At 42.1% G+C, this 250129-nt stretch overlaps 2 protein-coding genes across 5 annotated transcripts; both read left to right on the forward strand.

Moving 5' to 3' along the window:
* Positions 1 to 3383: 3383 nt before the first annotated feature.
* MTCL3 (MTCL family member 3) lies at positions 3384 to 90531 on the forward strand. Of its 3 annotated transcripts, XR_013276713.1 has the most exons (7): positions 3384 to 3688; positions 3994 to 4218; positions 17885 to 18043; positions 24577 to 24648; positions 38992 to 40167; positions 53614 to 53891; positions 90412 to 90531. XR_013276713.1 is itself a non-coding variant. In XM_077486930.1 (6 exons), the coding sequence occupies exons 1-6, from the start codon at positions 3527 to 3529 to the stop codon at positions 51262 to 51264; spliced, it is 1929 nt and encodes a 642-aa protein (XP_077343056.1). In that variant the 5' UTR covers positions 3384 to 3526; the 3' UTR covers positions 51265 to 51886. The 3 variants fall into 3 exon arrangements, 2 of the variants coding, with proteins under 2 accessions (XP_077343056.1, XP_077343057.1); XM_077486930.1 differs by lacking the exons at positions 53614 to 53891; positions 90412 to 90531 and adding an exon at positions 51130 to 51886; XM_077486931.1 differs by lacking the exons at positions 53614 to 53891; positions 90412 to 90531 and adding an exon at positions 51161 to 51886.
* Positions 90532 to 90883: 352 nt separating this feature from the next.
* KIAA0408 (KIAA0408 ortholog) lies at positions 90884 to 165708 on the forward strand. 2 transcript variants are annotated; one of them, XM_077486928.1, is made up of 7 exons: positions 90884 to 91598; positions 117918 to 118082; positions 123765 to 124016; positions 136417 to 136743; positions 136832 to 136911; positions 146644 to 147826; positions 159793 to 165708. In XM_077486928.1, the coding sequence occupies exons 1-7, from the start codon at positions 91284 to 91286 to the stop codon at positions 159925 to 159927; spliced, it is 2457 nt and encodes an 818-aa protein (XP_077343054.1). In that variant the 5' UTR covers positions 90884 to 91283; the 3' UTR covers positions 159928 to 165708. The 2 variants fall into 2 exon arrangements, with proteins under 2 accessions (XP_077343054.1, XP_077343055.1); XM_077486929.1 differs by lacking the exon at positions 90884 to 91598 and adding an exon at positions 104073 to 104663.
* The last annotated feature ends 84421 nt before the right edge of the window (positions 165709 to 250129 follow it).

Genomic DNA, 250129 nt, shown 5'->3' on the forward strand with positions numbered 1-250129 from the left:
CAAATGCACTTCTTGAAGAATGCCAAACATTCCATAGACACACTCCTAAACCTTGTGGACAGCCTTCCCAGAAGAGTTGAAGCTGTTATAACTGCAAAAGGTGGGCCAACTGAAGGCTGGGATGTCATTAAATTTCATGTGCGTTCAAACGCAGGCTTCCCCAATATTTTTGACAATATAGTAGGTGTGTGTGTGTGTGTGTGTGTGTGTGTGTGTGTGTGTGTGTGTGCAAGTGTACCCAGGAGAATTGATGCTGGTTTAAAGCCAAAGGGTAGTCACGCCAAATATTGAAATGATTTAGATTTTTCTTCTGTCCGCTCACTTTGCATTTTGTAAATTTGATGAAAATAAATTAAATTAAATTAATTAAAATATATTTTTGAAAGCATCCTTACTTTACAGCATTACTTCACATCGGCCTAAAACATTTGCATGGTACTGTAAAAAAAAATATATATATATATATATATATATGTATTGGGTAATGCATTACATAGTATTGAAGAATTAAAATATATATTTTTTTGGAAGGAATTCTAGTTTACAGCATTTCTTCACACCTTTTGCTCAGTATATATATATATATATATATATATATACAGTGCCTTGCGAAAGTATTCGGCCCCCTTGAACTTTACAACCTTTTGCCACATTTCAGGCTTCAAACATAAAGATATAAAATTTAAATTTTTTGTGAAGAATCCCCAACAAGTGGGACACAATTGTGAAGTGGAACGAAATCTATTGGATATTTTAAACTTTTTTAGCAAATAAAAAACTGAAAAGTGGTGCGTGCAAAATTATTCGGCCCCTTTACTTTCAGTGCAGCAAACTCACTCCAGAAGTTCAGCGAGGATCTCTGAATGATCCAATGTTGTCCTAAATGACTGATGGTGATAAATAGAATCCACCTGTGTGTAATCAAGTCTCTATATAAATGCACCTGCTCTGTGATAGTCTCAGGGGTCTGTTGAAAGTGCAGAGAGCATCATGAAGACCAAGGAACACACCAGGCAGGTCCGTAATACTGTTGTGGAGAAGTTTAAAGCCGGATTTGAATACAAAAAGATTTCCCAAGCTTTAAACATCCCAAGGAGCACTGTGCAAGCAATCATTTTGAAATGGAAGGAGTATCAGACCACTGCAAATCTACCAAGACCTGGCCGTCCCTCTAAACTTTCAGCTCAGACAAGGAGAAGACTGATCAGAGATGCAGCCAAGAGGCCCATGATCACTCTGGATGAACTGCAGAGAACTACAGCTGAGGTGGGAGAGTCTGTCCATAGGACAACAATCAGTAGTACACTGCACAAATCTGGCCTTTATGGAAGAGTGGCAAGAAGAAAGCCATTTCTCAAAGATATCCATAAAAAGTCTCGTCTAAAGTTTGCCACAAGCCACCTGGGAGACACACCAAACATGTGGAAGAAGGTGCTCTGGTCAGATGAAACCAAAATCGAACTTTTTGCCCACAATGCAAAACGATATGTTTGGCGTAAAAGCAACACAGCTCATCACCCTCAACACACCATCCCCACTGTCAAACATGGTGGTGGCAGCATCATGGTTTGGGCCTGCTTTTCTTCAGCAGGGACAGGGAAGATGGTTAAAATTGAGGGGAAAATGGATGCAGCCAAATACAGGACCATTCTGGATGAAAACCTGTTGGAGTCTGCAAAAGACCTGAAACTGGGACGGAGATTTATCTTCCAACAAGACAATGATCCCAAACATACAGCAAAATCTACAAAGGAATGGTTCACAAATAAACGTATCCAGGTGTTAGAATGGCCAAGTCAAAGTCCAGACCTGAATCCAATCGAGAATCTGTGGAAAGAGCTGAAAACTGCTGTTCACAAACGCTCTCCATACAACCTCACTGAGCTCGAGCTGTTTTGCAAGGAAGAATGGGCAAGAATTTCAGTCTCTCGATGTGCAAAACTGATAGAGACATACCCCAAGCGACTTGCAGCTGTAATCGCAGCAAAAGGTGGCTCTACAAAGTATTAACGCAAGGGGGCCGAATCATTTTGCACGTCCCACTTTTCAATTTTTTTATTAGTTAAAAAAGTTTCAAAAATCCAATAGATTTCGTTCCACTTCACAATTGTGTCCCACTTGTTGGTGATTCTTCACAAAAAATAAAAATTGTATATCTTTATGTTTGAAGCCTGAAGTGTGGCAAAAGGTTGAAAAGTTCAAGGGGGCCGAATACTTTCGCAAGGCACTGTATACACACACACATGCATTATATATATAAATATATATATATAAGTGTGTGTGTATGTATTGGGGTAAGGCATTAGATAGGATTGGAGAGGCTTTGGAAAAGTCCCGGAGGTGAGCATGGTGTGTTTGCATTGTGTATATTGATAAAAAATAATTGAAATATATATTTTTTGGAAGCATTTTTACTTTACAGCATTTCTTCACACCTTTTGCTCAGTACTGTATATATATATATATATATATATATATATATATATATATATATATATATATATATATATATATATATCACATATATGTATATATATATATATATATATATATATATATATATATATATATATATATATATATATATATATATATATATATATATATATATATATATATCACACATATACATATATATATATATATATATATATATATATACACATACACATATATATATATATATATATATATATATCACACACACATATATATCGGGTGGAACTGGATGGACTGGTGTCTTTATTCAACCTAACTATGTAACTATATATATATATATATATATATATATATATATATATATATATATATTTGTGATTTCCGATCTCCAATGACTTTGCAGACATGTACTATATTGATGGCCCCTCCCGGCTTTGGGTGGAGATTTGGCCTGTATTGATGTCTCTTTACTTGGCTGATAGTGACAGGCAAGGCTGAGATGAAGACACCAGCACGGTCCGGCCAGGGGGTGGCGCTGTTGCGTGTGTTCGTACTGCAGCCTCGCCTCGCCTGCATCCGGAGGGTTTTAGCTTTGTGAGAAAACAAGAGCGCTCATTGTCGCCAACCGGAGCCGGGGACATTGCGGGGGGCCACAGCCAGGAGCGGGGGGCCACAGGCAGGAGCGGAGGGAGACACAAAGCCCCCCTTCCCCCGGCCGGCCGGCAGCAGACACGCCTCAGCAGTAGGGTGCCTGTCGGAGCTGTCCATAGCGGCGGTGGTGCTGAAAGCTGGTGTTGTAGGGCGGAGGCCGGGGGTGGGGGGTGCTGAGAGGATACATAGAGAGCTGGCGGCTCACTACACAGCGCCCTCCGACCTGTCACCTGCAAGAACGGAGCCCAACAGGGTGGGCACCCCTGAGCAATCAGGGGACGGGTCCCCGAAGACCGTGAAGGTGAAAGGGAAAAGTCCGCCCCCTAAGGGGGGAGATGGGGCGCAATCCTCCCAGGCAGCCCCGGCGGCGGTGGGGAAGAGCCCCAAAAAACAAAGCGGGGCTTACTGGAAGGAGGGCTGCCTGCAGTCCGAGCTCATGCAGTTCCATCTGAAGAAAGGCCTAGCCGCCGCGGGCGCCAACAAAGAGGCGGACAATGGGCAGCAGCCTGCCGAGATGGAGGGGTGGAGGGCGGCCAGCGGATTCCAGGAGCTCCAGGATGAGGTGGAGAGACTGAAGGAGGAGAATGAGAGTCTGAAGGTGAGGGTCCATGGCTGCCATTGTCTGTACATGTGGTGATGTCATGGGGGAAGCCAGGCCTGGCTGTCAGCTGCTAGACATACACTTGGCTCTTATGTCTGCTGCATTCATCTCACTGCAGTGTCTGATCTTCTCCAGTGCTGCACATCTGCATCACCCCACATAGTGCTAGCATATTTATTTCCCTCTCCGTAACATCACATCATATTTCTACAATATATATATACAAATGTCACTCATTTCTTTCTCCCTTGTCTCACCCCCCTGCCCAACCCCTGTTAACTCCTCCGTGTTCCTGGGAGTAGAATGAAATTGACGAGATGAGGACGGAGATGGACGAGATGAGGGATACCTTCTTCGAAGAGGACGCTTGTCAGCTGCAGGAAATGCGCCACGATCTGGAGAGGGCCAACAAGAACTGCCGGATCCTGCAGTACCGCCTCCGGAAGGCAGAACGCAAGAAGCTCCGCTATGCCCAGACCGGGGAGATCGACGGGGAGCTTTTACGGAGCTTGGAGCAGGACTTAAAGGTGAGCTTGTCTGTAGTAAATCTGGTTAAAGTGGAAGCCGGACCCACTGATTTCCTAAAAAAAAAGTTATTTTCAAGGTGTGCCTGGAATAATAACTGTTAAGCCCCATACACACTATCAGATTTTCTGCAGATTTTTGTCTTCAGATTTACCAAAACCATGTAGTGTAAGGCCCTGCCTGATTTAATACAAATTGAAACTCCTAAGGTTTGACCTCATATTATATGGTTTTGGTAAATCTGAAGACAAAAATCAGCAGAAAATCTGATAGTGTGTATGGGGCTTAAACAAGTTGTAAAGACAAATTATTATTTTTTTTTTTAAATAAGAAACATGTTATACTTACCTCCACTGTGCAGCTCTTTTTGCACAGAGTGGCCCCGAACCTGGTCTTCTGGGGTCCCTCGGCGGCTGTCTCAGCTCCTCCCCGCAAGAACTAACCACCTTCATGCAAGCTCTCTCGCATGGTGGTTAATCCTTGCGGGCGCTCTTCTGTGATACGGCCGCTGGCTATAGCCGCTCACTGTATCACTCGGCCCGCCCCTCGGGACACACCACATCATTGGATGTGATTGACAGCAGCGCCAGCCAATGCCTGCACTGCTTTCAATCAATCCACTCTAGCCAATCAACGCCCAGGCAGAGCGGCGAAGAAGACATCGGGGGGCGAGCGCAGCAGGTGAACGGGCTCAGGTAAGTAAAACGGGGAGGGCGGTATTGTCGGATGTTTTTTCACCTTAATGCATAGGATGCATTAAGGTGAAAAAACGCAAACCTTTACAACCCCTTTAAGGCTCAGTTCACACTAGAGGTGATGCGAATTCACAGCAAAATCGGCACCTCAGCAAAATCGCTACCTGTTCATGTGAACTGATTGTGGAGCGTATGTTAAGTTAACAGCACCCCACAATCGGTTTGCAAAGCACAGTGTGATTTGCAGAATCGGATCGCGTGGGTGTGGACAAAAAAGGGTCCTGCACAAGTTTGATGTAAAGGCGGTGCTATTTGAGCCATACATATCAATGGCTCAAATAGTAAGCCCAGAGACACCACATGTCATTCGCACAGGAATGTGCTGAGATTACTGTGCAAATTACATGCGCTGTCACACCTCGGCCTAAGGGCTCATTTACACTTGCTTCAACTTAACACACAATAAAGCATCATACCGCTTCAACATTCTTTTTTTTGTGTGTTTTTGATGCTTCGTGGTGCTTCAGTGATGCTTTTATGAAGCTTTAAAGTGATTGTATATTAGTGGTTCTCAACTCCCGTCCTCAGGACCCACTAACAGGCCAGATTTGCAAGATAACTCAAATACGTCACGAATGATATAATTTTCTTCTCAGTGATGAGCAGTATTCTAGTCTGCATCTCCCCAATTAATACTTAAAATCTGGCCTGTTAGTGGGTCCTGAGGATAGGAGTTGAGAACCACTGTTGTAAAGGTTAGCTTTAAAAAACAAAAAAAAAAAAAACATGTTATACTTACCTCCTCTGTGCAAGGGTTTTTCACAGAGCGGCTCTGATCCTCCTCTTCTGGGGTCCCCTGGCGGCGCTTCTGGCTCTTCTTCCGCATCGAGTGCCCTCATGGAAAGCCACATTCTATGGGACCACTCGTGCGGTCATGCACTGGATTTCATTGACAGCAGCAGGAGCCAATGGCTCCTGTTGCTATGAATCTATCCCACGAGGACCCGAGATAGCGACTGGAGCTGCTGGGCTTATTCTTGACACTGGAAAGAACGGGTTCAGGTAAGTAAAAGGGGGGGCTCTGGGGGACAGCTGCACCACAGAATGCATTAAGGTGAAAAACCTCAAGACTTTAAAACTCCTTTAACCACTTCAGCCCCGTAAGATATGGCTGCAGAATGACCGGTCCATTTTTTGCGATTCGGCACTCTGTTGCTTTAACTGACAATTGTGCGGCCGTGCAATGTTGTACCCAAACAAAATTGTGGTCCTTTTTTCCCACAAATAGAGCTTTCTTTTGGTGGTATTTGATCGCCTCTGCGATTTTTATTTTTTGCACTATAAACAAAAAAAGAGCGAAACAATATTTTGTACTTTTTGCTGTAATAAATATCCCCATTATTTAAAAAAAAAGCAATTTTTTTCTCAGTTTAGGCCGATATGTATTCTTCTACATATTTTTGGTAAAAAAAAATCACAATAAGTGTATATTGATTGGTTTGCGCAAAATTTATAGCGTCTACAAAATATGGGATAGATTTATAGCATTTTTATTATTATTATTTTTTTTTCTAGTAATGGCGGCGATCTACGATTTTTATCGTGACTATGGCAGACACATTGGACAATTTTGCCACATTTTTGGGACCATTGGCATTTATACAGCGATCAGTGCTATAAAAATGCATTGATTACTGTAAAAATGTCACTGGCAGTGAAGGGTTTAACACTAGGGGGCGATCAAGGGGTTAACTGTGTTCCCTGGGAGGGGATTATAACTGAAGAGGGAGGGGACTGACTAGAGGAAGTGACGGATCGTGGTTCCTAGCTAATAGGAACACACAATCTTTCATTCCTCTCACAACAAAACACTTCCTTACGTGTTCTGTCCCTCCTGCTCACGATCGCTTGTGGCTGGCGGTCACAACCGTCGGCCACGACACCCCCGCTGTGCAGCGAGCGTGCACGCACGCGCCTCTGGCGGCGTGTGCATGCCTGTTATCCCGATCCCATGAGTCGATGTATATAGCTGCAACGGTTCGCGGGATTGGCACAATCCCCCGAATGGCTGCAGCCACAGTATAATGGCGGCTGGTCTGCAAGCGTTTAAAGGGTTACTAAACTCAGGACCCTGAATTCACTATAGTTGGCCTCCCACAGTCCACAGAAATAGAATTATTCGAGTAAATATTAACTGCTAAATACCTTTTCTCATCAGCAGTATATAGCAATCTTGTGACTTCTATCAGTGTCTGGCTATACTGGTTAAAGCTTGTGAGTTTTCATTCTACTTTGACTGTCCTATGAGGCTGCAAGACCCCTGCCCCTTTGTCTGGACAGTGTTGATCAGCCCTGTGCTGATTACATGCACCCTCCCAAAAAACAAAACAAAAAAAAACTCTTTAGCAATACGCACCAAACTAAGCATGTGCTCCCGAAGACTCAGTTCTATCAGGTGATGGATTGGGAACTGTAGAAGATGGGGATGATCAGAGAAGACAGGATCAAACAGCCTTTTTTACACGATGCAGATGATTACCTATTAGGCTTCACAGTGAGTACAACAAGCATGCTTTATTGCATATACAGACTGATTTTACTGTTGAGGGTTTGGTTACACTTTAATGAAGCTTGGCAAATGCCCTGTGTGTGTGTTGGTTTTCAATTTGTTTTTAGGGACCTGTAGTACTCCCCACTCTGCAGATCCCCAGCTCATTTGTAGCCTTGTTCAACAGATCCCCTGCTCAGTAGTATCCCCAGATCTACTTATGCCCTACTCGGTAGTACCCCCAACTCTACTGATGTTCCACTCAGTAGTACCCCAGCTATGCCAATGCCTCACTCTGTAGTACCCCCAGCTCTGCTGATGCCCCACTCAGTAGTACCCCAGACTCTGCTGATTCCCCACTCAGTAGTACCCCCAGCTTTGCAGATCCCCCACTCATTAGTAAGCCCCAGCCAGGGCTGTGAATACGGGGGTACAACAAGTCCTCCTTTACTGGCCCAGGCTAGTAGGGGGCACAGGCAGCTTGCTGAATTGGATGTGGGCAGGAAGGGCGATCGGCACGGCGAGGGGGAAATTACTGTTACTGATGCCCTGTATGACTCTCTCTGCAGCAGCTGAAAGCTGACTTCTTCTACTGTGCCTCCTGCTGGCTTTCAGCTGCTGCAGAAAGAGCCATACAGGGGATCGCTTTCAGCAATTGTCCCCTCACTGCACCGATCACCCACCCTGTGTGCCATACATCCCCCCTGCTGCCCAGGCTCCCATGTGTGCCCCCACCCCCACAGTGCTACCGGCTTCCCTCCTCTCCTTCACACCAGCAGCTGCAAGCACACAATAGGATCCTTCATGATGGAGATTGGGGAAAGGGTCCAGTAAATATGTCAAATTTACCAGCCCCTTGAATTCCTGAATGAACACAATGAGCGATCAGTACTGATCACTCAATGTTCATTTATAATGGAAGCATAGTAAATTATGTTTATTTGTGGGGGGGGGGGGGGCTGTCAGGTTGGATGTTTCTAACAACAGCCCTGCCCTCAGCTCTAATGATCCCCCTACTCTAGTAGTAATCCCCAGCTCTGCTGATCCTCTGGTTTGCTGATTCTCCTCCCTCTCTAATTCCTGCTCAGCTCGTGCTATATTGCTCCCATGCTGTGCACTACCTGTGACATTGCTAGTTTCTCCTGCCCTGGTCCCCCAGCTTTGCTGATCCTCTGCCTCTCAGTCCTCTGTCTCTGGATCCAGCTCACCATCTATGATAGCGTCTCCATATTGCACACTACATGTGCCATCTTCTACTTGCTCTGCTCAAGTCCAGCCCCCAGCTCACCTTCCTGCTGCTCTTCCATGCTGTGCTGCAGATGCGACGTCTGCACCAGACACTCCCAGAATTTATACACATGATCTGGAAGTGACTGCTAATGATGTCTTTCTCGTTCGCTTGTTGGTTTCCCACTGCATACTGGGATATCTCATACCTGCAATACCTCCAAAACAAAGTGAGGCTAATGTTGAATAAAGGCCTATCAAAAGTTGCAGGTGCTGTAAGCGAGCGTTGTAGACTTCTGTGGAGGCTTTGGAGATGCCCTCCACTGCTTACCAGAGCCGTAGGCAACGATGGAGGCTATCTGGTCCTCTCGGTGGCTGTTCATGGAGACGAGTGAGGGTAAGATGGCCCCCACCCATATCCATGACTTTGCAGGGCAGAAGCTACGTCAAAATGTCAATTCCACCCATAGCTCTTAAAGGGCCATTTTTTTAAAGCATTTTTTTAAATGACACTTTTTTTTTTTATATTCCATTTTAGTGTAAATATGAGATCTGAGGTCTTCTTGACCCCAGATCTCATATTTAAGAGGACCTGTCATGCTTTTTTTCTATTACAAGGGATTTACATTCCTTGTAATAGGAATAAAAGTGGCACAATTTTAATTTTTTTAAAACAGTGTAAAAATAAAAGGTAAAATAAATAAGAGCTCATGTGCAGAACCGAACGCATACGTGAGTAGCGCTCACATATGAAAACGTTGTTCAAACCAAACATGTGAGGTATCACCGCGATTGGTAGAGCATGAGCAATAATTCTCGCCCTTCTCTCTAACTCAAAACATGCAACTTGTAGAATTTTTTAAACGTTGCGTATGGAGATTTTTAAGGGTAAAAGTTTGCCGCCATTCCACGAGGTGGCACAATTTTGAAGCGTGACATGTTGGGTATTACTTTATTTGGCGTAACATTATCTTTTTAAAAAAAAAAATTGGGCTAACTTTACTGTTGTCTTATCTTTTTAATTAAAAAAAGCGTATTTTTTCCAAAAAAAGTGCGCTTGTAAGACCACTGCGCAAATACGGTGTGACAGAAAGTTTTGCAACAATCGCCATTTTATTCTCTAGGGTATTAGAAAAAAAATGTATAATGTTTGAGGGTTCTAAGTAATTTTCTAGCAAAAAACTGTTTTTAACTTGTAAACAACACATCTAAAAAAGAGGCTCGGTCCTTAAGTGGTCAATGACAGGAGCTTTGATTGGCATTCAGAGTGCTTTAATAAGCATGGCTAATGCTACATTTTGAAGCAAGTGTAAAGGAGCCCTTACAATTACCAGTGTGCTTTATGTCAGCTCTCAAATTGTTCAGACATGAAGCGGCTGGTGCCAAACTGATCACATGTGCAGCAACATGGCAACTGCAGATCAGGCTAAGATGACAACTTCCATGGCTGTAAAGAATAAGAGGATTTAGTTCCACTTTAAAGCAGTTTGAAACCCAAAACCAAAAATGCATTATATTGCAGCTTACCAATCATTAGATGTGGTGAATGCATCAGTTTTTTTTCTTTGGCTTTTTCCCTCTGTTTTCACCTGGTGATCTGCCCAGTAAAATACAGTACCTCCTGTATTAGTGAGACAAAACTCTGGAGGAATGAGAAGCGGAGGCACAGCAGCAAGCAGCATTGTCAGTGTAGGGTTAAATGTATTCGCAGATTTAGAATCATGAACAAATGGAAGTTAAACTCCAGCTCACACTTTATAATCAGTTATTCAAACAGTTTTTTTTTCCTTTGGGATAAAGGTTCTCACCCCTGCCAAGTGATATTAACTACTTAATTGCCGGGAGGACATCCCGAGCAAGCGATACCTAGGCAACCTTTACTGGCCACCCGCGGCGCGCTCTGTGAGACTTGTCCGAGCACAGATCTGAGTAAGGGGTCGATCCCGTCCCATTACCTCGTGATCAGCTGTCAGCCAATGACGGCTGATCATGTGATGTAATCTTTTTTTTCTTTTCCTCACAGAAAAAAAAGCCGATCACCGGCTTCTGTCAGAGGGACATCGGTCCTTCACACAGAATGCCACAGCTGCATTTTCCGTGCCCACCAGTGTCAGCTGCCAGTGCCCACTGTGCCATCTACCAGTATAACCTATCAGTACCCACCAGTGCCACCTACCAGTGCTCACAGTGCTACTTATCAATGCCCACCAGTGCTGCCAATCAATGCCCATCAGTGTCTCATAATGAGTGCCACAGATCAGTGCTGCCCATCAGTGCCAACTATCAGTGCCCTTCAGTGCCAACCATCAGTGCCCATTCATGCCAACCATCAGTGCCGCCTCATCACTGCTTTTCAGTGCCCCCTATCAGTGCCCATTAATGCCACCTTATCAGTACCCATCAGTGTAGCGTCATCAGTGCATATCAGTGAAGGAGAAAAATTTCCTGTTTTCAAAATTTTATAAGAAACAATGAAACCGTTTGTTTTGTTTTTTCAAAATTTTCAGTACTTTTTTTGTTTTATTTAGCAAAAAATAAAAAACCCAGCAGCAATTAAATGGCACCAAAATAAATCTCTATGTGAAAAAAATAGTAAAAATGTAATTTGGGTAAACTGTGGCATGACCGCGCAATTGTCATTCAGGCTGGGTTCACACGGCTGCGGCAGCGAGAACCGGATGTGATTCGCACCGCACTGCAGTGCAAATCACATCCGATCTCTGTGCGATGCGAGTTCAGCCATACAGATAGTATGGCTGAATTCGCATCGCACTCACCGCAAACTCGCACGGGACCCTTTTTTTGGTCCGCAGCAGAATCGGATCGCATGGGTGTTCACACCATGCGATCCGATTCCTGTCCGAGTTTGCAGATCGCACTGCGATATGCGAACTGATCTGGGGGTGTCATTAACATTTCACTGACACTCCCAGCAGTCCGCATAGGGCAGTGTGAACTGCCGGCGGGAGGCATGCAATGCGGGAAAACGCAGCGGATTTGCGGCGTTCCCGCATCGCTTCAGTGTGAACCCAGCCTCAAAGAGTGACAGAGCTGAAAGCTGAAAATTGGTCTGGGCAGGAAGGGGGTTTAAGTGCCCAGTGAGCAAGTGGTTAAAGGTTTGTTTTTGAAATAACAAACATGTCATACTTACCTGCCCTGTGCAGTAGTTTTGCACAAAGTAGCCCTGATCCTCCTCTTCTCGGGTCCTGGCTCCTCCCCCTTGACCAGTGCTCCCAATAGCAAGCCGCTCCCGAGCCCCGCTCCATCTCCCCCCCCCCGCTCTCTCCTCATTGGCTTACTGGATGTAATTGGCAGCAGTGGAAGCCAATGGCTCCCGCTGCAGTGTCCCTGTCAATGAGGAAAGAGAGACCTGGGACAGCAGAGGCTCCTGTGCACATCGCTGGATTGAGAGGAGGCTCAGGTTAGTATTGGGGGGTGTGGGGGCGCAGCACGCAGAAGGATTTTTGACCTTCATGCATAGAACGCATGAAGGTCAAAAATCTTCAGCCTTTACAACCACTTTATAGCGATAGTAAATGGCCAAAGATTTTTTTTTTTTACCTGCAAGGTAAAGCCGTAATGTGCTAGTATGCATCGCATACTAGCATATTAAGTGAAACTTACCTTAGAACAAAGCCCTTCCAGCTGTCACCGCTGTGTGACTGGCTAGAGCCTCAATGACGTCACTCCCCCACATGTGTGCAGGAGCCGCCGTTTACAGCACAGAACTCAGAAGGAACGGCCTGGGTGACTGTTGCTTCAGAGCGCCAGTGTTGTCGCCGGCTGCATATACAGTAAATAAATGGTGCACGTTTAGGAGATATGTACAGTACCTATAGGTAAGCCTTATTATAGACTTACTTATAGGTAAAAGTCATGTTGGGAGTTTACCCCCACTTTAAGTGGTTTAGCTCATCCATGTAAACGGAAACATTTTGCTGTGCTTTTTGAAAAACAACAGAAAGAAAGCCTAAAAAAGGAAACTAATACAACCATTACATCTAAGAATTGGTAATCTGCAATATAATGTTTGCTTTTGGCTTTAATACTGCTTCAAGGGTTAGTTATTAGATACTGCACTTGATTTCAGATAAAATGTTTGACTACATAGGTGGGAAATTTTACAACATGGAGATAATCTATGAAAAGGTAAGAGGTTAGAAAAATGAAGGCGTTACAAGTAGCAGCAAATCAAATCTCTTCATTCAGTATCCGGTTTTGGTTTAATTTATCTGATAGACATTTGTCTTTGACTGCACCAGCACATAAAGCACAGTGGCTTAGTGGTTAGTTCTTCTGCCTTGCAGCAATAGGCTCCTCGGTTTAATTACTAACCAGGACGCTACCTGCATTGAGTTTGCGTCTTCTCCCCGTGCTTGCGTGGGTTTCCTCCCATAAGCCAAAGACCCGCTGGTTGGTTTCTAAAATCGACCCTTGTATTATATTTTGTCGAGTGTACCCAAGATGGCTGCCCCCACAGCAGATTAAGCACTTTGAGTGGAAAAAGACACACCCGCCGCTCCAGGTGAGACCAGGAATCCTAATGATCCAGTAGGTGCTCACCTCGGCTCACCTCCTCACACAATAAATTTAGAAAAAATGGTCGGACACCACTGTAGATCAAAATCCTTTTTATTTGGACATCCCAAAAACGACACTAAACTGGGTAGACGCGCTTCGCACACTTCACATGTGCTTAGTCATGACTAAGCACACGTAAAGTGTGCGAAACGTGTCTACCCAGCATTCTGATTCCTTTCGTTTTTGGGATGTCCAAATAAAAAGGATTTTGATCTAAAGTGGTGTCCAGCCATTTCTTCTAAATTCATTTTTTAAGCACTGTGAGTCCCTTGAGAGAAAATCAGTAAAACATTTAATTTGTGAATTTAAATATTTCTTGTATTGTAAAATTGGAGGTACTTAAAGTAATAATAAATAATAAACTCTCCGTTTTTAAGCACTTTCAGCAGCTAATACTGTACAATAACGTGCCGAGTATGCAGCTTCTTTACCTTTTAAACATTGTCTATGTTCCACTTTAATCTTTTGCCATGGTCATTGTCCAAGGTTCCCTTTATCAGGGTAGATCTTTTCTTTTGCAGTGGTCTATTGGTCCCTTGCATGCTGGAACTTTAACTTGTCTCCTCACATTGTGTGCATTAATAGAAACACACAGCCCTCTAGCTCTATGCTATGGCAAGGCACTCCCCTGCTCCTTCCTTCTCCTCCTCATTTCCTTCTTCAAGGAAGCAACATTAAAGTGGTGTTCCAGTCATTTGTGTGTTTATTAAAAGTCAGTAGCTACAAAAAGTGTAGCTGTTGATTTTTAATAAGCACACACTTACCTGTCCCACGGTCCATCGGTGCACTTACCCCAGCAGTTACCTTCCTCTCTCCTCCCTCAACGGCATCTCTACTTAGGGCACCCAGCTGTGACAGCTTGCGGCTTCACGGCCGGGTGCCCACTGTGAATGCGCAAGTGGCACTGCGCTTTGTGATTGGTCCCGAAGCCTTCTAGGACCCAGAAGACTTTGGGAGGGAAGGGGAAGAAGAACTTCCACTTCCGATCACCTAAGGCGACCGGAATGGAAGTGTCTACAGGTAACTGTTAAAATCGGGTACCCCCTCCTCCCTAAAAGCTCCATTTCACCATCAGGAGCTCGGGAGGAAGCCTTAAAGCAGAAATTCCACTTTTTGGTGGAACTCCACTTTAAGGAAGAAGGAGCCAGCAGCACTGAAAGTTGTAAACTGCCAGTGCTGGTGTGAGAAATTAAACAAATAGTTTACCTGGAAAGTTTATTTGATTGTGCTCATTGTGACAAGTTAAAAAAACAATATGGGTTTATTACTATTTTAAAGGAAATCTGCACTGAGAAAAATATACCTGCTGCCATTTCAGACTCCTGATATTGGTATTTCTCTGCTTTCACTAGTTTTCAAAACTATAAAAAAAACTAATTAGGACTGAGTATGCAGATCAGGAGTTCTAAATTTCACCTGCTGCATGTCTCAAAGTGTGGAAGCTACAAGCAGCTAGGCCCCTATGGTGGCATGTGCATTTTCTCTTACAGGTTTACATTAAAGTATGGGCTTTCATTAAAGCATAAGTTCACATTCTGGAGCATGTTACACCCATATTTATGATGTAATATATCACATGGTTCAGTACATGTCCTCCTCCACCATGACAGTGGGCTGGGGGGTCCTCTCCCTGCACCCATTGTCCACTTTGCAAACAGCGCAGCTCCCACACAGCTGTGTCATTCATTCACAGAAATCTGTGAATGAGAGAATTACAAGACCTGTCTGCCATTGTGACTGAAAGCTTGTAGTTCTCAATGAACTGTGAAGAGCACTGATGAGCAAACTCGTAGTTCGTTCTTGAGCCCTGCAGCTTTTAAATTGACAACCCATACAGATGTACAGGCTAAAAGCTGTCGGGCTTGTCTTCAGGAGCTTCTGTGTTCCATGATTGTGAATACATTGGGTCGCAGACTCCTGTATGAAAAAAACAATAAAGTCACCTTTTTTTTACCTGTGAAAAAGATGTGCCTTTATTATTTTTTCCCAAAAGGTGAACTTAAGCCTTGTACACACAATCAGATTTTCTGACGGGAAATGTGTGATGACAGGCTGTTGGCGGAAAATCCGACCGTGTTTATGCTCCATCAGACAATTGTTGTTGGATTTTCTGCGGGCAAATGCTGGATAGCAGGTTTTAAAAAAAATTCTGCACACAAATGTCTGTTTTCCAAGTGTGTGTACACAAGTCCGTCGGACAAAAGTCCAAAGTACAAACACGCTCGGAATCAAGGAACGAACTGGAAGTGGTCGGTTTTGTAAACTAGCATTCGTGCTGGAGAATTAACATTTGTGACGTGGCAAATTATGAAATTGGGCAAGTTACCGCAACACCATTATCCCGTAGTTTTTAAGATCAAAGATACAACTATGTTGGTGCCCCTTGTTAATTTTACATTGTATTTTTTTTTATGTAACTGCCTACTCCCAAACTGTCATTTGAAGTAAAACACATAGCCAAGTATTATTCTCCACATTTTTTTTATTGTGCATTAAAAAAGGAAAACAAATAAAATTAGACATTCTATCTGCTAATAGAACTTAACCAAAAAGTGCATTCTATGCATCCAAAAATATAGAAAATATACCAAATCAAATCATTATTCAACCAAAAAATAAAATAAAAGCCTCATGCAGGTGTCCTCCTTCTTAATATAGGGGGTCAACAATGCCAAGAGTTGGTGAAAGCAGGAGTCCATCATCTATAGATAATTATACTCCTGGAGCTCCCGCAGCAAAGGCATGTGGCATAATTGGTCATGATTAATAAAGCAACCAAGTCCAAGCACTCCTCCTCCTGTTCCTTAGCTGGACTTGGGTCAAAGCAATAACTCAAAGGCCAATGATAATTAACACGTTATCTCCTCCAATTCCACACCATGGTTGGTTGACGAATGCCCGTTCAGAAACGAACTGAAAAGTGCAAAATGAAAAGCGCGAATCAACACTCACCAAACTTCTACTAACACAAAATTTGCAGAAGGAACCCAAAAGGTGGTGCTAAAGAGCTGAAAAACAACGTAGTACGTCACTACGTTCGTATTTGTTGGCCAACAATTGTGTGGCCGTGTGTATGCAAGACAATTTTGGCCAATGTCCTTCAGACAAAAGTCCACGGTTTTGTTGGCCAACAATCCGATCGTGGCTTTAGCCTTTAAAATCCAATGCATTTGGTGATGCAGGGAGAGATGTACAGTAACCAATGTTTGTGTACACTTTGGCAATGTTATAGTTGCTTTTCAAATTTTATTTGAAAGCACATTTTTTTTCCTGTTAATAAACATGTTTAATGCAATGATTCAGTAAATAACGAGAACAAGGAGGTGTAGTATTCATATAATGAAATCAAATTTCATCTCTGCTTATAGCAGTGTAATGTAGTTAAACATATTGAAGCAAAATTTGAGTTGCTATTGGTTAGTGTGCAGCAGTGTTTTGCAACGGGGTTGATTTACTAAAACTGGAGAGTGCAAAATCTGATGAAGCAGTGCATGGTAGCCAATCAGCTTAGCTTGTTCAATTAAACTTTGACAAAAAAACTGAAAGCTCATTGTTTTCAATGCAGAGCTGCACCAGATTTTGCACTCCTCAGTTTTAGCATATCAACCCCAATATGTTATTAACCACTTGCCGACTGCTGTCGGCATATATATACGTCGGCAGAATGGCACGGCTGGGCAAAGTAACGTACCCGTACGTTACTTTGAATTTCCCACTGTGCGCGCGTGCCTGCCGCGAGCTTTGTGACCGTGCCCGCGGGACCCGTGGACTTGATTGCCGCGGGGATACCTGTGATCGTGTCACGGAGCTCAAGAACGGGGAGATGCCGATGTAAACAGCATCTCCCCGTTCTGCCTAGGTAAAAGGACACTGATCGTCTGCTCCCTGTCATCGGGAGCAGCGATCAGTGTCCACGTCACACACAGCCCATCCCCCAGACAGTTAAAAACACTCCCCTAGGACACACTTAACCCCTCCCCGCCCCCTAGTGGTTAACTCCTTCACTACCAGTGACATGTTTACAGTAATCAATGCAATTTTATAGCATTGATTGCTGTATTAATGCCAGTGGTCCCAAAAATGTGTCAAAATTGTCCGATGTGTCCGCCATAATGTTGCAGTCATGATAAAAATCGCTGATTGCTGCCATTTCTAGTAAAAAAATTATAAACAATAATGCCATAAAACTATCCCCTATTTTGTAGGCGCTATAACTTTTGCGCAAACCAATCAATAAACGCTTATTGCGATTTTTTATTTTTTTTTAACAAAAATATGTAGAAGAATACGTATCTGCCTAAACTGAGGAAAAAAAATGTTTTTTTATATATTTTTTTGTTGATAGCGCAAAAAATAAAAACCTCAGGGGTGATCAAATACCACCAAAAGAACGTTCTATTTGTGGGAAAAAAAGGACGCCAATTTTGTTTGGGAGTCGCGCCGCACGACCGCGCAATTGTCAGTTAAAGCGACGCAGTGCTGAATCACAAAAAGTGCTCTGGTCAAGAAGGGTGTAAATCCTTCCGGGGCTGAAGTGGTTAAATAAGCCCAGTACTGGCAATATGTTGAATAATAGTACAGTATATTTCTTTATAACTTTTTACAACTGTCTTTTAGGTAGCCAAGGATGTATCGGTTAGACTTCACCATGAGCTGGAAAACGTGGAAGAAAAGCGGACTAAAACCGAGGAAGAGAATGAAAAGCTACGTCAGCAGCTCATTGAAGTTGATATAGCTAAGCAAGCTCTGCAGAATGAACTTGAAAAGCTAAAGGAGGTGAGTGCATCCTCTATTACACAGTACTAAAGTAGGCCTTTGAAGATGCAGTACTTTCATCAGCTTACCATATCATCTCATATTATATCTCATATTCTATTATATCATATTATCCGTGAGCCTGAATAATCAGAATTAAATCATGGATCCAGATTAAAGATTAAATCCTTCTGCACAGATATTAGAAATTGCTTAACTACCTGATAAGATTTACTTTGTATTCCATAAAATAGCATATTGTATTGTTGTAATGTGTTAAAAGAAGGCAGTATTAGCATAATTTATTTTCTTCTTTGGTGCCATTCAGCATCCTTTTTTAAAATGTCAAATAAAGTGGACTCATTATATAATCTCTAAACTTAATATAAAGGGCATAGTTACATAGTAGGTGAGGTTGAAAAAAGACCCAAGTCTATCAAGTCCAACCTATGTGTGTGATTATATGTCAGTATTAAATTGTATATCCCTGTATGTCGTGGTCGTTCAGGTGCTTATCTAATTGTTTCTTGAAAGTATCGATAACCCTCACTGAGACCACTGCCTGTGGAAGAGAATTCCATATCTTTGCCTCTCTTACAGTAAATAACCCTCTACGTAGTTTATTATTAAACCTCTTTTCTTCTCATTTTAATGAGTGGCCACATGTCTTGTTAAACTCCCTTCCGTGAAAAGTTGTATTCCTATTGTGGGGTCTCCAGTATGGTATTTGTAAATTTAAATCATATGCCTTCTCAAGCGTCTCTTCTTCAGAGAGAATAAGTTCAGTGCTCGCAACCTTTCTTCATAACTAATATCCTCCAGACCCTTTATTAGCTTTGCTGCCCTGTCTGGCAGTGAAAAAGTTAAGCAATGCTTATTTATCCATGTTCCTACTAAAAGTAAACCAAGGCTCCTTTTCATTGTGGTTTATTGCATTGGGAGGTACTTCTTTACTCTTGTTTCCTGTAGTGGGCCGTCAGGCCTGACAGTGTACAGAATAGTTAGATAGTAGGTGAGGTTAAAAAAAGACACAAGTCCATAAATTCCAACTTATGTGTGTGATTATATGTCAGTATTACATTGTATATCCCTGTATGTTGCGGTCGTTCAGGTGCTTATCTAATCGTTTTTTGAAACCATCGATGCTCCCCACTGAGACCACCACCTGTGGAAGGGAATTCCACATCCTTGCCGCTCTTACAGTAAAGAAGGTTAAACCTCTTTTCTTCCAAAAAAAAGTTTTATCCCTATTGTGGGTCACCAGTACGGTAAATTGAAATTATATCCCCTCTCGTCTCTTCTCCAGAGAGAATCAGTTCAGTGCTTGCCAACCTCCTCATAGAAGGTTGATAGATTGGTTTGGCAAAAATTATTCTTCATGAATCCACGCTGATTACTGCTAATGATACCGTTTTCATTACTAAAATCTTGTATAAAGTCCCTTATTATCTCCTCCAAGAGCTTGCATACAATTGATGTTAGGCCAACTGGTCTGTAATCCCCAGGGATGTTGGTGCTACATTGGATTTTCTCCAATCCACCGGTACCATTCCAGTCAGTAGACTGTCAGTAAAAATGATGAATAATGGTCTGGCAATTACTTGACTGAGTTCCATAAGTACCCTTGGGTGAAAACCACCCGGTCTCAGTGATTTATTAATTTTAAATTTCCCAAGACTAATTCTAATTCTGTCTTCTGTTAGCCATGAGTGGGCTTCCTGTGATGTGTCATGAGGATAAACACTGCAGTTTTGGTTACTAAAGCCCCACGATTCCCTTCAAAATCTTTCCATCCTTTGTAACCAGGTGTCCTTCCTCATTCTTTATGGGGCCAATATGGTCTCTCCTCCATTTTTTACTGTTTACATACTTAACCTCTTTACAACCGGCGCACAACGATGTACGTCCATTTTTTGAAGAGGGATATCTAGGTAACGGCAGAGCTGCTGCCACAACCGAGATATTCATCTCTTCAGGCGCCGGTTGTGTGTACGATAATGGTGGTCTCTGCGGCGGGTTCGCTGCAAGATCACCGTTTTCGGCGGCGGGAGAGGTGCTACCTGCTTCTCTTCCACACCCTCTGCCGCTTACCAGAGCCGTCGGTAGCGGCGGAGGCGATCAGGTCCTTTTCTATGCTGGGTATGGAGACGAGTGAGGCTAAGATGGCCCTCACTCGTCTCTATACCATAGGAGGGTGGAAGCGACGTCAAAACGTCACTTCTGCCAATACCTCTTAACCTCCCTGGCGGTATGATTATTTCTGATTTTAGATGCTGAAAGCGGTACCATTATTTTGCATGGAAATGTGGCGTTTTATATTGTAGGCCTGTAATTCTTAGGAATAACTTTCCTAAATCTGTTCAAACCAGAGTCTAGTAGACATCCCGGGTGTAATAAAGTTTATAATATAATAAATAACTATAACTAATGATAACAAATAATAATAAAAATTATTCAATAATGTTATCAAATCCAAAAACACTGAAATTTGCTAATTTGCAGAATTTTTACAGATTACAGTACTGTATGTGTATTGTGTATTTTTACTTTTTTGAATTTGGTGCCGATCTCCGCTCCCGTGCGTCGTAACGTCGCAGGGAACGGAGATCAGCGGCACTCGGTCACTGTGTGAATCGAGCGGAGGACGGCTCGCACACACAGCGAGGGGACATCGCTGGATCCAGGGGACAAGGTAAGTAAGTCTCCCTGTATCCAGCGATGCGATCCCAAGTCTGGCTCGGGGTTACCGCTCGTGGTACTGAAATTCCAGCCCGAGCCAGACTCGTGATTACTGCCAGGGAGGTTAAAGGAACAATTTTTCAATGTCATTTTTTCAAATTACATTTTTTTTTTGCATTTAAGTCCAAATATGAGATCTGAGGACTTTTGACCCCAGATCTCATATTTAAGAGGACCTGTCATGTTTTTTTCTATTACAAGGGATGTTTACATTTCTTGTAATAGGAATAAAAGTGATCCATTTTTTTTTAAACAGTGTAAAAATAAATAAAATCAAGTAAAATAAGTAAGAAAAAAATACAATTTTTTAAAACACCCCGTCCCAACGAGCTCGCTTGCAGAAGCGAACGCATACGTGAGTAGTGCCTGCATATGACAACGAACATGAAGACCATGTCCTTTTTCAGCCTATGCAATAAATATTTCCATTACCTAAGGCGTGAGTGGTAACCTCTGTGTTGCCCACATCAATATATAAACCACTTAACTTGTTTTTGTTTAAAAATGAAAAGGATGTTTTTCTCTGTTTCTCATCCCCTCCCCACTATTTCTACCACACCAGCCTTTCTTATTCTTTCCTTCCCTATCTTCTTTTGCATCATATTGGCATAACAATATTATCTTAAAGCCGAATTAAAGTTCTGCTGTCACAAACTACATGCAGACAAGCTCTTTAGTGCAGAAGAGACATGCAATGTCTCTTCTGAAATGAAATAAATAAACCCTTACCCGCTTGCAGTCTTTTATAGAATGTACACTGAGCTGCACATGCGCATTTCAGCTCACATCCCTGGCATGGTCCCTGTGTGCCAGGATGACTGAATCCTGCACATGTGTAGGAGTGACATCAAGAAAATGCCGGTGATGACGAGGGACCATTGAAGGAAAGATAAGTTTGGCTCCTCTTTAATTCATAATTTCCCTTGTGTTGTTGTCTTCATGCACATCGGTGTTGAAGAACATTGGTACATTGGTTAGTAGATCATTAGACACACTTAAAGCTGAACTCATAGCATCATTCTTTTTCATCATATATGTACATGTACTATTATCTGTACTCTGCATTCTTCTGACAACTTAAAAAAAAAAAAGTCACCTGATGTTTTTATGGGTTACTACAGCCTTGCACTGTAATTGTGCCCCAGTAGTTGACACAAGTGCTGCATCTATTATAGACACAAGTACTGGCATTGTGTGGCTTGTGTTGATGCTGGGATCTGTCATTTCTTTTTTTTTGCTCAAACCGCCGGGTGCACGAAAACAAACTGTGTATGTGTGCCTAATTTTACAGACAGGAATAAAATCTTGCAGACTTTTGAAACTCCTCACTATACTAAAAACATTATGCGTTAATGTGAACTGACTGTTTTATCCCAGCAGCAATTCGGTACCTGTGTAACCTATTTTAATAAATTAGGCAGAATATGTCAAGATCATTAATGTTGATAAGTTTAATGTTCATGCCACTACAGCATATGGCAGTGTTGTAAACCTTATATGTGTCTTGCCAGTAACAGTATAATAATATTGCATTGCCCAGGATCAGTTATGGCAGCCTTCCACATTGCTCCTCTTATTACAAGTGTCTTGTGTCCACAAACTGCAGAAAAATGGTCAGGGTCTGCCTTCAGCTGGCTCCTAGAGAATAATAGATAGCCTGAAGTAGATCATGCAGTCAGCTCATTGCAAAGGAGGACAAAGCACTGTTTGTAAGATAGCTACCTGATGCTGTTTTAGGGTTTTTGCTTCCTTGGATAGTCATTTTACCAGTATTTATGAGCTAAGGCTGGGTTTACACTATTGCGAATTGGATGCAGATTTCCGCCGCATACAGTTCGCATGTCAGGAGATGCTGCTGTAAGTCACTCCGTACTGTTGTGTGAACCCGACCTAAGTCTTTTTTTAACAACTAATGTTGATGAAGGTGACAGTTAGCAATGCAAAGAAACCTAATGCTTGTACAAATGGATGTGTACATCTTAGCCAAGACACCGCTGCCTTAGAGGTAAATAAGGAAATGTATATTTTATGCTCCTCTCCCTGTAGTGCTATGCCTATATTTTTCCTGCCTGAGTCAAATATTAGTAATAATTGCAATTTGTCATATAGCACGTAGAAAACTCTTATTGACATTCAATATTTGATCAGCATTTACTCAGGCATGAAGTAAGACCAGACCAGAAGCAGTAGAAGGCTATTGTTAGTGCCAACACGACCTGGACTTTGGGTTAGGGAACAGAGTGCCTTGACTTCAGATTACATCTTGTACTTGTAAAGCCGGGTAAACATAAATTGAAATTTGTCCAGTTAAGAAGGAACCATCTGCATTTCGATCTGTGTGTAGCCTTCCCTGTTCGACAGAAGCCGATCGTTAGATCAGGTTCTGTCAAACGGTCTTGCTAAAAAGAACGTTTTCGATGAGCGGTCTGCAGACAATGGTTGCAGCCGCTGCTCAGTATATCCTGACAGTATATCCTGACAGCGGAGGAGTCCCCGCTATCAGAATACAATAGCACAGTGAAGAGGATTTCTGCATCCACCTTGTTTGTGTGGATGCAGGAATCAGTTTTTTTTTTCGTTCAGTCCATCGGTTGAACAAAAAAAAAACAATGGTGTGTACTCTAGATCTGACAGGGATCCAAACATCAGGTAGCTAATTAGATTTGGGTTGCCCTGTGCAATATAAGAAAACGTTTTAATTTAATCTGCCATAAATTAGCTGGATCAGAAATTGATCTCTAGTATATGGGCACTCAGGGCTTGATTTACTAAAGGTAAATAGGCTGTTCAATTTGCAAGGAAAGTTTTACCGTGAAAGAAAATGTTTTCAGCGCTTTGTCCAGCTATAGAAGGATCAAACTTCTTTCCTGCAACCACAGACTAAATTCCCCCATCAACACAGACAGGTGTTGACAGGAGAATCCATCCTGCTGGACCATTGGGGGTTATTTATGAAAGGCAAATCCCCTTTTACTGCAAGTGCACTTGAAAGTGCCCTTGTAAAGTGCAGTCGCTCTAAATCTGAGGGGTAGATCTGAAATGAGTGGAAGCTCTACTGATTTTATCATCCAATCATCTGCTAGCTAAAATGCTGTTTTTTATTTTCCTTGCATGTCCCCCTCGGATCTACAGCGACTTTGCTTCCAAGTGCACTTGCAGTGCAAAGTGGATTTTCCTTTAGTAAATAAGCCCCATTGTGTTCTTCTGGTGGGGAAGAAGACAGCGATTATTGCTACCATCTATAACAGCCACTTGCAATAATCGCATGTAAAATCCGGCAGGCTGGTTGTACCCAAGTTGATCAATCAACTTGGGTATATTCAGTCTGCCCATACATGGTTCGAATCTCGGCTGGTTCCTCTTTAACTGGCCAAGATTTGAGCTGTCTATGGCTGGCTTTAGGGTATGTGGTACAATTTTACTTTGCAAAGTACACCCAATCACTTGGGTGTAGCCGATTACAAAGAAAAAAAAAAGTATTTTTGCTTTCACGTGATTGGATGATGGAAGTCATCAGAGCTTCACCTCATTTACCAAGCTTTGGGGAAAATTCCCTTGTAGAATGGACAGTCTATTGTTTTAGTAAATAAAAGAGTTAAAAGAACTTAGTGATACAATAGTGTGTCTGCATGCACCTCCTCTTCCATGAAAATGAACACCATGTTTAAAGCTATGCTTCAAGATATCTTTGCCTATTTTCTGCAGGTTAATGCAGGCTTTACACAAAGGAATGTAGACATCGCTACAGATGAATAACCAATTCTATTATATAACAATGTTTGTTAATTTCTGTTTTATTTTCATTATGCTTTCAGTTATCTCTAAAGAGAAGAGGTAGCAAAGATGCACAAAAATCTGAAAAGAAGACTCTATCTACTCCAACTGAGGTATATTTAATATTATTTATATTCTTTCTTGTTTTACTGTTGAACACCTGCATAGAGAGAGGAACATTTGCTAGGTTAACCTTATTGCTATCTTTGCAGTTAGTTTGCAGGCATAGAATTACTGCATCATTGGTGGGCATAGCACTAATTTTACACTAAGATAACAAACACTTTCTAGCGTGCCAAAAGTTTTTGACTCCTGGTTTTATACATCATCAGCACTCAGTCTTATCTGCCACCTATGATGCAGTAACCTTCTGCCTGTGCATTAAATATCGTCATATAATTATCTGGTGAACGCAAATAATCATTAAAGACTCCTGATGATCCAATCTCACAGAAATGTCATGCCTCCTTCTCAGGGCTCTTCTATTAGTTCTGGGGAATCCTGAGTGATGTATTAGATCACCTAAACAGGACTCCAGGAGTGAATTTCTTGCTGGATGATCTTTAAATGCCTTTACAGTGAATGTTTATGGCACCCCGGAATTCTGTGTTCCACATTACAGTATCACACATATTCTGGGAACAGCAGGGATGGTACATATGCACAGTACTAGTAACAGGAGAATGATATTCAAGAAGTAGGACTCCATTGTTTTTAATAAGAAAAAAGATAGCATTCTTAAGTGCAACATATTTACAGAGCACATCATTGAAACCCAGTTTTGAAGGTAAAATTCCACTTTTTTTCAAATTTTTTTGATTAAAGATTAGAAAATTACAAATATGGTCACACAATATAGTTTTAGAGGAGTTAAGTCCTCAATAATAGTAATACACAGAGAGATATAAACAGTACCAACTAACATAATGTTGTTCTACAATTTCCACATAACAAAACTTGCACTCAAATTATCACACAGAGGCTTGGTGACGCTACCAAATACGTGAATAGACTGATATTAACGGGTGTCGTGCTAGTGGGTTAAAGCAACAAATGGAATACAATACAACAGAATGAGACAACATTTAGAGAAAATACAAATAAGACTACTAGCACCAGTATTTTGTTCACTATAAGAAATAAGGAATAAACAGACCATAAATATCGCTATGTAAGTATTATCATAATTCAGCTTGTTAAGTGAATCCCAATGAGCCCATTTAGAATATAAGAATTTGAGGCCGCGACTATTGAGTGGGAGTTAACTCTATTGATTACATCAGTAAGGTTAGGTGCAGGCGTAGTGTTCCATGCTTTGGTTATAGTTAATCTTGCAGCTATAAGAATATGCAAAATTAAGGTTCTATATACAGGAACAGGTACAGAAAAATTATCTATTGTTAAGCCCAATAATGCTAAATGCGGGGACAGAGAAATAAGTGTACCTGTAGTTTGAGATATGAGAGAAAACACTGTATTCCAAAAGCTACGGGGGACTTGCAGTCCCACAATATATGCATTAAATTCCCGGTGAGGCTGCATTGACGCCAGCACAAAGGGGAGGCATCAGGATAGCATTTTGGTAATCTGTATGGTGTGAGTAAAATTCCACTTTCAATGTTAATTATATTGTCCAAAAACCTGTATATGAGTGACCACTAATAGCTGGAAATTCTGAAAATTTAAAATGAATTTAGTAATCTGTCACATATCTAGACAATTTCATCTAAACATATTTAAAAAAAATGCATATTGAGAGGTTACTATGAGTGAATGAAGCAAAGCTTTGCTGACTTCCATCCTCCAATTGTGTGCAAGCAAAAATGTATTTTGTTTTATTTTCCTTGCACATGATTGGATAATCTATGCATTCTTTGCACTTCAAAGAGTTCAGTTCACTTCAGTACATTCACTAAGATCTGGGTCAAGATCCCTTGCAAAGTTCATTTTCCCTCGCAAAGTGATTGGTCTATTTGCCTTTAGTAAATAAACCCAATATGTCAGAACAATAAGCAGATCCAGAGATATAGGCAGTTATATACAGATTTTTTTTTTTACAGATTTTTTTTCTGTAAATCTGAACTTGGCCCCACCCTATCTAATCTTGCAAGTCTTCCTATTGCCCCATTAATGTAATCAGCGACCCCACTGACTAATAGAGGGGCTAAAGAGCTTGACCAAATGTAACCTTTACAGGACAAATTAAAGATTTGTATATCATTTTAGCTCAATTCCTGTGGATCAAATACTTGTGATTTTCACTAAAGATAAATTTGTTTATGCATAGTCTCATCATATGCTCAATTTTATTTTACCAGAACTGTGCCAATTTACAATATTTGTGATGAAAGGGACCATTTAGTTTATTTTTTAGAGTGCAATATGTTGTATGTATTATACATCACAAGGCGCGGAGGAAGTTTTTTTATCCTTTAACAACACTGGTCTAGCAGGAAACAAACTCACTGGCATTTCTCCAAAAAGTCTCCAAAAGTGGAGTTTCACCATACCAAAGCCATATCCCTGTTGGCTTGGCAAGAATACTTTGTGTCAAATGTTCAAATGAGTGCTAATGGTAAATGAGGTGTGTCACATAAGGTAATATAAAATGAAAGCAGTAGTAAACTGTTGGGTGATTTTTTTTCCTGACCTGAAAGGTAATGTCATGTCGTAGTATGCATTACATATTAGCACACGATGTGAAACGTATCTGAAAACGAAGCCCTGCAGGCCGTTTCCACCCATCTTCCTTCCGAGTCCACGGACTCTGGCTGTATGACTGGCGATTCATTAAAAGCGCATGTGGCGGTGATGTCATTGGCTGCATATACAGTAAATATCGCCTAAACAGTGCAGGTTTAGAGTCAAATATGTTTTTATTGTTGTTAGCATAATCAAATAATATACATAACATTCAGATGGCAGTAATAAGAGTTGAATTGGAATTGTATACACTTCAGGAATACAACATAACTCAGTACTTATAGGAGAGTCAATTTCCTGACATTCAACAAAAGCAGACGGAGATAACCCATTTAAGTATCAATAAGAGTTAATACAGGTGGAGGGCATAACATCTGAGTGCAGGATAGAAGGTTATAAGTGTAAGGAGAGAGGAAATAGAAAAAGAGTAGAGGGGGGAGGGGGGAAGGAGAGATAGAATAGGGGTAAAGGTAAAGGGGGGGGGGGGGGTCCGGGCAGACCTCGTCCCAGCGAACCTGAATGAGGTGATCAGGGTACATGTCCACGTGGACTCCAGGGTGACAGCAGGTTCTTCAAGGGGTCTGAGGAAGAGTAGTCGATCCAAATGAGCCATAGGACCTTAACAGTGCAAGTTTAGGAGATATTTCCAGTACCTATAGGTAAACCTTATTATAGGCTTACCTATAGGTACAAGTCATAGATGGGAGTTTACTCCACTTTAAGTATAATAAGCACGTTCCTTCTGAGCTCAGAGACAAAGTATATCAAATCGAGAGCTGCACGCAAGATAGCCGCATGAAAGATATCAAACAATAATAAATATGATGGGGTTTATTTCCTAAGACTTGAAAGTGTAAAATCTGTTGAAATTGTGCATGGTGGCCAATCAGCTTCTAAATTCAGCTTGTTCAATTACGTTTTGACAAAAAAAATAACTGGAAACTGATTGGTTTCTATGCAGAACTGCACCAGATTTTGCACTCTCCAATTTTGCTAAAAAAAACCCAAAGTGTTGTGATAACCCCTTTTAAAGCCAGGGTCTATACAAACATAACTATTTAAATATTAATAAATACCCATAAATATGTGCAATGTGTTATCAGTGCAAAAGATTCAAGTGAAAATATCACACGGTGAATTATACCACAAGGAGATAAAATAGATTATAAAAGTCCACTTCCAAAGGTATAAATGAAACTGTAAAGCCAAAATCCTTGTGCATTATCAATTAAACTGTAAAGCCAAAATCCTTGTGCATATCAAAATATATGACAATCACCTCCTCCAACATATATGTTAAGCCTCTTACCCAATTTACTAATGTCACCTTGCCACAGGAGGTCAAACACGCTTATTACTGAAAGGATCATCAAATGGATGCTTTCTGTAGCAAGCGTGTTTGACTTCCTGTGGCAAAGGTTCATGTAAATTTGGTAAGAGGCTTGACCTTTATGTTGGTGGAGGAGATTGTCAACTATTTTGTTATTTTACTTTTATCATTTATTTTATTTAAAGAAAAATGTTCAAGTTTTACAGAGAAAAATAAAAGTATGAATAAAAAAATCGAGAAAGAGATACCATAACTACCAAAAATCACTGCACCATGAGAGTGCACAGGTAACAAAACATGGAGTAGCAAATAAACATCTTCCCCGTGAGAACAGCAACTGGGATGACCCACTTCAAAGCTACAGCAGTGATCCCAAAGCAGGCCAGCCCATACAAGAACATGCAATACTAGAACAAGTTAAAAAAAGTTATGCATGATATCAATACAATACAGCAACATTGTACATAAGAGAGATGACATATATCAAGAGCAAAGATGATAGATAAAATATACGGGGTAACAGATCCAAGAGAAGGAAGAAAATTAAGCCACTCGGTGTGCCATAGTCCAAGATGATTAAGGTGCTTTAAGGACTAAGTAATCACCCTAAGCGTCCCATAATGTATTCCATGGATGCCACTTCTCTAACCCACTGTAGAAAGGCAGAAAATGTTGGAGGGACGTCTGTTTCCACTGGGCAGTAATTAAACATTTAGTTGCAAGATTTTTGGGACATGACACCGATGATTTTACTTACATTATTTGTAAGTTGACTATGGAATCCTGGGAGATTGCCACATTCTAGTAGCGATATGATTACTGTTGATTTAGTTCAGTCTTTTTGTACTAATTACCGAGGAAACAGTGATTACAAAATAAACCCTACTGAATAGATAAGAAGTAACTTAAACTGTTTACGCTGGAATGCCAAATTCCTGTAAGGCTGGCCATATATGGAACAAGTTTGGTTGCAGGAAAGAAATTAGCTTGATTCCCCCATCAACACAGACAGTGATAATGTGGGAATCCCTCCTGCCGGGCCATTGTCTTCTCCCGGCAGGGGGGTTGCGAGGGAAGCGCCGTCCCCACCAAGAGAAGTGATTATCGCTAGGGGCTGTGGCAGCCGCTTGCGATAATCGTAAGCGAATCCGGCAGGCTGGTTGTACCCAAGTTGATAGATCTATCAACTTGGTACATTCAGCCTACTCACTAATTGTTCCAATATCGGCCCGTGTATGACCGGCCTTCCTGTTAGATGCCCTAGCAGATTTAGATACATTAACAAATTGAAGCCAAAGTTAAGCTAAGGCAGCCTATAGATAATTCCTTCATAAACGCAGTCAGTGTTGATGGGGGAATGCCGCCTGCAGCACTATTGTGGTCTACTGGTGGGGAAATGTGGGGAGCCTTCCCGGCCAGGAGTACACAGTGATTACTGCTAGTGGCTATAGCCACAGGCAGTACTCGCATTTAAGAAATCTGACAGGTTGTTTGTACCCCAGTCGATCGGTGGATTAAGTTGAGTACAATCAACATGCCCGTGCATGGATCGAATCTTGAATTATGTGTATGGTCAGCTTATTGCTTTTTAAGCAGTTACAGCAACAGTTTTTTATTCCTTTTAGAATAAAGGTTTTACATAATTAAATAAAAGCTGACTATTGTATTCACCGCTGTCACTGTTAAATGGTTCTTCCTAAACCTATAACTGCTACATCTGCAGGACAGCTTGTTCTGTTAAAAGAAGAAGAAAACACTGCGCTAAGCCCTAGTGAAACAATGTAATAGTGTATAAGGCAGCTAGCACTCAGACAAACAAAGTCAAAATAACACGTAGGGAAATATGTGCAGCGCTCAAAATTATATCCATAAAAATGGAAACATAATGAAATTAACTAGTGAATAATCTAATCCAAATGATGATAAAAATCATGCAGTAATGCAAAAGCGTGTGAAATGTGAACAAAAAACCAAAGTCTAATAGTGCTAATGAAACACAGTAAATTATAAGACCAAGTCCATGTGTTGACCACAAAAATGAAAAAGAAAAGTTCTTATGACTTCGCTTCCAGATGGGTGGACGCACATACCGTACGGTAGTGAGTCAAACAGGCTTGGCACTCCGAAAGATATCACCTTGAGTATGATGGTAGGCAGTCCCAGAGAACCAGACCAGACGAGACCAATGACCAGTGGTAGATATGAATGATGTCACATAGGATGCAATGGTAGGCAACTCCGAATTGTGGGACCAAACGAGACCAACGACCAGTGGCAGATAGCCGAGGCACATCCACGTGAAGATGATGGAAAGATGGTCAGGAATGGAAGTATCTAGAATATGGAGGAAAAGAAAAACAGGTGCTCCACATGGTTCAAATCAATCAATTAAGGTTTTAATGGGCATAAAAAAATCTTACAACAACTTGCAAGACAATATAAAAATGTGATCACAAATATAAAATAAAAAGCAATGTGGATGGCATAAATGTGCAAGCCCGACACATTTAGACACAAGGGGTCTTCAACAGGGGCATGGCCTTATCATGTTTATCCTATCCTTGGAAAGAGTTTATTGGTACACCAATCACTCCAGCCAAATACATCTGGAAGCAAAGTCATAAGAACTTTTCTTTTTCATTTTTGTGGTCAACACATGGACTTGGTCTTATAATTTACTGTGTTTCATTAGCACTATTAGCACCATTTGACTTTGGTTTTTCTTCACATTTGACACACTTTTGCAATACTGCATGATTTTTATTATCATTTGGATTAGATTATTCAGTAGTTAATTTCATTACGTTTCCATTTTTTATGGTTTTAATTTGAGCGCTGCACATATTTTCCTACTTGTTTTGTTGAAAAACAACAAACTTACTGGCCAGATCACTGGGTTATAAAAGAAAGAAAACCTAAAAAATAAATCTAATGCAATGCACACATCTAAGAATTGGTAATCAGCAATGTAATAAGTGTTTTCTTTTGGGTTTAATACCACTTACATATTTACTCAATCAGCTACACAGTTGTGACTTGGAGCATGCACTGGGATGAGGGGGCACTCTCTGCCTCCGTATGGTAGTGCTGGATGCCTGAGTGGCTAGTCCACAATTGGCAGCGATGTCATGTGGGAAGAAGAGAGTGGGTTATGTGCTACCCTTATATCAGAATCAGAATACTTTATTAATCCCAAAGGGAAATTATTGAATTATTATACACAGAGGGACTGGGTGTTTTTCTTCACTTCCAATTAAATACCTGTCTGACCCTGCCAGTTTCTATCCTCCCCTTTTGTACACTGACCTCGATATATATCAGGGCTGCTGAGCCCTGACACCATGGTCAGAGTACATCCCTCACTCATACGCTGCTATCTGCAGCTCTCCCTGTGTCTCCCTCTGTCCTCCTCCCCCCTTCCCTAAATGCCTGTCAGCTCTCACTAGCGCCGCACTGCTCCTCTCCCTGCTGCTTCAAAACTAACTGATTATATCATCCCATCTGTTACATAAAAAGCTGTGTCCTATTGCCTGTGCTTTATAAAATAAAAGCTAAAATAAAATAAAAGCTGATTTATACCTATTTTAACAGTGTCTTCCAACGATCACATGACTCCAGGCTCTCTGCTCCTCTCCTCCCCGCCTCCCTGGCTGACGTCAGGAGGGGAATCTCGGCCCCGCCTGCTGGAGATATCAAACGGGGAGAGCTGAGAGCCTGGAGTCATGTGATTACTGGAAGACACTGTTAAAACAGGTAGAAATCTGCTTTTTTTTAAATAAAGCGCAGGCACTAGGATACAGATTTTTATGTGACAGAATAGGTGATATGATGGTCAGTCAGTGGCTTAACAAACACTTTAAAGTGGAACTTCAGTCCTTTTTTCATCTTTCCATCTATATTAACCACTTAAGCCCCGGACTATTTTGCTGGCCAAAGACCAGAGCACATTTAGCGTTTCGGCACTGCGTTGCTTTAACTGACAATTGCGCGGTCGTGCGACGTGGCTCCCAGACAAAATTGATGTCCTTTTTTTCCCATAAATAGAGCTTTCTTTTGGTGGTATTTGATCACCTCTGCAGTTTTTATTTTCTCCGCTATAAATAAAAATAGAGCGACAATTTTGAAAAAAACACATTATTTTTTACTTTTTGCTATAAAAAATATCCCCCAAATATGTATATTTTTGGTTAAAAAAAAACACAATAAGCATTTATTGATTGGTTTGCGCAAAAGTTATAGCGTCTACAAAATAGGGGTCCGTTTTATGGCATTTTTTTATTTTGTTTTACTAGTGATGGCGGCGATCTGCGATTTTTATCGGGACTGCGACATTATGGCGGACACATCTGACAGTTTTGACACATTTTTGGGACCCTTTTCATTTTTACAGCAGTCAGTGCTATAAAATTGCACTGATTACTGTAAAAATGACACTGGCAGTGAAGGGGTTAACCACTGGTTAGGGAGGGGTTAAGTGTTTCCTGGGGAGTGATTCTAACTAGGGGGAGGGGCTGTGTGTGACACATCACTGATCATAGCTCCCGATTACAGAGAGCTATTATTAGTGACAGTGTCACTAGGCAGAATGGGGAGATGCTTGCATGCATTAGCATCTCCCCGTTCTTCAGCTCCATGAGGCGATCGCGGGTATCCATGCGGACATCGAGTCCGCAGAACCCACAATCCCACTCATGGATTTCCCAGCAGGGTCGCGCACGTGCTACCACCGGCGCGCATCTGACCACACGGCGGCAAATTCAGAGGGACATGCCTGTATGCCCATTTGCCAAGCCGTGCTATTCTGCCAACGTAAATGTACATGCGGCGGTCGGCAAGTGGTTAAGTTCTGCCCTTGTTGTTTAAACTTTGGATAGTAAAACATTTTTTTTCTGCGAGTAAATATCTTATACGGCCCACTTCCTGTTTCTTGCCTGGTAAAAAGTTTAGGCTTATGACATCATGCACAGCTCTTTCTCTGACTTTCCTGAGAGTTTGCCAGGAAGGGGGGGGGGAGTCATAAGAGGGCCAATGAGAGCTGCAGAGCTGGAGGTGCGCCTCTGTGTGTCTGTGTAAATCTAGGAAGTGAACAGGCAGCAGCTTCAGCTGCCCACAGTTAAAATGGCTGCAGCCAGAGTCGGGGGAGATTTCTGCAGCATATTTGGGAAGTACAGAGTCACAGTATATATAAAATAATATGCAAAGTGGTTGGAGGGAGGCTTCAGAATGGCAAAGATGTTTTTATTACAAATTATGTGAGCAGACTGCAGTTCCACTTTTTTTTTCCAAGTTTGTGCTGCTGCTGGGGTCATCACTAAAGTGAACCTGTTGCTTTACTGTGCGTGATCAAAGCTTAGGTTTGCTTTATGTCAATAAAAAAAAAATGCAAACGCTAGTGAAACAAGCTTAATGGAGTTGTAAAGTCGTTTTTTTTATCTTAATTTTATACATAATATACATTAAGATAAAAAGCCTTCTGTGTGTATCAGCCGCCCCAGCCCCCCTTAATACTTGCAAAAAATAGAAAGCATCAACTCACTATTATATAGGTGTTGCACCATCAGGTAATATTGCATAACAGGTCCAGCATCCCTAGAATTGCAGACTCACCAGTTATGGTGCAGTCTCCGGGACTTGGAACTCTAGTAAAAAATTGGGTACAGGGAGAAAGAGGACACCCTGAGAAAGAGGTCAGTCAAGGACCAGGCTGCTTGATAAGGGACATTTTATTGCACGATTGTATAAAAAAATAATGCACTGAAAATACAAAAACTAGGCACCCACCACCAACACCTAGACTAATATAAAATAAGACAACGTTGTCTAATTAAAAGCAGCTGCGTCACATCATGCATCAAGCACACACAATAAACTCCCAATTAGATATTAATATAAGGTACAAAAGGTAGACATTAGATAAGCACATAGATACTGATGACAAGCACCATCGGAAAACGTGCATATATCACCTCTAATGACTGTCAGGCCCCCAGCTGGGGGATATGGGGGTGTAAATATGGCAGATCCCACACACTAGGTAGTTGACCCTATGAAGCCACTACCACTAAGTTTGGCTATGTTTGACTATTGTCCAGCAGACAGGTACACTGAAGAGGATGGCATGTAACCACTACCAATCAGTAGTATTTATCTTCAACAAATCTTCAGCTTCAACCCTAGCCATATAGGTAGAGATAGCCCAGTGAGAGGTTTAGAAATGGAGCAGTGGGTTGAGGTTATCTACGGTTCAAAACAGAAAAAAAAAAAAAGTTATACAGTGATTTAGACAGTCAAAGGACCAATGGTCCGCTCAACTGACCATTTATGCAGGAGTCTCTAGTATCCGTCGGGTATCCCAGGCATCTCCATGAGAGCCCATCTGCAAGGGAGTCCTGTACTGCTCAGATCCGGTTGTTCAGGGTGCTCAGAAGTCCAGGGAACATCACTTTGTAAGTACCACTGGTGGCGCTGTATTGTAGTAAAGCCATCTTAGCTCGCTGTCCTGATTCCTCACATAGAGGTAATTCCCATTATGCTAATGGTCTGTGGTGCGCTTGCGCTGACATGGCGTGATGCATCATCCTTGAGGTATAGAGCATCACTGCCATGGTGTTGGTAACTGACATTAACCCCCCCCCCCTTATACTTACTTGAGCCCCATCTCTGTCTAGCAATGTCCACGAGTGTCTTGGCCATCCGAGACTCTCACTCCCGATTGGCTGAGACACAGCAACGACATTGGCTCCCGCTGTCAATCAAATCAGTCAGCCAATCAAGAGAGAGAGGGGGGGGCAGCCTGCAGCTTTGTGTCTGAATGGACACAGTGAGCTGTGACTCGGCTCGGGTGCCCCCATAGCAAGCTGCTTGCTGTGGAGGCACTCAACAGGAGGAAGGGGCCAGGAGCATAGAAGAGGCACCCGAGAAGAGGAGGATTCAGGCTGCTTTGTGCAAATCACTGCACAGAGAAGGTAAGTTTATATAACGTATGTATAAAAGAAGACTTTGCAATCACTTTAATGATCAAGCTTTGTGTGCAAAAAAAAAAAAAAAAGTAAAGTGCTAATAAATAATTTATCATATCAAGAATAAACAATGCCACATAACTTTTAAATATGATAGACCACCAATTTATAAGTATGTTCAGATCAAAGAGAAAGGGTGAGAAAAAAAAACTGCAGAGTGAAGGCACTTAAAAAATACCATGTCCCCAAGGTAAAGAAGACAAGGGACTCTTCCAAACAACCCCAGCCTAATGGTTTTGGGAGTCTGTGGGCAAGGGCTTATAAGAATCTGGAAGACCTTTTAAAAATAGGGGGCTTCCAGATACTGCCCCTGACCCGGCCTGGTATGGCGTAGGGGGGGGGGGGACGCATGCTTTTCTTCCTACTTCCTGGCTTATCAGACCCAGATAAGGGTCTGGTATTTATTCTTTTTTTCTTTGGGGTCCCCCTTGACATCAGGGATTAGGGTCTGGTATGTATTTTTACCCTATGCTGTTTTTTTTTACAAATATTGTTTTTGTAAAGAGTTATCAGTTACAGGCATGCTGTTCCTTTAGGAATTGTGCATTTTTAATGTTTCACTTTGAGCTTTATTAAAATTGCTCCCCCTTTTTTTCTTTTGCCTTGGCACATGTCCCCCTGGGCAGTGCCCAGCCCCCAAGGCCATTTGTTTGACAATCTATTGCCTATTAGCCTGGAAAATATCCATTACTGATTTCTCGGAATATTCCGCTCCTGTTGACTTCAGAGGGGTTTGGATTGAGCAAATTAACTTCAGTAAAGTTCACTGACTCTGGGTGCGTTCGGTTCATCCAGTATGAACAGTATTATTTTTCTACATTAGTTACAGCATTTATAAATGTAAGTATTTGCAATACCATTGACTGTAATCAAGTATAATAACCACTATATTATGTGCTTTTAAAGCATTCCAAATCACAGGAAAATGTGCATCACAAAATCATAAAAGAGGTATGGAGGCTGGCTTGGCTAATGTCCGTCTGAAAATTATCGATGCCTGGCTGTGTCTGACATCAGAATGCCAGTGTGGCCAGGCAGTGGGAAAAGCAAATAGAATTCTAGGATGCATCACTAGATTGATCACCAGCAGGAGGAAGGAGGTTCTGATTCCCCTATATAGATCTTTTTTGAGACCTCATTTAGAATACTGTGTCCAGTTCTTAAAGTGGTTGTAAACCCATTACAACTTTATGCTACAGGTAAGCAAGTCTATAATAAAGCTTACCTGTAGCTACTCATGATATCTTTTAAACCTACACGGTTTAGGAGATATCCCCTGTCCCCTGCATGTGCCTATGACATCGGCACATGAGCACTAGGGCAAAGTGAAGCAATGGCACGTATGTGCTGTTGCTTCAGTCTGTGTGCCATTACCGGCAGGAGTGACATTGTGGCGGCTCCAGCATTGCAATACCTGGAAGTAACCCCCGGAAGAGATCTCGCTGGCCGGAGGGGAAGACAAGGACGGCTGCGGGGGCTTCGTTCTCGAGTACGTAATTCATAATGAGCTAATATGCTATGCATACTAGCTCATTATGCCTTTGTCTTGCAGGGTTTTTTTTTTTTTAACCAGGGTTAACAACCACTTTAAGACCTCACTTACAAAAATATATTGATATGATAGAACGAGTCCAGAAATGGGTAACAGAAACGGAGAAAGGTCTGGGGAATTAAACATATCAAGAGCGACTTCAGGAACTTAATATGTACAGTCTGGAGGAAAGAAGGGAAAGGGGAGACATGATTGAAACCTTTAAATACATCAAGGGAAGGTGAATAAGTGTCAGGAGGGCTGTTAATATTTCAATATGAAACCAAAATCAAGAACACGGGGACATGACCTCAAACTAACTGGAGGAAAGTTCAAGATTAATCTTAGAAAGTATTATTTTACTGAAAGGGTACGTGATGCTTAGAATAAACTATCAGCAGAGGTAGTGAGTCCGTCAACAGTAAATGGCTTCAAACATGCTTGGGAAAAAACATAGATCTATACACAAAAAACAAAAAAACAGGCAAACGCGATAGACTACTCAGTCTTTTTTCTGCTGTAACTTTTCTATGTTCCATGTTTCAGTCACAGCTTTAAAATACGCAGTTGTAAATAAGCATCAAATTTTTTTTAGAACCATTACCTTTCTACTCATTCCAGGTCAGCGACTAAGGCTGGATTCACACCTATGCATTTTTTGTGCTTTTTGCATTTTGCAGATTTGCACTACAGAACGTGTTTCATAGGAAACCATGTTAAATGGACTGTAGTGCAAATCTTCAAAATGCAAAAAGCACTAAAACTGCCTAGGTGTGAATCCAGCCTAAGCCTTGATTCACACTAACGTGTTTTTTTATGCATTTTGCAGAAATGGAACATGTTCACATCAATGCATTTTTGTGCCTCTGGGTTTTTGGAAACGGTCGGGGACTTTTTTTCATGCAAAATGCAGCGTTTTGCATGTAATAGAAGTCAATTGACCTGCATCAAAAACGCAAGTACTGCGATTTTGCCGCGATTTGCATTTTTTTTCCACTGTATATAGTTGGTTGCTAAGCAACCACAGTGTAAAACAACACGCAAAACGCTGCAAAATCGCGGTAATACCGTGTGTCCAAAAACGTGACAAGCACCGCAAAAAGCACTGCAAAAATGCTCAAAAGCAACATACATTAGACAGCATTGAACAGCATTGAAGTCAAAGTATCAGAATGAGAGCCAGGATGCTATCATTCTCTAAGGAGACTTTAGTAATGGCAGTCTCCATCGGTCTCTTATGGCAGCGTTCATATATAAAAGGGTGTCATTGCATTAAAATACACGTTTAAAACCATATTTTACCACAAAGCTGTGAATGTAGTCTAAGGCGGTAGTGAGAATGCTAAAATTAATGAAGATGTTAAAATTAATGTTATATTTTAATGTTTTTTTTATCTTTTTTTTGTGTTCTTATTATAAAATCACTGATATGTAAACAGGACACATGAGGATACCATAGTTTAAAAGGGGGACTAAAACTATTACCCTGCTAGGGCCCTGTTCACTTTTAATCTGGCAGTGCCAGATAAGTTAGGGTTGTTAGTGGACACATGGTTGGTGCTTACTCTCTGCACTATGCACACTAGTTTCAGGGCCTGGAATCTATTACCAAAACCCACCAATCTAGGTGACCATTGTTGTCAACTGGCTAGATGACCACATTGAAGCAACAATGTCTACAATCACTGAATAGCAGCCAGTGAAAAATGCATATTCATGGGAAAGGATGCAATATGCACAAACCGTTTTTCTGTAAAATAGATTTTCTGCTAAGAAGCACGATAATGTGTTAAAATTGTATTGTTTGTATGATTACTGGGGATTTAGGTTTGCATTCTAACATTTGAATTTCTTGTTTTTGTCTCGTGATGAGGAGGACAATGAGGATTTGAAGTGCCAGCTCCAGTTTGTCAAAGAGGAAGCAATGTTAATGAGGAAGAAAATGGCCAAAATTGATAAAGAAAAAGACCGACTAGACCATGAAGTGCAGAAGTACAGATCATTTTATGGAGATCTTGATAGCCCTTTACCAAAGGGAGAGGCTAGTGGACCCCCTACAACAAGAGAGGCAGAACTGAAACTTCGACTGCGTTTAGTTGAAGAGGAAGCTAATATACTTGGAAGGAAGATAGTAGAGCTAGAAGTAGAAAACAGAGGTCTGAAGGCAGAGCTGGATGACCTGAGGGGAGATGACTTCTCCAGCACATCAACCTCTCTTCCACGGGAGCAAAGTGAATCGGTATCAGAACTGCGACAGCACTTGCAGTTGGTTGAAGATGAAGCTGAACTTTTACGACGTAACCTTACTGACTTGGAAGAGCAGAACAAACGGATCACTGCAGAGATGAACAAGTACAAATTTAAGTCCAGCACTCATGAAAGTTCTCGACACAATGACAATGTCAAGACAGAAGCCTTACAGGAGGAGCTTAAAACTGCACGTTTGCAGATCAATGAGTTGAGTGGCAAAGTCATGCAGCTCCAATATGAAAACAGAGTTCTCATGTCTAACATGCAGCGCTATGATCTTGCTTCCCATCTCGGTATCCGGGGAAGTCCCAGAGATAGTGATGCAGAAAGTGATGCTGGGAAGAAGGAAAGTGATGATGATTCTCGCCCTCCGCACAGAAAACGAGAAGGCCCCATTGGTGGTGAAAGTGACTCGGAGGAGGTGCGCAATATCCGTTGTCTTACTCCCACTAGGTCTTTTTATCCTTCTACTAGTGTTTGGCAGAAGAATTTTGCTGAGAGGCAGCAGATGAAAGATATACGTTCTGAGGCTGAACGACTGAGCAAGACAATTGACCGGCTTATCTCAGATACAAGCACTATAATCACTGAAGCCAGAATATACGTGGCCAATGGTGACTTGTTTGGACTAATGGATGAGGAAGATGAAGGCAGCAGAATACGAGAACATGAATTACTTTATCGGATCAATGCACAGATGAAGGCTTTCAGGAAAGAACTACAGACATTCATTGATCGGCTAGAGGTTCCAAAGTCATCTGAAGACAGAAGTGCTGATGATCCTCTTTCAGTTAGCCAGGTAGGTGTCGGTTACAGTGCAGGAACATATACACTTTATACAAAAAAATATTTTTATTCAACTAGCATGAGGTAATACAATTAAGTTTTAGAAGGCAATAATTAATGTAGTTATAATATTTTATATCTACAAACATATCTAGGCATTGTTTCCCTGAAGATAAAGTTACTATTCTTTCCAGGAGCATTCAGAAGATATTTTCAGTGTCAGGAAAACAGGCATCTGTTATGTCTTGTAGCCTTAGATTAAGGGAAATTCGACAAAGATGTACACAGGTGTCCATTCATAATAATACATGGTATAGGGTGCAAACGACTGATCTCAAAGGTTGCAGAATAAATGTCTACATTACTATACAGACCCAGAAAACTGTTATTTCGAACACTCTAGTTTTATTCCTTGAGTACTGAATTTTTTTTTACAAAATCAGCACCCAATATGCGCTATAGCTAGAAGAGACCCTTAGGTCAAGGTATGTACAGTGTAGCTTAGAGAACCTGCTTAATACAGTAGTTGTGCATAGACTTTAGCAGTAATATGTATATTAAACCCTATAGCCACATTACATAGACATCACATAACAATGCAGAGTTCCTTTGTCTACAGTTTAAAGGTGATATGCTTGAAAAAAGTCAACTGTGCATTTTTAATAATTTATTCAACAAAAATAGATTTAATAATTTACTGTAGAAAAAGAAAGAAATTAAATTTTTGTAGGTGTTTTACGTAACTGCCCACCAGTTTCTCAATTGAAATTTTTTTGTTTTTGCAAATGATCATTTTTATCAGAATTTACATCAAAATGACCACATCATCCACATCACATACAACTTATGACAGCAAGTCAATCAGTTTTTTGTTTTACAGGCTATAGTTCAACCAGGCATTAATATCTTGCAGGAACCACTTTAATACTTATACTTCCTCATATATTAAAGATTCTTAAAGCACTCACACTACAAAAAAAAAAGACACAAAAAAAAAAAGAGAAAAAGAAGATAGGATACAATTCTCTCTCCTTTTGCATCAAAGATGTCTACTGTTAGTATTGCCAAACAGCTCTGTTTTTGATGAATCAGTCCACAGTATATTTTTTCAGAAGGCCTTGGCCTATATGTTCAATGGCAACCTAACTATTCTCGAATATTCTTTTGATAGCAAAAGCATTTTCCTGGCGCACATCCATTGTAGCTGTGTAGGCATGTACAATCTTTCTGATTGTAGATGCATGCACTTTAACACCAACTTTGCGAGAGTTACCTGTGGATCCTGGAGTGAAACTTTGGGGTTCTTGAAGACATATTTTAGCAAACAGTCAGTTCTTAGGCAATTTACAGGGCCAGCCCATACTAGATAAATTAATAGTCATTTGAAACTGACAATTGTAGATCATGTTACCTACAGTGGAATGATTGATTTCTAATAATTTTGCAATCTTCGAAATCCCCTTCTTTTTGAGGGCACTAGACAGCTCATTTTAGTTTGGCATGATGACATCATACACTCCAATAGCAAAGTGTACACCAGCTCCTATATATTTGGAGTTTCAATAAGACAGGTTCCACCTGCATACTCTCCAGGGAGGTTTTAAAAATTGTTACCTAATTTAAAACGCCTGTTTCATGTGACAGAGCTGCATTTTTGTTAAAGGAGAAGTATGGACAAAGTTTGTTTGGCTGTACTTCTCCTGTGGATCACAGCAGTGCAGTTTGCTCTGCACTCCTGTGACCTGTTTTCAGCCAATAGCAGGCTGAAGCCCACTGTCAGCTAACATCACAGAGCCAGTCCAGGCTGGGAAAGATTGCAACCATATGGTCAGGATCTACCCAGAACCGTGAGCCACCAAGAGCCTGAGCCAGCTGCTCCTGCCCTCTCCACAGCCCAGCGCAGGAGGCCAGGGTGGGCTGAACAGAGAGCTGGTGACTGACAGTCACCAGCTCTCTGCTCACGGAGCACTGAGAACTGACTGAGGAATCAGCGGTATTTGGTTGCTCAGTTCTCAGACTTAGAGCTGGCAGGGGACAGATGCAGCATTGCACTGATGCTGCATCCACCTAGGTATGTATGATTTCTAAAAAACAAAACAAAAAAAACACATACTTCTTTTTTAACTTACATTATGTGAATACACACATTACATCAATACTGGGTGTCATTTCAAGGTCACGTTTAAGGGGGTGTACTTATTTTTTCACGTAACTATATATGTCAGTTGTGCACTGGGGTTCTGGGATCCTAAAGGAATATGTCCCGATACTGCCACACTGCCTTAAGTCAGATTATCTGACTATGCTGGCACTAAATCAGCACAGATCAAAAACCACTATCTGTAACGAGATTAAAATTGTGGTTTAATCCTCCCATGATTAAAGTTTTCAGCTGGTCTGCTAGGCTAGTCATAAGACTGTGGTTACATAAATAAGTAAGTCTATTAGATATATAGTAAAAGCACAGCTTCATTGATTTTGTGTGCAGAATATGTGTGTTATGAAAATAGTTATTGAACTTTATGGAGTAATATGAATGTTATTGCAATTATAATGATAATCTTATATTATGAAAAATTATCACATAAATATAAACGCTAAAAATAGGCAATATGTCAGTGAAAGTCATTAACCATATCTGACCTTTGAAGACTCAAAACTAGACTATTTTGTTAGATGAAAAGTCCCCTATGGCTTTTATGAAAAATTATTAAGAGAAACCACTACTGAGTATCAGAGCTGGAGACCTATGCCACATCCCAATAGTGGAAATTTGCAAAGGGAAGTGCCACAGGGACTGTACGGGCATAGAAAGTAGACCAGATCATACAAGAGGTATAATAAGGTAAAAAAGTACATTTATTTAAATACACATGATCATAAACTTCACAAATAAGAACACCTAAAAAACAATACAAGAGCACAGATAAAAGATACGTATAGATATAGGCTAATGGTCTAGTTGCATTTTTTTCTATATACTCAAAGAGTGCCACGTCCCAGTGAAAATTATACAAAGAAAGGGGATGAGAAACAAGAGGGACTGGAGGGCAACCAACCCCCGGGACTTTTATGACGGCACTAAATATACTTAAACCATATATAAAATCATTGAAATTTTTATTTGATGTACAAAAGACATTTTACGAACAAAATAGACAATTACATCCATTAAACATACAAAGTGACAAAGTGCATATAAAGAAACTTGGTATGTGGGCTTATATAGCTCCATCCATTACCACATTCTTATGTGATTTAAACTGCATTGTTTCTTTCCTACATGTTTCGCTCTTCAGAGCTTCCTCAGGACAATTGCAGCAAACAAAAAAACTGAAATTATATAAGAAAATTTATTTTAATACACATATACAGCATTTTTGTACATACAGTAAGCCCGGAACACAGGCATAGGAAATGTCCACCGGTATGGTTTGACATATCATGATTACATTAGTCTAGTGATGGATTCACTCCAGTCTAACAAAAACGGCCCTAACTGCAGCGAAACCATCACCAGAGAAATATTTTTTTTATTTAAACATAGGGACATAATTAACATATCAATAGTAAATCCACAAATTGATTGTCAAAAAGGGGGCAACTAAACCATTTCCAAGAATGGCGTCCCCAAATTTATTAGCATATTTAGTGCATAAATGGTGTAATTCTCCTACTAAGGAGAATGCAGAAAAAAAAAAAAAAAAAAAAAAAAAAAAAAAAACAGCAACTGGACTATGAGATATATATACTTTTCAACAAGAAAATGAAAATAGAAATAAAAGAATATATATAGAACTAAAGTCTTACCCCATATAATCAGGCAAGTTGCTTGTATTATTTATCGTTAATATCGTATGTTGGGTATATCAATTAACATTGAAATGAGGACAGATAATCTCTTCCTCCTTTACTTATCAAGCCAGCGGACCGCGGTAAGAGCCCCCATTTAGGGATCCCCCATTTCTGTCCCCAAAAGGATCTGCAGAGGCACGAGAAATATGTGTAAAATATATCTTAGCCATTGGATTATGTTTATCAAATGGCGCAGTCCAAATTTCTAACATACCTGGTAGTAATATGACAATGAAGAAATGAAACCAGTTCACACAGCCCGGTATCCACATGTACCATATATTGTCAGATAAAAGTTGGATAAGATGTGTTTCTGAACACGAGAAAATTCTCTGTATTGATCTCTGAAACAGGAAAGATAAACGAAGAGACCAAGTCTTCATTATAGCCATTCCAAAAATGAGAGTAAAAAATGCATAGCCCTAAAGTTAGGACTGCAGGCATGTCCAATTAGTCCAGTGAAGACATATTTGTCTTACCTGTTAAATGAAGCAACGTGGTCTATTCGGTGAAGTTTTAGGAGTTTCCTCCATCCGTTTGGTGGCTCCACGTGTCCGCTCCCAATACTAGCTTGGATAGCACTGACCGGGAGCCGCGAATTTAAACTCGTGTCTCCAGCCCAGCAGCGTCTGACGTCATTGCTGGGCTGCGGGCACACCTAATGGGAGGATCCCCTTCGTGCGCACGCACGCACGACGTATTTCCTTCGTGCGCACGTAGGTGTCTAGTGCGCGTGCGTAACGAACGTGTTGCACGTCCGTACAACGCGTCGGCCATTTTAGATTCTGGCCGAAGTGAAAGGCTTTGCCAGTAGTGACCCCTAGAAGCCTGTGCTGTGGCCAGGATCCACCATTTGGCCAGAGACAGGTAACCTATACGGTTTGGGGACTGTCAGCCCTGATTTTAAATTCAAATGAGTCATAATTCAAGCAAATGGGGACAAAGGTATCCCGACATAAGTGTCGGTTGCCATATGTCCCTGGTTTCAAATGATGGAAATGGAAACTGAATTGCTTGAGACCGGCAAACCCGAAGAAGGGGATTAACCCATATTTGAAACGGGGCGGGCTGACCAAACCCTCAACTGGTTGAGGAAGGTTGTAGGTCAGATCCGCCCCGGGGTGCCCGTACAGACCAAAGGGGGCAAAAAATAAAGGAGGGTCCCTTTTGTATCAAAGAGTGCCTACCTCAGTTCGCTGGCTTGAAAACACCTCATTGTTTATGGCTTTTCGAATAGCCATGGCCCGTGCTATAGGGAAAAAAAAAAATAAAAAAAAATAAAATGTTTGAAACCATTTTCCATCTCACATTTCTTTCCTCCCTGCCTATGTAAGGAAAGATTTAAAACTGATTGAGTCATTAAGTCCCGGAGATCGGGTGGCCCCCAAATTGTGTATCCATCTAGTCTCCCGCTGTAAGAGTGTATTATTGTAATCTCCCCCCCTTTCTCCCGGAGGGACATGTTCCAGGGGGAAGAAATGCATAAGACTATCATTAAACTGATGATATAAGCCAAAATGTCGGCTGATTGGGGTTTCCATCTTCCTCCCCCGCACCAGGGACACATGGTCCCTGATGCGGTGGAAGAAGGGACGCTTCGTCTTCCCAACGTAAAAAGCATTGCATTGACAGATCATAATATATACCACTCCCACTGACTGACATGTTACAGCGAATTTAGGCTTGAAAGTGTGGCCATTGGGCAGGCATATGGATTTTGACGCATGAAGATATCGGCAGAAGCCACATTTGTGGCAAGGGGTACATCCCACCTTCGAGCCCACCCTCGAGGGAGGGGAAAAATGGCTTTGTACCAAAGAGTCCTTTAGAGATCGTGATCTCCTGTATGTAATACCCGGATAGTCCGGGAGATGTTTGGCTAGGGTGGGATCTCCCTTTAAGAGATACCAGTATCTCTGAAGGGTCCCTTTAATTTGCTGATGTTGTTCATTGAACGTGGTGATGAATCTCACCCCTTCAGTGTTTCTAGGCCGTTTGTGACTGTGTATTAAAGAAGCCCTATTCTGTTTTTTGGCTCGTGTATAGGCCCTTTTGAGGCTCTTGTTACTGTAGCCTCTTTGCCGGAGGCGTAGTCTCAGTTCCCTAGCTTCTAAATTAAAATCCTCATGACTGCTGCAATTCCGCTTGAGCCGGAGATATTGTCCGTATGGGATACTCGCTATCAGAGGGGACGGGTGTGAGCTCGATGCATGCAAAAGTGAATTTGCCGCAGTTGCCTTACGGTGAAGAGTTGATTGAATTCCCCCTCCCACATCAGTGAAGATTTGCACATCAAGGAAAGTTATCCTGGACAAACTCTTTTCCATGGTAAATTTTAAATTAAAGGAATTTATGCCCAATAGGTCTATAAAGGTATTCAGATCCTTTTCATCACCCGTCCAGACAAAAAAAATTTCGTCAATGAATCTTCGCCACATTGGTATTAGATCGAAGAATCGTTGAAGACTCTCCTGGCGGAAGATTTGGCGCTCCCACCCCCCCAGGTAGAGGTTGGCATAGGAGGGGGCACATTTGGTCCCCATGGCAACCCCCTGTACCTGGAGGTAGTGGGAGCGCCCAAACATAAAGATGTTGTTGGTGAGAATAAAATATAAAAGGTCCAAAATAAATCTCCTGTAGTTGGGAGGGATGCGTCCATCCTCCACAATAAAGATTTCAATCGTCTGAACCCCCAAATCGTGGGGGATCGAATTATATAAGGCCTCAATGTCTAAAGTGACCAACCAGGTCCCCTCTGACAGCGAGATCCCATCAAGCGCCCGCAGCAAATCAGAGGTGTCTCGAAGGTAGGATGTTAAGCCCTCCACATAGGGGCGCAAAAAGTCGTGCTCTAGTCGACGACTTTTTGCGCCCCTATGTGGAGGGCTTAACATCCTACCTTCGAGACACCTCTGAGTATCCCATACGGACAATATCTCTGGCCCAAGCGGAATTGCAGCAGTCATGAGGATTTTAATTTAGAAGCTAGGGAACTGAGACTACGCCTCCGGCAAAGAGGCTACAGTAACAAGAGCCTCAAAAGGGCCTATACACGAGCCAAAAAACAGAATAGGGCTTCTTTAATACACAGTCACAAACGGCCTAGAAACACTGAAGGGGTGAGATTCATCACCACGTTCAATGAACAACATCAGCAAATTAAAGGGACCCTTCAGAGATACTGGTATCTCTTAAAGGGAGATCCCACCCTAGCCAAACATCTCCCGGACTATCCGGGTATTACATACAGGAGATCACGATCTCTAAAGGACTCTTTGGTACAAAGCCATTTTTCCCCTCCCTCGAGGGTGGGCTCGAAGGTGGGATGTACCCCTTGCCACAAATGTGGCTTCTGCCGATATCTTCATGCGTCAAAATCCATATGCCTGCCCAATGGCCACACTTTCAAGCCTAAATTCGCTGTAACATGTCAGTCAGTGGGAGTGGTATATATTATGATCTGTCAATGCAATGCTTTTTACGTTGGGAAGACGAAGCGTCCCTTCTTCCACCGCATCAGGGACCATGTGTCCCTGGTGCGGGGGAGGAAGCTGGAAACCCCAATCAGCCGACATTTTGGCTTATATCATCAGTTTAATGATAGTCTTATGCATTTCTTCCCCCTGGAACATGTCCCTCCGGGAGAAAGGGGGGGAGATTACAATAATACACTCTTACAGCGGGAGACTAGATGGATACACAATTTGGGGGCCACCCGATCTCCGGGACTTAATGACTCAATCAGTTTTAAATCTTTCCTTACATAGGCAGGGAGGAAAGAAATGTGAGATGGAAAATGGTTTCAAACATTTTATTATTTTTTTTTTTTTTTTTTCCCTATAGCACGGGCCATGGCTATTCGAAAAGCCATAAACAATGAGGTGTTTTCAAGCCAGCGAACTGAGGTAGGCACTCTTTGATACAAAAGGGACCCTCCTTTATTTTTTGCCCCCTTTGGTCTGTACGGGCACCCCAGGGCGGATCTGACCTACAACCTTCCTCAACCAGTTGAGGGTTTGGTCAGCCCGCCCCGTTTCAAATATGGGTTAATCCCCTTCTTCGGGTTTGCCGGTCTCAAGCAATTCAGTTTCCATTTCCATCATTTGAAACCAGGGACATATGGCAACCGACACTTATGTCGGGATACCTTTGTCCCCATTTGCTTGAATTATGACTCATTTGAATTTAAAATCAGGGCTGACAGTCCCCAAACCGTATAGGTTACCTGTCTCTGGCCAAATGGTGGATCCTGGCCACAGCACAGGCTTCTAGGGGTCACTACTGGCAAAGCCTTTCACTTCGGCCAGAATCTAAAATGGCCGACGCGTTGTACGGACGTGCAACACGTTCGTTACGCACGCGCACTAGACACCTACGTGCGCACGAAGGAAATACGTCGTGCGCGCGTGCGCACGAAGGGGATCCTCCCATTAGGTGTGCCCGCAGCCCAGCAATGACGTCAGACGCTGCTGGGCTGGAGACACGAGTTTAAATTCGCGGCTCCCGGTCAGTGCTATCCAAGCTAGTATTGGGAGCGGACACGTGGAGCCACCAAACGGATGGAGGAAACTCCTAAAACTTCACCGAATAGACCACGTTGCTTCATTTAACAGGTAAGACAAATATGTCTTCACTGGATTAATTGGACATGCCTGCAGTCCTAACTTTAGGGCTATGCATTTTTTACTCTCATTTTTGGAATGGCTATAATGAAGACTTGGTCTCTTCGTTTATCTTTCCTGTTTCAGAGATCAATACAGAGAATTTTCTCGTGTTCAGAAACACATCTTATCCAACTTTTATCTGACAATATATGGTACATGTAGATACCGGGCTGTGTGAACTGGTTTCATTTCTTCATTGTCATATTACTACCAGGTATGTTAGAAATTTGGACTGCGCCATTTGATAAACATAATCCAATGGCTAAGATATATTTTACACATATTTCTCGTGCCTCTGCAGATCCTTTTGGGGACAGAAATGGGGGATCCCTAAATGGGGGCTCTTACCGCGGTCCGCTGGCTTGATAAGTAAAGGAGGAAGAGATTATCTGTCCTCATTTCAATGTTAATTGATATACCCAACATACGATATTAACGATAAATAATACAAGCAACTTGCCTGATTATATGGGGTAAGACTTTAGTTCTATATATATTCTTTTATTTCTATTTTCATTTTCTTGTTGAAAAGTATATATATCTCATAGTCCAGTTGCTGTTTTTTTTTTTTTTTTTTTTTTTTTTTTTCTGCATTCTCCTTAGTAGGAGAATTACACCATTTATGCACTAAATATGCTAATAAATTTGGGGACGCCATTCTTGGAAATGGTTTAGTTGCCCCCTTTTTGACAATCAATTTGTGGATTTACTATTGATATGTTAATTATGTCCCTATGTTTAAATAAAAAAAATATTTCTCTGGTGATGGTTTCGCTGCAGTTAGGGCCGTTCTTGTTAGACTGGAGTGAATCCATCACTAGACTAATGTAATCATGATATGTCAAACCATACCGGTGGACATTTCCTATGCCTGTGTTCCGGGCTTACTGTATGTACAAAAATGCTGTATATGTGTATTAAAATAAATTTTCTTATATAATTTCAGTTTTTTTGTTTGCTGCAATTGTCCTGAGGAAGCTCTGAAGAGCGAAACATGTAGGAAAGAAACAATGCAGTTTAAATCACATAAGAATGTGGTAATGGATGGAGCTATATAAGCCCACATACCAAGTTTCTTTATATGCACTTTGTCACTTTGTATGTTTAATGGATGTAATTGTCTATTTTGTTCGTAAAATGTCTTTTGTACATCAAATAAAAATTTCAATGATTTTATATATGGTTTAAGTATATTTAGTGCCGTCATAAAAGTCCCGGGGGTTGGTTGCCCTCCAGTCCCTCTTGTTTCTCATCCCCTTTCTTTGTATAATACAAGAGCACAATCAGTAAACAGCAAAAGTTTCTTGAAACACACACATGATTTACACATAGGATCAACAAAAGTGCGTCATTACAGTATACCCGACATGTTTTGGAAAATTAGGTATAGTATTTAATTCCTTTTTCAAGGGCTGAGTTCAAATATGCTGTTTTTTCTATTAGCAAAAGAAAAACAAAAACATAACAATACGTATTCCACAGTATATGAATGTAAGTATATAGCACAGCAGTTACTTTACAGCATCAGGAATAAGTAGTACTCACATAGTTCGTGTCTTTTTACACATCAGAATGAATATAGAAGCAAGGCTGATGCCCCCGTGTTCTGCTCTACCGCGCACTCTATGAGCTCTGGGGATCACCATAAATGGCTCACAGGGTTTAGTAATACGTGAATCCACATATAAGAGCAGTAGGGGTGGAATGTCTATATATTACAGGACAGCAGCATTCGCGTCGCCACGCAACACACCAATGCTTACAAGGATCGACCAAAGACTGGGGGACATGAGTCTAGCACAAAATTGTTGTTTTATTGCACCCTTCTCCTTTTGTGTTAGACTTGTGTCTCCCAGTCTTTGGTCCATCCTTGTGAGCATTGGTGTGTTGCGTGGCGACTTAAGTCCTGTGCCATAAACAGTGGCTCCGGCGCACAAGCATTGTGACATTCTAGACATCCAACTCGACAGCCCCAGTATGGGGATGGTAACCTTGGTCCCCTCCAAGGTCATGTTTTCCTTCTTCACAAGAGGGCATCCTCTCCTTGCCCCTTGAAGGATAATAACTGGACCTGAGCCATCCCTTCTGGCAATTTGTGGATGGCCACCTCCCATGGAGATGTTGCTGATGGGTCTGTCAGAGTTCCATCTATGATCATATAAAAGCAAGCCACGCTGCACTTCGTTTTAAATAAATCAATAAAATTATGTATTCAGAATGTAAAATAAGGGACGCTACACTAAAAACTGCCACGATACCAAAACACAAATAAGACTGCAATAAAAAAAAAATAGATGTGCTGTCCATCTAAATCATAACGAACAGCTTATGATAAATATAGTGACAGCACTTGATGATGTAAGTGCTCAAACACAAAATGTGTTAATAATAATCAATATATAAACACAAATTAATATTGTGAACAGTCAATATAGTATGTGAACTACAAATTCCAGCAATCCATGATGCAGTGCTCCATCACCATAGACAAATTCCACCTGTTTACTGGAAAGATTGATCCCGAAGTTAAGAGGTCAACATCGCCTGAGTACAGGGCAAAGCCTGTCAACAGCCAGGTAACTGTACCGTAGGAACTGTCTCATCCTCTGTTCTCCAGCTTCAAACACATTAGCAGTGTCTCTGGATATTATATGCCTCAGGCTTATACCAGTGATGGTAGAAGTGTATTTTGCGGTCCAATTAGTAAAATTTTCTTCCAGTAGGGGTCCAAATCTCATTTTTGTGTGATGATTCTTTACATCACAGCCCAGGTGTGCAGGTACAACAGCCCGTTCATTTGAATGGGCTGATACACCTGCGTTTTTTGCCATGAAAAGGTCCTGGCACCTTTTAAAAAAAGCAGCTACATGGAAACTGCGTGGTGCGCTTGTACCATGCTATTTCCGGGAAAAGTGCGGGAAACTGCACCTTGTATTTCAGTGCGTATAATAGTCACTGGTACTCCTGCATGTTTTCTGTGCAGCACCTCATTTTGCGTGCAGCTGCTTGTCCCCCTTCACATCTTGCCCACCACAGCACTGCCCCCCTTCACATATCATCCCTTACAGCACTGCCCCTTTTACTTCCCCTGCACAGCACTGTCCCTCTTTACATCACCACCCCCCACACACAGAACTGTCCCCTTGACATATCACCCCCAAAGCACTGCCCCTTTCACTTCCCCCACACAGCACTGTACCCCTTTACATCACCCCCCCCCCCCCCCCCACACACACACACACACAGCACTGCCTGCTTCACATCGTCCCCACAGCACTGCCCCCTTCACATCCCTCCCCCCACAGCACTGCTCCCTTCACACCCCCCCCCCCATAGCACTGCCCCCTTCACCCCCCCCCCCCCCACAGCACTGCTCCCTTCACACACCCCCCCCCCCACAACACTGTCCCCCTTCGCATCCCCCCACAGCACTGTCCCTCTTCACATCCCCCCACAGCATTGTCCCCCTTCACATCCCCCCCACAGCACTGTCCCCCTTCACATCCCCCCATAGCACTGTCCCCCTTCACATCCCCCCCACAGCACTGTCCTCTTCACACACCCCTCACAGTACTGTCCCCCTTCACATACCCCCCACAGCACTGCCCCCTTCTACATATCACCCCCAAACCACTGTCCCCTTCACATCCCCCCCACAGCACTGTCCCCCCTTTACATCCCCCCAAAGCACTGTCCCCTTCACATCTCCCCCACAGCACTGTCCCCCTTCACATATTACCCCCAAAGCACTGCCCCTTTCACACACCCTGCCCCCACCCACAGCCCTGTCCCCCTTTACATCACCCAACCCCCCCCCCCCCCCCGCCCACACACACAGAGCTGCCCCCTTAACATATCACCCCAGCAGCACTGCCCCTTTCACATCCCCGACAGTATTACCCCCCTTTACATGATCCCCCACACACAGTATATAACCCCTGCTCCCCACTTCACAGCCACGTCCTTTCCTCCTTTCACTCTCCTACCTTTCACAGAGCGGAGAGCAGGAGGCGGGAAAATCCTGAACTGAAGGCAGAGGCACAGCAGCACTGGATGGGGCACGGGAGTTGCCGGGTAACTTTTCATATTAACAAGCTGGTGATTGGTTGCTAGGACCGCCTCCTAGCAGCCAATGACCTCCTGGTTAACCTGAAAATTTAATTCAGGAAGCTACCTCTCTCCATGCAGTGCTGGTCCCACCCCCAGTCCAGAATTGTCCCGCCTCCTGCCGTCCGCTCTGCTCTGCTAATGACAGCGGCAGAGGCTGGGGACAAAAGCGGCAGCTAAATGGCGTGATTGCGGCAGTCTGGAAAGAGCAGTAGCAGGGGCCAGACGTGGTCCGCCATTAAGTGATACCCATCCTAAACGAATGAGTTGATGGCATATATGATTTTTCATGCACACAAAGTACGGTGGGCACTATGTATCAAAGTAAGAAAATATTGTAATCTAATGAGAGATTTCCTTTATGCTTGACTCTTAATAATTATAAACTATGATTATCTCTAAAAGTTGTTAATTTCAACATGTTAACATAACGTGGGGCAATTTCTGACATTTCTTATCCCAGTAACAGTGGTCACAGGCACAGGAAGTAGGGAAGAATCTCTCCGACAAAGACACAGCAGTTAAAACCTGATAGATGTTTTATCTCTTTCCCACACTATTTAAAGCTATAAAAAAAAAAAAAATTGGCTGAAGATTCACTTTATGTTCTGATGTGATCTGTTTTTTATCTAAAATAAAACAAGCAGCCTAAAAAGTATTCAAGGAATTATCGAAGTACATCCTGTGCAGAATAGTGTTAAATAAATGATGACTTGTGTTTTTTGTCTGCAGTATCTGACTTGAGCTGTTCACATGCACTTGTTTATGTACAATGTGTTACAGGCAGTACTGTAAGTGAATAAATCTTTCTGTCTCTATATTTACCTTCCCAGATGTTCCAGCCTATTATTTTACTTATCCTCATCCTAGTATTATTTTCTTCTCTTTCCTACACAACTATATTTAAGCTCGTCTTCCTTTTCACCCTCTTTTTTGTCCTGTAAACCTTTCCGCCATTTTCTGTTTTGTTCTGTTATTATTTATTTTCAGTTTTGTTTAATTTATCCATTCATCAAGATAAGCCGTAAAAGAAATATAGTTTCTACTCTACTTGTGAAAAACACTGAAGACTGCTTGTATAACCTGATCCTACATTTTCCAGCTTCTGCAAGTAAGTTATTTACACTTATTTCTTTTATTTATAATTTTATACTATTATAAATATTAAAGTGTAAGTGCCCGTTCACACAGGGGCGACGCGACTTGCAGCGCGACTCACAGACGCGACCTGCACACAACTTCAGCGGCGACTTGCTAAATGACTTCTGTATAGAAGTCAATGCAAGTCGCCTGAAGTCGCCCCAAAAATAGTACAGGAACCTTTTTCTAAGTCGGAGCGACTTGAGTCGCTCCTATTAGAACGGTTCCATAGTACAGAACGGAGCGCGACTTGTCAGGCGGCTAAGTCGCCTGACAAGTCGCGGTAGTGTTAACGGGCACTAAGAACTCATTAAAGCGTTACTAAATCCAAAAGTAAACATTTAATATTTTGCAACTTCCCTATCCTTAGATGTAATGGCTGCATTAGTTCTCTTTTTTTAGGCTTTCTTTCCTTTATCTTCACCTGGTGATCTGGCCAGTAAGTCTGTAAGACCCCTTTCACACTGGGGTGCTTTGCATGCGCTACAACGCTAAAAATAGCGCCTGAAAATCGCCCTGTCTCTCCAATGTGAAAGCCCCAAGGGCTTTCACACTGGAGCCGTGCGCTGGCAGGACTTATTAAATTATAAATAAAATAAATAAGTATATCATATAATTGGCAGGACCCTACAAAAAGTCCTGCTAGCAGCATCTTTGGAGAGGTGTATACACCACTCCTTCACTGCTCCTGCCCATTGAAATCAATGGGGCAGCGCGGCTATACCACTGGCATAACGCTGCTGCAGCAGCGATTTGCTCTGGTTTTAACCCTTTCGCGGCTGGTTTTTAACCCTTTCTCGGCTGCTAGCAGGGGTAGAATTGCCTCGCTAGTGGCCGAACAGCACCACAAAATTTACGGTAAAGCGCTGCTAAAAATAGCGTCGCTTTACTGCTGACACACCCACCGCCCCAGTGTGAAAGGGACCTAAGATGTGGCAGTTAGGGTCAAAATATTTGCCACTGACAGGAGTGCTTATAATGGTAAGCTTTTATTTATTTATGTAAAACCTTTAGGCTGCTTTCACACTGAGGGGCTTTGCAGGTACTAAAGTGCTAAAAATAGCAACCTGCAAAGCACCCTGAAAGAGCCGCTCAATGCACTCCGATGTGAAAGCCCTGAGGGCTGTCTCACTGGAGCGGTGCGCTTGCAGGACAGTCAAAATGTCCTGCAAGCCACATCTTTGGAGCACTGTAGGAGTGTATTTACTTATTTATTTGAACACAATGGGGCAGCGCTGCAAACCCGCCTGTAAAGCGCTGATGCAGCGGCGGTTTTAACCCTTTTCATTTTTAACCCTTTTTCAGCCGCTAGCGGGAGTTAAAGCCACCCCGCTATCGACGAATATCGCCTCTCAAATGATGGTAAAGCTCCATTAAATATAGCTTAGTTTGACCCCTTGCACACTGAGGATCTTTTCAGGTGCTTTTACGCTAAATAAAGCACCTGAAAAGCTCACGAAAACCTATTTCCATTAAAATCAATGAATGCTTTCACACTGGAGCAGTGCGCTGGGAGCAGGGCCGTCTTTAACACAGGGCAAACGGGGCAGGTGCCCCGGGCCCTGTCATTATGGGGAGGCCCAAAGCTGCCCCTTTAGCCTGCGTTTCATATTTGCCAAGTTGCCAACAGGCACATATTCTAGTGAGCCGCCTGTTACGCTGCGCTCTTGTCCCCGGCTGCATTTCTCAAAGCAGAGCTGTGATCGGGACAGCTTACAGCCATTTCACTCATTGCTATTGCTGTATTAAGTTTTGCTGCCCACCGTCTCGCACAGCTCTACCCCCTGCACCTTTCCCTACATCGCGCATCAGTAGTTTTACCGTTCTTCTGCAGGCCCAGGGACCATCCCTGAGGTGGAGCCTCCAGGCTTCAGCTGCTTGAGTGGGCAGGATGGGGATGTGCCTGGAAGAGGGTGGTGTGACAGTAGCTGGGCAGAGGGAGCCGAGCCAAGCTGTGCCTGTAGGGAAAATCACCTAGCAGTTTATTGTGGATTGGCTTGCAGGCATGTCTATGCTAAGTCAGCTGAGCTACTGCAGTATAGCAATAGCATAGAAGTGCTGCCTGCTAGCTGACAAATGGGAAGATGTTTTTTTTTATGTAGAAATAATTAAAGTATTGTCACTGCCAAAGTATTGTCACTGCCCCCAGGTTTTCACTGCCCCAGTGTATACACCGCTCCTGCCCATTGAAATCAATGGGGCAGTGCGGCTATACCGCTGGCAAAGCGGGCGGTTTTAACCCTTTTTCGGCCTCTAGCGGGGGTTAAAAGCACTCCGCTAGCGGGCAAATACCACCACTAAAACAACGGTAAAGTGGCGCTAAAGATAGCGCCGTTTTACCAATGACGCCGCTTCCGCCCCAGTGTGAAAGGGGCCTTGGAGGATTAATAGGCGGAGACATCTGACTTCTCTTGATCACATTGCTGCTTTGGAGTGGATTTACTAAGGGTAACTACACTGTACTCTGCAAGAGAAATTGCTCCAGAGCTTAGTAAATGAGGGGAAGCTTTGCTGATTTCCATCATCCAATCACGTGCAAGCAAAAATGCATTTTTTTTTTTTTCCTTGCTCATGATTGGATATTCTTTGCAAAGTGAAGCTTTTCTTCATTTACTAAGCTCTGGAGCAACTGCACTTGCAGAGTACAACTGCACTTTGCAAAGTGCACAGTCTTTTTGCCTTTAGTAAATCAACCCCTTTGTGTTCTTTCCAATTCAGCCAATAGAATCAAATGGTGCAGTTATGCTGATAATTTGCTTTCTGTGAACAAGGGAATTATCAGTACATGGTCATACAGAGATTTTCAAACATCAGTTTGGTTTAATATGTATCACTACAGTTGCAAGCAATGCTTATATAAGTGACATCATTTGGGTCATGTATGGCCACCCACAAAATACATGCTTTTTAGACTGTGGGGTTGATTTACTAAAGGCAGCTAGACTGCACTCTGCAAGAGCAGTTGCTCCAGAGCTTAGTAAATGAGCAGAAGCTCTGCTGACTTCCATCAGCCAATCATGTGCAAGCAAAAATATTTTTTATTTTTATTTTCCTTGCACGTGATTGAGTACTCTTTGCAATGTGAAGCTTTACCTCGTTTACTGAGCTCTGGAGCAACTGTTCTTGCAGAGTGCAACTGCACAGTCTATTTGATTTTAGTAAATCCACCCCTGTGTTTTTGTCATGCATGTGTATGGTTTACTTTGCATTAATTTGCCTGGGGTCCGTTTATGATTGCAGTGGACCTTACTGCTCTCAGCTTGCAATAATAGGTCAGTTTATGGCTAATGCTGCATACACACAATCTGAATTCTTGTCGGAAAAACCATCATAGCTGGTTGGCTCAAACTTGGCTTGCATACACACGGTCACACAAGTTTGCTGAACTTTCGATCGCCAAGAATGTGGTGACGTACAACACTACGACGAGCCGAGAAAATTAAGTTCAGTGCTTCCGAGCATGCGTCGAATTGTTTCCGAGCATGCGTAGGAATTTTGCACGTCGGAATTGCTACAGACGATCGGGATTTCCGATCTAAACTTTGGAACCTGCTCAATCTTTTGCTGGCGGAAATTCGGCCAGCAAAATTCCGATGGAGCATACACTTGGTCACTTTTTCAGACGAAAAGCTCTCATTGGTCTTTTGCTGGCCGAATTTCCGATCGTGTGTACACGGCATAAGATTTTGTTCATGAAACGGGGCATTTCTACAATACATCTGACCATCACCTAGTAATTCTATTATTAGAATTTCCAGGAAGACTCTGATATGCCTTACAGAGCCTAAAGTTTCCGTTAATAGAAAATCAATAAATTGTATTTGTCATAATAGCAAAAATAATTATAAAACAAAATCTCAACCTTACAATATATCTGTCTGTGAAAATGCTAGCATATTTTGTTGTCTTTTTACATTGTTTTAAATACATTTAAATCTGCTGGTTCTACTAAGAAACAATACATGATGTATCTTAGGACCTAGTTATATTTTACTCTGGAGGGTGTGTAAAAGTGCAATTATGGGCCACATCTGTTCTGCCTTTGGAATCATATAACAGCTATTCAGTGACACACCCAGACCGTTAGTCTGACTCATGAAACAAGGCTTGGAGGAAATTCCATTGTAAATCCATGCAAAATGGAATTAGGATGGGAATAGTGCTATTTGCTTTGGTACTGAAACTGTGTTAAATGACTACCAAGCCCTGAAATCCTGTAATGTGAAACCAAGAACACATTGAATTCAGGTAACCCACATCTTCTATAGATTTCTTCTATAGATTTCTTCTATAGATTTTCTTTCTGGAAATGACATATGTAATTCTTACCTGTCTACAAACCTGCCACAGCACACATGCCAATCTACCTGTCCACAGCACACCTTTTACTGTTTATGTAATGTAATTGTAATTATTGCTCAACTCAAGACAAAACTTTTTTCTTTTGCTCTGGATAAGAGGAAGGGTTAGAATCACTGTCAGATTTTATTATTGATGTTTGTGTCCTTGTTTGGGAAATTGCTAATTTCTTGACCCAGTGGTAAGAGTTTTTAGTTGTGTGGAGACATATTGGGGTTGATTTACTACTACTGGAGAGTGCAAAATCTGGTGCAGCTGTACATAGAAACAAATCAGCTTCCAGCTTATAGGCCTCATGCACACTACTGCTGTTAGGCCCCTTTCACACGGGTTTTCTGATCAGGACCACATGTCAGTTTTTCAGGCGGACCTGATTGGACGCTCCGTGCACTCCTATGGAGCGGCGGAGACATCTGCAGATATCCGCTCAGATCCTGTCCGTGAAATCCAGACGGAGGTAAACCCTATTTTCCATCCATCTTTAGATTCCGATTATATGAAACTGACAGGCGGTCCGTTTTTATCTGATCTCCATAGAGGACAGCGGGGCTTTGACATGTCCATCTCCGCACAGTGCTGCTGCTCAGCGGGGATCGCGGATCAATCCCTGCTTAGCAAAGCGGAGTCCGTACACGGACCTGCCCTTAAACTCATGTTTTTGTGAGTTTGGGCATTTTTTTGGATGTGATTGGATACAGCTGATCATATGGGTAAAGAGGCATTTCAACGGCTCTTTACCAAGATCGCAAGTTGTGCTGTGTCCCATATGACGTAGTCTCAGAACAAGAGAGCCACCTTGTGCCGTCAATTGTCAATATGGCGGTTAGGAGGTGGTTAAAAAACACAGTTAAAAGCGAGTTTTTAAAGCAGCAGTTTCCAGCCAGAAATCCGACATCCAAAAATACTTTTTTGAACGTCCCGTTTGCATGGATCTGCTGGCCATACATGTTCAATCTTCTTGTACAATTTTCTTTAATGCCCCGTACACACGAGCGGACTTAAGTCCGACAGACTTCCAAAGGAGTTCCGTCGGAGTTCTGCTGGAATTCCGACGGAGTTCTGACAGACTTTTCGGCCGAACGGACTTGGCCACACACAATCACACTAAACTCCGACGGATTCGAACGTGATGACGTACGACTGGACTCGAATAAGGAAGTTCATAGCCAGTAGCCAATAGCTGCCCTAGAGTCGGTTTTAGTCCGTCGGAGTAGCATACACACGAGCGGAGTTTTCGAAGGGGACCGGGTCCGGCGGAGTTCCGTCGGGAAAATTTGAAGCATGCTTCATTTCTAAAGTCCGTCAGACTTTGGCGAATCAAAAGTCCGTTGCAGCCCACACACGATCGGATAGTCTGACGGACTCGGTCCTTCGGACTTTGGATGTTGAAAAGTCCGCTCGTGTGTACGGGGCATTAGAGTTACCAAAAACCATATAATACGAGGTCAAAACTAAACAACACTTTCTATTGTATAGAATTAGGCAGGTCCTTGTACTACATAGTTGAAGGTAAATCTAAAGAAAATTGTTCAGAAAATTGTATAATGTATGGCCAGCCATTGTCAGAGCTTAATTAACCACTTCAGCTCCGGACCAATAAACACCTTAAGGACCAGAGGTCTTTTTTCAATTTCGCACTGCGCTGCTTTAACTGTTAATTGCGCGGTCATGCAATATTGCACCCAAACGAAATTTGCGTCCTTTTCTTCCCACAAATAGAGCTTTCTTTTGATGGTATTTGATTGCCTCTGCGATTTTTATTTTTTGTGATATAAATGGAAAAAGAGCGAAAATTTTGAAAAAAAAAAGATATTTTCTTCTTTTTGTTATAAGAAAAATCGAATAAACTAAATTTTAGTCATACATTGAGGGCAAAATTTATTCAGCCACATGTCTTTAGTAAAAAAAATGTCAATAAGCGTATATTTTTGGGTTTGCGCAAAAGTTATAGCGTCTACAAACTAGAGTACATTTTCTGGAATTTACACAGCTTTTAATTTATGACTGCCTATCTCATTTCTTGAGGTGCTAAAATGGCAGGGCAGTACAAACCCCCCCCAAATGACCCCATTTTGGAAAGTAGACACCCCAAGGAAATTGCTGATGGGTATGTTGAGCCCATTGAATATTTATTTTTTTTGTCCTAAGGGATTGAATAATGACAAAAAAAAAAAAAGTTGTCACTAAATGATATATTGCTCACACATGCCATGGTTATATGTGGAATTGCACCCCAAAATATATTCCGCTACTTCTCCCGAGTATGGGGATACCACATGTGTGGGACTTTTTGGGAGTCTAGCTGCGCACGGCACCCCGAAAACCAATCACCACCTTCAGGATTTCTAAGGGTGCAAATTTTTGATTTAACTCCTCACTACCTATCACAGTTCCGAAGGCCATAAAATGCCAAAATAGCACAAAACCCCCCAAAATGACCCCATTTTGGAAAGAAGACACCCCAAGCTATTTACTGAGAGGCATGTTGAGTCCATGGAATATTTTATATTTTGCCACAAGTTGCGGGAATATTACAAACTTTTTTTTTTTGCACAAAGTTGTCACTAAATGATATATTGCTCACACATGCTATGGGCATATGTGAAATGACACCCCAAAATAGATTCTGCTGCTTCTCCTGTGTACGGGGATACCACATGTGTGGGACTTTTTGGGAGCCTAGCCGCGTACGGGACCCCGAAATCCAAGCACCGCCTTCAGGATTTCTAAGGGCATACATTTTTTATTTTACTCCTCACTACCTATCACTACCTATCACAGTTTTGAAGGCCATAAAATGCCAAGATGGCACAAAACACCCCCAAATGACCCCATTTTGGAAAGTAGACGCCCCAAGCTATTTGCTGAGGGCCATGTTGAGACCATTGAATATTTTTTTTTTTTGTCCCAAGGGATTGAATAGTGACAAAAAATAAAAAATAATTTTTTTTTTTTACAAAAAGTTGTCACTAAATGATATATTGCTCACACATGCCATGGTTATATGTGGAATTGCACCCCAAAATGTATTCCGCTACTTCTCCCGAGTATGGGGATACCACATATGTGGGACTTTTTGGGAGTCTAGTCGCGCACGGCACCCCGAAAACCAATCACCACCTTCAGGATTTCTAAGGGTGCAAATTTTTGATTTAACTCCTCACTACCTATCACAGTTTCGAAGGCCATAAAATGCCAAAATAGCACAAAACCCCCCAAAATGACCCCATTTTGGAAAGTAGACACCCCAAGCTATTTACTGAGAGGCATGTTGAGTCCATGGAATATTTTATATTTTGCCAAAAGTTGCGGGAATATTACAAACTTTTTTTTTTTGCACAAAGTTGTCACTAAATGATATATTGCTCACACATGCTATGGGCAGAAGTCAAATTACACCCCAAAATAAATTCTGCTGCTTCTCCCGAGTACGGGGATACCACATGTGGGGGACTTTTTGGGAGCCTAGCCACGTACGGGACCCCGAAAACCAAGCACTGCCTTCCGGATTTAAATATAAAATGCTACCAAAAAAACTGTTAGCGATCGCAGGGATCAGGCCTGACTCTGCGATCGCTGCAGTTATGTGTTAAGTGTTTTGTAAGTGACAGTGATCGATCGATACTGCACTTAGGTGGGCTGGGCAGAGGGGCAAAACGCAGGTGCTAGCAGGTATCTGGGCTGATCCCGCTAACAATGCATTTTTTTGGAACCCTGAACTGCTGGGGACGCTAGTATAGATCTGATCAGATCAGATATTGATCTGTTCAGATTCTATACCACTACGGGAGGTGTATGCTTTGCGCGTGGGTGTTAGCGGTACTGGCACTAACCTAGCGCTGCCTGGGGCGACGCAGACCCTGACCCTAAAACCTAATTGATATCACCCGCCGGGTGATCAGGGGGTTAAACCTTTATTGGGTAATAAATGGTGGGTGCCCTGATGCTATAAAAAGCAAACTAACCAGAGTCACCTGTAACACTTATACGGTGATCAGTGGTGAAAGGGTTAACTAGGGGCAATCAGGGGGTTCAAATTTTTATTAGGTAGTATATGGGGGTCCCTGGCGCTATATAAAAACCTGACGGGGAACCTAAATAACTAACTGGCTAACCAGCGTCACCAGTGACACTTATACTGTGATCGCTGGTGAAAGGGTTAACTAGGGGCAATCAGGGGGTTAAAACCATTATTGGGTAGTATATCGGGGTACCTAGCGCTATAAAAACCTGGCGGTGAACCTAAAAAAAAACTAGCTACCTAGCGACAGTAGCGACACTGATGCAGCGATCAGAAAAATTATCGCTTAGTGACACTGGCAAAAGGGGGTGAAAGGGTTAACTAGGGGCAATCAGGATGTTAAAACCATTATTGGGTAGTATATCGGGGTACCTAGCGATATAAAAACCTGGCGGTGAACCTAAAAAAATAACTAGCTACCTAGCGACAGTAGCGACACTGATGCAGTGATCAGAAAAATGATCGCTTAGTGACACTGGCAAAAGGGGGTGAAAGGGTTAACTAGGGGCAATCAGGATGTTAAAACCATTATTGGGTAGTATATCGGGGTACCTAGCGCTATAAAAACCTGGCGGTGAACCTAAAAAAATAACTAGCTACCTAGCGACAGTAGAGACACTGATGCAGCGATCAGAAAAATGATCGCTTAGTGACAGTGGCAAAAGGGGGTGAAAGGGTTAACTAGGGGCAATCAGGATGTTAAAACCATTATTGGGTAGTATATCGGGGTACCTAGCGCTATAAAAACCTGGCAGTGAACCTAAAAAAATAACTAGCTACCTGGCGACAGTAGCGACACTGATGCAGCGATCAGAAAAATGATCGCTTAGTGACAGTGGCAAAAGGGGGTGAAAGGGTTAACTAGGGGCAATCAGGATGTTAAAACCATTATTGGGTAGTATATCGGGGTACCTAGCGATATAAAAACCTGGCGGTGAACCTAAAAAAATAACTAGCTACCTAGCGACACTAGCGACACTACTGCAGCGATCAGAAAAATTATCGCTTAGTGACACTGGCAAAAGGGGGTGAAAGGGCTACCCTGGACCTAACACTAACTGCCCTGACAGTTTTTACTTTTACAACTGACACTGAATGCATTGATCAGTAAAGAAATGATCAATGCAATCAGTGACACTGTGACTGGGGGGGGGAGGGGGGGCGGGGGCGATCGGGGGGGGGGGTTTGTGTACCTGTGTGTACCTACATGTCAGTGTAGTGTTGATGCACACTTACTATTAGTCTTCTCCTCGTAGTCCGGTCAAAAAGACCGCCCCGAGGAGAATGACATCACTTCCTCCTTCCTGTGTAAACAATACACAGTGGGAGGAAGTTCGTCATTGGCCAGGAGCGATCCAGAGGGGGTGGCCGAAAACCAACTGCCATCCCCTCATCACGGATCGCTGCTGGAGGGAAACGGACCGCCGTATCCAGCGGGAGGGGGTCCGATCGGACCCCCCACCCGCTGGAAGGCAGGCACGTAGATCTACGTGATTGTGCCTGCCTGTGCCATTCTGATCACGTATAATGGCAATACGGCGGTCCTTAAGTGGTTAAAGAAGCTGAACTTAGAAGCTGATTGACTACCATGCACAGCTGCACCAGATTTTGCACGCTTCGGTCTTAGTAAATTAACCCCATTAGAACCAATACCAGTATGTCTTCCTGTCCTGTGGACACCTGTTCAGCACCAGGGAAAAAGGTGAGATCCCCCTATAGAGTGCCGTATAGCTCGCTGCTGTAGTTTTTAAGTAACATCACTGCTTTAAAATTGCTGCTTATATTAGATGTTAGAGTTTAAAACTGGCAAACCCTTTTTATTAATTTTTTGCCAAATCATATTACTCTTTAACTGGGAATGAGCATGGAAAGAGACACTGTGGGATTGATTTACTAAAACTGGAGAGTGCAAAATCTGGTGCAGCTTTGCATGGTAGCCAATCAGCTTCTAATTCCAGCTTTTATAATAATAATAATTGAAATGGATATTTTGATGATAGGCAACTCCTATCCTCATATTGATTAGTGGTTCCAAATTAATAACTACTGCAGTAGGGAACAGACACAAAAGATACGCTCAGCATCTTTCCAAATAACCGTTCTCCTTTATTATGACGCATGTGAAGGTTTTTATACACATGATTACGTAGGTATCACATTAATATTACAATTGTACGTTTATGGTAACAAGGGGCGTTACATAGGCAGGCTTATTCTAATCAGAACTCGAAAGAATGCAAAACATGTACTGAAAACATTATTAGTGCCGTGTGCACAGTGAGGGCAGTGTGCAATACATATAAAATAGAATACAATTATATACAGAACCTACAAATTTCCATTACATAATTAATAATAAATAATAATAATAACCAGATTTTGCATTATCCAGTCACCAGTTACCAGTAATGATAACAGTCATTTGTAATTCAGTTTAGAACACAAGGATAACCCATCTAATAGGTGTCAAAGTTGTGACTTAAAAACAAAGAAGGTGTATGTGTATATATATACACACACACACACACACACACACAAACACACACACTATATTACCAAAAGTATTGGGACACCTGCCTTTACACACACATGAACTTTAACCTGCCTGGCGGTACGATTATTTCGGATTTTAGGTGCTAAAAGCGGTACCATTATTTTGCATGAAAATTTGGCGTTTTATATTGTAGTCCTGTAATTCTTAGGAATAACTCTCTTAAATCTGTCCAAACCAGAGTCTAGCAGACATCCCGGGTATGATAAAGTTTGAAAAATGAAATCATAAATTATAATATAATAAATAACTATAAATAATTGTACCAAATAATAATATAAAAATAATAAAAATTATTCAATAATGTAACCAAATCAAAAACACTGAAATTTGCTCAGTTGCAGAATTGTCGCTGTCATTACTTTTCAGTATTTGATGACGGATCTCCCCACAAATCACTATCGCTCAATTCTGCGAGTGATTCCAATTTATTATCGCTGTTTTCTAGCTGGTCTAAAATCACTTTTGATGTAAAGTGACAGTTTTGGTTGCTATGGACAATCTCCAGTTTCCAGGCATAAAGAACAGTTTTTATTATATAAAACTGCATGCAGGACACTGGGCAGACCACTAGGGACAAAGGGGATGTGAAATATTTACATACAGCAATGTAATCTGTAAGATTACATTATACTGTATGTATACTGTGTGTTTCACTTTTTGAATTTGGCGCCGATCTCCGTCCCCGTGCGTCGCAACGCTCGCAGGGCACGGAGATCGGGTCCGTGATAGATCGAGCGAGACACGGCTCTCTCGTACAGCGGGGAAACAACGCTGGATCTGAGGGAGAAGGTAAGTAAGCGTCCTCCTGGATCCAGCGATGCGGTCCCGAGTCTGGCTCGGGGTTACCGCTTTTGGTATAAAAATTCCACCCCGAACCTCGGGAATACCGTCAGGGGGGTTAAAATATTGTGATACCATGCTCAGAAATTATTTGATAGCCCTGCAGGGGGAACTATGTTATATTTATTAAATTAAGAAAATGTTTTTGCTTTCAAATGACTTTCTGTGAATGTAATGTCTGGTAATGCAGCATTACAAATGTATTTATTTTACTCTTGACTCCTAAAATTAAATTGACCTGCTTTAGGAGAAGAAGACCTACAACTTTGTAGGTTTTCTAGCTTTTAAGCCAGCTATATAGTACCTAACATTTGCAAGTAATAACAGTTGATTATTTTTTACAACATTCATTTTATGTAGGCAATAACTCCAGGGTAAATACAGTCAGTGATTGGTCCATTATCACCACAAAAAATAAACAATTTTTGGGTTTACTATCAGATTTAAATATTAAAGTGGTTGTAAAGGCAGAAGGTTTCTTATCTTCTATCCATGAAAGTGATTGTAAACGATCACCTTGTAAAACAACTCATTCAGTTTAAAATAAAAATTAATTTAAAAACATTTTTGTATAGATATAAAAAAATTATAAATACATTTTTCCCTTTTATATAAGTAATCACATTCCCTCTTCTCAGCTGAAAAAGAGCTGGGGGGAGCAGTAGCACACTGATCTTCCCAATGAATGGCTGTGCAGTGGGTGGGGATGGGGGGCGCACTGGAGGAGAGTACACTGAGTTCCCAGTATAGCTAGAGAACTGACCACAGTGAGCTCTCCTGCTTAGCATGGTCAGTTTTAATATGAAAGTAGAGGGACTGGCAGGATCACCAGGGATTTCACACAAAAGGAAGCAATACAAAGAGAGCACAGGATACTTTCTCATACAACTACATAGTACAGCAGGCACATATCAGGAACATGAAGTGTTGGGGTAGAAAACGCTTTAAGGTAAGAAACCTTCTGGGCAATAAGATCCCCACCCCACCAATCTTACCTGAGTCTGATCCCAACCTGGCAATGTGCATGAAATGTGCATGAAAGCGACGGCTCTCGCCGCTGTCTCTCCCCTCACTGGGCCGATGCTGTCAATGTCCAATGCTGTCAGTCAAACTCTGTGATGAGGGAGCAGGGGACGGGACTGAGCCACCCTGTCAATAGACACAGACAGGGTGGCTCTGGAGCGAGCCTGCATCAGTGCCTCAGTAGAAAACGGCATTTTATGGAGGCAATAACTGAAGAGCCAAGAGCGCCGGAAAGGGGACCAGAGAAGAGGAGGATCAGGGCTAATCTGTGCAAAACCATTGCACAGAGCAGGTAAGTATTGCATGTTTATTATTTTAATATATATATAAAAAAAGAATGGATTCATCATTCTTGATGAGAGTTTTAAATTGTAGTCTGAAATAATTTATTGATATGGAATCATCAAACTGGATAAGAAGCAGTTGGTGAGGTTAAAAACCCGTGTGTAGTTGTTGTTGATTTACCCACTGTAATCTTAGACTGGAGGTGTCTGCAGCCTCTCTTTATAGGATAAACCTGAAAAATCAAGTGATGCAACCATTCATATTTAGAAAAGCAACACAAGGCTCACCACATACGTCGCAGTTTGACCATACTGTCTCTGCACTATTAACCTTAGAATTACCAAAACTATATGATAACCCAGGGCTTGACAAATTTGCTTAGGAGCCAGCTGAAAAAGTTAGGAGCCAGTTATTTAAATCATCTGCCCATCGCCCAGAACTGCATGTCTGGTTCATCGGACAATAAGAATTGTTCATGCCTGATGCCAAGAGAAAGACAATATTTAAAAATGTAAAAAAAAAACAAAAAAAAAACACTTTTGTTTTTGTTATAAGATTTTGCAAAAAAGTTTTTTTTCTCCTTCACTGATGTGCTTTGATAGGCTGCACTAATGGACACTGATGGGGTGGCATTGAGGTTGGAACTGATGGGCACTGACAGGTAGCACTGATGGGCACCAATAGGCAGCACTGAGGTGGCACTAATGGAAACTGGCAGGTGGCACTGATGGGCAGCATTGGCAGGTGGCACTGATGGGCAGCATTGGCAGGTGGCACTGACTGGCATTGGCACTGGACTGCACTAACTGGCAGGTGGCACTGGACTGCACTGGCAGGTTGCACTGGACGGCATTGGCAGGTGGCACTGGCAGGTGGAAATGGGTGGCACAGATTGGCAAGTGGCACTGGATTGGCATTGGTAGATGGCACTAACTGGCAGGTGGCACTGGATTGCACTGGCAGGTGGCACTGGATGGCACTAACTGGCAAGTGGCACTAACTGCCATTGGCCGGTGGCAATGGATTTGGACTGGCAGGTGGCACTGGATGGCACTGGCAGGTGGCACTAACTGGTAGGTGGCAATAACTGGCATTGGCAGGTGGCAATAACTGGCATTGGCAGGTGGCACTGGAAGGTGGGACTGGATAGCACGTGGCACTGACAGATGGCATTGTCAGGTGGCACTGACTGGCATCGGCAGGTGGCACTGGTTTGCACTGGCAGGTGGCACTAACTGGCAGGTTGCACTAACTGGCATTGGCAGGTGGCACTAACTGGCAGGTGGCACTAACTGGCATTGGCAGGTGGCACTGGATTGCACTGGCAGGTGGCAATGGGTGGCACAGATTGGCAAGTGGCACTAACTGGCACTGGCAAGTGGCATTAAATGGCACTAGCAAGTGGCACTAACTGGCACTGATTGGCAAGTGGCACTGGATTGCACAGGTTGGCACTGGTAAGTGACACTGATAGATGGCATTGGCAGGTGGCACTAACTGGCATTGGCAGGTGGCACTAACTGGCATTGGCAGGTGGCACTGGGTTGCACTGGCAGGTGGCACTAACTGGCATTGGCAGGTGGCACTGACAGATGGCATTGGCAGGTGGCACTGGATGGCACTGGCAGGTAGCATTAACTAGCAGGGGGCACTGGCAGGTGGCACTAACTGGCATTGGCAGGTGGCACTAACTGGCATTGGCAGGTGGTAATGGGTGGCACTGGCACAGGTTGGCACTGATTGGCAAGTGGCACTGGCAGGTGGCACAGGTTGGCAATGGCAGGCGGCACTAACTGGCACTGATTGGCAAGTGGCACTGGATTGCACTGGATGGCAATGGCAGATGGCACTAACTGGCATTGGCAGGTGGCACTGGATGGCACTGGCAGGTTTCACAGCCGATAGTGTAACTGTGAAACTGAATGCTCCCTGCAGTGCTGCACTTTGTGAAACTGTATGGAGAGAGAGGAGCTGACACATTCAGCGTGATGTCAGAGGTGGGTGGGACCCGGGGTGGGCAGGACCGGAAGCTATCCAGCCAATGATTGGGCTGCTTAAGAAAGGGGAGGGGCCAAATACATGTATCGCCCGCCCAGATCTCATCTCATTGGCTGATGTTGAAAGGCTGGGTCCCGCCCACCCCGGGTCCCGCCCACCCCGACATTCAGCCTCAATTTTGACAGCTCCTCTAAACACACAGTTCCACACACTGTGGAGCTGCTCTGCCAACAGTGTGTGGAGAAGGAGGAGGATGTCAGAGGCTGCTGAGCCGTTCTCCTGCTCCATCCCAACTACCAGACAGTGCTCGGTGTCTGGAGGCACCAGACACAGAGCAACAGAGGCACCTGTCAGTGACAAAATCCCAGGTGCCAGGGCACAATTTCTAGTCACAACGGCGACCTGGCGCCTGGGATTTGTCGAGCCCTGTGATAACCTGCCCAAATAATCCAGTCAATGTGTATCCAATCATGGAGGCACTTACACTACATCCTTTTTTGTAGATCTAAAGGAGGTGTAAAATCAGATTGTTACATTTGTGATGAGCTTCAGCGTGACAGTCGGATAACTGCATGCCCAGTAGCCCTTTGTTATCTATAGCTGCCTTTACAGCAAACGTGTAAATAACTGGACCTTGTTGGGGAGAGGATGACTGACCTGTCAAACCATTAGAAGTCATATAAGTCATACGAATATGAGTTATACTGTACAAAGTCATACAAATGGGAAATCTGGTTACATTGTGATGCATTTGTGTGAGGTTGAATCCATTCTGCTGCTAGTTCTATTCCATCCACATTTTTCCCTAATACCATGAGCATTTTCGGATTGATGCTACCAGGATCATCCATACTGCCATATTTATCAATGGGCACCACAGCTCTGTTGATCTGGACACTGGTCTGTTGGAACCGGAGCAAAATCAGGTTTGCCCTAATATGTGTGTGCTTGCATGTAAGCATATGAGATAGGGACCTTGGATTGTGAGCTACTTGAGTTAAGGGAACTGTTGTAAGTGTACAGTATGTAAAGCTAACTGTTAACACCATATAAATAATTATAATGAATAATAATACACCAATCGTAGGCTAACCAGTACTAAGCCATTAAGGTTGTAACATAAACTGACACATAAATAACATCTACTCAGACTAGTCTGGAGTGGTAAGTGGGGTACCCCAAGGTTCTGTCTTGGGACCAATTCTATTCAATTTATTCATAAATGATATATAGGATGGGATAAATAGCTCAATCTCAGTTTTTCCAGATGACACAAAAATAAGCAGGGCAATAACTTCACATCAGGATATAGAAATCTTACATGGCAAATGAGGTTTAATGCGGAGAAATGTAAAGTATTGCACTTGGGGGCAAAAAACGTAAATGCAAACTACTCACTAGGGGGAGACCCGCTGGGGGAATCAAGGATGGAGAAAGATCTGGGGGTCCTAGTAGATGGCAGACTGAGCAATAGCATTCAAATACCAAGCTGCAGCTACCAAAGCCGTCAGCATTTTTGCATGCATAAAAAAGGGCATATACTCCAGGGATAAAACTATAATCCTGCTACTTTATAAAACTCTGGTTAGGCCACATCTGGAGTATTCCATCCAGTTCTGGTCTCCAGTCCTCAGAAGGGCAACAAAGTTAATAAGGGGCCTGGACGAACTCAATTACGAGGAACGACTACAAGCACTAAATTTATTCTCGTTGGAGAAGTGACGCTTGAGAGGGGACATGATAGCGATTTACAAATACCTCAATGGTGATCCCAGCATAGGAAAATAACTATTCAGTTTCAGAGAGTGTAAGAGGACAGGGCCACACAATAAATTTGGAGGAGAAGCAGTTTAACCTTAAACTGCGCAGGGGGGTTTTCACTATCAGGGCAATAAGGCTATGGAACTCTCTTCCACAATTGGTGGTGGCAGTGGTGAGTAGGGATATTTTTAAAAGACTCTTGGATGTGCATCTTAAACAACACAACATGCAGGGTATGGGAAATAATTATAGACACTGACACACTTACACCTACACAGGTTGAACTGGATGAACTATTGTCTTTATTCAACCTACTATGTAACTATATACAGTATCTCACAAAAGTGAGTACACAACTCACATTTTTGTAAATATTTTATTATATCTTTTCATGTGACAACACTAAAGAAATTACACTTTGCTACAATGTAATGTAGTGAGTGCACAGCTTGTATAACAGTGTAAATTTGCTGTCCCCTCAAAATAACTCAACACACAGCCATTATTGTCTAAACCGCTGGCAACAAAAGTGAGTACACGAAAAATAAAAAATATAACCGCGCTCTCCCACAAATTAATTATTCCTAGCATGTGATTAAACCCAAGTTCTTTATATGCATCAGCCACTATAAATCTAATGTGACTAATATAATAAAAATAGATTGATAAAAAACAGAAAACAATACTAACATATATAAGTAATTTATACAAATGCAGTGCTTATCAAATACACTGGAAAATAACATAAATAAATATTAAATATCAGATAGATAAATAAATGAATTTGTTGTGAAATATCAAATAATATATAGTAAATAAAAACGTTGGTGAACTCAATATGGTGCTCAAAAGGAAAAACGTGCAACCATCAATAAAAATAAATAAGTAAATGTGCCCAATAAAGTGCTTGCAAAAAGAGAAAAAAGAAAGTGCAACAGTCCGTTGGATTAAAGATATTCCTCCAGCGCGATTCTGTATAGGGTATAAGCTTCCTTCACCACCACTGTGCTGATTAGCAATCTGAATGCACGCTTACCAGACCAAAAAGGAATCTCAGCTCATAGCACATATCATTAGAACTCCCAAAAGACCATCGGAATGGGACAGCAGCAAACCCCCTTCAAACGACCTCCAATGGCAGGATCACTCATAAAATATGGATGAAAAAGACTCCCATAGCGTAAATCCACATAAATAGCGTTTTATTAAACCATAGAAAACATACTCACAAGCAAGACAGATAAAAACAGCGTTAAATGCCGGCCAGCAAAACAATCGCCCAATAGTTCCTGTCACGTGATGGCGTCAACACGTCGAGACGACCCTACGTACGTTTCTACATATGTGACATCGTCTGGGGTGTGGGTGACGCGCTGACGCATCACGTTAATATACACACATCAATATTAGCCAAGCCTCGTTCTTAGCGGAGGGGAGGAAAACCGGAAATGTATCACATCAACATGTCGGCCACATGAGGCCTCAGGCAGCATATTGAGTGAGGGCAAAAAACAACAGAAGGCCGCCAGTAAAAGCATGACGGCCTCAGACAGCATATTGAATGAGGGCAAAAATATCAGCAGACTGCCAACAAACCATGACAGCCTCCTATAAGCATATAAATTGTATATAGTATAAGGAAAATTAGAACAAGGCTAATCAAAATAATCCTCATATGCAAAAAAACATATTTAAATTATAAAAATAGATAAAAGCAGTATGTCAAAACACCCTGCTCCCTGTTAATCTCCACATCTATAACATGGGAAAGTATTAATCGAAAAAATAAGAATGAAAAAATAAAAAATAGAGAATAAATATAAAAAAAATATATACAAAAATACCTGAGCTATAAACATGAAAAAAGGGGGAAATACAAATATAATTTAAAAGGAAAAAAAATCTTCCCATCCTCCCACCAACTCAAATCGAGTTAACAGAAAAAAGAACCCACAACTGATAATGTCATGTATTTTTCAACATGTTTTCAGCATATAACAAAAAAAAAGGCTCAGGAATTATCTATAAACGCATTAACATCTACGTCTATATTAAGCCCAAAAGGGGCATAAAATTTAATTGTATGGATCCATACCATTTCTAATCTCGATATACCCTTGACTACGGAGCCCCCCCTCCAAGGCAGGTTAAATTTGTCTATACTCAAGAATATGGTTTTAGCCGGATTTTTATTGTGGTGTTCCAAATAGTGCCTAGATACGGAATGCTTCGGAAAGCCATTGATGATGTTAGTTATATGCTCATTTAAACGTACACAAAGTGCCGTTTGGTCCTCCCAACATATTGAAGCCCACACGGGCATTGAAGTAGGTAAACGACTCTTTTGGTAGTGCACATAATAAATGGTCTAATGGTGTGTACACATGACGTGTATCACACATGACGTATCACTTTTGTGATATACTGTTCAATCAGCATGCATAGTGCTGACATCAAACGTTAGATGGACCAACTCCATCTAGCATTTGTAGTAACATGAGTAGTGACTTTGTAGTCCTTAGTTATCTCCATTTCATGGCCAGTTCAGGTTCTGTTTATCTCCCAGTAAATACAGCACAGGCAGCATACCGCTGCTATCCTAGTGACTGACCATCCATTGCCCCTCCACTTGAGTTAGGATTGAATGGAATGCACATATCTTAAATAGCTGTCAAAAAAGTAACAATTTGCTTCTGTGCCGATTACAGTGGATGCCGGGATAACCGCCAGCATGGACTAGTGGCATTAACTAATGTGCAGTTTCAAGGTAATTTGTTTTCAAAGATGGATATTGCTTGAAGGCAATCCAAAGAGCTGGAATTTTAGATAAAATACCCATGGACATTCTCTTCCACACCTGGATGGATTGGTTTGATGTAATATGGCTCCAATTTAACATAAGTTTTTAACAGATAGGATTGTTACAGCTTATAGGATACATGCTTATATCATCATTCACAAGTCTGGCAAGCACTTTCCTATATACAGTTATATACGTTATGTATTTTGTCATTTTTATACCAATCATTGATCTAGTCTCTATTGTAAATTTTCCAATTATTTGCCTTGTAATTGGTCGGAATCAGAATATAAATGGCCATTTGAACCCTAAACTATTTTAGGTTCTAGTTTAATCTATAATAACGGTGTTATATTTGTAAGTGATTTGACTAATTGAATCATTACTTGTGTATACAATGTATGTGATAAAGTCTATACAGTATAACTAGGACTTTTTTGTGCTTTAATGCTCTCCTTATGGCTCAGTTGTTAACCACTATACAAGATCTTGGAAAACATTCACTAGGGCTGGGTTCACACGTGCGATTATGTAGTGATATTTGGATGCAACTTTGATAAGGCTTGCACACTCACCAGCCGCTTTATTAGGTACACCTGTTCAATTGCTTGCTAACACAAATTGCTAATCAGCCAATCACATGGCAGCAACTCAATGCATTTAGTCATATAGACATGGTGAAAACAACTTGCAGAAGTTCAAACCGAGCAAAACAATGGGGAGGAAAGGGGATTTAGGTGACTTTTAATATGACATGGTTGCTGGTGCCAGAGAGGCTGGTCTGAGTATTTACTGGGATTTTCACGCACAACCATCTCTAGGGTTTACATGGTCAATGGTCCAAAAAGAGAAAATATCCAGTGAGTAGATCCAGTTGTGTGGATGAAAATGCCTTGTCAAGAGGAGAATGGGCAAACTGGTTCGAGATGATAGAAAGGTAACAGTAACTCAAATAACCACTCATTACAACCAAAGTATGCAGAATACCATCTCTGACTGCAAAACACATCGAACAATTGGCACTGGCTCACCAAAATTGGACAATAGAAGATTGGAAAAACATTACCTGGTCTGATGAGCCTCAATTTCAGCTGTGACATTCAGATGGTAGGGTCAGCATTTGGCATAAACAGCATGAGAGCATGTATCCATCCTGCCTTGTATCAATGGTTCAGGCTGGTGGTGTAATGGTGTGGGGCATATTTTCTTGGCACATTTTGGGCCCCTTAGTACCAATTGAGCATAATTTAAATGCCATGGCCTACCTGAGTATTGTTGCTGACCATGTCAATCCCTTTGTGACTACAGTGTACCCATCTTCTGATGGCTACTTCCAGCAGGATAATGCACCATGTCACAAAGCTCAAATCATCTCACCACTGCTTTCTTGAACATGATAATGAGTTCACTGTACTCCAATGGCCTCCGCAGTCACTAGATGGTGGAATGGGAGATTCACATCATGGATGTGCAGCCAACAAATCTGCAGCAACTGTGTGATGCTATCATTTCACTATGGACCAAAATCTCAGAGGAATGTTTCCAACACCTTGTTGAATCATTTCCAGGAAGACTTAAGGCAGTTCTGTAGGCAAAAGGGGGTCCAACCCGGTACTGTCAAAGTGTACCTAATAAAGTGGGTGGTGAGTGTATATTCTGTGGGGCCAAAATTGCACTGGAACAACACCAAAGTAGTACAGGCTGAGTACAATGCTGAGTTGCACTGATGTAAATTGATACCCTTGAAAACAATGTGATTTCCCTTGTCATGCGACCTAAGTTGCAATCTGAACCAGGCCTTAGTCATTATATTTTTTTCTCAGTAAAGGGAGGAGAAATGTTTTCATTGTGTGTGTGTGTGTGTGTGTGCGTACTGAAGAAAATCTGGATCAAATACAGTTCTGTGCCAATTAGGAGCAGTAGAATGACAGTGGCGCATCAGACTGGTTATTTTTTATTTTATACAAACTTTATTGAAATGTCACAGAGTTCTGTTGGCCACAGCATGGTGCGATGCAGTGGATTGCATTGCACTGTGCTGCACTAGGGTTGCCACCCCATCCCTCTAAACCCGAATACATATGAATTCCACAGGTTCTGTGGCTGATTAAGGTGGTAGTTAAACTCACTTGGCGCCTTATCTGCATTAAATTGGCCTCAAAACCTGTGCAACTAATGTATGTTAGGGCCGGTTCACACTATTGCGATGGCAGACATTGCATGTAATGTGCAGCGCACTGCTGTTCACATTACATGCAATGTCTTTGCGGGTGTGATGTCAGCCATACAGATAGTCGGTGCAAACACGCACAGGACCCTTTTTTCAGTTCGGACCAGAGTCGGATCACATGTGTGTTCACACATATGCAATCCGATTCATGTCCGAACTGTCAGTTCGCAGTGTGATATACGAGCTGAAATGGGGGTGTCGTTAACATATAATGACACTCCCCAGCAGTTTGCATATGGCATACGGGAACCCGCGTTTGATTTGCAGGGTTCTTGCATCGCAATAGTGTGAACTGGCCCTTAAGGTTTAAAGGGATGAGGTGGCAACCCTATGCTGCACTGAAAAAATAACTGCATGGTGTACTTTTTGTCTGTGCACACCACCACAACACAGTGGTTTGAAGTGGCCAGGTAGTAGAAAAGGCATTTTGCCTTGTCTTGTGGTGGAACTGTGCTGGAAAAGCCACCTAATGCAGTCCTACAGCACCTGGTGTGATTGAGCCCTGTCTGTTAAGGGATCAGATACTTTTCTATTAGATGATCCTAAATGCCAACCATGCACATTACAATCTGTAGGCGCAATTTCCTTTAAATCTACAAACAACTGTGTCTTGAATGGCCCCTTTTGTTTGGATTAAAATTAAATGGACTATTTAGGTAAGCTCTCCCATTGCATTGTTTTGGTAAAACTAAAGCAGGCCATACCCTATACAACTTTCCTTTGGTATACCCTATACAACTTTCCTTTGGTATACCCTATACAACTTTCCTTTGGTATACCCTATACAACTTTCCTTTGGTATACCCTATACAACTTTCCTTTGGTATACCCACTTTCCTTTGGTATACCCTATACAACTTTCCTTTGGTATACCCTATACAACTTTCCTTTGGTATACCCTATACAACTTTCCTTTGGTATACCCACTTTCCTTTGGTATACCCTATACAACTTTCCTTTGGTATACCCACTTTCCTTTGGTATACCCTATACAACTTTCCTTTGGTATACCCACTTTCCTTTGGTATACCCTATACAACTTTCCTTTGGTATACCCACTTTCCTTTGGTATACCGTATACAACTTTCCTTTGGTATACCCTATACAACTTTCCTGTGGTTCCTAATGAACTGGCCAAAATTCACTCCATTGGTGGCCCTGTTGCCAGCCTTTTGTCCTTCATCCTTTGATTGAAAAATCCGAGAAGCTGTGCAGAAAATCTTCACCCGAGCATCAGTTGTATCCAATCAGATAAAGCTACTGTTTGGGTTTCCTGATAGCCGCCACTGCATGGATGGAAAATCAAAAAAAGTTTGATTTTTTTTTTCTTTCAGCATGCAGGCTGAATAGAAAAAGAAAAAAAAATCCAAGCATTTATGGCCATTTTAAGGAAATTATACAGAGATTATACCAATAAGATTGTATAATCAATGGCTAGCTTTAGAAAAAGCTTCTTTTCTAGTATGTGTATATCTGCCATTTTATGTTGTTGAAAAACAGGCTGTGGGTGCTCATTTATTAGTACATTCCAACCTTATTGCAGGACATGTTTTAATTGCTTTGCCTTGATATGCAATAGTAGCTGCATATCACAGGTATGGACATGTTGGATCTGTAATCAAATACAAGGATAATACAATGAACAGTCTTGTCTGAAAGTCAGGTCTGTTGTCATGGCTAAGGTTATTAGTTATGTCTACATTGGACACAGTGGGAGGCCTCAACCACACGACACATTTCACACTCACACAAGATCTGACACTTTAACCTCTTGCACATCATTTATCAAAAGGTCCAAGAGATCAATGAACTTGCTTTGAACAGCTAGTTGGGTTGAAGAGACATTTCTACTTCTATGTTTACAAAGGTAAACCTTTTCTGCTACAAACAGGGAGGTTGCCGCTGCTGACTTCTCATTCTGCAAAGGCCATTAGTCTGGCTGCCCTACTGACCTCTGTCTTCAATACTTCATATCACCAAGCCATAAGTATGCAGAAAAGAAATTCTGACTTTCCCTGGTATGTACACTTCAGCCAAGTCAGTGACACTGTGTAAGGGAGCAAAGCAGCAGGGGATCAAAGGAAAGGTGAGTATGTGCTGCTGCCGAGTGGGGTGCTTAAAAGTGAAAATGTTGCATTGCCTCACATGTACTAATCCCAGGTTATAACCACTTGGCCATCAGAGTATTTTCTTATTGTTTAAAAATTGACATTTTTGGCTAGAAAATTACATAAGCCCCACAGAACATGATTTATTTTGTGAAAGCAGAGGACTTGTAGAATAAAAAGATGGTAGTTGCAATTTTTTGTGAAACCATAGTTGCAGTACTGTTTATCAAATCAATTTTTTCAGTAGAAAATACACTAAAATAAAATTTAGTGCACACAAACACAATTTAATCCTCAATTTTGTTGTAAAAAATACAGTAAAAGATGATGTTGTGTTTAGCAGACACCCTAGGGAATAAAATGGTGGTCATTGCAACTTTTTATGTTACACAGTATTTTTTTTTAACGCTTTTTTTGGAGAAAAAACTTACATGAATAAAAAATAAAAAAACACAGTTAGCCTGATTTTTTTGTATATTGTGAAAGATGATGTTACGCCACGTAAATGGATACCTAACCTGTCCCGTTTTAAAATTGAGGACACTTGTGGAATGGCGCTAAACTTCAGTACTTAAAAATCTCCATAGGCAACATGTAAAAAATTTTTACAGGTTACATGTTTAGCATAAAACCACTTTCATGCCGAGGGCGCCTGCAATCTGCCCTCAAACTGTTGCTTCCTTGTCTCCGGTGTGAAACCCCGGAGGGCTTTCACACCGGAGCGTTGCGCCAGGAAAAGTCCTGCCAGCAGCTTCTTTGCAGCGGTGAAGGAGTGGTGTGTTTAAGCCTTTCACGGCCGCTAGCGGGGGGGGGGGTAAAAGCGACCCGCTAGCGGCCGAAATGCGCTGCAAATCCGACGGTAAAACGCTGCTAAAAATAGCGGCGTTTTACCGTCGACGCTATAGGCTCGGCGGTGTGAAAGGGGTATTAAAGAGGAGGTCCAGTACTAGAATTATTGCTCCCACTCTAACATTCGTGGCAATACCTCACATGTTTGGTTTGAACACGGTTTTCATATGCTAAAACAAGTGGTTAAATTAGTAAACAATGCGGTTTATTTACTAAAGGCAAATCCACTTTGCACTACAAGTGCACTTGGAATTGCAGTCACTGTAGATCTGAGGGGGACATGCAGGGAAAATAAAAAAACAGCATTTTAGCTTGCACATGATTGGATGATAAAATCAGCAGAGCTTCCACTCATTTCAGATCTCCCCCTCAGATTTGCAGTGACTACACTTGTAGTGCAGAGTGGATTTGCCTTTAGTAAATCAACTCCAATCAGTACTAATGAAGGTGCTATATATAATCAGAGAATGGTTCAGGTTCTATTCTTTTATTATATAGATTATATATGGCACTTTCATTAGGTCTCATAGTTTACTAATTTAACGAACATAAGGACTTGTTTTAATAAAATCAGGTCTGTTGGTAGCTAATGAGAATCGAATACGTAACTTGTAAATATGTAACCTGTGTGTATCTTGCTCTGATACTAGCCAGTGCCTTACCAGCCAATGACCTCACCGCACGTCCCTGCAGCTGCCAGCACTAGAACTTGAACACAAACAACTAAACAAATAATGTATGAGTAGCTCAGTGCTCTGTAGTAATGTTTCTTCCCTCATACTACACATCAAGCACTATCAAACCAGTGATGTGCAAACTTAAAGTGATTGCAAACCCTCACCCTACAAATAAACCCATTCCATTTAAAATGTAAATGAAAGGCAAAACATTTGTGTAAAAAAAAAAAAATCATTTTAAATTGTGTATAATAATAATTTTAAATACCCTTTTCCTTTTTTTCTATAAGTGATCGCATTCCCTCAGTTCTCAGCTGCATAATAGCTAGGGGAGGAGAAACCGCAGTACAATAAACAATAATCTTCCCAGTGAAAGGCTGTGCAGGGGAGGGGGTTATTAGGACAAGTCTGATCATTGGAGGAGAGTAGGCTGAGATCCTGACATAGTTAGAAAAACTGACCACAGTGTTTTCTCCTGCTTAGTGTGGTCAGTTTTTAATAGGGAAGTAGAGGGACTGGCAGGATCACCAGGGATTTCACACAAAGGAAGCAATACAAAACAAAGAGGATACTTTCTCATACAAGCATATGGTACAGCAGGCACATATTAGGAATATAACAATTTTGGGGTAACAAACAAAGTGTAATAACTTTAAAAAAAAGAAAAACAATCTGTTTAGTGAGATATACATACACATATATATATATATATATATATATATATATATATATATATATATAGGTCCACTATGTAAGCCTTCTGGGAAGTTTTCTTTTTTATTACTTGAAACTACTGTTTTCCATATGCACAAACAACTCCACACGTGCTCCACTCCCTGCGCTCAGTGAAAGTCTCTTTGACCATTCACTCACCTTTTGCCTGTACCTGACTTTTTTTGTTTATTATTATTAAGCTTGACATCACTGGTTTGATGAAGTTTAAGGGTTTGATATGTAGATCACGTATGGGAGGGGGGGAGTGGGTTAGGTCAACTGCTGCACTACTCCTATAGTATGTCATTTGTTTTTAGTACACAAAATGTGGTGCACAATAGTTGTCTACATACACAAAGTGCTTTTTTTAATAGTTTAAATTTTTAAACGTATTTTGTTCTTTTTACTTTATTGCTATCACAAGGGGCTAACAATCCTGCTAGTTTTAGCGGTGCTTTACCACAGTTTTAGAGGTGCTTTTCGGGTGCTGGTGCTAAAGGGTTAAAAGCACCCACAAAGCGCCACTCCCGCGGTGCTTTGCAGGCACTTATTCGGTGCTGCCCATTGATTTCAATAGGCAGGAGCACTTTAGGCGCTCCTAAAACGCTGCAAAGATGCTGCTTGCAGGACTTTTTTTAACGTCCTGCTCCACACTGGAGTGACAGCAGAGGCGCTTTGCAAGCGCTATGTTTAGCAATATCGCTCCTGTAAGCGCCTTAGTGTGAAAGTAGCATTCTTCAGCTAAACACACACAAGCAAAAACAAGAAAGAGACATCTCTAAGTGTAATAGGTTAAAAATCTATTTATTAAAAACTTGGAAAAGGAGTACACATGCCCGGAGGTGGCCCTGCGCATGCCCTGAAACACTTTGACCTCCTGCATCTGGTGACGTCATCACGCTAAGTAAGCGCTTCATTCTACCTGCACTGCACAGACTTTCAGACCTGTAAGAGAGTGGCCAACGTTCCTTCCCAGCAATGTGGCTAATATCTAGCTCGTTGTGGATGTTCTGGCAATACTGAGCAATGCCCACCAGATTGATGAGCCTGTTATAGTTACTTACACATGAGTATCCCCTTTATAGCTTTAAATTAATCGATTTTTAAACTATTACACTTAGAGGCGCTCTCCCTTTCTTGTCTTTGTATGATATGCCCTATGTGAACTTCATAACTGGATTTTAATAAGGACGTTTAAAGGAATATATTACCGTTTTTATATTGTCCATGAGAATAAACTATTAGCCTGCAGCTTTGTATGGACTTTCCCTATGCGCCTACAGTACTCTCTCTTACTCTTACCCAAACAAGCACAGACTGTGATCCATCAGCTTTTTACCCAGCTTTGCAGCTGGTATTTTGGCCACTCTGAACCCCTGAAGTGCACAGAGATTAGCACTTTCAGGTTCACACTCTACAGTAGACATCAGGGAACACACAGTGTTTATTGTGGCCCCAGGTCCCCAGGAGGAGTTTGATTGACTTGCAACCACAGGAGGGGTGTTGTGAACCCATGCAAAATTAAGGGTGCCACTTAATTCATGTAAAAGTGATTGGGTGCTTCTATAGCCACCCAGTCTCTTTTACCAAAAATTTCTGAGCCTGCTGAAGAAAATAGAAACAAGCTGATGGCTGTTACTGTTCCCATGAGCATGTTTTGACCCTGGGGCATACAGAACGCTCTCAAAGAACTCTAGTGATTAAAATAGAACTAAAGGCAAAACTTAAAAAAATTTTTTAAATAGAGTAAAGGAGGGTTATAACCTCTGTCAGTTGCTTTGTGCCATTTCTGTCCCATTGGGGAGATTTCCTTTCACTTGCTGTCCCAAAGACCTATCACCAGGTCACTAAAACTAGTGCTCCCCCTTGGAAGATTTCCCCTCTATTCCCGTTCTGGTTACCACTTGAAATTTAAAGTGGAAGTAAACCCCCCTTTTGTTTTCAGCCAAGGAAGCTGCCATCTTTGCCTTTGTTTAATATAAAACTGCTATGATGCTCCACATGTGATCAGTTATGACACCAGCCATTGGGTGGTTTGACAGTTTGGCTGAGAGCATAACCAATGGGAGTGTCACATTTCTGGCACGTGGGGGAAATTAAACTGTTTTATGGATGGGTTTACTTCTCCTTTAAGATTTTCTTTCACTTTCACACTCTGTGATAATGGTCACCAGGACAGATAGAAAAGGTAATAGGAAAAGAAAAGGCCGGTCCAAGTGAGTGATGGAACCAGGTAGGTCGGGGAATGGACTCCTCCCGGGGGTGCTAGCCTCGGCTCGCCTGCCGTGGAATTTGGATAAAAGGAATGGATGGCTGCACACCGAGGTAGTGTTGAATCTCTTTATTGTAAAATCTGTAACATGAATAACACCACAGGACAGGCAAACAGGTACATTTAGACGTGTTTCACACAGCAGCGCTGTGCTTATTCAATAAGCGCAGCTTCGCTGTGTGAAACACGTGTACCTGTACCTGTTTGCCTGCCCTGTGGTGTTTTTCATATTACATAAAGAGATTGATCACTACCTCAGTGTGAAGCCATCCATTCCTTTTATCCAGATAGAAAAAATGAATCTCCCTGATGTGGCACAGACAGCAATAATCCACTAAATCAACCATATAAATAATAATAAAGAAGCTGCATCAACATGATATAAACAAGTGCAACAATATAAAGTGCAAAAGAGTTCTGAACATATATAACAAAGTCCAAAACAATGCAAAAAGAAATATGTAACAAAATCTCCAATAAAAAAAGTGCAGAAGGTACAGTATGTAACTCAATCTAAAAAATAAAATGAAAGAGAAAAATGAATAAACTTGTATGTAACATAGTCTCACAAAAGAAAGTGCAAATAAAGTCCCAATTAATCGTTGAAATACAGTGATGAAAAGTGTTCACAGTGCCAATAAAGTGCTCCAGTGCTTGAGTGAAATCAGACATGCAAAGCTGCTTTCCAATTATAATAGAACTCAGCACCGGAGATCTAAATGCGCTCATGAGAAAGGTAACACTCAGTAGTAAAACCACTCTTCTCAAAGGGTCATCCACCCAACATGGATCATCAGCATAAGACCAGATTGGATGGTATTCACAGCCACAGCATCAACATATATGTATAAAAAAAAAAGCACCTCATGGTGCAGTAAGCTTAAAACACGTTTAAGCATCTCCCTCCTGCCGTATAGTGAAATGGTGGGTGCAAGGTGGCTCTCTCGTTTTGGGACAATGTCATGTGACTTCATCCCACTCTCATCGTGCTTGCACGTAGCACGGTGATCAGTGATGAGCTCTGTCCCTGGCATACGGCGCATCACCGATCTCGGTAAAGAGCCAATAAGGGGAAACTCCTCCATTCAATGACGAGGCTCTTTACCCATGTGATTAGCTGTGTCCAATCACAGCTGATCACATGTAAACAAGGGAATTCTGGTTATTGGCATTCTTCTCACACTGACATCCTGAGAGGAGAGCCAATCAATGGCATTTCCTCACAGGAGAGATCTGCACAGATAATCAGGGCACTGATCATCAGTGCCCAGCAGTGATGCCAATTAGTGCCTAGCAGTGCCTACTCATCAGTGCCCAACAAAGCAGCCTATTATTGCCCATATGTGCCACCTATCAGTGCTACATATTAGTGCCTCCTCATCAGTGCCTATCATCGCAGCCTCATCAGCGCACATCAATGAAGGAGAAAAAATACTTATTTACAACATTTTATAACAGAAGCTAAGAAAAACTTTTTTGTTTCCAAGTACTGTGTTTAGCATATTACAGATTAACAATAATAGGATCACAATCGGTATGCCAAATTATGAGATATATTGCTCAAAGAATAGCATTCCATCATGGTTTCCAAAATATGACACATCTTCTGCGTGTTTCACAGAACAAATCACGCTTCTTCAGGAAGAAATTTATTGTTGTGTGCCTACAGTTATAGAAATAAAAAAAATCTGTCAGCATTATAAGTCATTATGAATGTCTAACTGACAGTGTTACTTTTCTATTTAGTTTTAGTCAAAGTCTTTTAACTAAAATACCATTTTAATTTTAGTTGCATTTTAATCATCTGAATTGTTTTAGTTTTAGTAGACTAAAATCTCCAGTACATTTTATTTGACAAAAATCTCCAGTATCATAAACAAATAAAAATATTGCTTTTTGACAACATTAGTACAACACTAAAACGTACAACATTAAAATATAAAAAAAATAAAAAATCGTGAACTCTATTGGCTGTAATGCCATTGCACGTATTACCTGAATATAAAAACTTTAAAACAGTTCTTTGTTAACCACTTGCCGACCGCCTCACGCCGATGTACGTCGGCAGAATGGCACGGGCAGGCATAAGCACGTACATGTACGTGCTTTGCCTCCCGCGGGTCGGGGGCCCGATCGGGCCCCCGCCCGGTGCCTGCGGCGGTCGGTTTTCGTTCGGGAGCGATCCCGGACGAGGGGACGGCCATTCATTCATGGCCACCCCCTCGCGATCGCTCCCGACGAATGGAAATCCCCGGTGACATCACTTCCTCTCCTGTAATGTAAACACAGGAGAGGAAGTGATGTATTCTCTCCTCCGTGTCGGTATTTTTCGTTCCGACACGGAGGAGAGCGGATCAGTGAGTTGCACCAACACATCCCACACACAGTAGAACATGCCAGGCACACTCACACCCCCCCTTTACCCCCCGATCACCCCCCCAATTACCCCTGCCCCCCAGTCACAGTGACACCAATGTCATTTTTTTTTTTTTTTTTTTTTTTTTTGCATTGGTGTCATTTGTGACTGTAATAACTGTTAGGGCAGTTAGGGTTAGCCCCCTTTAGTTCTAATGTACCCCCCTAACCCCCCCAATAAAGGTTTAACCCCGTGATCACCCCCCGTCGCCAGTGTCACTAAGGCTGGGTTCACATTGCAGCGGTTTATGAGAACGAATGTGATTCGCACCGCACTGCAGTGCAAATCACATCCGATCTCTGTGCGATTCGAGTTCAGCCATTCGCCGCACCCGCCACACCCGCCGCACCCGCCGCAAATTCGCACGGGACCCTTTTTTTGGCCCGCAGCAGAATCGGATCGCATGGGTGTTCACACCATGCGATCCGAGTTTGCAGATCGCACTGCGATATGCGAACTGATCTGGGGGTGTCAGTAACATTTCACTGACACTCCCAGCAGTTCGCATAGGGCAGTGTGAACTGCCGCCGGGAGGCATGCGATGCGGGAACCCGCCGCGGATTCGCGGCGTTTCCGCATCGCTCCAGTGTGAACCCAGCCTAATAAGCGATCATTTTTCTGATCGCCGTATTAGTGTCACAGGTGACGCTAGTTAGGCAGGTAGGTATTTAGGTTCGCCGCAGCTTTTTATAGCGCTAGGGACCCCCATATACTACCGCATAAAGCCCCCTGATTGCCCCCTAGTTAACCCTTTCACCAGTGATCACCATATAACTGTTACAGGTGACGCTGGTTGGTTAGTTATTTTTTTATAGTTTCAGGGCACCCGCCATTTATTACCTAATAAAGGTTTAACCCCCTGATCACCCGGCAGGTGTCATTTGTGACTAATAACTGTTAGGGCAGTTAGGGTTAGCCCCCTTTAGTTCTAAGGTACCCCCCTAACCCCCCCAATAAAGGTTTAACCCCGTGATCACCCCCCGTCGCCAGTGTCACTAAGGCTGGGTTCACATTGCAGCGGTTTATGAGAACGGATGTGATTCGCACCGCACTGCAGTGCAAATCACATCCGATCTCTGTGCGATTCGAGTTCAGCTATACAGATAGTATGGCTGAATTCGTGTCGCACCCGCCGCACCCGCCGCAAACTCGCACGGGACCCTTTTTTTGGTCCGCAGCAGAATCGGATCGCATGGGTGTTCACACCATGCGATCCAAGTTTGCAGATCGCACTGCGATATGCGAACTGATCTGGGGGTGTCATTAACATTTCACTGACACTCCCAGCAGTTCGCATAGGGCAGTGTGAACTGCCGCCGGGAGGCATGCGATGCGGGAACCCGCCGCGCATTCGTGGCGTTCCCGCATCGCTCCAGTGTGAACCCAGCCTAATAAGCGATCGTTTTTCTGATCGCTGTATTAGTGTCACAGGTGACGCTAGTTAGGCAGGTAGGTATTTAGGTTCGCCGCAGCTTTTTATAGCGCCAGGGACCCCCATATACTACCGCATAAAGCCCCCTGATTGCCCCCTAGTTAACCCTTTCACCAGTGATCACCATATAACTGTTACAGGTGACGCTGGTTGGTTAGTTATTTTTTTATAGTTTCAGGGCACCCGCCATTTATTACCTAGTCTCACTAGTGTACCCCTAAATTTAGGGGTGTCTACTTTCTAAAATGGGGTCATTTGGGGGGGGGGGTTTGTGCCATCTTGGCATTTTATGGCCTTCAAAACTGTAACGCCCTTAGAAAGCCTGAAGGCGGTGCTTGGTTTTTGGGGCCCCGTACGCGGCTAGGCTCCCAAAAAGTCCCACATATGTGGTATCCCCGTACTCAGGAGAAGCAGCAGAATTTATTTTGGGGTGTCATTTCACATATGCCCATGGCATGCGTGAGCAATATATCATTTAGTGACAACTTTGTGAAAAAAAAAAAAAGTTTGTAATTTTCCCGCAACTTGTGGCAAAATATAAAATATTCCATGGACTCAACATGCCTCTCAGCAAATAGCTTGGGGTGTCTACTTTCTAAAATGGGGTCATTTGTGGGGGTTTTGTGCCATCTTGGCATTTTATGGCCTTCAAAACTGTAATAGGTAGTGAGAAGTGAACTCAAAAAATTACGCCCTTAGAAAGCCTGAAGGCGGTGCTTGGTTTTCGGGGCCCCGTACGCGGCTAGGCTCCCAAAAAGTCCCACATATGTGGTATCCCCGTACTCAGGAGAAGCAGCAGAATTTATTTTGGGGTGTCATTTCACATATGCCCATGGCATGCATGAGCAATATATCATTTAGTGACAACTTTGTGAAAAAAAAAAAAAAAAAAAAAAGTTTGTAATTTTCCCGCAACTTGTGGCAAAATATAAAATATTCCATGGACTCAACATGCCTCTCAGCAAATAGCTTGGGGTGTCTACTTTCTAAAATGGGGTCATTTGTGGGGGTTTTGTGCCATCTTGGCATTTTATGGCCTTCAAAACTGTAATAGGTAGTGAGGCGTGAAATCAAAAATTTACGCCCTTAGAAAGCCTGAAGGCGGTGCTTGGTTTTCGGGGCCCTGTACGCGGCTAGGCTCCCAAAAAGTCCCACATATGTGGTATCCCCGTACTCAGGAGAAGCAGCAGAATTTATTTTGGGGTGTCATTTCACATACGCCCATAGCATGTGTGAGCAATATATCATTTAGTGACAACTTTGTGTAAAAAAAAAAAAAAAATTTTTTTTTTGTCATTATTCAATCGCTTGAGGCAAAAAAATAAAATATTCAATGGGCTCAACATGCCTCTTATCAATTTCCTTAGGGGGTCTACTTTCCAAAATGGGGTCATTTGGGGGGGGTTTGTACTGCCCTGTCATTTTAGCACCTCAAGAAATGAGATAGACAGTCGTAAACTAAAAGCTGCGTAAATTCCAGAAAACGTACCTTAGTTTGTAGATGTGACAACTTTTGCGCAAACCAATAAATATACAATTATTGACTTTTTTTTTACCAAAGACATGTGGCTGAATACATTTTGGCCTAAATGTATGACTAAAATTGAGTTTATTGGATTTTTCTAATAACAAAAAGTAGAAAATATCATTTTTTTTCAAAATTTGCGGTCTTTTTACGTTTATATCGCAAAAAATAAAAATCGCAGAGGCAATCAAATACCATCAAAAGAAAGCTCTATTTGTGGGAAGAAAAGGACGCAAATTTTGTTTGGGTACAACATTGCATGACCGCGCAATTACCAGTTAAAGCAGCGCAGTGCCAAAGTGTAAAAAGACCTCTGGTCATTTACCAGCAAAATGGTCCGGTCTGAAAGTGGTTAATAATGAAAAGAAGTATCAAGTAACATCTTTGTAAATAAAACCAAGTTTTACAAAGAAACAAAAATATTGCTTTTTGACCACTGTTAATTTTGAAGCCAAATTTACATTTAGTTTTAGTCATAGTCTTTTGACTAAAATGCCATTTTAGATTTAGTCCCATTTTAATCATCTGAATTGAAACTGAATTTTATTTTCGTTTAGTTTTTCGTCACTGAAAATATAGGAAATAGGTAATATGGTTGCAGACAGAAGGGTATTCCCCTGTTACTGAAAACATGCAGCTGACGATAACTATGACAAAAAAGAAAGGGGCCTTACAATCCCCTCCAGAGCAGAGCTCAGACTGGGAAAGGGAAAAGCAACACAATTTGCCAATCCATTGCGTTGTAGTGCACATTCTGATAGGAGGAGAGAGTATAGTGATAACGAAAGGAGCAGGGGTACACTTTTCATATTATGGAATTTTTCAGAGAAAGGTGTCTTGAACATGTTCTTTAACATGATGATTTGTCATTTGTGAAAGTTTAGTGATTATGTGGATAACATTATATATCGCTGGTAATCTTCAAAAGTGTTATGTATTACCTTTTCTAACTCCTTATATACTGTATTTATCTGTGTATAACACGCACTTTTTTCCCCTTAAAATCATGGGTGCGTGTTATATGCTGACCCCCCACTGATTGTGAGCGGAGGAGTGAGCGCTGCTGAGATACAGTGTACTTGGCTCGGCTCCGCTCACAGTCACGCCCAGTCCCGCTCTATGATGGACATAACACAGGGACTGGGCGTGACTGTGAGCGGAGCTGAGCCTAGCCGAGTACACTCGGCTATGTGTATCTCGGCGGCACTGGGCTCCGCTCACAGTCCAGCCATTGGACCATCATAGGGCAGGACTGGGTGGGACTGCAAGAGGAGCCGAGCCTAGCCGAGTACACACGGTTTTGTGTATGTCGGCCGCACTCGGCTCCTCTCCTCTCACAATCAGCGGAGATCAATTCCAAATTTAAATACAGGGCTGCAATGACAACAGGCTGCAAAGACACCGGGCAAGGCTGTAGATGGACACTGATAAGGCTGCATTGATGGACATTTAAATCTAAGGTTTTTTCCTTAAACTTCCCTCCTAAACTTGGGGTGCATGTTATATGCCAGTGCGTATTATACACCGATAAATACGGTATATGTCAGTGATGGCGAACCTTGGCACCTCAGATGTTTTGAAACTACATTTCCCATGATGCTTGTGCACTGTGCAGTGTAGGTGGGCATCATGGAAAATGTAGTTCCAAAACATCTGTGGTGCCAAGCCAAGGTTCGTCATCACTGATATGTGTTATTATATATATATATATATATATATGTATATATATATATATATATAAATAAATTGTTATAAATATATATATATATTATATATATTTTTTTCTAATCTATGGTATAGGACAGTGATGGCGAACCTCAGCACCCCAGATGTTTTGGAACTACATTTCCCATGATTCTCATGCACTCTGCAGTGTAGATGAGCATCATGGGAAATGTAGTTCCAAAACATCTGGAGTGCCAAGGTTCGCCATCACTGGTATAGGACTTTTTAACTGCAGCAGGTGAAATTTTTTAATTTTATTTATTTTTAAAGAAAAATTTTATTCTTAATGTTTGTGGCGGTGACACAATTTTCCACACACACACACATATAAATATATATATTTATTTATATATATATATATATATATATATATATATATATATATATATATATATATATATATATTTTTTTTTTTTTATTTTTTTTTTTTTTTTATAGTGGTGCTTAATTGTTTAGTTAACATACTTGGAGCAAAGTTCTCCTTGTGGCTGTTTTAACAGCACATTTTTCATTCAGCCATAAAAAACACAAAGCCTGCCTTGTGTAACTTCAAACTAAAATTGGCAGCTATCAAGGATTTGATGTGTATACACCTCCGTTCATTTTTAGGCTTATGAAATTGTGAGCTCCACTATAAAGGCTAAAACTGTCTTGGACGTGAGGTTGTTTACACAGAATACCAGCAGATCTAAAGTTACAAAACGGGGGCTGGATATGAAAGCTTTAGAGCTGTCCACTCCCAAGCTGACGTCACGGGGGGACTCATCTGCCTGGGTCATTTTTATTCTGTCCTAGTTTTGAACATTTGAATGTTGCTATTTTTTTTTCCCCCTCCTGCAAACGGTTTTCTCTGCACATTGCAGCTGGAGTAAGTGACTGCCTTGATCTGTGTCTCGTTTTAGTTGGAAGAGCTTCATAGAGATTCTGTACAGCAATCCATACTGATGTCTGCATCCAGCTGCTTATGGTACTGCACTGAAAATCGAAAACATTGAACGGAGTGTTAGGAACCCCCCCCCCCGGAAAGGTAAGATCTTACAGATGTTCTTTTATTTTCTGCAACAATGTTGAATACAACTTACAATTTACTTGTGGAGGACCCAGGAGGAGACCTCTACAAACACTTCAGCTGTTCATACGCTCTTTAAGACAGTGATTTATTAACTAGGCAGTATTGACAAGTGCCACTGTTACTAGTATGTCACTAGTTGGTTATCATAGCTCTCCTTTTTTGTCCGTTTTCCTTAACAGCTGACAAGAGGTATAAGATCATGGATGAATTTAGCAAGCACGTTCTTTATTTAGAAGAAGCAACACATTTTTTTCACCTGTAGAATTTTTTTTGTTTATGAGCCTCTGCGTATATGTATATATTTATGGAGAATGTCGTGCCACGATGTCTACTGGTTAAAAATAACAGACACGCTTTTACGTCAGAAGGGGCTTAGATTTAGAAGCTGTATAGAGCTCAGATAGGTTTCCTTCTTTTCCTGGCTTGTAGGCAATAGGAAGCTGTTGATTAGGAGGTCCACTTTGGCTGGTTGGCAAGAGCTGGAACTAAATTGAGGACATTTATTAGCAGAGGCATTAAGGTGACCTTCTAGAAGCATGGAAAATACGGATGAGTCAACATAACACGGGTGCCAAAGACTCGTGATCCAGAAGAAACTTTTTCGCAACAGCTAATGATGGGTGTTTACACCTAAGGAGGCACAAGGCGACAACAAGGGGGAGGGAATAGGTCCATATCTCATCTGTTGTGTCTGATCAAGCTATGTGGAATGGAACTGAGAATGTGCCAGGGTTATGTAATTGCCAAAGATACCAGTGCAGGTATGGAACTTGTAATATGTCTGGGATCAGCTGTAGGGTAAGAGACAGATCCAGAAGTCGCAGTCCATTAAGAGGCGTCAAGGAGACCACATCTGTCTTGAATGGTTTGTCACATCAAGGGAATAGACCGGACCCCCAGGAACAGATCCTGTGTTACAAGAAGAAATGTGATGAGCTCAGGAGGCATCACAGGAAGGAGAAAGAAGTGTGGATGAAAGAGAAGGAAGTGTTTTTGAAGGAAATTTCAGAGTTAAAAGTAAATTTTGTAGTCTAGTACAATATTTTTGATGCTGCATATTATAATTTGATCATAGCTAAATCAAAACATGCACAGACATATTTCTTTTTAGAAATGTGCAAGATTTAATAATCACCATGCGTCAGTATTTTCCTTTATCTCCTTATTTTCAGGATAATTGGTCAGTCATTTTCCAAACACATCATATGGTTTAATTATATATTTTATATATATATATATATATATATATATATATATATATATATATATATATATATATATTATACAGCATGCTGATATGGTTAGCTATATTTGGATAGTTACAGATTGGGGTGATTGCCACATTTTTTATATATTTGTGTAATCTGCATTTTGGACCTTCATTGCTTTATTATTACTCATGCACATCTTATATATTATGATCAAAGACAAAAGTACTCTATAAATTGCTTACAAACATTACAGGAAAGTATGAAAGGTTTATGATTTTTTTTTTTTATTCTTGCTATAATGTATTTATAAAATGCCATTCACAACTGGACAGTCTACCCAGTGCTGCAATCTATATGCCAAAGATTGTCTGATGAACATTTTGGAAATGGTGGAATATATGCTGTTTTCTCTAAATCATGACTCCCTGTGCTTTTCATGAACTTGCAATGGCAAGTTCAAGTTGATTTTTACCTCCATGCAGCTTACATTAAACAAATTGTATATTTTCATGTTTGTTTTTAACATGTTCCTTGGAACAAAATGTATGTAGGTTTCCAACTAGGATATATTAACACTATTGTGTTCAGTTTATTGGGTGACTTCACGCACATTGATGGTTTAGACAGAGATATTATTGTTTGTGATCATGAGCAGCTGAAGTGACATAGCACAATGACTGGCTTTGTAATGCAGATGCAGAATTGGTGTAGCCATTTACTATTGTTTAGTCCTAGTCATTGATCAGCATTCGTAAACAACAGGATCTCTAATTGGGGGGGGGGGGGGGGGTTTGAGGAAAATAGAAATTGCAATAGAATTAAATTATAAATTTTTTATTGTTTGCATAAATGATGGTATATATACATTTGACAACTAGGGCTTAAAATTGGAATTGCTGATTCTTTAATGTGCAATTAGTATTATGGAACTAAACTTTATTTACACAAGCTATACATGAGAGATACATACATTTACTATACCTATTTTATATCTATATCTTATCTTATAGGCATAAATAACCAGATTCATATAATAGTTGTGTAGGTGTACGAGATGTGTCTATTAAATAACAAGACTGATTAAATAACTCACCTTTATTTATATGTATTACAAATGTAATGCTTGTCCCCTTCAATATACAGTGTTTCCCATTTGCACTAATTCATTGCTGCAGTCTTGTTTTCCATTGGTCATGGAGAAAATCTATTTCTGTCAGCTGTTTCAACACATCTGCCGTTTTCTGCTTTATAGCATCAACGTGTCCCTTTAAGCACTGATTTAACTTTAGGGAATTCATTCTCCGTCCCTAAATCTTTTGTGCCACTCAAACACACGCGCACGAGACAGGCCATCGTCCCCATAAACTGTAGTAAGCATTTGAAAACATTCTGTTGGTGTTTTGTGCAGTTTTACTAAAAATTTCAAATTGACACGCCGTTCACCTTTTAAACTTTGTATTTTTTTGGCACACTACAGAAAACACAACCAAACTAAATGGTGACTCACAATCAACTGAACGTCATAGAGTGTTGCTGCTAGTCATGCAGGTTCAAACATGTTCAAGGTCACTACGCATGCAGTTATTACTGGTTCTGACAGCTTTGTTTACTAGGTGGGATCACAGCCTCCTTATTTAATAGATACACCTCATATTATACTGCCAAATATTTTCATATAACAATATCAAGAACAGCACAATACCTTAGCTTATAGCTACAAAGCCATAGATTATTGAATACAACTATGGAAATTATATTAAGTCCCCCACTGAGAGGTCAAGTTATGCTGACAACGATTTAAAAAAAAACACAAACTATTCGTAAAAATGTATTTGTTTGTCTAGACTTTTCTTATAGAAATTAAGATGTTCTTGCTCATATGTATTAGACGCAAGGGAATGCCACATTTTGGTCTTTAGAATTCTACCAACAGTTTTTTATATCATTGACATAACTATAAAAAACTTGCCTGAAATAAGTAGCTCATTTTAATTTTAGACAATGTCCTATGGCACCCAAGACAGTAGTGCCAGAGTGCACCCTCTTTCACTGTTTGGCCTGTTCTTGGTACACCTATCTGACCAGTTAATCCTCTGCTCTGTCAATATTGAACATACTGTGCAAAAAGACATCTATATACCCATCACACATTTTCCTGGAATAGGTTCAAAATGGGTGCTGTAGCAACCACCAGCTGGAGACTGGAACACACATAACACAGTGTAGATAATTGCCAGCACACCATGGATCTTCTGGCTGAGGCCAAACATTTTTTATTGAAGCACATCACAAACAAGAGAGTGCAACGTTTTGAAGCCGTGCAGGGCCCCTTCCTCACATTCCTGATGAAGGGGTCCTGCGCGGTTCTGAAAAGGTTGCATTCTTTTGTTTGTGATGTGATAATGCCTCAATAAAAAATCATTTGGACTCAACCTGAATATCTATGGGGTGCTGGCAAATATTTACACTGTGTACTGTGCAAGAACGCTGCGTAAGATATTTTCCCTGACTTGTACAGAGAGACTAAACAACAGGGTGGACCTTCTCCCCCATAAATGGTCCATTATGTTAACGTGGGGCAAAGTTGTTCACTTTAACATCATTACAAAGGACAAGCAGACACTCTTTACTACTGGCGGAAAAGAGGTTTAACCAATTGAATACCAGACACTTTCGCCCCTTCCTGCCCAGGACAATTTTCATCTTTCGGAGCTGTCGCACTTTGAATTGCCTGGTCATGCAACACTGTACCCAAACTAAATTTTTATCATTTTCTTCCCAAAAATAGAGCTTTCTTTTGGTGGTATTTGATTACCTGTGCGTTTTTTATATTTGCAAAACAAACTAAAAAAGACAGACATTTTTGAAAAAAAAAAGTTTTTTAGTTTCTGTCATAAAATTTAGTTTTCTCCTTCACTGACAGGCACTGATGAGGCAGTACTTATGGACACTGATGAGACGGCACTAATGGGCACTGATGATTTGGCACTGATAAGGTGGCACTGATATGTAGAATTGATGGGCACTGATAGATGGCACTGATTAGCAGCACTGATGGGCACTGATAGGTGGCACTGATGGGCACTGACAGGTGGTACTGATAAGGTGGCACTGATGGGCACTGATGAGTAATCACTGATATGTAGAATTGATGGGCTCCGGTAGGCGGCACTGATATGCAGCACTGATGGGCACTGGTAGGTGGCACTGATGGGCACTGACAGGCGGCACTGATTGGCTCTGATAGGCGGCACTGTTTGGCCCTGACAGGTGGCACTGATGGACACTAATAGATGGCACTGATGGGCAGCACTGATAATGAGGATCTGACAGGTGTTACTGCTGAGCACTGTGATGGGCACTGATTGGCACTGTGGTGGGCAATAATTGGCGCTTTAATTGTTACAGACAGACAGTATTGATTGGGCACTGACTGGCAGCTAATGGGCAATGATTGGAAGCTGATGGGTACATCTGATGGGGAGCTGTGCTGATAATCAATGTGCTGATTATCAGCACAGACCCCCCCACCCCGACAGGGAGATCCGCCGATCAGCTCTCCCTGTCAGCGCAAACCGAGGAATGCCGTTTACCGCCACTTCTTGGTTCATGTGATGATCAGCTGTGATTGGTTACAGCTGACCATGTGGTAAGAAGCCTCTGTCAGAGGCTCCATACCACGATCAGAGATGCAGTGTGTCAGACATTTTTCTTTTGGTTAAACTTTTCAGTAGAGACTGGGGTTTATTTAATAAAGGCAAATCCACTTTGCACTACAAGGGCAATACAAGTGCACATGGAAGTGCAGTCGCTGTAGATCCAAGGGGGACATACAAGGAAAATAAAAAAACTGCATTTTTGCTTGTACATAATTGGATGATAAAATCAGCAGAGCTTCCCCTCATTTCAGATCTTCCCCTCAGATCTACAGCAACTGCACTTCCAAGTGCATTTCCAAGTGCACTTGTAGTGCAAAGTGGATTTGCCTTTAGTGATTTAACCCCATAGTCTCTACATCTGACAAGTAATGTCTATGGTCATTGTTAAAGAGAAAACTACAATTAACTTTGGGTCAAATTATTTTATATATTTTTAAAAGTTTATATGGTACTTTTTTAACTGTTTTTTTTTTTATTTTATTTTTTTACAATCTATATAAAATGTTTTACAAATAAGCAATTAAATGAGGTTACACTAATCAGAAAATATTCCCAAGGCACTATGTTTTTTTTTTCAAAGAGAGCACAGCAGGATCTGTTTACTTTCACACTGTCTATGGTTTATGCACTTAAGATATAGAGCATGTTCACAATGCATAGTGAATTTTCACTAAGCAGCGCTGTTGAATGAAGTAGTGTGCAGGCGGGAAAGTCCTACCCTTAAAGTCCTGGGCTGCTGCTTGAATGAAAGAGCAGTCCAACGCTTCAGGTGCTGTTAGCACAGTATATTTTAACTATTGCTTCAGCACTCAGTAACTAAAAAAAACAAACAAACGAGAAGAGTAGCATATTTATTACTGTATATGGAGCCCGACTGCATTACAGCAATAAACATAGAGTTACATAGACTTTAATCATGCTTGAATTACATTTAGTTTTATAAAGCACTTTGGTTGATTTACTAAAACTGGAGAGTGCGAAATCTGGTGCATAGAAACCATCAGCTTCCTGTTTTTTTTTGTTTGTTTTTTTGTCAAATCTTCTTTGAACAAGCTGAAGTTAGAAGCTGATTGGCTACCATGCACAGCTGCACCAGATTTTGCACTCTCTCATTTCTGCCAATCTCCTGCAGCCTCTTTGTGGCCACCTGCTGTTTATATGTATTTATTCCAGCAATGGCTGCATGGCATTTCTCAGGGTGGGTTTCCTAATGATGAACAGTGTATTATGCCAATGTAATGAGTGTTTAAATGGCCATTTGAGTCTCCATTGGAGGCTCTTGTGACAGGGTGAAACCATGGAGCACAACTGGCAGATTGGTAGATTTTTTTTTTCTGGGGCTAGAGAGGTTAGTGTTAGAATGTTGGTGGTTATAGATGAAGGGATTTTAGTTTTCACACTGACTTCCACTTTAAAGCTAGAAGTTAGTTATGACTTTTTTTTCCTAGTTTTTTTTGCATAGTTACATTACTCAAGCATGGATCTAAGTATGTGTGCATCCTACCTGGCTGATCTCTGTGGGGGCTGGAAAGGGCTATAGTTGGCACTGGTGCTACAGTGATCACTGATAGCTTCCAGGTCCCGTGCCCAGCTTTTACCCTGCTGCATTGTAACCACAGGGGATAACTTGCTCAGCACATGCACCATTCAGAGAAAACTTTGTCAAGTGCCAAGTGAGTGATCTCCTGTGTTCACTATGCAGCAGGGCAGTCCCTTGGCATGGGACTTGGAAACTAGTGGTGATCACTGCAGTAGCAGTGCCTAGTACAGTGATTTCTAGCCTCCACAGGGATCTGCCAGATATGACTCATGCATACTTATATTGGTCCTAGCTGAACCAGTGTAACTATGCAAAAAATAGTCATAGCTAAACTTCCACTTTAACCGCTTGCTGACCAGCACACGCCGATTTACGTCAACAGAAAGGCACTGGTAGGCAAAAGGGTGTACAGGTACGTCCCCTTTAAGAAGCGTTGTCACGGGTGCGCGCTCGCCGCGGTCTCCGTGACAGCGGGTCCCACGGACTCGATGTCTGCCGGGTGCCCGCGATCATGTCACAGAGAGAAAGAACAGGGAGATGCTTTTGTAAACAAAGCATTTCCCCATTCTGCCTAGTGACAGGACAGAAATTACTGCTCCCTGTCATCAAAAGCAGTGATCACTGTCATGTGTGTTGAAGCCCCTCCCCCCACAGTTAGAATCATTCCCTAGGACACACTTAACCCCTTCACCGCTCCCTAATGGTTAACCTCTTCACTGCCATTGTCATTTACACAGTAATCAATGCATTTTTATAGAACTGATCGTTTTATAAATGACAATGGTCCCAAAATAGTGTCAAAAGTGTCCGATCTGTCCGCCATAATGTTGCAGTCCTGATAAAAATTGCAGATCGCCGCCATTACTAATAAAAAAATGTTTTTAAATAAAAGTGCCATAAAACGATCCCCTATTTTGTAGACGCTATAAATTTTGCGCAAACCAATCAATATACACTTATTGTGATTTTTTTTTTTTACCCAAAATATGTAGAATACATATCAGCCTAAACTGAGGATAACTATTTTTTTATATATGTTTGAGGGATATTTATTATAGCAAAAAGTTAAAAATATTGCGGTTTTTTTTTTCAAAATTGTCACTCTTTTTTGTTTATAGTACAAAAAATAAAAACCGCAGGGGTGATCAAATACCACCAAAAGAAAGCTCTATTTGTGGGAAAAAAAGGACGTGAAATTTTGTTTGGGTGCCACGTCGCAGGACCACACAATTGTCAGTTAAATCGACTCAGTGCTGAATTGCAAAAAGTGCTCTGGTCAGGAAGGGGATAAAATCTTCCCGGGGCTGAAGCGGATCTTCACTGCGTCTGAGCACCACAACCCAAAATATAATTTAATTCATGTTCAATATTCAAAGCAAACTCACCCATCTATGCATGTCTCCATGCTTTATTTTGCTGAGAAATCTTTTAGAAAAACTTCCCTTAACATTTCTCTCCATGGCCACCATGAGTAAGGGCAGATGATTCATGTAGAACTTTCTTCCTGGAATCCATCTGCCATTAGCTCAGGCATGCAAGCAGTTGGGTGTGCTTAGCTGAGAAAACCCCTCCTTCCCTCATGAAGACACCAGGGATGTATGATATCAGTTGCCTTGGCCAGAAAGCAGGTAGTAACCGAAGAAATGTAAAAAAAAACAAAAAACTTTTAAAACAAGTAAATATGATATACTTTGCCATCTATTTACTAATGCTAGCAGCATAAGGATTACAAATAGTCAATGTTGATTGAGAGAATGAAGTTCCACTTTAAAGTTTAACTCCAGGAATCTTGAAAACTATTCAAGGGTTATCTGCTCATTTAAGTCTAGGAGGAATAGACATTCGATTTATTTACCCAATCATCTACTGCCACAAGCTCCTCCGCAATGCTATGCTGATCCCTGACATCATCAAAAAACCGATGCAGGGTCCATAGCCCTGCTTTGGATGTGAGGACTCTGAGGGAAGGCCCACATCTAGAGCGTGGAGGAGTGTCTTCTGCCAGGAGAGGAGAGGATTGAGTAAATAAAATTGCTTTTACCAACCTTTTTCAACCAGGGTGCCTTGAGGTTTCTTCAGTGGTGCCTTGGCAAAATGCCTAAAAATCTAAAATTGTATACAAGCCAGCAGGTGGATCAAGCCTGCCTTTTAGTTACAAAGTCTTGGGTTTTCATTCTGCACTATTATGACTTTCTAGACACTGGCATCGTAACAACCAATGATGTCATCAGTTGATAGGGAGGATGTCTGTTGCATCCACAGCATCCTTGTTTGACCCTCACATTAGCTGAGTGATGGAGAGAAATTGAGGGAGAAGAGAAACATTGGAATACTAGTCAGTACCAGTGTGCAAAAGTGTATTTGCTTTGGAAGAAAGAATCACCTCTAACATTAGGTGTCCTACGTGTAGATATTGCTACATTATGTAAAACCATTAGAATTGCTTTTTACATTTTAGAATTGGGTGCCTCGCGACTGTCCATAATTTTAAAGAATGCCTTGAGATTGTCTATAATTTTAAAGGGTGCCTTGAGATTGTCTATAATTTTAAAGGGTGCCTTGAGATTGTCTATAATTTTAAAGGGTGCCTTGAGATTGTCTATAATTTTAAAGGGTGCCTTGAGATTGTCTATAATTTTAAAGGGTGCCTTGACGGAAAGAACATTGAGAAACACTGCACTAGACCATCTGTGTGCAATCTGCGGCCCTCCTGCTGTTGTGGTACTAAAAGTTCCATGAGGCATTTCAAGGCCAGTCCCTTAAGGCATTGCATGGCTAATGCTACATACACACGACCGTTTTTTCCATCAGAATAAACGCTGGAGGTTTTTCCTGAAAACGGACTTGCCTACACACGATCACACCAAATTCCGATCATTTAGACAATACAACATGTATGGTGGGGCTAGGAAAGGAAGTTCAGTAGCCAATAGCTGCCCTTGCGTCATTTTTGGTCTGTCGGAACAGCATACAGACGAACGGTTTTCCCTATAGGAATTGATTCCATCGGAAAGATTTAAAACATGTTCTATTTCTAGGTCCGTCAGAATTTTCAAAAAAAAAAAGTCAGATGAAGCCCACACACAATCGGAATATCCGATGAAATTATACCGTCTGACTTTTTCTGCCGGAAAAAGTCAGACCGTGTGTACACGGCATAACAGTTACATGCATGGCTTCCAATGGCAGAGGCATTATGGGACTTGTAGTTTTGCAACAGCTGGAGGGCCACAGGTTGGACACCCATGCCCTAGACCAGGGATATGCAATTAGCGGACCTCCAGCTGTTGTAAAACTACAAGTCCCATCATACCTCTGGGTGTTATGCTTGTGGCTGTCAGAGTCTTGCTATGCCTCATGGGACTTGTTGTTCTGCAACAGATGGAGGTCCGCTAATTGCATATCCCTGGCCTAGACCAAACAAGCAGTTAACCCTTGCAGTGTGGGCACAGCCCCACTGCAAGGGAGAATTTTCAGGTTTCCGGAAGATCATCTTTGAGGCTGGGTTCACACTATTGCGAATTGCCTGCATCCAATTCGCTATAGCAGGAGATTTTGACCAGCTCTCTATGGAGCCGGTTCACATATCTCCGCTGTGGCACCGGTGCAAATTTGCACAGGAGTCCTGTGCATCCTTTGGTCTGTTTCAGGTCCAAATTCAGCCAAAAATTCTTGCTGAAATCGGACCTGAAAGGGTGAAGTAGGAGGCATCGGACCCCTGCTGGAAGCCACATGCAGCGATGGTGTGAACCCAGTCTAAAAGGAAAAATCAGCTCAGGTGTTGTATCCGGAACTGTCCCCCATAGTAACTCTTATCCCCAGCAACTCCTCAACCTTCCAGGTTGAATGACATCCAGCGTCATTCAGCCCAAAATATTCAGGACAGATTGCGAACACAGGGCGTCATGGGGCGTCACCACAGATCCCTTCATTCATAGTGTATTGATGCAGTATAAGGAAATAAATAAAAACAACGAATACACACACAGGGGACATTCTTGAGTGGAGAGGGGCATAGTTCCTGGAGTTTAACATGTAAAAGATTATATGAGATTTTAGGACTTGGGTCTGCTTTAATCCTTATATGGCAGGAAACCACTGGCCAGACTTATTGAGCTTAAAACGGCTTATGACATATTACAGCAATATGAGATTTCAAATTTAAAGGAGCAGTGAAGCACAACTACTGTGCAAAAAATGTAAAGCATTAGGCAGAGCCTGCATATGTATTGAGCAAATATGGCTGCGCCTATGTAAATACAGCATAACATTACAAATGGCCCTTTATGGATGAAGCTTTCACAGCTCGTAGAGGGACCTGCAAACCCAGTATTTCCCATTTAAATTTCAACATCACAGTGCATATTTTTCCAGCAGTATCTGAAAAAAAACCTTGAAAGGATAATGCATGGAGCACCACTCTTGAGTCCACATTGGTCCGCCCCTGAGGTCCACCTCTGAGGCTTCCACATTGGTTTCTCACTAATCCTTCACTTGAGGATCATCACAAGCATGTCATCCATTACATCTAGACTCACATCCGAAGAACTGAGATCTCAAATTGCAGAATGGTGACTTAAAACACATTTTGCCTGCTAAAGTATAGGTATAGTTGCCTAATGCCGCGTACACACAATCAAACAATCCGATGGAAAAGTCCAGCGGACTCGAGTCCGCCGGACAATCCCCCCGTGTGTGGGCTCCGGCGGACTTTTTTTATCCAAAAGTCCAGCGGACTAAGTAAGTAGTTTTGCACTAAAATTGCGAGTCCGGTGGGCAATAAGGCTGTGTGCTAGTCCGCCGTACTTTTGAAATGAACAGACTTTTCCCGCATGGAGAAAAGTCTGTTCATTTTGAGCGCGGCTCCAGGTAGCCAGGACTAGTGAAGGAATCGTTGCTGGCCCCGTCACCTGGTATGGAGTTAAAGGGGAAGCCCTACGCTGAAAAAACGGCGTGGGGTGCCCCCTAGGTCCATATCAGACCCTTATCCATACTCATTCACATAGTGTAGGGGGCCGGGATCCGGGGGCCCCCTTATTAAAGGGGGCTCATGGATTCCGATAAGGAAGGAGGCTGCGCGGCCCCCCCTTCCCCAAAGCACCCCCCCATGTTGAGGGCACGCGGCCTGGTACAGCTCAGGGGGGGGGGGCGCTCACCTGTCTCAACCCCCTTTCCTGACCGGCCGGATTGCATGCTCGGATAAGGGTCTGATATGGACCTAGGGGCGTAGGGCTTCCCCTTTAAGTCCATACCAGGTGACGTTGCCAGCGACGCTTCATTCGCTGGTCCCGGCTACCTGGAGCCACGCTCAAAATGGTTGGACTTTCTCTGTGTGTGTGGGCAAGTCCGTTCATTTCAAAAGTACGGCGGATAGTCCGCCGGAAAAGTCCCATGTGTTGGCAGGTCCGCTCGTTCGGACAGTCCGGCGGACTTTACGGCGATTTTTCCGCCAGATTAAGTCCGCCGGATAGTCTGATCGTGTGTACGCGGCATAAGGAACACAGATAGGTTGTGTACTAACCTAGAAGACAGCGAAGGCTAGCATACTATACAACACATAACAATGTGTTTTTCTGATAAGTTCCAAATACCTTCACATTTATACTTTAGAGACTTAAGTAAGTCTGGCTTTTTGTTCCCTCAGCCCTACAATAAGTCCAATCATTCAGAGTATGTTAATATAACACAAAGTTCACTGAGCCTTTAGAGAATTCCACTTCTCGAAAGTTTGATGTGAGCTCAAAAAGCACATCTGTCCCTGATTCATTTGCTGGACTTCGGAAAGTAAAATGTAATTTCTGTGCCAATTAAACAAATTATATTGCACTCATCGCATTACTTTGCTTAAAGAGACAGCAAAGTAAAAATGTTCTGTTTGTATTACTTCAGATACATTTGTTTTATAATGTTCATTTGTTTCTGCCCCTCTATGGGTATCTACACCCTGTAGTTATTTTCATTAACATGGTTATTCCAGGAAAAAATAAAGCTTTAGTAACACTTTAATATATTACAGCTTACCAATCACTAGATGTGGTGGCTGTATTCATTTTCTTGTCTTATTTTTTTCCAAGGACTTTTTTCTGCAATTGCAGAAAAATCAGTTTCTATTCTGCCAGAATTCCTGTGTCCTTGCAGCTTTCTCTGCCCCAAACTGAAATCTCAAACAATGTCAGTCAATGTCTTTGGCAACAGACCCCCCCCCCCCCCCCCATGTAATGCAGATGAGAAAGTGCTTGATCAGTAGAGCAGCTAGGGTGACAACACTACTCCCCCACAGTGTTTCCGTATTGTCAGGTAGCATGTTGTTGGCAGGATCAATAGATTTTTTTTTTTTGGGGGGGGGGGGGGTCAATTCAGATATACTTTAAAAGAAAGTGAGCTGGGAATACATCAATATATATACTAATTGGATCGTTACCGGATTGACAGAATTTTTTGTTCATTGTTGGGGATCATATACACCAAATTCACAACTAAAACCTGATCCTTGCAGTGGAGCTGTGCCCAAGGGGCAAGGGTTATTTCCTTTTTATATATATATATATATATATATATATATATATATATATTATTTTTTGGTTTATGTCTAGTGGAACAACAGAATACGTTTCCTTTATCTGACCCTTCCTGCAGCTAGACTGGTCCCTGCAGTGTTCCCCCCCCCCCCCCAGGCTCCAGCGGTCCCCGCGGGGCAAGGGTTATTTGCTTTTTTTTTTTTATATACAGTATATCTATATTATTTTTTGGTTTATGTCTAGGGGAACAACAGAATATGTTTTCTTTATCTGACCCTTTCTGCAGCTAGACTGGTCCCTGCAGTGTTTTCCCCCCCAGGCTCCAGCGGTCCCCACGGGGCAAGGGTTATTTGCTTTTTTTTTTTATATATATATATATATATATTTATATTATTTTTTGGTTTATGTCTAGTGCAACAACAGAATACATTTTCTTTATCTGACTCTTCCTATAGCTAGACTGGTCCCCGCAGTGTTTTCCCCCCAGGCTCCAGCGGTCCCTGCGGGGCAAGGGTTATTTTCTTTTTTCTCTTTTTTTATATTTATATTGTTTGTTGGTTTATGTCTAGGGGAACAACAGAATATATTTTCTTTATTTGACCCTCCCTGCAGCTAGACTGGTCCCTGCACTGTTTTTCCCCAATGCTTCAGCGGTCTGGGGTCCTGATGTCATCAAGGATCAATAGTCCTGCATTGGGCGTGTTGACACCAGGGGACAGTCCACTGCTAGAGAGTGGGGGAGCACTATTTGCCAGGGGGAGCGAAGCAGCCCCACCGCAAGGGGTCAATTTTACATATTCCCAGAGTTGGCCTATAAATGTTTTTAGTCACCATTGCTACTGCTACAGACACACACAAACCTACAGTGAGATCTTGGAACAGGGTGGCAAGAGCCCTTCCCACCCCCACACAATATTGGCTGCTGTCCCAGCCATCTGCTTGTCAATAATAGAGCCCGGTTAATGCTTTGCATACTGACGCTTCCTACGTGTGCTTATGTCATTTTATATCCTTGAGGGCGTCATGAGCCCAGTGATTGACAGGCATGGACACACTGCTGTCACAAACAGGTCTGTGAAAACTACAATAACCTGCAGAAATGACTACTCCGCAACAAGCAACAAACAGCGATGCCGTGCTGTATCTCTGCACAGGTTTGATTCATTATGAATTTCACATGTCTCATTTTACCATTCCAGAAGTTTCTTTTCCTAGAAAAGTGTGGATGTGTGATTCTCCTACTCACCATCAGCTCAATCTGTCACAGGAATTGATTATTGCCTTTAGCTCTCATATAAACAATGCATGAACATGAGAATAGAATTCTCTTACTTATCGTTTAATAAATATATTTGAAATATCTCATTCTGATAAAGAATATAAAATCTGTAGAGGAATTTTATGCATGCTGTTAAAGAAGTTTTAAACCCTTTACATATACCCAGGGACATAACTGACCTCAGAGATTAAAAAAATCCTCCTACATAAGTTGTACCTGTATATCTGCAACCCTCTCTTCTCTATTTCTCTGCACTCGGCAAGAGCAGTTGCTCCTGAACTTAGTAAATGAGCAAAAGCTCCGCTGACTTTCATTATCCAATCATGTGCAAAAATTCTGTTTTTTTTTCCTTGCACCTAATTCAGTACTTTTTGCAAAGTAAAGCTGCTTTGCCTCATTTAAGTGATTGTAAAGGCAGAAGGTTTTTTATCTTAATGCATTCTATGCATTTATATAAAAGAAAAAACCTGCAGCAGCCCCCCCCCCCGTCCCCCTAATACTTACCTGAGCCCCATCTCTATCCAGCGATGTTGTAGGATTGTCTAGGCTGCCCAGGACTCCCCTCCTCATTGGCTGAGACAGCAGCGTGGTGCCATTGGCTCCTGCTGCTGTCAATCAAAGTCAGTCGGCTGATGAGAGAAAGGGGGTGGGGCCAAACCATGGCTCCATGTCTGAATGGACACACGGAGCTGTGACTCAGCTCAGGTTCCCCCAGAGCAAGCTTTTTTTTGTTTGTTATTATAACCACAAAAAAAAACGAGACTTTAGAATCACGTAAGCTTTGGAGCAACTGCACTTTGCAAAGTGCACAGTATATTTGCCTAGTAAATCAACCCCTTAGGCCCCATTCACACCTGAGCATAGCGTTTTCAGGCAGAAAGTCGCGCAATTTTGCTGCGTTTTTTGCCATGACTTTGACAAGTTTTTGCTGCGATTTTGTACAGGTCAAAAGGTCACCAATGTAAAAAGCAGGAAACACCTGTAATCTGCCTAAAAAAAAGTTCCAGAACTTGTTTGAGCTTCAGGTGTTTTGGAGCTTCGGGCTTCAGGCGTTTTGGAGCTTCTAACTTCAGGCGTTTTGGAACTTCTAGCTTCAGGCGTTTGGAAACTTCTAGCTTCAGGCAATTTGGAGCTTCTAACTTCAGGCGTTTTGGAACTTCTAGCTTCAGGGATTTTGGAGCTTCTAACTTCAGGCATTTTGGAGCTTCTAACTTCAGGCGTTTTGGAACTTATAGCTTCAGGGATTTTGAAGCTTCTAACTTCAGGCGTTTTGGAACTTATAGCTTCAGGGATTTTGGAGCTTCTAACTTTAGGCATTTTGGAGCTTCTAACTTCAGGCGTTTTGGAGCTTCTAACTTCAGGCGTTTTGGAACTTCTAGCTTCAGGGATTTTGGAGCTTCTAACTTCAGGCGTTTTGGAACTTCTAGCTTCAGGGATTTTGGAGCTTCTAACTTCAGGCGTTTTGGAACTTCTAGCTTCAGGGATTTTGGAGCTTCTAACTTCAGGCATTTTGGAGCTTCTAACTTCAGACGTTTTGGAGCTTCTAACTTCAGGCGTTTTGGAACTTCTAGCTTCAGGGATTTTGGAGCTTCTAACTTCAGGCGTTTTAGAACTTCTAGCTTCAGGGATTTTGGAGCTTCTAACTTCAGGCGTTTTAGAACTTCTAGCTTCAGGGATTTTGGAGCTTCTAACTTCAGGCGTTTTAGAACTTCTAGCTTCAGGGATTTTGGAGCTTCTAACTTCATGCGTTTTGGAGCTTCGGGCTTCAGGTGTTTTGGAGCTTCTAGCTTCAGGTGTTTTGGAGCTTCTAACTTCAGGTGTTTTGGAGCTTCTAACTTCAGGCGTTTTGGAACTTCTAGCTTCAGGGATTTTGGAGCTTCTAACTTCAGGCGTTTTAGAACTTCTAGCTTCAGGGATTTTGGAGCTTCTAACTTCAGGCGTTTTAGAACTTCTAGCTTCAGGGATTTTGGAGCTTCTAACTTCAGGCGTTTTAGAACTTCTAGCTTCAGGGATTTTGGAGCTTCTAACTTCAGGCGTTTTAGAACTTCTAGCTTCAGGGATTTTGGAGCTTCTAACTTCAGGCGTTTTGGAGCTTCTAACTTCAGGCGTTTTGGAACTTCTAGCTTCAGGGATTTTGGAGCTTCTAACTTCAGGCGTTTTAGAACTTCTAGCTTCAGGGATTTTGGAGCTTCTAACTTCAGGCGTTTTAGAACTTCTAGCTTCAGGGATTTTGGAGCTTCTAACTTCATGCGTTTTGGAGCTTCGGGCTTCAGGTGTTTTGGAGCTTCTAGCTTCAGGTGTTTTGGAGCTTCTAACTTCAGGTGTTTTGGAGCTTCTAACTTCAGGCGTTTTGGAACTTCTAGCTTCAGGGATTTTGGAGCTTCTAACTTCAGGCGTTTTAGAACTTCTAGCTTCAGGGATTTTGGAGCTTCTAACTTCAGGCGTTTTAGAACTTCTAGCTTCAGGGATTTTGGAGCTTCTAACTTCAGGCGTTTTAGAACTTCTAGCTTCAGGGATTTTGGAGCTTCTAACTTCAGGCGTTTTAGAACTTCTAGCTTCAGGGATTTTGGAGCTTCTAACTTCAGGCGTTTTGGAGCTTCTAACTTCAGGCGTTTTGGAACTTCTAGCTTCAGGGATTTTGGAGCTTCTAACTTCAGGCGTTTTAGAACTTCTAGCTTCAGGGATTTTGGAGCTTCTAACTTCAGGCGTTTTGGAACTTCTAGCTTCAGGGATTTTGGAGATTCTAACTTCATGCGTTTTGGAGCTTCGGGCTTCAGGTGTTTTGGAGCTTCTAGCTTCAGGTGTTTTGGAGCTTCTAACTTCAGGTGTTTTGGAGCTTCTAACTTCAGGCGTTTTGGAGCTTCTGGCTTCAGGCATTTTGGAGCTTCTAACTTCAGGCGTTTTGGAGCTTCTGGCTTCAGTCATTTTGGAGTGGAGATGTGAACCATCTCCATAGAGAATAATAGATTTTTTCCCTCCAGCGTTTTGTAGCTTCAGGCTTCAAGCTACAAAACGCTCAGGTGTGAATGGAGCCTTAGTGCTGCTAATTGAGAAAAGTACACAATATATAGAGGGATATTATGCTTTGTTCATATTTCATGTCTGAGGTTTACAACCACAAGTTTATCCAAAATTAAACAATTTTACTTTGTCCACTTGACTCTACGGCTGTAATCAGCAATAAAAGAGCAAACAAGAAGTTTTGGCAACATACATCCCTTTTATCATGACAGAATTATTTATAATAGGCAAGTGTTTTAGATTAGTTTTTTTTTTTTTATTCCAGAGAATGCTTGGGTAAATCAAAAGCAGAAGCTACAACCCAGTATAAGTGCTTCGGAACTTAATGTGTTATTAATATCTTCAAGAACTATTTATTATGGACCATCTCGACAACATTATATTTATAAACACTGAAACAAAAATGTTAAATATATGCACTGGCACTGTACTAATGACACTGGCTGGGAAGGGGTTAAGCATCTATGGCGATCAAAGGGCTAAGGCCCCTTTCACACTAACGTCCCGTTCAGGCCCGCCTGTCAGTTTTTCAGGCGGACCTGAACGGGTGCTCCATAGAGGTCTATGGAGCGTCGGATGTCAGCGGTGACATGTCCGCTGACATCCGACCCGCTCCGATCCGAAAAAGTGTGACGGAGGAAAAAGCTATTTTTCCATCCGTCTGCGGATCGGATCGGGTGACGACGGGCACTGCGGTCCGTCGTCATCCGATCTCCCATAGGGGAGAGCGGCGCTGTGACAGGTCCGTCCCTGCACAGTGTGCGGAGACAGACCTGTCATCTCCCTGCTCAGCGGGGATCGGCGGAGTGATCCCCGCTGAGCAAACGGACATCCACGGGGCGGATCAGAACTGATCCGCCCCGTGTGAAAGGACCCTAAGTGTTTGTGTTTACTGTGTGTGCTGCCTTTACTAAGGGAAGTGATGGATTTTAACCACTTTCAGACCGGACCATTTTGCTGGTAAATGACCAGAGGTCTTTTTACACTTTGGCACTGCGCTGCTTTAACTGGTAATTGCGCGGTCATGCAATGTTGTACCCAAACAAAATTTGCGTCCTTTTCTTCCCACAAATAGAGCTTTCTTTTGATGGTATTTGATTGCCTCTGCGATTTTTATTTTTTGCGATATAAACGTAAAAAGACCGCAAATTTTGAAAAAAATGATATTTTCTACTTTTTGTTATTAGAAAAATCCAATAAACTCAATTTTAGTCATACATTTAGGCCAAAATGTATTCAGCCACATGTCTTTGGTAAAAAAAAAGTCAATAATTGTATATTTATTGGTTTGCGCAAAAGTTGTCACATCTACAAACTAAGGTACGTTTTCTGGAATTTACGCAGCTTTTAGTTTACGACTGTCTATCTCATTTCTTGAGGTGCTAAAATGACAGGGCAGTACAAAACCCCCCCAAATGACCCCATTTTGGAAAGTAGACCCCCTAAGGAAATTGATAAGAGGCATGTTGAGCCCATTGAATATTTTATTTTTTTGCCTCAAGCGATTGAATAATGACAAAAAAAAAATTTTTTTTTTTTTTTTACACAAAGTTGTCACTAAATGATATATTGCTCACACATGCTATGGGCGTATGTGAAATGACACCCCAAAATAAATTCTGCTGCTTCTCCTGAGTACGGGGATACCACATATGTGGGACTTTTTGGGAGCCTAGCCGCGTACAGGGCCCCGAAAACCAAGCACCGCCTTCAGGCTTTCTAAGGGCGTAAATTTTTGATTTCACGCCTCACTACCTATTACAGTTTTGAAGGCCATAAAATGCCAAGATGGCACAAAACCCCCACAAATGACCCCATTTTAGAAAGTAGACACCCCAAGCTATTTGCTGAGAGGCATGTTGAGTCCATGGAATATTTTATATTTTGCCACAAGTTGCGGGAAAATTACAAACTTTTTTTTTTTTTTTTTTTTTTTCACAAAGTTGTCACTAAATGATATATTGCTCATGCATGCCATGGGCATATGTGAAATGACACCCCAAAATAAATTCTGCTGCTTCTCCTGAGTACGGGGATACCACATATGTGGGACTTTTTGGGAGCCTAGCCGCGTACGGGGCCCCGAAAACCAAGCACCGCCTTCAGGCTTTCTAAGGGCGTAATTTTTTGAGTTCACTTCTCACTACCTATTACAGTTTTGAAGGCCATAAAATGCCAAGATGGCACAAAACCCCCACAAATGACCCCATTTTAGAAAGTAGACACCCCAAGCTATTTGCTGAGAGGCATGTTGAGTCCATGGAATATTTTATATTTTGCCACAAGTTGCGGGAAAATTACAAACTTTTTTTTTTTTTCACAAAGTTGTCACTAAATGATATATTGCTCACGCATGCCATGGGCATATGTGAAATGACACCCCAAAATAAATTCTGCTGCTTCTCCTGAGTACGGGGATACCACATATGTGGGACTTTTTGGGAGCCTAGCCGCGTACGGGGCCCCAAAAACCAAGCACCGCCTTCAGGCTTTCTAAGGGCGTTACAGTTTTGAAGGCCATAAAATGCCAAGATGGCACAAACCCCCCCCCCCCAAATGACCCCATTTTAGAAAGTAGACACCCCTAAATTTAGGGGTACACTAGTGAGACTAGGTAATAAATGGCGGGTGCCCTGAAACTATAAAAAAATAACTAACCAACCAGCGTCACCTGTAACAGTTATATGGTGATCACTGGTGAAAGGGTTAACTAGGGGGCAATCAGGGGGCTTTATGCGGTAGTATATGGGGGTCCCTGGCGCTATAAAAAGCTGCGGCGAACCTAAATACCTACCTGCCTAACTAGCGTCACCTGTGACACTAATACAGCGATCAGAAAAACGATCGCTTATTAGGCTGGGTTCACACTGGAGCGATGCGGGAACGCCACGAATGCGCGGCGGGTTCCCGCATCGCATGCCTCCCGGCGGCAGTTCACACTGCCCTATGCGAACTGCTGGGAGTGTCAGTGAAATGTTAATGACACCCCCAGATCAGTTCGCATATCGCAGTGCGATCTGCAAACTTGGATCGCATGGTGTGAACACCCATGCGATCCGATTCTGCTGCGGACCAAAAAAAGGGTCCCGTGCGAGTTTGCGGCGGGTGCGGCGGGTGCGACACGAATTCAGCCATACTATCTGTATAGCTGAACTCGAATCGCACAGAGATCGGATGTGATTTGCACTGCAGTGCGGTGCGAATCACATCCGTTCTCATAAACCGCTGCAATGTGAACCCAGCCTTAGTGACACTGGCGACGGGGGGTGATCACGGGGTTAAACCTTTATTGGGGGGGTTAGGGGGGTACCTTAGAACTAAAGGGGGCTAACCCTAACTGCCCTAACAGTTATTAGTCACAAATGACACCTGCCGGGTGATCAGGGGGTTAAACCTTTATTAGGTAATAAATGGCGGGTGCCCTGAAACTATAAAAAAATAACTAACCAACCAGCGTCACCTGTAACAGTTATATGGTGATCACTGGTGAAAGGGTTAACTAGGGGGCAATCAGGGGGCTTTATGCGGTAGTATATGGGGGTCCCTAGCGCTATAAAAAGCTGCGGCGAACCTAAATACCTACCTGCCTAACTAGCGTCACCTGTGACACTAATACGGCGATCAGAAAAATGATCGCTTATTAGGCTGGGTTCACACTGGAGCGATGCGGAAACGCCGCGAATCCGCGGCGGGTTCCCGCATCGCATGCCTCCCGGCGGCAGTTCACACTGCCCTATGCGAACTGCTGGGAGTGTCAGTGAAATGTTACTGACACCCCCAGATCAGTTCGCATATCGCAGTGCGATCTGCAAACTCGGATCGCATGGTGTGAACACCCATGCGATCCGATTCTGCTGCGGGCCAAAAAAAGGGTCCCGTGCGAATTTGCGGCGGGTGCGGCGGGTGCGGCGGGTGCGGCGAATGGCTGAACTCGAATCGCACAGAGATCGGATGTGATTTGCACTGCAGTGCGGTGCGAATCACATTCGTTCTCATAAACCGCTGCAATGTGAACCCAGCCTTAGTGACACTGGCGACGGGGGGTGATCACGGGGTTAAACCTTTATTGGGGGGGTTAGGGGGGTACATTAGAACTAAAGGGGGCTAACCCTAACTGCCCTAACAGTTATTACAGTCACAAATGACACCAATGCAAAAAAAAAAAAAAAAAAAAAAAAAATGACATTGGTGTCACTGTGACTGGGGGGCAGGGGTAATTGGGGGGGTGATCGGGGGGTAAAGGGGGGGTGTGAGTGTGCCTGGCATGTTCTACTGTGTGTGGGATGTGTTGGTGCAACTCACTGATCCGCTCTCCTCCGTGTCGGAACGAAAAATACCGACACGGAGGAGAGAATACATCACTTCCTCTCCTGTGTTTACATTACAGGAGAGGAAGTGATGTCACCGGGGATTTCCATTCGTCGGGAGCGATCGCGAGGGGGTGGCCATGAATGAATGGCCGTCCCCTCGTCCGGGATCGCTCCCGAACGAAAACCGACCGCCGCAGGCACCGGGCGGGGGCCCGATCGGGCCCCCGACCCGCGGGAGGCAAAGCACGTACATGTACGTGCTTATGCCTGCCCGTGCCATTCTGCCGACGTACATCGGCGTGAGGCGGTCGGCAAGTGGTTAATCCCTGCTTTGCAGGGACACAAAATCCATCACTTTCCCCCAGTCAGAATGAAACTCTGCCTTGTTTACATAGGCAGAGCTCTGTTCTGTGTCTCTGCCCGATGATCAGTGGGTGATGGTGGGCATCTAATTGCCAGCACCCACTGATTGACTTGTGCTGTATCAAAGCACAGCCGTGGAGCCACGCACCCCCTACCCGGATGTCGTTCCCCATGATTTCCAATGATAACCATTCATATATGCACGACTTCAAGTCATGTCGACTTCAAAGTAATCCCTGTTTGCTTCCAATTATCATGCGAGGTCCATAGACCTAAAGTTTACACAGGCATTCCCTGAAATCACACAATTTTTAACTCGCAACAGTGTGAAAGGGGCCTAAGTAATTGCTTCATGTGTGATCACATCAGATGCTCTCAGCTTGCCATTGTTTTTTACAGGCTGAGTGTCCACCGCTGATCACAAACATCCAGCTGTACTCACTACAGAAATGCACTGATCTGGGCGGTGTACAGACAGGGGTTGCCACCTGCCTGGTATTCACCCGAACAGTATGGATTTGGAATCATGTGTCCGGGTTTCAGTCCGCCTGAAACCCAAACACATTACACAATACACTGAACATGAAGCATCAAAGCAAACTTTGTGTGCACTAACAGAGATAGAGAGCATATGATGTCTTCTCATTACATGAGGGATGAGGATGACACCAGAAGGGGAGATGCTTGAGTTAAACATGCATGGTTCATGTAGGATGTCCAGTGCTGGAGGCTCTGCTTTACTTTCTGTGCATAAGGGAAGGAGCTCAGTATTGCTGCAGTGGATGCAGTGTACCTTACTCCCCCCCCCCCCCAAGTCTGACTGACCTGGGGGATTGTACTGGGGGAGAGACTGAGCTTGGGGTTATTGTAGTGGGGAATATACTTACTTGGGGGGGGGGTTGTACTGGGGACAGGCTGACTTTGGGGGGGAGAGTGATTGTACTGGGAACAGACTGAACTGGGGAGGGGCCGATCTTACTGGGGACAAACTAAGCTGGGGGAGGGGGTTTTTACTGAGGAAAGACTGACCTGGGGGTGGGGTGATTTTACTGGGGAAAGACTGATCTTTGCAGTGGGAGGATGTACTTGGGAAAGAATGACCTGGGGGGAGAATTGTACTGGGGACAGACTGACTTGGGGGGGGGGGGGGTAATTGTACTGGGGAGAGATGGACGTGTGGGGGGATTGTATTGGGGACAGACTGACCTGGGGGGTAATTGTACTGGGAGAGATGGACGTGGGGGTGATTGTATTGGGGACAGACTGATCTAATGGGTTGTACTAGGAGACAGACTGTTAACAAAATTTGGCCACACTCGCTGTGCACCACAGCGTGCTTAGTGCGCCGCATTGCTATTTTCCTTGGTGCACCCAAAAGTGTCCAACGTTTTTTTGCAATCCCATGGTGTATGTTACAAAGAAAAAATATGCTGTGCGCCACTCAAGTGTTCGAGTTTGGATTGAAGCAAAGGTGGCAACACTAGTACAGACACGAATGGCAGTGTGAATGAGCCATAATAGCTGCTGCTTCCAAATAACAGACTGTTCAAATGTGAGATAGGGCACAAAGGAACATTGTTAGGCTGCTTTCACACTGGGGCGGGAGCGGCGTCAGCGGTAAAGTGCCACTATTTTTAGCGGCGCTTTACCGTCGTTTTAGTGGCGGTCTGCGGGCACTAGCGGGGTGGTTTTAACCCCCGCTAGCGGCCGAAAAAGGGTTAAACCCGCCCGCAAAGCGCCGCTGCAGTGGCGCTTTGCCGGCGGTATTGCCGCAGTGTCCCATTGATTTCAATGGGTAGGAGCGGTTTAGGAGCGGTGAATACACCGCTCCTTCACTGCTCCAAAGATGCGGCTAGCAGGACTTTTTTCACCGTCCTGCCAGCGCATCGCTCCAGTGTGAAAGCCCTCCGGCTTTCACACTGGAGTGAAAGGGGCCGTTTTTTTTCAGCCGCTACACAGGCGCTATTTTTAGCGCTGTAACGCCTGAATACCGCCCCAGTGTGAAAGCAGCCTTATTTTTGTATCTACTTTGTTTCTTTCACTCATCTGCAGATCAAAGCCATGAGCTTCAATTTGTGTATGATGTCAGTTAAAAAAGAATTATAGGCAAAACTTTTTTCATTTTGGATATAGTAAGGGAGGGTTATAACCGCTGTCAGTTTATTTTTTGCCATCTGTGTCCCATTGGGGAGATATACCTTAACTTCCTGTCTCATAGCCAAAACCACAAGTGAGAGATTCAGTGTTTTGTCCAAAAAAGAGCAAAACTAAAAAAAAAAAGCTTTTATATTATATCTAAATAACTTTGCAGTGCTTTGTACCAGAATCATCATTTTAGAGTCATTTTAACCACTTCCTGCAAATCACCGTACCGGTACATCAGTAGGGTGAAGTGGAAGTATCAAAGGAAAAGGCCTGCAGCTGGCTAGACCCCGTAACCGTTTTTTAGAGCTGGTGGTCGGCTATCTGGTGATAATGGCCGTGGTTAAATGAGGTAAATGATAGAATAAACTGTATACTTATTTTAACACTCAGGGGTGTATTACAGAAAAACAATACAGGGTAACACTATACACACTGTGTGTTGTGTGTGAATGACAGCAAAATTGTTAGGATCTTTCCTCTCCAGATCAGAAATTCTTCATTCATAAGAAAAGCGTGAATCAGAAAAATACCGCATTATGGCCACTAGATAGAGCTGATGACCACAGGAAAAAAATACTTATTTAACAAAAAATAAAATAATTTTTTTCAAGGCAGTATAACCGAAAGAAGACCTTGTTTGTCCTAGAAAAAATACTTGTTTTTTTTTAATAAATTCAAAATGATTAAATGGTCTATGGCAATAAGGTAAAAACTGATCAGGTCCATAGGCAGTGTAAAGATATGAGCGCTGAAATGGTTTAAATAGTTTAAACTTTAGCTGTAGTTTTTTTTTTTTTGCATTTACATTTTGTATAGAGTGGAGAAGGGTTGTAAAGCGGTTTTATTGGTTTATTGCTATTATAATGAGGTGGTTACTCTCACTTCTTGCCTTGCAGAGCACACAGGAAGTAAAAAGTAACCACCAGCAATAAAAATAAAAACATTTCCTCCAATCCATTGGAAAAGAATAAGAGTTTTGCCTCATGCACACGAGACGCAGATGAAACCTCTGTTAAAAAAAAGCTGTTTGCATGCCGCGTTTAGACGCGTTTGCGTTTAAACGCGTTTATAAAGATAACATCATGTAGACCCTCCCCAAGCTCTCAAAGCATTTTTTTTAACTATTTCTGCTATTTTGATCAGAGTGAGCAGCAGCAGCATAGAGAGCAGTTGTACACTTGCATTTGCCGTGTCACTTGCCACGGCACCTGCCACAAGTTGTGGATTGTCCACTTGCCACGTCACTTGCCACAAGTTGGGGATTGTCCACTTGCCACATCACCTGCCACGTCACCTGCCACAAATTGTGGATTGTCCACTTGCCACGTCACTTGCCACATCACCTGCCACGTCACTTGCCACGAGATGTGGATTGTCCACTTTCCACGTCATCTGCCATGCCACCTGCCACCAGCTGTGGATTGTCCACTTGCCACGTCACCAGCCACATCACCTGCCACAAGTTGTGGATTGTCCACTTGCCACGTGACTTGCCACATCACCTGCCACGTCACTTGCCACGAGATGTGGATTGTCCACTTGCCATGTCACTTGCCACGTCACCTGCCACGTCACTTGCCACGTCAGCTGCCACGTCACTTGCCACAAGATGTGGATTGTCCACTTGTCACATCACCTGCCACATCACTTGCCACATCACCTGCCACGTCACCTGCCACAAGTTGTGGATTGTCCACTTGCCACGTCACTTGCCACATCACCTGCCACGTCACTTGCCACAAGATGTGGATTGTCCACTTTCCACGTCACCTGCCATGCCATCTGCCACAAGTTGTGGATTGTCCACTTACCACGTCACCAGCCACATCACCTGCCACAAGTTGTGGATTGTCCACTTGCCACACCACTTTCCACGTCACCTGCCACGTCACCTGCCACAAGATGTGGATTGTCCACTTGCCACGTCACCAGCCACATCACCTGCCACAAGTTGTGGATTGTCCACTTGCCACGTCCCTTGCCACGTCCCCTGCCACGTCACCTGCCACAAGTGGATTGTCCACTTGCCACATCACTTGCCACATCACCTGCCACAAGTTGTGGATTGTCCACTTGCCACGTCACCTGACACAAGTTGTGGATTGTCCACTTGCCACGTCACTTGCCACATCCACTGCCACAAGTGAATTGTCCACTTGCCACATCACTTGCCCCATCACCTGCCACAAGTTGTGGATTGTCCACTTGCCACGTCACCTGACACAAGTTGTGGATTGTCCACTCGCCACGTCACTTGCCACATCACCTGCCACAAGTGGATTGTCCACTTGCCACGTCACTTGCCACGTCCCCTGCCACAAGTGGATTGTCCACTTGCCACGTCACTTGCCACGTCACCTGCCACAAGTTATGGATTGTCCACTTGCCACGTCACATGCCAGTCACCTGCCACAAGTTGTTGATTTTCCACTTGCCACGTCACCTGCCAAGTCACTTGCCGCGTCACCTGCCAGGTCACTTGCCACGTCACCTGCCACAAGTTGTGGATTGTCCACTTTCCACGTCACTTGCCACTTCACCTGCCACGTCACTTGCCACAAGTTGTGGATTGTCCACTTGCCACATCACTTGCCACCTGCCATGTCACTTGCCACAAGTTGTGGATTGTCCACTTGCCACGTCACTTGCCACAAGTTGTGGATTGTCCACTTGCAATTGCAATTGTTTAAAATATTTTTCTAATGGTTTTTCATCATTTGCAATCATTTTTGAGATTTTTAATGTAAAAAAAAAGGTCACCTTTAAAAACGCATATAAACGCAAACGCGGCTAAACGCGGGTGCCGCGTTTAGGCGCGTTTAGCCGCGTTTTGCGTCTGAAACGCAGAAATTTTTGTTTCTGAACGCATTTTTTTGCTTCTGGAAAAACGAGATTAAACGCAACTGCATATAAACGGAAAAAAACTAGACTGTGTGCATGGACACATAGGATAACATTGAATGAGTTCAGGTGCAGTTGAAAAAACTGTCCAACTGCATCTGAACGCGCGTTTAACTGCGTCTCGTGTGCATGAGGCCTTTGTCCACAGTTGGGATAGTTTTTTTTTTAAACTTTTTTTGATCCTTTGGTTACACGCAAGCATTTTATTAATCCTTTGTAAAATGTCGTGCTGATTGCTTATGGGCAGCCTTGTGCTGCATTTTTTCCATGTGAAAGCAGGGGACTTGGCGCATCCAGAAGTAGTAACAGGTTTATTTCATCTTAGGAATGCTGTGTGTGGTTTGTGTGTATAGTGATATTCCGACACATAAATATCTTTCACATTGCAGGCAGGTGAAAACAGAGGAATACTGCTTGAGCTGAAGGCGGTTTTGGAAGTGATACAGAGAGAGCACAGAGAAGAAAAGAAATGGACGGACGTTCTGCTGCAATTTCTTAACGATCGTTGTGGGTGGGAGATTGAACGGAGTGAACTGAAACAGTACATCTCCAAGGTATTGTCCCTGCAGTGATAGAAATAATGCAATGTTTCAACAACATAATACACATGAAGTAAGAGGGAGAGATACTGAGCACTAGTGATTACATCCTGAATTCACGTTTGTGCTGACTTTCACCCTAGTTCCCTTGGAGCCATAACATTTATGTCTGGAATGTAGCCAATCCAATTATCAGTCGAATTTACTTTGGTAAGGTAGTGACTGAAACCTCAAAAAATGCCAAACTGAGATGGGGCCCTGTGCAAGGGACAGCTTTAGTAAATTCAAGCTCTTTTGCCAAAACTAAAGGCTGTGAAAAACATTAACCACCTCAATACTGGGCTTTTTCGCTCCCTTCCTTCCCAGGCCAATTTTCAGCTTTAAGAGCTCTTGCATTTTCAATGACAATTGCGCGGTCATGCTACACTGTACCCAAATGACATTTTTTATTATTTTGTTTGCATAAATGGAGCTTTCTTTTGGTGGTATTTGTTCCACAACTCGATTTTTTTTTTTTTTTTTGCGATATAAGTGAAAAAAGAAAGGAAATTTGGGAAAAAAACAATATTTTGCTTTATTCTATTTTAAAAGAAATCTAATAAAATAGAATTTTGTCATAAATTTAAGCCAAAATGTATTCTCCTACATGTATTTGGTAAAAAAAAAAATCCTGTTAAGTGTATAATAATTGGTTTGTGTGATCACGGACAGATGTACGCAAATGATCATGTACAGATGTGCGCAGGTGATCACAAGCATACTGTATGTGTGCAGATAATCATTGGGATTTTACTGAGACATATGTGGGGGACAGGTGTTTTTACTATGTGTGCATGTGTTTTGGGGACATGTATTTTACACTGTGTTACTATGCTGGTGATCATTGTGTAAAAAGCTGTAAAAAAAACAGCTCATACACACAGATCACCAGCCGGCTGCAGCGATCCGCTCTCCTCTCCTCATCGACAATTAATATGTGAGGAGAGCCGATCGCCTAGCAACCGGGTCTCTGTTTGCGGCCACTAAACTGCCTGGTATGGTCATATAATCACACACATTGGATGAACTTGTGTCTTTTTTCAACTTCACCCACAATGTAACTATGTATTGTGGTACCATGTGATTTGATGCAGCGCAATTTGCAGAAGTAGTACTTGCATTACTTTTTGCACGTTCCACTGTGTTTTGCAGCACATTCAAATGAATGAACTGTCAAAATTATTCTATGCATTAAGGAGAAAAACCGTCTGTACTGCAGCTGAACCCCCAGAGCCCCCCTTTTACTTATCTGAACCCGGTCTTTCCAGCGATGGGACAAGCACACCAGCTCTAGCCAGCGTCTCGGGTCCTGATTGGATAGATTGATAGCAGTGCAGCCATTGGCTCCCGCTTCTGTCAATCAAATCCAATGACGCAAGAGCTGGGGGCGGGGCCGAGTTCTCAATAGATGCAGCAGCAGAACATGGGAGTGCGCCCACACAAATTACCCCCGAGGGAGAGCGGATCTCCATGGGGCATTAGAAAAGAGGAGGAGCCATGAGCACCACTGAGGGACCCCAGAAGAGGAGGATCGGGGCCACTCTGTGCAAAACCAACTGTACAGAGGAGGTAACTATGACATGTTTGTTTTAAAAAAAGACCTTTAGTTACCCTTTAATGGCATACCAGTCTTAGTCCATAGGGTTTAATATTGAGTTGGTTCACTCTTTGCATACATGTCTTTATGGACCTTGCTTTGTGCACTGGTCCAAGTCATTTAGTGGAGGGGGGATTATGGCGTGGGGTTGTTTTTCAGGGGTTGGGCTTGGCCCCTTAGTTCCAGTGAAGGGAACTCTTAAGGCGTCGGCATACCAAGACATTTTGGACAATTTCATGCTCCCAACTTTGTGGGAACAGTTTGGGGATGGCCCCTTCCTGTTTCAACATGACTGCACACCAGTACACAAAGCAAGGTCCATAAAGACATGGATGAGCGAGTTTGGGGTGGAGGAACTTGACTGGCCTGCACATAGTCCTGACCTCAACCCAATAGAACACCATTGGAATGAATTAGAGCGGAGACTGTGAGCTAGGCCCTCTCGTCCAACATCAGTGCCTGACCTCACAAATGCACTTAAGGGAGAATGGTCAAACATTCTTATAGACACACTCCTCAACCTTGTGGACAGCCTTCCCAGAAGAGTTGAAGTTTTTATAGCTGCAAAGGGTGGGCCAACTCAATATTAAACCCTATGTACTAAGACTGGGATGCTATTAAAGTTAGGCATCCCAATACTTTTGACAATACAGTTTATCTTAACCACTTAAGGACCGCCGTATTGCCAATGTACGTCATTGCAATGGCATGTACAGGCACAAGCACGTACATGTACGTGCTTGCCTTCCAGTGGGTGGGGGGTCCGATCGGACCCCCTCCCGCTGGATACGGTGGTCCGTTTCGCTTCAGGAGCGATCCGGGATGAGGGGATGGCCGTTGGTTTCCCCTCTCGATCGCTCCTGGCGAATGAGAAGCTTCCTCCCACTGTTTATTGTATACACAGGCAGGGAGGAAGTGATGTCATTCTCCTCGGAGCAGTCTTTTTGACTGGACTACGAGGAGAAGACAGAAAGTAAGTGTGCACCAACACTACACTGACATGTAGGCACACACAGGCACACAAACCCCCCCCCCCCCGATACCCCCGCCCCCCCCTCCCCCCCAGTCACAGTGTCACTGATTGCAGTGATCATTTATTTACTGATCACTGCATTCAGTGTCAGTTGTAAAAGTAAAAACTGTCAGGCCAGTTAGTGTTAGGTCCAGGGTAGCCCCCTGCCACCCCCCAATAAAGGTTTAACCCCCTGATTGCCCCTAGAGTTAACCCTTTCACCCCCTTTTGCCAGTGTCACTAAGCGATCATTTTTCTGATCGCTGCATTAGTGTCGCTAGGTAGCTAGTTATTTTTTTAGGTTCACCGCCAGGTTTTTATAGCGCTAGGTACCCCGATATACTACCCAATAATGATTTTAACCCCCTGATTGCCCCAGTTAACCCTTTCACCCCCTTTTGCCAGTGTCACTAAGCGATCATTTTTCTGATCGCTGCATTAGTGTCGCTAGGTAGCTAGTTATTTTTTTAGGTTCACCGCCAGGTTTTTATAGCGCTAGGTACCCCGATATACTACCCAATAATGGTTTTAACCCCCTGATTGCCCCTAGTTAACCCTTTCACCCCCTTTTGCCAGTGTCACTAAGCGATCATTTTTCTGATCGCTGCATTAGTGTCGCTAGGTAGCTAGTTATTTTTTTAGGTTCACCGCCAGGTTTTTATAGCGCTAGGTACCCCCATATACTACCCAATAATGGTTTTAACCCCCTGATTGCCCCTAGTTAACCCTTTCACCAGCGGTCACAGTATAAGTGTCACTGGTGACGCTGGTTAGCCAGTTAGTTATTTAGGTTCCCCGTCAGGTTTTTATATAGCGCCAGGGACCCCATTATACTACCTAATAAAAATTTGAACCCCCTGATTGCCCCTAGTTAACCCTTTCACCAGTGATCACTGTATAAGTGTTACGGGTGACTGGTTAGTTTGCTTTTTATAGCATCAGGGCACCCACCATTTATTACCCAATAAAGGTTTAACCCCCTGATCACCCGGCGGGTGATATCAATTAGGTTTTAGGGGTTTTAGGGTCAGGGTCTGCGTCGCCCCAGGCAGCGCTAGGTTAGTGCCAGTACCGCTAACACCCACACGCAAAGCATAAACCTCCCATAGTGGTATAGAATCTGAACAGATCAATATCTGATCTGATCAGATATATACTAGCATCCCCAGCAGTTTAGGGTTCCAAAAAACGCATTGTTAGCAGGATCAGCCCAGATACCTGCTGGCACCTGCGTTTTGCCCCTCTGCCCAGCCCACCCAAGTGCAGTATCGATCGATCACTATCACTTACAAAACACTAAACACATAACTGCAGCGATCGCAGAGTCAGGTCTGATCCCTGCGATCGCTAACAGTTTTTTTTGGTAGCACTTTATATTTAAATCCGGAAGACAGTGCTTGATTTTCGGGGTCCCGTACGTGGCTAGGCTCCCAAAAAGTCCCCCACATGTGGTATCCCCGTACTCGGGAGAAGCAGCAGAATTTATTTTGGGGTGTAATTTGACTTATGCCCATAGCATGTGTGAGCAATATATCATTTAGTGACAACTTTGTGCAAAAAAAAAAAAAATTGTAAAATTCCTGCAACTTGTGGCAAAATATAAAATATTTCATGGACTCAACATGCCTCTCAATAAATAGTTTGGGGTGTCTACTTTCCAAAATGGGGTCATTTGGGGGGGGGGGGGGGTTTGTGCTATTTTGGCATTTTATGGCCTTCGAAACTGTGATAGGTAGTGAGGAGTGAAATCAAAAATTTGCACCCTTAGAAACCCTGAAGGCAGAGATTGGTTTTCGGGGTGCCGTATGCAGCTAGACTCCCAAAAATTCCCACATATATGGTATCCCCGTACTCAGGAGAAGCAGCAGAATATATTTTGGGGTGCAATTCCACATATAACTATGGCATGTGTGAGCAATATATCATTTAGTGACAACTTTTTGTAAACTTTTTTTTTTTTTTGTGTCATTATTCAATCACTTTGGACAAAAAAAAAAAATATTCAATGGGCTCAACATGCCTCTCCACAACTTCCTTTGGGTGTCTACTTTCCAAAATGGGGTCATTTGGGGGGGGGGGGGGGGTTTGTACTGCCCTGCCATTTTAGCACCTCAAGAAATGAGATAGGCAGTCATAAATTAAAAGCTGTGTAAATTCCAGAAAATGTACTCTAGTTTGTAGACGCTATAACTTTTGCGCAAACCAATAAATATACGCTTATTGACATTTTTTTTACTGAAGACATGTGGCTGAATAAATTTTGCCCTAAATGTATGACTAAAATTGAGTTTATTCGATTTTTCTTATAACAAAAAGTAGAAAATATCATTTTTTCTCAAAATTTTCGGTCTTTTTCCATTTATATCGCAAAAAATAAAAATTGCAGAGGCAATCAAATACCATCAAAAGAAAGCTCTATTTGTGGGAAGAAAAGGACGCAAATTTCGTTTGGGTACAACATTGCATGACCGCGCAATTACCAGTTAAAGCAGTGCAGTGCGAAATTGTAAAAATACCTCTGGTCCTTAGGCTGTTAATTGGTCCGGGGCTGAAGTGGTTAAAATATTAAATAATTTTTAATAATAAATAAGTTATACTGTTTAAATAAATTTCCCAAAAAACATCCACTGCAGGCTCTTTGTTGTATCTTATATACAAACCCTCAATGTAAAAAAATATCAATATGTCATAACAGATGGTTACAGAGAATTACAGAGAGCTCATATTAACTAAAAACTATTTTAACATAGCTACAATGTTTGCGTGATAGTTTTAGCAGCTCAATTAATAATGTATTGTTCTTTATGCCTAAATAAGCCCATAAGGTTTCGGTTTATACAAATCCGGTAGCTTTTATTTTGTCATGTTTTTGTGCCTTCAATGACAAATAACAATAAATTACTATTTTCTCCCTTAAATTGCATGCTATTGGAAATTACAAGTTTTTTTTTTTTTTTTCATCTCTACAATTAAAAGCAGATGCCATACATGTATGCTAGGAGTTCTAATAGCCATTTGCTCATTCTCTTGTCATTCGCCTTTTTTATAGCTAGAAGCTAACTCGGCCAAGCTATGTGCCAGTAAATGTACTTCAGACTCTCAGACAGACGTCAGGAAAGAAAAGACAGAGCAAAGGCGCCTGCTGGAAAACACTCACATTGCAGCGATGGAACTCAAAAGACAATTGGAAAATAATGAACGGAACTGGAATGTGGAAAAGATGGAGTTGTTAGAAAGATTTGACAGTGAAAGAAAAGAATGGGAATGTCAATGGAAAACGATGCAGAAAAAGATAGAAGAGGTAATATATATTTCTTGGATCATACCACTGTATTGTCAACTTAGTATTGCCATGTCTACATTATGACTACAACGTTTGTATATATATAGGGCAAAAAATGAAAACCAATGAGGTGATAAAATAACACCAAAAGAAAGCTCTATTTGTGGGGAAAAAATTACTAAAATCTTATTTGAGTAGAACTTTGCACTCCCGTGCATTGTCAGTTAAAGTAACGCAGTGCCGTATCACAAAAATTGTTAAAAAAATAACTGTACTTTCATAAAAAAGACAGCTATCCTAACTGTAAGAATTATGCAGAATCAGTTGCTAAAACTTTACCAGCTGTAGAACCACCAAGGGGCGCTACCACCAAATCTAATGGAGAAGAAGATCTGTTATTGACAAAAATGCTGCCAAATCACCATCTCTAGGAAGCACCAATAGAGCCTCAATTGCCCTTTGATCCTCTTTACAACAGTATAGTAAGGAATTCAGATATTTATAGGAAAATGCTTTGCCTCCTGAACAGTACAACATTTTATATATATTCTGCTCTGATAACTTCCTGACTATTTTACAGACTGTATACATTTCTGAAAGTTAAATCCTTTTTTTTTTAAACAACTGCAACTCATCTATGCTTACATAAACTTAAACACACCTGTCAACTATTTTAAACCTGCAATTACTTACTGTCGCCAGCAAACCCCTGATTCTAGTATAATTGTAAAATGAATGGCTCAATTTCCCTCTCAGTGATTGGGCAGCAGTAACACACGATCAGACTTTTTGACAACAAACATGCAAATTAACTGTTTTAAGGCAACATCAGACCATGTGTACGCTCCATCGGACAAAACTTTTTCGGTTTTCATCTGACTTTTGTTGGCTGTGCGAACAGACAAACTTTTCAACAACATAAGTCCAATGGACCAAAGTCCGATCTTGTGTACAGAAAACCATCAGACTTTACAAACACGCATGTTCAGAACCAATGCATATAATCAGACAACAATACAGAATTTGAAAGGTGGCGGTAAAGAGCAGAAAAAACACGTGATTTGGTGAAATTTGGCTGAAAAAGTCTGATCCTGTGTATGCTTAACAAGTTCAGGGCCACAGCCCTTCATACAAAAGTCCACGGGAAAGTTTGTATGAAGTCCGATCGTGTGTATAAGCCTTAAAGTGGTTGTAAACCCTCCCCCCACAACTTTGTCCCATGTAAATCAGCATAAAAAACCCCAATGAACACTGCTTGTAGATATCTCCTTACTTGCATAGTATTTTTGTAATCCTTGTTGTTCTGTAGAATGAAGTCACTGAGCATACCCAGATCTCCCCTGATTTACGGCACATTCTCTATGTGCTTATCTATCTGTTATCAGGACTTCCTACGGCACACCACTGAACTCTGCTAATCACTCAGAGCTTCCTCCTACACACCATGTGACCTCACATACAGTTTAAACTTGGTCATTACTGCAGTCTTATCAGCTAAAGCTAATAAGTCTGGACAAAGGCAAACATTAGACATCGGCACAAGTAAATACTATGAAGTAAACAAATAAGCTATGAACAGGGAAGCAGGGTTGCCATAGAAACATTGGATTGAGAAGGAGGCTTGGTTAACAGTACAGGAAGTGCTCAATGTAAGGGCGGAAATACACTCCACTGTGGACTCAGAAAACAATACTTAAGATGGCGCTGCCTAACCCCTGGAAACAAAATTTTTAACGTTTCTTTAAACAGTAAGTAATATGGGATTTGGGCTGGATTACAGTGGCTATAGTTTGATAATTACTTATGTGGCAGCACGCAGGTAAAATCACCTGGTTGTATTCAGGATGGGAAATATGTGTGTCCTAGATTCAGGCTTTATGCAGACTTTTACAATTAGAGGGGAAGAGTTAATGAGCCCAGCTGTAGTAAGTGGGCTCATTAAGGCCTCTACAAAAAACCCCAGCATGCATAGGGAGATGCTCCATCCTGGAACCAGTTTTGTGTGTATAGACTGGGGAGTCTGAGATCTGTTCTGTGCGGTGAGTTAACGCCTGTGTGGCAAACCCCTACAATAGAGACAGGGACTGGGGCAGCACAAGGCTGCACCCAGTTGTTAGACAGGGAGTCTACGTGTGTAGTTAGAGGTCAAGCTGACCAGGATTTATTTTCTTTTTTTATTTTGTTTGGCTGTTATATGTATCACTGCATGTAGCCTAAATAAACCGGATCTTTTGTTTTTTTGCACCTACACCGCTGTCTGCTGTGCCTGACTTTGTGTTGTGAACCCATCCAGGGGGTCACACACACCCGCTACCGAGCGAACCCCCTCACAGTTGGTGGAGAATTTTGGCAGTTTTTTTTTTTTTTTTTTTTTTTTGTTAAGGCCAGCATGGAGGAGATACTGAGACAGCTGGCTCTAGCAAATGCAAACCAGCAGCAAACAAATGCAGCTTTACAAAAGAGCCTTGCAGCTCAACAACAAGCCCAGCAGCAGGCAAATGCAAATCAGCAGCAGACAAATGCAACTTTGCAGCAGAGTTTGGAAGCTCAGCAACAAGCCCAGCAGCAGACAAATGCAACTTTGCAGCAGAGTTTGGAAGCTCAGCAACAAGCCCAGCAGCGATCTGAAGCCCGCTTCATAGACCTGTTGCAGAAGCAAGAGCAGAATTTTCAACAGCAAATAGAGACATTGATACAGCAACGTCCGCAGACCAATGAAGCAAGTGGGTACAATAATACCGCAACCTTTGGTGTGAGCCATTTACTGACAAAAATGACTGGAGAGGATGATCCGGAGGTGTTTTTGACCACATTTGAAAGGACTGCTGAAAGGGAAAAGTGGCCTAAGGAGCAATGGGCTGGACTGGTGGCCCCTCTGTTAACTGGGGAATCGCAGAAAGCTTATTATGACCTAGAGCCTGACCAAGCAAAAGACTATGTGGTGCTAAAAGCAGAAATATTGGCACGGCTGGGTGTCACCCTGGCAGTCCGGGCTCAGCGTGTGCATAACTGGACTTTTCAGGTTGGAAAACCTCCCAGGTCTCAAATGTATGATCTCATTCACCTGAGCAGGAAGTGGCTGCAGCCAGAGATTTTGACCGCACCAAACATTGTGGAACGTGTGGTTATGGATCGTTTCCTGAGAGCTCTTCCTACTGCCATCCAAAAATGGGTAAGCCATGGAGACCCAGAAAATGCAGATAAACTTGTGGATCTGGTTGAGAGGTACTTGGCTACAGAGAACTTGACCACCTCTTCCAGGGACTCACGGACTTTCCCCCCTAAGACCAGATCATCCCCAGTGGTGGGTAAGATGACTCCAAGGGGTGAGGGCGGAGAGAGTGAGAGGGTGGGAGTTCTACCTAAGGTCTGGCGGGAGCAGCCCAGGAAGCCCATGCTGCAAGAGGCAGCGAAAAAAATTATTTGCTACCGCTGCCGGCAAGAGGGACATATTGCAGCCAATTGCCCAGTTGTGGATGAGCCTATGCAATGTGACTTTATAAGGGAGAGACGTCAGTCGCTGTTTGCAACAGTTGCATGCACTGCCATTCGGGGACCTGAGAAACATTTATGTAAAATGTGTATTAATGGTAGACATGTTGATGTGTTGCTAGATTCAGGTAGCCTGGTAACATTGATAAAAGCTGAATTAGTTACTACAGAGGTCTCTGGGAAGAACAGAGTGGCTGTTATTTGTGTGCATGGGGACACCCGAGAGTATCCTGTAACTTCAGTGTTTTTTGAGACCCCCAAAGGTAACCTCTCTCATCAGGTGGGGTTAGTGTCTCAGTTACCACATGATGCTATTGTGGGAAGGGATTTTCCAAAATTCTGGGAACTCTGGGATTGTCCTGAGGCCCCCATTGGTGCCCCTATAAACCAGGAAGATGACCAGAATTCCTCTGGGAGTGGTGAGGACTCTCCTGAATTTCCCTTGTCGGTATTGGCGGGGGAAACTCGAGAAACTGGGGAGGAGCCAACATCCTCAGATGAAAACATGCCGTCTGTGGAGTTTTCGGATCTTGAGGTTCACAGGGAAAATTTTGCCACAGAACAGTTAAAAGACCCCACCCTAATAAAGGCACAGGAAAATGTGGTGAAAATAGATGGCGAGTTAGTGAACCCAGATAAGACTTGCCCTTATCCTTACTTCACTATGGAAAGGGACCTGCTATATCGAGTGGCTCAAAGGGCAGAAGAAACCATTGAGCAACTTGTAGTGCCCAAACCTTACAGGAAGTTGGTGTTAGAATTGGCTCATGGACACATTCTGGGAGGTCATCTGGGGACAGAGAAAACCAGAGAGAGGGTATTGCAGAGATTCTATTGGCCTGGGGTCATGAAGGAAATAGAAAAGTATTGTTCCTCCTGCCCTGTGTGTCAGAAGTCGGCACCTATGCCACATTTCCGTAACCCACTGGTACCTCTTCCTATCATTGAGGTCCCCTTTGAGAGGATCGCAATGGATTTGGTAGGTCCGATAATGAAGTCTGCTAGGGGGCATCAGTACATTTTGGTTATATTGGACTATGCCACCCGTTATCCGGAAGCAATTCCTCTCTGAAATACCTCGGCCAAAACCATAGCCAAAGAGCTATCCCTTGTTTTTAGCCGCGTGGGTATTTGTAAGGAACTGCTTACGGACCAAGGTACACCCTTTATGTTCCGGGTTATGAAAGAATTATGCAAGTTGTACAAAGTGAAGCAATTGCGTACATCTGTGTATCACCCCCAAACAGATGGGTTGGTTGAAAGATTCAACAAAACCCTAAAACAAATGTTAAAGAAGGTGGTGGATAGAGATGGAAAGAATTGGGATTGTCTAATACCCTATCTGATGTTTGCCATTAGGGAGGTACCCCAATCCTCTACGGGTTTCTCACCCTTCGAGTTGCTCTATGGGAGACACCCAAGAGGGCTGCTGGATATCGCCAAGGAAACTTGGGAAAATGAGAGTTCTCCTCACAGGAGTGTGATTGAGCATGTCGCCCTGATGCAAGATAGAATTGCACAGGTAATGCCAATTGTAAAGGAACATTTAACCCAAGCGCAGTTAGCACAGCAGAGAGTGTACAAACGTGGGGCCAAGACACGTACTTTTTCCCCGGGGGATAGGGTCTTGGTGCTAGTCCCTACGGTTGAAAGCAAATTTCTGGCCAAATGGCAAGGTCCATATGAAGTAATTGAAAAAATTAGTGAGGTGAACTACAGGGTTAGACAGCCAGGAAGGCGAAAGCCGGAGCAGATCTATCACGTCAATCTGCTGAAAGCCTGGAGGGATAGGGAATCCCTAGTCGCAGAGACTTTGTCACAAGTACAGCCTGATTGCTTAGTTCCTGAGGTTGGAATAGCAGACACCTTATCGAAACCCCAACAACAGGAGGTTAAAGAGTTTGTACTTCGTAACAAAGAGATTTTCTCTGAGCTTCCGGGACAAACATCTGGCGTAGAGCATGACATTATCACCCCGCCAGGAGAAAGGGTAAAACTAAAACCTTATAGAATACCAGAGGCCCGACGGGAGGCAATACGTGGGGAGGTTCAAAGGATGCTGGAATTGGGTGTGATAGAGGAGTCCCAGAGTGACTGGTCCAGTCCTATTGTACTAGTGCCCAAACCTGATGGGAGCTGGCGGTTTTGTAACGATTTTAGACAATTAAATAAAGTTACAAAATTTGACACCTACCCCATGCCACGTATAGATGAGTTGGTTGACTGGCTGGGAACAGCCCGATATATATCAAATCTTGATCTCACCAAAGGGTATTGGCAAATTCCCCTGGCCAAGTCGGCCAAGGAGAAAACTGCGTTTGTAACCCCAGATGGGGCATTCCAATATAAGAGAATGCCGTTTGGGGTACAGAATGCACCGGCAACATTCCAGCGGAAAATGGATAAGATTCTGAGGCCCCATCATAAATATGCTGCAGCTTACCTGGATGATGTGATTATCCATAGCACAGACTGGGTCTCACATTTGCCAAAAGTACAAGCAGTCCTAGACTCTATCCGGGAAGCTGGGTTTACGGCCAATCCAAAGAAGTGTACCATTGGACAGGAGGAGGCCAAATATCTTGGGTACACTATTGGGAGGGGGGTGATAAAACCCCAAGTCAATAAAGTCGAGGCCATACAGAGTTGGCCACGTCCCAACAGCAAGAAACAGGTACGAGCCTTTCTGGGAATCGCTGGCTATTATCGACGATTCATTCCCCATTTTGCTTCTCAGGCTGTGCCCCTCACCAACCTGACAAAAGGGAAAGAGTCGGTTATGGTTAAATGGTCCCCAGAGGCTGAGGAAGCATTTCAGTCCTTAAAAACAGCCTTATGTAGCCAGCCAGTGTTGTACTCACCAGACTTCTCTAAGGACTTTGTTGTACAAACTGATGCATCAGACGTTGGGTTAGGAGCAGTGTTATCCCAGGTCTGGAACGGGGAAGAGCACCTAGTCATTTACCTCAGCAGGAAGTTGAAGTCCCATGAGGTAAATTACTCCACGATTGAGAAGGAATGTTTAGCAGTGAAGTGGGCTCTAGATTCCCTTCGGTACTATCTGCTAGGTAGGCACTTTGACCTGGTGACTGATCACGCTCCTTTAAAGTGGATGGCTCAAAACAAGGAGACCAATAGAAGGGTAAATAGGTGGTTCCTAGCCCTACAGGAATTTAACTTTACAGTTAAGCATCGCCCTGGTGTTAAAATGGGGAATGTGGATGCTTTTTCTCGGATACATGCGTGTCTGGCTGCTTGTGTTACAACCCCAAGGTTGAAACAAGAGGGGGGGGTATGTGGCAGCACGCAGGTAAAATCACCTGGTCATATTCAGGATGGGAAATATGTGTGTCCTAGATTCAGGCTTTATGCAGACTTTTACAATTAGAGGGGAAGAGTTAATGAGCCCAGCTGTAGTAAGTGGGCTCATTAAGGCCTCTACAAAAAACCCCAGCATGCATAGGGAGATGCTCCATCCTGGAACCAGTTTTGTGTGTATAGACTGGGGAGTCTGAGATCTGTTCTGTGCGGTGAGTTAACGCCTGTGTGGCAAACCCCTACAATAGAGACAGGGACTGGGGCAGCACAAGGCTGCACCCAGTTGTTAGACAGGGAGTCTACGTGTGTAGTTAGAGGTCAAGCTGACCAGGATTTATTTTCTTTTTTTATTTTGTTTGGCTGTTATATGTATCACTGCATGTAGCCTAAATAAACCGGATCTTTTGTTTTTTTGCACCTACACCGCTGTCTGCTGTGCCTGACTTTGTGTTGTGAACCCATCCAGGGGGTCACACACACCCGCTACCGAGCGAACCCCCTCACACTTATTATAATGGACTAAATGAAAAGAAGCATCAGAGTGGGAGAGTTTACTTCCTCTTTAAGGCTCAGACACTGGGAAAAGTCAAGCTTTTTGTAACATTATAAAATCTGAATCCTAAGGACCCTTGCACACTTGAGTTTGATTCATTAAAAGCCTCATGTGTTGGGGCTAAACATGGGACCTAAGGGTTCACAGAAGACATTTTTCAGTCCAAACGGGTAAAAGCAAGCATCTTGTGGTTTCTACTCTTTTCCAGGGCTTTTAAACATTTAAAATAGCTAGCAAGATTACTTTTAGTGGAACAAACAGGTTTGAGATAATTAGTATGTCTCAGGCTGTCTTACATGACACTCTCCAATATGTACTTTGCAATAGAACTGTGATCATACCCACCTGATATTTTAGTTAACTCTTACCTGTTTCAGCTCAGTTGAGTCTAAAGCCTTGTACACACGATCAGATTTTCAGATGGGAATTGTGTGATAACAGACTGTTGGTGGAAAATCCGACCATTTGTCCGCTCCATCGGACAATTGTTGTCGGGTTTTCTGCTGACAAATGTTGGATGGCAGGCTTATACATTTTCTGCGGACAAATGTCTGTTGTCGGATCTTCCGATCGTGTGTACACAAGTCCGTCGGACAAAAGTCCAAAGTACAAACACGCATGCTCGGAAGCAAGGACGAGCCAGAAGCCGTGGTCTTGTAAAATAGCGTTCGTAATGGAGAATTAACATTCGTGACGTGGCAAATAACATTCTCTTTTTATTTAATGGCATAATAATGGAGCTGCTTTGCTGGTGATACTGATGGAGTTCTGCCAAATGCATTTTAAAAGGCTTTTCTTTTCTAGTGATATCAAGAATAATATTATTATGATTTTTTTTTTTTTTTTTGGGCAAGTTACCATAACACCATTATCCTGTAGTTTTTAAGACCATAGATACAACTATGTTGGTGTTCCCTGTTAATTTTAAATTTTTTTAAATATAACTGCCTACTCCCAAACTGTCATTTGAAGCACATAGCCAAGTATTATTCTCCACAATTTTTTTTATTGTGCATTAAAAAAAGAAAACAAATAAAATTAGACATGCTATCTGCCAATCGAATTTAACCAAAAAGTGCATTCTATGCATCAAAAATATAGAAAATATACCAAATCAAATCATTATTTAACCAAAAAATAAAGTAAAAGCCTCAAGCATGTGTCCTGCTTCTTAATATAGGGGGTCAACAATGCCAAGAGTTGGTGAAAGCAGGGGTCCGTCATCCAGAGATAATCATCCAGATTATTCTCCTGGAGCTCCCGCAGCAAAGGCATATGACATAATTGGTCACAATTAATAAAGCAACCAATTTTTGGTCTAAGAAATCCTCCTCCTCCTGTTCCTGGACTGGACTTGGGTCAAAGCAATAACTCCAAGGCCAATAATAAATAACATGTTATCTCCTCCGATTCCACAACATGGCTGGTTGACGAACGGCCTTCAGAAACAAACTGAAAGCACGATGTGAAAAGCACGAAATGAAAAGCGCGAATCAACACTCACCAAACCTCTACTAACATGAAATTAGCAGGAGCCCAAAGGGTGGCGCCTGACAATTGAACTACCTCTTTATTGGCTCGTAGTTGGTCTAGTACATCACTATGTTTGTGTTTGTTGGCCGATAATTGTGTACCGTTTGTATGCAAGACAAATTCCCGGCACACGCAATTCAGACAAGAATACGATCATGTGTACAAGACTTTAATGGAAATGTGGAGAGTTTTGAAGAAGCAGAGTGCTACTGGAATGGGTCATGTTGGAGGCTCTGATATGTAAAAGCTTTTAGTTGATAGTATTTTAATCAGCACATAATTGATGATGGTGCCTAGGAAAAAGATGCAGAAAGAAGACCTAAAAAGGTCAGTTATAGAGTGGATATGTCACTAACTCAAAACTGGTACAATGCTTAACCTCTTGCCTACCAGGTCAATTCTGGCACTCCTCTCCTACATGTAAAAATCATTTTTTTTTTGCTAGAAAATTACATAGAGCCCCAAACATTATATATGTTTTGAGAATAAAATGGCAGCCATTGCAACTTTTTTTCTCACACGGTATTTGCGCAGCAAGTTTTCAAACGTGTTTTTTTGGGGGAAAAAACAGTTTTATGTATTAAAAAAGTCCATATAGCAATGTGATACAAAAATTGAAGGGGTATTATCGATCATGAAGGAAACTACACAGTATTGATAGGTATATGGAGAGATGAGTAGATGTACTTTATATAGATGCACAGCAAAATCCACTGTAGATATAAATTATCCAGTATCCGTCACCAGTCACTAAAGATAGTATTAATACAACAACGGGTCTAGACTTGATTGAGAAGCTCTTTAAGTGGGAACCCTTACCGGAGCAGATGGACCCCCCTTAAGAGCGGAGTCGTACACAGGCAGATTGAGCCCTCTGAGCCCTCCCTCAGCGTCTTCAGATAATCAGTGATGGTTACTTCAGTGAGGTGCGGAAAAAAGCCAAACAGATGGATACTCTATCCTGAAAGGTGATGCACTCAGGCTCAAAGCCACGAATGTAAAAAACAAAAAGGAACTCCAAACGTATAATAACATTTAAAAAGGAGCCTTTAATGCTAATAAACAAGCGGCTGTTTGTACTTGTCATATTGCGGACATTCTCCGCTTGTTTATTAGCATTAAAGACTCCTTTTTAAACCTTATTATATGATTGGATTTTCTTTTTGTTTTTTTACATGCTGGCTTTGAGCCTGAGTGCATCTCCTTTCAGGTTAAAGTATCCCATCTGTCTGGCTTTTTTCCGCACTTCACTGAAGTAACCTTCACTGATTGTCCGAAGACGCTGAGGGATCAGAGGCAATTGAAGATTCACCTGTCCCCGCAGAGGGCTGAATCTGCCTGCGTGTACGACTCCACTCTTGAGGGGGTCCATCTGCTCCGGTAAGGGTTCCCACTTACAGAGCTTCTCCTTCAAGTTAAGACCCGTTTCTGTATTAACACTATCTTTAGTGACTGGTGACTGATACCGGATTCATATCTACAGTGGATTTTGCTGTGCATATATATACATCTACTCATCTCTCCATATACCTATCAATACTGTGTATTTTGTTGTTTCCGTCACGATCGATAATACCCCTTCAATTTTTATATCACATTGCTATATGGACATTTATTTGAAGGATCACAATTGAACATTCATTATTTGTACCTTGTGTTATATAAAGGTGATTGTTCACTTTAGCGCAACTTATTTTATACTGTGTACCTTGCATCATAGGGATATTTGATGGTTTTTGTTGCAGCTCTGTATTGTGTTTTTCTAGCACCGTATTTAATTTGTTTTGTTTATTTGTGCATTAAAAAAAAAACAATAACGTTGGACGTTTTCTTCTGCATAATGTCTCCAATGTGAACGATGATGTTACGCAAAGTAAATAGATACCTAACATGTCGCGCTTCAAAATTGCACACACTCGTGGAATGGCGCCAGACTTCGGGACTTAAAAATCCCCATAGGCGATGCTTTAAATTTTTTTACAGGTTACGTGTTTTGACTTACAAAGAAGGTCTAGCGCTATAATTATTGCTCTTGCTCTAACATGGTGATACCTCACATGTGTGGTTTGAACGTCGTTTACACATGCGGGCGCGACTTATATATGTGTTTGCTTATGTGAGTGAGCATGCGGGGGCAGGGGCGCTTTAAAAAAAAAATGTATTATTGTTTATTTTTTTTTTGATCACTTTTATTCCTATTCCTATTCCCATTCTTTATTCCTATTACAAGGAATTTAAACATGCCTTGTAAAAGGTATAGTGTGTAAAAGGTTCTCTTTACAGTGAGATCTGGGGTCAATAAGTCCCCAGATCTCACCTCTAGGCTGATATGCCTAAAGCCAAAAAAAGAAAAAAAAGATCCTGGCTTCCCAGCGGAGGTGGTGACATTTTTTCAAATGCAGAGGCAGAGCGTGACGTCATAACATCGTGCCCAACCTCTGAACGATCATAGAGAGGTGACGTACAACACGTACGTTGGGACTATAAACTGGCCAGTAGCCAATAGCTGTGGTCTCTTAATTTATTCTGAGCATGCATGGCTCTTTGTCCGTCAGAATTGTCGTCGGATCAGATTTTGTTGTCGGAAAAATTAAGATCCTGCTCTCAAACTTTGTGTGTCGGAAATTCCGATGGAAAAAGTCAGATGGAGCCCACACACGATCTGACTTTCCGACAACACGATCCGATCGCACATTTTCCGTCGGAAAGTCTGACCTTGTGTACAAGGCATAAGAACAAACAAGCGGCTGAACAGCTGCTATGATTGTTCTTATGGTGAAGAGAATCGCCAGCTCTAAAAGAAGATATCTGAATGATGCCTGTAACTGCAGGCATCCAGATATCACCGCTCAAAGGCGACAAGGTCATATGATTTTGGGCGAGCAGGAAGCGGTTAAATAAAATTTACTGCTAAACTCTGAGCCAGTGTTTTTCAATTCCAGTCCTCAAGGCGCCCAACAGGTCATGTTTTCAGGATTTCCCTCTGATTAAAACGGCTGTGGTAATTACTAAGGCAGTGAAACTGTTCAAATCACCTGTGCAAAATAATGGACAGCCTGAAAGCATGACCTGTAGGGGCGCCTTGAGGATTGGAGTTGAGAAACACTGGTCTAAGCTGATATAAAAACACAAAATGAATGCAGCTCGGTATCCATTAATATGAGTGTGCGAAAATGAAGCAGCACAGAGAGTCAGTTATTTCATGTGCTGATAGAAGGACAAAGCAAAGTGACAGAGCAATGAGCTCATGGCTGCTCTGCTTCTCCTTCACTATCCAGTCACAGGCTGAGGCAGGTCCACGATGGCTTGGGCTCAGAGGAGGTGAGCCGAATAATGTTGACTATCAGACTGAGGACATCGTGTAGTGGAAAAAATATGGTGGGGGGCAGTATTGCTGCAAAAGCTGTTTTTTTTATTCTTTTATTAAGCTATTCAGTTTTATATTATTGTTGGCTAAGGCTTTGCTTTAAGAATGATGTGTCTGATACAGTGGCTCTGGTCACTTGTTCTGATGTCTTACAGCTGTACCAGGAAGTCAGACTAAGAAGAGAGAAAACTCTGAATGGTGATGATGGTGACATCGAGGAAAAAGTCCTTGCGTTCTCAATACCCTCGCAGACGGAACCGACCAAGCCGGTAAACTTTGAAAGACAAAGTCACCAAAACAACATGGTCAGCATTGGGCCGGAGAAAAACTGTAAACTATCAGTCAACAGCTGTCCGCGTTCAAATAAGGAGAATACAACTGAAACCAAAATATCTGATAAAAAGCTTGAGGTGCGCAAATCGGAATCAGAAAATTGGCTAGCCCAAAGGATGTCCAAAACGGAAAACGACACGTTGAATGATGTGAGTACTGGTTTGATTAGCTGCTCGGTCATGCCTGTGTATGGCAAATAGCAACTGCAGTTTGATTAAAATGTTTTGTTCACTTCAGGCTCTAAAAGAGATTGCCAGAGTCAGCGAGGAGCTATGTAAATACCAGGAAGAAATCCGAACAAGATCCAACTGCAAAAGGTATATATTTACTGCAAGCTGACAATCATGTATCTTTTACATTTAAACAGATTATGACTTATGTGGTTCAGCCTTGTGTTATTACAGACTGGCAGCTATCCAACAAATTGGATCACTGAAATGTTTACAGTACCAATCCCTTTGTCTAGTTTTATTAGTCTTCATTTTGTAACTGCAATGTACAAATCAGATGGTTATTAGACAAAATATTTGTTTAAAAAATACCAAACTTTGTGCATTAATAGTTTCTTGCTTTTAAATGGAAACCTGTCATATAGACCCTCTGACTTTAAAGGATAACTAAGCCTAAGAACAAAAATGTAATACAATGCAGTTTGCCAGTCCTTAGATGTGGTAGCTGCATTTGTTTTTTCAGACCCTAAAAACATTTCTGGCAAGTACAGAAAACATACACATATTGCTAAAAGTATTGGGACGCCTGCCTTACATGCACATGAACTTTAATGGCATCCCAGACTTAGTCTGTAGGGTTCAATATTGAGTTGGCTCACCCTTTGCAGCTATAACAGCTTCAACTCTTCTGGGAAGGCTTTCCACAAGGTTTAGGAGCGTGTCTATGGGAATGTTTGACCATTCTTCCAGAAGCGCATTTGTGAGGTCAGGCACTGATGTGGACGACTAGGCCTGACTCCGCTCTACTTCATCCCAAAGGTATGAGGTTAGGACTCTGTAGGCCAGTCAAGTTCCTTTACTCAAAACTCGCTCATCCATGTCTTTATGGACCTTGCTTTGTGCACTGGTCCAAATCATTTGGTGGAGAGGGATTATGGTATGGGGTTGTTTTTCAGGGGTTGGGCTTGGCCCTTTAGTTCCAGTAAAGGGAACTCTTAAAGCATCAGCATACCAAGACATTTTGGACATTTTCATGCTCCCAACTTTTTGGGAACAGTTTTCAGAAGGCCCCTTTCTGTTCCAACATGACTGCGCATCAATGCACAAACAAGGCCCGTAAAGACATGGATGAGTGAGTTTGGAGTAGAGAACTTGACTGGCCTGCACAGAGCCAAGATCTCAACCCAACAGAACACTTTTGGGATGAATTAGAGCGGAGACTGTGAGACAGTTCTTCTGATCCAACGTCAGTGTCTGACCTCACAAATGCACTTCTGGAAGAATGGTCAAACATTAACATAGACACACTCCTAAACCTTGTGGACAGCCTTTCCAGAAGAGTTAAAGATGTTATAGCTGCAATGGGTGAGCCAACTGAATATTGAGCCCATGTTCATGTGCGTGTAAAGGCAGACATCCCAATCAAGGCCAGTGCTAGACTATTTTGCGCCCTGGGCAAGACTGCCTACTTGCTACAAAAGCAGTCTTTTAATATAATAATAATATTATATTATATGTAATATTATATTTACTGATGATATATAATATTGGGGATCACACAAGACTGCTGCTTTTGTATGTATTATATTTTCCTGATGATATACACAGTCAGCACAGTATTATTCTGACAGAGTCGCGCTGGCCGATGAACTACTACACAAAGATCCATACATCCAGGCTGGCCGGCACCCTCCCGGCTAGGCTAGGCAGCAGTGCACCCCTAGGTGGCTGCCTAGTTTGCCTAGCGGGAGCGCTGGCCCTGGTCCCAATACTTATGGTAATATAGTGCGTATATACACCAGTAGATTACTGCACTGCAGGAAGTAGATTTCATCTAAGTCATACACAGAACTCCCCCTAAAACAGGGTAGACTTTTTATACCAAAAAATAATTGTATCGTTTTTTGGCATTGTTATTTGAATAAGCAACAGCTGGGAGCTGTTATTCATGTGTGCCCACTCAGTGCTGTCAGCTTTCCATATGTTTCTTTGGGGAGATCTAGATTCTTGGGACACCATCACAAGTATTGTTTTTTTTTTCTATGTGAATATATTAGCCTGTACTTGTAGAAGCAAGCACAAAGCTAAACCACACAAAGGAAGGGCTGTGCAAGCATTACAGTAATATAGCAATTAGAACGTGGGCACCAGTATAACATTTGAAAAAAAGAATTAAATTATTTGTTTAATTACTGATTATGTATGTGCTAACAGTAATCAAATATAATTTTGAACAAATAAAGGTGTAGCACATATTTGGTACTAGGCAATTAAATTATCAGCATTGCAAATAATAATGATTACCTATGTCGAATACGTTAAGCTTTTATAGGCTTTTGAACTTCTTTTTTTTTCACTGTGTAGCATTCAGTATTCATTGCTGTAAACTGTTATCTTCATGTGGACTGATTGCATAGGCAATTCCATGTGTCTATATTTAAAAAAACTTGGACATGCTGATTGGCGTCAAATAAAACAACAAGAGTGTGCACAAGCAAAAGGGACCATCCTAAGTAATCATGCTACATATCAAGCTAAACGGAAATCCCTGCCTTGTTTTTAAATGTAAGCATGTCAGAAAGTGGCAGGTGAACTTTAAACATACATAACACAGGAACAAGAAAAAACTATAGTGGGCTTACTTATAGCTTATGTTTTAAGAATGTAAAAAACTGAACTACTAAATTGGATGCTGATAGGCTGCACAACAGCCTGCATATACAGTATATCACAAAGGTGAGTACACCCCTCAAATTTTTGTAAATATTATATTATATTTTTATGTGACAACCCGAAAAAGTTACACTTTGCTGTAATGTAAAGTAGTGTACAGCTTGTATAACAATGTAAAATTGCTGTCCCCTCAAAATAACTCAACACACAGCCATTAATGTCTAAACTGCTGGCAACAAAAGTGAATATACCCCTAAGTGAAAATGTCCAAATTGGGCCCAATTAGCCATTTTCCCTCCCAGGTGTCATGTGACTCATTAGTGTTACAAGGTCTCAGGTGTAAATGGGGAGCAGGTGTGTTAAATTGGATGTTATGGCTCTCACTTTCTCATACTGGTCACAGGAAGTTCAGCATGGCACTTCATGGCAAAGATCTCTGAGGATCTGAAAAAATAACTGTTGCTCTACATAAAGATGGCCTAGGCTACAGGAAGATTGCCAAGACCCTAAAACTGAGCTGCAGCATGGTGGCCAAGACCATACAGCGGTTTAAAAGGACAGGTTCCACCCAGAACAGGCCTTGCCATGGTCAACCAAAGAAGTTGAGCGCACATGCTCAGCGTCATATTCAGAGGTTTTCTTTGGGAAATAGACGTATGAGTGCACGCTGCATCAAATTGGTCTGCATGGCTGTCATCCCAGAAGGAAGCCTCTTCTAAAGGTGATGCACAAGAAAGCCCGCAAACAGTTTGCTGAAGACAAGCAGACTAAGGACATGATTTACTGGAACCATGTCCTGTGGTCTGATGAGACCAAGACAAACTTATATGGTTCATATGGTGTCAAGCATATGTTGCGGCAACCAGGTGAGAAGTACAAAGACAAGTGTGTCTTCCGTACAGTTAAGCATGGTGGTGGGAGTGTCATGGTCTGGGGCTGCATGAGTGCTGCCAGCACTGGGAAGCTACAGTTCATTGAGCGAACCATGAATGCCAACATATACTTGACATACTGAAGCAGAGCATGATCCCCTCCCTTAGGAGACTGGGCCGCAGGGCAGTATTCCAACGTAATGACCCCAAACATACCTCCAAGACGACCACTGCCTTACTAAAGAAGCTGAGGGTAAAGGTGGTGGACTGGCCAGAAATATCTCCAGACCTAAACTCCATTGTACTCTATACTCAAACGGAAGGTTGAGATGCACAAGGTCTCTAACATCCACCAGCTTCATGATGTCCTCATGGAGGAGTGGAAGAGGACTCCGGTGGTAATCTGTGAAGCTCTGGTGAACACCATGCCCAAGAGGATTAAGGCAGTGCTGGAAAATACTGATGGCCACACAAAATATTGACACTTTGGACACAATTTGGACATTTTCACTTAGGGGTGTACTCACTTTTAGACATTAATGGCTGTGTTGAGTTATTTTGAGGGGATAGTACATTTACACTGTTATACAAATCTGTACATTAGTACTACTTTACATTGTAGCAAAGTGTCATTTCTTCAGTGTTGTCACATGGAAAGATATAATAAAATATTTACAAAATGTGAGGGGTGTACTCACTTCTGTGAGATACTATATGTTAGGCCGCGTACACACGGGCGGACTGTTCGCCCAACTTTGTCCGCTGAACAGTGTTTGGGCGGACAGTCCGCTCGTGTGTGGGCTTTCAGCGGACAGTTTCAGCGGACAGTTGGACGGACAAGGTTTTTCGGAATTTCCGAAAAACTGTCCGCTGAAACCTTGTTTGAGCGAACAGTCCGCCCGTGTGTAGGCTTGTTCGTCAAACAAAGTTGCGTGCATGCTCAGAAAGGATTTTCACGCCGAAAGCTATAATGCAGTGTATAGGACGTCGTATTTTTCGTCCCGTCGTACGTGCCGTTCACGTCATCGCGCACGGTTTCAGCAAACTGTTCGTCCGTCGTGTGTGGCCATGTCCGTCCATGCTAAGTTTGAGCGGACTGTTTGCCGAAACTGTTGGACGGACAAAGTTGGGCGAACAGTCCGCGCGTGTGTACGCGGCCTCAGAGCTACTTTTCTTTGCATCAGCAGTTTAGCATATAACAATTGAATTAAGATAGCAACATCTATAAGAAGTTTAAAGATTTTACTCAAACTCTCCAGCTTAGTTTTTCACAATAGTCAAAGTTACTACAAATTGAAATGATTGAAACAGTGCCATTCATGATATTTTCAAAGTCAGTTCACTGGTGTTCCAAGCTGATTGGTTATTGAAAATAATATATCTGCCAGTTATATTCTAAATGTACCTTGGGCAAATGTTGGTTTTAATTGTTGTCATGTGTAATATGACTACACAAATCCAAAACTGGTTTTCAGGCACTCGCAGGTCTTGCAGAGGAAGAAGATCAAAAATAGGACTGTTTGATCTTCCTCCTCTGCAAGACCCATGAGTGTCTCTAAACCAGTGTTGAATTTATATGCATTTCTTTGTGGGTGAGCACCTGGGCATTTACTTCAGAGTGAAAGGAAACCAGGAGAATACTGCATTATGGCCACTAGATTGAGCTAATGATTACAGTGAAAAAGTATATATTTCCTATGCTCATTGGCTCCATCTAGAGGCACTAATGCCCTGCTGCATCTGACTGCTAATTCCATGGGATTTGGAGTTTCCAGTCCCACTGGAAGAGAATTATTTAAAAGTTTCCCAGGGTTGGACTTTAATATGTAATTAATTTGAGGTGCTTTGTCTTCCTATTGTTTTAGTTCAAAACATTTTAACTAAACTAAAACAAATTTCAACTAATTGAGCTCTTTTAATGTTCAGAAAACAATGTTCATATGGAGGATATTTTATAAGGTAAAGCTAAACTCCGTAATTAGAGAAAATCTGCCATTGCAGTGGGGTCCGCCCCAAACTGCAAGGACTAAATGCTCATTTAGTGCAGGGATATGGTATAGTACTTACCGCATGCCTGGCTCCAGCAGGTTCCCGCAATCCAAATTTGTCAATCCTAGGCCACCACTTCCCTAAAGCACTGTCAGCTGCAATCACATGCTTGCCTCCTCCATATAAAACGCAGGGTTAATAGCTCAGCAATGTTTGTAATGCAGAGGGACCGCTCACAGTCTTGCCCACACACCAGAGTTTTGGGTAGAAATGAACAGAGCTGGAGCTTGCCTCACCACAAATGATAGGGTAACTACACCTTATCTCTTTACCCCTATACTAAACAATCATTGCACTTACTGTGGAGCACCCTGCACTGCAAGGGCAGATTTTTTTTGATTTTTTTTCCACTAATATTTTATTCAGTATAAAAAGGTAAACATACAGAACAAACATGAAGTCACATGTCAGCAGAAAAACAGGACAATAAAATAGTGCCATTTGAAGGATACAACAAAAAAGTGCAGCATGGAGGGCCATGGCCAGGAACAGACTGAAGACATTCAGAATTAGCGTCTGAGGGCAGAGGGTCACGTTCTCAATTTGCAACCCCCCCCCCCAAATCCCCCCCTTGATCGGATCAAAGTAAGGGAGGGCCTTATGATATCGTTCCTGGTCGGTAACTAGAATGTATTGTAACTTATTGTAGGATAGAGGTGTCAATCAGAGGTTAGGGTAAGGAAAGAGACAGGAATGTAGAGAGAGTGAGAAGAGAGTAGGGATCGTAAAGGGGGGGGGATCTGCCATACAAGGGGGAAGGGAAGGCCGGGAATAGGGATAAAGATAGAGGAGGAGGGGGGGCAAGCAAGGGGGATAAGGTATACGGGGGTATTTATTGGGTTGGTCAAGGTGGGTCCACAATCACACCCCACCCATCTGCTAAAGGTGATCTGCAGTTCGTCTAAGGATTCATAGAGAAACCCTATTGGGTATACTGATGATATTTATCAGTGGTTGTAAAATGGATCCAGCAGGCCCATTTAATTGGAAATTTGTGCATTCTATCTTGCGAGATATGGATCAGCTCTTCCATATGCTTTATTTTGGAAATTCTCGCAAACCATTCCCTGATCGCCGGAGTACAGGTGGAACACCAATGTTTGGGGATACAGAGTCTAGCAGCGTTCACCATATGCATGGCCAAGGATTTGTGATAGTCTTTTTTGGGTAGGGAGGTATGATGTAGGAGGAACTGGGCCGGGGTGAAGTCGAGAGTGACCATAGTGATGTGTGTGATGAGGTCATGGACCTCTCTCCAAAAAGGCTGCAGCTTCTCGCAAGTCCACCACACATGGAGCATGGTGCCCACCCCCATTCCACACCGCCAACAAGTAGTGGGAATGTCTGGGAAGAATTTGTGGAGGAGTGAGGGTCCTATGCAAGGGTAGATTTTATATAATTCCTGGAGTTCTGCTTTAAAAATACATTGCTAAGATGTGATGAACTACAGAAGCAAATGTGATTCATAATTAAACAAATATGTATATTTTCACAGTTTAGGGGAGATTAAAAAAAAAAACTGGAGACTGCAACATCTGGTGCAGCTGTGCATGGTAACCAAACTGCTTCTAACTTTGGCTTGTTCAATTAAGCTTTGAAATAAATAAAAAAATCTGGAAGCTGATTGATTTCTAAGCAGAGCTGCATCAGATTTTGCACTCTCCAGTTTTATTAAATCCCCCTATATGTCTTGTAGCATTACTTCTGCCACTGTGTATGTTCGCTTACATAAAATTCTATATTTTTTTAGGCTTATTGGATTTACTAAAGTTTTTAGTGCTGTTATGATATTCAAAAGTGTTGTCTTATCAAAAATCAAGCTGTATAGATTATCATGTTACAGTCCATTTTAACAAGTAAGATTTAAGTCCTGGAACACATATTCCTGTAAACATATCACAAGACTCGCAGATAAGGAACACTAGTACCGTTGAAGCATTATGATGTTTCCAAGCTGTTCAAAATATGTACTCAAGAAATGTATTTTGGATTAATAACAATAATCACATTTTTCCAGGAGGAAAATCTGTTTATACCCTTGCATTTCACTTTATGGAAAGGGCAGAATGTTGGCTTATAAGCAAAGTATTTTAAGAAAGAGGCCTTTGTGTCTTAGATAAAAATCATTTTAGTCATACAAAATAAATGGGGGTTTTTTGGCAGCAGTTGACAGATTTTCATAAAATTCATCTGGAGTTAAAAAAGAATATATATAATATAAAATGGCTGACCTCCACTTATTGATCGATTTTGTTTGTTTTGTTTTGTGTGCCACTTTTGATTAGCTTAAGCACCATGTCCATTATTTGGCACATACAAAGGCCCTTAAAGTGTTATTTATAACTCTGTGCAATATTCAGACTTTGATTGTTGTCATGAGAGAGATAGAAACAAAGCTATACTGTGTCTGTGAGAATACAGCCTAGCACTGGCACATATAAACAGATATGTATGTTGTCACATCAGCTCTGCCATGGCAACAGTCACATTTGAACATGTTCCCGATAGTGCATTTCACTGTTTAATAGCTTATAGAGACATAGGCAACTTAAAGTTAATCTGTGATCTGCTTAAGAAGGGGCACATGGCTTCTCTTAGTTTTTCTTTCTTAAAAAAAAAACAAAACTCAAACGTTGTAAAATAAGAAAAGCAGTGTAGAGCTGTCCCCCTTACCCCAAATCCACCATCCCTTCCCCCCACAGTAGCTCTTTTTCCCCACAAGATGTCCCCAGTGTATCGGTTTGAGCGCATATTGCAGGGCATCGTAACCCAGTCCCTTGAGGAGGCACTGCCAGGTCACCCTTCATCCACTATGTAGTGGTGCAAAGAGCAGTGCTCACTTCATCATGTCAGGACTGCTCTGGGCATCAGTAAGGACCTCCCAGCCAGAGAAGAGACAAAGAGAAGCCTTAGATATACTGGGGTTGGAGCATTGAGCTGAACTTTATGGAAATACAATATTCATTCTATATGACTAATATCTTATTATTATATTCATCAAGGAGGTTTGTTTAGGCTTTCATGATGCTTTTCTTTAAGCACATCTATCAAAAAAAAAAAAATGGCTCTTAGTAGACTATATGATAGCAGACATCCAAAGGTGCCTACTGATACCTCAGATTGGTCCTAAAGGTGTTTCTTTGTGCCTTATGTTCTCCAAACTTGCAGATTTCATTCTATGTAAATTACTCTAGCAGGTGTATTAACCCCTGATGCCCCCCATCTTCAGATAATGCTTAGAGTAACTTGACAGTAAGGCCATATCTGGAGATCATAATACTTTGTTAGGGCTAAGTAGAGCACCTCTTACCAGAGACGTACAGTCAAAAACATCTATCGAAGTGAAATGCTTTGGATTACATGGAGTGTTTCAGGGGCAGTGGAATGGATTAAGGAAAGCTGGGAAATGTTTGGGTGGCCATAGACCATGAACACGACATCACATCAATTTGTTACTGTAAATATATTTTGTTTTGTATAAATGTAGTTTAATAGAAATCAGAAGGCAAAAAAGAGTATAAAACCCCGTGTAGATAGACACCAAAACAGAGTGTGTTCATTTGAGGCATTTTTGTTGCTTTTAGTAATGTAGGCTATGTTCTTTTATTAAATACAGTATATGCGGGTAAGCACTGACCCTTGATATATATTCCATAATTGGTTCCATCCAAATTGACTAACTAGTCAGCCCCGATTTAACCCTGACAGGTTTTTTTTGCCATATGTGTCTCATTGGAAAGATCCCTTTCACTTCCTGTCCCATAGTCAAAACAGGAAGTGAGAGAAAATTCATGTAAGTTAGAAAAATTACTGGGTTTCCCCAGAGTAACTAGACCTTGTGTCCCTATTAAAAAATGTACTTTCAATTACTGTTCTGAAGACAACCCAAAATATTGGATTTTCCTCCAATTTCATTTTCAATGATAACAGTAAATAGGACAAATAGAGAGGTTAAACCTCCTTAATGGGGACAGCAATAATGTTGTTTTCCGTCGGAATGTCCGACCGCGTGTACAAGGGCTATCAGGGACACAAGCATCAGGTCTGCTATTACTGCAGAACGAGGCACAAAACGCGCCCCTATTTTTACTGGCAAAAAAGTGTGTACAGTATGTTATTTAACTAATTGCAGCCAACTAACATACTGTACTATGACATATATTTTATTTTTATTCTGGGTTTTGTTGTATTTCCTAATTTATAAAACTGAAATGATGATTTTTGTAAGAGTTTGTTAAAAGTGATATATTATGTTAATGGCATTTATGTATTTTCCTGTGTCCAGGACTGTGGCAGATCCAGATGATGAGGATTCCAAGAAAAAACTGAACATGAAAACAGACCGGAATCCTGCTCATTTTTCAAAATATTCTAGAATTAAGCAAAAGGACAATTCAAGCAGCAATACATCAATACAAGCAAAGCCATCCAGCTTGACTCAGAATTCCAAGATAGGTGTTCATCCCTTAGAAGATCAAGATAGCAATTTATCATCCTGGAATTTCTCACTAGATTTATCAAGCTCTATATTTCCTGATATCAATAAGAAATCATCCATTAATATGAATCCATGTCGTATGGCAAGTAAGAATCAGATTTCAGACTTTAGCCTGGACAGATATAATGATGGGCTATGTCACGTTCAGTGGTTGTGTGACATTGGAGGACTTGAAGATGTGAGCCTGACAGAAACTTTGTTTAACAGCTTAACAGATGTCAGCAGCTTAACTCCAGAAAGGAACAAACAAAATGCTTCAGTGTCAAAAAATGGGCATTTACATTCAATTGATTTATACCCCGATATGATGATGCTAGAACATTCCACAACAGGCTCTGGATATAATTATGCTAACACAATAAAGAATGGAAAATTAGCAGCCAAGATTGATGAATTTAACAGGATTGTATTTAAGACAGGCAAGGGAAATTCGGTTTCTGATGAATCGTTAGATGTGGAACAGCCTGTGGAAAAACAGCCATCCAGTTTACCAAAGGGTGAATGCCCAACCACTGAGAAAGCCATTATCCAGCCCAATAAAGTACCTGACACCAGTGAACAGGTTTGTTTGAACAACAGCCTTTGTAAGCCTGTTAAACCTGTGAAACCCAACACTCCAAGCCAGACAGCTGGTCCACAAAATATAAGTAGCTACCAAAATGTCCTACAAGAACACAACTGGAAAAGAATCAACTTGTCAGGACGACCTCGGTCAGCTGATTCTAGATCTAACTATGGGGTTGTTGAAAAGCTTTTAAAAAGCTACGAGACCAAAACTGCTGCTTCCTTTTGTAGTTCTAAGCAGTCACAGAGCAAACTGACACACTCAGACTTTCTGTTGACTGATAACAATTCTGAAACTTTGAGCCAATGCTTAGAAATGCTTCATCTCGAACAAACAGCAAAAGTTTTTCAGAATGACATCCACTGGCAGCCACAACAGGATACAGTGAGCCTCCAGCTACCAGGGGTAAAAATATAACTCTTATGCCTATGTTTACTGTTGTGTTATGCATGTGACATAATGTCCAAGATACAAGATATTCATGGTAAAAGGTTTTATGTCAGAACAAATTATTTTCCATCCCACACCGATGCATACCAGAGCTATTTTTAATGGAAAGCAATTCTAAACCTAAATATTTTACAGTTAAAATCATGGCATAGGTTTACCCTGGTTTCAAGTTAGCATTTGAATTCAGTTCTTACATGTTTGTTTCATGATTGTAAGGTATTTCAATATAATCACTTTTCCTACATTTTATTTGCATGAAGCATGTTATACGCCAAGGCCTACCATAGGATCCTCTATTATATTTAAAGTGGAAATAAGCACCCATTCACACAAGCAATTTTTATTTTTTTTCCCCTATGCCTGACTACCAGAATCCCACTCTTTAGAATTGTCTCTGTTCACACTTGTGTGCTGAGTTTCCCTACGCTATGCATTCTACAATCAAAAAAGTACATGAGCATTTTCTGAGCGTATTCAGGTGTTCTCCAAAAACTTTGGTAGTAACACCTGTAAATACACCAAATACACATTTGTGAACATTTTTGTGTTCATTTTCACCCATAAAGAATTCCTCTCCTCCTGTAGAACTGCGCTCTTCTCCTTGCCCAGCCCAGTAAACAAACTCCAGAAGCTTGATACACATGCAAGAAAGTGTGTCTTAGCCCCCGTACACACGGTCAGAGAATCCGTCGGAATGTGTCCTATCGGATCGTGTTGTCGGATAATCCGACTGTGTGTGGTATGCATCGGACTGATTCCATCGGAATATCCGTCGGACCAAGTTTTCCAACATGTTGGAAATATTTTCCGACCAACTGGTCCGATAGGACATACTCCGATCATGTGTAGAGAATTTCGATCGGACAAAGTGCCACGCATGCTCAGATCAAATTTCTACATCAAAGCTATTGGCTACTAGCCTGAACGTAGTCCCATCGTAACGAAATTACGTCATCACGTTCTGAAAGATCGGATTTTTCGACAACTTTGTCCGACCGTGTGTATGCAACAGTTTCGGACAAGATCCGACGGACAAAATCCGACGGATTTGGTTGTCGAAATGTCCGACCATGTGTACAAGGGCTAAAACACCACAACAAAAGAACAATTGGGTCCCAGAGTAACTTTTTACTATAATGTGCTAATATGCACAGCATATTAGCAAGTTATAACAGACTTACCTTGCAATCTCCTTCAACAGTGTGATGTTAGTGCTTCCCTCCATCGCCAGCGTTTCCATCTTCTCCCAGTTTTCCCCTGGGTTTGGTATCTTCTGCCTCTTGATTGGCTGGACAGAGATGACTTAAAGCGGACTTAAAGAGGATGTAAACCCAGCCATAAAACAGTTTCATTTCCAGCACATGCCGGAAATGTAACATTCCCTTGCTCTCAGCCAAACCGTCAAACCATCCAATGGTTGGTGTCATAACTGATCACATGTGCAGCATTGTGGCAGTTGTAGATTAAACAGAGGCAAAGATGGCAGCTTCCTTGGCTGAAAATGATACAGGGTTTACTTACACTTTAACTTCAATGCATGCGCATCTGAGTTAAGTCACCTTGGCACAGAGTCATACATTGACTGTACACTTGCACATCAAGTGCATGTTATGATAAAATACTTTGTGTTACCCCCTACTTCCCGACTTGTAAAACCTTTGCTGCAAGCACATGAATTCCACACAGCCAAGCATAGCAGTAAAAACCCAACAAGAGTTTTAACCCTTCCCTACTGTATCCAAAAAAAATTGTCTTGACATATTTCTAACCTGACAGTTTTCCCCATATTTCCATCCTCACAATTTTTCTTTAAAGGAGATTTTCAAGAAATCTGAAACAATTTGAATGCATCTATGTATTAACACAGAATGATCCCCATCTCCTTCAGTTCCTGGCTTTCACCTAATCTTCAAGCTTTACTTTCCAGAACTCACAGTGCTGTCTGCTAGGAAAATGTGGCAATGAGATGCAACTAAACAAATCTATATGAGAGCCATATTCTCACAATTAGACTTCAGTCAGCAAAATTATTGCAAACATGAGGGGGTTTGTTATTTCTATTATTATTATTATTATTCAGGATTTATATAGCGCCAGCAATTTACGCAGCGCTTTACAATATAAAAACAATTACAATACAATAAAACAAGAGGATTAAGAGGGCCCTGCTCAGAAGAGCTTACAATCTAATAGGGTTGGGGCAGGTGGTACAAAAGGTTATAACTGTCGGGAATGAGCTGATGGAAGTGGTAGGAGATTAGTTGGAGATGTGATAGGCTTCTCTGAATAGATGAGTTTTTAGGGATCGCCTGAAGGTAGCAAGAGTAGGGGATAGCCGAACCAGTGGAGGGAGCGAGTTCCAGAGGATTGGAGAGGCTCTGGAGAAATCCTGGAGATGAGCATGGGAGGAGGAGACGAGAGAGCTTGAGAGTAGGAGGTCTTGAGAAGAACGGGGGGGGGGGGGCGATTTGGGTGATATTTAGAGACAAGATTGGTGATGTAGCTCGGTGCAGAGTTGTGAATGGCTTTGTATGTTGTGGTTAGTATTTTGAATTTAATTCGCTGGGTGATTGGGAGCCAGTGTAGGGATTGGAGAAGAGGGTTGGCAGACACTGAGCGGTTGGTAAGGTGGATAAGTCTGGCAGCAGCATTCCTCTTCAGTCTATCATGTCTTTCTAGGGATGAGTTATGGGTTTGAACCGATCCGAAGGATTTGAAGTTCATAGTACTGGTAAATATAACAAATTTTAATGGACCCCTAATGTCCTGCCTGACCTTTCAACCGTGGTCAGCACTGCAGGATTAGAATGACCAATAATGGGGGCTTTGGTATGTGTCAGCTCCCTGACTATAAAGAGTGGATTCCCAGCAGCCATTTTTCAATGTGTGTTGGAGTAGTTAAGGGAGATTTGACAGTCTATGTAGGGATATTGAATTGCTCTACAGTTATATTGTGTTAATTTACCATGGATTTCAATGTGGTGAGACAGTAGGAAGGTTCTCTTCCTCTTGCTGCTGTACCTCCAGTGCCTGGTCTATCAGTCCACAAAGTTTGTGCTTTGTCTACTGCCTCTATTCCCATGAAGCAGAGGCAGCAGGAGAGGCAAGTGGGAGCTTTCACCCCTCACAAAACCTGAGTATTGTTTGTGGATATGGAGCTTGTAGAGTACAGTTTTATCTTCAACTATACCGAGGACTTTGGGTTCTCGAGGCCCAAAGGATTCAGGTCATCAAAGAGAGGGACCGCTTTTGTGTAGCTGCCCTATAAGATCCCTGATACAATGGTTAAATGATTCACCTGCTGCTACCATCCCAGAGGGAGCCCAGGATAAAGCACTCTGAGAGAGTTCTGCATAAGAAGCTCATCGCTTAATTTCCTGATGGTGGGAGGATCGCCTCTGATGACCAACATGCATCCAGTCCTCTACACACTGAAAGTGACACTTTTCAGAGTTCTTTTTTTTTTTTAAACCACAGTGGCAGGACCCAGCAATTGCAGGCAGTGCCTGAGCAACATAATTGCTGAATACATTGGATTCAGAGCTGATGTGTAATCTCTGGTGCTAGAGCTTATGGCTTATCCAGCAGCCGGTGTGCTATCTGAGACAACCATCAGTAGAGCAGGAGGTTTTGTCAGAGGAGGAGAAAATGTCTCCAGATATTGTGTGGCACCACCCAATGTTTCTGGTCCCAATGACACTTAAAAGTTTAGTCTATAGCATCAGCAGCAGGGTTTTTGTAGTCGGTGGTAAAACATAACTGGTTCATTTTAAGTGAACTGGTCCACACTGTTTCTGCAGCTGGACCTCAGCTACAAAATGTATTTTATATGCCGCAAGATAAATCTTTGTTGCCGCCTATTCCAGTACTCAAATGCTGTAAACCTGCCGCACAGTGTTTCGGCAGCTGGATTTTAGCTGCACAATTTCCAATGTTAGTTGCAAGGTAAATCTTGTGTTTTGCCTCAAAGTTTGCAGCCTCTCCCGGTGCTCAGTTCCTGGTTTGTCTCTCAACTAACATACTTTAATTTATTTTTCAGGATAAACCATGCCTCTGCCCTGTTAAATTTTGTATTGCTAACATACTGCCCAGCCACAGTACAATATATCTGTTGTCTCTCAGATAATAATTTTTATTTAAAGATAAAACCTGCCTCTTCTCTGGCTCTTTAACTCCTTGGCACTGACAATGCTCAAATATGCAACATCTCGGCAGGTGGGCCTTGGCGCTGAGTAGCCGCATATTTGCATACAAATTATCTGACACAGGTGTGCCGAGAGTGTGTGTCTTGTGCACTCAAGGCTCAGTTACCAGCAGCCAACGGAAAGCTCCCGCGATCGGTAGCTTTCCGATCATGTGATCACCATGACAGCCAATCACGGTGGTCACGTGATCATAAACCACGCCTTCCAGCATCTGAAACCTCTTAAAGGTATGGGAGGTGGGGCTCAAAAGGGTTATATTAGACTTAAACAAGCTGCTAACATACTGTCTAATCACTGAAGTCACTAGTCACTGAAGGTGACCATCTAGATCACACTATTCTGTAACATTATACACAGCTTAAAGGCATCTCCCATGCATATAATGTAAAGAATAGATTTTTTTTTTTTTTGTTTTTGTTTTTGTACCCTCTACAGCACATTACTCTCTTCCCACTGTAGGGTATTTTTTTTTTATTGCTTTGCTAAATGTCTCCCACCCCCTTGGGATGAGTTACCAGGCATCCTTACTATATAGACATGTAAATCTAGTAACCAGGTACGCTTCCTGAAGACGTGATACGAAACGTACATTGAGGCGTACCTGGTTATGCAATCCTTCCACAAACTTCCGATCCCTCTGGTTGTCCGTGGCTGACGGTGGAACGCACGCCAGACTCTGCACCACACACGGAGCTTCCTGACTCGGAGACACGCTACACAGCCTCAGTGCCGAGCCGTGGCACCTTTTAAAGTAGGGAGCCATTTGGCTTTTGTTTTTTAACAATAATTTTAATAAACGATTACACTATATTTGGCCTTTTTGTATCCTTCACATATATTACTTGGCCAAACATCTCTGAGAGAACCAAGGTTTCCCTAAGGGCATCCCACACAACCCTCATGGTATTGCAGCAAGAATCATCTTGCAAAGGGTCATATTGACATTATTTTGGGAACAAAAAGGTTAACAACATCTGGTAAGGAGATATCTATCTATGGAGCACTTTGGGTGTACAACACATCGGTGAAGGTGGTCTACTTTTAAAGGAAAAATTGGTCGGCATTCACTCACTGGATTGGACACTCTATTTTAATTTCACTATATCTTTTATTTTTTACTATTTATATAATTCTTTCCAATTCATCACTTTCAGCATAAGTTGTGATTGTATTGGTGGACTACATTTACCAGCATATATTGCGAATATATTGTTGGACTTTATATTTATTATTTATATATATATATATTGTTTAGCATATGGTGTGCACACTACTGTCACGTATTGTTCCACATGGTTGATATAGGTCTATATTGTTTACACATAGGACACCAACCTATGTGCAAAAAAATGTGCATAGGGTTTTTTTAAACACAGGTGTAATATCAGTGTCCTAGCACTAGTCACATAATAAGGTTGATTCGCATTCAGTTGTATGACACGTTAGTTAATTTATTGGTCAGTAATTTACAAATTATTATATAGCGCCTCCTGTAACATTCTTTTTTCAAATGTCTCCCATTGTAGTGTTCGCAGCTCTCAGTTCTCCGTGCCCTTTTTTGAAAATATGTTTTCTATGAGCCCAAAAACTTGTCACAATTTAGCAACAGGATTCCCCCCCATATAGACTTCAATACTATTTAAAACTATTCCCTGCAAAGTTCCCTATCGCTAAATTTCAAATTGAGCCTTCAGCGAATCAAAACCAGGCAGATTACATAGTAAGGTTGAATAAAGACACCAGTCCATCCTGAGTGAGTGTCTACAATTGTCCCTATCCTTGTACATTGCACACTCAGATCGGTTCCTACCCTCAAGGAGCCCACAATCCAAGGTCCCCGTTCATATATTAGGGCCAATTTTTTTTTGGGCAGAAGCCAATTAACCTACCTGCATGTCTTTGGAGTGTGGGAGGAAACCAGAGTAAACTCACGTAGGCACAGGGAGAACATGTAAACTCCAGGTTGGTAGTGTTGTGGTTGGAATCCGAACCAGTGACCCTTTTTACTGCTAGGTGAGAGTGCTAACCACCACACCACTGTGCCACCCTGTGGTCTTTTACCAAAAGAAAAAAACTAGAAAGCACGTTACTTGTACCAGGGTGACACATCTATTAAAATTCCAATATATCATTACCAACATTGTTAAAAAATTAACAATAAAAAAATATAATTGATCTTGTTTACATAGAGCTTTGATGGAGGTGAGGCCTCCTCTGTGTTAGGTAAGTGATCAAAGGCTTTTAAAGTATGTCCATTTTTCTTTCCATGCTTTTTGTAACAATACTGGTTAGGAATTACATACAAAGTAACCAAGAAAAATATATATGATAGGAACGCTGTCTGCTGAGAATAGCTGAGGATTTAATTAAAAACAACCTAGAAGTTCAACTTTAGCCAAAACATTTTTTTTTTCGGGAAGGGTACAACCTTTTGGGATATTCTTCTGTGACTAGTGAGGTAATAATCTCCCCACTTCCTGTCCATTTGACAAATGACAGACAGAATAGGATGTGATATTTTGGAATTTTATTGCTGTCTATGTCACCATAAAAAAGAGATTTTCACCAATTTTTATGTCCAGGTGATGAATGCCAGAACAGAAGAGAAAAAAAAAAAGTCTCTTCTATGACAATATACATGTATAACCCTTCTTTGCTCTATACTAAACAAAAAAAAAACATAAAATTGTCTGGGCTTTAAAGTGACTGTAAAGGCAGAAAGTTTATTTTTTATTTTAATGCATTCTATGCACTAAGATAAAAGACCTTCAGTGTGCAGCAGCCCCCCTAATACTTACCTGAGCCCATCTCTATCCAGCGATGTCACAGGAGAGACTCGGCTGCCTCATTGGCTGAGACAGCAGCGGAGCACCATTGGCTCCCACTGCTGTTAATCAAAGTCAGTGAGCCAATGAGGAGAGAGGGGGAGTGGCCTAGCAGTGGCTCCATGTCTGAATGGACACATGGAGATGCGGCTTGGCTCGGGTGGCCCCATAGCCATCTGCTTGCTGTAGGGGCACTCGTCAGAAGAGAGGGGCCAGGAACTCTAAAGAGGGACCTGAGAAGAGGAGGATCATGGCTGCTGTGTGCAAAATCATTTCCCAGAGCAAGTAAGTATAGCATGTTTGTTTTTTAAAAGCAAAAAAAAAAACAAGACTTTAATATCACTTTAAGGACTAGAGCTTCTATGAGTACATTTTGTTCTGTGATCATATGCACAACTGATTAATATTTGCTATTTTATTTAATGAAATATTGCTATTGGTAAAGGTAGAACTGGTTAGCAGCTTTGCTCAGTGAATAAAAAATACCTTTGCCTTGCAGACTGTTAGTCAATACAGTAATACATAGTCATAATATTACTATCAGGCAAATTCCAGGGGCCATATAAACATAGGATGAGGAAAAAAGATGAAGATAATCTTGTATATATTTTGCATTGAGATTTTAAGAGATTGAAAGTAGCTGGTATTTATTGATAAGAAATAAGACTGGAAGCTTAAATATTATCACAGTTACAAGATATATGTAGGACTAAATACCACAGAGGAAAATGCTTGAACAACTATATATTTATTAACCACTTCAGCCCTGGATTAACCCCCTTCCTGACCAGAGCACTTTTTGCAATTCGGCACTGCATCGCTTTAACTGACAATTGCGCGGTCGTGCGACGTTGTACCCAAACAAAGTTGCCGTCCTTTTTTTCCCACAAATAGAGCTTTCTTTTGGTGGTATTTGATTGCCTCTGTAGTTTTTATTTTTTACACTATAAACAAATAAACAGCGACAATTTTGAAAAAAAAGCTATATTTTTTACTTTTTGTTGTAATAAATATCCCCCAAAAATATATAAAAAAAATGTTTTTCCTCAGTTTAAGCCGATTTGTATTCTTCTACATATTTTTGGTAAAAAAATAATCGCAATAAGCGCATATTGATTGGTTTGCGCAAAATTTATAGCGTCTACAAAATAGGGTATAGATTTATGGCATTTTTATTATAAATAGTTCTTTATTAGTAATGACAGCGATCTGCAATTTTTATTGGAACTGCAACATTATGGCAGACAGATCGGACACTTTTGACACTATTTTTGATCGGTGCTATAAAAATGCATTGATTACTGTGTAAATGACACTGGCAATGAATGGGTTAACCACAAGGGAGCGATGTAGGGGTTAAGTGTGTCTTAGGGAGTGATTCTAACTGTTGGGGGAAGGGGCTACAACACACATGACAGTGATCACTGCTCTCGATGACAGAGAGCAGTGATCTCTGTCCTGTCACTAGGCAGAACGGGGAAATACTTTGTTTACACCTCTCTGTGACACGATCACGTGCACTTAGTGGACATCAAGTCTGCGGGACCCTCTGGGTCACTGAGAACGCGGTGGATGGTGGCACACCCACAGCATTGCTTTTTAAAGGACACGTACCTGTATGCCCTTTTGCCCACTGCCAATGTATATCAGCGTCCACTGGTCGGGAAGCAGTTAATTAAAGTATTATATTTCTAATGTTTTGAATAATTTTCTATTAATTTTATAAAATAATACTAAATTATTTCTGTTTGGAACCATTTTGAATAATCTACAGTGTTTGGGTATAGGGAAACTTTTGACCATGCTAAACTAAGTGCTGTGTTGCTGGTTTGTGATTTTAGCAGAAGATGCCAAATTCATTTTGTTTAAATAACAATTTGTACTTTTCCTAGCAACCTTGACTCCTAAAAATGCCAATATGATGTGTTAAACTTTTCTAAAGGGAAGTCCTATAATGCTGCCTGCAGCCTACTGACACTGAGACATCCCATGGTACTTGGTGGATGGATTTCTTGTTCAGAGCAAATCAACTGTCTCCAAAACAGCTTGTTTACATCAAAGATACAGTGCCTTGAAAAAGTAGTTCCAACCAAAAACATGAATGTATTTTATTGGGATTTTATATGATAAACCAACACAAAGTGGCACATAATTGTGAAGTGGAAGGAGAATGATAAATGGGTTTTCAATTTTTTTTACAAATGAATATCTGAAAAGTGTTTTGTGCATTTGTATATAGCTCCCTTCACTCTGATACCCCTAACTAAAATCTAGTGGAACCAATAGCCTTCAGAAGTCACCTAATTAGTAAATAGAGTCCACCTGTGTTTAATTTAATCTCAGTATAAATACAGCTGTTCTGTGAAGCTCTCAGAGGTTTGTTAGAGAACCTTAGTGAACAAAGAACATCATGAAGGCCAAGGAACACACCAGACAGGTCTGGGATAAAGTTGTGGAGAAGTTTAAAGCAGGGTTAGGTTAAAAAAAATCTCCCTAGCTTTAAAGTGAGAGCTTTTTAAATTAAGGCTTGTACAGTATAGGATGTCATGTCACCGGTGCCGTCTTGCCACAAAGAGTTAATCCAGCTCTGAGCAGTACTCTTATCTTTTTTCAGTGAGATAAAAACGGACAGACAGAGAAATAGATGTCCCTTTCTCCCCCTTGCTGTGAGTAACAGGTAATTTACATATCTCATGCACAAGTGTGACAGAGGCATTCTGTGTACTTTCCATCCCCCCTCCTTTCTACTGTATGTTAGTGACCTTGGGACGTAATCCACAAGACCAGCAGAAGTTCAGTGTAAGAAATACACAGGAGAAAATGCATGTTGACAAGGGGAGTGTAGTGGTGGGTGGGTAGTCTACTGATATCACAACTCCATCCACAGAGCTCCAGACAACAGACCTGCCCACAGAATCTGCAGTTTGTTGGGTCTCATAACAGACAGAGGGAAGACATTAGACAGGTAAGGATACATGCAGGAGGCATGTTTATCCTTATAGATAACCATTCTGGCGGTAGTTTATAAAGGATGAGCGTGGGTTTACATCCACTTTAAACATCTCACGGAGCACTGTTCAGTCCATCATCCAAAAATGCAAAGAGTATGGCACAACTGCAAACCTACCAAGACATGGCCGTCCACCACGTAACGGGCAGGGCAAGGAGAGCATTAATCAGACAAGCAGCCAAGAAGCCCATGGTAACTCTGGAGGAGCTGCAGAGATCCACAGCTCAGGGGGGAGAATCTGTTCATAGGACAACTATTAGTTGTGCACTCCACAAATCTGGCCTTTATGCAAGAGTGGCAAGAAGAAAGCCATTGTTGAAAGAAAGCCATAAGCAGTCCCATTTACAGTTTGCGAGAAGCTATGTGGGGTACAAACATGTGGAAGAAGGTGCTCTGGTCACATGAGACCAAAATTTAACTTGGTGGCCTAAAAGCAAAATGCTATGTGTGGCGCAAAACTAACACTGCACATCACCCTCAACACACCATCCCCACCGTGAAACATGGTGGTGGCCACATCATATTGTGGGGATGCTTTTCTTCAGCAGGGACAGAGAAGCTGGTCATAGTTCATGGGAAGCTAGATGGAGCCAAATACAGGGCAAACCTGTTAGAGTCTGCAAAAAACCCGAGACTGGGGCAGAGGTTCACCTTCCAGCAGGACAAAGACCCTAAACATACAGCCAGAGCTACAATGGAATGGTTTAGATCAAAGCATATTCATGTGTTAGAATAGCCTGGTCAAAGTCCGGACCTAAATCCAATTAAGAATCTGTGGCAAGACTTGAAAATTGTTGTTCACAGACATTCTCCATGCAATCTGACAGAGCTTGAGCTATTTTGCAAAGGAGAATGGGCAAAGATGTGCAAAGCTATAACTGCAGCAAAGGTGGTTCTACAAAGTATTAACTCAGGGGGGCTGAATATAAATGCACACCACACTTTTCACATATTTATTTGTCAATAAATTTGAAAACCATGTATCATTTTCCTTACACTTCATAATTATGATCCACTTTGTGTTGGTCTATCATATAAAATGTCAATAAAATAAATGTAAGTTTTTGGTTGTAAGATGACAAAATGTAGACAATTTTAAGAGGTATGAATATTTTTTCAAGGCACTGTAGATGTAAGCACAGGGTCAAGCCATAGTTTATGTTTAGTAAAGGTAACCTATTAAAAGTTACGAAGAAGGCACATCGCTACCATACACTGATGTGCATGAAATACAGATATATGTATCCAGCACATGTAAACACTAACACCCATACACACTATCAGATTTTCTGCTGATTTTTTTCCTTCAGATTTACAAAAACCATATAATATGAGGTCAAACCTTAGGAATTTCAATGTGTATGCAATCTGGCAGGCCCTTGTACTACACGGTTTTGATAAATCTGAAGACAAAAATCAGCAGAAAATCTGATAGTGTGTATGGGGCTTAAGCCTCACCTGGGACCGACTCCTTTGATGCATCTTTATGACTAGGTCCATATTTGGATGAAATGCATTAGCAGAGGAGGTCCCTGGCAGGGCTTTGTGTTTCATTTGTCCAGAACAATGATGTTTTACTCACTCCGAATACCATGGAGTGCAACTGTTTTTCTTTGTTAATGAATGTTCCTTTAGGGGCTGGAATGAGCTCTGGTTTGGTGTAAGCACCCTTTGAACCAAGGAGTTAAGCCAGTCTAGGGCTTGGGAGATATTTTGGCCAAAAATAGAGAAACAGTCTGATTTTTTTGTTTGACAAAGACAATCATTATTGTATTCATTTGGCTTTACTTTGTATAAAGTTATATCTTGCAGGTGTGTCTTGATTATTCTCTTCAATTTACTTATTTTTTCTGTGTTCTGTGCTCTTTTGTTGCTACTCAGGTATCACTAACAAAATCATCAGATGGAAGAGGATTCTCTCGCCCTGCACGGCCTGCAAATCAGCGCCCACCTTCAAGATGGGCTGCAGCCAGTACCCCGACCATAATTCCCGCTGTGAGGAGAGCAACACACTGATTTCTGAAGCAGAAGAATGTCAAACCTGGATAAAAAGCCATGAATCTGGTTTTGAATTATGTAGTGACTTCCGATTGTTAAAGCTGACTCTTAAAAGTGCTAAAGAAAAACTAGGAGATACAAACGAGTAAAGAAGGCAACTGACCTGTAAAATAATCATCAAAAAATGTCACTTTGCGTGAAATGGACTGTTGTGCGGACAAGTAAGGCAGCTAATGTTCCAGAAAATGAAGCTTTTCCTCAAAGAAGCTCTTAGGATAGATTGCATACAAACTTTGCTTCCTGCACATTTGTTAAAGGAACAGTCACACAAAGAGCTAATGCTAGAGTGCACTTGTGTACAGTAACCCTTACCATCAAATCAGATTTCAGCTTTCATTAGTTAAGAAGTCAGAACAATGATATATATATAATTTGTATAACTAAAAGTTAATGGCGTGTTGCATAGTTCAGGATTAGATAAATCCCAGGAGCCAGATGGTCAACCTGAGTAAAAATGTGTATTAGATGCTTAACATTTTGAAGTCTATAGTAAATGGAAGCTCCTGTTTCCTTGGTCCTAGACTTATTGACTGGCTTCTGGTTTTGTAAAAACCCTCAGTGAAAAAGACATAATTTAAAGGGAAACTATAATATATATTAGGAAGGTAGGATACGTTAAGTTTGTATTGCATTATCTACCTGAAGGTTATTTTGCCCATTTGGTCCTCATAGCTCATACCACCTCAAAAAGATTGACTCACTTATCCATGCTCCTTTTACCAGATTTCTGCTCTGCTGGAGCCCTTGCTCCATTATTCTAACAGAGTGGGGCTTCAAGTATAGGGAAGAATGGGAGCTCACTATGTGACAATACCCCAAAGTGGATGATTACGTGGACTGAGCATTGGGGGGGGGGGGGGGGAGTGACATCATTGATTTTGGAAAGCTGTGACACCAGAACTTACCCAGCATGGGCTTCTGAGGTTGTGAGGCACCATAGACAGGTGAGTATAGCTTGCTGGGGTTGGAGACTTGACACAAATGGGCAAAGTGACATTGTCTCTGGTCTTATATAACTCAGTGAATATAATTTGCATCCCTTCTTAAAAAAATATGCTGAAAATAGTCTTATAGCAAGTCCCTGGTTTCAGTCAGGTCACACTGGAACCAAAAACCTGCAATTTAAAACAGATAACAATGCATTTTTTGTGCAACACTACATACTATGAAATAGATATTGCATATGTACACAGTAAACATGGCTTCCCCCATGTTTATATGTATTTAAAAACTATACACATAATGGATACACTATACCCTTCCTTTGGTGGATGCATTTACAAACTATACACATGAAGAAGGTTTCTAAAACATTACTACTCATTGATAAAATTAAGTACATTAAGCTGACCACATTCACAAACATCTGATTTTACAAACAAAAAAATAAATAATTAACTATAGTTTCCCTTTAACGCTTAATTATACTGATACCTATATCTCCCAGTTATTCTGGGTTCACACTGTCACACTGCATTTGTGCATTAACGTGTGTTATGCTCTGCATTAACTTGCTTTGCATTAAGGCATTAAAATGAGGCTAAAAAGGCATTTTCTGCAAGACAGCACATGGCAATGCACATGTGTTGAGAAGGTGTGTTTAGATGGCATTCACAATGAATGGCGCCGTATCACACAGACACATGTTTCGTTAATTCAGTGCGACAGCGTGATCAGGGCCGTAAAGTAAAGGTAGGATCCTTCCATGTATGTCTTTTTTAATAAAGGATAAAAATTACTTAATATTAAATAAGGGTAAGTGTGTTTAAACATGATTTTGTGCAAACTATTATGTTCCTTTAACACTTGTGCTCAAAGGTAGCTAGCTATATTGACAAAGTTTTCTAATATCACCACTCTCAAGTCTTCAGTGTTTTATGACTAGCAGGAAACTATATTTCTGTACTTTTATTATTACATAGTATTTTTCATTTTGTATCATTGGTCCTTTTTTTTTTTTTTAGGTAAAACTAGATATTTGTACAGTTCCATTTTGTTAAATATTTTCAACATTTGAACAGTTGTAAATGTCATATGCATGTCACTTAATCATCTTGCATGTTTCAGATGTTGTCATATACTGAGTTCAGACATTGCAGGAGCAATGTTAACATATAATCCACAGAACATACACATCTTATTTAATCTTAGCTTTCTTTTATTTGTAAAAAAAAAAAAAAAAACATCTATATATTGACTATATTTGCAACTTTTTCTATTAGCCAGCAATTATGCTATTTTTGTGTACATCTGATGAAAGATTTCATCAGTACAAATGGTAGCCCCAGTTCAAAGGCATGTTTCTCAGTTTATATATACTCTGCTGTCTTTCGTTATTTTTAAGGAAATTTTATTTAATTCCGATGTTGAATTAACCAAGTTTCTAATGAAGCCGTAATGATCCTGTATGACTTTTAGCAGAAGCTCTTTTTTTTTTTTTTTGGTAGGCTGGTGGATCATATCTAGTAACTCAAGTATAGCAATCTGGTAAACAAACACAAATTTAATTTTAAATATTACTGTGGTCTGCCAGAAAACAGAATTTTGCTAAATAGCTTATTTTATAATATGGCTTTTTATGTGTAGAGCCATTCCAAAAAATGTATTATTCTCATTGCATAGGACCATTCAGTGTTACTTGCCAAATTGTAGTGTCACAGTAGTCCTAGTTCTGTTGCGTGGATCCATTTTGCCTGTGAAATTGAAGTCATGAATACAGGATGTTTGATGTTACATTTACTTTGGAGTGTTTGTAAATTGTTGATGGGAGCAAGGACTAGCACTTATGTTATTTCCATCAATACACTGTTAGCATGTTCTTAGTCGCTTTTAGTCAGTGGGTAAACTTTGTTGACTGATATATTAGAACTACAGTACACTTATAAATTTAGCCTGGATTTTGGCATCGGCTTGTGTACACAAATATTGCATCAGTAGCTACAAGATATATGGCAACTGTGGAGCCAGCAATCTTACACTCTGCACCTACAAATATGTTTTCACCATCTCAAGTTAGATGTAATAAATTATATTCCTGCTGTGAGTAAATGACCATCTTGCTGATGGAATATCTTTCATGTGGCCAATTAAGCATTGTTTTTTTTTTAAGGCAGCAAGTGTAAAGAAAAAAAAATACATTGCATTATTACCAAAAACTCAGGTCAAATTACGTTAAAAAAAAAACATGATATTGTTTAGGAATAAAAAGTTGTTTAATTTACCAAATGCAACTACCCAACATTTATTTTTTTACTTTCTTTGTATGGAAAAAGTAGCTTTTATTCAAATCTCATATCCTACAAACTTACAGTCTAGAAGGCTTCTATCTAAATCCAAAAGCAAAAATGTAAGCTTCCCAGTCCCTCGATGATGGGTCTGCATTAGTTTTCTTTTTTTCTAGGCTTTTTTTTCTTTAGTTTATCATGGTACTCCTGCAAATAATAGACTCCCTGTCCCTGGGTTGCTATATATATGCTTCTCTACATAGTCTATGAAAGGAGCCATGGTTGGTACGCAGAGTGGACTGCAAACATGTGCCTTTTTCTCCATTACAAAGGAACTAATAGGATTGGTAGTTTACAGAAGAAAGGTAACCTTGTGCTTTCTGGCAAGCTCATGGGAAGTGACGCTGCATTTATTATTCAGGTTATTAACCTGAAAAAAGCATAGTAAAGCCTTCTTAAAACAGAATGTATTCACTTCTTGTTACATTGCATATCCCAAAAATCCCCAAAATATACCTAATTTCAGGACAGTGCGCTCAACCATGCAGACAATTGCTTTACGCCCTGAACTGTGGACTATAATCCAAATTAAGCTTACAATTATAGAGACCCTTTTTTTCTAAACTGCATGCAATGTATGGAAGCCATGGTTTCTATGGAGTAGGGCAGTGATGGCTAACCTTGGCACCCCAGATGTTTTGGAACTACATTTCCCATGATGCTCATGCACTCTGCAGTGTAGATGAGTATCCTGGGAATTGTAGTTCCAAAACATCTGGAGTGCCAAGGTTCGCCATCACTGGAGTAGGGCTTTGGACACAAGCAGTTCTGGATTGTATCTGGCAAATGGGGTGTCAAGCAATTATTGCATGTACTAAAATTAGGAATTCTTATTTTTGGGATATGTGATGGAATGAGACGTGTGTATATCTCATGTTGTAGGGAGACTTTATTATTCTAATTACAGATTAGAGTGAGGACATTTTGCTTGCTTTAGTCTATTCTCATCAAAACCTGTATGATTATGCTAACCTAAAAAGGAAAACGAATGCACCCACCACACCTAAGGACTTAGGCTACAATGTATTACATTTTTTGTTTTGGACCTAATAATCCTTTAGGTGTGGTAACCCATAGCAGCCTATGTAAATTCATCCCTCACTGATATGACTGTAGTAAAATTATATCTGGTTGGGTGCTACGGCTTACTGTGCCTTGCATATGATTACTTGGGTTTGCCTGGTGTCCACCCCTCTGTAATCCTGATTAAAGCCTCTTATCCAGGATTAGAACGGTCCACGTTCAGACACTGAGGCTCCATGCACACTGGGCTTAAAAAAACGTCTGTTCTCTCAGGAGTAAAAAACGCTCATCTAGAGTATTTGTTGTACAAAGTTTAGACGAGTTTAGGAGAGTTTTAAGTTTTTTCTGCCTCCAAGCTCCAATCGGAAAAGTGAACCAGAAGGGGGTTTTTTTCTGCCTCTAAACATTAAACTCAAAATATGCCTCTTAACGTCCTAATGTGCATGGACACATAGGATAACATTGAGCTGTTTCTGCAGGCATAACACAAAACTCCTGTAGAAGCAACTTTTTTAAGCCAGTGTGCATGAAGCCTTATAGTTAAAATTTAATGAGGAGGAATGGCTACACATAGGAGATTAAAATTCAAATATTTATATACATGCCTAGCAGTTAGTGGCACAGGGCAACACAAACAATAAACGTTTTCGACATAAAGAGTTATAGTTTTTATGAGATTTGCAATGGGGTTATGTTAAAAATAGCATTTAGTGAGTTAGCCTTTAAATCATAACTACATTGCCACTCCAATAGTGTCAGTATCAGTTGAAAATTAATTTTTGACAAAATCCACAAACAATCATTTGAGTCAACTGTAACATTTATATGTGTGATCACACACTCGTGTTGACACTGCTTGCAAAGCTTAATATGTAAAGGTGTACACAGACTTGAGTGGCAATTTTTATGTGTGGATGAATCTCTTTTATATAAAGATCATGGCTTATTTTCTATTTAGGAAGAAGCCATTTTTTGCGCTATAACTTCTATGTGTGAGAAAAGTGATGCTCTGCACTGTGTAGGAGCTACTTATTGATGCTCTCTAGTTCACTCCAGCCCAATAAATCCACGAGCCAGTGATTTTCATAACATCTCTTCCCCCTAGTATGCAGGATCTACTACAGCTTTAATGCACAAGGGGATTTCTCTACATTTTCAGAGATTTTCACATCACTGAAGGTTGTCTAAATGCTATTAAGGCTGCTTGGCATATTATTATTTTTTTCTAATTCTGGTCCAGTGTGAGTATTTGATGTTTTAACTACACTGCATTCTCCATTTAATATATTTATTAATTTTATGTAAAATAGGGGTGGTCAGATTTAAAAACCAACAAGCTTTGGTGCCTTTAATTCTCTGTGATCTGCATTGAGTTTTATATGGCTGTATGAATAAAGTGTTCTCTGAAACAATAAAATGATTAATGTCTGCAGACAGTTGAGAGTGTTATTTTTTTCTTTTGAAATAAGCGGCCCTGTCAAATTGCTTACACAAGAGGTAAGGTTAAAGCAGCATGGAATTGATGATACATATGGCTATACATGTGATTGCCATCATCCCTTGAAATGGAATATAAGAATAAACTTCAAAAATTTGATTTTATGGGCAATTGAAAAAAAAGATGTTTTTATAAAACATATATTTATTACAAATAAATTTGAATAAAATTCCAAATTGAAAATATAAAACATCACAACACATGATATCACATTACATAGAATTTTTTTTTAAAATATACATGAAGTGGTAGTCCCCAGCTACTTGCTGTTTCTTCATTGGTGGATTACGATGAGATAAAGTAGGTGGGGAGCTCCAACCATTTCGAAATGTGCAAATATAAGCAAATCTTCTTCAGGGAATAATACCACTTCTGAAAAAAACAGTTTGAATGGAAACACAGATAATTATAGTATACGGAATTACATCTGCAAATATGCATGCAAGCATACACAACTATCTATACTCATATATACACTTACCATGTTTGAATTTTCTAGCAGGAGCACTCCTTGAGGTGACAAGAGAACCATATATCAATGTATCAACACCAACTGCAGGGAATCATCAGCAACCAGCTTCACTCTAATCACAAAAGGAGATGAAAAAAAATGCACTATAGAGGAGGAAGGAAACAAAAAAATATGAAAATTCCCTCGGAAGATAATTAGTATCTATTCCATGGCATACTAGGTCAACCTACATGATGTTCACCAAAAGGCTGGCTCAGTAGCTACCTGATTTAAAAAAAATGAACCCTTTTCCAATCTTGCATTTAGAAAGTGCATTTAGTATAAAAAAACAGCTGTATTCTGTAGCAAAGTGCTAATGGGCTGCTAGCAGTCCTTGGGTATATAGCATGGCTCCACATCAGTGGATTATTGAGATAGTGGTGGTCAGCCAGAAGGTGCCAATGGTCAGATAAAATAGTTCAGAGTTGGTGATGTTTGTGAGTTTTCTATTTGTCCAGCATCGTTTTTTACTTTGTGACGTTCCTGCATAGCACAGCCATCTCCGGTGTGGACATCTGAAGCCACATTGTGCTTCTTCCTGGATTCCGTGCATGCTGGCTACCGAGCATGCACCTGCTGATTTTGCATTGCAGTGCAATCTTGGTCAGCTTGACATGGCACGGCTCCAGTAACATTAAACATTGGTTTCTGTGGAAAATCTTGGTCAGCTTGACATGCACTGGAGCAATGGCAAGTACTAAGAATTCCCAAAAATGTCTGTTATCATACCACAACTTAACCATGCATCAAAGCAGTTTATTTCCTTTACATCACTTCTCCTTTAAGCTCTTACCCTAGAAAAACAAAATTTTCATGTGCATTTAACAAAAATTGTTGATGCCGTTTTAATGCTTCAAAAACACAATAAAAGTGTGTTAAAACATGTCATAATTGCTATAGGTACGTTAATGAGCACATGTAATACACATGTAAGCCAGCCCTAATGCAACATACTTTGCAAATTTTTGTGGCCAGAACATAGAAAAATAGTTTTGCTTTGTCTTTTAAGGTCACTATGCAGTAAAGGAAATGAAGCAATAAAAACCTCTGTGGTGTAATAATGTGCTTTGCTTTACTAAACAAAAATGCTGTACCTACAAACTATGTACAATTTTAGGAAACAATACAAAATATTACAAAATATGCATACAATATACACATGTACAAGCTATCTATCCTCCCTAGCTAATGAGCATGGACAATGTATGCAATCAGTCTACACTAAACAGTTACTTAATTTTCTTGTGATAGAGTCTTTTTTCTTTACCCAGGACCTCTTCAGATGGCTCCTTGCGTCTTGGAGTTCTGCAAATTTCTAGTCCCTTTCTGTCCAACACATAACTGTTTTCAAGCCCTTTGTTCCCTCCCCCTAGTTCCTGCCAATATCACTTCCTGTTGCATGAGCTCCATGAACCAGTCAAACAGGTTCATTAGCATATGAATAGGGGTAGTCTAGCGTCTAAAAACAATACATGGTTTTAAAATGTTATTCTATAAAAAAATCACTAAAATAGTCATAGCAGCACAAACATTTTCGAAAATGTTGCAAAAACATGTAATATGTATTGCGTCATTTTGCAAATATGCAAGCATAGCGACCAGGCTATGAAATTGTTATAATACAATATGATTTTGCTTCATTAAAAATAGGCATATTTTAATGCTAAACTGAAAAACAGTGTATCAAATCGTGGAATATTGCTGACATATTTTGAACAGCCTAAAGTACTGTATATGTGTGTAGACCTGGCCCCGACTTTCCGGGAGCCCTATGGTGACTACTGGGGGTAGGGATGGATGACGTACAACCTCAGGGTGCAGGTTCATAAGCATGGTGGGTGATGAACAAGAAAGAAGTTGGGCACCAGTCACGTTTATGCTTTAAACAATAGAGAAGTTTATTTCTCAAACAGGAAAAATGTGGGAGAGAGGGGAATAGGGCACAGGAGACCTTTAGTAACGATCAGCAATAGGCAGATTGGCAGACTCCTTAGATAAAAATAGGTGAAGTAAGGCAGACAGCGGTACAGGAATTAGGCTGAACCAGCACATCTGTTAGGTACCTGGGTGGTGAGCCTGACTTGATGGAAGAAGAGCTCTCTTATGACTCTGGTTCAGGGCCCACTGGAATGAGGACAGTGGTCCCGTGAGCGCAGCGGGGTAGGAGCGTCTGAGCTGGATGCAGCAGCTGGTGCAGGCGGTGTAGATGGTCCTCCAGATGGCTGGAACTGCAGGAACTGGTTGAGACTGGAGGAGGCTGGCAGAAGTAGGCAGAGCAGGAGAACCAGCAGCAACCGGTAGAAGAAGGCACAGAAATGGCAGCAGCAGATCCTGGATTAACTCAGAACACTTTGAACAAGCAGAGGGTTGGTCAGGCAAGCCGGGTCAAACGGATAGGCAATCAGGCAGGAACGGCAGGCAAAGGCACAGTTACTGGCTAGCAAAGGGTTCAGCAGCAAATAGGCAGTCCATAAACAGAGTCAGGCAGGCCGGGATCAGGACAGGAGAGATCAGCAGAGTCGACGTAAGCTGGGTCAGTATTGGTAATCAGATGAACAGATAGCAGGGGTTTCAGGTACAAGCTGCAGACAAACAGCACAGAACACATGCAGCTGTACCTTTAAATAGGGCCACTGGCACCAAATCGCACTAGCGCGCACACGTGTGCATGGCGGGATGCGTGCACACGTGGCTGCTGTGCACGTGCGTGCGTCTGAGGTGCATACTGGCGAACACACAGGCGCCGATGCTTGGACTGCCTAACGGCATGTGTGCGCATGCGCACACGCAGATTCGCTCGCAAAGCGCGAGCAGAGCCCTGACATTGCCCCCCCCACAAGGGGCAACCTCCGGGTGCCCAACAGGTCTCTTTTTTTCAGGATGAGCAGAGAAAAAGGCCCGAATTAATCTCCCAGCATGTAGATTACTATCAGGCTCACAAGAGTTGCTCTCCGGGCCGTAACCCTTCCATTTTATCAGGAACTGCCTTTGCCCTTGCCGTCTTCTACAGTCAAAAATAGCCTCCACCTCATATTCCTCACTTCCGTCGGCTAAAACGGGCTCGGGTGGTCTAGTTCCTCTATTCGGAAAGGGGTCGGGTACCGAAGGCTTAAGCAGGGACACATGAAAAACTGGGTGTACCTTTGATTTAGTTAAGGACAACTCGTAAAATACCTCATTAATCCTTCTCTTCACCGGGAAGAGGCCCAAAAGCTGCAAGTTTTTTAGAAGGACAGGCTAACATGAGATTAGAAGTAGAAAGCCATACCTGATCCCCAACTTGAAGAACCAATTCTCCCCTTCTCTTCTGGTCGAAGGCTTTCTTACTGTCTGCCTGGGCCTTGGTTATAGCTTCCTGCAGAATCTGATTGTTACGGCTGAGAAAGGTTACTGTGTCCTGGACTGCTGGCACTGAAGATTCTGGAAGAAAATCAGGGAGAAATGATAAATAAAACCCATAATTGGCAAAAAACAGAGACTGTCCTGTGGTTGAAGGACTGGCATTGTTGTAAGCGAATTCTGCTAGGGGCAGAAGGGATACCCAATCGTCCTGTACAAAAGACGTGAAGCATCTGATATACTGTTCAAGAGTCTGATTTGTTCGTTCAGTCTGCCCATTAGTCTGGGGAAGATAAGCAGATGACAAGGCCAGCTCTATCTTCAGACTCTCACACAGAGCCCTCCAGAACTGGGATGTAAACTGGACCCCCCTGTCTGACACTATATTAGTGGGTACCCAATGTAGTCTAATGATCTCCTTGATGAAGATACGGGCTGTCTCAGATGCCGATGGAGTTCGTTTCAATGGTAGGAATGAGCCATCTTGGAAAGTCGGTCCAGGACTACAAAAATGGCTGTGCAGCCCTCGGATGGTGGGAGTTCAACTATAAAGTCCATGGTGATCATTCGCCAAGGCTGATCAGGTGCAGAAAGAGGTTTCAGCAGTCCCCAGGCTCAGTTTCTAGTTGCCTTACTACAGATGCATACGGGACAAGAATTAACGTACTTCTTGCAAAACTCCTTTATGCCAGGCCACCAGAAAGTGCGTTGCACAAGTTCCAGTGTCTTGCGAGCCCCAAAGTGCCCTGCTAATGGGTGGTCATGAAGAAGGGCAAGGACCTTTACTTGTATGCTCTCAGGAACAAAGACTTGACTGTCCTTCCACAACAGACCCTCCCTGGTTGTCAAGGTAATTCCTGGAGGAGAGGGAGAGTTCAAAGACGCCCCCCTGATCTGGGACAGCAGATCCGGTTGTAGGAGCAAGAAGGTGCTCGCAGGAAGAATAGTATCTGGAGCAGCAGAGTCTTTGGAGCAGTCATATATGCGCAAGAGCGCGTCCGGTTTCACATTCTTCGAGCCAGGGCGATACGTGATGTGGAAGCAGAATCGGGAAAAAAACAGGGCCCAGCGGGCCAGCCGGGGCTTCAGACGCTTGGCGGTTCTTAAATATTCGAGGTTCTTGTGGTCAGTGTAAATCAGCATGGGATGGACTGCACCTTCCAACAAGTACCTCCACTCTTCCAATGCCGACTTAATGGCAAGGAACTCCCGGTCCCCCACGTCATAGGGGGGGTGCATCAGGTCATTACTGCCTTGATGTTGGGACACCACCACTCCCACCGCCACTTTGGAAGCATCAACTTCAAGGATGTAGGGCAGAGATGGGTCAGGGTGGTTGAGAATAGGAGCAGAGGTGAACAGACCTTTGAGCTTCTCGAAGGCCTCCTGAGCCTCGGGGGCCACAGTGGAAGCTTGCATTCTGCTTGGTCAGCTGAGTGATGGGGGTGATGATGGCAGAGAACCCCTTAATAAACTTCCTATAGAAATTTGCAAAGCCCACGAAACGCTGTATCCCTTTCTTGTCCGTGGGTGCCGGCCAGTCCAGGACAGCAGATACTTTCTGCGGATCTATTCTGATGCCTGCTGGGGAAATCTCGAGACCGAGAAACTGAATGTTCTGCTGCTCAAATTTACATTTCTCTGCCTTGGCATACAATGCGTGCTGGCGGAGACGGAGCAGCACTCTGCCCACATGCCCTCGGTGTTGCTCCAGGGATCCAGAGAAGATCAAAATGACGTCCAGGTAAACAATGACAAAGATGTCCAAAAAGTCTCTAAACACATCATTTATGAGATGCTGAAAGGTGGCAGGGGCGTTACAGAGACCGAAGGGCATCACTAGGTGCTCATAGTGTCCAAAGCGGGGTAGGAGCGTCTGAGCTGGATGCAGCAGCTGGTGCAGGCGGTGTAGATGGTCCTCCAGATGGCTGGAACTGCAGGAACTGGTTGAGACTGGAGGAGGCTGGCAGAGCTGGCAGAACTGGCAGAAGTAGGCAGAGCAGGAGAACCAGCAGCAACCGGTAGAAGAAGGCACAGAAATGGCAGCAGCAGATCCTGGATGGACTCAGAACACTTGGAACAAGCAGAGGGTTGGTCAGGCAAGCCAGGTCAAACGGATAGGCAATCAGGCAGGAACGGCAGGCAAAGGCACAGTCACTGGCTAGCAAAGGGTTCAGCAGCAAATAGGCAGTTCATAAACAGAGTCAGGCAGGCCGGGATCAGGGCAGGAGAGATCAGCAGAGTCAAACGTAAGCTGGGTCAGTATTGGTAATCAGATGAACAGGTAGCAGGGGTACAAGCTGCAGACAAACAGCACAGAACACATGCAGCTGTACCTTTAAATAGAAATAAAAACAAGGGGGTAGGATGCGCTATGGAGTGTGTTATACAGAGAGTATATATATTGTAATATAGGTAAGAGCAGCCTCTATTTTGTTTCCATCCAATGGATGGAACAGTGAGACAGATAAGGAAAGGGAAATAGATGTGGCGCTATACCTTTTTAGACCAACTTAATATGGAAATCGTAAAAATGTGTAAATTTTCCAGCTTGCTGGCGAATAATATAAAGTAGTAGATATAGAATCCAAAACAGAACTAAATGAAATAAATAATTAAATAAATAAATGATAAAGTGTTTACAAAGATCAATCAATATTAAATAGTGAATACAAAATGAATATAAATTTTCCAGCGTGCTGGTTGATAATTTGAAATAAGGATATAAAATCCACGATAGAATAAATAACTGAGATAGATCAATAAATAAATAATTAATAATGTGTTACTAAAATACCATAAATCAATCAATGTTAAATAGTGAATACAAAAATTGCAAATGCTAAAAGTGCCTGTGACTGTGATTATGACACGACCAAGTGACTTGGTTTACAAAATCAGGGAAAATTCCATAAAAAGAGAGTTCAGCCCAAAAAATGGGAAAAACAAGAAATAATATACAAAATTATAAAAACGTGAATACAAGTTTAAAAATGAGTGAAAAAATAACAAGCTGTGTGAAATTGCAAAACATGCAAAAATGTAAAATTAAAAATTAAGTCCAGAAAGTGGAAAAAATCTTGCAATGAAATATATGTGAGATAGAAGACGGTGAATAAAACTAAATAAAATTAGATGTAAAAGTCCAATTAAATAAAAAATAAAAAAATAAATTAAAAAATAAAATAAAATAAAATCTGATGGTGGAAAAGGTCTTCTATGTGTAGGAGAGGAGTGGAGGGAGTGACTTCGCTTTCAGTTCACAGTGCCCAGTGAACGTTTATGAATTTTGCTCTCACCAGAGATATAACCCCGTCTGGGGTGGATCAGCCTTCACAGTATAAGCCACTGTGTCGCTTCCTGGGCTGTCTCTGCAGTGATGCTGGGGGGATCCCTCGTTCCTCCGTGGGTGTGTTGTACCTCGTTTACATATGATAGAAAAGAGGACTATCCATGGTGTAGTATGTTTGAAACTCAATTTATTTGAAACAACCTTAAAAGTACTCACATTTGGTAAGATAAAACATTATATTGCTGTAAAGCATTCGGAAAAACCGCTTGGCTGCCTCGCCGTCTGCACTGAAGGTGTACGTTATCTGGCCACGCCCTACGCGTTTCGTCATTCAGACGTCATCTGGAGCGGCCATCTTCATACATCTTTCCACTTATATAGGGTGTAGTATACCAATCACGCATGCACGGGACCTGACCGCCATGTTTGCTAAGGAAATTACCATTGCTTAGCGTTACGCCCATTGTTATGCGGGCCGTGCAGGAAATGTGTCACTGTACCTGCTAGTAGTCTTATATTAATAAACGTAGATTGGGCACTACTCCTATGTAAGTGGAACATACACTATGACACCCTTAATTGTTTGTACACACACATAAATCGATGCCAATATAAACATAAAAAATTAAATAGAATTAGATATAAAAAAAAAAAAAAAATTATCGAAATATATATATAAAAAGAGAAATGTGAAGAAAGGAGAAATACTAAAAGGGGAAACAATATATATGTATATATGCTTTTATGTAGAGGGTATAATGCATTATGATGGAAAAAATTGAAAAAATGGAGATAGGATAAATTAAATTAAAATAAAATTAAAATTGCGCTGGAATTCGTCTCAATATTTAGATGGGAAGGAGGATATTCATCTACAGAAAATGTTTAGATGAAGGGATTAGAGAGGGATATTTAGCAAATATTAGACTCTTGTATAGTATATTGCCTGTAGGAATTTTTTAAAACTATATAATGTGTTGCCTATGGGCTAAAATATTTTATATATTGGGGATTTAATAATTGGTTAATTAGGGAAAGAGAATGAATAACATTCGACCTCAATTTTAATGGCGAGAATAAAATAAAATATATGCAAAATATGTATAAAATATATGAACAATATAAAAATATATATAAAAAAATATATATCAAAAAGGAGACATTAAAAATGATAAAAATAAGAAATGGAATATGGTTAACAATGGAAGTGGTAATATTTTGACATTGGGTGAGAAAAAAATTCTAAAATAATTGAGATGTTGGGACATTGGGATATTAAAATATTGAAACGTCAGTTTTGATTTTTCTTTCTAAGTACATCCTTATTTCTTATTCCTCTAAAAATGCATTTCAGTTGAAGGTGTTGATGATTGTATTACATTCGACCTCAATATTTATACAGTGTATTGGGATTAAAAATTGGTTAAAAAACAATTGAGATCCAAATCTATGTTCATTCCCGCAGGATGTAAAGTTTCCATGTTAAAAATACACCTAGTTTCATTTTGTGAAATTTTTTTGGTCATATCTTCTCCCCTCCAATGTCCTTTAATTTTGTCAATTGCATAAAAAATCATCTGTTTAGGGTCTTGGTTGTGAAAGTCTCTAAAATGTCGTGAGACACTGTGTTTATCATATCCTTTTCTAATATTTTTAATATGTTCTTTAATTCTTTTGTGTAATTATCTTGTGGTTCTACCCACGTATTGTTTATGACAAGGACATTCTATAATGTATGTGACATGTGTGCTCTTACCGTATATACTCGAGTATAAGCCGAGATTTTCAGCCCCTTTTTTAGGGCTGAAAGTGCCCCCCTCGGCTTATACTCGAGTCACCGCCATCTGTCTACACGATCACCGTGTCGTGCATACAGACGGCGGCCATTCCATTATTCAAAAGCCGCGCCTCCCTGTCTGTGATAGGCGGAACACTCAATTTCCCAGCAGTCAGTGGTCCGCCTATCACGGACATCCACTCATCCTCATACTACGGACGAGGATGAGAGGATGTCCGTGATAGGCGGAACACTGACTGCTGGGAAATTGAGTGTTCCGCCTATCACAGACGGAGGCGCGGCTTTTGAACAGTGGAATGGCCGCCGTCTGTCACAGACGAGAAGAGGTGCGGCGATCCTGGCATGTTTTTACATGCAAATCGCTGCAGAAGGACAAAGGCACAGGACAAAGGCACAGGACAAAGGCACAGGACAAAGGCACAGGTATGGACGGACACACACACAGGGATGGACGGACACACACACAGGGATGGACGGACACACACACAGGGATGGACGGACACACAGGGATGGACGGACGGACACACAGGGATGGACGGACGGACACACAGGGATGGACGGACGGACACACAGGGATGGACGGACACACAGGGATGGACAGGCATGTCTCACCCTCGGCTTATACACGAGTCAATAAGTTTTCCCATTTTTTTTGTGGTAAATTAGGGGCCTCGGCTTATATTCGGATCGACCTATACTCGAGTATATACGGTACATGAAATAAGTTCCTTGATGTTAAATTCTCTCCCATTGGTAGTCGAAGTAAATTTAGTAATTTTTCTGCTGGTCTTTTTACTTTTACGGCAGGGAAGACATTGGCCACATTTGAAAAAACCTTTGAGATGTTCGGCGATTTTAATTTTTCGTGGGGGGTCAATTGTGTTTTTCACTAATTTGTTTCTTAAGTTGGGGGCTTTTTTGTATATGAAAGAGGGATTGTTGGGCAGGATTTGTTTTAGTACATCATCTATTTTCAGAATAGGCCACTGTTTTTTAATAATCCTTTCTATTTCCTTATGTTGCCTGTTGAAACCTGTCAAGAAGGCGGTTTCTATATTTCTGGTCTTTTTGATATTTGTTTTGCTCTCTACCAGTTGCTTTCTGTCCATTTTTATTACATTTTCTTTAAGAGCCCTTAAGTGGGCTTCTTTGTATCCTTTACTTATGAACCTTTTAATGATGACTTCAGCCTGTTTGTCAAAGTCTTCTTTTTTAGTGCAATTCCTGTACAGTCTTACGAGTTGTCCTCTTGGTATGTTACCAATCCACCTTGGGTGGTGGCAGCTTGAGTTAGGTATGTAGCCATTTCTATCCGTGGGTTTAAAAAAGGTTCTGGTGCCCAAGGTCACCCCCAAATTAAAAATCTGTAAGTCCAGATAGTCTACACTCTGATTATCCCAACTTCCTGTGAACGTAATACCATAAATATTCTGGTTTATCTCCTCTAAAAAATGCTGTAATTCGAAGTGTGTGCCTCCCCAGATAATTAAAATGTCGTCTATGTACCTTTTGTACATCTTGATGTTTTTTCTAGTGACTCCATATATTTGTTCTTCCTCCCAATGATCCAAAAAGAGGTTTGCCACGCTGGGTGCGTATTTAGCCCCCATGGCTACTCCTTTTGTTTGGACATAATGTTTGCCTTTATACCAAAAATTATTGTGGGACATAGCCAGCTCTAATCCTTCAAGTATGTAGTCAATTTGTTCTTGTTTTAATTTGGATCTATTGTGAAGGGCCCACTTTACTCCATTCAATCCGTCTTTCTGTTTAATGTTTGTATATAGAGAATTCACATCGATTGTTACTAGTATATCACTTTCTTCTATGTTGATATCCTGGAGTTCCTTTAAAAGCTGTCTACTGTCCTTCAAATATGACTTGCCTTCAGCTACCAATGGTTGTAGAAATCCATCTACATAGGCCCCCAGTCTTGAAAATAAGGAGTCTATCCCACTCACTATGGGTCTTCCTGGGGGCTGTGTTTGGTTTTTATGGATCTTCGGTACATAGTATATCACTGGAATTTTCTGTGCCTTAGGTATAAGATATCTCGCTTCCTTCTTGTTGAGTATCCCTTTATTTAGACCCTTGTTGACATAATTTGTTAATTTTTTGTTATGTTCTTCTTTTGGGTTTTTCTTCAATTGTTTGTAAGTATCTGGGATACTGAGGAGCTTGGTCATTTCTTCCTCATAGGCTGTTTTGTCTAGTATTACCAATCCTCCTCCCTTGTCTGCTGGTCTGATGACTATGTCTTTTTTCTTTTCTAGTTGTTTGATGGTCTTCCATATTCCCTTTCTCTTTGAAGGTTTAACTGTTAACTCTCTGATATCCTTTTCTACCATTTTTCTGAAAACTTTGATGCCTTCATTCTGTTGTTGGTTAGGGTTGAAGACAGAATTGTTTCTTAATTGAGAATGTTTGTATTGTGTCTCTTCCCTATCTGTATTGGTAAAATTCTTATTAGCATAAAATTTCTTAATATTTAATTTTCTTATAAACTTTTGTAGATCTATAAAGGTCTCAAACTTATCCAAGTTCTTATCTGGACCTTTAAATAGGGCCACTGGTGCCAAATCGCGCTAGTGCACCCGCTGCGCACGTGCGTGAGTCTGAGGTGCATACTGGCGCACACACACGCGCCAATGCTTGGACTGCCTAGCGGCACGTGTGTGCTTGCGCGCACGCAGATTCACTCGCAAAGCGCGAGCAGAGCCCTGACAACATCTGTACTTTGTAGGACAAGCTGTCTCCTATAGAAACGAAACTTTACTCACTGCTTCATGCACTGATTCCCTTGGATGAGTTCTCTCTGAAGTCCGCCCAGCGAGTTCATAGCCTTCAGCTCATGAAAAGTCCCCTCTGGTACTTCATTAGAACTTCATCCCTCTACAATCTTTACCGGATCTTTGGCAGGCTTTACTCTGCATAAAAACCCAGATAGGCTTTGGTCAGGCCTAGCATCCGGGAGCCTCCTTGATAGGCCCCATGCTTCAGGCCTAGCAGTCAGGAACTCTTCATACAACATCCACCCAGGCCACAGTACAGGCTGGGAACACTCTGCCTGATCACCTGACTTCATTCCATTAAATACCTTTTCCCAGCATGCTTAGCCACAAATATGATTGGCTGAGAAAAGTATGTTTATCATAACCTGAGCTTCACTGTATCTCATCATTCTAAAGTCAAAGGCAACAGCACCACCCACTGATGGAAGTGAGAAGCCACAATCAGAATGGAATTAACAAAAGTAATTTAATCATGGAATACTACAAATTGGCCAGGCTAACAACCACCTGGCACACTAAATTTACCTGTATCCCTGTTCTAGGGACAAGGGTGCTACACTTGTTAAAAAAATCTGAATAAACATTCAAAGTATAAGTTAGCTTCCCCACTCTCATCTATTGACCCAATCCCAGCCTACTAAGTACTAGGCTTGTTTCATAATGTTACTGTTTTAAACCTCTTCTTTAAAAGTTCAAATTCTTAAATTCTTACTATGGGGCATATTTAAGATTGTAACTATTTGTACTTTTTTTTCTTGTTTAGTAATATAAAAAACAGAACCTGTTGCAATAATATGTAGATTTTTAATCAACAGTTTACATTTGATATCTTTGATCTTTTAACCTTTCTTTCCCTTTAGTGTAACTCTAGCTTTAGTCAGGAAGTTGTCAACGCTCCACGCAGTCCATGCTTCATGCTACTGTATAATGCATCGAGACTGAACTCAACTATGAAATATGAGGACTCCAGTCACCCAACCTTGGATGACTGGAGAACTCAGTACTCATTGCAATGAGCTAGTTATGAGTACAAATTGGCATATTATATGGATTAACAAGATTACAAACTCATTGACTAGTGTGTAAAAACAAATCTCCTGGCGTTCCTTCTTTAGTACCAAAATCCTTTGTCCCTTGATTTGCTTCAAATATGCTTTTTTCAGGTTTGAAAAATTGATCTTTATTTATTCATGTAGGCTTTATTTAGCAAAAGAGTTTTATTGCACCTTAGTAAGGCTCTACCTAGTAGTTCTTTATTTTCCTTATTGCAAACAAAGGAAATGTAATGATGCTGCCCTAGACACCTGTCAAATATATGTTTTTATTTTCAAACTTACACCAGCAATATTTTGATTCTATAGATAGTAGCTTTCAAAGATGAACCAGTGTGCTAAAGTTTATGCTTGCGATATCCCCTTGCCGACTAGCTCACGCCGATATAATTCGGCAGAAGGACACGTACAGGCATATTAACGTACTTGTACACTTCCCTTTAAGACGCAGAATTGTAGACACCTGTGCCATGAGCTCCATGAATGTGATTGCGGGTGCCACAGACTTGATTTCCCCCCCCCCCCCTTCTCCTTTTCCCTTTTTTTTTTCTTCTCAGACAATATAGTCCTCCGTGTGTTTCTCCTGGCCAGCGAGTGAATGTGATTCCCCTCTGGCTTGCAGTGGCTAGCGCTAGGACCTGCAGGTCCGTTGGCGGTTCCCTGCGCCGGCGGGCGTCTGGTGCGAGTGTGTTGGGGAGCCTATTTAAGAGGTCTGTTTAGACCACTGGATGGGCAGACTACACGGCTCGTTTTGGGGACACAAATTGGTAACACTGCGAGGGTTTCCCTGAGGTCTAATCTGGTGGCGATTTCCACTATAAGGTAAACAATTCTTTACAGATTGAAAATTTATCACGATTACTAATGGGGATTGGATAATTTGGTCTATTATAGTGATTGCTGCCTTTTTGTCTACAGATATAAACAGCTGCAATCTACCCCTGCTGACCTGTTTATATTGGGTACACCTATATAGTTTAACCGCACATACCAATCTAATTTGATGCAATCCCATGATCTTTATCTGACATATTCAGACAATTCTATGCCAAAAAGCTTTTTCTTTTTTGGTAAGTCAATTTTAATTCAATATATATAAAAAAAATATATTTTTTATATAATTGAATATATTAAGGAGGGAATGTATATGGGGGTGTTGTTGTCTGCAATCCATCCTTCCTAATCCGGGGTGAGCTGACCTCTCTTTCTTCTCCTTTTTCCCAATAAAATGATGTATTTTCCAACATTAATGATTCATTCTATGATAATTTGCTTTTGTTTGTTAATTGCTATATATCATTTATTATGTTCTGTATAGATATCCTCCTGAAGAAGCGGTTTTGTCCCACGAAACTAGTAGAGGAGACCCCCACACGCCCTTGATTTGAACTCCCTTCTGTGGAGAATTCATCAAAGACGCTTCTATTGTAACATGTATCTATTTGTATTTTAATTGGGTGATGTGTATCATTTTTCCCCTTTTTTTGTTTCTTTATATGTTTATTAAACAAGATGAAATTTTAAATGTTATTGTTTTACTTCAAAAAGTACTGATATAGTCCAATTTTCACTATTTTTGGTCTGGGACTGCCTAGAGGATTAGCATAAGCAACTACACCCAGCAATCTCATACCAACTCTTTCCTTAATATTATGACTTGTGGATGATGGTACTTCATTGTTATCTATGCTAATCAGAGGCGATACTCTTAATTTGTGAATTACGGAAAGCAAGATTTGGGAAATGCTGATGTAAACAAGCATTTTCCCCATTTTTCCTAGTGACAGGACACTAGTCACAGGGAGCTGTGATCAGTGTCCTGACACGCGTAGTCCATCCCCCCCCCACAGGTAGAACACTTCCCTAGGACACACTTAACCCCTCCAGCACCCTACTGGTTAACCCCTTCACTGCCAGTCACATTTACACAATAATCAGTGCATTTTTAATTGCACTGATCGCTGTATAAATGTGAATGGTCCCAAAATAGCACCAAAAGTGTCCGAACTGTCCGCCATAATGACGCAGTCACGATAAAAATCACAGATCGCTGCCATTACTAGTAAAGAAAAAAAATTATTAATAAAAATTTTATAAAACTATCCCCCATTTTGTAGACGCTATAACTTGCGCAAACCAATTAATAAACACTTATTGCGATTTTTTTTTTGCCAAAACTATGTAGAAGAATATGTATCGACCTAAACTGAGGAAAAAAATAGTTTTTTATATATTTTTTGGGGATATTTATTATAGCAAAAAGTTATTTAGTTTTTTCAAAATTGTGGCTCTTTTTGTTTATAGCGCAAAAAAATAAAAGCCGCAGAGGTGATAAAATACCACCAAAAGAAAGCTCTATTTATGGGGGAAAAGGGACATAAATTTTGTTTGGGAGCCACATCGTAATTGTCAGTTAAAGTGACGCAGTGCCGAATCGCAAAAAATGCTCTGGTCTTTGGCCAACCAAATGGTCTGGGGCTGAAGTGGTTAAATGAAAAAAAGTATGACAAGTACATTCATATTTTATTTTAAAAGGTGCCTCTCTCGTTTAGACTTTAGAAAATCTGAAGGTATGCAAATTTATGATTGAGAAAACCTGAGAGGTGATTCTGGACCAAGACCTAATTAAGGTTGGATAAAGTAAAGAGATATCTTTATTATATCATAAATATGGTCCTTATTTTTTCTAAACAATTTCCAAATGGCACAGCAGATTGTGTCAGCTATCATTCTTGCAAATTGCGTTTAAAAAATCAGTATTAGAAAAAAAAAATCTAAAAATTTGTAACATGAAAGTTATTGAAAGTTATTGAATGTCAAGATGTCAAAGCAAAATAATGATATTTATATGGATTTCTGTTCATTCAGTTGTCAACAGGTCTACTCTTTTTAAACATAAAACTAATAGTGGCCTAGACATACCTGTTAGCCCATATAGCACTGCTAGCCCTTCCACACTCACAAATGAAAACCCCTATTTGGGTCCTGCTTGACTCATTTTTTGTCATTCTGTAGCAACATCCTCTCTAATTTAGTTATAACCTCAGTCACAGCCAATGACTTTAAAGTGGTTGTAAACCTCAGACATGAAATTTGAACACAGCATATCCCTGTATACCGTGTACATGTCTCAATTAAAAGCACTAATTGGCATTTCTGTTTTTGATTTGTTCCTCTGCTATCAGCATGAATCACTTCTGACAAGTTTTCCTGAAATCAAGAGAAAAATAGTGACAGGGAGAGATCTCCAGCATATTGAGAGCCTCAGCTATGTTCCTGCTTGCTGTGTGAAGGGAGGTGTGTCCCTTCCCTCCAATCAGCTCTCTGAGCTCTCCCCATTGAGCTTTGCATAGTGTAACATCAGCACTCTGCTCACTTTTTTTCTGAGCTCTCAGATAAGCTGTAAATTCAGCACTTTGAATGGATGTAGAGAAGAGGAGACTGCAGATAAATGGGTGCAACTTTTGCAGGAGGATTTGTTTCATCTCTGTGTATCACCTAAGGCCAGTCAATTACTGGGTATATGTAAGGGTTTAAAACCACTTTAAGCCCTTCCTTGACACATTGGCTTAAAGTAGAGATTCAATAAAGCGCTCAGGGGGCCTTGTCTCTCCCCATCTAACCTTTTTAGGTCTGGTGAGATTCCCGCTCTTTAAACTTGATGAGAAAAAAATCCCCCAGTAGATTCAAATGGTGACTCCAAAAATTAATTTTAGGAGATGTTTACTCCCGTATTTGTATTATGTCTTTTGAATATTTATGAGGGAACCATGAGGATCCTAATCAAGAACTCTCTAAATACATATATAACTAAGGCACTTTGTGTCTTTTGTCTTGAAAAGACCGAAACTCCACTAGTTCTCACTGGCTCTGAAAGTACGGTAAACATAGAACTTCTCATCGTTCCCCAGGGCCTATTTCTCTCATATAGTCATCCAAGCAAGGATCTAATGAACCCCTCAAAACTAAAAAAATGCTATGCTGGAAAGTGGAACTATACAAAACTTAATCAGAGGCGGACTGGTCAGGGATCCGAAACCTCCACGACTATGAGCTCATTTAACATCTTAGGTTACACATTGTAAAATGCATGTAAAGTTCTATTTCAGTGGTAATCAATGCCTTCTTGCATCACTAAATATGTACCCAACTACTCTCCTCTTTGCTTTCAGGGCTGTGGACAAAAGAGTACAATGTTATATGTTTGGTGGACATGCCCCAAGGCACAAAGGCTATGGATTTGGGTTTACTCACTCATAAATACAATTCTAAATTGTAACTTAAAAGGGTTGTAAAGGTTTGTTTTTTTGCACCTTATTGCATCATATGCATTAAGGTGAAAAAACACCTAGCAGTCACCAGCCCCCCGTTTTACTTACCTGAACCCTTTGATTCGGTCTGTGGGGATGTGCTGTCTTTCTCTCCATGGGCTCCCAGCTCTTGATTGGATAGATTGATAGCAGTGGCTATTGGCTCCAGCTGCTGTCAATCAAATCCAATGATGCGGGCATTGGGGGAGGCGGGGACAAGTCCAGCATTCTGTGTCTATAGACGCAAATGTTGGCTTCAGGAGTGCGCCCGCAAGGTAACCCCCTCGAGGAAGAGCTTCTCCGAGGGGGTTATCAGATGTGGGCAGGAGCCGAGAGAGCCGCCAGAGGACCGCAGAAGAGCAGGTTCAGAGCCACTCTGTGCAAAATGAGCTGCACAGTGGAGGTAAGTATGATATGTATGTTATTTAAAAAAGGCCTTTACAGTCACTTTAACCAAGGTCCTATTAAACAAACCAGTACAAAATGTCCCTTTTCCCTCAGCTATACCCTGTATAGTACATTGTAAATGGTCCAGAGCCAGTGGTTATCTATGACTTATTATAATTGTTCCGTGAGCTTTGACTTTAACCACTTTCAGACCGGACCAATTTGCTGGTCAAAGACCAGACCACTTTTTGCAATTCGGCACTGCGTCACTTTAACTGACAATTGCGCGGTCGTGCGACGTGGCTCCCAAACAAAATTGACGTCCTTTTTTTCCCACAAATAGAGCTTTCTTTTGTTGGTATTTGATCACCCCTGTGGTTTTTATTTTTTGCGCTATAAACAAAAATAGAGCGACAATTTTGAAAAAAATGCATTATTTTTTTGCTTTTTGTTATAATAAATATCCCCCAAAAATATATAAAAAAAAAATTTTTTTCCCTCAGTTTAGGCCGATACGTATTCTTCTACATATTTTTGGTAAAAAAAATCGCAATAAGCGATTATTGATTGGTTTGCGCAAAAGTTATAGCGTTTACAAAATAGGGATAGTTTTATAGCATTTTTATTAATAATTTTTTATTATTATTTTTTTACTAGTAATGGCGGCGATCAGAGATTTTTTATTGTGACTGCGACATTGTGGGGGACCCATCGGACATTTTTGACACATTTTTGGGACCATTGTCATTTATACAGTAATCACTGCTATATAAATGCAGTGATTCCTGTGTAAATGACACTGGCAGTGAAGGGGTTAACCAGTGGTGGCAGTGTAGGGGTTAAGTGTTCCTAGGGGCGTGTTACTAACTGTGGGGGGGTTGGGCTTTCATTTAGTGAACACTGATCTCTGCTACAAACACATGGAGCAGAGATCAGCGTCACTAGTTGCTAGGCAGAATGGAGAAATGTTGTTTACAATGGCACTTCTCCATTCGGCCGTTCCGTGAGACAATCGCGGGGATGCCCGCGGCGATCGAGTCTGCGGGTCCCGCGACCGGACTCACGGGGGTCCCGACCAGCGCGGGAGCGCGCCGCCGCCGGCGCGCTCCCGATGGCAGAGCGGCAAATTTAAAGGGACGTACATGTATGGTCATTTGCCTGCCCATGCCATTCTGTTGACGTACATCGTCGTGCGCTGGTCGGCAAGTGGTTAAATTGCACTGGCAAACTTAGTATATATACTGTAAGCATACTTGTCTGCATTACTTCTTTTGTACTGGTAAAAACCTTAAAGTTTAATAAAAAAGCATTAAACAATAAAAATATTGGACGTCAGCATTTGAGGACTTTAAGGGTAATAGTACAAACATTTTTTCCTATTCTCCTACCTTTTCTTTTTACCCTAATAAAATTACACACGCTTGACCACTATGCTGCATTGATCAACCTGGGTACAATCAGCCTGCCCATAGATGGAATCTTGGCTGGTCCCTGCTGAACTGGATGAGATGCAATCCATCTAAGGTGGGCTTATCTCACTCATGCTGTTTGGCTGTTGGAAACAATTAGGAAACTACTATAGTTTTTGGAAATACCCCAATTTCCAAGCCAGTAAAGATGCTTATAAGGTTAGGGGAAGCAACTGAGGTATATTTGAGAAATGTATCTGCCAAAGCTATTAGGTTAGAAGTTTGTGTTAATTATAAGTGTTAGCTTAGGCCCTTGTACACACGGTCGGACATTCTGACAACCAAATGCGTTGGATTTTGTCCGACGGATTTTGTCCGAAACTGTTGCATACACACGGTTGGACAAAGTTGTCGGAAAATCCGATTGTACATAACGCGATGACGTTATTTCGTTACGACGGGACTACGTTCAGGCTAGTAGCCAATAGCTTTGGTCTAGGAATTTGATCTGAGCATGCATGCATGCTCAGATCCGTCGGAGTAGGCTACACATGATCGGGGTATGTCCGATCAGAGCATTTTGTCTGAAAATTTTACGGAAAAGTTGGAAAACTTGGTCCGTCGGATACTCCGTCAGAAACAGTGTGATGGAGACCACACACAGTCGGATTATCCGACAAAACGGTCCGACAGGACACATTCATCGGAATCTCCGACCGTGTGTACAAGGGCTAAGTGTTAGGTATTAGCATAAGTTATGTGCTAAGAATTTATTTTTAGGGTTAGTTTAGGTGTTCATTTTCAGTGTAAGGGGGATGTTAAGTGTTAGTGGTTAGGTTAATGGAGTAGCTTGAAGGTTAGTATTAAGGAGCAAAAGTGGTTAAGCATAAGGGATATGTAATGGTACACAATTCACAATTAACTTTTGTTTTCTAGCAACTAAAATCCAAGTGAATATTGCATGGTTTCAGGCTCTGATAACTGTTCCCCACAGCGTTCAACTCTGTAAACAGTTACTAATGCAAGATCTCATACAATATTAATTAAATCAACTCTTTAACCACTTCAGCCCTGGAAGGATTTACCCCCTTCCTGACCAGAGCACATTTTGTGATTCGGCACTGTGTCGCTTTAACTGACAATTGCGCAGTTGTGCGATGTTGTACCCAAAACAAAATTGATGTCCTTTTTTTCCCACAAATAGAGCTTTCTTTTGCTGCTATTTGATCACCTCTGCGGTTTTTATTTTTTGCGCTATAAACAAAAAAAGAGTGACAATTTTGAAAAAAAACACATTATTTTTTACTTTTTGCTATAATAAATATCCCCCAAAAATATATAAAAAAACATTTTTTTTCCTCAATTTAGGCCGATACATATTCTTTAACATATTTTTGGTAAAAAAAAATCACAATAAGCATTTATTGATAGGTTTGCGAAAAAGTTATAGCGTCTACAAAATAGGGGATAGATTTACAACATTTTTATGAATATTTTTTTTTACTAGTAATGGCGGCGATTAGCGATTTTTATCGTGACTGCGACATTATGGCGGACACAACGGACAATTTTGACACATTTTTGGGACCATTGACATTAATACAGCAATCAATGCTATACAATTGCATTGATTACTGTAAAAATGTCACTGGCAGTGAAGGGTTTAACCACTAGGGGGCTAGGGAGGTGTTAAGTGTGTCCTGAGGAGTGTTTCTAACTGCCTGGGGGATGGGCTAGCAGTGACACAACACTGATCGCTGCTCCCGATGACAGGGAGCAGACGATCAGTGTTCTGTCACTAGGCAGACACGATCACGGATATCCCCGTGGACATCGAGTCCACGGGTCTGCGGGCACGGTTATGGAGCTCACGACATGTATGCGTGCATGGCGGGAAATTCAAAGTAACGTACAGGTACGTTACTTTGCCCAGCCGTGCCATTCTGCTGACGTATATATACAGGCGGTGCGTGGCAAGCGGTTAAGCAGGTATATGCTCTGCACAGGTTCTTTACCTGATAAGCATGAAATGAGTAAGTTAACACATGCCAATTCTCCTACTCACTCAACCAGACCTGAAACCTGTTAATCACAATCTATAATATAATTTGTTTACATCACTTTAAATAATAGTATACCCAGTATCATGCAAGCATATTAAAATAGATACATGAGGTGATGCTTGTTGTAAACTACTAAAGTGGTGGGTCTACTAGATGTCCTTGCTATCTTTAGAGCTTATACGACACTCACTTCTTTCATTCCTAGGTCCTCTCAAAATTATATTGGTTGGGAACTTCTTTGCAGCTTTACTGCATGTCTTTTGTCTAGACTGTAAAATGTACACACGAGACATACACAAATAGCTTCTACAGAATGTGCTAAGTGTAACTGTATGCTGGCAAAAAAATTATTCTCTGACGTACAAGGAGGAAAAATAAATTTTGACGTAATCTGGTATTCTCTGTTGCCTTTCATTTTTACATGTTGAAATATATAATAGTTTTATACTACTTCTATTATTTTTATGTTAACATACACTAGTTCTTTTCAAAAGCACAATGAGCACAAAGAATTTAAGTATTTGAAAAAAAAAATTGCCAGTTCTCCCTCTTTTTCTAAGTTACTTGAAAGCTACTGGATAGCAGCATTTTGGGTCTTGATATTTAATATTACAAATCATTTTCCCAATTGGGAAAACAGCTGGAACACTATGCTTCATAAAATGGATTCCAAATCCTGTCTAACTACAATATACTGTATTAAGGAAGCATAAAGGATGATTAGTTTCAGTTGTTCCAATTTCTTCACGAGTGCTAATTGGAACAGGATTGGTAAAAATCAGTCCAAACGTATCACAGGGGTAATTAGCATTCTAAAACATTATATTCCCCAAATAATAAAATGAAAGTAGTGTTTATGTTGTGTGGACATGAATAAAAAAGACAAATCACAGGATGAAAGTTTCACATTTTATCATCCTTGCTGTACTGTTTTTTCTTGTAATTTTCTGTATGGAAAAATGTAAATCCTCTTTCTGGTGACCATCTTTATATCAGACAGACAGTGAGCTTCCTAGATTAACAAATACTAAGATAAAATCTCTGTACAAGTAGGAAATAGAAAGGATCTATAAGTAGTTTAAAAAAAAATAAAGAGGGGATAGGGCAGCCAGTAGACTCTTTGAAAAAAACGGTATTGATCTGTATATAGAAAAAAATAGAAAAATAATAATCAAAGTTAATAGGCAATAGACAATAATCATAAGTCGACAACATTGTCATACATAAAGGACATGCCCGGGTGTACAGCCACATCCAAAACCAAGCACACTGTAATACCACATAAATCTGGGGTGTTGACTATGCCAGCTCAAGAGTGAAAAGCAGAGTGTGTGGGGTCTGAAGGAGTGCCAGGTACAGTGCCTTGAAAAAGTATTCATATCCCTTGAAATTTTTCTAATTTTGTCATGTTACAACCAAAAATATAAATGTAGTTTATTGGGATTGTCTGTGATAGACCAACACAAGGTGGCACATAATTGTGAAATGGAAGAAAAATGATAAATGGTTCTCAATTTTTTTTACAAATAAATATCTGAAAAGTGTGGTGTTGTTAGAAACCTGAATCAGGCCGAGACAGAAGTACAATTAAATCACACTTGTTTATTGATAAAAATAAAAAGGTAAATAGAGTAAGCGTAGTCCAAGCATAGCCAGAGTTCAGTAACCAGATCAAAGTAATCTGCGAGGCCAGACGTCAGGGATCCAAGTGGAACAGCAAGCAGGCAAAGGAGCCAAAAGGGATGTCAGCAAAGCCAGTCTTTCAACAGGTATGCAGGAGATGGTTTCTTGTGATGTGACCAAGGCGAAGGCAGAGATGAAGTGAGCGGGACAGCTTTAAGTAGGCAGGTCAGACGAGCAGGATCAGGAACAACTGGGTAACTGTGGAGAGAGATGAGAGCTGGCAATTATCTGACAGCTGAGCGGCCAGCTCAGAGAAGGAAGGGCCTAGCCAGCCCTGACGGTACCCCCTCCTCAATGACCCCTCCCCCTCGTTGGACCACCAGGCTTGAGGGGAAAACGTCTATGGAAATCGCAGAGGAGGTCAGGGGCATGTACATCCGAGGATGAGACCCAGAAGTGTTCCTCCGGACCGTACCCCTTCCAATGCACTGGGTACTGTATGCACCCGCGGAACCTACGGGAGTCAACAATGGATTGGCACCGAGGTGGTCAATCAGTTGCAGACCAACGGTTTCAACGAGGAGACATGAAACACATTTGAGATGCGCATACTAGGAGGAAGGTCCAATGTGTAAGCCACTGGGTTAATCCTGTGAAGGATATGGAAAGGCCCAATAAACCAAGGTGCGAACTTCAGTGAGGGAACACGAAGTTGGAGGTTGAGAGATGACATCCAATCTTGAGCTATTTTGCATAGAATAATGGGCAAAAATGTCACTCTCTAGATGTGCAAAGCTGGTAGAGACATAATTGCAGCAAAAAGTGGTTCTACAAAGTATTGACTCAGGGGAGCTGAATACAAATGCACGCAACACTTTTCACATATTTATTTGTCAATAAATTTGAAAAGCATTTATCATTTTCCTTCCATTTCACAATTATGTGCCACTTTGTGTTGGTCTAGCACATAAAATCCCAATAAAATACATTTAAGTTTTTGGTTTTAACATGTCAAAATGTGGAAAGTTTCAAGGGGTATGAATATATGAACCAATAATGCAAATCACGGGTATAAATATCATCAGTCCTGTGCGGTGTAAGTGACACTTTTATTGGTGTGGCCTATGGCAGTCTATGTTTGTGCATGTAAACACATGCAAATCCTGATGGATTGAGGCTAACCGTCCACTAAAACATGAAAATCCTGGTGGATTGAGGCTAAACTTGTGCAGTCTCATTAATGGAGGGACACTGCCTCCAGGTGCAGCAGGTGTCCTGACCGGGTTCATACTGGCAGTGTTTGTGACCATCAAATCACATCAGTCTGACAAGTGAATAAGTGGCATTATTCCTCGTTGGAATAATTCATAGTTCCTGCAGCAGCCACAGGTGGGTACAGACGCTCGGTCTGTGCTCTCCCCTATGCTTGGGATCATCCTTCTGGCAATGTTCTTTCTCAGATTTAAAAGGTATGGAAGGGGGAGCCTCGATTCAGTGTGGTAGCCTCAGTGGGAGCCTCGGGTCACTGTGGTAGCCTCGGTGGGAGCCTTGGGTCAGTGTGGTAGCTTCGATGGGAGCCTCGGGTCAGTGTGGTAGCCTCGGTATCTGTATCACAGGTTGCTGAATGTGCATGTGCTTCCAAGTAAAGTGGTGGTGCTGAGCAACCATATGTCATCAGCCGCAAAGGGTGGTGGTCATGTCCTCATGCATGTAGGGACTATCATACCTACGCGTGTCATCCAGAAGTCACCTGGGCTTCTTCAGGGTAGCGTGACAACCATTTTCCAAAATTTTCCTTTTTCCAATTGGCATGAATGGTGACTCCTGACCAAATCTTTAACCCTTTACAGGGTCCTATGTTGTGTGTTCATGGTTAAATATTGCCATCTTGTGGCTGTTTTGATTATAACAACATTTTCTAGTTCAAACATGTGTAAAAGTACATTTAAGGGGATACAGATGTCCCATAATATCACAGGTAAAAGTCTGGTGCTATCTTGTGGGCATCTGCATCTATACAGCTATTAATATGTACACAGATACATTACAAGCCAAATAGTTTTTGCATGCCGCTGGCTGCCGAAAGATAATGGGGATGCAGCCACAGTCCTGGAGGCTGCCCTAGTGGGTTCCTGTGAGGGCTTACATTACCTGATTTTCAGAGGCCCCCAAGGGCATGCCATCCTGAAGGAGCTCCATGAGAGTCACTCTGGGCATGGCAAGGTTCAGCAAATTCTGTAGCCTGACTGGATGGGATGCTCACCTTCATCTCCGCTTTGGTATAATCCTTACCTGACCTTACTTTAGTGCAATCCCAGATCCTATAGTGTGGGCTGCTAAGGGGATCAGGCAAATTAAGGACATTGTGGGGGCAGGCAGGTTACTCACTTTTGATGAGTTGAAATCCAAATTCCAACTCCCTAATTGGTACTTTTTTATTTACAGTTACGCCGTGCCTTTTTATCACAATTTGGTAATACCAATTTACAAATTCAATCCTCCGATCTGGAGCGGTTACTGGGAGGGCCTCTTAAAAAACACTTTCTGAGGTTTATAAGGAGCATTGGATGTCAGTGATACCCAATTTTCAGGGTGATAACTGGGATGATACATAGGATCACCCCTTTCGCTACATGGTGTCGGCTAGGCATCGCCTCATTCAGTTTAAAATACTGGACAGAATGTATTACACACCTGCCAGGCTGATTAAAATGTATAATACTGATTCAGTGGACTGCTGGCGTTGTAAGTCTTCCCCAGCTGATTTTGAACATATTTCTGACACTGTCCATTAATTGGTGACTCCTGGCCAGGGGTGGTCCAGGCCCTTGAAAGCATTACTGCTCTTCAGATACCAATAACCATCTCTGTGTGTCTCCTTGGGTTAGTGGAGGACCTAGCGCCTCTTAGGGCACAGAAAACCTTACTCTTTATGACCCTATTTTATGCTGGGAAAGCGATTCTACTGCATTGGAGGAAAGCAGAGGCCCCCTCCCTAACTTTTTGGAAAGCCCTCATTTTTAAGGTGTCATCCTGTATAAAGCTACCTACTTAAATAGAGGGTGCCCTAAAAAGTTAGAAAAGGTATGGCATAGTTGGGTCTCTGCTACTCCTACTCTTACATGAGGCTGTCCTCGTTTGACACTTGGTTCAGGTATATAACCCTCCCTGTTGTGGCGTGGCCTAGGAGTTTGATCCCATTGCTGATATTCCACATGAGAGTTTCTCCTGCCCCCTTATGGTGTGTATAATATTTGCCTGTTTGATATTACCGTGAAGTCTGATATTGCATTGTAAATTTTTCTTTGCTCTTACATTTCGGGGTGTTTTTCTTTTTTACTATATCCTGTGGAAGGTGTTGCACTGGGTGGGTGGAAAGGGTTTTTGTTTATTTTGTACTGTACTGTACTGCACCAGTATCAGACAACACTACTAAAGCTGACCATACATAGATCGAAATGTGGCCAGTTGTCATTGGACACAGCTGACCAGGTGTAAAGAAATACTCTAACAGGAGTCCGTTCGACTAATATATAATAATAGTACCAGCATCCCAAAAAGAGATATATGCACAAAAATTTTTGGAGGTAAGGGACTTTTGCGGTACCAAGTATTGAAAATAAAAAATAAAAATGGGAAGAAATATATTGAAAAAATATACAAATTTATTTAACACATACTACACAAATATATAAAAAGTCCAATATTTAATACAGTTCCCTATGGTCTATAACCGACACCTAATGCATAAACACAGATGACATTCTATTAAAGACCAACGGAGATTCCATCCCAATGCAATCAACATGTTTTGCCTTGATCGGCTTCTTCAGGAACAAGGGAGTAGAAATATTCATATCACATAAAAGATAGTGTGTTACTCTCTAAAATGTACATGAAGAAACAAAAGAAAAAAAGATCAATTAACAAAGAAATCGTATCAAAGCAAAAGAATCTTTGTAAAATAAATAACAAATCAACAACCATAAAATACAATATTGCTATTCAAAAATTGCACATGTGTAAAGGGAAGAAAACAAAAAAAAAAGCCAACCCTCCCAAAGTCCAGATATTAAATACTCCCCTTACCTCCAAAAAGGGGAAGAAAAACACCTACACAGGAAGGGGTTAATTCTCCTGAAAAAAATTTTTTCATTCATCCACGCTGCAGATGATGCCGGTCTGCCTCCATGTATGGCCAAAAAGACCCGCAGAGAGGGTGATAATTGTTACAAATGTCTCTGAAAGATATACATGATAGCACCTGAATAAACTATTAAACAAACCTACTACAAGGGGCCGCACCTACCCGCCTTATGAATCAATTAAATATAGTTGTTGTAAATCAAGGAGCTCGGGAATAAGGCAAAAAGCTCTTCGAAAGGATAATATCCACAGGATCTAATAGAGAAAAAAATAACAAACAAGTATATAATCCCCCCCAGGTTTACATAATCCCCCCCAAGGTTGTTGTCCTGCTATGGCCCCAAAAACTCAAGAAATCGCACAAAAACGCATAATAAACTTCAAATTGTAGAAGTCTCTCACCTCTTAACGGTTCCAGACTGCAGATGTTCACATTAACCTAATAGTCCGCAATTAGGACAGGAAACGGAGGGAGAGGAGGGAAGGGAGCAAAGGGTTAACACCCTTACTCCCAAACGCAGCAGACCCACAATGTTCAAGCTGAACCAGATCCTATCCACCTTGCAGAGTATTATATCTAAAATAAAAACAATCATACAAAGTACAACCCCTAAGGACACACAGAAAAGTATGCTCAGCAAATACTCCAACATATAACCACATAGCTGCCTTTTTACCTGTCAAAGAAACACAGGACAAACTTCCAGAGCTTCCAAACATTCCCAGCCCGTCACATGGCAGGCCGGGTTTAAATAGCCCTCTCCATGGCGCAAAAACGTGACATGTGACATCACAGCATCATGGCTCCAAGCAGATGCAATGAAAGGATGTCCCGGGTCATCAAACTGCCGCCGGAACCAGAAATGAGCGTCATTTCCAGTGCTCCTAGGTGTCAGCAAGAAGAGAGAATAACTCACTCTGCTGACACCTCCTGGACTTAGTTGGTAATGGTCCAGAGATCTTCAGAGGAAGGTGTCCCTTAAAGGGACATCCACGGCGGGTCCTGAGAAGGCATATATGCCCCCAATTCTGGGAACACATGCCCCCATATAAAACAGGACCCTTGGGCGTCTATGCAGGCCTCCCTTTTTTGGCCACTGGAGGCCCGTATGGACACCCAAGGGTCCTGTTTTATATGGGGGCATGTGTTCCCAGGATTGGGGGCATATATGCCTTTTTAGGACCCGCCGTGGATGTCCCTTTAAGGGACACCTTCCTCCGGAGATCTCTGGACCATTACCAACTAAGTCCAGGAGGTGTTAGCAGAGTGAGTTTTTCTCTATTCTTGCTGACACCTAGGCGCACTGGAAATGATGCTCATTTCCGGTTCCGGGGGCAGTTTGATGACCCGGGACATCCTTTCATTGCGTCCGCTTAACGCCATGATGCTGTGACGTCACATGTCACGTTTTGGCACCATGGAGAGGGCTATTTAAATCCAGCCTGCCATGTGACAGGCTGGGAATGTTTGGAAGCTCTGGAAGTTTGTCCTGTGTATCTTTGACAGGTAAAAAGGCAGCTATGTGGTTGTATGTTGGAGTATTTGCTGAGCATACTTTTCTGTGTGTCCTTAGGGGTTGTACTTTGTATGATTGTTTTTATTTTAGATATAATACTGTGCAAGGTGAATAGGATCTGGTTCAGCTTGAACATTGTGGGTCTGCTGCGTTTGGGAGTAAGGGTGTTAACCCTTTGCTCCCTTCCCTCCTCTCCCTCCGTTTCCTGTCCTAACTGCGGACTATTAGGTTAATCTGAACATCTGCAGTCTGGAACCGTTAAGAGGTAAGAGACTACAATTTGAAGTTTATTATGCGTTTTTGTGCGATTTCTTGCATTTGTTCAAAATGTATTTTGCTTTTTGCTTATGGGCTGTGGGGCCATAGCAGTACAACAATCCTGAGGGGGATTATATACTTGTTTTTTTTTTTTTCTCTATTAGATCCTGTGGATATTATCCTTTTGAAGAGCTTTTGCCTTATTCCTGAGCTCCTTGATTTACAACAACTATATTTAACTAATTCATAAGGTGGGTAGGTGCGGTCCCTTTAAGGTTGACCTGAGTGGGTCCTCTACTGGCCTGTATTCTTATGTCTTTATGGCCTGGGTAGTAGGTTTGTTTAATAGTTTATTCAGGTTCTATCAAGTATATCTTTCAGAGACATTTGTAACAATTATCACCCTCTCTGCGGGTCTTTTTGGCCATACATGGAGGCAGACCGGCATCATCTGCGGTGTGGATGAATGAAAAATTATTTTTGAGGAGAATTAACCCCTTCCTGTGTAGGTGTTTTTCTTCCCCTTTTGGGAGGTACGTGGAGTATTTAATATCTGGACTTTGGGAGGGTTGGCTTTTTTTTTTTGTCTTCTTCCCTTTACGCATGTGCAATTTTTGAATAGTAATATTGTATCTTATGGTTGTTGATTTGTTATTTATTTTACAAAGATTCTTTTGCTTTGATGTGATTTCTTTGTTAATTGATCTTTTTTTCTTTTGTTACTCTCTAAAATGTACATGAAGAAACACACTATCTTATGTGATATGAATATTTCTACTCCCTTGTTCCTGAAGAAGCCGATCAAGGCGAAACATGTTGAACGCATTGGGATGGAATCTCCGTTGGTCTTTAATAGAATGTCATCTGTGTTTATGCATTAGGTGTCGGTTATAGACCATAGGGAACTGTATTAAATATTGGACTTTTTATATATTTGTGTAGTATGTGTTTAATAAATTTGTATATTTTTTCAGTATATTTCTTCCCATTTTTATTTTTTATTTTCAATATTTGGTACCACAAAAGTCCCTTACCTCCAAAAATTTTGTGCATACAGCTGATCACGTGGTAAAGGGCCGCTGTGATCAGCACTTTACCCTCATCTGTGATCTGCTGAGTCCAAAGGACTTAATGATCCCAGAGCGCACTGCCTTCGAGCTGCATGGGGGCGTGCAGGCAGCGCGATCATGGGAGGACATGCATGTATGCCCTCCTGGCAAATTAAACCAGCGCTGTAGTCACCTTTCAGCTATAGCGCGGGCAGAAAGTGGTTAAAGTGGTATTAAATCCCAAGCAAAAAATTGAATATATTTCAGCTTACCAAACAGATATGGCTGCATTCATTTCCTAGTCCTCTTTGTTTCACCTGGTGATCTGGCCAATAACACATTAGAGTGCCTACACTCTGGATGAAGGAGAACAAGGACACCTTCAGACAGTAACATTGTCAGCCTGGGGGTGGGGATGTGTTAGATGTACTAGCAGATTTAACTACACCAACAAATTGAAACAAAACTCCAGCTAATAATTTATAAGTAGATACAGCAAACTGTTTTTTTTTTTACATTTGGGATAAAGGTTTTACATAAATGAATAAAAGCACCCTCTAAACATCAGGGTGCTACACTAACATTTAAATAGACTAAGAGTTTCATGAAAAAAAGTTTAGGAGCAGTGTTTTTTGCACCCCATAGTATGCTTTTCAGAATACACCTTCCAGGCTCAGATGTCCTCCAGCCACTCAAATGCAGGGCATCCCATGTTCTTTTGTTGCCCATTTTACCCCCAAACACACCTCATGTAGAGCAATAGGTTGTCTAAAAAAATTATCTCAAAAATGGAAGTTAGGGATAGTTTTCCTCAGAAAAATCTGAATGTTGAGCTTTTAAGAGATTTCCCATAATGCATATTTTGGTTTTCCTGAATATCAGACTACGGAAAACACTTGAGTATTTTATTTAACAGAATTAAAAGAGGGATATTTAAAATTGAACACAGCTTTCCCAACACAAGATAGAAAATGAAGGAAGTTACCCTCTTCTGATTGCATGCTGGCTCGGATTATGATCTGACTCATAAGGGAGATTACTGAATATTTACTCAAAGTCACCATAAAAGAGAAAAGCCGTTACTAACCAGCTATATGAATTTATTGTTGTTCCTTGAAACACAGATAACAAATTTCTCTTTGCTTTCATCACAAAAGTAATTTGAATTCCACTGATGCATTTGTATGCGTGTGTAAGATAAGCACTGACAGTCTATTTTCTGTTTTTACACAGTGGTGTAATTGTAAACGCAATGTAAATATCAGCATAATGGTTCATGTGACCAATATATGAGATTTTATCGTGTAAAATTCTCCTTTACCTCCTTTCCCCAAAATAGCCTCCCTGCGAAACAAGGAAAGGTGGCACTGGAAAACCAAGTGTAGTGTTCCTATTGGCAGTCATCAATGAAATCACCAAGAGCTGTGGTTTAAAGTGGTTGTAAACCATTACAACCAACTTTGACCTACAGGTAAGCCTAGATTAAGTCTTACCTGTAGGTCCAAGAAATATCTCCTAAACCTACACGGTTTAGGAGATATTTGCCAAAAGACAGGCACCGCTGTCTACGGTGCATGCGCCGTAGACAGCGGCGTGCAGGCGCACTGAGCACACCGTGGTCAACGGCGATATGCCGCGAGTGGCGTCTCCCGTGCGCATGCGTGGGAGTGACGTCATCGCGGCTCCGGCGAATCACAGCGCCGGAGCCGCGAGACCAGGAAGTCGCTCCAGGATTCATGGCAGCAGCGAAGAGGAAGACGGAGGACCGCTTCGGGGGCTTCGTTCTCAGGTAAGTTATTCATAATGAGCTAGTATGCTATGCATACTAGCTCATTATGTCTTTGTCTTGCAGGATTTTTTTTTTTCAGGATTTTTTAAAAAGGGTTTACAACCACTTTAACACTACCGTGTTAAAGCAAACTTTGCAGTACATTGAAAGATTTACATATACTGCCCATGTCCCCTCTCATTTTAAAAATCACTGTGTGAAAAACATACCTATGAAAATAAAATTAAAAATCTGATTAATTCTTACCTTACCCCCCACTATGGCGTGATGTAGCCATCCTTTTAGAAAGATTCCTGGAGAATGCAGAGCAGGTGAAATCTCATGAGAAGACACTCCAGGCCTGGGTTGAAACTGGGGGGGGGGGGGCACATTCCCCAGATGACACATGTAGGGGGGTATCACCAGGGGTATCGCCCACACCTGCACTAGGAACCGCTGCTCTAAGGGTGTCACTGCCACATGATTAAGTGCAATGGACAGCCAGCGCCTGCTGCATAGTTTGCCATATACCAGAGAATAAAATAGAAGAGAGACCGCACAGATGCACTACCAATGAATCACTCTGCTCCTCCCACCCACGCTATAGAAAGGCATTCCAGAGCGATGCTGCAGCTACTGTTTCTATGTTGCCAAACAACAGTAGCTGCAGCATCGCTCTGGAATGCTTTTCTATAGGACGGCCGGGTGGAAGGAGCGGAGTTATTCAGCGCTAGTGCGCCTGTGCAACCTCTCTCCTATTGAGTCTCTGTTATTTGGCAAACTATGCAGTGGATGCTGCCTGTCCATTTCACTTGAACTGGCTGCAATAACACCCTAGAACAGAGGCACCCGGTACGAGCAGCACCACTGGCAGAGTGCTGTGAGGTCTCCCTCGTAGTCCTACCCAGTGCCCAAACAACCCATGTCTTTTCTGAGTGAGGCATCCCAGCTGCAATACAATTATATGGGGGAGCCTTCCTGGAAGGCATTTATTAGGACAGGGAGAGGAGTTTGTGTGCAGAAGGGGATTGGAGGGACAGGGAGCTGCAGAGAAGGCTCTGGACTGGGGGAGTGTAGAGGAGGCCCTGAACTTAGGGAGAAATCAATAGATCTCTGTCAATTAACTGCTGAAGCTACTCCTGACACGGAATATGATGAAGAGCTCCCTGATGAAACCCCAGGGCAATACCTATCCTGGCAATCAAATACTTTTAGTGTTGAAAATATTTTTATTGAAACATTTCAAGTAAAAACAATAAAACAGTAACCATCATGAGGCAAATGCAAGCAGGAACAGTAACAGGAGTACATTTACGGGGAGCCGGCTATAGACTATCAGCCACAGCCGGTCCCTGATGGGGAGCTTGGAGAGTAGGGAAGTCGGCCTGCTCTCCGATCCATGAGGCCACAGTAGTGAAAAATACTCATGGGTTACTACATGAGGCAAAATTTAATTAATAACATAAAGAAGATAAAAAGAGAGAGAGAGGAGAAAAGAGAGAGGAACAAAGTGGTAGAAGGGAAAGCTAGATAGCAAGAGGAGAGGAGAGGGGAGGTAAGGGGGGGGGGGGGGGAAGGGGTATGGGGAAGGTGGCAGGGAAAAGAGAGCCCACAATGGCCTTACGCATTCAAGATTTGGGTCTTTAAGGCGTCAGAGGAGGAGAAGCGGAGCCAGATCGACCATTGAGATATAAATTTGGTGTAAGTGTCATTGTCCAGTGCCAACATCTCCTCCATTCTCATGGTGTCATTCATAATCGATACCCACCGCGACAATCAAATACTTTTAAACTGAACGAGGGTGCATAGCTCTATGCACCAATGCCACCGTAACCTTTATTCACATGATATAAAATGTATTGACTGTGTGTATATATTTATTTCAAGGGAGGATTAATGTTTATTGGTTTGCAAAAGGCATAAACAATGATTTTTGAAGATACAGCCACCAGAAGAAAAGAATAAAAAAGAATCCCTCCTTTATTCATAGCTTGAAAAACTACCATCCTTATTCCTCAATAGATAGGGATTCTGGCTAGTCTGGCTGTCTGCTGAAGGTACTAAGTCAGTGAGACCCTAAACAAAACCAGGCTATCCACTGTGAATTTCTACTGGTCTAGACTAGTATTCGCTGTAACTCCTATGATTGGAACTCATCCTTAATATAAACTTGGGCATAAATTGTTATATCAGCCCCATGGTTCTTCGCAGTCTATCTCTAGCTTCTGCCTGGTACAAAAGTTATCAAAAAATTGTCAAGGTGGTATACCGCGCTAATAATACTAATAACTGAAGAATCGTGTGAAAAAAATCCTGTGAGAAAAAAGCAGTGACACAAACATGCGATATAATCATGTGCAAAAAGCTAATAAACAAAAATAGTTGGGCTAATCAAAACTAGTGAACAAAATATAAAACTGAAATCTTAAAGCACTATACATCACTAAAGTGTAAGGAAATCTATATAGTACGTATAATAACATATAAAGTGAAAAGTGATTCGTAAAACAAAGTCTCTGAAAAGTTCTATGATGGTAGAGATCCAAAAAGATGGAAGAGATTCTCAGAGCTTTCACCACCACCAAGGGAAGGAGATGGAGCTGTCCGTGTGGCAATCACCCAAAGGAATGGAGACTCTTACCGGAGGGAGTGGACCTGCCTGCAGATATAGCCCTCTGCGGGGTCTGAAATGGGTCTTGGCTCAAAGGTGCGTAGGCAGACTCAGTGTCAGAAACCATGAATCAGATCGAGACAGAAGTACAATTAAATCACACTTGTTTATTAATAAAAATAAAAAGGTAAATAGAGTAAGCGTATTAAAAGCATAGCCAGCCCAGAAACCGGATCGAGTAGTCAGCCAGTCCAGAGTTCAATAACCAGATCGGGTAATCAGCCAGGCCAGAAGTCAGGGATCCAAGTGGAGCAACAGCAAGCAGGATAAGGAGCCAGAAGGGATGTCAGAAATCCAGTCTTTAACTAGGTCACGACCACCAGCCGTGAAATGATGGCCAGGCGGCGCACCTATTGTGGCGTCCTCCCATTTAAACAGGGAATGTGCGTGATCGTGCATGCGCATCCCTGTTTCTTCAGTGGCGGCGTGTCACGGAGACACCTCTCACCACCGAAGGGGGTGAACAGCCATTGGGTATGGCTGTTTACCACGTGATGGTCACAGATGGTCACACTTCCACTGTGCACGGCACGTGTGCGCGATCGCGAGTGCGTGCACGTCGGTGGTGGCGTGTTCCCGGGAACACTGCTCGTCACCGACGCTGGTAAACAGCCATTGGCTGGCTGTTTACCCACGTGATCGGCTGTGATCATTTCACAGCCGATCACTAAAATGTAATGTAAATGTCATCTGAGTACCTGTCACAGTTCATCTGAGTACCTGAGTACCTGTCACAGTTCATCTGAGTACCCGAGTACCTGTCACAGTCCATATGAGTACCTGAGTACATATCACCGCCCTTCAGAGTACCCAAATACCAGTCACCAGGCCATCAGAGAACCTGTCACCAGGCCATCAGAGTACCCAAGTACCTGTCACAGCCCATCAGAGTACCCGAGTACCTGTCACAGCCCATCAGAGTACCCGAGTACCTGTCCCAGTCCATCTGAGTACCTGAGTACCTGTCAGAGTTCATCTGAGTACCTGAGTACCTGTCACAGTTCATCTGAGTACCCAAGTACCTGTCAAAGTTCATCTGAATACCTGTCACAGTTCATCTGAGTACCTGAGTACCTGTCACAGTTCATCTGAGTACCCGAGTACCTGTCACAGTCCATATGAGAACCTGAGGTCCTATCACCGCCCTTCAGAGTACACAAATACCAGTCATCAGGCCATCAGAGAACCTGTCACCAGGCCATCAGAGTACCCAAGTACCTGTCACAGCCCATCAAAGTACTCAAGTACCTGTCACAGCCCATCAGAGTACCCGAGTACCTGTCACAGCCCATCAGAGTACCCAAGTACCTGTCCCAGTCCATCTGAGTACCCGAGTACCTGTCCCAGTCCATCTGAGTACCCGAGTACCTGTCACAGTTCATCTGAGTACCCGAGTACCTGTCCCAGTCCATCTGAGTACCCGAGTACCTGTCTCAGTTCATCTGAATACCTGTCACAGTTCATCTGAGTACCTGAGTACCTGTCACAGTTCATCTGAGTACTGAGTACCTGTCACATTTCATATGAGTACCTGAGTACCTATCACCGCCCTTCAGAGTACCAGTCACCAGGCCATCAGAGAACCTGTCACCAGGCTGTCAGAGTACCCGAGTACTTGTCACCAGGCCATCAGAGTACCCAAGTATCTGTCACCAGCCCATCAGAGTACCAGAGTATCTATCTGCAGCCCATCAGAGTACCCGAGTACCTATTTGCAGCCCATGCCTCATGTGGGTAATTGCACTGTCCTGGTGCTCCAGGACCTTCAAAAGTGTGATGGGTAGGAATGAAATGAGATGTGTCATTTATGCTCCTAGAACGCCTGAAGGTACTACTTCAATGTTCGGCCTCTCTATGTGACCAGGCTGTGTAAAAGTCCTACACATGTAGTATCGCCATACTCAGGAGGAGTAGCAGAATGTGTTTTGGGGTGTAATTTTTGCTATATACATGCTATGTGTTAGAAATATCTTATAAATTGACAACTTTGTGTAAAAAAAAAAATGCATTTTCATTTTTTTCCACATTTTCCAAAAACTTCTGAAAAAAAATTAACTGTTCAAAAGACTCATTATGCCTCACAGATTATACGTTGGGGTGTTTTCTTTCCAAAATGGGGTCATTTTATGGGAAATTCCATTGTCCTGGTACTCCAGGGCCTTCAAAAGTGTAATAGGTGGTTGAGAAATGAGATGTGTAATTTTTCCTCGTAGAACGTCTGAAGGTACTACTTCAATGTTGGTGCTCTGTATGTGGCCAGGCTGTGTAAAAGTCTCAGGCCGCGTACACACGCGGGGACTGTTCGCCCAACTTTGTCCGTCAAACAGTTTCGGCAAACAGTCCGCTCAAAATTAGCATGGACGGACATGGCCACACACGACGGACGAACAGTTTGCTGAAACCGTGCGCGATGACGTGAACGGCACGTACGACGGGACGAAAAATACGACGTCCTATACACTGCATTATAACTTTCGGCGTGTAAATCCTTTCTGAGCATGCGCGGAACTTAGTTTGACGAACAAGCCTACACACGAGGGGACTGTTCGCTGAAACAAGGTTTCAGCGGACAGTTTTTCGGAATTTCCAAAAAACCTTGTTCAGCGGACTGTTCGCTGAAACTGTCCGCTGAAAGCCCACACACGAGCGGACTGTTTGCCGAAACACTGTTCAGCGGACAAAGTTGGGCGAACAGTCCCCGCGTGTGTACGCGGCCTCACACATGTGGTATCGCCATACTCGGGAAGAGTAGCAGAATGTATTTTGGCATGTAATTTGTTGTATGCATATGCTGTATGTGAGAAATAACCTGATAATATGACAATTTTGTAAAAAAAAAAGAAAAAAATTATAAAAAAAAATAATAATAAAAAAAATCTTCATTTTGCAAAGAATTGTGGGAAAAAATTACAACTTAAAAAAACTCACCATGCTATTTACTTAATAATTTGGAATGTCTACTTTCTAAAAAGGGGTCATTTGGACGGTATTTGTACTTTCCTGACTTGTTAGTGTCTCAAGAATTGAGATACACCTGATGTACTGAAGGCCTGTGATCAATTTTCAGTGATTGGCACCATAGTTTGTAGACTCTATAACTTTTAGAAAAACCAAATAATATACGCTAATGTGGGTTATTTTTACCAAAGATATGTAGCAGTATACATTTTGGCCAAAATTTATGAAGAAAAATTACTAATTAGCAAAAATTTATGACAGAAACAAAGAAAAAGGCATTTTTTTCACAAAATGTACATTTTAATTTTATTTATAGAACAAAAAATAAAAAACCCACTAGTGATTAAATACCACTAAAAGAAAGCTTTGTTGATTTGTGTGGAAAAAAGGACGCAAGTTTGATATGGGTACAGCGTTGCATGACTGAATAATTGTCATTCAAACTGTGAGAGTGCTGAAAGCTGAAAATTGGTCTGGTCAGGAAGGGGGTGTAAGTACACTGTATTGAGGTGGTTAAACAGAACCACAGGAGATGGTTTCTTGTGATGTGACCAAGGCGAAGGCAGATATGAAGTGAGCTGGACAGCTTTAAGTAGGCAGGTCAGACGAGCTAATTTCGAGTTTGGTAATGGCACGTCTCTAATGGGATTTGAGTTTATCGATAGCTATAAACGATGTACCCCTAGGGTTTTTACTGTGTACTTCCAAGTAATGCCTGGAAACTGGGTGATCTTTAAAACCTCTCCTTATATTTCCAATGTGCTAATTTAATCTTACTTGGAGTGGTCGTAACGTACGTCCTATATATTGTAATTCGCAAGGGCAGTTTAAGAGGTAAATGTCATGGGTAGTAGAGCATGTGATGAAGGACTTTATTTGAAATTGCAGAGAAGTGCTATTAGAAATGAATTTAGTCGTTTTCCTCTCTCGAATGCTACTAATACTATATACAGCACATGTTTTACATTTATGATACCAGGTTCTGGAAGAACATTCATTTATTAGTTGGGGGATCACAAGTACTGGGGACTAATAAGTCTTTCAATGAGGGAACTCCTCTGAAAATCACCTGTGGTTGGTCTGGAAGAATAGGGTCTAATACTTGGTCATTTTTCAAAATGTGCCAATGCTTGTGTACCTCCTGATCAGAAAGTGTTGATGGGAGTAACCAGTGACAAAAGGCCAAGCAACATTATTTTGCTGACTGTTCCTTTTGGGTTTCTCAACCAAAAGTTGATTTCTATCCAATTGCTCCACTTCAGCTACTCTCTGCTCTAGGACTTGGGCAGAATAACATTTTTCCAAAAACCTATTGGTTAAAACATTGGCTTGCACCTTAAAATCTTCCGTCCTTTTTAATTATTAAATTTTTTTTTTATTGAGATTCAGCTTAATAAAGACAAAAACATGTGTCCATTTGTGACATTTGCATAATATCAACAACTCTCTATACACATCTCAAAGTATTCTATTCAGAAATGTAAAAAAAAAGAATAAGGAAAAAAAAAAAGAGAAAAAAAAGGGGGGAAAAAACACTTCCCTTCTTAACCTACAACATATTATAAGAGGCTGAATTCGCTCTGACACCTCCCCTGTTAAGGAACCCAACCTCCCTGACTATTCATGTTCCTAGTATCCCTCAGTTCAATAATCACTAATTCAGTGAAAAAAGTGGGATTTTTTATCATATTAAGTAAGAAGGGAGTCCACACGACTCCTGAGTGACAGTACACCCAGTGAGTGATTGGTGATTCGCCATGCGAACACGAGGCTTGATTGTCTCTCTATGTGCATATAAGGCGATGGCTCAGTGCGTCGCCCATACCCCCTAAAAGACATCACGTATGACAAAACACATAAGGCAGAGCTGGGCGCTGACATCATCATGCCCTACATGACCCTGGAATTGCTGATGTTTCGAATTTTATTGGCGGCAAGTGTTTTTTATGTTGTTTGTACATCCAACCAGAAATTTTATACAATAAACCAGTATTTTTACATATATCGAGGAGGATGTCCCGAGTCTGCCAACGCATCTTCGAGCCAAGATCCATCTCAGACCCCGCAGAGGGCTATATCTGCAGGCATGTGTGACCTCGCTACAACAGGAGGTCCATTCCTTCCAGTAAGCCCTTGTACATACGGTCGGACATTCCGACGGAAAATGTCCGATCGGACCGTGTTGTTGGATAATCCGACCGTGTGTGGGCTCCATCGGACTGTTACCGTCGGAATATCCAACCGACAAAGTTTTCAGAGCTGGGCTATAAAATTTTCCGACAACATGATCCGATCGGACTTTGTCCGATCGTCTGTAGAGAATTCCGATCGGACAAAGTGCCACACATGCTCAGATCAAATTCCTAGACCAAAGCTATTGGCTACTAGCCTGAACATAGTCCCATCGTAATGAAATAACGTCATCACGTTCTGAACGATCGGATTTTCCGACAACTTTGTCCGACCGTGTGTATGCAACACCAGTTTCGGACAAAATCCGTCAGACAAAATCCGATGGATTTGGTTGTCGGAATGTCCGACTGTGTGTACAAGGGCTATGAGTCTCCATTCTTTCGGGTGATTGCCGACACGGAGAGCCCCATCTCTTTCCCTTGGTGGTGGTGAAAGCTCTGAGAATCTCTTCCATCTTTCTGGATCTCTTCCGTCATAGAACTTGTTTTATTTGCCATTTTTCAGAGACTTTATTTCACAAATCACTTTTCACTTTATATGTTATTATATGTACTATATAGATTTCCTTACATTTCAGTGATTTATAGTGCTTTAAGAGTTCAGTTTTAGATTTTAACTAGTTTTGATTAGCGTGATTACTTTTGTTTATTGGTCAAAAAGGAAATACTACACTACCTCCAAAACTATAGGTCAACTACCCCAGCTAAGAAAGCCTCTTCGGGCTATCAACTATGCCTCAATCACAGGATACCCTATCAAGAGATACCTGCCTAACAAAAAACTCAAAAACACCCTCCCCACAAAACCATGCATGCCCCCAAAAGAAATAGAAAGGTACTCCCAAAAATACTCTACAATGATCAGCTTAGTCAGGAGCAAAAAACTGTGCACCAAATAAAATAGTGAAAATAAAGAAAAGAAAATGGAGGGGTCCAAACTATCCCCACATGGCTGCAATAAAGGTCACAAGTAAAAACGTCATGCATTTGTTGCATTCATCAGTACTAACTCGAGTTTCATGAACTTGATACAAGGCTTGAGACTTTATCCACATCACCAGAAATGTGTTGTAAATGCCTTATTGAATCACCCTCAATAGTGTTTTGGTCAAGTATACCCAGAAATATCTAACTAATGGTATATATTTTTAAGGGTAAAGTCTATCAGAGAAACAGTTTGGCCAACCAAAAAGAGACCTTGTTGCCTTATGATATACTATGGCACAAGCCATATATGTTCTTGAGTTCAAAGAGGACATACACTCTTGCCAACCAAGGTCTCAAGGAAACTTGTAATGTGAAATAACATAGGCTATCACTGCTAAACGCTACTTCTGAGGATACTAATTCCCTGACTGTCTTTTTGGTTTACTACATTGTAAGTCACTATTCCAGCACAAGTATGATGAAAAGATCTGAATTTAATTATTTTCTGCATTCTTGTACTCAGGTCTGTATAAAACCATTAGTGGGCCAAGGATAAATATATCATAGGAGGGCACCCAGGAAAAAAAAGTTCCTCACAAAACACACATTGTTCCAGTGCTTCGCACTACATGCCTCTTTTCCAAAATAAAACATCAAATAAATATTTCTTTTTTGAGTACAGTTACTGAAACTAACACAGAACTTTAGCAAATAAATGAGGAGCAGGCTATACGAATTGCATCCAGCATGCAGTGTCAAAGCATAAGAAATTAAATTGGATAACAAGAATCACACCCAGCATACGGAACAATTGGTAATACACACATACATGATAGAAACAACAGATACAGTGAATTACATCCAGCATACAGAACAGGAAAATTACTACTGTGTGGCATTCATACATACAGCACATCTCTGTACTGATTTTCTCTCCCCCCTCCACCTCTGTTCTGAATTTATCCTTTGCAACCATCTCTCAAATATGTTTCTTCTTTCCACTAAGACCATTGTCTCTATATACTGGGCCTCCAGCATCCACCTTTGTATATGCATTTCTCCTACCTCTCCTATCTCCTGCAGGCAACAAGCCAGCAGGGTTCCAATATTTCCTAAGTATGTAAGGAAGGTTCATAAGGGTCCACTGCACCAGAGCATGTGTGTTATTTGTGCATTATCGTGTATGTGTTACCATGCTTGTGGTGCACTGCAACACCTGTCTGTTCCAAAGCTGCCTTGAGAACACTGGCGGCTGGTGCTCAAAATTTTTGGGGGTAAAAAGAAACTGAAATATTCTGAAAAAAAAATCCATCAATTGCAGCCTCACTGTGCCCATCAAACGCAGCCACTGTGCCATCAAACACAGCCACTATACCATCAAACGCAGCCACTGTACCATCAAATGCAGCCACTGTGCCACTATACACATCCACTGTGCCATTAAATGCAGCCACTGTGCCATCAAATGCAGCAACTGTGCCATCAAACGCAGCCATAGTGCCCATCAATTGCCGCCACTGTGCCCATTAAACTCAGTCACTGTGCCCATCAAACGCAGACACTGTGCCCATCAAATGCCACCACTGTTCCCATCAAATGCCACCACTGTTCCCATTAAAAGCAGCCACTGTGCCCATCAAATGCTGCTGCAGTTGTGCCCATTAAACTCTGTCACTGTGCCATCAAATGCTCTCACTGTGCCCATTGAATGTTGCCACTGTGCCCCCCCACCCGCCGTCTGCCCAGCACTTACCATGTCTCAGTGGGGCCACGTGTGAAGGCGGCGGGCAACAAGTGATGTCCTCGATGTCTTCTTCTCAATGTCCTCTACTCCTGTTCTCTCATATGATTGGACACCTGATAGGTGTCCAGTCACAGCGCCTGTCGTTTCAGCCAATTGGTTGACGAGTAACAGACCTGATTGGCAGAGAGGCAGTTCAGTGTTAGGAAAGGGAATATTAATTTTCTTTTCTAACACATCTGGGTAAACTGCGAGTGCCAAGCATCGCGCTCGCTGTTTACCTTTTTTGACACCTATTAGAGCCTATGGCTCTAATCAGATGCTTCAAAAACACCCCCCGCTGAATAGGGGGTGGCAGCGGCGGCCATGGATAGATTCATGCAATGCGTGAATCTATCTATTGGTGATAGAGGGGGTGGCTGGAAAGAGGGGGTGGTGCCCGTGCGCCCTTATGGACACACCGCCACTGCATTACGAATGAATGCCACTGCAGCACACCAACATGCAAACCATGTTTTTGCAAAGGTAACAGTCTGACCCAGTCTTAGGCCTTGTTTACATGGGAGCTGAAGCTTGAACATGGTGAACAAGCTGTTTGTTTATGCATTCCTTGCCAGTAGGTACTGCATACAGGCAGCCCACTCAAGTCTCGCAAAGAATAGTTCTACCACACCCTCCAACTGAGCCGGGACATGATCATGCAGCCAGGCATCCAGATGCATAGCACCAGGCTGACATATCAACAGGCTCCACCCAGTCTTGCTGCATCTGAACAAGGAGCATGGTCAAAAGAGCCTTTTATCTCCAGTGGGCACTATCGCAGCATGGAAAGAAGAGTGTTCTGTGCCCACTGAGACTCTGTGGTGCTGGGGAGTGGACAACTGCAGCCTACATGTGATACATTTGTAACTAAATATTAGTTACGGGCTCAGTCCTCAACCTGTCATTTCTCATTTCTCCCTGTCCAAAGGTTTTGGGGCCCCCATAATTTTTTGCCCAGGTTCCCTGGCAGCCTATATTCCAGGCCTGAGGAGAAAGTGTTTATTCCAGAAGATTTTAGTCATGCATGAAGCAGAAACTCATGAAGAGCAAAGGTCCTCCTTATCCTGAGTAGATTCCATATCCCACAACTTTGTGAGATGAGAAAGAGGGATACATTATAGGACAAAGAATGTAAGCAAATGATATGCTCCTGGCATACTTCCAATAACATGGACCATGAGGATTAATGCTGGAAAATTATTGATTTACCCCAATTTTTTAGTACTACTGTTCCTTTATTTTGGCTTTTCAAGACAATTTGAATTTAAAGGGTACATAAAAGGTTTAGTGCAGTAAAACACTGCAGAGAGCTAAATATTATATTTATAAATAGAGATCATTATCTCAGGACAAAAAAATGGACAACTGAGGAAGAAATAGGGATAAAGGGACTTTGTTACAAAAGAAGGATAGTCCCTTCCAATGAGGGACGGTTGGGAGGTATGTGACATGTGGCAATAATCATCTCGCCAGTGCACCTGTGCTCCTCCTGGGCATAATTCGTTATGTACTGCTCTGGTCCATGCAGTGTGTTGAATAATCCTGCCCTCTAATTGGTTGGTTCTCCAGTCAGAAGGCGGGCTATGCAGCATGTATCCCAGCACTGCTCCAGGGAACAGGACTGGGGCGCAGCAGGCCTCTGCTGAGAGCACCCTGCTTTGGGAAACGTAGAATAATTTAATAATATTATAATGCACCAGTGAAGCATAGATTGAAATATTTTTTCTACAGAAAATAATTAATAGAAACTATTGTATGGTGCTTGTCTGTTTAGAGACAACTTAATCCAAATAGTTACAGTATATTAAAGAACTGCTAAGAATATCCAGAACTACTGTACATCTGCAGAAGATAGAACTTTAAGTGTATTTCCACTTTTGCAGTCAGATTTTAGAAAATCCCACTGTATGTTTGTTATACTGTATGTTCCCATTCACACAGCATATTAAAAAATGTAAAAAGAAAACAAAAAAAATCTTCTTACTGTTAAAATATTTCTCAGGAGAAGTCTGCATAGCTGACTTCAAGAATATCTGAACAATCTCAGAGTGAGTCTGTCCAAAACACTAGCTGAGCTTCCTTTATTTAACATACAATGTACTGCAGGAGGCTGGCTTCTAAATCTTTAACTCTTTGTAAGGACGGTGTAATAAACTAGTTTATAACAGATCATGGGATCTACTATCAAAGTACAGACAGGGATAGTTATGGCAAATATCTCCAACGCCCTCCAAGTAGAGAAACAAAGTAGGGTTTTCAGACTTGGAGTTATCAGAAAAGAGCATCTGAAAAGCAGTAATTAAAAAAAAAAAAATTAAGTTATGCTATCTGAATAAAACATATAACCATGTGGCTACAAAATTGTAAATACAGGGTGTTTTTTGTTCAGTGCAACTCATTAAATTGCTTCAAAATTGTCTAAATATGTTTCTAAATACATCAAATAGAATTATTTGTATTATTTCATAGCCCTTTGATGATAATACCTGTCTCTACATTGGATGAATGTACAATTATTATTCTATTCTTATTTATTTATTTTTTCCACAAAATTTTTATTAAGATAATGCAAACATACAAAAAAAACAGGCAACCGAAAAGGTAGCATGTCAATATAGTCATGGCACTGCAAATAACATAGAGAAAACATGTTAGCAGGTGAAAGTACCAAACACATTTCCAATTATGTAAGCTACAATAAAGATAATCTTAGGTAGTTTTAGAGTTGGTTCAAGAACAGCAGACGTAGTGAAACGTCTAGGTAAAAGAGTATTCTAAAGCATCTGAACCTTACTATGAACAAATAGTCAGCACATGGATATACATTGTGGGGGGTAGGAAGGGGGGATGGCAAAGATAGGGAAGAAGGACGAGATTGAAAGAAAAATAGTCTAGGACATGGGAGGCGTTTAGCCAGTTTGTGAAAGATAAGAGTCGGTAAGTTTGAAACGTCGCCAATCAAGCCAAATTGCTGAGAATTTGGTAACTGTGTCATTGGAGATGCTAATTCATTCTTCAAAAGTTTCAGTGTTGTTCAATCTGCAGAACCATTCAGCCAAGGTTGGTACTGAAGAGGAGCACCAATGGCATGGGATGAAGAGTTGAGCAGCGTTGATCATAATCATGTTGAGTGATTTAAAGTAGCGTATTTTGGGGATTTTGGTATAATGAAGTAGATAGGAGGCTGGGGAGAAGTCATTGCATTGGCATGTTACTGCAAGTATGGTGTCGTGGACCGACCTCCAGAAAGTCTGGAGGGCGGGACACGACCACCAAATGTGGAGCATGGTGCCCTCAGCCATGCCACAGCGCCAGCATATGTTTGAGATGGCATCTGAGAATTTGTGAAGCAGTGAAGGGGTTCTGTACCATTTGGAGAGAATTTTGTAACCGCCTTCTTGAACAGCTATATTAAGGGAGCCTTTGTGTATGTAAGTACAAATGGTTTCCCATTCCGAGTCAGAAAGTTTGAGAGCTAGGTCTTGCTCCCATGAAGAAAAAGGCTTGCTGGAGAACGCTGATTTGTCCCTGAAGAGAAATGTATAAAGGATAGAAATAAGGTGTCTTTGTGGTTCGTGATGTGTACATAGCTCTTCTAGAGTATTCAAGTCTCTCGTCCAATGATCGGTAGTGTGTCGGCATACCAGGAAATGATGAAGTTGTCTATACGTCCAGTCAGAGATGTGAGTAGGGGAAGTCGTGGTATTCAGGTCAGTCAGAGATCTGAAAACCCCTCTCCTGGTGAAAAATTGTCTTGCAATGAGTTCCTTGTGGGGCCAGGTATTAGCAAGAAAGTTGGCTCTCACGCCAGGAGGGAAGTCGGGGTTGCCCCTCAGTGGAGTGAGCGGACTCAACCACGGATGCGGATAAATTGTCTTTAATGCGTTATGAATAACATACAGTGTGGGTCCAATTAAAGGGTGTTGTTTGTGATGTACCTGTATATGACGTGGATGTATCCAGGGTAAAAACCTTAAAGATTGTGTAGAGATGGATTGCTCTAGTGGTACCCAATCCTTAACGTTCTGGTGAACATTCCAGTCCACAATTCTAGCTAAGTGTGTGGCCCAATAATAACGACGAAGATCAGGAAGAGCAATTCCACCTCTGGTTTTTGGAAGGGTGAGTCGTGTGTATTGAATTCTTGGCTTTTTATTTTGCCAGATGAAGGAAGAACAGGCTTTTCGGAACGAGTGGAAAAAGGACGACGGGATGGTGATCGGAATCGTTTGCAATAAATAAAGAAAATGTGGTAAAATCGTCATTTTAAGGAGTGCGGCTCTACCAAACCAGGAGACATTTAGAGATCTCCAATTTTTAAGATCAGTTTTGGTCTTTTGCAACTCCGGGATATAGTTTTCTTTAAAAAGATTTGAGAGAGACGTCGGTATTTTGATTCCTAAGTAGGTGATTGAATGTTTGGCCCAATTGAGGGGAAAATTGACTTGATACAGTCGCTGCAGGGAGAGTTACGTTCAGGGCAATCGATTTAGAATAATTTATTTTAAGATTTGAAATGGACTGAAACAGCTCTAAGTCGTGAAGAAGATTGGGGATAGAGATATGCGGATTAGTTAAGAAGAGGAGGAGGTCATCCGCAAAAGCGGCTATTTTATATGTGCGTGTTTTAATGGTTATGCCATTGATGTCTGGATTAAGTTTTAGTTTATTGAGAAGGGGTTCAAGAGTGAGGACAAAGAGTAGGGGCGAGAGGGGGCAGCCCTGCCTGGTACCATTATGGAGCCGGAAGGCGTTTGACAGATGGCCATTGACCCGGACCCTAGCGGTCGGCAGGGAGTACAGAGCCCGAATGTATGATAAGAACAGATCCGGCAAACCTATAGCTTTGAGGACCGAGTCCATGTAGTCCCAGGCCACTCTGTCAAACGCCTTCTCGGCATCCAGAGATAGGAAGAAACCTTGTTTGCTGGCGGAGGTCAACCAATGGTGAATGTTTAGTGCTTTAATGGTATTATCTCTACCTTCTCGTCCCGGAATAAATCCCACCTGATCTAAGGAGATCAAGAACGGGAGGAGCTGCAGTAAGCGGTTCGCTAGGATTTTGGCGTAAATCTTGACATCCACATTGATGAGCGATATGGGGCGATAATTCGTTACAGGGAGGGGTCTTTGTCCTCCTTCGGTATTACCGTGATGTGGGCTTCAAGCATTTGGGGGGGGGGGGCTTGCGAGGTAGAAGCAAAGGATCTAAAAGCTGAGAGAAAGCGGGGTTTAAGTATGTCCGGGAATGTTTTGTAGTATAATAGAGGGATGCCGTCCGGGCCTGGCGCCTTACCGACCTTCATATCTTTTGTCGCCTCGTCTAATTCTTCTTCAGATAAGGGAATATTTAACTTTTGGGCAGCTTCCTGGGAAATAGGGGTCGGGCCAAATTTGGAGAGGAACTCTCTAATTAAAAGCTGTCTCGTGTCCAGACTACGGGACTTGATGGGTCCAGATGGAATATTGTATAACATTTGATAGTGCTCTTCGAACCTTTGGGCTATAGCTTCGTTTGAGGTATGAACCTTACCTTGTTTGTCAGTGATATGATGCACAGTTGTGCTATATTTTTTGCTTTGAACTGCTCTGGCAAGGAGAGTACCAACTTTATTACCCTTTTCATAAAAGAGTTTATGTCTTAAGACATATTGTCTCTTAATTTTCAGGTTAAGTTCCTCCAACAACTGTTTCCTGGTTTGGGTCAAAGCTTGGTAAGTCTGTAATGCAAGAGTCTGTTTGTGTGTGGCCTCCAGCGTGCGTATTTGGGACATAAGTTTTGCTATTTTGGACTGGTGTTCTTTTTTAAGGGACGAGGACAATTTGAGAAATTCTCCTCGGATGACGGATTTGTGAGCTTCCCATTGTATTAGTGTGGGGGTGTCGGGGGTGTCGTTGAATTTGAAGTAGTCTGTAAGACAAGTGCCGAGTCTGTCTACATTAGTTGGATCTTTTAGTAAAGAGGGATTAAGTCTCCACGTCTTAGACTTGGTAACCGATTCGGGAAATTCTAGAAGGATGGTGATCGGAGAAGGTCATAGGTTCTATCGTGGCCTTTGTTAAAAGAGGGATGTCAGATTGTGAAATAAAGAAATAGTCAATTCGGGAATATTTTTGATGGAGAGGTGAGAAGTACGTGTAGTCTTTCCCTTGTGGGTTCAGCGTTCTCCAGGTATCATGTAGCAAGATGTTTTGAAGTTGCAGTTTAATTTGCTTCAGGGCTTTGTATGGCATGGCTGAGGAACCAGAGGATGAATCTAAGATAGGATTCAGAGGGACATTAAAGTCCCCTCCAAGAATGAGAATGCCTGTTGAGAAGGAAGATAAAAGGTCGCAGGTGGAGCGGAAAAATGTGACTTGTTTGGTGTTGGGAGAATATATATTAGCAGTGATTGGCTTGGAATATATGGTGCCTTTAAGGAATAGGTATCTCCCTTCCGGGTCGCATAGTGAGTCCGTTAGTTGAAAAGGCGTATTTTTAGAGATAAGGATCGACACTCCTTTTGATTTGGATTGGCAATTAGCCGAGTGGAAAACCGTGGGGAAGTTTTTATCCGATAATTTAGGAATTTTGTCTGTCAGGAAATGCGTTTCCTGTAAAAATATTATATTCGCTTTTAGTTTATGGCACTCCCGCAGAAGCTGGGATCTTTTCTCCGGTAAATTGAGACCTTTAGCATTGATAGAGGTCAGCTTCAACGAGAGTGCCGTGGAGTGTGACTTGTAGAAAGGGGGGCCATCCTTGCTTCGTGACTGTGGGGGAGTGTGGGATGTTTATGTGTGTGTGGCGTGGTGGTACACCCTAGGCACTGGGTGACTGGGGTTAGTAAGGAGACTAGAGAAAGGGGTATGCAATAATATGTGCAGAACTAGTACTAGGGGAGAAGGTGGGTGGAGAAATCAGGGATGGTATAGGATGGGTGAAGGGGGAGAACGAATCTCGAAGGACCTAACAATCGTGGTTTGAATAGAGGTGTGGTCGAGATTAGTATAGAAATCGACTCGTAAATGGTTTATAGCGAGAACCTGCTCGCTGTGCCCTGCGCAGTAAAAGCAGTGCGCAGGGTTAAACCAGGACAGGTCTGAGATAATCCAATAATGTGTGTTAACTAAAGCAATAGGGCAAAGTGGAATATCTCTGTGTGAGACGTAATCCGGGGTTGTGAGGAGTAGAAATATAAAATTAAGAGATGCTGATAGCTGAACGGAGGGAAGGAGATGGATGCTAATGTGGGAGTAAAAAAAAACACAATCTGCCAAGGGACAGTCTAGACCATTGGTGATGAAAAAGAGGGTAAGTAGTGTAAATTATGTCTTTCCAGTATAAAAAGCTATTTATCTGAGAGCACAACCATGAGAGACATAATAGGACAGGGGACGAAAGGTGCATTCTCGCTGGTACGTGGTATTTATCAGAGATATCTATCATAAACGTACAGACAGGGATCATCCAAAAAAGAAAAAAAAACAGTGAAATACAGCAGGCCATGTAAGTTAAGTTAAACTGTATCAGAACTAAACAGAAGACAAACATCAGTTAAAACTAAAGTACGGTTATCAGGCTAAGCAGGTAGTCTATGGCATTAATGCAGAACTAACTCTTCCCAAATTTGAACTAGAGTACCCTCGGGGACAAGGCGAAAGCGTATCAATGGGAGCACTCCTCTGAACTCTGTATTCGGTGAACTATTCCGAGTGCGCCAAAGAGAGCACATGTGTGTAGCTTACATGGGATGGTATTACATTTTGTTGGGAGGGGAGATTGAATCTCTCAATTACAATAATCTACCTATGTTGTAAGGTTGTGACCCCCCAGGGAGGGGGCAGGGTATATATGAAATAGATCTCCTCCTAATGAGGGATAGATGAAGTGATATAACACAGGCCGCTTTAGATAGTGAGTGCTAACCGGGAGATCGGAAGACAAGAAGAGTGCCCAAGTGGGTCAGGCTGTGCTCAATACTTCTCTCCAGTGCCTATGGACACAATAGGCACCGGGGTGGTTAATAGGAGGGGGGCAACACAAAGATCTAGTGAGCGGTTGGGAACCCATTAGGGAATGGTTCCTGTGCATATACCATGGCAACACAAAACAAAAATACAAGTCCTAATACAATCTAAAACTTTGGTATCATAGAAAAAATGGAGGGACGATCCACATGGACCACAGTGCATAGTTATGAGGGGAAAGGGGTAAAGGCGGAAGATCATCCACCTGAATAAACAGCCTGTGAACACTGGAGTCAGGACTGTGGTATCGTACACTACCTGGATAATGATTTGCGTGCGATCACCATAAGAGGGAGTCACAGGAGGATCAATGCATTGGGTCCGTGTGGATCGCACCTGTTAGAGGAAGAACATATAAAATGAGTAAAAATGTCACCCTTACTAATAGGAGTGGTTTAGGGAAGAAGGGGGGAGGAAGGGGGGTCACGATACTTAACGGCAGTTTAGAGAGCGTTCCTCAGACAGGTAGCTGTACCAGAAATAAAAAAAATAAAAAATCAGTGCGAGACACCCGAGTAACAGTGTGGCCAAAAAAAAAAAAAAAACCTGACCAACAGGGTAATGGAAGAGAGGCAACAAGAAACTGGGGAGTCCTGCTTAGCAGCTCAGATGAAGTCATGAAGAATCTGTATCGCTGATTAACGATCCCGGCGGGCTCTTCTCATGTGCGGAGCCTTCAGCGGGCTGGAGTTGTGAGTAGAGCTAGTCAGTGAGTGAAGGAGTCGGTCTTCGGATGGCGAGCGTTGTCTGCGGTTGCGATGCTCCTGGGTTTCCATCGGTTCGTGCTCTTGCTGAGGGCGTCTTGCGGTTTGCGGGCGGAATTCCGCATACCAATCGGGTACTTCAGTGTAGGGTATCTCCAGGGCGGTACAAAAGCGGCGTAGATCCTCCGGGACCTGAAGCATAGCAGAGCGGCCTTGCGAGGTAGCTGAAAGTGCAAATGGGTACTTCCATCTATATTGTATGTCCCTGGCGCGGAGAGTCTCCAGAAGTGGGCGGAGCTCCTTGCGGCGCTGAAGTGTAATGGAGGATAAATCTTGGAACAAGCGAATCTCTGCGTCTCTGTATAGTAGCGGGTGTTTGACCCGCGTTTGTCTGAGAATGTCCTCCTTAAGCTGGTAGTCGATCACACAACAGACCATGTCCCTGGGGGGGTCAGTCTCTTTGCCTCGCGGGCGTAAGGCGCGGTGGATGCGCTCCATTCCTATAGGGGTCAAGGGGTCCCGATCCAGTATAGAATTGAATAGGCCCGTTACTTCAGACTTTAAACGATCAGCTTCGATCAATTCAGGGAGTCCGCGGAGACGCAGGTTATGGCGTCTGCCGCGGTTGTCAAGATCTTCCATGTGGCGGTTCAAGTCTCTGAGTTGCAGGGTGTGAGCGTCTATGACCTGACAGGACCGGCGAATCACCGTAGAGTGTTGCGCCGTTCTATGTTCAACCTCCTGGACTCTGCCCACAATCGCTAGTATGTCAATACGGAGCTCAGAAATCGCCGCCGTCAGTGTACTCTTTATGTCGTCCGCCACTGATCTAAGGTCGGTAAGGCTTGGATGTTGTTGCGGCGTGAGCACAATCTCACCGTTGGCAGAGGAGGGCCTTGTAGACTGTGTATTGCTGTGAGGTGGTGGCGAGCCTCGTGAGGACGTCATATTGGTGGCCTGAGAGCGGAACATCTCGGGGATGTTTTGACTCGCTCTGTGAGACAGATCTCGAGGAGACCTGGATCGGGACGCGGAGGATCCACGGGAGGATGTTCCCATGTCGGCCGGTAGACTGTGGGGTCGAAATTACCTCCGGTGTTGAATGCTTTCCCTCCGTATCAGCAGGAGCACGCTAGTTAGGCTGCCATTCTCCTCAGCGTCCAGACCACGCCCAATTCTATTCTTATATAAAGCTTATGTTAATTCCATATTTGGAAGGACCGCATAGTGGCCTACCAACCAATCACCTGCTAGTTAATCTGGAAAGTTAACTCATGCAGCTCCCATGTCCAGCCTCCATTTAGTGTGGCTGTGCCTCCCGATCATTGAGATCTGTGCAACATAGACGTTAACTCGTGCAGCTCACTCCCGCCCTCCATACAGTGTGGCTGTGCCTTTCGTGCATTACTATTCTGCCTCCTGTTCTCTACTCTGCCTTGAGAATGGCAGGGGTGGAATCCCGGATTGAAGAAGCGGCTCCTAAATGGCGCAGTGCGAGTCTGAATGGGACAGTGGCTTGGCTAATGCACTTTAGTGAAGACACAATGATGCAGATAGAACCTAATCCTATGCACTGGACCATAAAGTGCACTATGTGCATGTGCAGATCCATGGACATGGTCATGTACTTGATCTTTCTGACAGCAACTCTGAATTAGTACATATTTAATGTAATTTTTTTAATGCAACTGGTGTAAGTACCTGAATTTGACCTGGTTTTCGGCTTCTAGTAATCCCCTTTACAGCAGAGCTCAGTCTAGGAAAGGGAGAAGTAGCACAATTGTGTTGCAGTTCTCAAGTGTTAAAAAGGAACATGCTGATAGGAGGAGAGCACAGAGTGACAAAAGAAAGGAGCTCAAAAGTTTGCTGCTTTCATTGTCTAGTCATTGGCTGGGGGTGGTACAAGACCTGTATGTTACTTAATTGCAGCAGACAAAATACAGGTCATTTGTCCTGCCAGATAGGCAGCTGGTGTACAGAATGTCCACAGAAATGTAATTTCCTGCTCACTGATTTTCCCAGAAGTCTGCACTAAGATACAAGTCAGAATTTAGGCATCCTCTGCAATAAAAATTTTAGTTTTGGTGAGATACTCTACAGACAGCTTAAATACTTCTAAAGAGATTTCAACACAGCAGCTTTTCACACTAGACCACTGAAAGTGCACCATATGATTATAATGAACCAGACCCTCCCATTCAGAATCCGTATCCAAAAGACACAGCGAAATAAACAGCTTTATCTTCAGGGCAGAAAAAGGTAGGACTCTACATCAAGGTTTATTAAAATCCTTTAAATGCATATCACCCAGAGGGGATTGTCTTTTTTTCAAAAACTGGAGTTAATCTTTAAGTGAACATAAACATTGATAAGTGTAAAGTCTCTATTCCTTTAGCAATTATCCCGCTAAAGTCTACATGTTAACTATAAACTCCAAGCTTTGCTTTTATGTCATTTTCCCAAACTTTTGTTATGCACAATATTGTTCCTTGAAATTTCTGATTGCATCAAATGATGCAGGACATAGAGGTCAGGCATTGGCTTTCTGACAATTTCTTTTCATGCTATAATCCAGCTGTACAGATTTTGCTATCCACCTCATTAGTTGTGTGACTGATTTGGTAAAGCCAATGCTCCCCCTAATAATTTGGAGAAAACTGCACTTAATCTCTCTTTGGAGGTGCCGTTGAAGCTCTTAATGGAGTCACTGCCAAAGCTCCTGCTTGTACCCCCTGCAAAACATATTGTGCAAGAGGTTAACATATTTCTTTTCTAGTACATATTTAGCTGAGTAAAGTATACACCTTCTCCCTCTAGCATATACAGTATATTCAGCCGAACCACAATGCCTTATCCACTGCATTGTACATGCAATGGATGATCTCTGAAAGGAACTGCTAAACTTCAGCACTATGTTTTGGTTTGGGCATGATTAGTAGTGATTTATTACATAGTAGTATACATACAGTATTATAGTGCTCACAGACCTAAATTAATCAATTTTGGTGTAAGCAGTGTACTTGCATTTCTGACACAAGTGTGATTTATGGCACTAGTTATGCTCCAAATTGATGTCTTGCAAAATAAGTCATAAATATGGTTCAAGAGAGCAATTTACATTCAGTTTCTCTATTCTTTCTCCTAGTGATTTAAAGCTAAATTTCAGGCACATATAAGGGTCCATGCACACTGATTGTATTGGGATGTGCCAGGCAGCATTGCCCGATACTGTTCCAAGGCAAATAAAAGAAAATTTTCCTTGTTTCCTATGCTGTCAGTTCCCACCACTGTGTTGTGTTTGTACTGCAGCGGGTGCTGCAGAAACTGCCATATCCCAAAGCCACTGTGTGACTAGAGTAATGATAGGTCATTGTGATGTTTCAATAAAGTTAGAACAAAAAAAGGGAGAAGCCGTGCAACTCTTCCTCCCAGCACACCCCAGCAACCGTGCGTTCAGCGTGGCTACTGGTGTGAATGGACCTTAAAATAATACCCATCAGTGCAGTTATATATTTATTATAAAATATGTAAATGTATTGTAGGACCCCCTGTAGTGCGTTAGATGTTTATAGTTGGTAGTGTAGGAAAATCTGGCTTGGCTGAGAGCCAGGCCTGGGTTGAATCTGGGTCAGGGCTGAGTGACTCAGGGATGCTAGATGACTAGCAGCATCTCTGGTAACTCCCCCTGCTCTCTGGAACCTTGAATACGCCTTACGGAATTAGAGGGTGGCATCTAGGAGGAGCTGCTTGGAGTATTGATGAGGGCCCCAGCCAATCTCCAGCAAGGTGGGCTGGCAGGGGCCAGTTACCTCATAAATACTCATGAGTCATGCCAGCAGGGCAGTCTGGTAGAAGATGGAGAAGGAGTACTGAGGAGGCTGTCTGTGGCATTTGAGGGTGCCCCTAGTCTGGGGGGGGGGGGGTGACCTCAGGCCTGGGTGCTGGAGGGACTCTCTACACAGAGGAAATCCTTCCTGGAGGCATGGGAGCAAGAAGAGGACAGCAGGTGCAGGTAGCATGTCCAGGAGTTCTCCACAGTAGTCATCCAGGTGGGCTGGTGAGTGAGTTTTAGTCTTGGAGGACTGTATCAGTACCCACAGGAATGAAAGCTGGGCACTGATTTTTGTTACATGTCTAAAGGGGCCTCGGGTTCCTGACTTTAACAGGTCTTTGCTCAAAAATGTTGTTTGCTGTGTAAGATCATCTTTTTTATCAGTGTGACAGCGAAGATCTGCAAGCAAGTGTGCTGGAGGAATCTAAGGAGTGTATATAGACTGTATATAGGCAAAGTTGTCCCTGAAGTTTGTTTTAAGTCAATTGGGCATCCCATTATATCCCTATTGCCATCCAAGTTTTATCCCCCTCAATACAATAACAAAACAAAGCTCTGGACTGTTTTATGACTCTGGGAGACTGTGAGGATTTGGTCTGCCTTTCTGTGCAGGGTGGGTAATCCCATTTCACCTGCGTCTCCTTTGGCAGGTGCGCTACATTTGGGGGCTCATCCGGGACATCGCTCATGGCAACCTGCACAGCTGTTGCTCCTAGCGACTGGACATTCATCGAGCTGGGGAAATGTGCTTTGTTTCCAGGACCACCGAGGGTTAAGACTGGGGAAATGGACTTAGGTGCTTAGCCTATTTGTGACTGTGTGCTTAAGACCAGTGTCATTAACCATAGCAACCAGCAGGTGCTGCTGTTGAATTAGTGCTCCACATATCCAGCTTCCCCAACCATGGCTGGGGTGGACACTTGTGCTAAACCTGCTATTAAGTAAATAGCTATGTTATGTGCTGTCATCTGTGGCAACCAAGAAGGGCGATCGGTTGCCACAGATGATGGATTACTACATTTCCAGCAGTCTGCTTAAAGCTGGAAAAAGTGACTGTATGCTGCAGTGTCCTGCTGAGAACAGTAAAGTGTCTGTTGTTGCCCATGGTGATCAGGGTATGCCAGCGGGTAACTGCAGGAAGGGGTCTATCAGTTGCCCAACCACGGCTGATGTTAAAGACTGTCCTAACCCTGCTAACTACAGTGTGACGTGTGTTACAGACTTTGCTATTGCTCATGGCAACCACAGTGAATGCTTGCTACCACCTTCTCCCAGTTGCTTGGGCACAGTTGGTGCTGAGTTCTGCAAGTGCCAATAGCATAATTTCAGTGTGCTGCCTGTGCCTACAAATTTCAGTACAGTTTACAATGGGTTACAGCAGAGCACACAGGCAAAGGCTTGCAAATCAGAGCTGTGGGTGCCAGCAAGTCTGGAAGCTTAGAAGTGGAGCCACGCTCCGGAAAAGACCCAATGTACCCTGCTTGCAGTGGGTTAAAAGAGCAAGATGGCAGAACGTGCGTGTGTGTACCTAGCACTAACCTGGTTGCCTGACATGCAGGAACTGACACTGGTGGACACTGGTTTCAGGCTGGAGCATCGAGGGGGATTCGCCTTTGGGATGATCAAGGGGACGGAGAGGCTGTGTCTACTGTGTCCTGGGTGCAGGAGACCGACCACTGTGGTTAGTGCCTGGATCCGGTACAGGCACTGTGATGAGCCACTCACCAGGCTGACACTAAGCAAAAAGAGGCCACTCAACTACAATGTGGACCAGAGGTCAGATCTCTGCATGGAACAGCTGCGGAAGTCCCGGAAGGCCGGAGTGGGCCTTGAAGTATTTGCTAAAGGCGGGGTTGAACCTGAGGCCAGTGACTCCCTTGCAAAGAAAAGTGGCATCAGGGAAGAAAGTTGGAAGTCTTCCTTGGCCTGCAGCCAGATTGGGGAGCTGGAGCCTGCCAATACTGCCCAGCAGAAGCCAAATGCTGTCCCTGAGATGCCGACCACTCCCTGTCACTTGGAAGGAACCAGTGCTGGAAGACAGCTCATCTTCAGGTGAGCCAGTGGGGAGTGGTAGTAGTGGGTGCATAGACTGGGGGTTGTCCAGACTACAGGCAGAATTTGGGACCATGGATGAAGAGTTGTAACACAGTAGCTCGGAAGAGGAGTGGGAGTGGGGACACTCTCAGGAGAAGGTGGAAGTCTTGTCCGAGGTGTTGGATGTACCAGATCCAGCTGAAGGGGCCAGAAGAGCCATGCAGATCCCAGTCAGTGTAAGGCAAAAATTCCTTATAAACCCTCTAGACATCATCGAGGACTCTTGGGGAGAGTGGCAAGATGATATGGTGTGGGAGTACATGCATGCCCCCAAGCCCTTGCGGGGGCCACATTGTGAACAAGCTTGTACCCGGTTCCAGGACACTCAACAGGAACAGGCAAGCCATATACAAAGACAGGGTGGTGGTTGTGAAAGCTGGACACTCCACCAGAAGCCACTCTGTTGCTGTTAGAGGAGCTGATGGTAACCTGAAGAGACTGCCAAATCCTCACTATTACCTGCGAAAGACTGATGTGGAGCATTCAGCTCACAGGTAAAAAATGACATGGACAGCTGGGAAGATTGCTGCCTGTGTTTCTTTGTTGTTCACGGACTAGGCCGGCCTAACACCCTAACCTATTTCAGGTCAATGTTCTGTCCCCACTGGAGAACTTTGGGTGAGGCCTAGTACTGTTTGCTAAACTTGGAGGGGCTAGTGCTTTACTTAATCTGTATTGTATATTTACATCAGTCCCTGCCCTCAAGGAGCTTACAATCTAAGGTCCCTAACTGACATTCATACATACACATACTAGGGCCAAATTAGACAGGAGCCAATTAACCTAACAGCATGTCTTTGGAGAGTAGGAGGAAACCAGAGTACCCGGAGGAAACCCCCACAGGGAGAACATGCAAACTCCATACAGGTAGTATCATGGTTGGGATATGAACCTACAACCCTAGTGCTGCTCTGCGGAAGTGATAACCAATTATCCACTTTACTGCCCAGTAAAAACCCAAACATATATAATGGTAGGGACATATTTTAAATTACTCTAAAAAAAAAAAAAATCATACAATTATTTTTTTTATCGCTTACACTAATTACTTCACATTTTATGTTACAGTGACTCTTGTTTTAAATTACTTTTAAATAAAACATGGTCTGCACCAGTTCTTTTTATTTACAATCATTTTTAATGAAGACTGAATTATACCAAGTTCCTTCTCCAGATCAATGCTATATAAAGTAGGCCACTAGAATCCCGCGGTACTGGTTCTCCATACAATCAAGACTCTGCTGTTATGTTTTGGTGGGTTACAATTATATCTTGATGTTACTAGCATTTTAAACAACATCTGAATGTGTTTGGGCAATGAAAAGATACCTAATACTTCAACGTTTAAAAGAAGATTGAGTATGCTGTCAGTGTTTCCATTAATAGGTGGCGTATTTTATTACATCTATCTCCCCGTATAATATATATTCTAAAAGGCATGTGCTTCTCATCTCAAATATCACTCTGTGGTTAAGTTCAGATGTAATGACGGCTTCCAGCAGAGAGGCAGGAATGCCCCCTGCCAGGCCACTGTCACTTGGTCTTGGAGCCACAGCAAAGATATCTTATCTATGTTCATCACATTTATAGGTCATACTAAAGCAATCACTTGGCATGTTGATGACCTTGTCAAGTCTAAATGTAGCTACTGCTGCCAACCAACGTACTGATGTAGAACTCTATTTACAGTGGAGACTGTGTTTAAGCCAGAACGGAAGAACGTGACAGGTTTCTCTAAATCACAGACTGATGATTAAATGTTTATATTCTGTCACAGTCTGTTTACATGTGATGTTGTCCAATGGAGTTTATTATGTGCTAAGCATATAACAAGGGTAAGGCCCCTTTCACAACAAGGGTCTGATCCGGGCCCCCTGTTAGGTTTTCAGGCAGACTTGGTCAGACCTTCTATTCAAACCTATGGACCAGCAGGTGTAAACAGACTTATGCCCATTTGCACCCGCCTAGCTCCAATCCAAGCTAAAACAAAAAAAACTAAAGGGGATCCGCCCCTTCTGTCTAGGTTGATTGGATCCGAGGGCAGTTGGGTGTAAACGTACAGTGAAGTACACCCGAATGCCCATTGAGCAAAGTCTATGTCCACTCTGCATAAACTGAGTGGACACAGACTTCTCATACACCCTCTTTGCTCTGATCAGCAGATGATAAGTGGACAGAGCCCCTGCTGATCTAAATGGAGCCTACCCTGTGTGAAAGGGGCCTAGCAACTAAACCACCAAAATCAAGTGGATATGCTGGTATATGACCTATACTCTCACAAAGTACTATGGGAAGAAAAAATTATTTATAACTTAGAGATTGACTGACATGCTTAGGGAGATGTGTAAATGCATTAAAGGTAAATAGGGAATGGCAAGGCTGTGATCACTTACAAAGAAACCTCACATGTATGGCCACTTTAAGCTCAGCTTACACTAAGCTTTTACTCTTTGTACAAATGATTCTGTTTCAAATGTTGCTTTATGCATTGACATACCTCCATAGATCTCTATTTATCCAGATAGTATGGTCACCTACCGATTCAACATAACCCACAGACAGCTAATGCTCCCGTAAGACACAGAAGTTGAGTCCATTTCAATTTTACTACTCAAAGAACCATATTGAGAATGTTTTTCCAGTCCCTTGAAGTGTAAAATAGTTACATAGTTACATAGTAGGTGATTTTGAAAAAAGACCCAAGTCCATCAAAACCAACCTACGTGTGATTATATGTCAGTATTACATTGTATATCCCTGTATGTTGTAGTCATTTAGGTGCCTATCTAATAGTTTTTTTTAATTATCGATGCTCCCTGCTGAAAACACTGCCTGTGGAAGAGAATTCCACATCCTTACCGCTCTTACAGTAAAGAAACCCCTAAGCAGTTTAAGGTTAAAGAGCTTCTCTTTGAATTTTAGTGAATAGCCGCGTGTCATTTTAAATCCCTTTTTGCTGAAAAGTTTTATCCTTATTGTGGGGTAACCAGTACGGTATTTGTACGTTGAAATCATATCCCTCTCAAGCGTCTCTTCTCCAGGAAGAATAAGTTCAATGTTCGTAACCTTTCCTCATAATAAGATGGCAATGATTCTCCCAGTCTAATGTCCGCTATGAAGACTACAAACTAACTGAGCATGGAAAAAGACAGAGAAGGACCAACCAAGACCATATAGCACTAAACAGGTGGGGAAAACAGGAGAAGCATACCAATGTTACATAAAGAAGTTGCTATGGTACTAATCTAACACTAGATGGCAGTAAAATTCAGAAGACTAGTAACAATTGTGAATATATAGCAAAAGCAAAAAATAACATCACAGGTGGGACACAACTTTCCTCACTTGAAATCTTTAATTTCACTGTATAACATGACATAAGTTTGTTGTATGAAGGAAAGGAGGAAAAACTTGATTTTAACGGTGCTGAAAAATAACAATGAAAACCAATGATATAAAAAGAAATAAGAGATACAGAACACCATTCAATGAAAACAAAAACTAGTTCCCAAGAAGAATAAATTCTGAGATGAATCTTTAACCCCATCAGGCAGAGAGGTCACAAAATGTCAAGCTGACAAGCTCAGGTGACTCAATTTGTACAGAATAAACTGAGCAGGTAATGTTGCTCTGTTAAGTCTTTGATGTCCTGGACTTGGCATTCTAGAAAAGTCCTTGAAACTTCAAGGCACCCCTTCAAGGGTGACAGAACTTGCAAACTCCCTTATGGAACATTCAGTAGTTGGGTAGTCTCTTTAGTTGGTTGAAAAAATCTTTTAACAAGTACAGAATTCTCTAATTCCAGCTTGTGAAGAAAGGGATATTCTTGTATGATGACTGATGTGCTACTTGAGTCTCTCTTGTCTGGCAGCGCACTAGATGTAATGTTCTAGCTGTCCATTGTACCTGTTCAGGCCTTGAAAGATGAATCTGAAGTTGAGTTGCAGCTCAGCTCAAAGCTCCGTTTCTTAAATGTATGAAATAAGTCTTGGAGCTCTCACTGGAATTCACGTAAAGAGATGTTACAATTTTGCAGTTGTAATGTGCAGTTTCATTGATGGTAGGACTAGCCAGAGGTTGCAGCTTGCCGTTTTCTAAACAACTCTGTTACATCTACTGAAGCAGAAGTTTGGAGTGTTGTGTTACTGAGGATATGACAAGGCAGTTCTCCAAGGTAAACGTGACCTCCATGAATAATAATTTCATGGGAATCCACATTACCTGAGGCTTGAGTGTTGTATGTAAATTGGATTGCAATAATTACCCAACCTAGGTCAGTCCTTTGGTCATAAGGATCATCGTTGCAACCATTGTGCTGCTCTCAAGATGTTTCTTTCAAACAGGAGCATGATTTTACCATCATTGTCAAGTAGTGGGAAGAAGTCCGCTAAATGGCTTATGTAAAGTTGTGCAAGGACATCTTCTGGTGTACAGATTTCCTCTCTATCATTAGGTATTCGATTGCACTCGATAAGCATATGAAGAGGAATCGAATGAGTTTAATCTAAAGACTCATTAATGAAATCAGAAGAACACGTTTTTAATGAACCAGTGCAGGTATGTAGTGTATAGGGCAAAACATTTTCCTTTCTGCCAAACAAATCAAACAATTCTGAAGTCACGGGTGAATGATTGCATTAGTTATCCAAGAGACACTATACATCTTAATATTTCTCTTAGGTTGTCAGTATCAGTAAACACCTTAATAAAACATATTTTCCTACAAGTTTTTCCCAAAATTCCTTTGTGGCATATTTCACTGCACTTATACTTAACTGTTGCAGGTTGGCAACTCTCCCCAGCATGATCTGAAAAGTAGGAGGGAGGATCTGCAGGAGAAGGGTTCCACTGGATTTTAGATAGTGATTAAACATGAGCAATGCTGCCATGCACTATGCATTTGTTTGCGGCTTTACAATCATTTGCAAGATGTTCTGTAGAAACATTTTTAAAACAAATCCTAAATTGTTATAAGAATTATTTGTGTCCCTTGGATGGGTTTATTGCAGAACTCAATGCTTTTTTTTTTTTTTTTTCGGGGTTTGTGAGGTCTTGGTAGCATTATTGTCTTTTTCACAGGCAAAGCACTCTAGAATCTCTGAATTTATTGTGGGGATCTTTGTCTTTGGTAGATGTTGGACCAAGGGTGCTACATAAAACTAAGGTCTTTTTTTTTCTTAATGTATCTGATAGAAATCACAGAAATAAGAAAAACAATAGATAATAAATGACAGCTTTAAAATGATAGGATTTACCCCATGAGCGGGGTCTAGATAGCTGTGGCCTTGTAGGTGTGAAGTTACCCTAGGAAGTTTTGGTTTAAGTAAAAGACTGCACGGTTCTTGAATACCCTTGCCAAATATCTTTAGAAATACTTGCAGCATTTTGAACAAAGCATCTTCTATAGATTCTGAATTGATCTAGCTGCTCTCAAGAGTTTGAAAATCTACATTTGGGTTGCAGATGTGAAGAGCTCTTAGTCTGCTTAGTCAGAGTACTGAGAGCCCAGCCATTTTATCACCATGTCATATTAATCCCCAGGTCACTGATGGAAGCCGTCAAGGTAGACTTCCACCCTCTGAACATCTCAGGCTAATTCTCAAACCTTATAAGCTCATGCTTATAAGTTGTTGATGCTCAATGAATCTGGCAAAATTTTACATAGATGGCTTAGTAGTAGGGAGAAGTTAAGGCGTTTAAACCAAGAACCAGTTTGCAGTTCAGTTCCATGGCAGGATGTGACTCTGGTGTCATGTTGTCACAATATGGTTCACTAACCATGATGAGGTAGTGCTGGTTAGGCCAGAGTGCTGACAACTGGGTTTATGGCCTGTCTTTCTGTGTCAGAAGGGTGATGCTCTGAAGGAATGCTGGTCTCATCAGGAGCATCAGAAATTAACTAAGATTATACTGCTCTTAAAAAATCGCCTTCCTTCCTCCACCTCCTATGTGATCCTGCAGCTCCAGCTCTCCTGTGTCAGTGGGGGTGGCTACAGGAGAGAGGTCTGAGTGCCGACAATGGCTGGGGCTATGGGAGCCAATGGGTGATGTCATGGCTACTGGCATGCCCAGCCATTGTCAAACACTACATGACACAGGGAAGCTGGGGCTGCAGGATCACATGACCGGACAAAAAAAAGTAATTATACAGATTTTTTTTACACAGAAAGGAAGGTTAGTTGGGAGGAGAGGAGAGGGAACATTTTTAAGAATAGTTAGTATTAGGCTTGAATTACACTTTAAGACATACAGTAGTTATTAGGGAGCTCTATAAGATCTTCTGAATTTGTAAGACTGCCACTGGCCTATTCATTCCCAGTAGTAGCTTGTTCTAAAATTCTTAGCTTAGCAATAGCTGCAGCTTCCTTCCTTTATTTCTGACAGACTTCCAACTTTGCTTCTGCTTTGGCCTGCATTCCCCGGGCTTCTGCGATTTGTACCATAACAGCTGCTTTTTTATGCAGCGAGCTTGTGATTGTGAGCTTGTGCCCAAAGAGTGGAACATTTTGAGCAGGATGAGCTTGAAGATCTCTTAGTGTGTTGGTAGATGTTGACCAATGAGATGTAGGTTTATGTAATTGTGATATCTTGTGATTTACTGATGACTTGCCATCCAAGAATTGTATGTATCTTTTTTTGATAAGCGCAGAAAAGTTATTTAACTCTTGCAGAGACTTTTCTGTATTGATACTCAATATAATAGTTAAACTCTCCAATGTGACATGGAAGTTAAATCCAAAGCAGTGTTATTTCTCAGAGTACATTACAAAGGATGTTTTTTCTGTCTCTCGAAGCATACAAAGAAATTATTCTCCCAGCCTAGTGTCTGCTATGAAGAATGTAAACTAACTGAGGGAACATGAGGGACTAAGACTGTACCATGTAGCACTAAACAACAGAGGAATATAGAAGAATACCAAAATACAAGACTTAAAACAGATGGAAGATCTCATAGTACCCCTAAACAACCACAGAAGATAAATTCCGAACTACCTGGGAATTAAGCCAAACATACTTGAACACAATGATAAACCCCACTCTGGACCTCCTTGAAATTAATTTGCATTATGCTAACCTAGACAGCTTTCCTGTTCAGACTTGGATGTTTAGTCTATACCCCCAGTCCCTTCTCCACACCTCAATACGCACCTCCCCCTTCCTTTTTCGCTTACCCCATTGATCCCTCTCCTTGACCCATCTCACATGACTTCAGAATTAACACGTTCATAATTACCACCCTCTGGTTACTAATGCTTCTCCGTGGGATGAGTGATTACCACATTGTATCGTTACCACTCACGTGGGCTGTAACCTCACCTTTCCCACGGTTACATCCAAAAAACTTCATTCACTGGACAGCCGGGGATCTGTGGCCCAACAAATTAGAATATGTTTTATACTGATATTGCAAAGTGGCCACCATCTTTGGACAAAAGTTAAGTGCATTATTATAGTTTCCACACTGTAACACCAAATGTCTTTATTGATGTTTTAGCTTTGAATGTGCTATCCATTTTATCTCATTATTTTGGGATGGAATTCTATTCTAACACAGTGGAAACATACTAGAACTATAGCACAGTATATTAAAACGCATGCTGGAAATATGGTATAAAAAGGAAAATACATTCCTACAGTGGTAAGAATGGGAACTGAATAAAGAACCTAAGTGTTTTAAAAAAAAAAAAACTTTTTCCTCACAGCATTATAATCCTGAATTCCATTACTACCAAAGACTATATCTGCATGGTGTTTGTATGGTCCTCCTTTGTTTGTGTAGGTGCCCTGGTTTCCTTCAGCAAACTGACAATACACCTATTCTAAGTGTAGCACCCTCTACCATAGGTAGGTGCTAGAGTGGGGATTTTGTAAGGGAAACAGTCAGTGCAGGTAAATTTGGGCATACCTATGCTTCAAGCTAGGCCTGCTTGCTTTGATCTGGGGGCAGGGAGTGGCTAGTGCAGCAGTGGGTGTGACTATCTGTGCTTTAGTTCTGAGGCACCTCCCCTGCTTCCGGGAAGAATGGAGTGGCAGGCAGCTCCTGTGAGGAGCTCTGACCTATCCCCAACTGGAATTGGCAGGGGGCAGACCTCCCATATAAGCTGGAGTAACAGCCCACTGGGGGAGGAGTTGTCAGCCAGGAGATGTGGAGAATGGAGTACTAGGCAGCAGCAAGGGCCCCATCCCTATCTGGGGGGGGGGGGGGGAGTGTGAGGCCTAGTGGAGGAGCCCGGGAGAGCTGGGAGGGAGCTTCATCTTTACACAGTTATGGGTGAAGTGTTCTGATACAGAGGGTCTGGAGAAGCTGCCGTAACATATATACAATTAAAGCTTTCCATCATGGACTCGGGACAGGAGAAGGTCAGTGAGTGGACCACAGTGGAGTGGGTGCGAGGCCAGAGGAGAGACTGTGGGGAGAGTGTCAAATCGCTGTGGTCTGAGGCTAGCTGGGAGCAGTAGTCCACCAATAAGCACATGCTACTAAGTTACTGGCCTAGTAACAGTGCAACCAATTCCAGCCAGCAACTGAGACTGTTCAGAGTGGTCTCTTTTGTCAAAAGAGGATGATGTGACAGGAAGAGTAATGATCTCTAGTGGAAGTTTGTGCAGGAGGGTGGAAGTCCTGAGAGCAACAGTCTGCAGGAGATATGCAGAGGTGGAGAAATAGTCTGCATGGTGTTATGCAGGGGAAGGCCTATAGATATTATGTGTACATCAGTACTTCACGGCTCAACCTTTTGTTCTAATTCTTAAATATGATGGCAAAGCAATTGTGCCATGGGCATCTCATACTTCCTTTTCCCCAATCAAGTTATATTCCCCAATAAACAAAACAAAAACAATGCAAAATCATTGTCACAGAAGGGATAGATGGAGGTCTGGCAGCAGGGTGACATGGTGGATGTTAGTTACTAGTAGCAACCAAGCGCTATATAAGTTAATCTGATTGCACCTGGAGTATGGAAGTCTGATGAGGATGTAACCTGGATTGTAGTTTACAACTGAGTCCTCTGTTGCTGCTGCATTATCCTTCTGCATTGTAGACAGGGTTTACCGGAATATTCATTAATACAGAGTTGCAGCAGCCATCTTTAAGGAGACCACTTTGGAACACTTGTCTATAGAGTGTCTCAAGTGCATGGAGCAGTCACTTTGGCTTGGTAGGGAGGATGGTGATTGAGTGATCCAACAGGATGGGGATTGGCTGCTGGAAAATGGAGCTCTGTTGTGCCACTAGGCTGGAGAATTAGAGAGATAGCCACTAGGAGGACCATGTAATGCTGCAACCATTTCCTGTGCTGAGCAGCTGATTGAGTACCACAAGGTTGTAGTGAGTGGCCAGAGTTTGCTGGAGCTATCTGCTGCTGTGCTACCCAGAAGAAGAGGGCTGAACAGAGACTGCTGCTGTCATCATACTCTGTGCAATGCTATACGTAAGGGGACAGTCCTGGAAGCAAGCAGGTGTTTGAGAAAATGAGCTGCTGCCGCTTCTGGATGAATGGATCCCTGCCATAGCTGAACCACAATCGGGCGACAACTCAGAGAAGCAAAGAGACTGAGAACCTTCTACTTGGGAGGGTGTGATATGGATACTGGTGAGACCAGACTGTACTAGAGAACACTCCCACCATTCTCTGACATTAATTTGATTTTTACTGAATCAGAGAGCATGTCCAAAGGCCAACTAAACTGTTTTGCTTTTTTCGAGAGCCCCAACTTTGCTGGCCAAGGGTTTTTCTTGTAATTAATCACTGGACAGTGAGAGAAAATTGGGACTGTTATAGCAACTTATGATTGTCTTGTATATACGGTTTTTAGGTAAATGCAGCTCATTTCTGTTAATTACTGTAAGTCAGAATAGTACAGGTGTAGTATATCTCTCAAATTAATGTTGTCAAATAAATTGTTCATTAAGGTACACTTGCTAAACCTTGATTCTTTAAGGTTATGCTTGTCCTAATTACTTCTTTGAAATAGCTCAAGGTGTGTTGGTATGTGCTGGGTGAGTGAGCCTACACTCCATTTAAAACACACTCCCTAATAAATTCAAGGTAAGCACAATGTGGCATGTGCATCTACATGTATCAAGTGTGAGAGTATACTGTGAGCATACAATTTTGTTAACCATGCACGAAAATATCTAAATATCTAGTGGTATTTACTCAGATTGAACTGGCCTTGCATTGACATTAGTTGCATGAACAAATCTGGCCAATCCTGTATATTTACTTTCTAATATAGTTCAATAACAGGTGGTATACATTTGATTCACCTTTCGTATAGCAGAGTTAGTGAAATAGGTTTACTTTTTCCAGATTTCTTATGCTCCAATGGTTACCTTTATACAGCATGTACTAAATAAACCTGCCACTACATAATTAATGTTCTTTACTTCTTCTCTCAAGGTCTTTACTAAATAAGGGCATAGAGAATGTAGCAACCCATCAAGTACAGGATATGCTGATATGACACTTAACAAAGGGGAGACACAGCAGAAAGAAAGGCAATGTTTATACAGCTAAAGCTCAGCATGACACAGCATTGAAGCTTCATTCATAAAAGTAACCCTTACCAAGGATATGCACTAGTAATATGCATAGCAAGAACATTTGTGTTTCCTAGCATAAACCTATACATTTTATTATAGGTGTACATTTGTGTTCTTTTTGGGGATGTAAAAGAATATTGAAAACTGAAAAAATATAGAAGATGCAATGATTGGACTCTGAGTTGTTGTGACTTTTTCTGTACTCTAGGAGTAGGTTTATTTGCCTTTAGTAAATCAACCCATGTTTGCTTAAAGATTATACAACAGGTTGGTGGTTCCGACACCCAAATATCACTATATACACAGTAAATTTTGTATTATTATTATAGTTGTGTACAAAAAGCTTCTTCTTTGGCTACCAACATTCCACTATAATGTACAAATCTACAAGGGATTGACCACTGCTGCAGCTGTTTGCAGCTGCTCATCTGTCGTTAATGTAAGTGCTCAGGGGAGGCTACATGCAAACAGCAGCAGCTTTGGCAGCCTCTTATTGATTTATACATACTGTTGGTTTTGAGGATGACAAAACACCAAGCATCCCTGCCACAGCTTTAGGTCCCTTGCACACTGAGGCATCTAGCTGATGTGCATTCCTACTAGTGTTTTTGTACACCTGGGAGGCACAGGTTCTGGACATTTGTCCCTGAATGCATAGGGCAGGGGTGGCCAACCAGTGGCCTGTGGGCCAAATGTGGCCCGCGGAGCCCTCTGATATGGCTCGGGACCTCCTGCTCTGGAATGGCGGGTTAGCAAGACCAGTTCGGAGGTTGCCGTTTAGTGTTGTGAATGAAGCTGGTGGTAGAGGAAGAAAGTGGCTGCAGAGCAGAGCCCCATAAGCAAATGCTTCCTGTACAGCATCGGCTTTTGCCACAGGCAGAGTCTATGGCAAAGTTCAGTTAACCCTTAGGATAGACACAGGTGCACTACGCTGCATCTGCGGTGTCGGTAAACTGCAGCATATCAGTGTGAAAGCAGTTTAGGCCCTTTTCACACGGTCGCCCCTACTCAATCAGACCCTCAATTTACATCTGCAGAGCGGCAGATGTAAACAGACCCTTGTCCGTATACACCCGACTGCCTCCAATACGATCCTAAAAATCTGATAAAAAAAAATAGAAGGGAATTTGTCCCCTTCTATCTGGGTGGATCTGATCAGAGGGCATATAGAGTATCCGTGACCTGTCATCCACCCGCTCCGCTCATTGTGGCCCATGACTGGTTACCAAGTTGCTTAAGTGGCCCTCGCTCTTAAAAAGGTAGGGCACCCCTGGCATAGGGCTATCGTTTTGAATATGTCTGGGTACAGTGATCAGATTCATACAGCCGCAGCCTGCCATAGACTGCAATGGCAAAGCTTATGGGATCAACAGCAATATGTGTAATCACAGGGTGGTACTACGGCTGCACTGATAATACTTCAATGTAACACGTCCTAATAAATGGAGCATACATTTGGGAATATTGGAAGAATTATGGAATTTTTAGGTACATACACTACAAGTTAAACTAAATACATAGCTTTATTTCACATAATTAAAAAATAATGTTGGCATGAAATTTTGAGAGGATTGTAGAAAGCACAGCAGAGCAGAGCTAGCCATTACCATATTTGATTAGAAAGTACATACACATTTTTTTTCAGCCCTAACTTGGTGAGCTATCCTCTTTCAGGAAATACAAGAGCTGATACAACAATTGAATATGGCTACTCAAGAAGAAATGGGTGAGGATCCACCTTGTTTCCTAAATTACCCTAAATGGGGTCCAGAATACATCCCCTCAGCTGAAACACTGTCAACTGATCGCATGGGCAATATAGAATTGTGTAGTTGTTCAAAGTGCATACCTATGCCAACACAGGAAGAGTCCAGCTGCTGCTAAGAATTAGAGGTCCTACATACAGTAAGTAAGTACTTTGAAAGAGGACTAAACTGCATTCTGAAACAACAATCTCCAACAGATATCAGGCTACAAAAGGGAGTGCTGAATAGTAACATCAGATTTTCAAAATTTACCTATAAGGTAAATGGCAGTTCCAAATACTGTGCAAAAGAGCAAAAATGTGCTAAGAATATGCTGGGCTGTAAACAATGTGCAAAGATAATGTGCAAACAAAGGGGAAGACCACAGATTGTACAAAAATCCTGTGACGATAAATGCAGTGAATACTGCGATAAATGCTATGCCAAAATCACAATAATCATGAACAGTATAAACGTGCTGTTTTTCTGTGCAATAAAGTATAATCTATCATTTATCTTATAGGAATATATCAGTGGTTTGTTGTGCAAGACCATCACGTTTGGCACAACACTGTTATTCCTCATAGAATATTTGCAATTTTGCACACATTTGTGTTTTTTGCACATATTTGTTTTTTTTGCACTGTTAGGCCGCGTACACACGGGCGGACTGTCTGCCCAACTTAGTCCGCCGAAACACATTTGAGCGGACAGTCCGCTCGTGTGTGGGCTTCAGCGGACTTTTTCAGCGGACAGTCTGACGAACAAAGTCTTACGGAATTTCCGTAAGATTGTCCGTCCAAACTTGGTTTGGGCGGACAGTCCGCCCGTGTGTGTGCCAGTCCGCTGTACTTTCGAAATGAGCGGACTTTTCCCGCCCGGAGAAAAGTCCGCTCATTTCGAGCGGGTATCCAGGTAGGCGGAGCACGCGACGGAGACATTGTGGGCCCCGCCACCTGGTATGGACTTAAAGGGGAACCCCAACGCCGAAAAAAATCGGCGTGGGGGTGCCCCCCAAGTCCACAACAGACCCTTGTCCGAGCACGCTACCCGGCCGGCCAGGAAAGGGGGCGAGCGAGCGCCCCCCCTCCTGAGCCGTACCAGGCCCCCCCACCCCAAAGCACCTTCTCCCCATGTTGATGAGGACAAGGGCCTCTTCCCGACAACCCTGGCCGTTGGTTGTCGGGGTCTGCGGGCGGGGGGCTTATCGGAATCCGGGAGCCCCCTTTAATAAGGGGGCCCCCGGATACCGGCCCCCCACCCTATGTGAATGAGTATGGGGTACAATGTACCCCTACCCATTCACCTGTAAAATAAAAGTACCAAAAAAAACCACAACACACGAGATAAAATATTTTATTGCACAGCTCCGGAGGTCTTCCGTCTTCGGGGGTCTTCGCGCCGGACTCCTCCGCTATCTTCTTGTAGCTCTTTTGCTAGCGGAGGAGTCCGGCTTTCTTCTTCCCCGCCGCCGGCCTCTTCTCCCGACTTCGGGGGTCTTGTCCCCCTCTTCGGTTCTTCTGCCGGGCCACCGCGCCTTCTTATAGCTCTTTTACAGGCGGTGGCCCGGTCTTCTGTCGCCGCTGTCGCCGTCCGCCCGTGTGTACGTGGCCCTAGTGATCCTTTTGTCCAGTATGGCTAAATCTTTGTTGTCCATACTTCTCTCATGGGTCACAGACGTGCACTTACTTACAGAAGTCTCTCCTGTGATCCAGAAAAGCTCAACATGACAGAGCTGCTCCAGGCTCTGGAAGGATCCCGGTCATATTATTGGGATCCACCCAGCTGCCTGATTGACAACTGGCTCCAGCTCTTAGTAAGTGGCTGAGAGCCAAAGCCAGCTACACCTGCCCCCTTTTCAGCTCAATGATCCAAAAAGCACTCAAGGGGTAGAGCAGAGAGTGGTGACTGACACTCACCATTCTCTGCTTTGGAAAGATTGAGAACTGAGTGAACAGCAGACATGTAAACGCTCAGTTCCTGGGGGATAGCTGCAACATCACACCGATGCTGCAGCAGGGAGGCGAGTATGTATTTTTCTTACCCCAAATTCTCCTTTTACACTAAAATAGATACTTACATTTTTGTCACTTACAAAGAATTAGTCCATTTAATAATTTATAGGCTAACAATGGTCCTCTTCAACAGTGGCTATCTGCTTCTTCATAGATATGATGTAGTCACCTTATGATAAACACGTGGGGTTGATTTACTACAACTGAGGAGTCCTGGCATTCAAACAGCTCAAGCACAAACTTTGAGTGCATTTAGGACCCATGGGTCAAGTACCTGACTGGAGAGTTAAGATCCATACCCAATTGAGGCAGTTTCAGGATAGTGGGGTCATACCCTACATTCCCTCTCGACTTCACCCCTCTTCTCCTTCTCTCTTTTTAGTCTTTGCTATTATATCTCTTAGGTATTCTCGCCTATTCCCTCTAAACTTAGAAAGTTACTGCTACCTCAGAGCGAAGACCATTTTCTGGGTGACGAGGCATGTGGCTTCCTTTTCCTGGAGGTATAGGTCCCCTTCTATGAATACATACAGCTTCTACCAGGTGTACCTCCAAGCCATTATAGTATACGAGCTGACCTTAAAGTGAGTGTAAATTCTCAATTTCTTTCAACAAAAATTTTGCACAGAGCAACCTGGATCCTCCTCCTCTCAGATCCCTCTTCTGTGCTCCTGGCCTCTTCCTTTCTGTTGAATGCCCCCACAGCAAGCAGCTTGCTATGGGGGCACCTGAGCCGAGTCACAGCTCCCTGTGTCCATTCAGACACAGAGCTGCAGCCCAGCCCCAGCCCCTCTCTTCCCTGATTGGCTGACTGACTTTGATTGATGTAGTGGGAACCAATAGTGCTGCTGCTGTGTCTCAGCCAATCAGGAGGGAGAGTCTCGGATGGCCAAGACACTTGTGGACATCGCTGGACAGAGAGGAGGCTCTGGTAAGTAATAGGGGGTGTCATGGTTATGCAATGATCTTCCTGTTTGCTTACCTCCCCTCGTGTTTAGACTAAGAGGCCAGCCACTTCCACCTGGTGGTTTTTATAACCTCTCCTCTAAGCATGGCTCCACCCAAGGCCCTATCAGGGAACCCTATATTAACCTGTGCACTGCTAGCCAACCCTGCTGATCAACCATTGTGTGTTAGCTTCCTGTTACCTGCCGTGTGCTCTTCTGTTGTTCCGTTACCGACTTTGGCGTGTCTTTGACTATCCCTGTTTGCCTGTGATCCTGACCTTTTGGCGTATCCCTGACTATTCCCGTCTGCTTGTGGCCCCGACCTTGGCTTTGTCCCTCACCATCCCTATCCTCCTGTTGCCTACTGTGGGTGTGAGCTGGGGGACCCTGGGGGTCGCGATCTGGAGCCAGTTGCAGCCAAGTCCATCCTCACCACTCGAGGCTCTGGTGAACACCTGCTGGCTCTTAGACTCCGTGCCCCAGGGAATCTTACGCTCTAACCCCGGTGGGACCTGTCTCCTGTCCGCAGCAGTCAGCCGTAGGGTCCACAACCTTGCGGTGCACTCCTGATCCCTACGGTGTGCATCTGTCACCTCGCCTCAAGGTGACCTGACAGGGGGTGCTAGGGAGGATGCTGCACACAGACTTTTTTTTTTTTTTTATGCATAGAATGCATGAAGATAAAAACCTTTTGCAGGGGATATCATTTTGCTGCTCAGTGATTGCAGTATTCTAGTCTGCATCTCCCCAAGGTAATACATAAAAACTGGCCTGTTAGTGGGACCTGAGGACAGGGTTGATGACCACTGCTCTAGTGCACAGTAAACTTGAGATGTGCCTTATTAATGCATTTGTTTTGAGCTAGTTTTGGGGTTACCCCATACTGACAGTGCATTCTATGTTGACTGTGTAGATTCTCAATTTGGAAGAACGCCTTTTTCTTTTTTTTTCAAATATACTTTTATTGAACACCAATAAAGGGCAAGACCCCAGTATTACAACAATAATATGAATATAATTAAAGAGGGATTCCACCAAAAAAAAAAATATTAAAAGCCAGCAGCTATAAATACTACAGCTGCTGACGTTTAATAAATGGACACTCACCTGTCCCGGGTTCCAGCGATGCCGGCAGCCGAGGCCGATCGATCGCTCGGCTCTCGGCTGCTGTAGTCACCATTCTAGGTGAGGGAATCAGGAAGTGAAGCGAATCGGCTTCACTTCCCGGTTCCCTACTGCGCATGCGCGAGCCGCGCAGCGCAATAGGAAATCTCCGCGCTGTCACTGGGACCCATGTGTGTCCCAGCAGACAGCGCGGCAGGGCAGGAAATGGCGTAGACTCCCACGGGAGTCTATGCCCGGAAGTGGGTGAAAATACCTGTCTTTGACAGGTATCCCCACCCCCTCCCCCCTGAAAGGTGTCAATTGTGACACCGGAGGGGGGGAGGGATCCGATCAGCGGAGGTTCCACTTTAGGGTGGAATCCCGCTTTAAGGTTGTTAACATGTAGTTCAGTGTGTAATAAATCAGTGAACATATTGCATTAGCATAATACTCAGTGGTATAAAACAAGGCAGAGATTGCGAATATCTTGCACAATGGTAACTTGAACAACCTAACTATCATATAAGTGCCAAGAGGTAACAAGGTCTCCTCCTTTCATTTTTCATTTTTTCCTTAGTGTCGGTTCACACTGAGGCAGCACGACTGCCTCAGGCGACCTGGACACGACCGCTGCGGCGACTTGCAAAACGACTTCTCTATAGAAATCAATGCAAGTCGCCTTAAGTTGCCCCCAAAGTCATACAGGAACCTTTTTCTAAGTCGGAGCGACTTGTGTTGCTCTGATTAGAATGGTTCCATTGTACAGAACGGGACGCGACTTGTCAGGTGGCTAAGTCGCCTGATAAGTCGTCCCAGTGTGAACCGGCACTTAGAATAATACCCAAAGATAATATAAACAGAAATAAAACAGAGGACAGAATACAGAGTGGGGGTAAAGAGGCAGGGGAGGGAAGCAGGTAAGGGGATGACCGTGGTTTAGGACTGTATTAGCAGCTTACCAGTGATCTATGATCCTAGAAGGGTTTTCCCCTCATCAGAGAGAATAAAAATGTTCCAAAGGCTGCAAGTCTTTGTGTATTTCTCATGGTTATGGTGCGCAGTGAGAACCAGATCCTCCATCTTGTTTATATCCTCCACTTTCCGTAACCAACTTGCGGTGGTCGGTGAACATTGTTATTTCCAGTAAAGAGGTATAGAAGATGTAGCGGCGTTAGTAAGTGCTATACTATGGATTTTTTGTAGGCCTTAGCAGGGATTCTTGAGAGATGTAGCAAAAAGAATGGCGCATCTTCTGGAATCTTATATTCTGTGAATTTCTGTATTATGTAGCAAACCTCCCCCCAGAAACTCCCCAGTTTAGGGCAGGACCAAAAGATGTGAAGCAGTGATCCCTCGTCCCCCCAACAGCGCCACCAATGGTCCGAAGTGGTAGGGAAGCACTTGTGTAGTCTAGAGGGTGTAAGGTACCATCTGGCCAATATTTTGAAATTAGTTTCCTGAATTTTGGTGCATAGTGATGACTTAATGGCAAAGCTGATGATATACTGTTTTTGTGTTACAGAGAACTTGCGGCTGAGGTCTGTCTCCCATCTCTCCAGGCAGGGTAGATGTGGTTGTTTCCGAGGGGGGGGTTCAATAGGGAGTACGTTTTGGAGAGTATCTGGGGTAAAGGCTCAGTTCCCCAGCAATACTCTTCAAAGGTCTTCAGTTGACGAGAGAATTTCTGAGGATTAGGGATAGAGTGTAGGAAGTGGTGTAATTGCGCTGCTTTCCAAAATGGAAGTTGGTAGGGGCCCGTCACGTTGGTCAACTCTGGGATGGAAGGCCATCGCCTCGCAGTAAAGAGCCTAGAGGCCTGATCATAGCCTGAGTCCTGTAAGGATATAAATTCAGTAGGTTGAAGGCCTGGTGTGAAGTTTGGATGTCCGAGTTTTGGGTATAGTGGTGAATCTTTCATTGTGAGGGAGGCTTGTAGAGTGATGTGGGAGCTTTGTCTCAATGTAGTCCCTATCAGTAGGTGGGATTTCATCTCTGGGGGCAGGGGGTTATAGCACCATAGCGCGCTCTTCAAGGGTATTTTGGTTTGGGTTTGTTCTATTTGTGCCCAAAGTTTAGAAATTGCGTGACGCCGCCAAATGCGTGGCCCAAATAGGTAGCCTGATAATATTTCCAGATGTCTGGCAATGCCAGCCCCCTGTTTTGTTTTGGTAGTGACATTTGGGTCCGAAGGAGAACAGAGTTTTTTGTGAGCCCAAACAAAGCGGTTGAAGAGGGCTTTTACCCGCTTGAAAAAAGAAGGTGGTATCTGTATGGGTAAAGTTTAGAACAGGTAGAGGTATTTTGGAAGGATGCACATTTTTGTGAGGTTACATCTGCCAAACCAGGAGTGTAGTCCTTTATGCCAGTCCTCTAGGAGAATACGGGTTTTAACTAACAGAGGTGGGAAGTTGAGGTTGTATGTGCGTGAAAGGTCAGGCGAGATGTATGTACCTAATTACTTTAGGGCAGAGCTTGTCTATTTGAGATGGAAGTTTGATTGTATAGTTAACATGGTGTGTGTTTGTGTGTGGACATTGCTTTGATTTGGACAAATAGATTCTGAAGGGGGCAGTATATGTCAAATTCCTGAAGGAGGTTTGGTAGTTAAATTGTGGGGTTTGTTAAGGAGAAGGGTGGGTCATCCACATAGGCTGATATTTTACACTGAGAGTTACCCATCGACAGTCCTTGTATGTCTGAGTTCAGTCTGATTTTACAGAGAAACGGCTCCAAAGATAGAGCAAAGAGAAGGAGTGATAGAGGGCACCCTTGCCTCGTCTCATTACTACTGGAGAAGTGAGCAGAAAGTAGAACAGTTGCTTTCACTTGAACTGTTGGTTTAGAGTAGATCTCGCCTATCCAGCTGAGCATCCTCGCCCCCAGATCGATGTGTCGGAGCACCGAGAACATAAAGTTCCAATTCACTTGGTTAAATGCCTTTTTGGCATCGGTGCTTAAAATAAAAAACGGGGCACTCATAGGGGTTGCTACATGGAGGAGCTTAAGTACTTTGATGGTGTTATCTTTTGCCTCTCTAGTGGGGATAAAGCCCACCTAATCTTGGTGTACTAATTTCTGGAGGTGCTGTGCCAGCCGGGTAGCCAAGATCTTACAGAATAGTTTCAAGTCAGTGTTTAAAAGCAAAATGGGCCTGTAGCTCCCACATGGGGTAGGGTCCTTACCTTCCTTGTGGATTAGCGAAATATGAGCCTTTAAGGTGTCTCTAGGGAAGATGCCATCTGATCCAATTGCATTGAAAAACTTTACCATATGTGGGCCTATTAGCGGGAGGAGGGTTTTGTAATATTGAGTATTATAGCCATCCGGACTTGGCTCTTTACCTGGTTTCATGGCTCCAACAGCTAGTTGGAGCTCCTCTAGGGTTATTAGGGAATCTAGTTGTTCCTGAATTTCGATGGAGATGGACGGAAGTTGGGAAGTTGTTATATAGTCCTTAAGGTCAGCTTGGGGATGGAGTGTTTTGTTTGGTAGGTTGTATAGGGTAGAGTAAAAATCTGGGAACTTCTGTGAAATTTGTGTGGGTGATGTAGCTGTCTGACCGGTGGGGTTCACAATTTGGGGATGTAAGCTGAAAGTTTATGTTCCCTGACCATCCTGGCCAATGTCTACCCACACTTGTCCCCTGACTCATTGTTCTACAGCAGAATTGCAATGCTGCCTTGTCCTTATAGTGTTCTGTAATCTGTTTGCGCAGTAACCCAATCTCCATCTAACGCGTGAAAGGAGGCATGTTTGTGGCAGTATTCCACAGAGACTAGTTTGGAAAGGAGACGAGTAAGTTGTTCATTCCGCTCTCTTTTAATACGTGTGCCATGTTTAATGAGTATCCCCCTGAGGACAGTTTTATGAGCCTCCCAGAGGGTACCTGGGTCACAGCCCGGGCAGTCGTTCTCCTGAAAGTACAGAGTCAACTTCCTCGACACGTCTACTAACACCTCTGGGTTTTGCAGCAGATTCTTGTTGAGATGCCAATAACGGGATCTAGCGAAGTCAGTCCAGAAAGTGTGTATATGAGGGAGATAGGAGCATGGTCCGACCATGTTATGTGACCAATTGTAGAATTGGACACTGAATGTAGCTGGCCATGAGGAATCAAGAAATAGTCTATCCTGGTGTAGATCTTGTGCGGGGAGGAGTTAAATCTCGCTCTCCTGTGTGTTCTAGGTCCCACATATCAATCAGCTGAGCTTTGTGTAAGGAGTTAGCTATTCGTTTTCTTGAAGGTGGGGGAAGAGAATGCCTGTTTCTATGCCCTTTTATGTGTATAATGTTTGGACTTTTCCCCATTCTTATGTCTTTTACATTGTGGGAGATGCATTATTTCTCGTAACTTTTGTACTCTTTCTTGTGAAATACAGTCAGGTCCATAAATATTGGGACATCGACACAATTCTAATCTTTTTGGCTCTATATACCACCACAATGGATTTGAATTGAAACAAACAAGATGCACTTTTACTGCAGACTTTCAGCTTTAATTTGAGGGTATTTACATCCAAATCAGGAAAAAAGGTATAGGAATTACAACAGTTTGTATATGTGTCTCTCACTTTTTAAGGGACCAAAAGTAATGGGACAGATTAACAATCATCCATCAAACTTTTACTTTTTAATACTTAATTACAGCCTGAAGTCTGGAACGCATAGACATCACCATACGCTGGGTTTCATCCCTGGTGATGCTCTGCCAGGCCTCTACTGCAACTGTCTTCGTTTCCTGCTTGCTTTTGAGGCATTTTCCCTTCAGTTTTGTCTTCAGCAAGTGAAATGCATGCTCAATCAGAATTCAGGTCAGGTGATTGACTTGACCATTGCATAACATTTCACTCCTTCTTTCCCTTAAAAAACTCTTTCGCAGTATGCTTCGGGTCATTGTCCATCTGCACTGTGAAGCGCCGTGCAATGAGTTCTGAAGCATTTTGCTGAATATGACCAGATAATATTGCCCGAAACACTTCAGAATTAATCCTGTTTCTTTTGTCAGCAGTTACATCACCAATAAATACAAGAGAACCAGTTCCATTGGCAGCCATACATGGCCACGCCATGACACTACCACCACCATGCTTCACTAATGAGGTGGTATGCTTTGGATCATGAGCAGTTTCTTTCCTTCTCCATACTCTCCTCTTCCCATCACTCTTGTACAGTTGATCTTGGTCTCATCTGTCCATAGGATGTTGTTCCAGAACTGTGAAGGCTTTTTTAGATGTTGTTTGGAAAACTCTAATCTGGCCCTCCTGTTTTCTGAGGCTCAGCAATAGTTTACATCTTGTGCTGAACCCACTGTATTCACTCTGGTGAAATCTTCTCTTGATCGTTGACTTTGACACACATACACCTACCTCCTAGAGAGTGTTCTTGATCTGGCCAACTGTTGTGAAGGGTGTTTTCTTCACCAGGGAAAGAATTCTTCATTAATCCACCACAGTTGTTTTCTGTGGTCTTCCGGGTTGTTTGGTGTTGTTGAGCTCACCGGTGCGTTCTTTCTTTTTAAGGATGTTCCAAACATTGGCCACACCTAATGTTTTTGCTATCTCTGATGGGTTTGTTTTGTTTTTTCAGCCTAATGATGGCTGGCTTCAGTGATAGTGACAGCTCTTTGGATCTCATATTGAGAGTTGACAGCAACAGATTCCAAATGAAAATAGCACACTTGAAATTAACTCTGGACCTTTTATCTGCTCCTTTTAAATGGGATAATGAGGGAATACCACACACCTGGCCATGGAACAGCTGAGCAGCCAATTTTCCCATTATTTTTGATCCCTTAAAAAGTGGGAGGTACGTATACAAACTGCTGTATTTCCTACACCGTTCACCTGATTCGGATGTAAATACCCTCAAATTAAAGCTGAAAGCCTGCAGTTAAAACACATCTTGTTTGTTTCACTTTAAATCCATTGTGGTGGTGTATAGAGCCAAAAAGATTAGAATTGTGTCAATGACCTACTATTTATGGACCTGACTGTACGTCAATAAAAAATATTGTAACAGAAAAAAATGGACTGGTAGGCTGCAATAGATTCTTTGTTCTATCATGTGTTCTATTTTTATAACACTGAGACCTCTTTCACACAGATGTTACGGCTCCATTTTGTTGGCTACCTTCACATCTGCTTGTGATGTCATATTCAGCAAGTGTGTACCACCATCGTCTATCAATCATTATTGCTGATAACATCACAAAACAATCTAAACAAATGTATAAAAAAAAAAGTCCCAAATGATCATATGAACAGGACCTAAGGCTTGATTCACACTAATGATTTTTTGAGGCACTTGCAGAAATACAGGGAATTTGTTTAACATGGGTTTCTATGGAACATGTTCACATCAATGCATTTTTGTGCTTCTGCATTTTTGGAAAGGGTCAGGGACTTTTTTCCCGCAAAATGCAGCATTTTGCATGTAATAGAATTCAATGGACCCGCATCCAAAACGCAAGTACTGCCGTTTACATCGAATTTTGGCGCGATTTTGCCACGATTTGCATTTTTTTTATTTCTTTTTTTTTACACTGTATATAGCTGGTTGCTAAGGAGGGGGCTGGCCGCAGCATCCTTAACAACCGATGAGTTATCCAGCTGCCAGCTGGCTTCCCGCTCAATGTAAAATAAAAATGCCAGCTAAAAAAAACAATTGTAAAAAAACCAGCATGCCCCCCCCCCCCCTCCCCAAGTCCATACCAGGCCTTTGGATCTAGTATGGATTTGGAGGGGACCCACACACACAAAAAGTTAAAATGGCGTGGGGGTCCCCCCAAAATCCATACCAGACCTAATCTGAGCACCCCTCCCTCCTGAACCATACTAGGCTGCATGCCCTCAACATGGGGGAGAACACCAGGAGCGGACACATTCCTCCTCTGTCTTGCTTCAGACTAATCACAGAAATGTTGCTAAGACTCTGTAGTTGCCTGGGCCTGGGACACCATTATTAAAGATATAAAGAGTCCAGGGAGGCATACTTTTAACTGGGGACAACATCGGCGACACTTTTGTCCCCAGGGACAATGCCCTACAAGCAGGGACACTTTGTCCTGAGAGCAGCACCCCAAAATCGGAGACTTCCTCTGAAACCAGGGACATCTGGTCTACATTTAATACAGTCTAATAGGGTATAAAAGAGGACACAGAAAATAAAAAGAACTTACAGTCTATCAGGGGATAGGAGATGATACAGAAAGTACAAGAAGTGGCAATTAGGTATAAGTGAACAAAGCACAATGAGGAAGAACTTGCAGTTCAATAGGGTATAAGGAAGGATACATAAGATAGATGAATTTGCAAGCCATTAGAAAGTCTGCAGGGGAAGGGATTTATGGTAAAAGCTCTGATTGCAGAGCTATACTTTAACATTGGCTCTTACACTGCAATGGTGCCCTGATAGTTGTGATGGGAGAAGGTGATAGAGCTCTGAATACTAGAGTCTCTAGTCACAGTATGTAAATTTACAAAGCACACACACCAGATATAATAGTAATAAAGAGGCAGTTTAATTTTCTGCAAGATACAAGATCCAGCTTCCAGAAATGCTTTTCTCCATTCCATGTTGAATGTCTCCATCTAGTGGTAAAAATAAAGAATGCAGATTATTAAGAAAGGTGACTGTTACAACCTGGAAAATAAATGCTTAAAGAGGAACTTTACCCTAAACATAAAATTACAACAAAGGCACCTTTAGAAGTGTTTAGTAATGACAATCTACAAACAGATACATCTAGATAATTGCAGGTTGCTTATCCTTTGCATAACTTATTTTTATTTTCCTTCCTTTTTCTCATGATAGCTTTTTTTACTAGGGTTGCGACGACATGCTTTTTTTTACCGATGAGTACCGATAGTTTCGGTCAAGTGCTCACCTAGACCGAGTACCAATACCTTTGCGATTATATATGTAAAACAAAATACAAAATAAATGGGCTCAAATCGCACTGCAAAGAATTGCATGCAATTTGAACAGGAATGCGGTGCAATTCCTGCCTGAATCACCACATGTGATTAAGCTCCCTTATGGAGATGAATGTGATTGAAAAAAATCCGTATTCTGCTTATTCACAGGGTACACACTCGCTCCATGATCACACAGAAAACCTGTAAAAAAAAAAAAACATGACGCTTTTTCCAGGAATCCTCCAGGACAGTCACATGATAGATGGGCTCCTCCTCCTGTAGGAAATACTAGCACAGAGAGATGTTAAAAGCTCCCCAACCACTACTGCCCTTCAGTATTACCAAAGATTAACCAAAAGGCAAGCAGAACCACTCATACCTAAAATAAGAACCTTAGGGGCCGAAAGGTACCATCCTGGAGGATAACTGGAAAAGGAGTTATCAGGTAATAACTCGTGTTTTCCCCAAGTCATCCTCCAGGAGGGTCACATGAGAGACTACAGAGACCCATATTTTGGGAGGATACAAAGCCAGAAAAAAGCTTAAGGCCCCTTTCACAATAGGGCAGTGCGGGTGTCGGCGGTAAAACGCCGCTATTTTTAGCAGCGCTTTACCGACGTTTTAGCGGCGGTCTGCGGCTGCTAGCTGGGTGGTTTTAACCCCCGCTAGTGGTTGAAAAAGGGTTAAAACCACCCGCAAAGCTCCGCTTTGCCGGCGGTATAGCCGCACTGTCCCATTGATTTCAATGGGTAGGAGCAGTTTAGGAGCGGGGAATACACCGCTCCTTTCACCGCTCCAAAGATGCGGCTAGCAGGACTTTTTTTTACCATCCTGCTAGCACACCGCTCCAGTGTGAAAGCCCTCCCGCTTTCACACTGGAGTGAAAGGGGCCGGTTTTTTCAGACGCTACACAGGCGCTATTTTTAGCGGTGTAGCGCCTGAAAACCGCACCAGTGTGAAAGGGGCCTTAGACCCCTTTCACACCAAGGGCGTTTTGCAGGCGCTATAGCGTTAGAAATAGCGCCTGCAATCCGCCCTAAAACAGCTGCACCATTGTCTGTAGTGTGAAAGCCCGAGAGCTTTCACACTGCAGCGGTGCGCTGGCAGGACGTCGGGAAAAGTCCTGCCAGCAGCTTCTTTGGAGCGGTGAAGGAGTAGTGTGTTTACTGCTCCTTCACCACTGCTCCCCATTGAAAAATCAATGGGGCAGCGCTGTAATACCGCCGGCAAAACGCCACTATTGCGGCGTATTGCCGGTGGGTTTAACCCTTTCTCGGCCACTAGCGGGGGTAAAAGCGCCCCGCTAGTGGCCGAAATGGGCCACAAATCCGACGGTAAAACGCCGTTAAAAATAGCAACGTTTTACCGCCGACGCTATGGGCGGCGTGGTGTGAAAGGGGTCTTAAACAGCAAGAACCAATCTAAGCAAAACTGAAGATCTGTACTGCCAAGTCAGAAGTGTCAGAGCTAGACCACAAGGTGTCTCTGTGACCAATGCAAAGATGGCAACAGTCCCCCAGAAAAAAATATTGAGTGAAGTCTGGTGAAACCCTGACTGGACACACAGGTCTTACAGGTTATAGGATATAGCAATATTAGACTAGATTTATCTTGCAACTAAAGTCTTAACTAGTTGCAAACCCCTGAAAGAATGGACAAAATTGACCATAACATACACTATAAGACTCTTTGTACCTCCAGATACAATTACTCTTGTCCCTAGAAGCAACCTCTTTCTAGAATGTCAGCATAGAGATAGCAGAGTTGCCTCCTGAGAATGGCAAGATGATTGATCAGGCTTAACACAGCTGACCATTACCTAGCCCCTCTGGAATGCTCACCCACAAACTGCTTTGCATCCAAACCGAAGTGCAGAGCATCAACCAATGTAGAACTGCAGTTTGGGTGCTTATACCCATTATGATAACTAAGGTGCATAGACAGTCTACCTACCTGCTCCACATATCCAAAATACATCCATAACTATAACTTTCCTCACATCCTAATGCTGGTATGGAAGCTATGCAAGTGTATACCTCAGCTCACCAAACATCTGCAATTAAATCTACTATTAAGCAGGAAAGAGCGAGGTAAACAATGTCCATGACTATTTTACCAAATGCTAGTTCTCCCGATCAATGTTTGATGTCTAACTCTTAAGTCAAGTCTAACTGTTAAGTCATGAAGATCACCAGTTCAAAAGACTGAGCCTATGCCCATAATAGAACATTTCTATTGATATGCTACATCATGTTCTGTTATGTGGGCTGCGTAAAAGATACATATTGACTTATTTCCATATAAATATAATACCATAGAATAATGCCGCGTACACACGATCGGACAATCCGACGGACTTTGCAGCTGAGGTCCGCCGGACTTTCAAGTGAACGGACTTGGCCACACACGATCACTCCAAAAGTCCGGCGGATTCTAACGTGATGACGTAGAATAAGGAAGTTCATAGCCAGTAGCCAATAGCTGCCCTAGCGTCGGTTTAAGTCTGTCGGACTAGCACATGGAAGAACGGCTTGTCCACTAAAAGCCGAGTTTGGCAGATAATTTTGAAGCAAGTCTTATTTCTTGGGAATAAAAAGTCAGCTGGAGCCCACACACGATCGAATTGTCCACTGTGTTTGCCGCACTAAGTCCGCCGGATAGTCCGATCGTATGTATGCGACATAAGGGTCCAGTGATAGAAAGTCATGATACCACCTCTACTGGCCTGCAATATATGTATGAAGGGAATGGCTTGTCTGCCTCTACAGAACCCTGGCCTATTACCCCATTTACAACACCATTCATGCAAGAGGTTAATACCATAGTATATAACCCAGCCACTTCAAAAGAGAAGAATGACCACACAAAACTATGTAAAAAAGGACTAGTGTTTAAAATCTAGTTAGCTTCATTTCTAGCACTATACCATGAAAATAACCTTTACTGTAGGAAAAACGACATAAACACGATGAGGAAAACTCATAAAAAGTTCAGAACATGAGTTACATGTTTTAATACGAAAGGGATATACTGTATAACATTTCAAATGGTAGATGACTGGAACCTTGTGTAATAACCTTACCAGTCAGGCCCAATAAGTGCAATGGTATTCCTGAATGTGAAATATATGAACATGAACATTCAACTGACAGAACCCACGAGCCATACATGTGCAATAACATGAAAAATCATAGGGTTAACAGGTTGTGAATTTCATATATAAAGCCTGAGACACTATATGTAATGCCCTTCCCAACCTCCAGGGGCCTAGTGGTGACCCCCAGAGGCCAGAAGGGCCCACATTGCTCCTTAGGATGCAGGTTCCTAGGCATGATGGGTGTTGTGCAAGGTGGAAAGATGGGTGCCAGTCACTTTTAAACATGAAGAAAGAGATTTTATTTCTCTCAACAGGAACTGTGGGAGAAAGGGGTAGTGGACAGGACACCTTAGACAAAAATAGAACTTGGCAGACAGCAATACAGAAAAAGGGCCTTTAAGCTGAATGCAGCAATCTGTATTTTGCAGCAACTACTGTCTCCTATAGCAACAAGCTCAACTCACCCAGCTACCCGCTGTACTTCCTCAAGCTTAGCT

This window comes from Lithobates pipiens, unplaced genomic scaffold (assembly GCF_037356315.1).
Source record: "Lithobates pipiens isolate NorthernLeopardFrog02 unplaced genomic scaffold, aLitPip1_a1.2 Scaffold_18, whole genome shotgun sequence".
Lineage (NCBI taxonomy): Eukaryota > Metazoa > Chordata > Amphibia > Anura > Ranidae > Lithobates > Lithobates pipiens.

Excerpts from the sequence above, each read along its gene's own strand:
- MTCL3 (XM_077486930.1), top strand. The coding sequence starts at position 3,527 with ATGCAGTTCCATCTGAAGAAAGGCCTAGCCGCCGCGGGCGCCAACAAA. Across the intron at positions 4,219-17,884 it reads GCTTGGAGCAGGACTTAAAG|GTAGCCAAGGATGTATCGGT; the intron begins GTGAGCTTGTCT and ends ACTGTCTTTTAG. Across the intron at positions 24,649-38,991 it reads CTCTATCTACTCCAACTGAG|GAGGACAATGAGGATTTGAA; the intron begins GTATATTTAATA and ends TCTCGTGATGAG.
- KIAA0408 (XM_077486928.1), top strand. The coding sequence starts at position 91,284 with ATGTGGAATGGAACTGAGAATGTGCCAGGGTTATGTAATTGCCAAAGA. Across the intron at positions 118,083-123,764 it reads TGAAACAGTACATCTCCAAG|CTAGAAGCTAACTCGGCCAA; the intron begins GTATTGTCCCTG and ends CCTTTTTTATAG. Across the intron at positions 136,912-146,643 it reads ACAAGATCCAACTGCAAAAG|GACTGTGGCAGATCCAGATG; the intron begins GTATATATTTAC and ends TCCTGTGTCCAG.